The sequence below is a fragment of the Rhododendron vialii genome, chromosome 10a (assembly GCF_030253575.1).
Source record: "Rhododendron vialii isolate Sample 1 chromosome 10a, ASM3025357v1".
Classification (NCBI taxonomy): Eukaryota; Viridiplantae; Streptophyta; class Magnoliopsida; order Ericales; family Ericaceae; genus Rhododendron; species Rhododendron vialii.
The window spans coordinates 5832959-6105067 of record NC_080566.1 but is presented as its reverse complement, the minus strand read 5'-3'; the positions used below and the strand labels follow the sequence as shown (position 1 = coordinate 6105067).

At 40.4% G+C, this 272109-nt stretch overlaps 17 protein-coding genes and 2 pseudogenes across 27 annotated transcripts; 3 read left to right on the top strand and 16 right to left on the bottom strand.

Moving 5' to 3' along the window:
- Positions 1-11708: 11708 nt before the first annotated feature.
- On the bottom strand, positions 11709-15430 carry LOC131304511 (PI-PLC X domain-containing protein At5g67130-like). Of its 3 annotated transcripts, none has more exons than XM_058331756.1 (8): positions 15065-15430; positions 14803-14925; positions 13884-14021; positions 13673-13771; positions 13286-13589; positions 12907-13130; positions 12702-12788; positions 11709-11909 (listed from the first exon to the last, which is right to left on the bottom strand). In XM_058331756.1, exons 1-8 carry the CDS (start codon positions 15149-15151, stop codon positions 11865-11867), a joined length of 1107 nt encoding a protein of 368 aa, XP_058187739.1. In that variant the 5' UTR covers positions 15152-15430; the 3' UTR covers positions 11709-11864. The 3 variants fall into 3 exon arrangements, with proteins under 3 accessions (XP_058187739.1, XP_058187740.1, XP_058187738.1); XM_058331757.1 differs by lacking the exon at positions 11709-11909 and adding an exon at positions 12217-12492 and having other exon boundaries at positions 15065-15424; XM_058331755.1 differs by lacking the exon at positions 11709-11909 and having other exon boundaries at positions 12588-12788; positions 15065-15424.
- A 5001-nt stretch (positions 15431-20431) lies between these two features.
- On the top strand, positions 20432-25639 carry LOC131304509 (COBRA-like protein 4). 2 transcript variants are annotated; one of them, XR_009192418.1, is made up of 7 exons: positions 20491-20799; positions 20895-20974; positions 21847-22303; positions 22932-23079; positions 23150-23427; positions 23529-23886; positions 25530-25639. XR_009192418.1 is itself a non-coding variant. In XM_058331754.1 (6 exons), exons 1-6 carry the CDS (start codon positions 20745-20747, stop codon positions 23810-23812), a joined length of 1302 nt encoding a protein of 433 aa, XP_058187737.1. In that variant the 5' UTR covers positions 20432-20744; the 3' UTR covers positions 23813-24077. The 2 variants fall into 2 exon arrangements, 1 of the variants encoding a protein (XP_058187737.1); XM_058331754.1 differs by lacking the exon at positions 25530-25639 and having other exon boundaries at positions 20432-20799; positions 23529-24077.
- On the bottom strand, positions 24157-28736 carry LOC131304508 (protein COBRA-like). Its single transcript, XM_058331753.1, has 6 exons — positions 28414-28736; positions 27159-27238; positions 26093-26549; positions 25633-25792; positions 25243-25523; positions 24157-24806 (listed from the first exon to the last, which is right to left on the bottom strand). The coding sequence occupies exons 1-6, from the start codon at positions 28502-28504 to the stop codon at positions 24514-24516; spliced, it is 1362 nt and encodes a 453-aa protein (XP_058187736.1). The 5' UTR covers positions 28505-28736; the 3' UTR covers positions 24157-24513.
- A 6663-nt stretch (positions 28737-35399) lies between these two features.
- LOC131302791 (probable methyltransferase At1g29790) lies at positions 35400-36821 on the bottom strand. The gene has a single exon (XM_058329587.1). The coding sequence runs from the start codon at positions 36819-36821 to the stop codon at positions 35400-35402; it is 1422 nt and encodes a 473-aa protein (XP_058185570.1).
- A 1345-nt stretch (positions 36822-38166) lies between these two features.
- Positions 38167-39715, bottom strand: LOC131304507 (F-box protein At5g49610-like). The gene has a single exon (XM_058331752.1). The coding sequence runs from the start codon at positions 39666-39668 to the stop codon at positions 39042-39044; it is 627 nt and encodes a 208-aa protein (XP_058187735.1). The 5' UTR covers positions 39669-39715; the 3' UTR covers positions 38167-39041.
- Positions 39716-75704: 35989 nt separating this feature from the next.
- On the top strand, positions 75705-115125 carry LOC131304500 (receptor-like protein kinase FERONIA; annotated as a pseudogene).
- LOC131304502 (receptor-like protein kinase FERONIA) lies at positions 108918-115125 on the top strand. Of its 2 annotated transcripts, XM_058331747.1 has the most exons (3): positions 108918-109104; positions 109192-109297; positions 110223-115125. In XM_058331747.1, the coding sequence occupies exon 3, from the start codon at positions 110433-110435 to the stop codon at positions 112893-112895; it is 2463 nt and encodes an 820-aa protein (XP_058187730.1). In that variant the 5' UTR covers positions 108918-109104; positions 109192-109297; positions 110223-110432; the 3' UTR covers positions 112896-115125. The 2 variants fall into 2 exon arrangements, with proteins under 2 accessions (XP_058187730.1, XP_058187729.1); XM_058331746.1 differs by lacking the exon at positions 108918-109104 and having other exon boundaries at positions 109156-109297.
- Positions 115126-116283: 1158 nt separating this feature from the next.
- LOC131304499 (receptor-like protein kinase FERONIA) lies at positions 116284-180366 on the bottom strand. 3 transcript variants are annotated; one of them, XR_009192417.1, is made up of 3 exons: positions 180148-180366; positions 179950-180058; positions 116284-116658 (listed from the first exon to the last, which is right to left on the bottom strand). XR_009192417.1 is itself a non-coding variant. In XM_058331744.1 (3 exons), the coding sequence occupies exon 3, from the start codon at positions 120926-120928 to the stop codon at positions 116999-117001; it is 3930 nt and encodes a 1309-aa protein (XP_058187727.1). In that variant the 5' UTR covers positions 120929-121109; positions 179950-180058; positions 180148-180353; the 3' UTR covers positions 116770-116998. The 3 variants fall into 3 exon arrangements, 2 of the variants coding, with proteins under 2 accessions (XP_058187727.1, XP_058187728.1); XM_058331744.1 differs by lacking the exon at positions 116284-116658 and adding an exon at positions 116770-121109 and having other exon boundaries at positions 180148-180353; XM_058331745.1 differs by lacking the exons at positions 116284-116658; positions 179950-180058; positions 180148-180366 and adding exons at positions 116770-121109; positions 123107-123215; positions 123301-123703.
- Positions 128673-130475, bottom strand: LOC131304505 (receptor-like protein kinase FERONIA; annotated as a pseudogene).
- On the bottom strand, positions 143484-147096 carry LOC131304503 (L-type lectin-domain containing receptor kinase S.4-like). Its single transcript, XM_058331748.1, has 2 exons — positions 144797-147096; positions 143484-143842 (listed from the first exon to the last, which is right to left on the bottom strand). The coding sequence occupies exons 1-2, from the start codon at positions 146952-146954 to the stop codon at positions 143829-143831; spliced, it is 2172 nt and encodes a 723-aa protein (XP_058187731.1). The 5' UTR covers positions 146955-147096; the 3' UTR covers positions 143484-143828.
- On the bottom strand, positions 160707-164121 carry LOC131304506 (putative receptor-like protein kinase At5g39000). The gene has a single exon (XM_058331751.1). The coding sequence runs from the start codon at positions 161758-161760 to the stop codon at positions 161086-161088; it is 675 nt and encodes a 224-aa protein (XP_058187734.1). The 5' UTR covers positions 161761-164121; the 3' UTR covers positions 160707-161085.
- On the bottom strand, positions 164405-167266 carry LOC131304504 (probable LRR receptor-like serine/threonine-protein kinase At1g51820). Its single transcript, XM_058331749.1, has one exon. The coding sequence runs from the start codon at positions 166899-166901 to the stop codon at positions 164730-164732; it is 2172 nt and encodes a 723-aa protein (XP_058187732.1). The 5' UTR covers positions 166902-167266; the 3' UTR covers positions 164405-164729.
- Positions 180367-191752: 11386 nt separating the features above from the next.
- On the bottom strand, positions 191753-198614 carry LOC131304483 (cysteine-rich receptor-like protein kinase 41). 3 transcript variants are annotated; one of them, XM_058331728.1, is made up of 4 exons: positions 198090-198614; positions 196873-196947; positions 196507-196558; positions 191753-194139 (listed from the first exon to the last, which is right to left on the bottom strand). In XM_058331728.1, exon 4 carries the CDS (start codon positions 194118-194120, stop codon positions 191946-191948), a length of 2175 nt encoding a protein of 724 aa, XP_058187711.1. In that variant the 5' UTR covers positions 194121-194139; positions 196507-196558; positions 196873-196947; positions 198090-198614; the 3' UTR covers positions 191753-191945. The 3 variants fall into 3 exon arrangements, with proteins under 3 accessions (XP_058187711.1, XP_058187712.1, XP_058187713.1); XM_058331729.1 differs by lacking the exon at positions 196873-196947; XM_058331730.1 differs by lacking the exons at positions 196507-196558; positions 196873-196947; positions 198090-198614 and adding an exon at positions 195398-196419 and having other exon boundaries at positions 191753-194259.
- A 10157-nt stretch (positions 198615-208771) lies between these two features.
- Positions 208772-211304, bottom strand: LOC131304482 (wall-associated receptor kinase-like 3). The gene has a single exon (XM_058331727.1). The coding sequence runs from the start codon at positions 211249-211251 to the stop codon at positions 209071-209073; it is 2181 nt and encodes a 726-aa protein (XP_058187710.1). The 5' UTR covers positions 211252-211304; the 3' UTR covers positions 208772-209070.
- Positions 211305-224545: 13241 nt separating this feature from the next.
- LOC131304494 (putative receptor-like protein kinase At5g39000) lies at positions 224546-225736 on the bottom strand. Its single transcript, XM_058331740.1, has one exon. It carries the CDS (start codon positions 225161-225163, stop codon positions 224618-224620), a length of 546 nt encoding a protein of 181 aa, XP_058187723.1. The 5' UTR covers positions 225164-225736; the 3' UTR covers positions 224546-224617.
- A 134-nt stretch (positions 225737-225870) lies between these two features.
- Positions 225871-229157, bottom strand: LOC131302790 (receptor-like protein kinase FERONIA). The gene is made up of 4 exons (XM_058329586.1): positions 228786-229157; positions 228610-228719; positions 226538-226730; positions 225871-226479 (listed from the first exon to the last, which is right to left on the bottom strand). The coding sequence occupies exons 1-4, from the start codon at positions 229155-229157 to the stop codon at positions 225871-225873; spliced, it is 1284 nt and encodes a 427-aa protein (XP_058185569.1).
- A 1778-nt stretch (positions 229158-230935) lies between these two features.
- On the bottom strand, positions 230936-234051 carry LOC131304484 (probable LRR receptor-like serine/threonine-protein kinase At1g51810). The gene has a single exon (XM_058331731.1). The coding sequence runs from the start codon at positions 233554-233556 to the stop codon at positions 231382-231384; it is 2175 nt and encodes a 724-aa protein (XP_058187714.1). The 5' UTR covers positions 233557-234051; the 3' UTR covers positions 230936-231381.
- Positions 234052-239393: 5342 nt separating this feature from the next.
- LOC131304478 (receptor-like protein kinase FERONIA) lies at positions 239394-245323 on the bottom strand. 2 transcript variants are annotated; one of them, XM_058331722.1, is made up of 5 exons: positions 241985-245302; positions 240871-241006; positions 240635-240777; positions 240248-240371; positions 239394-240122 (listed from the first exon to the last, which is right to left on the bottom strand). In XM_058331722.1, exons 1-5 carry the CDS (start codon positions 244994-244996, stop codon positions 239785-239787), a joined length of 3753 nt encoding a protein of 1250 aa, XP_058187705.1. In that variant the 5' UTR covers positions 244997-245302; the 3' UTR covers positions 239394-239784. The 2 variants fall into 2 exon arrangements, 1 of the variants encoding a protein (XP_058187705.1); XR_009192413.1 differs by lacking the exon at positions 239394-240122 and having other exon boundaries at positions 240871-240951; positions 241985-245323.
- A 5570-nt stretch (positions 245324-250893) lies between these two features.
- On the bottom strand, positions 250894-256816 carry LOC131304473 (receptor-like protein kinase FERONIA). 2 transcript variants are annotated; one of them, XM_058331713.1, is made up of 5 exons: positions 253746-256816; positions 252267-252402; positions 252029-252171; positions 251641-251764; positions 250894-251515 (listed from the first exon to the last, which is right to left on the bottom strand). In XM_058331713.1, exons 1-5 carry the CDS (start codon positions 256704-256706, stop codon positions 251178-251180), a joined length of 3702 nt encoding a protein of 1233 aa, XP_058187696.1. In that variant the 5' UTR covers positions 256707-256816; the 3' UTR covers positions 250894-251177. The 2 variants fall into 2 exon arrangements, 1 of the variants encoding a protein (XP_058187696.1); XR_009192411.1 differs by lacking the exons at positions 250894-251515; positions 251641-251764; positions 252029-252171; positions 252267-252402 and adding exons at positions 252436-253123; positions 253178-253431.
- Between the last annotated feature and the right edge of the window lie 15293 nt (positions 256817-272109).

Sequence of the window (272109 nt, the reverse complement as noted above, 5' to 3'; positions counted from 1 at the left end):
TTTGTTGAACTTCTTTATGCATTTGTTCTTTCATTGCTTCCAACACTTCCACTCTACTTTTTGATTTATCAACCTTTCTCCGCAATTCTGACTTGCGGATCTGTAAATTCTGGGTGCTCTCTATGTTGGACTGTGTGCACTCGGATTTTGGTCGGTCGACCCAGACGAAAAATCCACAACCGAATTTTGTCTGCAACCACATATACAATGAGACCCAGTGCTACCTTCCATCACAAAGAGAGAGAGAGAGAGAGAGAGAGAGAGAGAGAGAGAGAGAGAGAGAGAGAGAGAGAGAGAGAGATTTCAGAGAAAGAGAGAGAGAGAGGGGGAGAGAGTACCGTTGGGAGGGGCAGAGAGAAAGAGAGATTTCATAGAAAAAAGAGAGAGAGAGAGTATTGTTGGGAGGGGCAGAGAGAGAGCGAGAGAGAGTGTACCGTTGTATGTATTCTTGACTAACGGCTCATTAACGGATGGTGGTTAAGTGTCACGCGATAAACGATGAAGGGGGTTAAGTGTCCGAGTTAAACGACGAAGGGGGCAACTCGTTACCGAGGTATAATTGGAGGGGGCTAATTGTAATTTCCCCTAAAAATTAAAACTTAAGTTCCAACATCCAATCTAGAAAAATCAAATGAACCACTAGGTCTACCACCACTTAGAGTCTTGCAAACATAAGTTCCAATCACCAGGTCCACCACCACTTAGAGTCTTACAAAGATAAGTTCTAATACTAAATAAGTCTGACTTAAACAGTTAAACATTCAAATACAAAATAAGTTCTCACTGGAACCATTCATTATTTGGTTCCATTTCCAGATCAGACTTCTTCACAAAACCACACTCCCCATTTGTCCTTGCATCAACCACAGAGCCTTACCATATCCCTGCAAGACTGTAATTGAAGCAGAGTGTGAGACAAAATACAAACAAAGAATACGTCAACTAATTATAGGAAAGAGTACCAAAGCATATTGAGATTTTCAGACTGACAATCAACTTAATAAATAATAACAATCCTATGATGGCCCAGCACTCTCCATTGAGTTGAGTTGATTCATAATTATAGGAACTTAACAGTTAACATCAATTCTTGATACAAACTCCCCCCTCCCTCACTCTCTGTGATAAATGAACTTGTCCTTCCTCTTATTCTCAGAATAGGCATCGCTCCATGCCAAATTCCAACAAATTAACCCAGTGGAATGGATTGATACTCTTTTTCTTTACTAGAAGAGAGTGGTTCCAAACTTCAAATCAGTTCTAAATTTTAATTTCCAACAACTGACTTCACAGGACTAGTTATCACTACACTAGACTAGTCATTGCTGCACAATTTAGGAGCCATGCCATAAAAAGTTAAAAACAATCACCATCAAAGTAGCAGATAATACTTACTTTTAATCAAGGTTCAACATTGATCACGGAACTAGAACATCCCACTGATTCGGACTAATCGTTGTCTAGATTCAAGTTCATTATGTCTTCAATGACATCATCCAACTTCATGTTGTCAATTTCTAAATGACAACAATAAGTCATGTTAGTCTCAAGTTTATTATCTAAAAAAGGCATAACAAAGGATGACAATATATTTACCTTCCCCTCCAAACAACCAATCCCTAGAGCACATCAAAGCCTCAACAATTTTAGGCTTTAAAGAACTCCGATATTTGTCACGAACTCGACCACCAACACTAAATGCAAATTCAGAAGCAACAGTAGAAATAGGAATACTCAACACATCGCGAGCCATAGATGCAAGTTCCAGATACCTATAATTGTGGGCTCTCCAATATTCAAGTACATCAATATTTTCATTTCTTGGAAGCCTAGGCTCATCCAAATACAATTCTAGCTGATTTTTTTGTGCACTATAAACAAATGAATGGCTCTCAAATGCATCAAAATCCTATAAACAATAAAATATAAAAAAATTAGAAGATAACTCAAAATACCAAGTTAATTTACATGAACACTATGTCAAAAAAAATGTTGTTACCTCAATGAATTCGCCCTGGTTTTCTTGAACAAGATTTCCTTGAACAACTTCAGGTTTGTAAGAGGCTTTAGATTGGTACTCGTTAAAGAGACCAAAAAGCTTTTTCCGGATTCGTGTACATTGTGTGAATATCTCACTGGATGACTCACCATAAAGCTTTCCATAAGAATACTCCACCAACTGAAACTTAAAAACGATGATCAAATATAACCGCAATTGCCAAGATCATAGAATGCTCCGACCAATACTTGTCAAACTTCACCATCATTTGACTAGCCATCCTTCTCATGAAAGGATCAGTACTGTTCATCTTCTTATTTAGGAGAAATTGAATTGCACAAACCTTTGGAAAATACAAATTTGATGTAGGATATTTCGAACCCGAGAAAATGCAAGTAGCATCATAGAAAACTTTCAAGAACTGGAAAATCTTTTCCGCTCTACCCCATTCCTCTTGAGAAGGATAATGCTTAAAATTCGAGTCACTAAGTTACAACTGGAAAAATGCACGCCGATAGTAAATGGCACTTGCGAGCATGAGATATGTTGAGTTCCATCTAGTTGGAACATCCTGCCTCAAACCTCTTTTGGAATCTAGAGAATATTGCGCAACACACTCCAATAATTTTTGTTTTCTTGCTTGAGATCCTTTCATGTATTTGACACACTCCCTAATCTTGTCAACAACAACATCTATTTCTTTCAGCCCCATTTGAACTACCAAGTTAAGAATATGAGCACAACAACGGATATGAAAACAGCTACCCTTGTCCACAAGTGCACTATTCAAATTAAGATGATTCTTAAGCAAGTCAACAAACACATCATTTGCAGAAGCATTATGCTTCGTTCGCTCTGATATAAGAGATAACGCCCCAAGCGTAGGGCCTAATACGTCAGTTGAAGCATAATAATTCGGAAGACCGGGATCGTACCCAAGGGAAAAATTAATACAGCTTTACTGGATTTATAGATGCAAGCAAGGGCTTTTGGCTTTTAAATAACCAACTTGGTTTTACGTGCGTAGTGAAAATTAAAAGGGGCTAAATTGAAAACTAATAAACTAAAATAAAAGACAGGTTAGGTCTAGAAATTACTAACACTCATAACTCAAGTTAAAACTGCATTTCTTACCCAAATACGCAATTCAGGATACACAATTAAGATTTCCGAATCGGAAAAATAGAATGGTTCGAACACCAAGCTAGCTCTAGAATTTATTTAGCAAATGCCTCGTGCGTCAGAGCTCCAAGTATCATGTGTGGTAGGTAGGCGATGCTCCTACCTACACATGATCAAGGAGATTAACACCTTAACGATTTGACAAATAAACCCGAACCCCACATCAATGATCAAAACCAAAGGTTTAAACTTTATGGTGAAAAACGCAATTCTACTTGAGCCATGAGGTGTTAATCACCCCATGACCTAACCTTGGAAAACTACTCACCCATATCTATTGAGATAGGAGCAAGCAAAATTCTACTTAACATAATGAAATAACAAAACTAGAAGAAAATTAGAGATTATGATAGATCGGAAGTAAAGCAACAACTTTAATTAAAGCGACAATATCAAAAACTAACAAATAAAGGAAGAAATTAAAATATTCAAAGCTGAAAATGAAGAACACTCAAGAACAATAACAAATCTAGATCTAGATCTAAAATTATGTAAGCAAAATCTAAATCTACTTCTTTGTACAATGACATCACAGGCTTTTATACTCCAACGGTCGCGCACGGAATATTCTTAAGAGATGCTCTGAAAATCTGCTCTAAGTCCCTCGGTACCGATAGCAAAGGCCTTACGTTGCTGTGCTAAGAGCTTCGGTACCGATAGAAGGAATTAAGTGGTATCAATACCGAACGGCTTATCTGCTGTCGCTGGAGGGGGCTCGGTACCGATAGAAGAAATAGTATGGTATCGGTACCGAGCTGCTTATCTCAAGCTCTGAACTTTTGGTCCACGCCTTGGCCTTTCGTGCCGTCGGGTCCTCTCCGGGTCTTTCTGACTTTAGCATTTGGGGCTCGACTACCCTCAAGGGTCATCCATAGCGTTAACAACAGCTTATTTGCACGAGTTTTCCCGAAATATCTTAAAAACACCTTACGTGCAAATATAAAAGAAAACAACTAATTTAATGACATAATTAAACTAAACTAAGGACTTAGCGCACCCTTAATGGCATTGTCGGGTGCTTATCACATTATCCAAAGTAAAAGAGAACAACTTGTTCTCGATGCCCCATTTACCCAACAAATCATACTCCTTCTCTTTCAATGCAACGCAACTATGTGGTGTAGGCATGTACGAGAAATTTAGAAGTTTCTTGTGCAACACCCAATTCGCATCAATAAAGTGGGCAGTAAGACTCATATAACCATCCGTGGCAATAGATGTCCATAAATCAGACGTCAAACAAACTCTACCAGGCAAAGTACGCAAATTGCGACCTAGAGTTCGATACTCTTTCTCATGCAGAGAAAGGATGGCAGTCCTAATAGTCCTCCTTGAAATTGAGTGGGCTTCTGGGTGTTAGTAGGTAAAAATATTCCTAACACCCTCATACTCGACAAAACTAAGTGGCAAGTCATGTCTAACTACGGCATGCACCAACAGTTCACGAAACATATCAAGGTTAAATTTCCCTACTTGCAATGCTCTATTTTTAGATATAAGCATCTGTCCAATATCCATTGTTTGATTCTTTAAACAAACAAGTAAATAACGCTTCAAATTTCCTGTTCCATATTTATTATCTGAAAGATACACCTGACCACATTTCTTACACTTGCATTTTCCAGGCTCATCGTCCATAATCACATCATCAGGGTTCTCAGGGTCATTCTCATCATCATCAGGGTTCTTAGGGTCATACTCATTATTAGGGTCATTGTCATTATTCGGGTCATTCTCTTTCTTAGGCTTGTCAAGAATGTCAAAATACTTCCATACCTCAGACGTAAGCCTACGTTTTCTCTTCAGAACAGGCTTTTTAGCCTTCTTTAAAGGAGGCTTCTTGCTCTTGGCTTTGGCTACACCTTTTTTAGGTGGTGAATGAGCTGATTGAGAATGAACTGATTCCATTGTAAGATTTGTATCCATCTGTTCAAAGATTAACTGTCAGAACCAGTGTAGTCAAAACGACTGTATAAGTGAAACAAATAGATCGCAACAGACCAGTGTAAATGACTATATAGAACCAGTAATCAAGACTAAGTAAAAATAGAAACAGATCACAAAAATAGGAACAGATCCGAAACACAAACAAATCGCAAACAACTTGAGACGAGAGTGAGAGTGAGACTAAGAAAAAATACACCAAATGGACCTTTCTAGCACTCTCGGTCAAAACCCAAAAACCCAAATCGCAGAGACTCCTCTATTGCTATTGTTTTCAATTGGGACAAAGACAAACACTTCACCGAGGAAAACCAAGAAGATCGAGAACCCGAAAAGGTAGTATCTCTTTTGGTTTCTTTCGGATCTATTTTGGTGAACAGTAACAAAATCTTCAAATACAGTACCAAAATCTGGTGTACAATGTACATGGTCTTAGGGTTTGTAGCTAACAAAACCTAGATCGGAAGTTAAAGGGAGATAGAGAGAGACATACCAACTAGGCAATTACCAACGAGAGATGTCCGCGCTAGGGCGTGAGACCGTGAACGGTGAACCTCAGGCATCGAGATTCAGTCTTTTAGGCGTGAGACGAGAGTGAGAGTGAGAGAGATCAGAAGATTCGGAACATTGAGTATTTGAGTCGTCGAGAGAGTGAGAGAGAGAGAGAGATCAGAATTGAGAGATGTCTGCGCTAGGGCAACATCTGAGCTTCTCATTGCCTTTTATATGAACCGTGTAGTCATGTGCTGCATGTGCACACGATGATATGAGACACCAATAATGAAAAAATCTCGTAAAGTCCTACAATGCTTCTCTCGAGGGCCGCCCGAGCTACTTTTGAAAAATCGAAACCGTCTAGATTTTACGTTGGAGGGATTATATCATTCATGTCAAGAATGAATTAAATTTCTTATCGTTATGTACTTGATCGTACATAACAAAAGTTTTCATAATAATTAATCTACGACCCGATGAAGGAGCTTTTAAAATCCGATAGACCCAAAAATTGGTGAGAGTGATTAAAACACCAAGAATAACAAAATGAATGGTATGGATCGTCATAATTGTTTTGTGATTGTGTGGCTCGCGTACATTAGACTATAGCAGAATATCTTGGTTTAGAACCAAGTGAGTTCAATGTATAGATTTCAAAAGTGGCTGCAGACTCATTTTTTCAAATGTTCGATCTAAACCGTTACGATTTAACGTCTTATCAATTTTATCATTTTCACCTGAATAGGTGATAATCGGATGTCAGAAACCACATTATTGGAACACATTCGGTGCTTCCAAATGCATTAAAGTCCTATAATACACCACTTGAGGGCTGCCTAAGCTATTTTTAAAAATCGAAACCATCTAATAGAGCTGTATACTTTATACTAATTTTATATACTTGAGGGCCCCGTTTTTATATAATAGAGCTATATACTTTATACTAATTTTTCAAATCCATAGCACAAGTCAATTTGTGACATAGTGGTTTGTTTGTGTAGGAAATACTAAAAAATGAGCCAAAGACTTGGGTTTGATTCCTGGCACAGCCCAGCCCCTTTGTTTTCGTGTTTGGGTCTGGTCGTGCTAATGGGTGTCATCTTTTTTTTTTTCCCCGTGTTCGGGTCGGGTCGTGTTATTGGGTGACACGGATAAGTAATCGTGTTAGTCGTGTCAGTTTCGGGTTTTGCGTGTTCAACCCGAACCCAACCCATTTAGAATTTGTGTTCTCGAGTCGTATCAATTTCGTGTTTCGTGTCAGAAATGGTCAACCCTAACCTGCTAACTTCGTGTCCGATTCGTGTCGTGTTATCGTGTTACGTGTCCGTTGCCCAGCTCTAATTTTGCCCCTTCCAACTATCACCCGGTTCTTTTAAAAAAAAAAAAAAAAAAAAAACTATCACCCGGTTGCACACTTGCACTGTGTCCCCTATAACTGGAGTATTTTTTTTTGCACTTAACGACCTTTAACTACCAAAACCCGATAAAGGTAGACCTTCCGTTTAGATTCTGTTATGTTTTTGGATGGAAAGCAACATGTGCCGGTCACATGCCATTTTAGATATTTTAAGACATATGTGCTCTTCATCTTCCTTCCTCATCCCTAACGTCTCTCTCTCTCTCTCTCTCTCTCTCTCTCTCTCTCTCTCTCTCTCTCTCTCTCTTCCTTTTCTACAAATCAGTCCAACTCACCCAACTTCTCTCTTCATTTTCTTGCCTCTCTTTCTTTGTTGCTCTCTCCCTCTCTCTATTGATCTCACTCTATCTGCCAATGGAAGGAAGCAGTTCCAAGCAAAGCTTAAATGGCAATATTGATTTGAAACTGATGACACAAGACCAATCAGACACGTACAGGTCCAATCAGACACAGCTTCAATGGCAATTTTGAAGCAAAACTCATTCTCTCCAGGCGAACCAGGACCAGTCGATTGTCGGCCTTCTTTAGAGTTTCTAGGGTTTCGGGTTCGAAACCGATGACGGTAGAGAGATCTTTCTGCTCAACTCCGTGCTATTCTTCTTTGATTTTATCTTCTCTCTCCTCATCTAAATCTATTCCTCCGATAGGTCTGCGACGACTGTTTATCGTCGATCTTAGTGGATGTGGCAGCAACAGTGGAGAATTGGCCGGGAGATTCAGCCTTGTATACCTGGTACTCGTGGGGGTCTATGGTGCTCCAGGACTGGTCCCGCTGCCACATCAACGACGCCGAGAAACCAAGATCGTCGCTGGAAGGTCGAGCCTCTGGTGGCAATTTTCTAAAAATGCCCCAATCTGAGCAATCTTTTCTCCGTCCTCTCTGTGTGAATGAAAAAGCCCTAATCATATATGCCGCGGGGTATAAATGGGATTTTGCTTGCACCGTTAACAATGTCCGTGGTTTGCTAGGTTTTGGTAGTTAAAGGTGGCTAAGTGCCAAAAAAAATAGTTAAAGGGGGCATAATGTAACCGGATGATGGTTAGAGGGGGCAAAATATAATTTACCTTTTTTTTTTGTCAAGACGTGAGAGAGGGGCCAGGGGACGGAGAAGAAATTGCTAAAGGGCGCTGCTATTCGCAGCCCTCTATTTACTCCCATTGCCCGTTAAAAATTTTCAATTATACTTGACAGTTAATTACCGAAATTGAGATATATTTTCAGCATCTAATTACCGAAATATAATATTTTTTTCAACAGATGTTTACCGAAAATGCATGTTCGGCAGTTGTTTACCGAAAGTTGAACATATTTTCGACATGTAGTTACCGAAATATAATCTTGTTTTCAACAGCAATTTACCGAAATGTTATTTATGATTTTCAACAACCATTTACCGAAATGTTGTGGGCTACAGGAGAAAATAAAGGGCTGCAAATAGCGGTGCCCTTGCTAAATTCTACTCAATTCTTTCTGCCAGCGGCGGAAAATGTGGATTTTTCACTACAATCCATCCATTGTGGATCCCACAATACGTTCATTGGTACAATTCGAACCATACGTTCGTCTTGTAGAGCCCATAGTGCAGTATATATTTACGCAAAAAATTAGCTTTATTAGATATCGATAGATTAATTATAAGTTGAATTTTAGTTTATAAAATGCATGGTCTAATCCTGTCAAAGTTAAAATTGTCTATGACCATCCGTTCTACAAACCAAAATTTTGATTAGATTCAGTTATCGATGTCCAGTGAAGCTAAATTTTTAAATGAGAATACTATTTTGCTGGCCCTGCAAGATGAACGGTTCAGATCGGTAATTAACGCAATGTTGGGCCCAAAATGATGGTGGTGGAAAACCTGTAGTTTCCGCCACTGCCGGAAGGAATTTAATCTCCACTTGTATACGTACCAATTTTGTGCTAGCACTGGCGGAGTCCAAATCGTCAATAAGGATCAAACAGATTAGATAATTTTTTAGAAGTAATTTTTGTACTTATCGGAGCAAAAAGATTATGTCTCACTATGCGTCCATTTTTCATCATCTAAATAAAGAAGGATAGAGTTTTGGTCGTTATGAATCCTTTGATATAAGTATTTCAATTTAGAACACCTAGATGGACCCCAAAAGCAATCCATTGAGTCTTTGTCAATTGGTTGGATCATAGGTGCGATGATTTATTTCACGAGCAAGGTTTGTCGGCCTGAGTAATGCACCATTGGTGAGACTCCACTGCCCAATATATATATTTTTAATTTTACTACTTATTGTTGAATGCTTTTTTTTTGGATGAATTCATGAGAAAATTATGAAAATAATTCGAGTCATCGTAATTCATACGGACCTCTACAAAACTTGTCCTATTGAGAGTAAATTTACATGATAGATAAATATATTCTGAAAACCGAGAGTAAATTTACATGATAAATAGATATATTCTGAAAATATGTAAAACATCATCTGATTATATTTTGTTTAATATGAATCATGATCGATGTTGTCGGTAAACTTAAAAAAAAAACAAAACGAAACAAAAACAAAGTCAATAGTAAAGTGGACCTGAAGAGAAATCAAAATGAATTGTTGACTAAGCAGAATCATCCTAATCTCTCAAGAATCTGTTGAGAATTATACCCTTTTGAAAAGGTATCTCTTACCAAATATAGTGTGAACTAGTCAATAAGCATCGATGACAATTCAGCCCAAACCGTTAATCAAACCGTACCAAATCGATTGGTGTGGTTCTAACCAAAATTTTAACCGTGGTTTTTCTTTTGGTTATTGAATTTTAAAAACTGGTTGGTTCGGTTTTGATTTTATATGATAACTGAACCGAAAACCGAACTGTAACGTAACCGAACCGGAATATAATTACAAAAATACGCTTATATATATATGTATATATACCCCCTATATACTGACCCATATATACCCTTTGTTTTGATAATGAATGTCTTTGAACATATGGTGTGTTAGTTTGTTGTGTTTTCCGGTATTTTGTTGGAAAAATGGTTTTTGCCTTTTTGGTGTCTTTGAACCTATGGTGTAATAGTGTATTAGTTTGTTGGCTTTTTTTTGGATATATTGTTATTCGATAATTTGTGTTTTTTAACTCTATTAAAAATTTGAGTGAAACTTATTCACGGAGCTCCGTGCATAAGTTTAAAATGGAACCCAGGGGATCTCATTCGTCTGTTTCGGAAATCAATGGTCCAGATTTTAAACAAACTTTTCTGAGGAAGAGTTTCCAAAACACTTTTAGACGCGCATGATTCACCTCCGTAGAAACATATTCACAGAGCTCTGTGAATAAGTTTTTCGCTAAAAATGTTGACCACCGGTTTCGGTGAAAAACCGTACTGAATCGGTAACAATGATTTTGCTGATGGTTTAAGTAAAATGAAAACCACCGATTTTGGTTTTAAATATATGTTTTAGTTTTTCCAATAACTAAACCGAACTACCGCCAACTCTAGCCAAACTCATTAACAAGATTGGCAACTTCATCACCATAGTAGTTTAATTTACAACCTCATTATATCTAAATATAGATTGGGGATGGTGCTGTGCACATTCGAATCGTTCGTCTAAATACAGCTACACAAGCATTGGACTAATTATTCTGGTCCTTACATGCTATTCTCACGGGAGAAATTATATAGCTTTGCTAATGCAAATAATCACTCTTTTTCTCCGTTGTTATTTCAAAATATGCTCACGTGGTTCGATTTCGATGATTTGAACTCGTTTTGTGACTATGAGTGCGAATAATCATTCTTGTTTTCCTCATGTTATTCGAAAATATGCCTCACATGCAAGGATGGGATCAGGGGGGTCTAGTGGCGGCGATTGCCACGACAAGAATTTTAGAAAATGCAATTATTATATGTTAAAAAAAAAATTATGCCCAATTTATATAGTCTCGCCACTATTAGATTTTTTTAGTATACATTTCGCCACTGCTAGGGTAAAATCCTGGTTCCGTCCTTGCTCACATGGTTCTATTCCGATGATTTGAACTCAAATGTGACTCTGTATGAATAATCAATCTTCTTATCCTTTTGTTATTTGAAGTATTCCTCAGATGGTGGTGGCGTGCTAGCGGGAGTGGCGACGGCTGTTGTGGGAGTGGTGGTGGTATCTATAGTAGCACTGGTGCTAGTGGTGGCCAGATTGGTGGTGGTGGAATGGTGGAGATGGTGGTGGCAGAGTGGTGGTGGTGACGACAATGATAGTGGCAGCGGTGCGGAGGGTAGTGGTGGAGGAGAAAAGAATTGAATGCAAGAACTCATGAATTCAATTACAATTAAGTAGCTCAAAGCTACTTAATCTTATCAACTTTTTAGCTTACATTTTAAGAGGCACTTAATAGCTTAAGTAATGTAAAATGTTGTTATCAAACACATTAATTACCTATTACTTAATTCATTTAATTTTAAGTGTTGAATTTTGATACCAAACAACCTTAGTATGTTAGTCAAATAAGATTTAGTCAAAAGGTGTCGACATTGTTCCATCAACTCAAAACTAGAACCTCCCAACACCCAAGTACTGGTACACGACCAACTGAGCTAGAAGCCCAGGTCAGGTTAACAAGGTAAAAGAAAAAGATTCCCATTGCTCTGGTTATAACAGGGTAAAATAAGAGAGGATTGTTTTCAATTGCTCTGGTTAACAGGGTGAAAAAAAGAGAAGATTTCCATTCATTACTTATTTGTATTGTTACAAAGGGATTTATGCATTTGACTTAAACTGCTAAGTAACTAAAATTCATGAGGATATCTTGATTTCGAATTGATTGGCAAAGTGAAATTCGTCATGCTACCATCACGTTGGGGGAGGAGTATTGCAGGCGCCTGGTGTAGATCCTGGCTGAAAAAATCGAAGAATATTATGTCATAAATCTCGACTCCGGTAGAGTTAGAAATTCTTTTTTTTTTTTTTTTGCCAAATGATATACATCAATGGGGGTTAGCGGGGTGTTAGAATATTAGTGATCAACGGGGGTTTAGAAGCTATCCATAGCCCTGAAACCCTAAACCTGCTCCTCGTTGGACTCAAGTCTTGGTCACTAGACTCACCACTGGGGAGAGAAGAGAACAAACCACCTATGCTAGCGTGGCATTCGTCGAGCTAGAAATTCAAGCACACTAAAATTTGCTACATAGAAACTGATAGTAAAAAAGAATCTTCAGTTCAACTAAAATAAAAAATTTCCTCTCGTAATTCTCATTTAGGTGTAGACTCGATCGCCAATATTAGCAAATCTGCTTTTTGTCTTTCTGTCGGTATGTCTTCGTGGCGAACGGGGTTAAGCTATGATTCAAGCCCGTCTTTTGTTGATGATTTTCCCTCGTTGTTGGACCCATTTGGGCTCCTTTTATAACTCCCAGCGGGGATGAGTTTCTTTGGTCACGCCTAAGAAAGATTTTCACGCGCTAGTAACCTCTCCAACCTTATTAACTCCAAAAAAGTTCACGGGCCAAGAAATTACTATGCAAAATCGTGGTGAGACAAACCAGAAATAACTTCATCAAGTAGACCGTTATAGCATGGTTTACGATTTCAAGAACTTGATGTAATTACTGGTGAAAAAAAAAAAATTTTGTTACACGACCTCGTATTTCTTACTGTTAAGTAATGCTGGAATGTATCTGCACTTACCACACAAGAATGTACATCCTCACAGCCACACAGCAGCTCCCCATTTAGAGTATCTACTGCTTGAAATGTTCCTCCTCCTTCACTCCTCTGCATCATTGACATAAACAATTGAACAATGAATCAGAATCACGGTTTCTACATCGCGTACTGATAATCCAAACAAGCCCCTATGATTACACCGAAGACTTGAGATAATATATAGTACCTTGTAGTAATCAACAGCAACGAAATTCGCCCATCGATTCCCAGACGCCCCATGACAAGTCTGCAGCATGTCGATCAGGTCTTCGGAATTTTGAACGCAGGCGGACAGCTTGATTGGAACAGACCTGAAGTAATTTACCAGAACCAGTGATTTAGTCTTGTCATCGAGTGGCGATGACTCAGCCCTGTTAGAGCAGTTTCCTGCCTCCATTCCTCCATCCCCATCTGCAAATTCCATTGCATACAATGTGATCAAAGAAGAAAAACCTGTACTTTTTGACATATGTATTTCGTTATTCCTACATTGATCTTAAGATATTAGAGTCCATAATTATACTATATACTACATCATGGGGAATCAGATGTGAAAAACTTCTTACATTGATTTTCAACCATATAGTTCCACTGATAAGCGATCCCTTCGCTCTCTTGCTTGGATCTAATCGACGTGAAAACAAGAAGCCTCTGGTTTTTCGCGACCATGTCGCTAACCAGAGGCCAGTCTTGACCATTTTGTGGCATGCTTGTTAATGGGAACCAATACTGCATCAAACCCGCGTTGGTGAAGACTTTGGTCAATCCATTAGGGGCCTGAACATAGTCCTCCAGTATAATGGTGACTATTTCAGATGGATTGGCAGATAAGAAGGCCTCAACTTCCCTCAAGGTGTCTATAGCTGGTTCCTAAAATAGCAATTTTTGGTTACAATTGTTTCCTTTGCAATGGTAATGATTGAGAAACAAAGAAAGGAGGCAAGAAAACTTACAAATGCAGTAAAATCGTAGCATTCGCCCCCGAAAGAATGGCACAACCATACGTCACCTTTGAAGTCGTAGGTGTCGAGCATCAAGGCGCGAGCGCCATTCTACAAAAGAGCAATGCCAGTAGAAACTACACTCAATTAAGGAGAAACAAGTTTGTAAGGATTTGAAAAAAGTGTCCGGGATCATTAAAAAAGATTTGGAGGATGATCTTACGTTTAGCTGTTGAGTGACATTGTCTTCTTGATTTGTTAGGGTAACTCTCGGGACTCCGGTGTGAGATGGCTCCCCGTCGATAGCGTAAGCATTGTGGGTTGTCAAAAATGCATACTTGTTGAATGGAAGCGAATCATTCTGGAGTAGTACGTACAAGTACCAAAACATAAAAAACAGAATCATTCTAGTGCCCAAAAGGAAAAAAGATAATCAGCCACATCACCTTTAATTCAAAAAATAAGTACTTATTTCAATCTTCAAGCCACAAAGAGACCAACTAAATTCTAACTTTTATCCGGAGAACATCCGACAACAGTTTCCATATAAATGAATAATTGAATAATGCTACAAGCCTTAAAAAGGGACAAATGTGACAACATCTTCACTCGGGCCGAACTCCCAACAGAGTTGCATTTCCCATCTTGTATGCACTAGATGTTTACTAATGTCAACATGATTTTCAAGCAAAATAGGCAATAACATTGCTAGATGAATGATTGCCAAATGGATGAGGAAAAGAATAGCTAATGGTCAAAATGGTCATGGTCTAGTCCATGTATCTTTCAGCCTTGCAGATACAGATCATATTAGAAGGGGCTTAGCTTGGCCTGTTGAAAGGGAAAAGCCCAACTAACTTGGCCTAGGCCTGCACTAACACAAATCCAAACATTGGCCCAACCTATGAATACTTTAAATGGGTACGAAAAATGCAAAAACTCATGTGCAAGAGTACTTCATTTCTTTAATATGAAAATAGCACAAACTCATGTGCAAAAACTCATATGCAAACTTTTGTAAATGACTAAAATCACGGGACGGACGTTCCTATGCATGAGTGGGTAGACATTCGAAGTATGCAAAAACTAACCCGAATATTTGATTTTTATGAGGTGAAATAAAAAAGTGGAGTGAGACGTACCACAAGCTTGAATTGATCAGTAAAGCCGGATCTGACACACCTAAACCCCGTAAACCCTAGAGGACATGAGAAGCAGTACAGCCCTGTTTCGCAATCCCCATCCGTTGTGCACTCATCAAGCAGCTATAAAATCATTCAAATGAAACAATCAGAATTCAAATCTTAACAAATACCCACCAAAGAAAAATCACAACACAGAGAGAGAGAGAGAGAGAGAGAGAGAGAGAGAGAGAGAGAGAGAGAGAGAGAGAGAGAGAGAGACCTTGCACTCTCCATTGGAGCAAGCTCTGGCAACACTGAAGCACACCAAAACGGCTGACAAAAACAGAGACTTCTTCCCAATACCCATTGGGGAAGAGAGGAAGAGAAATTAAATGCACAACTAATTAAGTTGAAGGAATTGAAGGGAAGGGAAATGAATTGGTGGGAATTAATGAGGGATTTTTGTTTGGAATTATTAAGGAAAAAACGGAAAACTCAATTTGAATTAATGTGACTGATGAGGATGAGAAAAATAAGCAACAATTGTAAGGGAATTTTTTCCTGGCATTGAGAAAGAGACAGGGGAAACAACGAAGAAACGAGGAAGAAGTTGGCTGTCCAATGATTCCAATCAAAGACAAAAGATAGAACAGAGTCAGATGAGAAAGGAAACTATATATAACCCATTTTGTGGCAGCACAATTTGAATTCAATAGGGCTCAAATAATTTTTCAGAATACAAAATTTAAGTTCACTAATTTTGATAGAATGTTTTTGATAAATTCAAGAGCTAAGGATGCGTTAATTCTTGTAAACTTATAAGTCTGGAACTTATTTTGATATATATTTTTTATTTTTCGTAACTTCTTGTTTAGTTTTTCGTTGTAATTTTTTGAGTTAATCGTTCGTTTCAACACAACGAATCAAAAAAGTATAAAAATATGGACCGATGTTGAAAAAAATTAAATAAGACGGCCCTTTAAACAAATAAGACAGCTGTTTGATACTTTTTTCGTCTTTAGTGACTTTTTTTTTTCTTTGCGACATAATTTTGGGCTTTTAGACTTTTCTCGTCGAGACGGATTATTAATTCAAAAAATATGACTTGAATCTAATACAATTTTAGAAAAGATGTGCAAAACACACCGAACGAAGAAAAATACTAATAAATTTACGAGAATGGAGTCTAATTAAGTATGAAGATATTGTCGATAGTACGACGTATTAACGCGTTATTATAAGTCACATTGAACCCTGCAAAACTTATTTTATTGGGAGTAAGTTTAAATGCAGGTCCGGCTTATAAGTTTTAGAGGCCGGAAGAGAATCTCTTGAATGAGGCCTCAAGAAATTTCGTATACAAGTATTTGCCGTCGATGGTCGTCGGTCGTTGTCTTCCCTTCCCTTCGACTCCTCAAGCGTTAAGCATGAAGCATTTGCAGCTTGCTGCGTTTCTTTCTTCTTCTTTTTATGATCGGCCGTGCAATATATCTTTCTGCCGTCCCTTAATTTTTTTTTTTTAACGCCTAATGTTTCTAATGAATAATTCCATCATTTGGGGCTATTTTGTGGCTCTTAAATTTCAATTGGGCCTATTTTGTGTAAAGGAGGCTAGGGCATTTTTTTTGAGGGCCATATATATATATATATATATAGGGATTCTAAAATTTTGAAAGCCCTTGTTTTTTAACTTTTTTTGGGATCCGGCCGGAAGTGCAGGCTTCCCCTGCCTTGGCCGTAAGCCGGCCTGTTTAAATGATAAATAAATACATTCTTTAAATGACTAATTAAACAACTTCCGTTTAAATTGTTATGTATGATATATTATATGCTCTCGATAAACTTAAATAAAAAAAAAATTGAATTCCGTTAGTAAAGTATGTCTGAAAAGAACTCACAAATGGACTGAAGACCTCAAGAGAATCTGAAAAGGATTATATTCCTTATATAAATGTATCTCTTACCACATCGAGAAGAATATTGTGGACTTATTCGGGTCTTTTTGGACGGCTCTATGTAACAAATTAGATTGAGTACATAATCAAAGTTGCATGGTTTGAAAAAAAATTCGTCTTCGAAATAGTCGTCTATTTTTCGGAGATAAATATGATCTGATTATGTGGTTACTCATATTAGATACATATATTACAGATGAATGATTGGGTCTAAAGCCTCATGAGTACAAATCGTTCCGATTGCATCCCTATTATAGATGGCCCCACATTACCCGCAATTCTTAAAATATCATTAATTGTAATGACGGAAAAAATAAAGAAGGATTAACAATATTAGGGACAAACGATCGTTTAGAAAACAATAGAATAGAGAGAGCATGTCAATGAATCGCTTCACTTATAAAACAAAGACTAAAGTTGCACTCTATTTCATTCATATTCTTTTTCCTTCATATCACATGATTTTTTTTTTGATTGGCAAATTTTTTTTATTAATCTCTGCAATATTACGAAGATTAAAAGGACAAGAATAGAAAGAACTTAATCTCCACACTACCCGAGACCCAATCACTGGTTCGAGACCAACATTTATATCACATGTTATACTACCGCGCGCTAACTCTGAGCAAACTCATCAACAAGATTGGTTCCTTTATCTCGATAGCAGTTTGATTCACGGCCTCATTAATATATGTAAGTGCAGCTGCATGCACAAGCGTGGGACCACTTATTCTGGTCCTTACATGCTATTCTCATCACTTGTGGAATTTCAATAGCGAGTAACTGGAATTTCCGCGACTATATGTGAAATTCATAGTTGTTAAAAATCTACAATACATGATACGTATTTTACGGTCTGTATCGTCTCCTTCAGAAAACGATACGTATCCCACATTGTATATATCTTTTCTGTATAGAACTCTTACGATATGATCGCGTATCCTATGATTACTTATTGAAAAAAGTCGAACCTTATTTTAGGAAGCAGAACCTCAAATGCATTTATGTAAGCCATTTGATTAACATATTTTGAACCATTTGATTGAAATTCAACTTCAATGTAGGGCTTGTAAAGAAGAAAGAACCATATTGGAGGAATTTGTAGCTTTGAAAAGGATTCTCAGATTATTTCAACTCATGTCGGGTCTGAAAATTAACTTTTTCCACACGGCCAACTTTTAAAAGTCTAGCCCAAGTGATGGGGTGTCACGTTGGGTCCCTTCCTCTAAACTACTATCTTGGACTCCCTCTTGGAATTAATCCAAGAAAAGTGCAAACTTGGCAACCTGTGATAGGTTGGAGAACAAATTGGCCGTGTGGAAAAAGGGGATTTATGTCTTCGGGAGGTAAATTGTCACTTATCCATGTAGGCCACACAGTCTCCTGTCTATTCCTGTGGCGGCGAAGCCAGAATTGATTTTGGTGGCGGCATGCCGTGATATTAACGTCCAAATCGTTCTTCGGACTTTCGTGTATGGGTGAAAGAGTTTTCCTTAACTAGCTTGAGCTTGTGACAATTGAGTGCAGAGGATCACCGACGGAATTATGGACAAAACTGGAAATAGACTATACATTGTGGGGATTTTATTGTTGTTTGAAGTATCCAACAAGCCTAGCAAATTTTAATCTCAAGAAATTGGCCAACCGGTGTTCACGCTAATAAATAATATGCATAACTTATTCATTAGCGTGAACAACATGCAAATTTTGCAACCAAAAACATTAGTGAAAATATCATCTTAGTCATTCATAATCGCAAATTGTTCACACTATGAATAAGTTGTGAATGAAAAAAATGGAGATGCACAATTTATTAATTATTGTGAACATGCAACATGCAAATTTGACATAATTTATTCATTAGCTTGAACGGTTGCAAGTCGATTCCTCTTGACAACAACTCTTGGGGCCATCTCACCCAACGTGTAAGCATGTGAAACGGCTGTGGAGGAGATTGTAGGTATTAGTCCGAGGTGCGCGCAAGCTGGACCGGAACACCCTCCATTACCAAAAAAAAAAAAAGTTCGAGTGAATTGAATGGAATATGGTTGAGATGTCTCCTCATCATCAGAATAACAAGCTATGGGGGACCTGATCAGTACTTCTTGTCCCCACCTCTGTTTACTTCCCACAAACTCTTTCTCCTTCTGAACTGAAAACGTGACAGTGGAACTAACAACAAGCAAGCCCCCACACAACAGATTTGAAAATCGCACTTAGAAGGAAATTCAAGAAAGCCATAAATCTAAGAAAGCTAACACTGTTATACCCATTGTGACCAAAAGGCCCTCAGCGTTAACACATTAATTAGTATTTATTTACCATCTGTTATAGACCTGCAGTATTGGTTTTTTTTTTTTTTTAACTTTAGTTGCCCGAGTATGCTTGCACGCAACTCGACTAACTCTTGGGACCAGTCACGTTGTCTACTATCGAGAGCCTAATTAAAGTCGGAGCAAATGCCTTGTATGGACGGATCTTGAAAAAGTTGATGGCGCCTAACTTGTTTCGAACTTGATACCTTAGGAGAAAACAAACTGTTGAGTTTCCGGACTTGATGACCAAGCAAATATATCATCTGGAACCAAGGATAGATTGAGAGGCGCTATAATCTTGGGCGACCGTCTTATCCAAAATTTTATATTTTTTTTTTGAGATTGTAGCTTTTTAACTTTAATGTTATATAAGTTTAAACGCTCAAAGTTTTTCTAACAAATCTAACACCCATCATTATTATTTTTTTTTTGAAAAAGCTAGTAACGCCCTGAGAGTAAGTTTACCAATAGTGTAAAGGTAAACTACCCTGTGAACAGTTTTCAATTCTATTTTAGCTATCAACTTTTTCTTTCACAACTATACCAACACAATCCATTTTACCTATCATCTATTAAATATTATTTTTTTTCTTTTTTCAATATTAAAAATAAAGAGAGGAGGAAGGAGAGAAAAAAGAAACAATAAAAAAGAAAAGAGTATGAATAGTGCTTAGGTAAAAATGACGAAGAACTATTTACAAATGGATTTTACCTCTTCTTTTACCTAATCTGGTGCAAACAAGTTTTTGTAATTTTTCTCTCCAAAATAGAGAAAAATGTATTTTACATTGTTTGATGTACTTGTTCTCATTAGTCATAGCATTGTATACCTATTCAAAAAAACTAATCCTACATGTTCTTGATTTTTCCTTGTGAAATGAATGTACAATAATAATTGTAAACATCTAGTTTACCTTGGCCATTTCTTTTGTAATTGTTGAGTTTGATAAATATATATATATATATATATATGTATATATATATATATGTATATATATATATATATGTATATATATATATATGTATGATAAATTTTTTTTTTGTGTAGTATTGTACAATTTGTATTTACATACACTTGTATCGTCTTTCATGTGCACTCATATCATTTTTCATATGCTGCAAACTTTTCCTTAGTATGTTAGAATTCTGCATCCGCCCCTCTGTGGGACTGTTGGATATGGACATGAATAGCAATGTCAGACGCTATATTTTAAATTTAACAAAATTACCGTAACAGGGGCAATTGGGTAATTCTGTAGGTAAAAAAAACCAACCTCTTACATTACCTGTCAACTTTGTTGTCAAGGTGACCGTTGAGATGTTGCATCCTTTAAATCTCCCGCCCTCCCTCCTCTCTCTCTCTCTCTCTCTCTCTCTCTCTCTCTCTCTCTCTCCAATTCCAAAGTTGTTGCTTGAAGATACAGAAAACCAAACAGATATATAAGCATGAGAGTTAAAGGAGGAGGGGAAGAGGAGGTGGAAGCTGATACACTCTTCAAGTGTCCAACAACCATTAGGTAACCCATCTCCAGTTTCTTTTGACATTTCCTTCGATTTGCACATCTCTTTCTCTCTCTTAAAAGCACTTCAAACACCGAAAGTCTCAATTACCCAAATCGCGAAAGTCGAATAAGATCAGAACCCATTTCTTGTCTTGAAGAGAGACAAACCACATACCAGCTTTGAAAAGATGAGATTTGCGATCATTCCAGTTCTCTTCTTTCTTGTTTTCTTCTCCTATGGCGGTAAATTCTTTTACTTTCTCAAGCTTCATAATTCGTTGGATTGTTTCAATTTTGCGTTGTTCGCGCGATTCTCTTCCTAATTGTTTCAAGTGCAGATGCGTATGATCCCTTGGATCCAACCGGAAACATAACGATCAAATGGGATATCATGTCCTGGACCCCTGATGGATATGTGGTGAGTACTGCCCCGATTTCATTAATATATTTCATTGAAGTTATAAAAGGAACCAAGCTACTTAAGCTCAACTTGTTTCAATTCGTTACAAGCTCATCGTTATTCGAATTGAACTGTTTCGGTCTCGATTTCTACGATATGTTGAAATATATATGTGTGTGTGTGCCTTCGGGAAAAGTGATTATGTTGAGCCTATGTCAATAAGAAACTAGTCTTGAGTGATGAATTGTTTATCACAGGGTCTAATAAGGAAGATGGATTCCACGGATACGGTTCTACAGTTCATATAGTCCTACTACTTGATCACCTCAAAAGGCATCATATGATGTCTTCAAATTTCAAGAATCAATACCCAAATGCCTAATCCCTACATTGTTCAAATTTCATCTGAAGACATCATATGATTCCTTTTGGCACGTAAAATACGTTGATATAGTGAATGGGCTCTTACCCGTATCATACCCAATTGCACAGTATGTATCAGAAATTGTATGATTCTTGTGCTCCGCCGGTTCACCCCACAAATACGAATCTATGCTTGGTGAATCAAATCAACTCGTACAAGTAGTATCATGTATCCTACGGTTTTGATAACAGAGGTTCAGGTCGATAACCATCTCCAGCTTACCGCTAGATCAACTCAAACACAGTAACAAGCTACACGGCTACACTCTACTAGCTCACCGCCTTAATCTTTGCATTGTGTCGTCAATAGCCCAGATGATAATCGTGAAATCGTATAGGCAAATTGCTTCTTTACATTGTTTCTTTTATTTTTATGTACATTAAATCAGTTTAAATACTTACGAAGTTCGATTTTATTCAAAATTATCCCAATTTACTGACTAAGGTTTTTGATGGCCTTACACCAGGCAGTAGTCACAATGAACAATTTCCAGATGCATCGACATGTCATGACCCCTGGTTGGACCCTAGGTTGGACCTGGGCTAAGAAAGAAGTGATATGGTCCATGGTAGGAGCTCAAACCACTGAACAAGGTGACTGCTCCAAATTCAAAGGCAACATCCCACATTGTTGCAAGAAGAGTCCTACTGTTGTGGACTTACTCCCTGGGGTACCCTACAACCAGCAATTCCAGAACTGCTGCAAAGGTGGGGTGTTGGCATCTTGGGGCCAAGATCCTACAGCCTCTGTCTCAGCCTTCCAGGTCAGCGTTGGGGTAGCCGGTACTTCGAACAAGACCGTGAAACTTCCGAAGAATTTCACTTTGTTAGGTCCAGGACCGGGGTATACTTGTGGACCAGCAAAGGTCGTGCCTCCTACAAATTTTCTCACTGCTGATCGCCGGAGGAAGACTCAGGCTCTGAGTAAGTCTCCTCTTGTCCACAACTCAATGGTTTATGAATCTGGACTGCACAATGCAATCTTTTTGTGCCCGAAAATGCATTCGTGGTTGATGTAATGTACTTTCTCATGAATGCTATGTGTTACACCAGACATCGAAAGGACAATGTAAAAACAAAGCCATCACACAAGAAGATAACCCATAAGACCACGGGAAGATAAGTTAGAATACCATTATCAAACAGGAGAGTATGATGAGCCTTCTGTGTTCCGTAACTCTTTCATAACGACCCTAGATTCCCCAAAAACCCCTTATATAGGAAAAACCTCTGCCACGAATTAGACAAAAACACCCTGTCATAAGCAACAGAGGCTAACCGAATCAATCAGGTCGTGCAGGTCACAAATGGATTATCACCATAATCTGGTCGAATTCGAGACAGCTGACGACACCCTAAAATGGTTTCAAAATACTGCAAATCGACAACTTCTGCCATTTAGAGTTGTCTGTAAGGGGTAATCTATATAGGCAATACTTTTTCTCATACTTCTATGTTCATCCATTTGATTGAAAACTCTGCGTATTCTATCGTATGTTGTTTGTATCACTTAAAATATGGGGCTGAGCTATTTCAACTCTTTTGTTTGCAGTGACATGGAACGTAACCTGCACTTATTCACAGTTTATTGCCCGGAAACACCCTAGCTGTTGTGTCTCATTCTCATCCTTTTACAACGACACAATCACTTCTTGTCCTTCTTGTGCATGTGGTTGTGAAAACAAAAACAAATGCATCAAGTAAGCCACTCTTCGATATGTACGTATACATGTTTTAAGTACAGAATCTAAACTATTGTTTGTGATCTAGGAGCGATTCCAAACTTCTTAGTGTGGTCGGAGTGAACACACCAAGAGAAGATAATTCACCGCTCCTACAGTGCACTCATCACATGTGCCCTGTTCGGGTTCACTGGCACGTAAAGCTCAACTATAAGGAGTACTGGCGGGCGAAGGTCACAATAACAAACTTCAACTACCGGATGAACTACACCCTCTGGACCCTAGTTGTTCAGCATCCTAATCTGAACAACGTGACTGAAGTTTTCAGCTTTGATTACAAACCTCTCATTCCCTACGGGTCCATCAGTGAGTATCCCCCTACAATTATGATCTGTTCTCATATTATTGCAAAGGGAAGATATCAAGTCGAAAATACTTAACTTAAACAAATGGAATTGGATATGCAGATGACACGGGAATGTTCTATGGCATGAAGTTCTACAACGACATACTAATGGAAGCTGGCCCATTCGGAAATCTTCAGTCAGAGGTGCTACTTCAGAAGGACCAGAACACTTTCTCCCTCAAGCAAGGATGGGCATTTCCTCGGAAAGTGTACTTTAATGGCGATGAATGCATGCTTCCCCCTCCCGATACATACCCATTCCTACCAAACTCTGCCCGTCAAAACATTTTTAGGTTCTCGACAGTGATCTACTCTATCATTATCTTGTTGATTGGATTCTGGTGAGTGTTCTCCTAAAGTCCAACAAGCAGAGTTTTGAAGCAAAGGGAATGATATCGCTAAGATAACAGGAACCACAGGTACACCAATTCAAATTTTCTTTACAGAACATGAGGAGCTCAAGCCATTCAGATATAGATTGATATGATGACTTCATGGATAGAAACACTATATATGATCTCCATGTAATGAGAGAAAGCACAATGTTAATCACTTTGTACTGTTACAAGCAAATGCACTTTCACCCAAATGAAGTCTTTTCAATTGCATAGCTGCCATTGTTATACTAATCAATAACAGAACATGTACAGAACGTACAGATAATAAAGCTAAAAGTGAAAACCACAAAATGCAACACAAATTCCGTATAATAGAACACTTTCCCTGGTATATGGTATTTAATTTTCATTACAATTACGACGACACTTGGGACATTGAGTACTTCAGACAAGATGATGTACTATACCGAACAGTACTAAACAACCATTATAATGGTGCAAAAGCAACAAAATAGTAGTGAATTCACCACCAAAAGAAAAACTTAAGTTTGTTCCGATGGAGGCATACCTGATCCTACACTTCTTGATGGAAATCAAAGACAGACACAAGTACCCTTCAATCAGCTTGCTGTAGATTCTGGGGTTGAAAGTATACATAACAATTCTTTTGAAACTACAGAAGTTGTAGCTATTCTGGCGTGAAGATTCTTAAGCGTGTGCACAGGAGAGGGTTAAAGACAACAACAGAGTCAACAATAGAGTAAGCAAAGAGAAGTCTTTCCGGGGGCTGGTATTTGGCAAAAATGGGTAGGAATCAGGAGGCGGCATGACACAGTTATCACCATTGAAATAGATCCTTCGCGGAAAAGCCCAACCCTTGTCAAAAGTGAAAGTTGAAGCATCTTTTCGGAAGAGTAGCTCTGACTGTACATTACCCAAAGGGCCAGCTTGCATGAGCAAATCATTATAGAACTTCACTCCCCATAGCATGGCAGTATCATCTGTTTGCAAAAAGAGAGTAAAAAGTAAGTATTTCCATTCTGCAGGTACAAGTTACTATTAACTCTATAAGCTCACAGTAATAACTTACAACTACTCCCCCCGTCCCATTTTGGTAGTCTTTTAGGAGTCCAAACTTTTGAAGAGGACATGCAACTCATGTCTTCGACTTTCAAAGCATTAATCCTACACTACCCTTTTTCCCTTATCATACACGTACAGTACTGATAACAACTTATGAGAGAGAGTTCCAAAAAACTAAACTTTCTTTGACTTTTCAAAGATGACTAACATTCTGGGACATCCCAAATAGAGGACTAACATAAGGGGAGTAATAACAATAAATTATCACACCCACCAAATAGACCCGTTATAAGAAAATAACTCAAATAGAATAAGAACATAAAAGAACAATGAGAGTTTAGGATCTCCACTTACTTATTGATTGGTAAGGATTTAATGGCTTGTAGTTAAAACTGAAAAGCTGGGTCAGGTTGTCAAAGTTGGGGTGCTGAACAACTATGTTCCACAGGGTATAGTTCATCTTGTAATTAAAGTTTGTGATGGTGACCTTCACTCGCCAGTAATCCTTGTAATTGAGCTTAACATGCCAGTGAATTCGGATGGGGCACATATGGCTCGTGCATTGGACCAAGGGCGTATAGCTATTCTTGCTAGTAGACCCTGAGACAACTGAAGCTAAATATGGCGATTTTGGGCTGCAGGAAAGGAGAAGGCAAGGGGAACCATGTTAGAGAGGCCAGAAAGAAAAACAATAGGAACACATCAGAAGATTGAGACGGGGAAAAAAGTCAGAAGAGAACATACTCTACACAGCTCCCCGGCTGAGTTTTGTTGTTTTGACAGCCGCACGTGCATGTTGGACAGGGCACTATTGTGTCATTGTAAAAGGATGAGAGCGAAACACAGCATGTAGGAGTTTTCTGAGCCAGGAATTGCGAATATGTGCACGTAACATTCCATGTCACTGTCATAAGATTGAAATCGGGTAAATTCCCCTTATCTGCAGCCATCTCATGTTTCTCAAATATCAACACAAAATAACATGAACTCATGAGAGCTAACCAACAGAAGTTTGGATACAATAGGTTTAGTACAGTAAGCACACAATTGCAGTCCAAGATCAACAATGTGTGAAGTTCCCCATGCTTCAGTATTTGATTTACCGATCAAGTAGATACTACTAACATCATCTGGCTCTTCCACCAATTGAAAAAGAAGATAAATAGAAGTAAGAAGTGTCTACTATCGATAAAAAACAACTTACTCATAGCCTGCGTGACTCTCCTTCCATCTGAGGACACAAATTGAGTCGGTTTGACAATTTTTGCTGGACTACATGTATAGCCGGGCCCTGGTGCTCTCAAGGTGAAGTTCTTGGGCACTTTCACCGTCTTGTTAGTGGTCCCAGCAGCCCCAACACTAACCTGGAATGAGCTCGCGGCGTTTGCTGGATCCTGAGCCCACGAGTTAATTACTCCCCCCTTGCAGCAGTTCGCAATCTGCTGGTTGTAAGGGGTTCCTGGGAGCAAGTCCACAACTGTTGGACGCTTCTGACAGCAGTGGGGAATGTTACCTTTGTACTTGGAACAATCTCCCTGTTCAGTTGTTTGGCCTCCGACCATGCTCCAAATAACCTCCTTCTTCGCCCACGTCCAACCAAGCGTCCACCCAGGAGCTTGTATATGCCGGTATTGCTGGAAATTGAACATGGTGACAACCGCCTATCCAGTCACAATATGAGATGGTAATTAGGATCAAGCCATAGAGGAAATACATGTTCAAGAATGCCCATTTCTATAAATCAGGTACTAGGTGGGATCAAGCATTAATAAGTCATACGCCTTAGCCTCTTAGTGTCAAGCTAAGGATAACTTTAACATGAAACAGGTTCTGCAAAACTGAAAACCTTGCTAAATAAGTAGGAACATTTTTATTACGTGAAGGAGCCTAAATCAGGATTTACAAACATCTGGAAGTGCACTTTGGGATGAATGTAGAACTGAAACAACAAGAGAATATCAAAAGGTCTAAAGAATCAAAAGATTGATGCAGTTTCTCGCGAAAGCTCATGCTCAGGAAACTTGAAAGCACAATCCAAATTGCCAAAAGCTCCAAAAACTCAATCGAAATAGTTGAACTGATCATATTAAACAGTACATGCGAAAACATGTGTCATACCACATACAGCCAGTAATGAGTGATGTGGTAGACTTGACAGATATAGATGCACTGACAAAAGAAATGTTTTATTCTGAATAGGTGTCATGCATACATGTCCCTGCACATGCAGTAGCTTTATAGTAAGGAGGAAAATGGTGGCAAATACTTACAAGATAGCCATCAGGAGTCCAGTTAATGACATCCCACTTGATTGTGATATTACCGGTTGGGTCAAGGGCATCATAGGCGTCTGAAAGAACCACCAGTAAATTTAAGTTAGAAATCTTTGCACTAGTACAAAACAATCATGCTTTGAGCATAATGGCAAGCATGAATTATTATCCGAAAAAATGGGAATCAAAGACCGCGAGAAATCAAGAAAAAACAAGTTGGCCTATATCATCATGAATCACAAGAAGAAAGGCAGAAAACACAGATATTGACAATCGTAATGACACATGTTTCCCAAGTATTTCTGAACTATGTACAATCTTGGTAAGAAACCAGAAAACCTTTAACCAAGAAAGATCATGTATGGTAGAAAAAAAAATTCTTTTGCAGTGGAGGAAAGGTAGTGTATTTTCAATACAAGAGAGTCAGGCATCAACCTACTGTGCATTTCCTCGGTACCAATTTCAATTTCATGTATTTTTTAAATTACACAGTGCCTACAAACAGATCTTGTAACCTTCGAGTCAGTGTAAAAGAATTTAAGAAAGGAAGAAGGGAAAAAATAAAATAAATAAGTCAAGTGGGCACATTAAGCATGTAGTTAGGAATCAATAAAATCCAACATCTAAATCATTTACGAAATCAAGATCAGATAAAAAAAATAGAAGTAAAAAACTAAAGTTATAGTAACAAAAAGGGGAAAGCACGAGAGAAAACACATTCTATATGGCTTCCTTTCAAGGATCTAGAAACATTCTTCCCATAAATTACGATCTATGTTTATCTAAAACACACAAAGAAAGTTAATAAATGCCCAATAAATATGAGCAAGAAAAGTAAAACTACTTAAATTAATATTTTCCCATTTTTCTAAGATTCCAATCTGAGATTTCCCCTAAACCGTAACTGTGACTTCCAAAAGATACCCAGCAGCACAAAATAAGAACAATCTTGAACTTATGTCAAATCAAGGGAAACCCATTTCCAGAAACTTCAATTCCATAACAAATTTGTCAGCTTTCTTAAGAATTTTAGCTTATGTCACTCAATTAAGCCTCAATAAGCATTGCAAACGGAAAAGAGGAGTGAATCAGAGTAAAAGAAGCCACACCCAATATAGCGAATAACAAGAAACAACTACCCAAATGGAAGATTTGTAAAGAGGCCAAAACCAATATAGAAAATAACAAGAAACAACTACCCAGATGAAAATTTTGGAAGATCTATAGGAAAGAGTGAAAGTAGAGTCCAAACCTGTAGAAGGGAAGCTGAGGAAGGAAAGCAAGAACAAGACCGCAATGGTCCAAGAAGTCAACTGGGTAACTGATCTTGAGTCAAAATCCATTCTTTTTTTTTTTGCAGCCAAATTAGTCGGATTCCGGCCGGTTGATCTGTGCCTGGTTGATTTCTGCCCACGATCTGCGCAACACAGCGCAGAATGTAGAGAGAGGGAGAGGGACAGAGAGAGGGAGAGAGAGACTTGAAAAGTAATTTAACAGACACTATCGGCACTAGATTTTAGTATATGATAATCCCACGATCTTGGTTTTCTTTTCTTTTTTTTTCTTTTACATCCTGTCAAATTAGGTGTAATTCAATTAATTTCTTTTTTGATCTGGTTAAAGGTAGACCAGACCATCTCCTCTGGAAGAAGCGAGCTCCCAGTAAATAAATTTTTTACTCAGTCTATCTTAACATCAAAAATCGAATCCTAATCAATCACATAAAAAACAAATTCAGGGAGTAACCATTGCCCTCACTATATGGGCTGTCCATAGTGTGTGAAATACGCTCGTATCCAGCTCACATATTGTTGTTTGATTTGGAGAGGAAAAAAACAATCACGTGATGTTGAATTTTTTTTTTTATCCGCACGTGATGATGATTGATGTCGGTGTTGGAGAGAGTAGATACACAAGTGAAGAGTGTTTTGATGACAGACGAATGAAGACCGTTCCTCTTATGTGATTAGCAACGGTAATCGCGTTGACTGAGGCAACCTCCAATCCGTGTGAGTTGCTTTCGTGGAGCTCACTGGCAGGAGATCTTTCCCCCATCACTTTTTTTGTTTTTGTTTTTCTAGAGCAACTAATGGCATGGGAATTGAAAGAAAGAAAATAAAAAATAGTAGATGATTTTACGCCAAATGGGCTTCTTATCATTTTAAACTTCTTTATAAGAAAATAAAAAGGAAAATGTTTTAGGTGATATGTGATTTTTTTCTATTAATTGGTCAAGATCAAGAAAAAAAAAATACACCTAATTGAAATTTCTAAAGTCAAAAAAATTAGTCCTTCCGTCCCAATTTAATTCTTCCTAGTTCTGTTCTAACCGGATAAAAAATTAGTTATATTTTTAAATCGGTAATGAATTTTATATCTGATATAGATCTTATTTGATCGATCTTGATTAGTTTTATAATACAGTATTTTCCAAATCACATAAAATATTATAAATTATAAGATATAATCAATTGAAATTGAAAAGTGACACGAACTCTCAAAAAGTTAAATTGGAACGGAGGGAGTACTAACTAAATAAATTACACAAAGATCGAGAAACAAAATTATGCTAACTTTTTATTAATTTTCTATAAAAAAAGGAATATCTCTAAATTATGTTAACAAGTTTTTAATTTATTTTACACCAATTTAAAAATCTCAGTGAGTCTTTAGTCTGAATGTAACAGTAATATATATATTTTTGTAATGGACACAAAAATTGGGGATTGTAAAGAATATTTGCTAGTGTGATTTTTAAACTATTTTTTGCCAATATTTTATACATTAGTGGGAGGCTATTGGGATAGTTAGTAAGTTAGTCTACTGGGGTCCAAAAAAGTTGTCCATGGCCCTAGACCCAAACACCTCTGCCAAGGGCTCGAGGGGGATCAGAAGATAATCGTTGGGCTACAAGCTCTTCGGTGTGTGATTTTTAAACTTTGTTGTGTAAAATCTCTAATACATTTTATAGAAAAAGCTAGAACATCAAAATCATTTAACTGCTTTAAATAGATACAAACTCTTATCAAATGAGGTGGTTGTGAATATTTAACCATTAGAGCTAAGAATTTGCATCTTTTTATTTGTACGGTTGTTGACGACACATATATACTATGCAATAAAAAATCAAAGCAAGGCAAGTAATGGGACGTGTACGTAGTAGCTTAAATATAATGAAGCTGGCAATGGTTTTTTAATCGGAGTGATTTTTGTACTTTTCAAATTGTTAACCAAATTCTCAAGGGGAGTGCGAAAATCTCACTTCCCTAAGTTAACAATTTTGATTGAAAGTGTGAAAAATAACTTCATTTTCCACATTTTCTTTGAAAGTGTAGTAACAATTTGAAGAGGGCGAAAATGACTCCACATTTGAATTTTATTTTTATGCTATTTGGTAGTGTCGGTGCGAGAGAAATGACAGCAAGACTTCTGGAAGTAGAAGATTTTTGGGGTATGAATAGGGCCCACGTGATCGTGAGAGGACAACTAATGTATAGTTGTGTCTCCACCACATTTTTTTGTCAACAGAAAGTCTACGGCCGCCGAAGCCAAGATGCGGTAGCTGTGAGGTCCTATTCGGAGCCATGCACGGATGATCCGAGTCGTTTAATAATTTTTTTTAAAAAACCAAGTGAGCTATTTGAAAAATCAGCTCGATCTGATATGTGTAGGTACTTGGATCAAGCTTTTCATCTTTGGAAAATCGAAAAACCAATCTTTCCATTTTTTTTGATTTTCCAAAGATGAGAAGATTGATCCGAGTACCTACATGTACCGGATTGAGTTGATTTTTTGCATAGCCCACTCGGTTTTTTTGTTTTAATTATTGAACAACTCGGATCATCCGTGCGGAGCCTAGAGTGGGCCCCAAATAGCTGGCAGTAGCCGGCCACCGCATTTTGCCTTCGATAGCTGTAGTCTCTCTCTTTTGTCAATTAATTAATCCATAAAATAAAGAGAATAAATTTAATACACCGTCGGTGTAAATATTTGTTTTCTTCAAATCAATTGCATCACAACACGTGTCAAAACAGTGGTCCCAATTAATAAAATATGACGACGTGGCGCAATGCAATTGATTTGGAGGAAACAAATGTTTACATCGGCAGTGTAAAAAAATTATTCTCTAAAATAAATGCTCATTTTGATTTAAGAGCTTCTCCGGCCTTTTTTCTATACCTACCACTCTACCAGTATTAAATTGAGAGAAAACAGCAGGTACTCTAGTCTAGTGGGGATCATTTTAGTAAAGACTCCATTAATCGCATAATGTTTGACTTGAGAGAGACAAAAATAGAATTCTAAAAGCATACACAACAGTATCTTTGTTTTTTTTTTTTTTTTAATTGTTGTGGAACTTTTCTAATTTGTTCTTTTAGAAAAAAAAAAAGAGATTAGATTCTGAGAGTCATACATACTGATTCATTGATGCACGGGATAACAAGGAAAAAATTCTAACTGTTTTTTTTTTTTTTCCGTCCCCGTGCATCAAACGGGTAAAACGCCGATTCCATATTTATTGACAGTAAAGCACCAAACCACCAATAGGGATTAGGGAGAAATTGTTCCATACTTGGGAGGGAATTCTGCCAATGTTTGGCTACAGGGATTTATCGGTAGAGGCAGGGCTGCTCACACTTTCAAAAGCACAATCCAACTTTCAAGGGGTTGGTTCTTTCACCTATTTTATTATGATAAAAAATTCGAATAAGAAGATTTAGATCATAACTAGTAATAGTTTAATTGCTTTTTTTGTTGTAAAAATTATCTAGAATAATAAATGAGTAGATGATCAAGGTTTAACCAAACTATTATTTTTTATTTCCGTACAGTTAATTTGCTTATTTAAAGAAAAAAAAAAAGGTGAATCAACGTCTCCTTCGTCCAATAACAAAGAGAGTTGTCCTAGGATCTGCGTAGGGTTCCATTTAGGTAATTTAAATCGTTCATTACGTAAGACCATTTGAGTGAAATATTTGTGAAAAAGATCTTCTTTTTTTTTGTTCTCTCTGTTACTTTATTGTATGTGCACACTTTTATAATTTATATACCGTTTGAGCCAAAATTACCACTAGATAGAACCCTATTATCTCTTTTAACTATATATTTTAGAGAATTGATTTTGTCACTCTTTTTTTTTTTAACGACACTTATCTTCTCTGACAAAACAAATCATGTACTAGAGACATAAAGGGAAGTGCCGTTAGAGAAAATGGGAGTGGCAAAATCACTTCTCATATTTTATTAAATGATTCAAATATGTTTGGAATTGAAAACCAGAAGCTAAAAAAAAAAAACAAAAAAAAACTTCTGTTGCTTTAAAAAAATATTTAACCAAAGACCAAATGTGCCATTATCCCCCGCCGAATCTGGAAAACGAACATGCTCTTTTCATCTGTACATGTAATTGACTCAAGGTTTTTTTATTTTTTATTTGACCTAAACTGAAATTAGATACGAACAAATAAAAATGGGCCTTTTGCTGGACTCAATAAAATGGATTACACCTAATACATTGAGTACCAAAAACTGGCACTGGGATATGCTGTAGAGCGGTGCAAAGCGGTCGGAAGCGGTTGATTCAACCGCTTATCTTGGTAATCGATGGCTCGGATTTTAATCGAGCAATAAACGATTCAGATTTGTATGTAATTGGTATGCATTCAAATTCGATCTGAGCTGTCTGTGCTAAGATGGACGGTTGGATCGGTCTCTTTTCACCCGCTCGGCACGGAACTGCTTGGCAGCATCCCCGGATCCGAAAAAATGAGCGCTTTCAAGTCTAGGGATTGGGGCCAAAGCAGCCGCTTCCCCGGCCTCCTCTAAAGCTGGCTTTGCTCCATGATCCTATAGGGCGGGGTGCAGGGCGGCGATCTAGCCTTCCATTTTCACAATTAACGGCTCGTAAAATCCGAGCAATAAAGTAGCCTCGCGTTAGAATTAGAAATTTAATCAATTGAAGAAAGGTTTTTAGAGTTTTCATATAAAGGGAATGAACTCTACTTCCCCGGACTGCGCGTCATTTTGTAGTCGTCGGGAAGATCATCCAATCAAAAATGGGAAAATGACGGCCAATGACGTGTTTTGATAATTAATATCCGCCAAAGATATCTGCAGCATTAACAAATGTTCTTATATTATTCTTGGCGAGTATTAATTATCAAAATATGTCATGGACCGTCATTTTCCAATCAAACTGATTTTTGATGGGACATTGTTTGTTATACAAACAAATCGAGTTTTCTGAAGAAAAACTAAAATGGACTGGAATGTAGCTCAATAGTTTCGCTTTTGGGTATGCAATTTCCCTTGGGCGTGCTGTGATACGCTTGGCGTTGGCCTTCATCTCCATACATTTCAAACTTACCCACGAGACTGTTCCCCAGGTGTTTGATCAATGCTCGAGTAAAGTCTGATTTTCGTACCAGAAATCATAGTATAATTTTTACCGGCTATTGAAGAATTAAGTGTTGTATTGTGCTACAGAGTACAGAGAATTTTCTACTCTAATTCGGGATGCGTTTTTTCAACTCGTTGCGCATTTCATCTCCTGGCCAGTGCGAAAAGGTCAAGAAAGTTGGTAACTTGATAACGAACTTGTCTGGGAGCCTGCGACCGAAGTTGGGTCCATGTCATGGGTTCCAGTACACGAGATGTTTATAGACGAGAATACCTTGACGATGCTCTCTGGTGCAATAATAACGCTTTTATGGAAGCATTTGAACAATGATGGGATCCATATGGTTTTTTTATCAAGAAAAAAGAAGGAGATGATTTTGGCACTGAATTTGATGAGTAAGCAAGCTATTAGTATTACATGGAAGACAGATGAAGAGGGTCTTAATGTCATGTTATAGCTATGCCATATTGCTTAAACGCAGGGCAAGATTGATAACAGAACAAACGATGTTGCGCTGGATCGAAATTCCCTGCTAGTGTTAGAGATGCGTTACTTATTCTGAGAGAGCAAAGGGGTGCCAGAAATTCTTTTTCACTTTTAGCTCTTTATTGCTTGCTACCTTTGTAATGGCTGGCTTAATTCAGAGGAGATGATTCGAATACTGCGGGAGGAACTAATCTATTCAAATGAGACACATTCCAATTCTCTTGATCCTTGAGTGCTAATAGTAACTTCACTGTTACTCTGGTTATAAGCTTATCACCAGCTCCAACCCTTCCACTTCCAGTTTGAATTGGAACTGGTTATGGAAGCTCAGTATTCATCAAAAACTAATGGCTTCCACCTGGCTATGCTTACATGGTAAGATTCTCAATTTCTGATCACTAATCTTCAAAAGTCCACTAAAAGTATGACCCAAGACCCCCATTGTCCTAACCTCCTAGGTCTAACAACGAGGTTGAAGATCTGAAAACAAATTGGTCTAACTTCCCTAATTTGCAGGTCCCAAGCAAAGGTGTTTCAAATCGGCTGGAGCAGTTGGATTGAGAATGCGGAAAGAGCTAGCAGTCAAGATAACCTGGCAGTGCCTTGGAACTTGATTTTTCTTGCTACTCTTATGGTTTATTTGGAATGCAAAAAAGTCTTTGAAAATGGTCATCGGTGATTCTCCTAACTGCATTCGGCTCATTCACACATATAGAGGAGATTAAGGAAGCATTTAAGCCTTGCCTGATAAATGGATGTTTTTCAGGTTGTGGGAAAATGAAGCCCTATACTGATGGATGCTCCAAAGGAACCCAGGGAGTGCTGGGTTTGGTGAAGTGCTGAGAGAAGAAAGAGGCCTTTGGGTGAATTCTCCATGGGCTAAAGGTTGTTGCAGAGCATCAAATGGACAATATTGAGCTTGAATCAGATTCTGATGAAGCTATCAAGATTATTAAAGAATATCCAGTGCCTAACTCCCCCGTACCTTTCCCCGGTGGGGGAACGCAAAAGTCTAGTTGCAAAGCTAGGAATCTCCATTATGCATGCCCTTGTAGACGGAAACAAAGTCACGGACAAGCATAGCCATGGGGGTTCTGTGCAAGATTGTGAGTGAGTCATGGCTATTATCCCTCCGAAGGGTATCACTGGGATGTTCACTGTGGATTTGGCCAATGTGGCCTTTGAAAGAGAATGATCCTATTTGTAGTTTCCTATTAAGTTTCTTTTGTACCAAAAAGGAGAACCTTCCAACTGAAAAGACAAGATAAAAGAAAATAAAAGTGATTAAGGTTTTGGTCTACCTTTGATTAGAGACAGAATTTGGTTTGGGGGATCATGACAAGTCTAAGTGTTCAACCTCTAGCTGGCTTTTCAAGAACAGCAGAGAAAAACATCTCATCACCTTCTTTATCTGTCTTCGGCACCACCCTCCACAGCAGCTTTCTATACCCAAGTCTGTTGATTTCATCCAAGTACATGTTCAAATCTTCCTTCTTACAAAAGAAACGGTCCACCCAAAGGATCCCCTTGGGCCGGAGCACCCGGTCCCAATCAAACAACACAAATTGGAGGAGTTCCATGCCTATCCACCCGTCAAAGAACAATGTAGAATGAACAATGTCAAGTGTATTGTCAAAGAAAGGCAGTCTTGAGCCAATGGAGATGTACAAAGGAAGTAGACCCCTTAATGCCATCACCTCATTAAACGGTGCCCCTAAGTTTATGGTACCCGAAGCAATGGTTACATTTTTCTCCTTCATGATCGCAGCAAAAGTGCCGGTTGTTGGGCTGAAATCAAGGCCGATTCGGATCTCCCCCGGTTTCAGACTCAGAACTTCATCGACTGTGAACTCTGCTGATTCAGACTCATTGGTTGGAACTTCCCAAGCTCTCTTAGACAGATCGAAGCAATCAGAACATTTGTAAAAGCCTCTCTTGCCTATCGTTTCATTCGAAACGAGACAGGAGTAGTCTTTGCATTTATATTTGTTCCACAAAATGTTTACATCACTTGGGTTAGTCCAAAGAGAGGAGTTCAATGGAAATGGCTTACTGAACTTTTTTGGTGATTTTGAAAAGCACCTTCTTCTGGGTAGTGGCTCACACCCACCAAGTAGAAGCTTCTGAGTTAAGTCCCAATCATCCGGGCATGGACCGTAGAGCTTGTAAGTCATGTACCGGTCTACATCCGATGCCATACCGGTACAACCAAATGCGATAGACGGATTAACTGCTTCCAGCCCGAGGAAGTTCTTCTTCCCACTAATCCTGTTTGGTTTGGGGGAAATATAGCTTTGAATCTCAGCAGAGTTGAAGACTTTCCCACGCGGCAACCCTTGCTCTTCTTCGCTTTCCTCTGGCTCGGTGAGATCTTCATCGACATTGCTCGTTTCGTTCCTGCGAGAAGCATCGATGCGAAAAGCTCGTAGACTATCTGCTAGCTTGTCCAAGGATAGAGCAATGTGGAGAACCTGTTCTGAGAACTTGGATATTGAGTTTGGTTCTGTGTTTCTGGAATGGAGCTCTCCTAGGAGTATTCCAAGTTGGTTCTGCAAATGGGAGATCTGGGTATGAATGGCATAAGGCACAACAAATTGGGCATCTGATTTGCTGTTGATGGCAAATTTGAATATGAGGTTAGGGTAAGAGACTCTGGAATTGAAGATTATGATTATGATTATGAGGGTGGTGAAGAAGAGAAAAGGACCCATCACTCGAACAGAAAGGCCTCCTGGAATGCATTTTGATGGCTTGGGACTGCTTTGTTTCTGCATTCCTTAGACTGGTTTTTCTTTGGCTTTGCTTTTTTACTCTCAGGTAATTCTCATCTTGATTTAGATCTCACTTATTGAGCAGTTGACTTAAGGAAATGAGTTCAGATTTGTTTGTTCATCCCTAGGTGGCTTTTCTCATTGTTTACTTCTTGTTTTTGCCTTGGCGAAATGCATGACTTCAAGTGGAAGCATCTTGATCTTTGAAAAGTTGAAAATAAATGTTCAAATCAGCTGCATTCTACCACTCACTACACATTTTAAATTCCAGCCCACATCCTTCGTGTAATCTCACAGTGAAGTAACATCGTTTGTTATTTCCAGGGAGCCTACTGGACCAGCTTGGGCCGACGATGCCTAAATATATCTGCTCAAACTGATCTGCTCAGGCAGAATGTAGGGGCGGACACAAGAGGGGGTGTCCGGACCCTTGTACAACTCCAAATATTCTAACCGGGTATTAATTTCGGACCAGCATAAGTGAACTCTTTAATAAGTAAATATCAAAATTGAATGGCTTGAATTTGACATTATCAAACTTGTCCCATTACCTTCAATTTTCATAGGAGGTAAAGAGGGCATTAAAACAGTTCAACAATGTTGTCATTTTGACATTGTAACAAGTAAAAAAATAAATTTAACAAAATTATTCTTGCCACCAACGGTGAACTTGCTCTCATGAAGTAGTAGCCTAGTGATAGGAGTATGCATTTGACAGGGATTCAAACCTCACTAACTACAAATACCAATATACACCATGTAATCTCATATGAGTAATTTGGGCTGCGTCCCATTTGAGTTATTTGATTTATCTGGGCATTTAGGCCTCTTAGGTGTTAGACTTTGTCCCTTGGGGTGTCTCTTAGGTTGGCATCTTGCCAATCTAGGAATTGGGTCTCGAACTGGGTACTTTGGTGCCTCTCTCCTTGCTCTTGTTGATCTCTGTAATTTTTCGAAGATCAATAAAAAAAAATCACCGTTCAAAAAAAGAAAAAGAGACAGTGATTCAAATCTCACCAACTACAACCCTTATCTTTTTCTAAAAGACATTGTTTTGTCCTTATTCAATTTTTTTTCACGTTTATTAATTTTGCACCAATTTTTTGAGATTATTGATTCGTCTCGACGAAAGTCCATACCACATAAACAGTCTTCTCCATCCCACCCCAACGAAAGTCCCATTTTTCCGCTTTCTCCAAATCAACCAGTCCTCATTGAAAGTATAAAAACAAAGGAGCCATAATGAGAGAATTGCTCGAGCCACTTTGCAGAAGATAGCGAGTAGCATAGCAATCAAAATAGCAAAACAAATGAATACATTCAGGGAATCTAAGTAGAGCAACAAATCTTACGGTTTAAAGTTTAACCAAATGTATCTCCTTCCCAATATAAGTTGAAACCAAGGTTCAATATCAGATATGAAGCCCACAATTAGATTACATAGGAAGCAAACACAGGTACAGACAATAAAAATTGAAAATAGATATATGTCCATTGTCCAAGACCTGGAAATTGGATCCTTTCACACTTTTCAACAGATATGCAAACCTGAATAAACTGCTTCATAGTTCCACGGTGCTTGAGTAGAAGACTATTACGAAGAACTTTCAGAAGCTGATTGGTATGCCTTATCACCTTCGTCTTCTTGACTAGCAACGGGTAAATGTAGCACCATCTTGGTTAAACTAAATCAACTCGTCTCTTGACAGAAACTAAGCTCTCTGAGTATGGAAAAACTTGTGCCATATATTGTAGTAGTCCTTGGAAATCGCATATCTGTTTGTATCCTTTTATGTCCCCTGTACTGAGGTTGTAAGACACAATCTGCCTATTTTTGCACCCAGCCAGAAGAACCTCGCTATTTGGCCAAAACGTAAAGGGTTTGTAACTTCCTAAGAGGGGCCCAACAGTGTACTTTTTAGTCCAAAACTCCTTAACTTTGTATTTGTCCATTAACCAAACATCAAAGCGTGTCTCTCCTACTTGGCTGTCATACTTTGGCACAACAAGGGCAATGGAATCATCTAGAAGACAAAGAGTACTACATAATTCAAAGCCAACTCCGACGGGCAAGGATCTTCGTTCGAACGATCCCTCAACCGTGTTTAAGACATCAATAGCGTAGACCTCAATCGAAACAATATAACTTAGCCGGTAGAAAACCCCATCCAATGACGTGGAAGGATGATCACAAGATCGAACTCATGGTTGGGCACTGTAGCTTCAATTTCTTTCCATGAGTCTACTCATGCCATAGATCTGAATTTTATAACGAATTTTATAATCAACGGGTGTGGGTTCAAAGTCCTTATCCACTAAATAATCATGGATAGAAAATTCATAGAGGATGGCGACCCTGACCACTATATAATCATTGGTTTTGGAATCAAAAGCAAATCCTACATAATTAGTAAACCAAGTATGATAAGGGGGTTGAGGGAGTAGCCTACATTCTCTCGTTGCAGGGTTGCATATCATGATATTCGACCTCAACATCTCGGAGTGACACATGAGCCCGTTACAAGAGCCATGGATCCTGAAACAACTAAGGTCTAGCCTCTCGGTGAAAGAGAGATCTAGATGTTGGATTGAAGTTTGGTAGGGGAATAAATAAAAGAACCAATGGTAGGTATAATTGTTGTCAGTGCGAACGAGCGAGACGCAGTCGTGGGGTTGGGCACGGATGTGGTGGAGGGAGATGAAGCTAGGGTTTCGGATGAGAGAATACCAGTTTCTGGAGACTGATTTGCATCGAAGAAGTGATTTCACGGAGAGACGAGATAAGATCTCCATCAACACATCTTCTGTCAGCAGCTCCATCCCTTCAATGGCCGTAGCCTCGTTCTCCATGTTTTTTTGGTGTGGAGGATTTGCCAAGACTTTCTCAACACAACTGCTTTTTTCCCTTTCTGTTTTTGTAGTATTCAACAACACGAATTGATGCGGCTGTTTTTATAGCATAGAAGTTGTTCGTGTTCGAATACGATACTAAACAAATTGAAAAAAAGTAAATTTAATGAATGATTTTAAACATTCTGAAGCTCGATCCGACTCGACTCAAGTTCATTAAAAAATTTAACGAAAGATATTTAACATTTTGAAACCCAGCTCTATTCGTTTCGTTTACAAACTAAGGGAGGAGTTACTTGACAAGATTATGAGTTGTTGTTTGTCTGTATTTCTGTAAGACTCTTTTTTGGGGCCTATAATCGCTTTTCTATTTTCAATGCAACTGCTCTTGAGACTCATGGGTGGTGTAGTGCAGCACCGCACCGCACTGCATTGTACTGCATCACAATGGTTTAGGGCGATCACAACTACAGTAAAGTTATGGGTACATATGAGAATGTACATACTATGTATATATGAATTTTGTGGAGTCCACCTCGGGTTCCTCAAAAATGATTTGAACTGTCAATTATTTTTAAAATATTTTTTATGAAGCCCTGTAAAAAATTAGCTCAATTCAATAGCGGTAAGGATTTTTTCTGAATTTATAAGGACGAAACTACTTAACTGTTCAGTTTTGTTTCTATGCATTCCGGAAAAATCCTTACTGATATCGAATTGAGCTGATTTTTTACAGAACTCTATAAAAAAATATTCTAAAAATAATGGACGGTTCGAATCATTTTTGTAGAATTCGATGTGGACTCCACAAAATCCATATGTACATTGTATGTTCAATGGATATGTACCTAGAGCATTACTCCCAAAACCATGTCATTTTGGCCTTCCTTGTTCAAACTTAAACGTTGTAAGGTGTTCATCAAAATCATAATAAGACGATTCAAACTGCTTATTTTGTAGGCCTTGTTGACATTAGAGCATCTCCAGTGGGCTGGCAAAAATTAAAAGGCTAAATGAAAGTCTTTTTTTTATGAAAATAAGACCCACTTATGGATCGATAAGTGATCACTAGTTAATTGAGTGGATGATAACTCCAATGGACAAGTTAATTTTATTGTATGAAAACAAACTCTACAACCCACCGAGTTTTGCGTACGATTCCCTCATGGAAGATGACGATTGACGTAGAAGGCAAAAGTACAGAGCAAATGTATAGGGTTAGGCTCCGTTCCGGAAACCTTCTTAAAAAATAAGTACTTATTTTGCTACTTCTCATTCAAAAATAAGAAGGATCATTCCACAAAATCCAAATAAAAAGCTCCTTTCACATTTTCAAACTCAAAAATAATGTAAATGAAAAAAAAAATTCAATTTTTTTTGCACCGTATTAAAGATCTCAATAAAATCTATCAAACAAAATCCATAGTGATAGGAAAATTATTTGCGTAAACACATGATTTTTGAGCTTGAAGTTGCCTTATACAAAAAATAAGACTGTTGCTATGATAATGGACGCCGGTGGAGGGAAATCGTACCGACGGCCACGCCGGGCCGTCTCCAGCCACTGGACGGCCGATCCGAGCCGTCCAAAAATTCGAAAAAAAAAAACTGAGGGGGCCCTAGGTGGGAATCAACAACATCCGAGGTGTGTAGGGTGCTTGATCCGAGCACCCATTTTCCGTGTATATATGATGAGTTCAAACATCACTCCATTATTTGACAGTCCAATAAATTACGGCATATGATCGCGCATTCCTTTGCAGGAATCACCATCTCTGCTGCTCTCAGGTTCTGAATTCGTGCCTTTCAATAACCCATATTCGAAAACCCTTAATGTTGTACTGTGGTCATTAAAAGGCTTGCTAATATGCGCTTCAATAGCTGTTTTTATTTTCACCTCTATTGAGTAAGTTTGCCCTTGTTTTGGAATGCTCGGAAAACCTCAATGTGCTTGACACAAGAACACATGATCAATCCCCTAGCAAAACCAACGTGCTTGACTAGATCCTCTCACGGGGATTTGGCCTTGAAGTTTTATGAAACTGTAATTGACTTGCCAGCCACTACATTAAAACACTAAGCAACAGATATTGCACCTGAATTATCTGGAATCATACAGTTGTCATAACAAGAACAGAAGAACAGAACTCGATTGAAAACTGTTCTCATATAGGAAACAGAACTCGATTGCGAACTGTTCTAGTTAATGCCGTCAAGTGATTGTCCTCTGAACCAAGTGTACATGGCATACATGAAAGTAACCTCTACGGTAAAACTTACAACAGGATTCTAAAGTTCCTCAACCTTCGTAGGTGCAGCTTCATCCGTGGTTTCCTTGGCTAGAGCCGTCTGCTTGACCTCGTCCTTCAACTGTCTTCGACGCTCCAACTTCTCCCTATGCTTTATAAATGCCTTCCCTGTTAAATCCAATTCATCAGCGCGTGCAGCAGCAACTGGAAAGTAACTGAATGAAGACAATGGGAAAACAAAAAAAAAAAAAACAGAACGAACTCATCTCGGTAAGACTTACTCAAAATAGCACTGATTGTTGCGATGCTAACGTGCTTGGAATCATCTTTCTCAAATTCTTTCAAAAACTTTTTAAATTCTGCATCATCCTCAAATTCAATCAAAATCCTGTCGAAATCATCTCGGGATTTCTTCTTCATTGCAGTGGGAAGAGTGTTCATGTATGAAGTTCCGAATGAGATCCAACATGATGCCCCGATAATCAAGACTAGACTGCTTGTATCTTATCGACAGCCTCCAGCAATTACCCTTGATCCCTGTGATTTGGGCTTCATTTATGCAGAGCTGCAGGAAACGTTACAACTCAGTTGACAAGGACTAAGAATATGAATAACAAAAAATGCTTAGGTTTAACAGGAGAAAGTTATAACATGCATTAGGTTTATAACCGGGAAAATAATTGAAAAGAAGCACATTTGACACTCCTGGACAACTCCGAACATTGGCGTAATTTATCTTCAAAACAGATAATATAAGGTGTAAATCTAGGATCAAATCTAATTCTAATGGAAGCATCTTCTTGATCCTCAAATTCACTCCTGTTCATCTCCAAACCACGGATTTTGTTGGCTTCTGTTCTTACTCCTATTACCACATCCAACAGAGATATTGTTGTCGGGAACATAGATCCTTCCACTGCAGAATCAACATGAGATTTTACCATTTCCGTCGAGTGATTTATAACTTCGGCGGACATGCTTTCCATCTTGCTCCCTCTTCCGGAGTTCTTGTGCACAGACGACCCAACTCGCTTGTAATGATCTGCATTGTACTATAAGCTCGGTTTGTTCTGTACGCCAACTTTGAATTAGGACAAATGCTTCCTCGAATCTCATAGGTACTTCCTTTCCTTTACATTTCATTAGGTTTTGTAACTCCAACCATTCCTCCTTTAGTTCTTCTGCAGTCGGAGACGTCGGAGGAACATCGAACAACCATTTGGTTAAAGCATATATAGATATCTGGTGGGACAGCAACTTGAGCATCCCTAATACTGCAAGAAGATGCAGAGCCATATTCAACATCCACTCTTAGCAAACGATCATCCAAGGGACATGATGTTAACTTTCTCCTGCTTAAAAGAATCATTCCCATATCGGCACTATAAAAGGCTCCATTGGCAAGCAAGTTATCATAAACCTCTGATTCACCACCACCAGCATCAATCTCCGTAAACAGAAATGGTCTCATTTTCCCCATCCTGCCCGATTTCCCCATCGTGCTCTTGCTCAATATGCTTCAAACGCGGTTTGAAATCTTGAAACTTCACATCACAATAGTAGCAGGGCCAGAACTTCCAAGTCTTGTTCTTCTCAGCATAACCTATGGCTTCCGAAAAAACCCTTTTTGCTGAGTCGATTTCCCCCTTCTTCTTGTGTAGTAAAGTGCAATACGCTTTCAAATCCCCAATTCTATGTTCAATCAACCCTGTCTTTTCCTCATCAGTAATCACATATAGTTCTTTTTGAAATCTTTGCGTTTTTTTTTCCTGTGACTCGGATCTACAACTCTGTGAATCAGGTTTTTCTTCCAAAACCGTAACCGTGAATTGTAAAGAAGCATCATCATCCCTGCATTGCAGAAATGGATGTTCGATTGACAACGCTCGTTCGTACTCTCTCAATGCCTTGTCCAATCCCTCAACGTCACTGGACAACGCCAACTTGACCGCACTTCTCAAATACTTCAAAAACAGGACACGATCAGAAGTCATCGTTATACTAGCTTCGATACCGTACAACCTACGCCGGACTGCGTGCACGAGCCCACAGTTTTCGTAACGGAGACCCAACTCGTCCATGAGAGTCAGGGCTTTTTCAGGGTCCCGTGCCTGTGAGCTTCGATTGCGGACTTGCATTCAGCTCTTAACCTTGGAAAGATCATAGATAGTGTGTTCAGCATCTTTGTGTGTTCATAGGGACCATGCGAAGATGCCGAATCCAAACGGTAACAAATACAAATCTTTGTGTGTTCATAGGGACCATGCGCAAAAGATATTTAGCAGCACCTAAAAAGGTTGGAAGCAGTATAGATCCCAATAATTAGTCCGCCGGCCAACATCTAGACACCGAATTCAACCTTTCAAAAAAATGCAAACAACAACTGGAGCCATACACAAGCTGCACACAACATCACTACAAGAAAAATTCAATTTGGTGACGAATGAAAATCGTCACAAATTGCATGTTTTTCGTCACAAATAATATAGGTGACGAAAAAAAATTTGTCGACTAAAGGTTGTCGAGGATTCCTACCTGGTGACGAAATCTATTTTTTGTCACCTATAGTGCCTTTTGATGACGAAATATTTCGTCACCAAAAAGTGAATAATTAGTGACGAAATTTTTTTCCTCACTTATTGTGCTTTTTGACGACGAAAAAATTCGTCACCGATGGGTCACATTGGTGACGAAATTTTTTGTCACTAATATAAAAAATCGGTGACGAAATTTTTCGTTGCGAAAATGTTTTCATATGGGAAAAGAAATCCATCTTTCTTGCTCCTGCTGGGTTTCGAACCCGAGTCCCTTGAGTTTTTCGCGCAAGCTCCAACCAACTGCACTACACACACTTTTCAGTAAATATTTGAAATATCTAATATATAACACATATGTTTAACATGAAAATATATTTCGAATGTAATTTTGGACCTTTAAACATTAAAATTAGCAATTTTGATAAAGTAGGCAATTGAGTTATTGTTCAAACCCAATTTGAATTATCTCAATCGGAGATTTTAGTAAAGTAAAGAGTTATGTCCGAAATACATTTAGTGACAAAGCGCAATTCATAAATTTCGTCACGAAAGGTACCCATTTGACAACGAAATATATTTTTTGTCGCTGAAAGCGTTAAAATGGTGACGAAATTATTTTTCGTCACCAAAGTTAAGCATTTGGTGACGAAAAAAATATTTCGTTACTAAATTGCTCACATTTGGCGACGAAATATATTTTTTGTCATCAAATGATTATTTTTGGCGACGAAAAATAATTTTGTCACCTTTTTTAAGCTTTCGGTGACAAAAAATGTATTTTATCGCCAAATGGGTACCTTTAGTGACGAAAATATTTTTTTGTCGCTAAACAGGCATAATTGGTGACAAAATTATTTCGTCACGAAAGCTATCAAAATAGTGACCAATTTATTTTTTCGTCGCCAAATATACTCATTTAGTGACAAAATTAAATTTCGTCGCCACTTTTTCGTCACTGATTTTCATTTTTCTTGTAGTGATGCATGCTCAAACAAGTGCTTCGTTTGCTTCGATATATGGAATAATACCCCAAGCGTAGGGCTTAATACGTCAGTTGAAGCATGATAATCCGGAAATCTGGGATCGTACCCAAGGGAATAATTATATGGCTTGGTCGGATTTGAAGATGCAAGTAAGGGCTTTCGGCCTTTAGACAGCCAACTTTGTTTTACTTTAAACAGTGGAAATAAAAGGGCTAAATTAAAAACGAATTAACTAGAGAAAAGATAGGCTAGGTCTAGGAATTATTAACACCCAAGACTCGAGCTAAATAACACTCTTCACCCAATTACACAATTTAAGATACTTGATTATAGTTCTCAAATCGGAAGATAAAATGATTTGAGAACCAAGCTAGCTCTAGAATTCATTTGGCAAATACCTCGAGCGACAGAGCTCTAAGCATCATGTGTGGTGGGTAGGCGATGCTCCCACCCACACATGATCAAAGAGGTTAACACCTCGGTAATTTGTCAAACAAACCCGAACCCCACATCAATTTTCAAATCAAAGTTTAAAGCTTTATTGCGTGCAAAATGCAATTTTTGCCCGAGCCATGAGAAACTAATTATCCCATGACCTAACCCTTGAAACTACTCGCACATATCTAGAGAGATAGGAGCAACCAAAAATCTAGCTAACATAATGAAATAACAAGACTTGAAATAAACTGGAGATTATGATAGATCGAGAGTAAAGAAACAACTTTAATTAAAGCGACAATGTCAAAAACTAACAACTAAAGGCATAAATTAAAATATTTAAAACTGAAAAATGAAGAACACTCAAGAACAATTTGAATTGCAAAGAAATCTAATCTAGATCTAGAAAATGCACTATTTGAATCTATCTACTTGTTTGTACAAAGCAATGACATAAGCTTTTATACTCCGGGGATCCACGCCTAGAATATTCCCAAGATGCTCTGAAAATTTGCCCTTAAGTCCCTCGGCATCGATGGCAACGGCCTTAGAGTGCTCTACTATGGGGCTCGGCATCGATGTAACACAATACATCCCATCGATGCCGAGATGGATAAGAGACTGGACCACTAAGGGGCTCGGCATCGATGGACCTTTTCCCTTGACATCGATGCCGAGCTCAACAGCTCGATGCTTGGCCGTCATCCTCTGCCTTGGCTGCCTGCCTCTTGCCCGGGCAATTCTGGTTCTGCTCGGGCAATTTCAGCTTCTGCTCGGGCAATCCAGCTTCTGCTCGGGCAATCCAACTTCTGCTCGGGCAATTGGGCCATTCTCAGGCCATGACATGCCTTAAGCCTCGAAAACTCCCCTGTTTGGCGATTCACCTACAAAACAGAACTAAAATACTCTACAAGCAAACAACGTTAACAATAACTAATTAGTACTTAAATTAAACTAAAACTAAACACTAGCGCACCCTACATTACATTCTCGGGTGCTTATCAACAAGTAAACAACAATTCTAACTCGACAAAACCTCGTCCAAAATAAAGCCACACAAATCGGATCCTCAAATACTACGACTCAGCAAGAAGAGAAAAAAAACAAATCTACACGAGCATAACCCCGGAATGAAATGAAACCCTGCGAAGAACAATTTGAAACCCACAAACCTCCGCCCAACAAAATAAAAGCACACAAAAGGGAACTTAATAAATAAAATACCGTGACGAACCAAATAACCTCCTGCAAAACGTACCCGGGGGTGGGAAACCACCGATCACGCTCACAGAGAACACAGAACGAGCGAAACCGGACAAAAAACCACGAGCGAAAACCCACAAACCGCACAGTAGGCAAACGGCACACGCATAAAAGTGAACGAACCTAACCTGAGAGGACGAGTTCGAGAGCAGAACACCACCGGAGAAAAATCGATCCGCTTGCTCCGCACTAACCCCACAAACAGTCTCCCCTCTCACTGCCTAGAAACATCTGCGTCCATCATAGAGGCCAGATATTTCTACAGTCTCCCGTCAAAAGCAAGAAGCATCTACAGTCTCCCGTCAAAAGCAAGAAGCATGACGCCAGCAAGGCACATCACCAAAATACAAAACTGCCCCTAGCATCATAACCGACGGCTGGGCAATCTTTTTTTTGGAGGGCAAAATTGGAAAATCACGGCTGAAATTGGCAAGCTTGGGCAAAATTGGAAAATCACGGCTGAAATTGGCAAGCGTTTCAATTTTGCAAGCGGTGAATTTTTGCCAAGCGTCCCACTGGCTGTTGTTCCCTTTGTTTAAAGCTTTAGATATATAAGGCAGTTGAGCAAGCATGTGTATTTCTGTTACTTGGTGGGATAAAATGTTCAGTAAATTGGTCTAAAGTCTAGAAGAAGTGGTGGTCTATTGGGCCACTTAGCCCAAAGCTATATGTTTATAAGGTTTGGAGCCCATTAATTTATAAGTGTTATTGTCTAAAGTTCTTTGATGGACAAAAATACCCCTATAATACAACTGTTAGTGATACCTCTCCCTTTCTCTGCCCAACAAAAATGGCACTTGTAGAACCATCGATGTGCCATCCCCAGCCCGCACACCAAATGCCACATCACCGGAAAACCACCCAATCAGCCACTCTTTGCTGGAATCCGTCTCTCCGCAACATCCGACGTCCCCCACATCAACAAACTCATCCACCGAATGGCCGTCTTCGGGGCGCCTCACCCAACTCTTCGCTACCACCAAATCCTTCTCCTTCGACCTCCCAATCACCGACCCAGAACCAAACCTCTTCCACTTGGCTGAAAACGACGCTGTCGCTGCTAGTTTCATGTTGTTTTCGCTGAATTGTTGCACATTTTTGGCAAAACGGGGTTTTATATCGAGGATTTGTTCATGAGGGACTGTTACAGGACAAAAGGGGGTATGGGAGGGTGGAGTCGGTTGTGCAGCTTGTGCTTGATTGGAATGTGTAAATGTTTTTTCATTCACTGTGCCCAAGACCCATTTAAATTGGAGTACTTGCTAAGTATATGATATAAAGGATCAACATCAAGCATGGATGAGTACACCACGTTTTTATGACTTGAAAACCAAATTCCACAGTCTTAATTATATTGGCAATTCCGTTTGATAAAACACATATTTTATATCGAGTTATAATTTTATTATTTTTTATAGGCTAGTGAGTTTGTATAGGATTAGAGTAGGGGTATCAAATGAGCGGCTTTTGGTCAAATTTGGTAAGTTATTAGTGGGTTGGGTCTTTAATGGGTCATTGACCCATTTAGACCCAATTAGTTATGAGCCCAATTACCTATACCCAACCCAACCCAACCCATTTATTTGAAATCAAACCCGACTCGCCCGTTAATCCAATTACATATATATTAAAATTTAAAATGACTAAAATACCCATATAAACTAAAATGACCATACTACCCTTATACATTTAAATGACCAAATTACCCTCGTATACTAAAATTACCATAATACCCATATATACTAAAATGACCAAATTACCCTTGTATGCTAAAATTATCATAATACCCATATATATATATATACTAAAATGACCAAATTACACCTGTTTACTAAAATTACTAAACCAAATGAAGATTCTGCTAAAATTTTAGCATCCAGTAAAAAATAATTCGAATAATTGACTATTGACTAGATAAAAAAAAATAGAATTGACTATTGCCAACTCCAAAAGTTTTCTTCAAAGACCAAAAAAAAAAAACTTTCCAAAAACGAACTGAGCTAAGCAACTCGTGGCTCGGCTCGACTCTTTAGTAACCGAGCCGAGCTTAAGCACGATAATGGAATTACGTATATGCAAAGGATTATAGCTTTCACCTTTCAAGATATACAAGAAACTAGAAATCCGAAGAGGCCTAGCACCTTGATTTCCAAGGCTTGCTAAGCTTGGCTACCGGTGGCACCTTGCACCCTAGCCAACCGATGGAAACGAAGGCATGAGGCAGGCATGTCTTTACAAGGTGACCCGATGGTGTCGGTTGGTGTCGACACTGGTCCCGAAGGCAAGTGGCAGTCGTGATGCACGTGATGGCCCAATGATATCGAGGCAGGGATGCTAAACGGGAAGCAGGCTTGTGGGACAAGGCAATCGAGGAAAACGGCTAAGTATTGGGAGCTGGGGTTGGATCACGAAATTGGCCAGGCAGCCTTGAGCTTGCTCGGGCAAAACAGAGGCAGGCTTGAGTTGGCTCGGGCAAAACGGTTATTGACGGTTAACAGCATTTCTGTACATGTTGCTGGGAACGTGGGACAGGTGTCCAAGGCAGAAACGGGCTGCATGTGTTGCTGGCAGCATGGGACAGGTGTCCAAGGCAGAAACGGGCAGTTACCGGCAGTTATCTCCAGGTAGTTTCACAGTTCAGTGTGCTGGCAGATTCTGGCAGTGCCAGCACAGCCCTAGGGCAGTTGGGGGTGTCAACTGCAAGATCATGGGTTGGCCCCATGATCTCATGTACTTAGTGGCCACGTTTTTATGATTGTAAGCCTATTTAGGCAAGCATTTTCGTAGCCTAAGGCAGAGGGTTGTTCTGTCTAGGTTCTTGAGTGTAATCCTTTGTAAGTTGGTGCTTAATAAAGGTTGGGACGGTTCCCGTAACTCTTGAGTGTGTTCCTAGACGTTCAAACATATCGGGTGTGTGTGTAAACACTAGTTGGCTGAGACCAAGTTGTTGGCAAACTTGGTGCCATCACGGGCAGATTTCTAGGCGAAAATCAGCCCCGTGACAGTTGGTATCAGAGCAGCTCAGGTTGCGAGCAAAAGTTGCAGAACTTCGGGTTGGAGTTATGGCTGCAAATGCTGCACTCGAGGCGGTACGGGTCAGAGTTACACAGTTGGAAAAACTCGTTGGTGATGATGATTCTAATGAGGGCGTTACCTTGGTTGAACGCCTGGACGTCGTGTTGGCTTCGGTCGAGTCACAGAAAAAGGCTCACGAAACACATGTCGGTCAGACGGAAACGAAGTTTACTGAGATGCTGGCGGATTTCAACAAACTCTCAGATGTCATGAAGGAGCGGGTTTCTAACTTGGAGTCAGAATTGCTGGTTGTGAAGAGGGCTTTCTTGGGTCGCTCAGACGGATTCGAGACTCGTGTAAAGGTCCCTGAACCGAAGGCTTTCGGTGGTGCCCGAAATGCCAAGGAGTTGGAAAACTTTCTGTGGGATATGGAGCAGTACTTCTCTGCTGCTCGTGTTCCAGAGGCAGATCGTGTGACAATCACCACGATGTTTCTCATGGGCGATGCGAAACTCTGGTGGAGAACTCGATGTGAGGACAGCGGGCGTCCAAAGATCGAGCAGTGGGATACACTGAAGAAGGAATTGAAGGATCAATTCCTGCCTTGCAATTCTTCGTGGCTTGCAAGGGAGTCGCTGAAACAATTGAAGCACACGGGTTCAGTGCGAGATGATGTGAAGGAATTCAGTTCTTTGATGCTGGATATCAAGAACATGTCGGAGGAGGACAAGGTTTTCAATTTTATGTCGGGTTTGCAGAATTGGGCACAGTTGGAACTTCGAAGGCTGGGAATTAAGGACTTGCCATCGGCTGTTGCTGCTGCCGACGGGTTGGCAGATTTCAAACTGACGGGCGAATCCAATTCTTTTGAATCCAGCACGTCAAAATCTGGTTCAAAGAAATGGGATAAGAGTCAGAAAGACAAGGGTCAGAAATCTGAATCGGTTGCAGAGGACAAACGGCAAGGCAAAGGGAATTTCAGCAAGGGTTGTTTCATTTGCGATGGGCCTCATCGGGCAAAGGATTGCCCAAAGCGCGAAAAGCTGAATGCTATTTGCGTGGATGAAGGGAAAGATGGTGATTCAGACTCGAAAGTGCATGTCCGGGTCAACCCTATGCAATTGCTCAACGTGATTCATGCAGACAAGGCAGTAACCTCGCAAAGATCGGGTTTGATGTATGTCAAAGTGTTGCTTTGTGGAATGGAAGTGTTGGCCATGGTGGACACGGGGGCCACACACAACTTTGTTTCAGAATGGGTGGTGCAGTTGCTTGGTTTAAAAGTCGTTGAAAGTTTCAGTCGAATCAAGACAGTAAATTCCAATGCACAGGTGGGGCATGGAATGACGGGCAATGTCGCTTTGAGGATTGGGAACTGGAACGGGCAAGTGGATTTGATGGTGTATCCGCTTGATGACTTCGAACTTATACTGGGTAATGAGTTCTTTGTGGCTGCAAAAGTGGCTGTGATGCCACATCTTGGTGGGATTTTGATTGCTGATGAGAAACGGCCCTGCTTCGTACCGCGGTGTTCCAAGGCAGAGAAGGGAAAGCGGGCAAGGGAAGGAACGGGTGGATGGCTATCGGCAATTCAAGTGCAGAATTTTCCAGACTTGGTGGTTGCTGGAAGAAAACAAGCTCAACGGGCTTCTCTCGCAGTTCAGATGTATGGGATTCTGGATGATAAGGCGAAAGGGCAGAGCGAGGCAAATGGGAGAACCTCCTGTTTGGCGAAGTGTGAAAATAGGCAAGACTCGGAGGCTACATGGGAAACGGATGGGACTTTGTGGCAGTCTGAGAAGCAAGTGCTGGAGTACTTACGGGCCTTACCGACGAGGACGTCGGCTTCCTCTGGTGGGGGTGGTTTGTTAGCACCTTGATTTCCAAGGCTTGTTAAGCTTGGCTAGCGGTGGCACCTTGCACCCTAGCCAACCGATGGAAACGAAGGCATGAGGCAGGCATGTCTTTACAAGGTGACCCGACGGTGTCGGTTGGTGTCGACACTGGTCCCGAAGGCAAGTGGCAGTCGTGATGCACGTGATGGCCCAATGATATCGAGGCAGGGATGCTAAACGGGAAGCAGGCTTGTGGGACAAGGCAATCGAGGAAAACGGCTAAGTATTGGGAGCTGGGGTTGGATCACGAAATTGGCCAGGCAGCCTTTAGTTTGCTCGGGCAAAACAGAGGCAGGCTTGAGTTGGCTCGGGCAAAACGGTTATTGACGGTTAACAGCATTTCTGTACATGTTGCTGGGAACGTGGGACAGGTGTCCAAGGCAGAAACGGGCTGCATGTGTTGCTGGCAGCATGGGACAGGTGTCCAAGGCAGAAACGGGCAGTTACCGGCAGTTATCTCCAGGTAGTTTCACAGTTCAGTGTGCTGGCAGATTCTGGCAGTGCCAGCACAGCCCTAGGGCAGTTGGGGGTGTCAACTGCAAGATCATGGGTTGGCCCCATGATCTCATGTACTTAGTGGCCACGTTTTTATGATTGTAAGCCTATTTAGGCAAGCATTTTCGTAGCCTAAGGCAGAGGGTTGTTCTGTCTAGGTTCTTGAGTGTAATCCTTTGTAAGTTGGTGCTTAATAAAGGTTGGGACGGTTCCCGTAACTCTTGAGTGTGTTCCTAGACGTTCAAACATATCGGGTGTGTGTGTAAACACTAGTTGGCTGAGACCAAGTTGTTGGCAAACTTGGTGCCATCACGGGCAGATTTCTAGGCGAAAATCAGCCCCGTGACACCGTGTGCTTTCACCTTTCAAGATATACAAGAAACTAGAAATTCGAAGAGGCCGAGTGACGTGAAGGGGCGACGGAGCCACCGGAAACTTGAAGAAAATCAGACCGTTTTCTGTAAGAAGTATCTCAGAACAAGGAACCCATGTGTGTGAAGAAAGTCTAGAAATGTTAAAGTGTGATCAAATCTTTGTTGAATTATTATTTTTGCTTATGTTGTGTCGGCCATTTTCATTTTCAGGGTTTTCTGATCAAATGTTCGTCATGTTTGTGTTTGTATGAATTCAAGTTTTATGTGGAGAATTCAAGTTTTTCCGAAGATACAGAAGAGCAAGGAATGATTTGTTATGTACTACGAGAGAGAGAGAATTGGGAAGTATGTGGAGCATATGACAAGAGGAAAGTCAGCGCACATTAATAGGAGATCGGCTAATCGACCAAGAAGGATTCAAATTAGCTGGGTTATGTTAATGACTTATTGGGTCATTTAAGTTGATCCAATTAAGACCCGATTAATAAATGGGTTAGATGGGTCAAAACATTCTAACCCAATTAATAAATGAGCTAGGTTGGGTTTACTTTCTAGTAGATGGGTCTAGGTTGATGAATGGATTTGGGTCCAATTTGTCACCCTTAGATTAGAGTAGAAGGAATCTATTTATTTGTAATTGCGTGAGGGTGAATCGAATGACTAAAGGCAGAATGACTTCGCGAATGGAAGGGGGCTAAATCGGAATGAATTGATCGGGATATCAATCGGATACTACTTACTATATGAGGCGGAAGTTGGGAGTATTGGTGGGCTTGTGCACACATTATATACAACCAATATAAATAGTTGTCTTATTTTACCTCCTACGGTTGGACCTCATATACACATAACGGGAAATAGAGGCAGCAGTCAAGGGCTTGGCTTTGAAGTTTATAGAATCAATAATGGTGCCTATGTTGGATCGGGGAGTTCCAATTAAATTGTTGGATCATTGAAGATATATTTACTCCAAAAGGTGTTCATAACATTATCTCAACATATTCAGAGTTTGTTCCTTGGTGGATTTCCGGAGGATTGAGGATTCAAGACGGCGACAATCAAGATCATTGGGTGCGGTATACGTGTGACTCGGCAAGTGGTACTTAGAACGTTGTGAGGATTTACTTCACTAGTTTTCGAGGTGCACTAACCCTAGCAGCCAAAAGTGTTGGGAGATGAGAAATAATGAGCTCTCCACTTTTATTTAGATGCTAGTCACGTTTCTTGACCTAATGAGTCAATATTTATAGACAGAATCACAATGTGCAATAAGCGCCCATTTTGCTCGAGCAAAAATTTCCTGCCTTCAATATTTTGCTTGAGTGAAATGTACATCTTCAATTATATTGTTTCCTTATTCCCACTTTTCTTTCCTCCATGATTCCAGTCTTTCCAAACCACAGAATAAATTCGCCCTCTTCAAATCGGAAGGAATTGATTGATTCCGCGTGATTGTTGGGAGATTGGGAGACCGAGAGACGACTCGATCTAATTGCTTGATATTCCGTTCACAACAAATTACAACTCAATAATTAAATAAGCGCAATTATACGGACAAATGTGTTTTGACCGCATGCCATTGACAAACAAAAATATTTTGCCTTTACAGTTTTTATTCATTCAGGGGTTTTCTACGTACATCTTTGCATTGTGAGATTGTTTGCTTGCGTAGTTTTTGCTAGGTAGTATAGCTTGGTGATTTGCATTCATATTGCTAGGGTTTTTACGGATTATTAGGAACAACTGTGCTATTCACACATGCAAATAGAACACAAATCGCGCACAGATTTTGTGTGGGCCCACTCTGGGTTCCACACAAACAATCCGAGCCGTTCATTAATTGTAAAACATTTTTTCAAGGGCTCCCACAAAAAATTAGCTCAATCCAATACCTATAAGTACTCGATCCAATCATCTAACTTTTTATTCGGATTTCAGGATAATAAAAAGTTAGACAATTGGATCAAGCACCTATAGGTATTGGATTGAGTTCATTTTTAACAAGAACCCTTGAAAAAATATTTTACATTTAATGAACGACTCAAATCATTTGTGTGGGACCCGTAGTGGGCCCCACACAGAGTGTGTATTCTGTGATCAGTTTGTCTGTGTCAACAGACTTATTGTATTAGGAAACCCTCATTTTTCACAAATAAAAGGTCTTGGTGTAATAAACAAAAGAATAACAAAACACAATCTGCCCTAACCCGTTACCAGTAGCAACTCCAGAGGTGCTGATAGTCGAAGGAGAAATCGAATCTAGTCTCCTCTCAACGCCGTTGCCGATCAACTCTCTCTCTCTCTCTCTAGTCCACTTTGGTTTGTTTTTCTAGTGAACAAATGATGGATTATGTTTCTAACATATATATTTTTAAAATAAATGTCAAATTGCTCACACCTAGGCAGGCTAGGTGCTTGGCGGTGGGTCGCTGCCCAATTAGCATCGAGCGTCATTTAGAACATCGCTCCTGACTAAAATCAAGCTGTATGCATAATTGATTGTACTCCTTAATGTTTTGAGTAATAAGGTCGTCCGATGACACCATCTCGCTATCGATGTGCCTCACCGAAAGAACCACAACATTTGACCGAAATCGCATTGCATCGTGATGTCCTAAGAGGGCTACAATAGTGCATTTTGTAGTCCACGACTCTTTAACTCGATCTGTATTCATCTATCACCATATGTCAAAGTACGTCTCCACTTGGTGATGGTCAGAGTCCAACAGAACAAAGGCAATGAAATACTTCAGAAGGCAAAGCTTAGAAGTTTCGGGTACAACAGCGTCAGTTTTTCTCTAATTATCAGTACTAGGGCGTAGCTTTGAACTTTTCCATGAATAGGCGTGCTAGCCTTGGGATCAAAGATAAACCCTAAATAGCTTCTATATGTAGGGCTGCTCGCGCGGTTTGGTCAGATTCTTAGGAATTCGAGGACCGAACCGCTAGGCACGGTTTTTTCAAAATAAAACCCGTGTCTAGATCAAAAGTCCCACGGTTCGGTTCCAATCCAATCCATGATTCGTGGATCGGTTTCGGTGGAAGGTAATGAAGCTAGAGGGTTAAAGCAAAAAAAGGCCAAAGCTAATAACAAATGCGGAAAACCCAATTGTGATTAAAACTGGATGCTACAATCGTTGTATCCCATCTACTCCCATGAATGCCCTGTTTTTTTCCGCTATTTATAGTGCAAAGCTTGGTATACCAAAGCAAAGATACTTGGTTTATTAAGCACAACCCTTCTCTTACAAAATATCAATGTTCTAAAAGTCACTAGGTTCTAGTCGGGTGGTCGGTCACCTTTGAGCTTCGAGGCCTAGTAATCGGCGATTATTCGACACATAGCAATTAGTAATCGGCGATTAATCAGCTAGCGCATAGCAATTGCCAATTAGTCGGACCTATTTGGATAGGCCCTGGTAGTGATTAACGCCAATTAATTTCAATTTTTAGAACACTGCAAAATACATGGATCTATGTTTGCTAGAGGGTGCACTAATTAATCGATTCAGATTGTGGCAGCTTGATAGTGATCTACAAGAGTATGTACAAGTGGGTGTACCCCTGCTGTGTGTACGCATATAGTATGAGCAAAGACGAACATATTTATCTACCTAAGGAATTGACTAACGTCAAGGGGATGCAAAACTAACGTCAAGGGGATGCAACCCGTGCACAGTGAGAAACAGCACCACCACCGAGCCGAGGGGGAACGGTGCCACGTGGTGCCGAGCACATCTCGGCCGTCCAAACGTGCTTTGGACGGCCCAGATCTATTTGGGCTTGAGGGAGCGTTTTAGTAATTTTACACTTAAAAAATACCCCAACAGATCTGGGCCGTCCAAAACACGTTTGGACGGCCGAGATGGTGCTCGGCACCACGTGGCACCGTGCCCACCTGGCACTGAAGAATTTCTCCTGAAACATAACAAAGCCAAAGATAATCACCTATATTAAGAATCCACGGAATATAGAAGAGCGCTTATCCACTTTCAATCTTCTTGACCAAGATTTTGTGCCAGCTCGTACTTTTGAAAGCCATTTCCTTATGATGTGTCTGTCAAACTAGGGGAGAAGGGAAAACTAAAGAAAAAGGAAGCCATACCACATAAACAGTCTTCTCCATCCCACCACAACGAAAGTCCTATTGTTCTGCTTTCTCCAAATCAACCAGTCCTCATTGAAAGTATTAAAGGCGCCATATTGAGAGGCCAGATTGCTAGAGCCACTTTGCACAAGATAATATAGGTATCAAAATAGCAAAACAAAAGAATACATTCAGGGAATCTAAGCAGAGCAGCAAATCTTACTGTTTAAAGTTTAACCAAATGTATCTCCTTCCCAATATAAGTTGAAACCAAGGTTCAATATCAGATATGAAGCCCACAATTAGATTACATATATAGGAAGCAAACACAGGCACAGACAATAAAAATTGAAAATATCCATTGTCCAAGACCTAGAAATTGGATCCTTTCACACTTTTCAAAAACTGCTTCATATATAGTTCCACGTTGCTAGTGCTTGAGTAGAAGACTATTACGAAGAACTTTAATTAATTAGAAGCTGATTGGCACGCCTTATCACCTTCATTTTCTTGACTAGCAACGGGTAAATGCAGCACCATCCTGGTTAAACTAAATCAACTCGTCTCTTGACAGACACTAAGCTCTCTGAGTATGAAAAAACTTGTGCTATATATTGTAGTCCTTGCAAATTGCATAACTGTTTGTATTCTTTTTATGTCCCTTGTACTAAGGTTGTATGACACTATCTGCCCATTTTTGCACCCAGTCAGAAGAACCTCTCTATTTGGCCGAAACCCAAATGGACCCTGATTTCCTAAGATGGCCCCAATAGCGTACGTTTTAGTCCAACACTCCTGAACTATATATTCTTCCATTAACCACATGTCAAACTGCGTCTCTTCTAGTTGGCTGTCATACATTGGCACATGCAACAAGGGCAAGAGAATCATTCAGAAGACAAAGATTAGCCTGCGATTCAAAGCCAACGCTGATGGGCAAGGCTCTTCATTTGAACGATCCTTCAACGGTGTTTAAGACATCAATAGCACGGACCTCAATAGAAAAGTCATAACATAGCTAGTAGAAAACCCCATCCATTAATGTGGAAGGATGATCATAAGGTCTGACTCTATGGTTGGGCACCGTAGCTGATTTCTTTCCATGAGTCTGTACTCATGCCATAGATCTGAATTTTATGATCAATGCGCGTGGGTGTTTCAAAGTCCATAATTTTATGATCAAAGCGTGTGGGTGGTTCAAAGTCCATATCCACTGCTTTCGAAAATTCATAGAGGGTGGCGACCCTGACCACTATATAATCATTAGTTTCGGAATCAAAAGCAAACCCTACATGATTAGTAAGCCAATTATGATAAGGGGATCGAAGGAGTAGCCTAAATTCTCTCGTTGCAGGGTTGCATATCATGATATTCGCCTTGAACCACTCGGAGAGACACATGAGGCCATTACAAGAGCCACGGATCCTGAAACAACTAAGGTTGACTAGCCTCTCGGTGAAAGAGAGATCTAGATGTTGGATTGAAGTTTGGTCGGGGAATAAATAATAGAACCAATGGTAGGTATAATTGTTGTCAGTGCGAACGAGCGAGATGCAGTCGTGGGGTTGAGCACGGGTGTGGTGGTGGGAGATGAAGCTAGGGTTTCGGAGAGATTTTTATCGATTTATATCTTTCCAAATAACTATTTGCCAAAATATACCTTTTTTCAAACTATTTTTAAAAATAGTTCAAAACGCACATTCCATGTGCGTCGTGCATATGGGATATGCGTTATTGATAAGTGCTAAAATATGTATATTTTCGCCCTCCAATCTATATTTATTAGTCTTTTATTTTTGTTAACTGATTGTTATTATTTGTTGTTATGTATAAAGGTTGCTCGAGCTCGATTTTCAAGATTTTGGGTAAAAACGGAAGGTAGCAAAAGTTTTGGGTCAAAGTGCGAAGTAGATGAAACCCAAGGGCCTCTATGTGATTCTTCCCTTCAATGCCTGTAAAAAAAACAACTTTTTTTTACCCTACCGTCTACGTGGGAAGCAGCTTTTGAAAAAAAAAGTCAAAAGCAGCTTTAGCTTTTGGAAAAAACGGTCGGCAGCAGCTTTTGAAAAAAAAGGGGGCGGCTGTCAGCGGAAAAAAATATAAAAGGGAGGACAGAGAGCTGCGAAAAAGGAGAACGGAGGGTTGTCAGAGAAAAACACAAGCAGCGATCGAGGGTTAAAGAAAGAACAGGGCTGCAATTTCTCCCACTGTATTTTCAGTACACACTCCGACCTTTATTTTACAGTATTGATTTCTTCGAAGCTTTGTTTTTCTCTTTTAAGTTTTGTTTAGATCTCCGCACACCGGTAACTCGTATTGATTTCTGTTCTTTATTAAAGTTATTCATTGGTATTTAATTAATTGTTATTTTTTTGTTTATTTTTCATCTTGCGTAATAGAATCATGTTTCAATTTAGGGTTTCTTTTGTTTATCACATAATGATTAGTGAGTAGTGATATAGGTAGGGTCGCGGGGTGATTAGCACGCCGTGATCAGTTCGGGTACTGCTCTTTTTATCAAACAATGTAAAAATGATTTAAGATTGGAAAAATACTTCCCGCGGACGAATCTGGGCATTGTCGGAGCCCTTGTGAACGGGGGAATGGGGGTCCAAAACCCATTCTCCGCTGCGCATGGGTATACGGCGACCCTAAGGTTTCGCATCTTGCGGGGTATCTTTTCAATCCAAAATTGAACATTTTTAAGAATACCAAATTGAGCAGGTTGATCTGGACTGGTTACGAGTGCTATGAACCCTACGACTGTACCTCTTTTTAATTATTTGAAAAGAAAAGTTATTTTTCTTAAGTTTTAGTTAATCTCAAACAAAACAACAAGGGGTAGCTACCTAAGAGCTAATTTTAATTCTACAACCCGAATTTTTAGTCAGCACACATCACCGTCTCTGTGGATTCGACTCCGGACTTACCGGATATTATGCTGCGTCGATCTCCGCCCTACGCTTGGGGCAACCCATTAATTTAGGACTAGGAAATCGGTCAAGCATTTTTGGCGCCGTTGCCGGGGAAAAACACAAGCAGCGATCGAGGGTTAAAGAAAGAACAGGGCTGCAATTTCTCCCACTGTATTTTCAGTACACACTCCGACCTTTATTTTACAGTATTGATTTCTTCGAAGCTTTGTTTTTCTCTTTTAAGTTTTGTTCAGATCTCCGCACACCGGTAACTCGTATTGATTTCTGTTCTTTATTAAAGTTATTCATTGGTATTTAATTAGTTGTTATTTTTTTGTTTATTTTTCATCTTGCGTAATAGAATCATGTTTCAATTTAGGGTTTCTTTTGTTTATCACATAATGATTAGTGAGTAGTGATATAGGTAGGGTCGCGGGGTGATTAGCACGCCGTGATCAGTTCGGGTACTGCTCTTTTTATCAAACAATGTAAAAATGATTTAAGATTGGAAAAATACTTCCCGCGGACGAATCTGGGCATTGTCGGAGCCCTTGTGAACGGGGGAATGGGGGTCCAAAATCCATTCTCCGCTGCGCATGGGTATACGGCGACCCTAAGGTTTCGCATCTTGCGGGGTATCTTTTCAATCCAAAATTGAACATTTTTAAGAATACCAAATTGAGCAGGTTGATCTGGACTGGTTACGAGTGCTATGAACCCTACGACTGTACCTCTTTTTAATTATTTGAAAAGAAAAGTTATTTTTCTTAAGTTTTAGTTAATCTCAAACAAAACAACAAGGGGTAGCTACCTAAGAGCTAATTTTAATTCTACAGCCCGAATTTTTAGTCAGCACACATCACCGTCTCTGTGGATTCGACTCCGGACTTACCGCCGAGGAGGACTTACTACCAAGCAGGATGCGAAGGCTCGCCTTATCCGGTGGATTCTTTTGCTGCAAGAATTCCACCTTGTGATTAAGGATAAGAAAGGGGTTGAGAATGTAGTAGCCGACCACCTGTCTCGTCTGGAGTTTGAGGACCCCACCTCTCATCTCCCCATTGTGGATTCTTTCCCTGACGAGCAGTTGTTCGCTGCTAATGTGTGCCCATGGTTTGCAGATATCGCCAATTATTTGGTGACTGGGCAAATTCCACCCCATTGGTCCACAGCTGAGAAGCAGCGATTTTTGAGAGAGGTCAGGCAATATATTTATGATGATCCATATGTGTTCAAGTATTGCGCGGACCAGATAGTGCGCCGGTGTGTCCCCGAAACTGATAAAAGGGGAATTTTAGAGTTTTGTCACACCGAGGCGTGCGGAGGTCATTTCTCCGCAAAGAAGACCGCCGCCAAGGTCAGTGAGTGTGGTTTCTTTTGGCCGAGTCTTTTTAAGGATGCATACGTCTTTTGTAAGTCGTGTGACCGGTGTCAGAAATTAGGCAAGGTTGGCCCGCGGAATATGATGCCCCTACAAAACATTTTTGTGATAGAGGTCTTCGATTGTTGGGGTATTGATTTCATGGGCCCGTTTCCGGTGTCATACGGTTATGAGTACATCCTCCTGGCGGTGGATTACGTTTCCAAGTGGGTTGAGGCAATTCCCACTAAGACCAGCGATTCTAAGGTCGTGCTAGAGTTCTTGCGAACTAACATTTTGTCAAGGTTTGGCATGCCACGTGCCATTATCTCTGATCAGGGCACACACTTTTGCAATAGGTCTTTTGGGGCGTTAATGAACAAGTATGGCATCTCTCACAAGGTGTCTACTGCTTATCACCCTCAAACCAACGGTCAGGCTGAGCTAGCAAATCGCGAGATTAAGGGGATTCTAGAGAAGACCGTGAACCCGAATAGGAAGGATTGGTCACTTCGGTTGACTGATGCCTTGTGGGCCTACCGCACTGCTTACAAGACCGTGTTAGGTGCTTCACCCTACCGGCTTGTTTATGGTAAGGCCTGCCACTTGCCCGTTGAGATGGAGCATAAGGCCTATTGGGCCATTAAGACGCTAAACGCGCGTTTACCTGAGGCGGGTGCCCATAGGAAGCTCCAGTTGTGTGAGCTTGAGGAAATTAGGAATGATGCGTATGAGAGTGCGAGTATTTATAAGGCTAAGGTTAAGGCGTATCATGATAGAAATATTCAGCGCAAAACCTTTAGTGTTGGTCAGAAAGTGTTACTGTATAACTCGCGCCTTCATTTATTTCCTGGTAAGTTGAGGTCCCGGTGGGACGGTCCCTACGTTGTGCATAAGGTTTACCCGAATGGTTCTGTAGATATTTGTGACCCGAAAAATAATAATATTTCCAAGGTTAACGGGCAACGTCTAAAATCATTTTTGGAATATGTGGAAATAGGTGAACCTGATGAGGTTTTGGTCGATCCTGTTTATTCGGATGACCCTGTTGTGTAGCCGTTGGGCTACGTTCCGACGGGTAGCTTTCGCGTACCACTGTCTTCACTAAGAAGTGGACCCGGCCCCTAGCAATAGTGGTACCCATCATTAACTTGGGTTTTGGGAATAATCTTTGTACACTCGTTCTTTTATTTCTTGTTAAAAAAAAAAAAAAAAAAAAGTAGAATTTGGAAAAGGGAAAAAATTAGCATAATGGTTTGGTATAGCCACCTGGTCAAAGCTATGTATGTAGTACTTAGGAGGTTGGGTCTGACGGCAGGCACGTAGTTAGCAGCGAGAATTCTGTCTGAACCATCTGACTTTAATGTCCAAACTCTGTGGAGATTGCTTCACAAACGGAGTGGTGGGTAAGGAATCTGGAAGCCCCAGAGGGAGTGACAGCCTATTAGATGATGGCACTACTTCTCAAGATATCGTTGAATCCTATGCATACTGTCCTTCCAACAAATAGGGAAACACAGTCTTTGGCCAGGGAGAAAAGTAGTACCCGTGTCTTTTGCGTGAAGAAAGTGGATGGTTTAATTTTGTGTCTTTTATTTTATTTCTTGCTTTGTTTATTTCTTTTAGTTATTTTTCTTGCTGTCTTGGAGGCTAACATTTTTGCAGATTGTTCGATCCAAGTTGGGGGGTCTCCCTCTATCTATAGTTTACTCTGCTTAGCCCTCCTTTTCGAGGTGATATCTCTCCTCTCTTTTATGTTTCTGTCCTATCGTTATTTTTCATGCTTTCAATGCGGACATTGACTAGTTCAAGTTGGGGGGAAGGATCACTTTGTTCTTTTACTTACTTTTATTTTGTCAAAAAAAAAAAAAAAAAAATAGTGGATTTCTTTTTGCATGAGACTTGAAAGCTGTCGAGATTGGCTTGCGATTGATTGAGATATGGTAGTCATTCTTTTAATATTGTGGTGGCATTGTAGTTCTTTTTACTAGCTTGTCGCGAAGAATTTGTCATGGCATTTATTTTTAGCACATTTGCACTTCACGTCTGTTTGGGCTTTGGTTACTTGTGAGTTGTGACTTGATTATTCTTGATGGCTAGTTTAGTGGAGACTTATGCCCCATGTGAGTTTAGAGCCTTATCTTTTCTTGGAGTGGTGTCAAATAAACTCTTGTTTGTCATAAATAAAAAAAAAAAAATTCGTTGTTGATCTCATTATTTTTGTCGTCAAGTGTTGAAAATGTTTTGAATTGCCTACTTATCTCTTGGATTTAGAAAGTTGCATGGTTGTGTTGCCCATTGGAGAGGATTATAGGCCATCTTTGCTATTTAGAGCCGGTTCGTTTCTTCATTCACACATTTATCACTTATGAACCAATTTGAGCCTCGTGCATACAACCTTTTTCTTGTTGAGCTCCACCATCTATATTGTGTCTTGAGAATGGTTAGTTAATAATGTGAAGGTGAATTATTGAGAGGGGGATGAGTGGAATTGTGAATTGAACTTTGATTGTTGGTGATCTTTCCCATTCAAAAGAGAAAAAGAGAGAGAAAGACAAAAAGGAAGGACACACCAAAATTATTGTAGAAGAAGAAACATTTGTTCTTAATGTGAGATTGTATTAAAGAGTTAGGGAGAGAAATATGGTGAAGTTGAAAAGAGAAAAAGAAAAAAAAAGAAAAAAAAAAGAAAATAAAGAAAGAAAGAGGGAACGCATCGTTATATTTGTCCTATGTGAGTTGTGGTTAGTTTATTCTCAGACACTTGAATGTTTTACCCTAACCTTGAAATACTTTCTCTTACCTAACGTTATAACCAGAATGAAAGTCCTATTTGATCCTAGGGGCAATGGGCTGTGAATTGGTGGATAGAAAGAGTTTTCAATACTTGGCATTCCGTTCATGAGATCGTGTATCCACTTTGTAGAGCTTTCTTTTTGTGTCAACTTGTGCAGAGCATTTTGCTTTCAGTTACATATTTCCGACTGCACATATTGAGAGTAATATGCACCTTGTTTCGAGTGATTTCATTTGTTGAGTGCATGACACGGTGAGATTTGAAGTCGAGACTCGGTCCGGAGAGAATTTTTGATTATTTTTCACTAGTAACCGAAGCCCTTGTTCACACACGCTGAGTATAGGTGCCATGACTTATTTTTCTGACTTGATAGTATCTAGAACTGTTTATGCCCATTATCTCATCGCGATGGCTTCATATTCTTTGCTTGAAATATCATTAAGCCGTCTTACAGGTTTTTGGGGTTCATGTGAAAAGTATTCACAATGTTTGCGGGTGTTCATTGCTGTAAACCCTCACGAGACTCCACTCGTCCTCTGGGGATCGCCTAGGGGTTTAAAAGGCTTGTTGCACATGCTAAGTGCAATCGTGAGTCCTACGAAAGTGACATAGTTAGAATTTATTTATTTTTTATTATTCTCTTTGCTCGAGGACTAGCAAAATGTAAGTTGGGGGGTGTGATAAGTGCTAAAATATGTATATTTTCGCCCTCCAATCTATATTTATTAGTCTTTTATTTTTGTTAACTGATTGTTATTATTTGTTGTTATGTATAAAGGTTGCTCGAGCTCGATTTTCAAGATTTTGGGTAAAAACGGAAGGTAGCAAAAGTTTTGGGTCAAAGTGCGAAGTAGATGAAACCCAAGGGCCTCTATGTGATTCTTCCCTTCAATGCCTGTAAAAAAAACAACTTTTTTTTACCCTACCGTCTACGTGGGAAGCAGCTTTTGAAAAAAAAAGTCAAAAGCAGCTTTAGCTTTTGGAAAAAACGGTCGGCAGCAGCTTTTGAAAAAAAAGGGGGCGGCTGTCAGCGGAAAAAAATATAAAAGGGAGGACAGAGAGCTGCGAGAAGGGAGAACGGAGGGTTGTCAGAGAAAAACACAAGCAGCGATCGAGGGTTAAAGAAAGAACAGGGCTGCAATTTCTCCCACTGTATTTTCAGTACACACTCCGACCTTTATTTTACAGTATTGATTTCTTCGAAGCTTTGTTTTTCTCTTTTAAGTTTTGTTTAGATCTCCGCACACCGGTAACTCGTATTGATTTCTGTTCTTTATTAAAGTTATTCATTGGTATTTAATTAATTGTTATTTTTTTGTTTATTTTTCATCTTGCGTAATAGAATCATGTTTCAATTTAGGGTTTCTTTTGTTTATCACATAATGATTAGTGAGTAGTGATATAGGTAGGGTCGCGGGGTGATTAGCACGCCGTGATCAGTTCGGGTACTGCTCTTTTTATCAAACAATGTAAAAATGATTTAAGATTGGAAAAATACTTCCCGCGGACGAATCTGGGCATTGTCGGAGCCCTTGTGAACGGGGGAATGGGGGTCCAAAACCCATTCTCCGCTGCGCATGGGTATACGGCGACCCTAAGGTTTCGCATCTTGCGGGGTATCTTTTCAATCCAAAATTGAACATTTTTAAGAATACCAAATTGAGCAGGTTGATCTGGACTGGTTACGAGTGCTATGAACCCTACGACTGTACCTCTTTTTAATTATTTGAAAAGAAAAGTTATTTTTCTTAAGTTTTAGTTAATCTCAAACAAAACAACAAGGGGTAGCTACCTAAGAGCTAATTTTAATTCTACAACCCGATTTTTTAGTCAGCACACATCACCGTCTCTGTGGATTCGACTCCGGACTTACCGGATATTATGCTGCGTCGATCTCCGCCCTACGCTTGGGGCAACCCATTAATTTAGGACTAGGAAATCGGTCAAGCAGTTATCCGAGCTGGCATATGCGAGCCGGGCCAGCTGGATTTTCAACGTGTATCACGCACACCCAACCTGCATCATGCATATTAGATATGCATGATGCATATCCAATATGCGTCATGCATATTGAATTTGAGTGATGCGTCATGCATATCGGTGTCCACTACAGGTCGCGTTTTGCATTTTGTGACTCGCTCGAGAAGTGCGTGGTTGAGGCCTGTGGGAGTCTTTGTCTCTTGGCCCGTAGATGATTTTTGCTTAGTTTAGTTTTAGACAATAGTTGGTATGTAAAGTTTATTTCTTGACAGACTTCCGCTGTAGTTTAGTGGACAATATTATGACCAAAACTTATGTAATATTAATTAATGGTCCCCTCTCTCTCTCTCTCTCTCTCTCTCTCTCTCGATCTCTCGAAGTGATTTCATGTTGGTAAGGACTGTAATTTCGGCACATGTATTTACTTTTTTTCTTTCTAAATGCTCTGGGAAATAAAACAAAAATTCATGTAGGCATACCAGCTACGCGACGACCATACTTCTTTTCTAGTCCCGTTGTGAAAGTTTAGCAGATTGCTAAATTTAATTAACTTATTGGAAAAGTACAATCCTGCTGAGTGGAGACAACTTTGTTAGAATTGACTATTCCAGAGCATGTTTGGTGCCAATTACAATCCTATTATAACTTAGCCAAAAAAAGAGAGTATATATTACAATCCTGTTATAGTTTTTTTGTTCCAATTACAGGCTATGCTTGGTTGGTTTTATTACAAAACAAATAACTCGTTTTCACCGTCTTTGATTATTTAAAAAATTGTATCGGTTATGTTTCATATTATGACCAACATTTTAAAGACATTTTTTTTAATTCGGACACTTTATTTTTTACTTTTGGAACAAAAAAGAAAGTGGAGTAAACAAGTAAAGAATGGGATAAGGTCAAGAATACACTAGTAAATGAAGCAGCTCAACGTGCATCGGAGGGGTTCCTTCAAGACGCGCAGTGGTACCTATCTTGGAGCAATGAAGAAAAACTGAAGTCCGATGTCGAACTTTCGGATGAAGAAGATATGTAATTTAGGAAACTTCAATTTTAATTTCTACTTTTGTATGGTTGTTAGTCGTTGGAATATATATAACGCATCACTCACATTCAATATGCATGACGCATATTGGATATGCATTATGCATATCTAATATGCATGATGCAGGTTGGGTGTGCGTGATATACGTTGGAAATCCAGCTGGCCCGGCTTGCATATGCCAGCTCGGATAACGCATATCCCATATGCATGACGCACATGAAATGTGCGTTTTAAACTATTTTTAAAAATAGTTTGAAAAAAGGTATATTTTGGCAAATTGTTATTTGGAAAGGTATAAATCAATAAAAATCTCGGGTTTCGGATGAGAGAATACCAGTTTTTGGAGACTGATTTGCATCGAAGAAGTGATTTCACGGAGAGACGAGATAAGATCTCCATCAACATATCTTCTGTCAGCAGCTCCATCCCTTCAATGGCCGTAGCCTCGTTCTCCATGTTTTTTTGGTGTGGAGGATTTGCCAAGACTTTCTCAACACGACTTCTTTTTTTCCTTTCTTTTTTGTAGTATTCAACAACACGAGTTGATGCGGCTGTTTTTATAGCGTAGAAGTTGTTCGAGTTTGATTAGGATACTAAACAAATTAAAAAAAAGTAAATTTAATGAACGATTTTAAACATTCTGAAGCTCGACTCGACTCGAGTTCGTTTGAAAATTTAACGAACGAAATTTAACATTCTGAAACCCGGCTCGATTCGATTCGTTCACAAACTTAGGGAGGGGTTACTTGACAAGATTATGAGTTGTTGTTTGTTGCTGTATTTCTGTAAGACTCTTTTTTGGGGCCTATAATCGCTTTTCTATTTTCAATGCAACTGCTCTTAGTACTCAGGGATGGTGCAGCACTGCACCGCAACGGTTTAGGGCGGCCTCAACTACAATAAAGCTATGGGAACATATGAGATTATACATACCATAAATATATGGGTTTTGTGCAGTCCACTCGTGTCCTACAAAAATGATTCGAACTATCCATTATTTTTAAAATATTTTTTATGGAGCCTCGTAAAAAATTAGTTCAATCCGATATTGGTAAGGATTTTTTTTCTGAATTTGTAAGAGCGAAACTACTTAACTGTTCAGTTTTGTCCCTAGGCATTCTGGAAAAATTCCTTCTGATATCGGATTAAGCTGATTTTTTACAGGGCTCCATAAAAAAATATTTTAAAATTAATGGACGGTTCAAATCATTTTTGCAGGACCTGAGGTGGGTCCCACAAAATTCATATGTATGGTATGTACATTGCATATGTACCTATAGCAGTACTCCCAAAACTATGTCGTTTTGGCCGGCCTGGTTCAAACTTCAATGTTGTAAGGTGTTTATCAGGAACACAATAGGACCACAATAAGACGATTCATGCAAACTGCTTATTTTGTAGGTTTTGTTGACATTAGAGCATCTCTAGTGTGCTGGCTAACATTAGAAGGCTAAATGAACAAAGCCCAAATACTCCTAGTGGGACAAATCTATAACACCTGTGGACCTAAAATGCCCGGATCAAATAATGAACTCAAAAAAAAAGACTAACCTAGCTAACAAAGTAGTGGACAAGTCCCTGCCCAAGAAAATCCTAAACCTAATCTTCTATGCAGATTCAGATCTACACCATCCACCCGCCGCCACCACCAATTTTAGACAGACCACCACCAGCACCCCTGGACCACCACCTCTGGAAAATAACCCAGCCACCACATGCCAACACTACCAGAGACAACTTAAGCACAGATTCTACACAGATTTTGTATAGGCCCGTCTCGAGTATGCAAAGATGATCTGAACCGCTTAATTTTTTAAAAATATTTTCTTATGCATTTTTGTAAAAAATCATTTCAATCAAATATCAGTAAGAGCTTTTTCAAAATTCGTAAGACGAACCAGTCGATAAGTTTTCCCTATGAATTTTGAAAAGGCCCTTACTGGTTCCCTATTGAAATGATTTTTCATAAGAATCCATAAAAAAAGTATTTTGAAAAAATTGAGCGATTTGGATCATCTTTGCGGGTCTCAAGGTGGGTCCTGGAAAAAAAACTCTGTAAAATATGTGCTTAAGTGGTCTGTGTAAGTAGATTTTTCGTTCGAAATATTGTTGCTGCAAAAAAGCTGTGCTATCCACACAGATTTCTGTGCACAGATTGTGCACAGATTTTGTTGTGGGGCTCACCACGGGTCCCACACAAATCATCCAAACCGTTCATTAAATGTAAAACATTTTTTCAAGGGTCCCCGTAAAAAATAAGCTCAATCCAATACCTATATGTGCTTCATCCAACCATCTAACTTTTCATTCAGATTTTCGGATAATGAAAAGTTATACGATTGGATCGAGTATCTATAGGTATTGGATTGAGATTATTTTTTACGGGGACCCTTGAAAAAATATTTTACATTTAATGAACGGTTTGGATGATTTGTGTGGGACCCGTGGTGGGCCCCACAACAAAATCTGTGCACAATCTATGCACAGATTGTATGTGTGTGTAGACTTTCTGAAAAGCAACTGAGGTTGGGAGGGATATTTGGGCCCAGTTTACAAATTAAAAAACTGAATTTTGAGTTTTTAGGATAAAACGTGAGGTTTTCAAAATGTGGTTGCAACAAAAATAGTCCTTCTCTGAATGGAAACAAAATTGACGTACGTTGGGAGGGTTTTTCCAAATTGAAGGATTAATAGTTTAATACTATAAAAAAAAAATTCAAAATACTTTTTTTTTTATGAGTTCCTATAAGAAAATCATTTCAATCGGGAACTGGTAAGGGCTTTTTCAAAATTCGTAGGGGAAACTGACTGGTTCGCGGCGTTCGCCTTACGAATTATGAAAAAGTCCTTACCGACCGGTATCTGAATGAAATAATTTTGTACAAGAATGCATAAGTAAACATTTTAAGAAAGTGCCCAAAGTGGGCCCCGTAAAAATCCATGTACAATTTGTGCTTAAGTTGTCCGTGCTATGAGCACAGTTCTATTTCAAAACCTCACATTTTATCACAAAAAATCAGAAAATTGCTTTTGTATTTGAAAATTGGGCCCACAAAATTTAATGTGTACATAAATGGACCACCTTATGTAGTCCATTGGAACTAATTTTTTCCCATTCACTAGGTAAAATTTAAAGTCATTCTCAATACTTAGAGGGCCCATTTTCACTAGTTAAAAAATATATATTTTGATCAGTCACCTATAGGCTTCAACATAAATGATATTTTCTAAATAATTTTTGTGTTCAGTTACCTATCGAGATAAAGTTTGTCATGAATACTTTCTCATCAAACCATGCAAATATGATCTTTTGCAATATCATGACTGATATTCATGTTGTAAACATTATTCTGTTATTGTGTTTGTGTTCATGTATGCTAGCTAGTCTATACATGTAAGCACCTGTACCATAGTTCATATTGTTTAGAATTCATTAGTATATATGTTGTGTTGGATTGTTTAATTTTCCCCTCTTGGAAAATCTTTATGTCTCATGCTTTTGTGTAACCACTCAATTAGTTCATGGTGATAAAGATGGGGGGATGGAGTAGTACTTTTACAAGAAAGCACTTTTGTTTTTGGTAACTTAATTTCAATAAAGCACAAAAAACAGAATCCTCCAACAAACCAACAACAGAGAAACACAAAATAAAACTAGGAGGTGAAAATACTAAATGGGATCCTCCAATCTAAGGCCAAGAGTCTAGACGTATCCTTAACTTTCAGTACCTTTCTCCAAGACCACAAACAAACACGGACTTCCTCCTCAATCAACGTAGACAGCATCAGCAGCTATATGTTTCTGTTGAAATATTCTACAATTCCTGTCACACCCCAAAAATAAGAAGTGACTGGCCATGAACCATGAGGCTAACTCATGGAACATGTAGCCTGAATAAATCAAAGTAACCGACAATCAAATGATCGCTTTTTCGTTATTAATCAAATACAAAGCCAAATGTGTCTCAATCATAAACATGGGATACAACCATCCCATGAACCAAACAATATCCAGTGGTTCAACAATAAAAAAAAAGAATTTGTTATCTGATAATTGTTTTCAATGCGGAAGCGATTTATTCAAATAAAATTTGAATGAGACACCCTAAGGAGGTCAACAAAAGAAATCCCCGAGATGCCATCAGAATCCTTGCCTAATTCCCCAACTTGCCTGAAAGAGAAGTTGGAATAAATCCGTCAGGTGATGAGCTCAGTGAATAGCAAGTATGTATAATAAATAAAGTTGAAAGTGGAGATTAAAACAATTTACCATTAAATCATAATTTGGCATACGAGGTGTCCAACAAAATAATAAATTAATCAATGAAGAATTTAACAGATAAATATTCTTGGTGGTGATCACAACATTAACTCCATCAACAATGGGGAACCACAATCAAACAGTACCATGGCCAAAATAAATCTCATCAAAATTGGATCCAATATCGAATTTAGAGTCACCAGGGTTGGCAGTCCGTGGTACTTTTCCTTAAGACGATCCGGCAAAAGAAAGCCGTTGAGCATTAGGGTCACCGGCTTACCACGGTCTTTTCCCCAATGGCCAAGGTCACCAACATGAGAAGGAATAATTTCCCTGGAATTCCGAAATAAATGTTCTCATTAATATCCACCAAGTTCTCACCAAAAAGAATATTAACAATTGATCTCAAAAAATTCATCGCATGCCAATTTATAAAACAACTTATAAAAAGTTTTGAGTCTCCGAATAACATTCTGTTTACACCTGTTTTTGGCATCCAGTCCTGGGCAAGCGTTGGAAGGCCATTTAATTATTTTTAATTAAATTGGGCCAAAAAATAGAGATGTATTGGAACAAAATTATTGGGCCAAACCCATGTTGACTGGGCCTAATTAATTTTAGTTTGATTTGGGCTTGAGTTTGAAAGCTTTGGTCCTATGTGCAAAAAGAATTTGGATTGGCCCGTGACTTATTTAAACTTGGTAAATATTTTGTGGGCTAATCATGTTAATAGGCCATTTAGATTAATTAAATGGCCCGCTACCCAAGTGGTCCATGAAAAGTGGAGGGAAAGAAAGATGTTGTTGTCTGGCGAAAAGCCATTTGACCAAGTCAAATGGCTGGAGGTTTTTGCTATTCACGAAAGAAGGAGAAAAAATAGGCTCATTATCCCATCAATTGCCCATGATTAAATAAACACATGGGTAATTGTTAATTACCTCTAATAACTACTCATGACCCCACTAAATATGTTAGTGAGTAGTTACTCGGGACTCGTGGCAACATCTGAGGCCTACTCGAGACACATGTCAGCTCGTGGTGAAGGCGGGAAACTTGGCCCAAATCTGGACCAGTGCACTATTTGCCCATGATCTTTCGTAACTTTCAATAACTACCCAATATCCCATGATCTCAGGAAGGGGAGGTTACAAAGGACACATGGCGCCACGAGAGGAAGACAACAAGATCCTAGCATGCAAAAAATTCGAAGACTCTTGGCTTATAAATAGTAGAAGACAAGAAGAAAAAAGGGTACACACACCAATCAAGCTCAACGCTTAAAAAACCAAAGCCTTCCCAGCGAAGCAATTATCTCACTTTTCTCATCATCACTCAATTACTTCTCCAAATAGTTCGAGTTTTCTATATCTCTTGTACTCCAACTTTATTATTACGACATAATAAAGTTATTCATATCTCTCTTGTATCCCCGACCTTATTATTACGATATAATAAAGTCATTTTACGTTGCTACTTCTTTTTCTACACGGTTAGGAAATTATCAAGTCCTCGCTCGTAGAGGCAAAACCACGAACCAACACTGCAATTCAGCCCTTAGGTTTGCAGCACTATCGCCCTCACGGTTAAGAAGTCAGAAAAGGGACGCTCAGCCCTTTACGTTAGACGCGGCAAGTCTTGGCACGCCCGCTCAGTTCTTGAGCCATTTCAGAGCCGAACACATTCATATAAATTCTGAAGGAAATACTTTTAAGGGACACAAGGATCTTTCGAAAATACGTAACATACTCAACTACTCACCTGGGTTCAAAGGTAATCTAACCGAACAATGCGAAATGAAGTCAACCTGAACAAAAGAATATTACGAAATAATTAACCAATATGGATACTGCGTTGGCCATGTACTAACTAGGAAATAATGTACCAATGAACTTCCCAATCCCCAATCTAGATAACTAATTCAGTACCAAACCGAAACTATAAAACCCAAACTTTAATTTTCAATTCCAACAATATGCCTTCCATGCAGCCACCCATATTCCTTCCAAAAATCAATTTGTCCACACACCTCATGTACGTATAACACATAATCAAGGCCCAAGGCCATTTGGTTCCCTTCCCCACTGTAAATAACCAAATTCATAGCCCCACACTTGGCCATTATTTCCCACGCCACACAACGCCATGCACAACACTCGATCGACACACGATCTCACCCATTCCACACAAACCATGACAGCACATGCACGCCACCACCCAACTCACAACGCACGATCACCGAGCCTCGATCATACTCCCTCTCGTTCTCTCTCCCAACACACTCACAACCACAAATAAAATCTAATATATAAATTCTATATCAGTGCTCAATTCATGAACCCTTCTTAAAAGAGGAGACAAAGAGAGACGAAGAACAAAATTACCTCAAGTGAACCCAACAGAAATCTCCTCCGACTGCAGCAGCTCTCTCAAAAAGTTCTCTCAATCTCTTATCACAAACGTTCTCTCCAAATAAAAACTCTATACGGTAAAAAATAACTCCTAACTTTGTAAAACTACCCACTAACTCACAATATCCCTAAATTGTAGCTAATTAGTTAATTAACATATAAATCCAACTGATATAGCATGTTTGATAAAACTGAAAACTGAAACTGAATGCTGAAAAATTTAGTACTAAAAGCTGAATGCTGAATTTTTTAAGCTGAAAAGCTGTTTGGTAAACATATTAAGTACTGAATTAAAAAAATGATAAATTAATTTTAGTTTCGATTCTCTCTTAATTTACTAATGGTCACAATGTACTTATAATAATGGTGGAATGTGATTGTCGTGGTGGTGGTGTGTTGGTGGTAATGGAGTGGCGGCGGCGGCGGCAGTGGTGTTGGAGTGCTGGCGGTAGTGGTGTAATGGTGGTGGTAGAGTGATGGAGATGTAACAGTGGCAGTAAATGGTGGTGGTAGAGGTGGAGTGATGGTGCAATGGTGACAATGAGTGGTGTCGGTGGAGTGATAATTGTACAATGGTGGCATTGTGGTGGCAGCAGCGGCGACGGTGTGGTAGTGGTGGTGGCAGTGTGGTAATAGTGGTGGTGGTGATGGAGTGATAGGGGAGTGGTGGTGGTGGTGGTGATGGTGGCGAAGTGGTGGTGGTGGTGGAAGTGGTTGTGGTGATGGTATAGTGATTAAATGCAAGTAAACAAAAATTCAGTTAGAATTAAGTAGTTCAAAGCTACTTAATTTTTTTCAACTTTTTAGCCTACATTTTAAGTAGCACTTAATTTGTTAAGTAATATATAATGTCGTTATCAAACTTACTAAATCACTTATTACTTAATTGATTCAGTTTTAAGTGCTAAATTTAGATTATTAAACAAGCCCTAACTAATGAAATTAATAATTATACCAGCACCCTCGAACTAATAATAACGCACATAATAACTATATTGCGCAGAAACAAAAAATTGCTAATTAGGACCCACACCATAAAACTCCCAATTAGTAGATGGCCAAAATAATTAATAAGATGAATAAAATTTCTGGGCGGTAACAATTCCTCTACTTCTACCCCCGGTAAAGCATCGCAGCAGCCGATAAAAGCTTATAAACGAGATAAAGAATTACTACCTCCCTTACGAACAGAAGACCAGTGCACTTCCCTACTCAACCCCATAGGATGTGTCTAAACTCTATTCCTCCTTAGCAAAGCATTCTAGACTTGCTTGGAATACAAACACTCACAAAAATAGATGCTCATCATGAGACTCTGCTTGAGTTTGACAGAGAAGGCACCTTCTTTTGTAACATATGAAACAATATGCTGCAGAAACGAATACGAATTGAAGCACTATGTACAAAAGCAGAACGAGCCATATACGGCATTCTTGATTTTGTTCTCTTTTACAGTTCTGAATTGTCCGTTGGAGCTCCGATCACATTGGATACGAAAGTATAGTAATTAGAGTACTTGGTGTTCGGGAGCCAATAACTTTTTAATTAACTTTTTTGAATTTTGGGTACTGAATTGAAGATTACAGATTTTGGAGTTACGATGAGAATCTCCTACGTTTGGCTGATATGCAAAGAATAGTTTTGCAGAAGAATTTTGTGATTGAAAATATAATTAGAAATAATCCTCCGAGGTGATTTTTGGATTCTGCATTGGTTTTTAGATCTTGAGATTCTGCATTTTTTCAGTTCTTTTCTCAGTAAAATTTACTCTCGAACACCCAAAATGCCTCGCAATGCAAAATGCAAAGCAAAGGCGGCCAAATACTCCCTACTTCTTAGAAGTTTCTTTTCTGTCTCTTTTTTATTGAGTTGTGAATACGGGTCTAGGGAATGGGCCCTTGCCCTTTGATTTTCAAACTAGGGGGCTGAGAAGAAATAACTTTTTTTTGGATGTTGCAATGAAATTTCTTAAGGACAAAATTTAAACTTCAGCCACAGACTAGTTGTGCTTGACTGCTGACTCTGAAAGGAGCTCGTTTCTGGTCTTCTCTGTCCCTTCATGCTTTATTTAAAAAATGAAGTTGAGATGATGTAGAAGAAGCAAAATAAGAGAAAAAATTGAAGATCTGTGGTTGAACTGACTGTGTTAAAATGGAGAAAAAGGGTTTCTAAGATGGAATCTTGAGGCAAGAAATTTCAGGTAAGCTGATTAATTAGACAAGTTTATATTGTTCATGTTTTCCATTTTCATTAGGTGAAAACTGGAAGTTGAAAAGTTTGTTGGTTTAAACTTTGGGAAAAATTAGTCCAAGGTTCGCGAGCTAGATGTGCTGATCATGTTCATTAGTTTGCGTTCAAAATAATCTTTGGGCTAGCATAAAGGGGCAAACCCAGTGCACGAAGCTCCCGCTATTGTGAGGTTTGGGGAAAGGTTGATGTAAGCCGTCTTACCCCTGCAAGCAGAGAGACTGTTTCCTTGACTCGAACCCATGACCTCCAAGTCACAATGGAGCAACTTTACTGTTGCGTCGGGTGCGCCCTTCATCTTTGGGCTAGCTAATGTCCTCTGATTTTAACGAAAGCATTTGTAAGGTGAAAATTGCACTACTATAAATAAAAAATAAATAAAAGAGAGGTGAAAATTGCACTGGTATGTAGTTTTGTTCCTTCTAGCCAGAATAGAGTTTTGGCATCAAAAGGGGCGGCTCCATGATTTGAGTTTAGCGGTGACAAAAACATATAGAAACTTTTGTGATACAAAACTCTATATAAACTAAAGTTTTTTCATATTAGTTAGAAATTTATTGGGACAGGATTATTATATTTTGTTGAGCTAAACTATCTAATTATACACAAATTTAAGTGGACTTTATTCATTTTGACTTCATCGTACTCATCCAGTACAAACAATATTAAGGAAAAATCAAACTGCGTATTGCAAATTATGAGAATTTTAGCACATTTTCTGAACTCATGGGTTCGCTTGAACCCCTCAAGTACTAGTGGAGCGCCGCCCATGGGCATCAATATGTTATGTTATGATAGATTTGTTGATGCATACATAATTTGTAGATTGTACATCTCTTCTAGATTCGTTTACGGATAGATTCTGTCCTAGATCGAAACTTCAAAATACCACCCCATCGTAATTGCGCAAATAAATACTGATAGTCTGATATGGATTCTAGAGAATAACATATACCTAGAACGACTTCATCTCACGAGGTTTGGCATTGTAATTGTTCGCTCCTGCTCCGTCCCCGTCCTGCTCCTGTTTCGTGCTACCAAAACCACATAAGCTTAAATCAGCAGACTTGTGCTTATAAACTCGATATACGAATAAATTGAATATGATGATTACATATCACTGCAGATTTACAGTATACATGTTCGGAACAATTCTGTTAAGTTCCCTATTGTCCTAAAAGATAAAAAGTTTAGCTGTTAAGGAAATGGGACTAACAATGTATATCATGCTATCTAGCAGATTCATCGTACTATTACCGAATGTTGGGATAATGTGGAAATCCTTGCAGAGGTCCGTCAGTTCTTTGTCTTGGTCATGTTTAATTGTTCCCGTTTCTCTCTGCCTTAACAGATTTTATTATTGAGCTCATGCACGGCGCAACCATTGAAAAATCGCAGCCCACCATCTCAGACTCTAGCAAAGAGCCACCTCAGTTGCTACTTAAAGTCTTACGGCAGATTGAACCATCTATATTTTCCTGCCATTGAGAAGCAGCTCCTTAAGTTCTTCCATCCGTTTGTTGTCAGGATTCCCTCTTCATTTCATTGCATAACAGCCAAAATCATGTCAACGCGCTATGCTCTTGTACTAGTTCTTGTCCCTCTCTTCTTCTTCCTTCCTCATATCCTCAGTAGTACGGTTAAAATCCCCACGCCTTATGCCCCTGTTGATAACCTGGCCATTAACTGTGGTTCTTTGGGCAACTCAACCACCCGGGATGGCCGGCAATGGACTGGAGATATCGGCTCAAAGTTTTCCCAGTTGCAGCAAGGAAAAAGTAAGTCGTTGACCTCAAAAGCCTTCCACCAATTTTCTGATGCAGTCCATCCTGTTCCATACATGACTGCTAGAATCTCTCATTCGCAATTCTCCTATATGTTTAAAGTAAATCCAGGCCAGAAATTCATCCGCCTCCACTTCCACCCAGTGTCATATCCCGGCTTCAAAAGGTCTAATGCAATTTTTACTGTAAAAGCTGGCCGTTACACCCTGCTTAGCAACTTCAGTGCTTCCCTCACTGCTGATGCATTGGGGTTGAGATGTTTTGTCAAAGAATTTTGCTTGAACGTGGGTGAAAGTCCAGCCTTAACCATATCTTTCTTTCCATCTCCTAGTAGTCCTTCTGAGGCTGCATATGCCTTTATCAACGGAATAGAGATCGTCTCCATGCCTACTGGTCTTTACTACACCCAAGGCAATGATCCCGGTGCCTTTGTCGCCGGGCAGACCTATCGATTTTATATTGAAAACAGCACTGCACTTGAGATGATTCAGCGTTTAAATGTTGGTGGGAGCTCAATCTCATCGTTTGAAGATTCTGGTATGTTCCGGGAATGGTCAGAAGACTCAAATCACCTGGTGGAATCAAGTGTTGTACCAATAAGTACGACCATTCCAATCAAATACACAAGCATACCCATACACATAGCGCCTCAAAAGCTTTACCAAACAACGTAGTCGGTGGGTCCAACAAAACAATCCGGCCAGCTGAACAATTTTACCTGGAAATTGCCTGTTGATGTGGGTTTCAGATACCTCGTTAGGCTCCATTTCTGTGAGCTTGAATATGCAATAAAAGATAGTGGTCAGAGGGAGTTCTGTATCATCATAAATGAGCAAATAGCTGAGGCTTATGCCGACATTTTCAAATGGAGTGGAGAAATTGGAGTTGCAGTGTACAGGGACTATGCGGTCAAGATGGAAGGACATATAATGGAGGGTAAGCGGGACCTGGTCATAGCTACACGGCCTCACTGCCGTGGCCGCAGAAGTAAACGTGCTATTGACCCAATTTTAAATGGGGTAGAAGTATTCAAATTAAGCAACCTTGACAACAATCTGGCTGGTCCAAACCCCGAATCTTTGGCAGATGACCGGACATCCAAGGATCCAATGCCGGGAAAATTAACATTAGCTGGTGAAGGTGGGAAGGTAATTCTTAATGGGGTGATAATTATCCTTACTCTTTTGAACATCGTTGTTCACCAGCTATGTATTTGGGCAGAAAACTCGGGCCAGAAAACCATCTCAAAATCGTCCCCAAAGGAGAGTTGTCGTCGTTTTTCACTAGATGAGATGCATTTGGCGACCAACAATTTTGATGATGCATTCACCATTGGTCGTGGCGGATTTGGTAAGGTGTATAAAGGGATCATCAATGAAGGGGCCACTATTGTTGCCATAAAGAGGTTGGATTCCGTGTCCAAGCAAGGGGCTCATGAATTTTGGACTGAGATCGAGATGCTTTCCCAGCTCCAACACACTCATCTCGTCACTCTGATCGGCTATTGTGACGATTGCCAAGAGATGATGCTTGTGTATGAGTATATGGCTCATGGGACCCTTGCTGATCATATTTACAAAAATAGGAGAAATGATGATGGGATTTCTGGTCTAACATGGGAGAAAAGGCTCAGTATTTGCATTGGTGCCGCTCGTGGATTAAATTACCTTCATATGGATACCAATCTAAGAGTCATACACAGGGATGTAAAGAGCACAAACATTCTGTTGGACGAGAACTGGGTAGCTAAGATTTCAGATTTTGGATTATCGAAAATGGGTAATACAAGCCAGTCTGGAAGCCATGTTAGCACAAATGTAAAAGGCACGTTTGGGTATTTAGATCCGGAGTATTTTTGCACACGAAGATTGACCAGGAAATCCGATGTTTATGCCTTTGGGGTGGTACTGTTGGAGGTGCTGTGTGGGAGGCCGGCAGTGGATATGAAACTCGAAGAGGAGCAACACAGTCTTGCCCTATGGGCCCAACATTGCATTAGAGAGGGAATAGTTCATCAGATCATAGATCCACATTTGAAGACACAAATCTTGCCGAATTGTCTCAAGCTATTTGTGGAAGTTGCCATGAAATGTCTACATAATTACTCAAAGGACCGGCCTACCATGGATGATGTGGTGCGGAGCCTTGAGCTAGCATTGGCAGCACAGGAGACCTCAATTTCTTGTAGTAAGGAAGATATCAGCATTGATGGTGGGGCAGACAACGGGCAAATTATTGATGCTGATGTGCAATGCATGGAAAGCCCAATTTTTGGGCTGGATAATACACCTCTTTCTGTAAAAAGAACCAAATTAACAATCACAAAGTTGGTTCAGAGCATGGTAGTTACATTTAAAGGTAAGGATCTGCAGAAGAAGAAGAAGGCCAAGGATCTCGGTTCTGATTCACCTGGTGGTGAATCATCTTGGTGGTGGCAGTGGAAACCCTCTACACATAGCACCAAAAAACCCAATGGTAAACGTTTGCCACCGCTGCTAGAGGATCTATGCCGTCATTTATCCCTAGCTGAAATTCAAGCGGCCACCAACAATTTTGATTGCAATCTCATTATTGGACATAATCCAAAATCATATAAAGGGTATATTGACAATGGATGTCTTGCGGTTGTGATCAGAAGGTATGAACCAGGATCATGTGAGGCGTGCCAATGTTGGGATAATGTGGAAATCCTTGCAGAGGTCCGTCACATCAACCTGCTCTCTCCAATTGGATACTGTTGTGACCAAGGAGAGATGATCCTAGTTTATAATTACTTGGGCAACGGATCTCTGCACGATCATCTATTTGGAATGCACACTGATCCTCTTCCATGGAAAAGAAGGCTTGAGATTTGCATTGGAATTGGACAAGGGCTAGAATACCTCCATGCAGGTACGAGGCACGCAATAATCCACAGTGACATCAAGGCTTTCAATATCCTGTTGGACCATGATTGGGTGCCTAAAGTTTCAGATTTGATGTCCTTCTATGTACTGGAATCTTGCAGCATGGCAACTACTAGTACAATTGTTGGCACTTATGGATATCTGGCTCCAGAGTATAGGCTAATGGGTTTTGTGACTGAAAAAATTGATGTATACTCATTTGGAGTGGTGTTGCTGCAAGTACTATCCGGCTTGGAGGTCTTCAGTACCAACTGGCCTTCGGTAGACTACTTCAGAAGTTGCATGAACAGAAAATGTATTGATCCCATCGTTGTCACGAGTACTCGGGACTGGCATTTGGTAGACTACTTCAAAAGTTGCTTGGAAAGGAAGTGCATTGATCACATCATTGATCCCTACCTGATGGGGAAAATATCACCAGAATGTTTTAGGGAATTTGTCAAGTTATCATGGAGTTGCTTGCTTGACCAGGGGATCAAACGGCCGTCCATGGATTACTTGGTGGGGAGGCTTCAGCTGGTACTGCAGCTGCTGGAGACTTCAGGTGATCATATCCAATTCGGTGGTCAATCCAGGGGTGAGACAACAGAAATGTCATACAAGGTGGCAGTAGCTCAGGCTTACAACGATGCCTTGTTTAATGACAGTGAACCCTTTTTCCTTGACAGTGATTGCTTTGCTACAAATACAAGTCAAACGAGCTTCCCTGTTCTAGTTAATCAATTTGAGATGAGCTGTGCTACTCTTGATGATTCTGATTACTATTCAAGTAACCTAGCTCGCTAGCACCAAATTCAAACGACGGAGAATGAATCATAAAAGAGCATGAAAAGGGGTTACCGATGCATGCATTCAAAATTATGTATCTGTAGAGGAATGTGTTCTTCTGATTATTTGCTTTTCCATTTTGCTGTTCATGTTTGCTTGAGAGGTATTGTGTGTGCTATAATTAGTAGACAGGTTTTACTATCAGAAAGTTCATGTATTACCGATTGGATTCATTTAGAGAATGTTCATATGGTATTTGCGATATTTGTTTTCTTAACATGCTTGGTTCCTTAACGTGTGTGGTCACTTAGATGGAATTTTTTTTGTTTAGACTCTATACTGCTTTAATATAGTTTTCTTATATCCACAGAAAAGGAGACCAAAATGAAACAAAGAGAAATTTTCCCTGACATACAAGGGATTGGCTTTGAATCGATAATTGTAGGGGTTCGATTCGTCGGGACCTTGACCTGAGTTAGTATTCCTCTTCAGTTGCTCCGTTCCCCTGCCTCTGAACCTGCAACAAGTCACTAGGGCCGGGGTAGCCCAGTGACCCTCCGACGATCAAGTCAGATCTCAGAGGAAGATATAGATCTAGGGTTAGGGAAAGATGGCATACCTCTCAAATATGAGTATCCCTTTGTATTTATAGACCTAGGTTTACTTGGCCTCCAAGCTAGCGCGTGGAAGTCACGCTCAGGTAACCGCCTCGGGTGACATCATAGATGACGCACCGGATAAGGCGGTTACAGAGCACATGGCCAGGTCAGCCCTTCACGAGGATTCTTCTCAATGATGCGTCTCATTAGGCGTAGGAGGCTTGCTCGGGAGCCCTCGGTGCTATGTCTCCGGGGTCGGTACGGAGCCCTCGGTGCTATGTCTCCCCTGTAATCTTCATAGACCCTCCTTGTCTTAACTTCTCCTGGGAAGCTAAGGGAGCACCGAGGCGAGAGCACGCCACGTCATCATTAACCGAGCCTCAAACCGAACCGTATGACAAGACTTCTAGCCGCCATCATCTTGACGACCGCGCCTCCAAGGGGACATTGGTTCGGAACACATGGCCAGGTTACCGTCTCGGTAACCGAGGCCGCTACAATAGCCCCTCTACTCTCTGGAGCTCTTCATCTTGGCTCGGGGGAGTTGATATCCTCACGAACCTCCTGTACGAGAATCTTGCCTACTCCTGTTACTGAGCAACTTTGAGAGGTGACAAACAATTAATCCTAGCCGTCGGGACTACGTGTCGATAATTTCCGGCCTTCAAGGAGCTTGATAGCTGTCCCGGCACGTGCCGTGTCAACTGATTGGTACGAAGCACCTCCCTCGGGAACACGTGTCAGTGTGCCAATGGCCTAACTCTTCGGGGCTCTGACCTCGGTGCAGAGCTTTTGATGTCGATCGTCCAATGAGGACGCGTGTCAGGAATCCAACGGCCCTGAGTACGACGCCTCATTTCCCGCGCAACTTTTCATCCCTCCCACTATAAATAGGGAAGACGAAGACATATCGGCCATCTCCTCTATGCTTTGAAGACGAACCGCCGCCGCCGCTGTCCACCGCCTCTTGATCAAGACTTCGAGCGTTTTGGACGCGGATCTTGACACGAAACCCAGGTATGACGATCTTTAGTCGCTGGTTTTTATGTTTCGATCATTTCCTTCAAGTTCTCTCTCCTTTAATTCACATTTTTACGCATTGTGGCTATGTCGCCGCTCGCCGCTGTCTGCCTACGGCGGCGCTGGGCGTCTCCAGCGCTTTGTTCTTAACTTTCCCGAGGTCTAAATTCAACCCGAGGGCTACATTCTTCCCGAGGCTAATCTTCAACCCGAGACCATAGATATAACCACTGGCCTTGGGGACCCTTCCCGGAGAAGGGTCCCCGGAAATCTTCCGAGGAGCGACGACCATTTCGTCCCATTTGCTAGGTCATGTTGCTTTTCTCTGGGCATATAGCTAACGGGCTTTTTGCACATTGTTTTTTGCTAGGTAGGGGCGAATGGTTGTTGAAGTCTCCTCGGACAGTTCCAGTAGCTCTTCTTTTGCTAATCTTGAGGAGATCTTTGAGGAGATTCGTGCCCAGGCTTTTTACCGAATTCCATTGGACGCTATTGAACCCTGAGACCCTCTTAGAGCTTCACGTCCCGTCACAACCTTCGTTCCTTGGGAGATGGAGGTCCTCAGTACATCGGGCCATGGACCGAGCCCATTCGCCGATGCCCCCGAAGAGGTTCGGGGACGAAGGAGGCCAATGAGGCCGTGTCCCTATCTGAACCAGTACTTCAACGGAACCCCGGCTGCCTACGCCGAGTTCAAAAGGGTTTACAGCATCCCTCCGGACGTAGAGGTTCAGCTGCTTCCCGACAACAACCCCAAGTCCCTTCCTCACCAACCAGGGGAATTGATTTTTCCCTTGATGGCAATCACTGAGGGAGGGGTTAGATTCCCCCTTCATCAATTCATCCGACAAGTACTCCGGACCCTTTCTCTTACTTCCTCCCAGCTCACGGTAAACTCTTACCGAATTATCACCAGCGTCATCGAGCTAAGGAGGCAGTTCAACTTGACCTTTGGGGTCGAGGAACTCTTCGGCGTATATCTCGTGGGAGTGAACCGAGAGAGCAACCGATATTACCTCTCATGCAAGACGGGATATGACACATTCCTTGTCGACCGTCTCCCCGACTCCGAGGAGTGGGCGAACATTTACGTCTCGGTAACCGGAAATTTTATGTTCGGACCCAGGGAGAATGCGGATACCACTACTAGAGTGCAGTTTGGGACCGGAGCTCCTGGTTGGTAGAAATTACTCTTCGGTAGATGCTTTGCATGTTTTTGTTATGCCCTGCATACTTATACTGATCTCTTGTTTTGGTATTGCCTTGCAGCCGAAGGAATCGTTCAAGAGCTTCGGGAAAGAGCTATCCGTGCCTGGATTATAGCGGCCTACGCCATTCCCATCACAAGTCGGTACACACCAGAGCTGCTCGGGTACGTCCCAACTTACACGAGCTTTTTAAAGAAGAAACCGAGGTAGCAGGGGGTCCCGAGGGCAGACTGAGGACGAGGCAGAGAGAGAGGACGAGGACGAGGGGAGAGGGGGAGAGGAGAGACTGTGACCGAGACTGAGGCCGAGGGGAGTAACTCCAGGCCTCGGGGCATCCTTCGCGAGGAAATTGACCGAGATACTCCCGAGAGAATCGGGCTTAGCGAGGAGATGGCAAGTCCCGGAACTCGCGAGGTGTTGAATCTCAGGTGCCAGAGGCCGGCGGGTCGGGGCAGGGGAACAGTCCCCGGTACACCAGGGGCAGGAACTTCAAGGGCGACTCGTGTTTCACCACAGGAGCCCCTGGAAAAGAGGGCTCGGCGTGAGGGGGGGACGAAGAAGGGGGAGATCAGGAGACTATCCTGATCGAGGAGGAGTAGGGAGAGCCCGGAGGGGGGATCGGTGAAGCGAAGGAAGGTTCCTGGGTCAATCCGAGGGAACTCCCCTGGGCTCCGGAGTTCCGCCACTTCGTCGGTCGCCAGATCCATCACGCCGATAGTGTCAAGAACCTCGGGGTAGCCTTCGGGATGCTCCGGGGGAGCATTCTTCCGAGGGATGCCCGGGCTGTCACGGGCTTGACCGAGGATATCACGGTCGAGATAGCTCAGGCCCTTTTCACTGTAAGTTAATGGTTTGCACCCCGCTCTTTTCAATCTGAATGTTTGCACTTGGTGAATCTCTTCTGTTCTTTGTTTGCAGGCGGGCGCTCGGGCATTGGCTATCAATGACCGGTGCAAGGCGCAGGAGAAGGAGACCGAGAAGCTGAATCGGGAGTTAGCCCGGAAGGAGGAAGACCTCAAGCTGGCTCGGGAGACTTGCGAGCTCTACCTGGCGGACTTCCAAAGGTGTGACAGGGAGAGGGTGCAGGCAGAGGGCAGGGCCGCCAAGGCCGAGGAGGATGCCAGCACCCTGAGAGTCACTCGGGCCACAGAGGTTGACTTCGCAAGGAAAAGAGGCTACGATGAAGGTCGGGACGCAGCCGGAGTAGAATATAAGAAGCAGGTTCGGGAGATCGAGGCCGAGCTGCATCGGGACCGTTTCTTGGACGGCCTTCGATATGGCCATGAAGCCTTGGTGAGGAGGCTCAACCTCCCTGAAGACTCCGATCTCCGAACACTTCCCGAGGCGTCTCCCGAAGAGCTTGTCCTGCCTGAGGAAGAGGAAGAGGTGGTGGAACCCATGTCCGAGGATCAAAACCCCGGGAACCCAACCGATCCAAATGCCCCTGCACCCGAGGACCAGCTCGACCCCAATGCTCGTGCTTAGGATAGTGTCCTCCTTTCCCCTTATTTTTGAGATTTCATGTCTTTTGATTCTGTAGTTTTGACTGGACGGCTCCGGACATTTGGAGTTTGCCGTTCCAGGGCTTGTAAATATTTGATACCGAAGCTGTACCTTTTTGTTTATGATTTGGTGCTATAACTCATGATGCCTTGTGAATGAATTCTTTCTTTTCCTGAATGTTTTCTTTGAAATGCTTGTCTGATTGGTTTATTGCTTAGGTGATGATGCCCCTGCTTCGGTGAGATTTGAAGATTTGTAAAACAAGTTTAACCGAAGCATTAATCGAAGAATGTTGTCAAGCATAGAAATGATGTTTATTCAGGGAAAAGTGACCTGATCCGGAGCCCCTGCTTTAGTAGGGTCGGCAGGAACCGAATTATGGAATCAGAAGCAAGCATTTATTGAATTTTGAATTTTCACGCCCCTGCTTGTTAACGAAAATAAGCCTAGCGAGTAGTAGACGCGAGATGGTGGTACTGCTTGGGGACGTAGGCCGAAGTCGCGAAGGGATATGGCCTCGGCCAAAGGTTCGGGACGCAGCAAGTCCGAGCAGTGAGAGACTTTTGGTGAGTCGGTATAAGGGGCTCGGGAGGAAGCCGAGTATCCTTAAAGCGAGTGACCAGAAGTCCAAACGACCGAAGAGGCCGGGGTGACTTAGTGGGAACTTTGTTCGAGGGTATCACCTACGGGAGAACAATGTCCCTGAAGTCGGTGTAAAACAGTCCGGGTAAGAACGGACCGAGTGTAAGTAATTTAAGCAGCAAATGGTATAAGTAGTGCTAAGGAGAGAATTCTCATTCAAACTTGTTGGAGTGCTGTCATTACATAAGCAAGTTGCCTTTGAAACTTAAAAGAAAATGTGACATAAAAGAGATGAATTGGGCTTCGGTAACCGAGTGCTTATCCATAGAACTTCTTCAGGTTGTTTGCATTCCATGCTTTAGCAATGGGGGAACCATCCAGCTTCTCCAATTTGTAGTTTCCCGAGCCGAGGTGCTTGAGAACTCGGTAGGGGCCCTCCCAGTTGGGCATTAGCGTTCGCTTTTTGGACTTCTCCACCACTTTTTTCCAGACGAGATCATCAGGCTTGAACGACCTAAGGCAGACGCTTCGGTTGTAGCCTTTTGCAACCTCTTGTTGGTACAACGCGAGTTTGATCCTTGCGTTATCACGTTCCTCTTCGGCTAAGTCGAGGTCTGAAGCAATGCTGCTGTTGTTTACCGACTCATTAAAGTTTTCTGTAGTCATTGTCGGGAGTCCGACTTGGAGAGGGATGACCGCCTCGATTCCAAATGCCAAGGAGAAAGGAGTGTGACCAGTGGATCGCCGAGGCGTAGTACGGTAGCCCAGAGTACCCTGGGTAGCTCTTCGGCCCACTTGCCTCGGCGTGACTCAAGTCGTCGCTTAAGTCTAGATGAAATTGCCTTGTTTGCAGCCTCGGCCTGTCCGTTACCCTGGGGGTAAGCCGGAGTGGATGTGTCCCATTTGATGCCATACTCGTCTAATAGGGCTTGGTATTTTTGTCCGATAAACTGCCGTCCGTTGTCTGTAATAATGGCGAAAGGTACACCGAAGCGCGAAATGATATTTCGCCAAACGAAACGAATGGTGTCTGTTTCTTCAATAGTTACCAAAGGTTCGGCCTCGACCCACTTTGAGAAATAGTCTGTGGCGGTTAGGAGGAACTTAAATCCTCCTGGGGCGACGGGGAGCTTACCGACAATATCCATGCCCCATTGAGAAAAAGGCCAAGGGCTTGTGATGGGGCTAAGATCCTGGGCTGGCTGGTGGATAATAGGGACGAACATTTGACATTTCTTGCAGCGTTTGACGAACTCTTCAGAATCCTTCTTCATTGTCGGCCATAAATATCCTTGGGAAATGGCTCGGTGAGCGAGGGACCGCCCGTTGGAGTGGCAACCGCTGTCGCCGGAGTGGAGCTCTTCAATGATGCCCTGTACTTGGTGTGGGTGTGCAACCAGTAGATATGGGCCGGTAAATGATCTTCGGTAGAGCTTCCCGTTTGGATTGAGCCAGAAGAGAACGGCCTTGTTTCGGAGTCGGTGAGCCTCCTTTTTGTTAGTGGGAAGGGAGTCATCTCGCAGGTAAAGGACAATTTCATCCATCTAGCTCGGTCCAAGCTCTATGTTGAGTACCCCCTTATCTAGCACTTCAAGCTCAAAACTGGGCTTGTCAATGGAATTGAAGGAGATGGAACGGTGTCCTGTAGATGAGTATGCCGAAGTGAGCCCTGCAAGGGCGTTGGCGTGGGCGTTTTGTTCTCTGGAGATGTGTTCGACTCTGATTGCTTTGAAGCGTTTAATGAGCTGGACTGTGGCGCTGAGGTAGGTACGCATGCGGTCATCCCGAGCTTCATATTCCTCGAAGAGTTGGTTAACCACCAATTGGGAATCGCTGTAAACCACGAGTTCTTCGATGCCAATGGCTTTAGCAGCCTTGAGTCCCGAGATTAGTGCTTCATATTCGGCCTCGTTGTTAGAAACAGGGAAGTTGATGGATAATGAGCTTTCGTGCAGGAAACCGGAGGGCGAGAGGAGGACGACGCCTACTCTTGCACCTCGGCTGTTAGAGGCGCCATCGACATACATTTTCCAAACATCGCCGTGAAAAAGCTGCCAGGCTGTGCTAGGGTTAGCCTGGAGTACTGCCTCGGTGTTCGGGGTAGGGGCCGAAGCGGGTGTGTTGGGCGGCGTAAGCTCGGCGACGAAGTCGGCGAGCACCTGGGCTTTTATTGCTGTCCGAGGCTGAAAATGGATTTCAAAATTGGCAAGCTCAACGGCCCACTGTGAGATTCGGTTGGAGAGATCGGCCTTCCGAAGGAGAGACTTGAGAGGGTATTCGGTAAGGACGATGATTCGGTGTGACTGAAAGTAAGGAGCGAGCTTCCTGGAAGCTGAGACGAGGGCAAGGACGAGCTTTTCTAATGGTAGATAACGCGTCTCGGTGGGAGTCATTGTTTTGCTGGAGTAATAGATTGGCTGGTGCTCCCGGTCCTCCTGGCGGACGAGCACCGAGCTTACAGCGTGCGAAGAGACAACTAGGTAGAGGAACAAGTCTTCCTGGTTCTGAGGGGTGACGAGGAGTGGAGCCTTGGAAAGATACTCCTTTAGTCATTGGAGGGCTCGGTCACAGTCTTCTGTCCAATTGAAGCTCCGTCTGCTGCCTTTTAAAAGTGCGAAGAATGGTTGGCATTTGTCCGAAGAACGGCTTATAAACCGATTCAGGGCTGCGGCCATGCCAGTCAAACGCTGAACATTGCGCTTGTTGTGGGGAGCCGAAAGCTGATCAATAGCAAGAATCTGGGAAGGATCGGCTTCTATACCACGTCGAGAAATGAGGTGGCCAAGAAATTTGCCGAAGCCGACATCGAAGACACACTTCTCGGCATTGAGGCAGAGCTTGTGTTTCTTGAGTATCTCGAAGACTTCGGCGAGGTGAGTTAGATGATTACTGGCGCGCATGCTTTTGACCACCATGTCGTCAATGTAAGCCAGCACAGTGTCGCCTAGTAACTGCTCAAACATCTTGGTTATCATTCGCTGAAAAGTGGCCCCGGCATTCTTTAAACCGAAGGGCATAACAAGGTACCCGAAGACGCCGTGGGGGGTGATGAAGGCCGTGTTCTCGACATCGTCTGCGCTCATGGCAATCTAGTGATAGCCCCGGTAGGCATCCAAGAAGCTGAGTCGCTCATGTCCGAAGGTGGCGTCGACGAGCTGGTCGATATGAGGAAGGGGAAAGAAGTCCTTTAGGCAGGCGTCGTTGAGGTTTGAGTAATCGACGCAGACCCGCCATTTGCCATTCTTTTTCTTGACTACAACAGTGTTGGCCAGCCACTTGGGGTACTGGACTTCTCTAATTGCCCCTGCGTTCAGAAGCCGGTTGACTTCTTCATTAACAGCCTCGGAATGGACAGAAGAGGACCGTCGTGCCTTTTGTATGACCGGGCGTTTGTCTTGGTTGATGTTGAGTTCGTGGCAAATGAAGGAGGGGTCGACCCCGGACATCTCATATGGGGTCCAAGCGAACACTTCGATGTTCTGTTTGAGAAAAGCTACCGTCTCATTCCGATCAGTATCACAAAGTGAGGAACTGACGAGGAAGAAGCATGAACCGTCTTCGGTTATTGGGATGCTGGCCACGTCTTCTACGGTCTTGTCGTCAGCGGGTCTACCGACGTCCTCCAAAACTGAGGTCTCGGGAACTTCAATGAGATTAACCCGGGGGGTCTGTTTATTACTTCGAACGGCGTTGACGTAGCACTTCTTTGCAGCAGTTTGATCTCCGTACAAGTCTTCCTGGCGCCCAAGAATTCCAATGAAATGGACCACTTGGTGATAGGTGGAGGCAATTGTCTTAAGCTTATGCAGCCAGGTGCGCCCGACAATTGCGTTGTAAGGGCTAGGGACGTCGACTACCACAAATTTCATTTCAAGAATCGCCGAGCCGGCACGGACTGGAAGAGTGGTCATACCGATGGGCCAGACCTGTGCTCCGTTGAAGCCGATAAGAGGAACTTCGGAGGGACGGAGGTCGGTGTCGAAAATCTTCAGATCCTTGAACAGAGAGTAGTACATGACTTCGGCCAAGCTGCCTTGGTCCACGAGGACGCGACGTACGTTGAAAGTTCCAATGCGTAGTGTGACTACGAGGGCGTCATTGTGGGGAAGCTGGATGCGGTCGAGATCCTTCTCGGTGAATATTGTAGGGAGGTATTCCCGAGCAGATACATTTAGTTACCGAACACGTGATGTTTAGGAACACGTGGAAAATACGACTGGACTTATCGCCGAGCAGTTCGGTGAACGGCGATATGGACCAGTGTTATGAGAAGTCATGGCTATAAATAAACTGTTCGGTTATGATACAGCCGAACAAATGATGTAAAGAACCTAGCATGTGATACGAGTAATCACGGGTTGAAAGCAATGCAATCGATATCCGAATAAATGGTACGTGGGACCATAGTTTGAATATAGACAGGACAGTACGGGCTCAAGGACCGGTTACATGTGAGGTAATTGGTCCAAGCCGTCTGTTCGGCCATGAGACGGCCGAACAAAGATGGAGCTCCAATCGAGAGTAGGAGCAGAGGGAATACTCTGGAAGATTCCAGAATAGTCATGTCCCATATAGGGATAAAGATCCCAAGAATATAGGATCTGAGAAAGATACCCAACAAGTATGGGATGTTCGGCTCTTAATGGAAAAGAATCCTAAAAGGACTCTTTTCCATAAACTGATAAAGGAAACGAGACTCCTTGATATCCTGGGTTTCCTATACGAGTTAGGAATCCTATGGCAACAAGGATGCTTGGACAGCAAGCATCCATAAATCTATAAATAAGAGGTAAACCTAAAGAAAAAAGGTACGCAATACGTTGCATTATTATTGCTTTCCTACTGATAATTAGGGCTGAGTTTTCTAGTACGTGATACTAACAAAGGCATCGGAGGGCCTTTGCCACGAGAGGCAAAGGTGCACTCACCCCCTGTCTATTTTGCAGATTAGGGTTCAGACATCGAGCTAGGGTTCCGGTGAAGAGGCACGAATAAGCCGTTGCAATCCAGTTGATCCGAAGCGTCAATTGTTTTCATCCCCCTACAATTGGCGCCGTCTGTGGGAAACGAAAGAATTCCCTTTTGAAATACGACCATGGTGGAAGTAACTCCAGCAACACCGCATGAACCAAAAGATGTGTTAGATGGAGGAAGGGACAAATCCCCACCTGGGGCTCCGAGAAAGCCCCAGGGTGGGCACAGGAGGGACACGAGTAAGGACCGCCCCCTTACCGTGCATCATAACTCCAAAAATAGAGGAGATGGAGAGACGGCTTCGAGATCCACGAGAAGGAGTAAATCCCATCACAGGGATGAATCGATCGCGCACTCCAGGAGTGTGCACCATAGTGACAACGTTCTTGATAGGAAGAGGCAAGAAGTCGAGGAGTATGCTCGTCTGATTAAAAAACGAGAGCATGAGATCAGGGAATTGGAAAGAATTAGGGAGCATCCGGAGGATTCTGGGCTGTCTCGAAGAAATTCCAGAGGAAGTAGGTATGCTATGGTACAATACAGAAAGGATCCTTCACGAGGAAGAAAGAGCAGAAGTCCTGTCATAGGGCGTCATGAAGCTTCTCCACGAAAAAGGGGAAGAAAGAGTAGAAGCCGAACACCAGAGAGAAGGACTTCTTCACGAAAAAGGAGGAGCAGAGACCGGAGTTCTACCCCCGAGGAAGAGGACACGAGAAAGCATCATCGAGACAGGTACGAGAGACCTGATGCTGATTGGGTCAAGACTTCGGCCCATAAGTCAAAGGAGCAAGAGGATGGGACAGCGACTGCACGAGAAGCAGCACGCAAGGCCCTGAGTAATATTGCAGCCTCTCCCTTTACGAAGAGGCTACAAGAAGCAAGGTTGCCGAGCAGAGTGAAGCACGGTGCATTCGTACTTTACGAGACAAATACGGATCCCGTAGCTCACATACAGCATTACCAACAGGCCATGTTTATGCATGAGGGGGATGATTCCATCTTGTGCAAGATGTTTCCCTCCAGTCTTGGCAAGGTGGCTTTATCCTGGTTTCATAAGTTGGCCCCACGATCCATACGAGGATGGAGGCAGTTGGCAGAGGAATTCACTGCTCGGTTCTTGACGAGCAGAAAGGCCCCAAAGACTTTTGAGAGTCTTTCCACCATGAAGCAGGAGGAGAACGAGCAGATCAGGGATTATGCAAAGAAGTACTGGGAAACTTTCAACGAGATTGAAAGTTGCAGTGAAGAGTATGCAATTGCTACGTTCAAAACTGGTTTGCCTGTTCGGGGGGAGCTGCGCCGTTCATTGAATAAACATCCAGTAGCCACTTTGGCAAAATTGATGGAACGGATAGAGCAACACGCCAGAATGGAGGATGACATACTCCGTGAGGATGGCAGAACGGTTGCCGAACAGCAGAAGGCACCTGCCAAAAAGGTGGATAAGCCAGAACCCAAGTCTTACAAAGACAGAAGGGAGTACGGGCAGGTTAAGAAGGAGGCATACAAGGACAAGCAAGCTCCTGACCCTAAGTCCTTCTTTTCTATCACTACGGTTTGGAAAGAGCCAATATACAGGATTCTTTATCGAATAAAGAATCAGCCATATTTTAAGTGGCCCCCAAGTCTAGGTGGAGACAAAGATGCAAAACGTGCTACGAATCAGCACTGCAGTTATCACAAAGATTGGGGCCATATGACCGAGGATTGTGAGGTATACAAGAGGCACCTTGATGATTTGGTCTCTCGGGGCTATCTCAAAGAGTTTATCCAGGAGGACCCTAAAGAGAAAGGGAAGGCCATGGAACTGGGTTACGAGCAACACCCTAAAGGCATGATCCATATGATACATGGGTTGGCTGCACCTTATACAAGGAGTGAGGTGAGGCTGTTGCAAAGACAGGTCAAGCATGATCAGCACGTGATGCGGTTGGGAAACAAGAGAGGGCGAGAGACTAATGCATGCAACGAGAGCATGGCATTCAGTGACGATGATTTGGCGGAGGTCCAAATACCCCATAATGATGCATTGGTCGTAACCCTACGAGTTGGGGAATACGACATCGAAAGAATTCTAGTGGACTCGGGGAGCTGTACAGAGGTATTGTACTATGATGCATTCAAGAAGCTGGGCCTGGCCCAATCAGACTTAGAACAATCAACAACACCTCTAATTGGGTTCGGTGCAGGAGCAGTCTGGCCCCAAGGAAAGGTGACTTTACCTGTTCGGGCTGGATCTGTGGTGTTAAGAACAGACTTTTTGGTAGTCGATGTCCCATCTTCCTACAACGCGATTATAGGGAGGACGTGGTTGCACAAAATGAGAGCAGTCTCCTCGACTTATCACCAGATGGTAAAATTCCCAGGTTCAAATGGGATTGAAATCTTTAAAGGAAACCAGAAGGTGGCACAGCAATGCTTGATTTCCATCATTAAAACAGCCCCGAAGGTCCACCATGTTCACACATTAGAAGTACCAGACCAACCAACCATCGAGGATGTTGGAAGAAGCCCGGCTGAAAAAGTGGTTGAGGGCCTGAAGAAGATTCAGATCAACGAAATTGATCCTGAAAGGTATTTTTTGATTGGGGAATCATTACCAGCAAATGAAAAGGCTGAGTCGATAAGATTTCTGAAAGAATATATTGATGTCTTTGCATGGGTGCCTGAGGAAATGCCTGGGGTGGATGCAGATGTGATCTGTCATCATTTAAACATTGACCCTCAACACAAGCAGATCATTCAGAAAAAACGAAGGGCTGCCGCGCAGCATGTAGATGCAGTGATTGAAGAGGTCGATCGTTTATTGGAGGCCAAGGCAATACGTGAAGTCTATTACCCAGAGTGGTTATCCAACACTGTTGTGGTAAAGAAGAAGAACGGAAAGTGGCGTGTCTGCGTGGACTTCACAGACTTGAACAAAGCATGTCCTAAGGACAGTTTTCCTTTGCCTAGGATTGACCAATTGGTTGATGCAACCTCTGGCTACGAGCGAATGAGTTTTCTCGATGCATATCGAGGATATCATCAGATTGCTATGTTTGAACCTGATCAAGAGAAGACTTCGTTCATCACACCACGAGGGTTATACTGTTACAGTGTTATGCCCTTTGGACTGAGGAATGCTGGGGCTACATACCAAAGACTTGCAACCATTATGTTCAAAAAGCTCATCGGGAAGACTTTGGAAGTTTACATAGATGATATGGTGGTAAAGAGTCGAGAAAAGGGAGGGCATATTTCTGATCTGAAGGAAGTGTTCGAAATCCTGAGGAAGTATAAATTAAAACTCAACGCCTCGAAGTGTGCGTTTGGAGTTGGTTCAGGAAAATTCCTGGGTCATTTGGTAACTTTGAGAGGGATAGAGGCAAATCCCGATCAGATTGATGCCTTACAAAGATTACAGAATCCCAAAACTACCAAGAAAGTCCAGAGGCTGACTGGAATGGCAGCAGCACTTAACAGATTCATCAGTAGGTCAAGCGACAAATGCAGACCCTTCTTTCAGTTATTGAAAAAAAGGGAGGGATTTGAATGGGGAGCAGAATGTGAACAAGCTTTCCAGGACCTGAAGAAGTACCTGGCCGAGCCCCCACTATTGTCAACTCCACAGCCTGGTGAGTCTTTAATTCTGTACTTAGCTGTTTCCGAGCATGCAGTAAGTGCAGTCTTGTTGAGGGATTTGGGGATCGAACAAATCCCCATTTATTATGTTAGCAAGACATTGTTGGATGCAAAGACGAGATATCTGCCTTTAGAAAAACTTGTCCTGGCACTTAGGACAGCAACCAGGAAATTGCCACACTACTTCCAAAGTCATAAGGTTGTGGTTTATACTGAGTATCCACTAAAATCACTGCTTCGAAAGGCAGATTTCTCGGGAAGGATCTCGACGTGGTCCGTGGAGTTAAGTCAGTATGATCTTGAGTATCAACCACGTACAGCAATTAAAGGCCAGGTGTTGGCTGATTTTGTGGCAGAGTTTTCCCCCACTGTTGCTCCCTTGCCTCCTACGAGAAAGGAACAGGCAGCTAAGACATCATCCTTGAAGGATCAACCCGTAGCCGAACAGGATCCCAAAGAATGGAAGTTATTCGTTGATGGATCAGCGTGTAATACTGGTTCTGGAATTGGAGTTGTCCTCTTTCCTCCTCAAGGAGTTCTGATTGAGCTCTCTGTTCGGCTTGGATTCAGTGCATCGAATAATGTGGCTGAATATGAAGCACTCTTGGCAGGGTTGAGAAGTGCGAAGACCCTTAAAGCAGAACAGGTCAGGGTGTATTGTGATTCCCAGCTTGTTGTGAATCAACTGTCCGGCGAGTACGAGACTCGGAACGAAAAGATGGTAGCCTACGTGCAGGCAGCAAAAGACTTGCTTGATACCTTCGAGCGGGTATATATTGAGCAAATAAGTTCTGGACAGAATGCTCATGCGGATTCTTTAGCATGGTTGGCTGCAGCAGTACCAACAGAGTTCAAAAGGAGGGTGGCAGTAGAATACCTAAATGAGCCGAGCATTGGGAGGAATGTAGACTTGGTCTTGGACGTGAACCAAGGACCAAGTTGGATGGACCCAATAATGGAGTTCTTACGAGACGAGATACTCCCTTCTGATAAAAAGGAGGCCCACAAAATAAGAGTCAAATCTGCTAGGTTTTGGCTATCCCCAGAAGGTAAGTTGTATAGGAAATCCTTTACGGGTCCCTATTTGCTATGCGTACATCCTGAGATGGTACAGAAGTTCCTTCATGAAATCCACGAGGGAACATGTGGGAGCCATGCTGGAGGCAGATCTATTGCCCACCGAGCAATTACTCAAGGCTATTGGTGGCCACACATGCAAGAAGATGCAAAGGTGTATGTCAAGATTTGTGAGAAGTGTCAAAAGTTCTCACCATTGATTCGAACACCCGCCGAAGATCTGGTGCCATTGACAAGTCCCTGGCCTTTTGCTCAATGGGGGATGGACATCGTGGGTCCATTGCACAAAGCAACTGGGAATCGAAAATTCCTGCTTGTTGCAACTGACTATTTTACAAAGTGGATTGAGGCAGAACCACTAGCCAAAATCACTGAGCCTATGATAGAAAGGTTCGTGTGGAAGAGCATCATCACTCGCTTTGGGGTCCCTTATTCATTGATTACAGACAATGGATCCCAATTCCAGAAGAAATTCAAGGCTTTTTGTGCCCAATATGGAATAAGAAATTATTATTCCACCCCAGCCTACCCTCAGAGTAATGGGCAAGCAGAGGCGTCTAATAAAACTATCCTTGATGGAATCAAGAAAAGACTGGACAAAGCTAAGGGAAAGTGGCCTGACGAGTTGCCATTGGTTCTATGGGCTCATCGAACAACGACTAGGAGGTCTACGGGAGAGACCCCCTATTCATTGGCCTATGGAACAGAGGCTGTCATACCTCTGGAGGTAGGCTTGCCGACCAACAGGACCGTTTTGGTTGAAAGTGGAGGCAATGACAGGGCCCTTCAAATCAAGCTTGACCTTGCCGAGGAGAGGAGAGAAAAAGCCTTGGTACATCTTGCTTCTTACCAAGAACAGCTGATGAAAAGCTACAACAAGCATGTTCACCCCCGAGAATTTGGTGTTGGGGACCTCGTGCTACGAAAAGTGCTCGGCAACACCAAGGTGGCTAACGAAGGCAAGTTGGGGGCAAATTGGGAAGGTCCGTATCGAGTGACTGAGATTGTAGGCATAGGGGCCTATAAATTGGTAGATTTGGATGGTAATCCAATTCCGAGGCCTTGGAATGTTCATAATCTACGAAAGTTCTTTATTTAAAAGAAGCATTCAGTTCTGTTTTAGATTTGCACTACGTGATTGTGTGGGAATTACGAATATAATTCCCTTGATTCCATATTTTAGTTGCAAGGGGTACGAATAAACGCCCTCTTGGGTTTTGCAGATTATGAATACAATCGCTTCTTAGTATAACTGTTGTGGTATTTGTTATTAATACGAACTGCGCATTTAGTTTCCCTCATTCGTATTGGGGAGCAGGGTACACCTTTTGAGTATGTGAAACTTAAAAGCATTATACATTTTTAAGTACGTGACACTTAACGAATACAAGTACGAAACACTTGTATAGAATTTCAAGTATGTGAAACTTGGGTATACATTTGAACACAAGTATCAAAACACTTGTATGTTTTCTTTTAAAAAGTACAAGTACGAAATACTTGTATGGACGTTCAAAGTACGAGATACTTATATGGTATTTTAAGTACGTGATACTTGAGAAACTATATTGGCTTGACTTATATGTAAGCCACATTTAGTTTAAGTACGTGAAACTGATGTTCCTAAGTATGTGAAACTTGAGGAAAACCTTTATGTTCAAGTACGAGAAACTTAAAAACATTAAGTACGTGATACTTAAACACAAGTACGAAACACTTGTGTGATTTCCAAACGGTTGAGTACGTGACACTTAAACACAAGTATGAAACACTTGTGTGATTAAGTGAGAGCACACTTATATGCCTTAAAAACCATTCAAGGTGGAACGCTTTTTAGTACGTGAAACTTAGAATTCAGAACAAGCAAATCTTGTGTGAAAGATTTGCTAAAAGTACGAAATACTTATGCAATCAAATGATGCTTAAACAGTACCAACTACTTAGATTGAAAATTGCATACGAACAGATGCAGCAAACATGGACGCCGAGCAAAACATAAAAGTTATGCCACGAAGGGCCGAATACCTGTTTTAAAAGTAAAGTATTGATAGTACTGGTACCACGCAGGGTAAAAAAGGCTATGGTCATGCAAGACCAGCCAGATGATTTTTAAAACTACCTGTTTACTATCTTAATCCAGGTTCTGAACCTCAGAAGGGACATCAGCCTCATCAACAACAGTAGCAGTTTGTACCTCTGGGATAACGATCTCAGTGGTCACTTCCAGAACAGATGATTGCACAACGTCATTTTGTGCTTCAACTTGTATTTCTTCATCAACATCTGCAAAATCATCAATCTGTTGATCAACGTCGTCTGCTGGAGCTGCAACTTGGCGACTTGGTAGATCATTCTCAACCCATAGGGGAGAATCCTCAGCAACTCCTGCCTTTGTAAGGCACGCCTCCCAGCAAGCAACCCAGATTTGGTCTTGAATATCAGGCATCTGCTCGACATAACTTGATGTTGTGGCGTCAAACCCCTTCTGATAACCATCTTCAAAGGATGCCTTTTTGGTGCTGTCCATCTCGGCCAAGACTTGATGCAGACTCTCCTCCGTGGTCACAAGCTTGCCCTTTGTCTCAGACAAGTCAGCTTTAGCTTTATCTCTCTCTCTCTCTAATCTCGTGACTGTTCGGATCAACCTGGTGTTGTCATTTAAAAGCCTGATCCTCTCGGCTTCAGCTTCCTGGAATTTTTGGCCCAGTACGACCATTTTTTGGATAAACTATAGCAAATACCAGAACGTGAGTAACTTTTTTCTTAAAACTTATAAAGATGAAGCTTTAAAGAAGAGAAGTTTTTATTACCTTGATTCCACTGACGAGACCAGTGGACACAAGCCGATCAGGGGGAGACAATGACTCTTTCTGTAAGTCAACAGGGAGTAGCAACCCTTGGGCCAGAGCAAGTGCTGTCTCCGACAAACTAGCACTATCCCCGACGTGAATGGGACGGTCTCCTCTAGTGAATGGAGGAGTCCATGTTTGAGGAAGTACTTGGGTAGTTGGTGAAACGGGGTGATGTGTTTCGGTGTCTGCTTGAGAAGCAGTACCAGTAGGGTCTTCTGATCTAGGCCGTTTGTCTCTGTGAGCATCACTGGCCTCTATGGTAGTCTCCACTTCATGAGATGAAGTGGAGCGGTTCGAACCTCCTCTGTTACGACGGGGTGCAGGAGGGGCGTTCCCTGTGGAAGCTACCCGACCAGACCCCCGTCCCCGAGAAGAAACGGTGAGGAGAGAGCTGAGGTCTAAAGGCTGACGTGTCATAGTGCTCGAGATTGGAGGAGATAGAGAATAACCTGAGGATGAGGATTGGCTGGTTACACAGATGGGAGCTGGCTGTATGGGTAATGGTTGAGAGGAGGCCTGACTCCGTGAGGATCTTCGAACTCTTATTCGTGGTAACGGAACTCCTTCAGAAATTGGGATTTCACCCAGTTGATCAGCTACAGTTACTCCTGCGTTAGCTCTTGTGCTCCTGGTCGGAGGAGCAGTTGATGTAGAGGCAGCACTGGTGCTAGGATGAGCAAGCCGCCTGTCGATGACACCTCTGTACGCAGGATCGTATCCCAGCAGCACGTCAGCGTCACGACCCCGACCAGCTGTTTGGGTACCAGGCACGCCTTTATATTTTAGGACTTTGTTAATGTCCTCTGTTCGGATGTTGCTTGGGGTGCGTCTGGGACGATGATTAACGTTTTCAGCTGCAAAATTCAAATCAACAAAACAAATTTAGTACATGGAAAGGCTACGAGAAAGCAGTAAATGAAGAATTGTAAAAGGGTAAAATCAAGAGCATACGTGGATAGCCCCATATGTGGGGGCAATGGAGCCCCAGCACTTGGCCATCTTCCCCTAAAGGCTCGAATGCTCCAGTCACATAGAGGAAGTCGATTTCGTGGTCACGAGCAGAATCTGGCAGATTGAGCACGAAGCGCTTCTCTGCTCTCCTAACTTTGAAGTAGTAAGTATTGTACTCAGGGTTTAGTACTATACTATACCACCATTGGATGTCCCAGATTCCTAAATTGGTCTCTAGAATCCCATTTAAGGCTATAGTCCCCATTATCAATCTGAAGACGTTCGTCGAAACTTGCATGGGTGTAAGGCGGTACCAGCTTAAAATCTGGCGAAGTAATGGATGAAGGGGGAAACGGACCCCGCCTTCGACAATGGACATAATTGGGATACACATTCTATCCCACGATCCAGCGTCCCTATCTGCTCCTAATGGGGCGAGTTCAAGCCCTACGTTTTCAGGAATACTGTATCTTTCTCTAAATACCGCCATGGCAGCAGGGGTATCACAAAGCTTCCTAAACTTACTGGGTCTAGGAGGGTTGTCATCCGCCATGAGTATATTTAGAAAAGAGGAAAAGATGGAAATGGGTACGAATTGAAACCCTAGAAACGATCCACAAAATCTGAGAAAGAGATCTCAGATGGAAACCTAAGAATGAGAAAGGGATTGAGAGCGAGAATCTTACAAGAATATTGTGACGATTCCCTGAAGTGCAATCGAGTTTGCAGACGGCGGCAATGGCAGAAAGCTTTTAAGAGAAAAACTGAACGTTTGAATGTTTTGGATGAAAAACCAAAAAGAGCCCTTTCAGGGGTTTAAGGGTGAGAGACGGAGACGAAACGTCTCCTCTCACACCGTTACAGGAAAAAGTAACGGAAAGCAGAAACCGTTCTGACGCCGTTTCATAGAACGTCAGTTCGAAGTTAATGCTAGGCATACGAAAACGTGCCACGTGGAGTCGTTTACCCCGAAATGGTATAATGACATAGGCGCCAAAAGGCATCAATGAAGTATTGAAATTATGACTGCACGGGATCAAAGAGTTTGGTCTAGATAGAATTCTGTTTCTAAGCGTCATATATTACCCCCGAACAGTGGTAAATACATGAAGCTGGGGAGCAATTGTAGGGAGGTATTCCCGAGCAGATACATTTAGTTACCGAACACGTGATGTTTAGGAACACGTGGAAAATACGACTGGACTTATCGCCGAGCAGTTCGGTGAACGGCGATATGGACCAGTGTTATGAGAAGTCATGGCTATAAATAAACTGTTCGGTTATGATACAGCCGAACAAATGATGTAAAGAACCTAGCATGTGATACGAGTAATCACGGGTTGAAAGCAATGCAATCGATATCCGAATAAATGGTACGTGGGACCATAGTTTGAATATAGACAGGACAGTACGGGCTCAAGGACCGGTTACATGTGAGGTAATTGGTCCAAGCCGTCTGTTCGGCCATGAGACGGCCGAACAAAGATGGAGCTCCAATCGAGAGTAGGAGCAGAGGGAATACTCTGGAAGATTCCAGAATAGTCATGTCCCATATAGGGATAAAGATCCCAAGAATATAGGATATGAGAAAGATACCCAACAAGTATGGGATGTTCGGCTCTTAATGGAAAAGAATCCTAAAAGGACTCTTTTCCATAAACTGATAAAGGAAACGAGACTCCTTGATATCCTGGGTTTCCTATACGAGTTAGGAATCCTATGGCAACAAGGATGCTTGGACAGCAAGCATCCATAAATCTATAAATAAGAGGTAAACCTAAAGAAAAAAGGTACGCAATACGTTGCATTATTATTGCTTTCCTACTGATAATTAGGGCTGAGTTTTCTAGTACGTGATACTAACAAAGGCATCGGAGGGCCTTTGCCACGAGAGGCAAAGGTGCACTCACCCCCTGTCTATTTTGCAGATTAGGGTTCAGACGTCGAGCTAGGGTTCCGGTGAAGAGGCACGAATAAGCCGTTGCAATCCAGTTGATCCGAAGCGTCAATTGTTTTCATCCCCATACAAATATGATCGTCCATTTGGAACCGTCATCGGTTCTGGGGCGTTTCGGTTCGGGATCGACCAACATGACCCGCTTGGAGGAAGAGGCCTCGTTCAGCTCTGTAGACACCCCAATCTGGGCTTCCAGATTAGTTTACTTACGGTTTTTGATTCCCCAATGATGAAATGGATCAAGAACACCCTGAGAATGATAGCGTGTTTGAGCTTTGAGTGTTTGCAAAACCCTTGAACCTAACCTAGCCTAAGCCACTTCAAAAACCAAAAACCCTACTGATGCGCACCAGGGCGCAACCATCACGCGTCGGGGCGCACCATTGCGCGCCCGACTCACTCCATCGCGCGACAGAGCGCCGGGGCGCACCATCGCGCGCCTGACTCACTCCATCGCGCGACAGAGCGCTAGGGCGCACCATCGCGCGACAGACTGACTTCGTCGCGCAACGGTCCAACCTACCACCAATCTTTCTGAAGGAGGACAGTTGGCCACCAATGCAACTCTCAGCCAGCCTCGTGGACTGACTGAACTCCTTTCCGAGCACCAACCAGATCCACCATTTCCCCCTATATCTACCCCCCCATAGTTATTCTTTCAAGGGGTTACCAAATTTTAAGCCCAAAAAAGGATTATACTCACAATCCTCCATTTTCACACTTCAACCATCCAAGAACAAAGCTTGTTCTTCCACCTCAACCTTTTCAAACACCTCAATCAAACCTCAAAGCTCGAATTCGTTTCAAACTCAACCAAAGGTATAGCATACCTACTGTCTTTCTGTTCTGATCCCTGAGGGGGGCTGGCAGGGCCAAGGCTGGTAATCAATACCAGTTCTGGTCCTAAAGCTGGCAAGGTTTCAAAAACCGTCATGGTAGGAACCAGCGCGCGATGGTCCCACTCTCTCGCGCGACACTCCGGTGCTGCATGCGATGGACCGCGTGGGGATTGGTGTCCTACTGTTTCATGCTTTATTTTGTATATAGATCACTGTTAAGCATGTTAAAAACCAGTTTACTGCTTTCCTTTGTTAGAAATTGCTAGCCGTAGTTCAATTTGCATGTCTTCTGTTTTGGAGTACCCTTGGGATCATTCTGGACCTGTCCCAGAACCCAGAAAATGTGTAAACCAAACACTGGTCCGCGCCAGGGCGCACCATCGCGCGCCAGACTTGCTCCATCGCGCGACAGTGCACTAGGGCGCACCATCGCGCGCCAGACTCACTCCGTCGCGCGATAGAGCGCCAGGATGCACCCTCGCGCGCCAGACTGACTCCATCGCGCTATAGTCTGCCTCTGACCAGTGAGTGGCCTTGCACGGGTAACTTGGATTGAGGCTGTTATTCTATCCCCACACTGTTTATGGGGTGCTTTATTCATTTGCAGGGCTTTTTAGCCTTTAACATTACTTAGGACTGTATATTATGCTGCTATATGAACTGCGTGGTTTGTCCTGGGTGTGCACTGGTCCTTCCAGAGCCCAGAGGGTTTGAGAATAAGAGTTGTGGGTTTGAGCTCACCGGTGCGCGCGTGTCTTGGAGTTATGCGCGCAGGAGTGAACAGCATGCAGTGACTTGTTCAATGCATGTTGGTTTCTTCCTGCACACGTCACTCCAAAACAGGGGCCTTCCAGTTTGTTTAAACTCCCACAGCAGTCTGTTCTCATCCTATACTAATTGCTCATCCGTGCTATCTTTTCACATCCTGTAAACTGTTACAGTTTTAATCCCCGATTAACTGTTCCCCTGCCCTAATTGGCTAAAAATTGATTAATCAAACAGAATCGCAAACAAACATCTTTCGCAAATGCCTAAGTAGAGACCGATCTCCGGATTGGGCGAGAGGGGTGCCATAAAACCCTTCCCCTCTCGTAACCTGGCTCCCGAACCCAGATATGGTTATGACGGACTGATTCCTTAACTTTTTCAAATCAAACAGCGCGATAAGTGCTTCGAAATACGGTTCCTTGGGTGTCGGACCTTCAAACCCGAGTGGCGACTCTGTATTTTCGCGAGCGCTTGACGTCCAGCTAAAAAGCGCTCCCGCGAACCGGCATTTTTCTCTCCTTGGGAAGGGAACGGAATCCTTTTCCCAAAAAGAAGAAAAGGGCACGCATGCCCACAAGCTCGTCCTGGATGATGCGAGCGGCCTCAGAGTTTAGCGGACCGTGTATGACGTGGATCGTCTGGACCTCTTCCTCGGTGTTCATTTCGGTACGTTGTGCCTGAGCCGTTGTCTTCTCGTGATCGACGAAGTTGCCGAGGTGGCCACTCGCAACAAGCTGCTCCAAGTAGGCCTTGAAGGGCTTGCATGCATGGTGAAGTGACCCTGCTCGTTGTGATAACTGCATCGAATGATGGGATTCTTGATTTTCCCATTTTCGGTTCCTAGCTTTTGATTTGGGAAGGAGAAAAAGGGCTGATCCTTCACTTGATCGATGATTCGGTAGATAGGAATGGTGAAGACGGTTTTCTCGGCGTTGAAATCACTTGTCTTCGGTCCCTTCCTCTGCGACTGCTTGATGGTGTTGACCTGTTTCTTTGGTGTTGGGACAGGTGCGGGGACCGGTGTGGATACCGAAGTGTTTAATGTCTTCAAACTCGTAGGCTTCCCGATGCCTCTCTCCGCCTTGGACTCGATGAGCTGACACCAGCCCTCAATACGAGTCATAAGGTCCTTCATAGAGTTTGGCTTATGGCGAGCGAGGTCGTCATAGACTTGCTCGTCCTGGGAGGTGAGACCGAGCTTGAATCCTCGGGCTGAGATGACGCCGTCGCAACCCTCTATCTTATTGAATAGTTCCCAGTAACGGTCAGCGTACTGCTGAAGCGTTTCGTCGTTCCTCTTGCGAAGGGCCAAGAGGGAATCGATCTCCTTCTCGTGCTTGTTGCTAGTTACGAACCGGGCCATGAAGGCATCGCAGAGGGAATCGAAAGAAGAAATTGACCGAGCCGGGAGTTGGTTGAACCAGGTGAGGCCCAGGTTGCCGAGGCTTACAGGAAACACTTTGCACAAGAAGGCATCGTCCGAGGGTTCGTTCCGAAGAAACAAAAACATGACGAGTTTATACTGAACCAAATGAGTGTACGCATCGGTCTTGCCGTCGTATTTGGCAAACTTGGGTTGAGTGAATCCCTTGGGGGGGGGGGGGGGTAACCGAGTCGATCTCTCTCGTAAATGGGGAGGTCGTGAGTCGTGTAAGTCGCGCGTCACGATGAGGTCGGATCGAACGGTCGGGGCTGTCTGGACGCTCTGTCGCTGTACGCTTCTTGGGGACAAGTTTGTCCAATTGTTCATATTCCATTCTTTTTGGAGCAACACTAACCGATTTCCTGGGAAAGCGTTCTTGGCGGTGATGGCGGTAGCTGTCCCGAGCGGAAGGCTCAAGGCGCTCAGTGATCCGGCTCCTACTGTGTGCGCCGCCAGGGTGCGAGACGATGGGGCTTCTGGCTCCGAGGCCCTTCAGGCTCTCGCGGTATCCTCTGGTCTGGATCTCCACAAGGCCGTCATCTCCCTTAGCTGCCCTTGTGAGGTTAGGGGTAGATTCCCGGCCTGTCTTGCCCACTAGGACCGAGTGGGTGGAGGAGGCAGAGACGCTACAAGCACCAAGCCTCTCGAAGGCCGATGGTCTCCTTCGAAGTTGCATAAGGGAGCAGGAACGGTCCCTGTGCGGCGTGTCTTTTGGGGCTCGAGCGTCTGCCGCTCTTGGTGACTCGAGACGATCCTTGACTGAGGGGCAGGGTCTGTGCTCTACCAGGTGACCGACTTCGTGACTGCGAGGGGGGGGGGGGGGGGGGGGGGGGGGGGGCGGCCCTTCCTTCCGCCGCGACTCCCGAAGGAATGAGACGGGGAGATTTGGAGGAGGTGTTTGATCTCCGCCAACTCGTCTCGGACGTGTCTGTCGCGCTCCATCACCGTCGTGAGATCGTCAATTTTCTGCTCAAGGTGGCGGATGTAGGAGCGGAGTTCGGAGGATGGGCCTGCGTCTGGAACTGACGCTCCGGCGCCAACTCCGATGGATACATGGGTTTTTTCTAGGGCGGTTGCTCCGCCGGAAGCCAGGCTGTCGTCCACGAGGGAACCGAGCCCGTGGGCGGTACCACCGTGATGCGCATCGTCGATCTCAACCATGCTCGATTCAGGAACATTGAACGGAGCAGAAAAAGGGGGGAGGTGGAAGCTGAAAGGGTGGCTAGGTCCCCAGCGGAGTCGCCAATTGTAGGGGTTCGATTCGTCGGGACCTTGACCTGAGTTAGTATTCCTCTTCAGTTGCTCCGTTCTCCCTGCCTCTGAACCTGTAACAAGTCACTAGGGCCGGGGCAGCCCAGTGACCCTCCGACGATCAAGTCAGATCTCAGAGGAAGATATAGATATAGGGTTAGGGAAAGATGGCATACCTCTCAAATATGAGTATCCCTTTGTATTTATAGACCTAGGTTTACTTGGCCTCCAAGCTAGCGCGTGGAAGTCACGCTCAGGTAACCGCCTCGGGTGACATCATAGATGACTCACCGGATAAGGCGGTTACGGAGCACATGGCCAGGTCAGCCCTTCGCGAGGATTCTTCTCAATGATGCGTCTCATTAGGCGTAGGAGGCTTGCTCGGGAGCCCTCGGTGCTGTGTCTCCGGGGTCGGTATGGAGCCCTCGGTGCTATGTCTCCCCTGTAATCTTCATAGACCCTCCTTGTCTTAACTTCTCCTGGGAAGCTAAGGGAGCACCGAGGCGAGAGCACGCCACGTCATCATTAACCGAACCGTATGACAAGACTTCTAGCCGCCATCATCTTGACGACCGCGCCTCCAAGGGGACATTGGTTCGGAACACATGGCCAGGCTACCGTCTCGGTAACCGAGGCCGCTACAATAACTTTCATGATGTCAAAAATAGTACGTCCTAAACAGTAAATGAGATATCAAGATGATCAATACTTCTAGAAAATGTTTCATGAATACACAATGCTATAGACTTATAGAATTCTACTGGGACATCCTATATAGTTTCTTGTGTTATGTTGGGTCTTATTTTTAATGACTTAGATCCTTTCATTTTGTGGGTTTTCAACAAAATATCGGTAACTGTCTAACCAAATTATTTTTCGTCTTGAAACAAAATGACATATTAGAATTCTGGCTGTCTATTTTGTTTATACAAATGTGCTATTGCTTAGGCAATTCATCAAGGTTGCAATGATTTGCTCATTTTAATTCCAATGAAACAGCGATACATCAAGGAAGGACGTACTGGAGAGCCTCCAATTCGCACTGCAGCTTCAGGAGACATGAGTGAACAAAAATCGACTTTGTTAGCGTATCTGTGAATGGTAATATATTGGAGAGCTACCTTCACTGTGTAAGCGATAAAGTGAATACAAAATGCAAGCAGAAAGACAAGAAGATTGAAGAACAAAATAAGATCACTTCCAAAGACTTCAATATTCTTCCTGGCTATGCTCCTCTTTTTGGCAACTCAGTGCAAAGGTTATCCAGAACCCATGTGACACTGTGCTGAAATAATACAAAACTTTTTGTGACATGACCGAGTCTGCTAAGTGTCTATGGCTTTCCAATGAAAATCCAAATAACAACTATCAAATGTATCAACGGCCCCAAGCAGAAATATGACCGTTGAACAGCGCAGGGTTTCTGGTACAAGATGAAGATTAACAAGCTGTGGCTATCTTCGCTTTACCCTCTTCTCTTCTACTTGTATGTTTTGTTTTGGGGTTGCTGTGCGTGCTCTATGGATGTCCGGTGTTGTATTAATTTTTGGTGTCATCAGTTTCATGTTTATGCCTTTAGTTTTTGTTGTTCTTGAATGGATGGGATGCACCAGACTTGAAACGTAATGCTTAGTTTCATCTCAGTTCCCAAGAATGTACTTAGGAGAGCTCTATTCTTGCATAATTTTTCTGCAGATTCTTCTATAAACAAAAAAATCATCTTTTTTTTCAGAAAAACAAAACCGTCTTTTTAGATATCATGTTTATTTAGGAAACACATTGTTAGATAGATTTGCTTGGGTCTAAAAGTCTTAGTTTGTAAGCCATATGAACAATCATGTCAATAGACATCGAATGGTGATGTTGGGCCAGTTAAAAAGTTGTTCATGGTGAGAAAGGTTAGGGTGGGTTTGGATTGAAAAGTAAGGTAACTTATTTTTTTGTCTTTATTTGAATTTTTTTTGCATCTATTTATTTTGTGTCAAACTTTTATGACTTATTAATTCGTCTCGACGAGAGGAATTGAAAAAATAAATTTTTTTGACCGAAACTCATAATTTTTTAAATAAAGACAAAAATAAGTCAATAAGACAATCTTTTTTTTTTTACTTATTCTTGTCTTTTTTGAAAAAAATTACGAGTTTCGATCATAATGTTTTGCTTTTCCGATTCCCTCTCGTCGTGACGAATCAATAAGTCACAAAAGTTTGATGCAAAATTATCAAATACAGAAAAAATTTGAATAAAGACAAAAAAAAGTTAATGTTTGACTTTTGAAGCCAAATTGGTATGGGCGATGGAGTTGTTTTAGAACAAAAGCAAATTTTCTTTTCTGGGTAACATATGAACCAATGCTGCAGAAACAAATATATGAAACACTCATGTACAAAAAGCAGGAGCAGCCATATACTGCATTCTTGAGCTTGTTTTTTTTTGACAGTTTGAATTGACCGTTGAAGCTTCGATCACGTTAGATTCGAACCTATAGTAATTCTGGGAGCTGATTGTTTCTAAATTATTTTTTTTCCCGAATTTGGGTTGTGAATTGAAGAATACAAATATTTGCATTGTGATGAGAATCTATAAAAGTGTTTGGATGATATATGTGGAAGTGTTTTGCGAATGAAAATATAATTAGAATTCAAAAGATTATCAGAGGTGATATTTGGATTCTGCATTAATATTTTAGGTTCATCTATGAGTAAAATGTACTCTCAAACTCCCAAAATTCCTCACAATGCAAAATGCAAAGCAAGGGCGGCCAAACACTAGCTCCCTACTTCTCGGAAGTTTCTTTTCCGTCTCTTTTTTCTTGAGTTGTGAATACGGGTCTAAGGCATGGGCCCTTGCCCTTTGATTTTCGAACTAAGGGGCTAAGAAGGTTTTTTTTGGTGAAATTGCTATGACCCTTTTTGCAATGAAATTTCTATAGAACAAAATTTAAACTTCAGCCACAGACTAGTAGTGCTTGACCGCTGACTTTGAAAGGAGCTCGTTTCTGGTCTTCTCTGTCCCTACATGCTTTATTCATTGGCAATTTTCTTCTGGTTCCAGTTTTAATAATTTTCGTTACTTGACCTTTTTGTAGAAGAAGCCAAATAAGAGGAAAAAAGTGAAGATCTGTGGCTGAACTGACAGTGTTAAGATGGAGAAAAAGAGTTTCTAAGATGGAATCTTGAGGCAAGGAATTTCAGGTAAGCCGATTAATTAGACGAGTTTATTGTTCTTGTTTTCCATTTTCTTTAGGTTAAAACTGCAAGTTGAAAAGTTCATGTTGGTTTGAACTTTAGGAAAAATTAGTCTACGGTTCGCGAGCTAGATGTGCTGATCCAGTTAGTTTATGTTCGTTATTTTGAAACTGCATATTGCAAATTATGAAAAATTTAGCACATTTTCTGAATATGGGTTCGATTGAACCCCCTCAATTAGTAGTGGAACGCCGCCCATGGACATCAATATGGTATGTTATGTTACGCCAGATTTGTTGATACATCCATAATTTGTAGATCTCTTCCAGATTCGTTTACGGATAGATTCTGTCCTCGATCGATTCTTCAAAATACCACCCCATCGTAATTGAGCCAATAAATACTGATAGTCTGATATGCATTCTAGAGAATTACATTAACCTCGAACAACTTGATTTCACGAGGTTTGACATCGTAATTGTTCGCTCCTGCTCCCGCCCCCGTCTCCGCTCCCGCTCCCGCTCCCGCTCCCGCTCCCGCTTCATGCTTACTAAGACCAGACAAGCTTAAAGTAGCAGACTTGTGCTTATAAACTCGATATACTAATAAAATTGAATATAAAGATTACATATCAATGCAGATTTACAGTATACATGTACAGAACAATTCTTTCCCTATTGTCCTAAAAAGTTGAGCTGTTAGGAAATGGGACCAACAATGTATATCATGCTATCTAGCAGATTCACCATATACTATAATAGAATATTTGGTTGAAATATTTGTTCTACCTCGTAAATGCACGAGTTACTGCTAGTATTATGGGGTCATAGGCACCTTTGGGTTGGCTTTGAACTTCTGATTCTTACATCCTTTTTGTGCCAGTCTTTGTGTTGGTCATGTTTAATTATTCAGTTTCTCTCTGCTTTACCAGATTTTATTATTGAGCTCATGCACGGTGCAACCATTGACTGATCGCAGTCCACCATCTCAGTCTCTAGGAAAGAGCCACCTCAGTCGCTACATTAAGTCTTACAGATTGAATCATCTATTCTTTCCTGCCATTGACAAGCAGCTCCTTAAGTTCTTCCATCTGCTTGTTGTTAGGATTCCCTCTTCATTTCATTGCATAACATCCAAAATCATGTCAGTGTGCTATGCTCGTGTACTAGTTCTTGCCCCTTTGTTCTTCTTCCTTCCTCATATCCTCAGTATTACGGTTAACATCCCCACGCCTTATGCCCCTGTTGATAACCTGGCCATTAACTGTGGTTCTTTGGGCAACTCAACCACCCGGGATGGCCGAGGATGGACTGGAGATATAGGCTCAAAGTTTTCCCAGTTGCTGCAAGGAAAAAGTAAGTCCTTGACCTCAAAAGCCTTCCACCAATTTTCTGATACAGTCCATCCTGTTCCATACATGACTGCTAGAATCTCTCGTTCGCAGTTCTCCTATACGTTTAAAGTAAATCCAGGCCAGAAATTCATCCGCCTCCACTTCCACCCAGTGTCATATCCCGGCTTCAAAAGGTCTAGTGCAATTTTTACCGTAAAAGCTGGCCGTTACATCCTGCTTAGCAACTTCAGTGCTTCCCTCACTGCTGATGCTTTGGGGTTGAGATGTTTTGTTAAAGAATTTTGCTTGAATGCGGGTGAAAGTCCAGCCTTAACCATATCTTTCTTTCCATCTCCTAGTAGTCCTTCTGAGGCTGCATATGCCTTTATCAACGGAATAGAGATCGTCTCCATGCCTACTGGTCTTTACTACACCCAAGGCAATGATCCCGGTGCCTTTGTCGTTGGCCAGAGCTATCGATTCTATATTGCAAACAGCACTGCACTTGAGATGATTCAGCGTTCAAATGTTGGTGGGAGCTCAATCTCATCCGTTGAAGATTCTGGTCTGTTCCGGGAGTGGTCTGAGGACTCAAATCACCTGATGGAATCTAGTGTTGTACCAATAACTGGGACCGTTCCAATCAAATACACTAATACACCCATATACATAGCACCCCAAAAGGTTTACCAAACAGCCTGGTCAGTGGGTCCAACCAAACAATCCGGCCAGTTGTACAATTTTACCTGGAAAGTGCCTGTTGATTTGGGTTTCAGATACCTCATTAGACTCCATTTCTGCGAGCTTGAATATGCGATAAAAGATAGTGGCCAGAGGGAGTTCTGTATCATCATAAATAAGCAGATAGCTGAGGCTTATGCCGACATTATCAAATGGAGTGGTGGAATAGGAGTTGCAGTGTTCAGAGACTACGTGGTTAAGATGGATGGTGATAGGATGGAGGGTAAGCGGGACATAGTCATAACTATACGGCCTCACTGCCATGGCAGAAGAAGTAAAAATGCCATATTTGCTTCAATTTTGAATGGGATAGAAGTATTCAAGTTGAGCAATCTTGACAACAATCTGGCTGGTCCAAACCCTGAATCTTTCGCAGATAACTGGACATCCAAGGCTCCAATAACGGGAAAATTACCGTTATCTTACAAAGGTGTGAAGGTCATTGCAAATGGGTTGATAATTTTCCTTACTCTTTTGAACATTGTTGTTCACCAGCTATGTATTTGGGAAGAAAACTCGGGCAAGAAAACCATCTCAAGGTCTTCTGCCAAGGAAATTTGCCGTCATTTTTCACTTTCTGAGATACATTTGGCAACCAACAATTTTGATGATGCATTCACCATCAGTTGTGGCGGATTTGGTAAGGTGTATAAAGGGATCATCAATGAAGGGGCCACTATTGTTGCCATAAAGCGGTTGAATTCCTCATCCAAGCAAGGAGCTCATGAATTTTGGACTGAGATCAATATGCTCTCAGAGCTCCGGCATACTCATCTCGTCACTCTGATCGGCTATTGCAATGACCGCCGAGAGATGATCCTTGTGTACGAGTATATGGCTCATGGGACCCTTGCTGATCATCTTTACAAAAATAGGAGAAACAGTAATGGGATTTATAGTCTAACATGGGAGAAAAGGCTCGGTATTTGCATTGGTGCTGCACGTGGATTAAACTACCTTCATACGGGTACCAATGTAAGAGTCATACAAAGGGATGTGAAGAGCACAAACATTCTATTGGACGAGAATTGGGTAGCTAAGATTTCAGATTTTGGATTGTCCAAAATGGGTAATACAAGCCAGTCTGGAAGCCATGTTAGCACAATTGTAAAAGGCACATTTGGGTATTTAGATCCGGAGTATTATTCAACCCATAGGCTGACCAGGAAATCTGATGTGTACGCCTTTGGCGTTGTATTGTTTGAGGTGCTGTGTGGGAGACCGGCGGTGGATATGAAACTCGAAGAGGAGCAACGTAGTCTTGCCCTATGGGCCCAACATTGCATTAGAGAAGGAATAATTCATGAGATCATTGATCCACATTTGAAGAGACGCATCTCGCCTAATTGTCTCAAGCTATTTGTGGAAGTTGCCATGAAATGTCTACATAATTACTCAAAGGACCGGCCTGCTATGGATGATGTGGTGGGGAGCCTTGAGCTTGCGTTGGCGGCACAGAAGAGCTCAAGTTCTTGGACAGAAAAGGAGGCTATCGGACATGGTTTTAAATTGCGGTATCAGTCGGCGTAAAGGTTGCGGTCTTGAGTAACGGATAACGGGAATCGGCCACGCACGCAATGGAATTTTTTCAAGCACTAGCCAGTACTGAAAACTTCATTGATACACATGCTCTAACCTTATTTATGCCTAAAAATTGAATGTTTTGAAGCAATATTTTACTTTTACATTAAGTAAGATATGATCAAATGTTGCATTTTATGAACGAAATTGAAGTTTTTTTTTTCTCATTCTAACGAGAGTTTGGTTCTCAAAATATTATTTTAACACGTGAAGGCATCTCAAAAAGTTACAAAGAATACATTGTAGGATCACATGAAAATCTAAGGGAAAAAAAACAGAAGAAAAGTTGTTCTCGGTGTTCTGCAGGCGCAATGGTCCTGTAACGGTCCTATAACGGGGTGTAACCTAACGGCCGTAGCGACCGATACGCACTTGAATTTTTGTAACCCTGTTATTTTCACCCGTAACGGTATCAGGCCTTCAAAAACCCATTAACATAACGACCGACCGTAGAATTATTTAGTTCGCATAGCATTAATGGTGGGGCAGACAATGGGCAATTTTTTGATGCTGATATGTGCGATGTATGGAAAGCCCCATTTGGGGGCTGGACAATACTCCTCTGTCTGCAAAGAGAACCAAATTAACAATCACAAAGTTGGTTCAATGGTAGTTACAGTTACAGGTAAGGATCTGCAGAAGAAGAAGGCCAAGGATCACGGTTCTGATTCATCAAGAGGTGGATCATCATGGTGGTGGCAGTGGAAACCCTATGCACATAGTACCAAAGAACCAAAAGGAAAACGTTTGCCACCACAGCTGGAGGATCAGTATTGAACATGGTTCAATTGGTAAATCATATAAAGGCTATATTGACAATGGAAGTCTTGTGGTTGTGATCACAAGGCTTAAACCAATATTAGATGGGGCGCGCTACTGTTGGGATGAGGTGGAAATCCTTGCGGAGCTCCGTCACATCAGCCTGCTCTCTCCAATCGGATACTGCAGTGACGAAGGGGAAATATCCTGGTGTACAACTATTTGGGGATCTCTGCACGATCATCTCTTTGGGATGCACAATGATCCTCTTCCATGGAAAAGAAGGCTTGAGATCTGCATTGGTATTGGACAAGGACTAAGATACCTCCTTGCAGGTACAAGGCACACGGTAATCCACCGTGACATCAACTCTGCCTGTATCCTGTTGGACCATGATTGGGTGCCTAAAGTTTCATATTTGGATACATTCTATGTACTGGAACCTAGCAGCGTGGCAACTGTTCAGACTATCAGAGGCACTTCGGGATATACGGATCCAGATTTTTATGGAAAGCGTCTTGTGAATGAAGAAGTATATATACTTGCTTGGTGTGACAACTGGCCTTCAGAAGTCTACGCCATTCGACTTCGTTACATTGACAGTGATTCCTACTATCATTTGGTAGAATACTTCAAAAGTTGCATGGACAGGAAGTGCATTGATCACATCATTGATCCATACCTGATGGGGAAACTTCCACCAGATTGTTTTAGGGAATTTTTCAAGTTATTATGGAGTTGTCTGCTTGACCAGGGGATCAAATGGCCATCGATGGCTGACGTGGTGGAGAGGCTCCAACTTGTACTGCAGCTGCTGGAGACTTCAGATGATCATATACAATTCAGTGGTGAATCAGAGGGTGACACAACAGAAATGTCACACAAGGAGGCGGTAGCTCAGGCTTACAATGATGCCCTGTTTAATGACAGTGAACCCTTTCTCATCGATAGTGATTGCTTCGACCCGAATGCCACTCAAACGAGCTTCGCTGATCTAGTTAAGCTGTATGAGATGAGCTGTGCTACTTTGGATGATTCTGATTACTGTTCAAGTAATCTAGCACCAAATTCAAACGACGAAGAATGAATCATAAAACAGTCTGAAAAGTGTTTTCCAAAATGCATGCAAAGTTGCGTAGCTGTAGTGGAATGTGTTCTTCTGATTGTTTGCTTTTCCTTTGCAATATTCATGTTTGTGAGATGTATTGTGTGTTCTGTGATTAGTGTAATGTTAGAAAGTAAAATGATCCATGAATTACTGATTCTATTCGTTTAGGGAACGTAGATACAGTTTGTGCAATATTTGTTTCCTAAACGGGCTTTTTGTCTGTGATGTAATTTCTGTTTAGACTCTACATCGCTTTTTCATTATGTTTAATGAAGTTTTCGTATATCCATGGAAGAGGAGAAAAAAATCAAACAAAGGTGATTTGTCCCTCACAATTTGATTACATGGGATTGGCTCTAAATGTGCTTAGGTAATTCGTCAAGGTTGCAATGATTTGCTCATTTGACTGCCAATGGAACAGCAATACATCAAGGAAGGATGTACAGGAGAGCCTCCAATTCGCACTGTGGCTACAGGAGACAGCGTAAAAAAAAAAGAAAAAAAATCGATTTTGTTAGTGCACCTTTGGATGGTAACACAATTGAGAGCTGTTTCCTTCACACACCTTACATGATGGGCGAAAAAATGCACTTACCAGGATTGGTTAAAAATCGTTTATTTTTCACCCACCATGTCAACAAAATTGTTTCAAGTCAATGGAGGTAGCCATGCTACTATTTTGATGAACAGCAGGTTGTGGTCCACTACCTATTATTGTCCTAAAAGCAGCTCTTCTGCCCAATCATTCCTGTTTGGACTATCAGAAATAGAAAAAATTTCCATTTTTAACATCCATGTTTGGACTATCAGAAATGGAGGTAGGCATTTTTCCATTTTTAACATCCATGTTTTTACTTTCTTGAGAGGTTAAGCGTAAGTTCCGTGTCTCCAACACTCGAACTCAAGAACAAAAGCTACTGGTAAAATAGCTAGAAGTCAAATACTTAAGTTATACCCGGATGAGGTAAATGTCAATGGAACAGCTCCAAGTTAAAGATAACAAATCCAATTAAGCTACGGAAAATGGAGTAGACCTGTGGGAGTAGGCAGCACCAACCCGTGAAGCTTGACTACTGTCACATACAAACGTTTGCTTTGTCGCTCTTCGTCTGCGTTTGCTGCAGAGAAATATAACTCTCCTTTAATCGGAAGGGCTGGTCAAAATAAACTATCGTGGCTAATGTATCAAAGTACAATAATGTAACATTTACTAAAAAAATTAAATACACTTCGTAAAGTAGATACAATATAAAGTGACAATCGTTGTGTGTCTGGGTGTTTTACGCTGCGTGATTGTGTCTGAGAGTTCGAAGGTTCGACAATGCGAGAGAGAGGCACCTGCAAAGAGTTGGGATGAATCTGGTCCTAGAGTTATGTCTCTATCTGTGAGTGTGAATCGATTGACTTACGTCTCAATCAGTGTACCTATCGAATATATTTATATGTATGTACTGTGTTTACATTTCTTTAAAAAATATCTTTTTAACCCCAACTTATCCTGAAAGTATCCCGACGTATCGTTCACAAAACCGATACATGTCAGAAATTAAAAACATGTAATTTCATACAGGATACTTATTTTGCCGTATCCGATACCTATCCGGTACTATCAGGCACGTATCGGTATTTGATACGTACCCGACGGCCATACGCAACTAGTTTTGGAGTATCCATGCTTCATTGACTCCATTCATCCACAAATGCACCAACAAAGTCGGCATGATTCCACTACATCATTCCTTGATTGATTGCTATCCAATTGCGGGTTCGAACTCCTGTCTCGAAATCATGTGCCTCTATGCTAAGGGGTTTTCAGCACAAAGGATCCTGCTTGGTCCAATGGTGCTGATAAAATGCAAAACTCACAGATTCCAATCATAACGTTAAGAGTCAACTCACAAATCTCGCAACGTTCGCCAAACAAATACTGCATAAACAATATTGACATTCTCTACATGAACCAACTAGGTAAGTCATAAAAATCACGAACTTCTTTACTTCTAATCATTCTAACACTTTTCATAGTACACACAATAACAATTAACACAAGGAGGCATAACCACAAAAGCAAAAGAAAATTTCCAACCACATATTCCTCCACAACTACACCACGAGTAAGCTTCTATTTTGAATTAAACCTTTGTCTTCTGTTTAACTATTCATTCTTTGCTATTTAAACTTGGGTCTATCGAGCTAGATTACTTGAATGATAATCAGAATCATCAGAAGCAGGCCAAGGATTTGACCAAAGGGCAGCATCGGTGGGGTAAAGGTCGTAACTCATCTCATTTTGATCAAGTTGGCCGCAGAAGCTTGTTGCATTGGGATCCATGACGATGTAATCCCTGTCAATGAACAAGGGATCGTTGTTATTGAACAAAGCATTGTTGTAAGCCTGACAGACAGCTTCCTTGAATGACTTCTCCGATTGATCATCCTTGGATGCACCCCTGACCTGTGCATGATCCCCCGAAGTTTCCAGCAGCTCTAGCGTGACCTCGAGCCTCCTCACCACGTCATCCATAGATGGCCGTTTGTTCCGTTTATGAAGCAAGCAGTCATTTATAATTTTCACAAATTCACGGAAACATTCAGGCGTCACGCTCCCCATCAGATAGGGGTCAATGATGTGACCGATGCATTTCTTGTTCATGCAACTTTTGAAGCAGTCTACGGAAGTCCAGTGACCACAATGCCGAATAGGGTTGAGGGCATTGCAACCATAAAACACATCCAACAACACCACGCCCAACGAATACACATTGGCTTCTTTCATCACCCCACCTGATGCTAAGTACTCTGGTGCATAATATCTAGTGCTAACAACAGGCATCAAACTTTCGTCAATAGTTGCCACATTGCTAGGAACCAGTACCTCGGAGTACATCGAACCTGTATCACAGGGAAACCGATTGATATCCAATGGGAATTTGGGAACCCAATCATTGTCCAACATGATCTTGTTAGTGTTTATTTCGACATGGTGGGTTAATATCTGACTCAAACTGGAATGCATTTGTTGTAGCCCTTGTGCAACACCGATGCAGATCTCAAGCCTTTTTTTCCAGGGAAGATGATCACCATTTATTCTAAACAGATGATCACCGAGTGATCCATTGCCCATGTACTCATATACGACAATCATCTCACCTTTGTCATTGCAGTATCCAACCGGAATCTGGACATGATGGAGCTTCTGATGGAGCTCCTTAAGTATTTCCGTGCTAGGCCTACAATAATCCTCCCAATTTGAATTTGTTGTAAACCTTCTGATGGCAAACACAAAAATACTGTCCCCTATATAGCCTTTATATAATTTGTCGAAATAACTAGGACCTCCAATCATGAGATCTTCATCGAAGTTATTAGTGGCTGCTCGAATTTCAGACAGTGAGAACCTACGCCATTGGTCCTCTAGGGCTACCAAACTTTTTTCCTTCGGTTTTTTGGCACTACGCCTAAACGGTTTCAGCAACCACCACGGTGACCCACCCCTCTTGTCCTTATTCGTATTCTCCCTCTGTGGATCCTTACCTTTAGCTGTAGGTGTCATACTTTGAACCAACTTCGTGTTTGTTAATTTAGTTGTTATGCTAGACAGAAATGTATAGTCCTGCTCAAACGTGGAGCTTTCCATGCTCTGCAAATCAGTACCATGATCCAAACGTACAGTCCCAGTTATTTGCATGATTTCTGCCCCACCAATGTTGATAGCCTCCTCAGTACAAGAACTTGAGCTCTGTTGTGCCGCCAGTGCAAGCTGAAGGCTCCCCACCACATCATCCATGATAGGTCGGTGCTTTGAGTAACTATGTAGGCATTTCATAGCAACTTCCGCGAACAACTTAAGACAATGTGGCGAGATTTGTGACAACAAATGGGAATCAATGATCTGATGAATTATCCCATCCCTTATGCAATGTTGGGCCCATAGGGCTAGGCTGTGTTGCTCCTCTTCGAGTCTCATATCCACGGCCCGCCTCCCACACAGCACTTCCAATAGTACCACCCCGAAGGCATATACATCAGATTTCCTTGTCAGTCTACGGGTTGAGAAATACTCCGGATCTAAGTACCCAAACGTGCCTTTTACGTTTGTGCTAACATAGCTTCCAGAATGGGTCGTGCTGCTCATTTTGGACAATCCGAAATCTGAAATCTTAGCAACCCATTTCTGGTCCAACAGAATGTTTGTGCTTTTCACATCCCTGTGTATGACACTCTGATGGGTACCCGCATGAAGATAGTTCAGACCACGTGCGGCACCAATGCAAATATTGAGCCTTTGCTCCCAACTTAAATTTGAAATTCCCGTGTGATGTCTGCCAACTTTGTAGATGTGATCGGCTAGGGTTCCATGTGCCATATACTCGTACACAAGAATCATCTCTTGGCAGTCGTCGCAGTACCCGATCAGAGAGACAAGATGAGTGTGGCGGAGCTCTGAGAGCATTTCAATCTCAGTCCAAAATTCATGTGCCCCTTGCTTGGATGTGGAATTTAGCCGTTTTATGGCAACAGTTGTGGCCCCTAAATCGATAAGCCCTCTATACACCTTACCAAATCCGCCATGACCAATGGTGAGCGCATCATCAAAGTTGCTTGTGGCCGATAGCATCTCAGAAAGCGAAAAGCGGCGACAAGTTTCCTTTGGGAAGGACTGAGAGATGTTTGTCTCCCTAGAGTTTTCTGCCCAAATACGCAGTTGGTGAACAAAGACGCAGACAAAAGTAATAAGAACAACTATACAGTTCACAATCGCATTGACCCAGTGAAAAGCTGAAGCAAATTTTCGAGGCTTTGGCATCTTGGATGTCTTGGCATCCACCAGAGGTTTGGCATTGGGACCAGCCAGATTGTTGTCAGGATTGCTCAACTTGAATACTTCTAACCCATTTAAGATCGCGTCTGCGTTATGGAAGTGAGGCTGCAGAGCTATCAGCAAATCGCGCTTACTCTCCGTTCTGTCTCCCTCCATCATAGCCACGTAGTCCCTGTACACTGCAATCCCATTTCCACCACTCCATTTGATAATATCAGCATAATCCTCAGCTATCTGCTTATTTATGAAGACACGGAACTCCCTCTGGCCTCTATCTTTTATCCCATACACAAGCTCACAGAAATGGAGCCTAATGAGGTATATGAATCCCAAATCCACAGGCACTTTCCATGTAAAATTGTTCATCTGGATGGAATTTCTGGTTGGACCCACTGACCAGGCTGTTTGGTAAACTTTTTGGGGTGCTATGTATGCGGGTATGCTTGTGTATTCAACTGGAATGGCAGTACTCATTGGTACAACACTTGATTCTATCAGGTGATTTGAGTCCTCTAACCACTCCCGGTACATACCAGTATCTTCAATTGATGAGATTGAGCTCCCACCGACATTTAACCGCTGAACTAACTCAAGTGCAGTGTTGTTTTCAATATAGAATTGATAGTTCTGGCCAACAACAACAGCACCTGGATCATTGCCTTGGGTGTAATAAAGACCAGTAGGCATGGAGACAATCTCAATTCCATTGATAAAAGCATATGCAACATCAGAAGCACTACTAGGATATGGAAAGAAAGTTATGGTTAATGCTTGATTTTCAACCACGTTCAAGCAAAATTCTCTAACAAAAGATTTCTTTCCCAAAGCGCTGGCCGTGAGTGAAGCACTGAAGTTGCTAAGCAAGGTGTAAGGACCAGCCTTTACAGTGAAAAAGGCCTGGGAACTTTCAAAGCCAGGATATGACACTGGAAAGAAGTGAAGACGAACAAATTTCTGGCCTGGGTTGACTTCAAATGTATAGGAGAATTGAGAACGAGAGATTCGAGCAGTCATGTATGGAACAAGATGGACAATATCAGAGAGTTGGCGGAAGGCCTTTGAGGTCACTGATTTACTTTTGTGTTGCTGCAACTGGGAGAATTTTGAACCAATATCTCCAATCCATACCCGTCCGTCTGGCATGGTTGAGTTGCCCGAAGAACCACAGTTAATGGCAAAGTTATCAATCGGGGCATAACGTGCAGGGAAATTAACTGCAATCGTGAGACTAAAATTAGGAAGGAAGAAGAGGAGACATATGAGAGCTGACATAGGAGAACGGTGCATTAGCATGGTTTTCGGTGTTACACAATGAAGTGAACAGGTAATTGTGACAATAGAAGGGTGGAAGAAGTAAAAAAGCTGCTCGTCAATGGCACGAAAGTGAGCCCCTGATAGAAGAAGATTGATTACTCATTCCCAGAGTCAGCAATGGTGGACTGCGATCAGCCAATGGTTATGTCTTACATAAGCTCTGCACAGGTAGATAAACTGAGATAAAGAAAACATGAACGCGACAAAGACTGGAGCAAAATGAATATGGATAAGAATCAGAAGATCTGAAACTTGAAACCAACTCAAATGTACAACATGACCCCATAAGAACTCAGAAACAACAGTTCTGCGAGTGGAGCAAATGCATAAGCAAATTCGTGTTGCTAATGGGAATTCTTTTACGTTGAAGTGAAATATTTTTGCAGAATACAGTTGTAATTAAATTAGTAGTAATGCTCTTAAGTAGCTATGTGGGGCTGTGAAGTAGCAGAATCTCAGCACTAATTGTAACTGACTAAGATGAAATCAGCATGTGTATTCCGCGATATTGTAGCCTGTGTTTTTAACTGCATAAGCACATATATGGTAGTACTGGGAGATGTTGCTTTAACACTTGATTTTAGGCCCAAAACATGGACCCTCAGGGAAGCGTCCAACTTTCAAGGCCGATATGAGGCTGGGAAGAAGTAGAGGCGGGTGAAATTTGGGCTTGGTTGGCTAAGAAATTTATAGAGGAACCGGGAAAGAAACATCCTAACGTAAGGTATGGACCATATGGCGTTGGATCAACAGAATAAGAGATACTCAAAAGGAGTTTCAGCTCATGGGTTTTCCATTCATGGTCGTCAGTCCAAGACATAGCACAATCTATCGCAATATCCCCAAATCCAATCCATCACTTGCCATCGATAGCCACAGGATGGGTGCTGTGATAGCATCCCAAACGCATCAAACTATTTCCTCATCTTGAAGCATGAAAACACATGACGTGCATCAGAGCAAAGTCCTCATTATGATGTGATAAAACACTCGTTTTGGAGTAAAACAAACATTTGACACACAACACTGTGTTGTCACCTGTCACAACACTGGACATTGATTCCAAAGTCCAAACCCGTTACAAGAAACCACAAAAACAAGAAACGAGAAATGATACCGGCCAAGAAAGGCTCATGCTTTTTAGCTTTGACTGCATGAGATCAAATTTAGCACTGCGGTGATCAAGAAGGGGTCATGAGTCACAACATTATACATTGAAAACAGGACATTCATATGTCCTCCAAGGATATATAGGCACAATTCAGAAAGAAGATCCTAATCAACGAAATTAGAGGCTCGGGTGAAGGTTTTGATGCATAAGAATTTTCCCATTCGACTATTTTGACTCTGTGACAGAGCAAAATCTGTGCCACTATCCAGAATCCATAACTGGCGACGGTGCTGTGAAAGCACTGTGCTACGCATCAAAACATATGATATGCATAGAACTCAGTTTTGATGCCCAGCACCATTCTGCCGCAGGAACAGCCCCAAACCCGTTCAAGAAACCCACCAAAAAAGAGAGACAGAAGTTGATAACCCGACGACTATGGCTAAAGATTTCTTTCGGGGATGGATGCGGGGTTCAGGGTTGTATGCTTGGGTGGGCAAACGTTATAAAAAAATAATAATAAATATATGAATGGAAATGATTTTGCGAGTACAAACTCTTGCTAAGAAGATTATCATATGTATTTTCGATCAAACCTATTCAATTACTAACAGATGATCATCTATAATTATGACTGCATACAATCTTGTGCAGCCCTATCACCACTTTCAAATGCTGAATATGATTTCAAAAAAATACAACCATTTCTTGCTACAAATAGGATACTTTTTCAAAAAACTCTTGGTTAGGCTGGTGTAAGATTGTTCCAAAAATATGTTGGGCAAACGAAGTTATATAATTTCAAAGTTTTTGAGAAAAGCCTACTGAAATTCTCTTTTAGAAATTTGAAACTAGGGTAGAGTGGTCGTTTGGGCTCATCCGCGTCTCGGTCCATCTAGCTATCTATTATACTAGATCACAAACTTTAATTGAGCAAAAGGGGGGGCAATAAACTTGAACCTACATAAACTTTCCAACATGCAACTTTCACTTTAAAAAAAATGGAAACAACAAAGAATGACAAATTATCTGATGCTTAAATTTACCTGAAATTCCTTCAATTAACATTCCATAGGGGAACAAAAAACCCTTTTTCTCCTCTTTTCAACGAAGCAGTTCAGCCACAAAGCTTTCACCATCGCTATTTTGATTTTCCTACAAAAACAAAACGACGAAAAATCTAAGTTAATTTAGAATTAGAAACAGAAGAAAATCGCCAATGTCTGTCTATAAAAAGTACCTCAAAAATTGGAAAGTTAACTACTACTCTATTGGAAGCAGAGGGTTCTCCATAATTTTTCTTTTTGTATATGATGTGTTTTTGCTGTTGCCACTTCCACTTGTACTTGTTCCAGGGTGGACGCGGAGAAGACATGGACGACGAGGTCGTTGTTCCAGAGTCAAGAATGGCGGAGTAGAGAGAGTGTATGTTCCATGCGGAATGAAATCTCAGAGAAACTTCTTCGAATTTAATCTCTTCGTTCTTTAGTGTCGGTGGCCCATTCCCTTGACCCATGTTCACGTAGCTAGCTATTAACCATGATATGGACGGATGGCTAATTCCACACTCCCCCCCCCCCCCCCCCCCCCCCCGCCTCTCTCTCTCTCTCTCTCTCTCTCTCTCTCTCCGCCATGGCGGGATTAGTGATGCCAGGAAAAATATATCTATATTTATGTAGTTATGTGAACACTCAGTTCGGAACTGGGGATCGTGTTATGGCATTCGGATTTCGGACCATTGATTTCGGCTATTAATGGTACAGATAAAAACAAATTTTTATTGATAAAAGATATTTATTACGGCTCCAAGTTAGTAAAAAAACATATCTCAATTATTGATTTTGCCGAGATCAACGGTTTGGGTGTGCATAGCATCTCCCCCGGGTTATTTCTGATACGACCAGCAGCAGTTATGGAGCCAACAATGCTGGATAGGACACAACACCAACTACACCCGCCTACGTTGCACTGCATGCCAATGATGGTTGGGAAACGACACTCTACTACAACACCAATTACACCCGTCCTTGTGAAACTGCTGCATTTATGGTGGTTGCAAAGTAGTTGTTCTCTCATTTCCGATCATGTAGTGCCACGTAAGCGGATGTGGTTAGTGTTATGGTGGAGTATTCTGTCTCTAGCATTATTGTTATTGTCGTTGGTATTGTTATTGTTACGGAGTTGCCTTACGTTTTTTATTTTCGGAATTATTGGTACTACGTATTACTTCTAGCATCCGGTAATGGAAATGGGTTATTATGATTACTATTTCAATCAAAACCAGGCAAACCCAATAGCTTCGGTTGCCAAATTCTATTGAACTTGCACCCCATATTTTTTTCCCGGAGAGATGGATGCGAGGAATTATGGCAAACAAGGGAAACATGATATATGTCATCCAATTTACTTAAAATCACACACGCCTCGCGTGTATCCTGAACTCTAGTTCTAACCTCTCCACCTTGATCCAATAAGCAGATGGGGTCTGGGCCAAAAGCGGAGAAACCTCATATAATAAAGAGATCGAGAAAGCAATGTTGATTTGTTATTATTTCCAACATGAATCTCTGAATTAATGTACCGAAATAATTAATCAAGGGTTCACGTCTACACGTGTGTTAGAGCTTGTGGCTCATATTATGAGAGATACCGAAAAGTTCTACAATAAAAGTCAGTTGCGAGCGTAGTGGAGTGAAGCGAAGCGAAGCGCAACAAAGCGGAACGGAGCAAAGCAATTGGCCCATCATGGATCAAAACTAGACTGGGCCGAAGGCCTAGGCGTTCCGTAATTTAGGGGGGGTGTGGAGATCTACCCCACACCACCCCCGCGGTATGGTACGGTATTATAAGGGTATTATGAGTATTCAAGCCATAATACGTATATTGCTGTGTCGATTACTTTAGTGTTTTATACTCGTAAATCGTGTGTGCGTGCTTCGATCCTAACAACGTGTGTAGTGTTGTGGCGCATGGTTGGGCCTACCCATCCTATTTGTTCCATGATATATGGGTCTATTAGCCAAGATTTTTACCGAATACAAAATAACACGAGCACCTAGTGGTATTTTTATGGGTATTCTATCAGTGTAGGATCCCTATTCAAGATCACTGCAGTTTCTTTTCACGCGGCTGTAGAACGAACGATCACTCATAAGGGGTAGGGTAGGGTGGTTGGTACCGCTCATATTGCAGCCAATCTTCTTAAGTGCGGGCAGGCCGAGCTGGGCTTAGAGAGAGTGCCCCACTAATAATTTTTTTTCCCGGACATCAAATGGGCACAATACTATTTGTGGGTGTTTCATGTTCGTGTGTAGGTATTGCCTCTCATGTGGTTGTGTGCAAGCATTTGTGTGTTTAAATCGGGTAATTTAGAATTTATTTAACTATATTGTGGAAAGAAAAACTTAGTGGGAATGAGATTTAAACCCTCGCCCAATGAAGGGCTGGCAAGTTCGCGGAACACAAATGTATCGGAAACCGTCTTATATAAGATCACCATGCATCTTGTCCCACAATCAGAACATATTTATGTGGTCCCTTGAAAAAACCCGTTGAGCTACACATAACTGAAAACCCAAAACCGACACTTTGAACTCAAGCCTTCCCTCCCTACAACTCCACAGCATCCATGTTTTCTTTTTTCCTTTTTCCTTCAACCGAATCTAGTTATGGTCGCCGATTTCTTCCGATCACCACAACGAACCGACGCTTGTGCTAAAAAAAAAGAAGAGAAAATAGTTTCCATGTTTGCAACAGCTCGCATAAAGACCCCCCAGTTTATACGGTGCTCTCCATTGTTGTTCACAATCTGCTCGATGAAAAGCTTCAATGAGATATGGTGTTTCAATAGCTTAAAGAGAAGAAGATATTTGGTAATTTTCTTTTTCCAATCCGATCCGTGATGTGAATGTTGGTGTTTTTAAATCTGTTTTGGTACTTTCATGCATTTATTTTTGTTTTGATTACTTCATCCAATGTGTCGAATTAGTCCCACTAAATTAGGCAGTTTTCGAAATTGGAAAGAAAAGTGTCAGAGAGAGTATAGTTTGGATTTAGACAACGCGTTCAATCAACAAACCCTACGGATCTTGGAAACTAGGAATCACAAAAACCACACAAGTACGAAGAACGATTGAAGAAAGATAGGACTCACAGATATACGAGGTTCGAAAAGTGTGTCTGCTCCAGGGAGTCAAACCAGTTCTCTATATTGAACCAATGGAGTAGAAATGACTTTCTCTCTCAACAACTACATCCGTTCCGCCTAAAGTCTGTCTTGACTAATAACATTTGCATAATAGAGTTTACTGTACGGGTGCCTGACCGTGCGGATGCAAAATACTGCAAACTTTCTGCAGCCAAGCATCTAGACAGTTGTGACCCCTGTCCGGACAAGGTTGCCCAAAACTGGCTTCACACCTTAACAAGTATTAGGTGGATGTCTTTGGGAGCAATTGTTTCCGTTGGATTAGTGTCAGCAATTCATCGTGACATAATGGAGGCATTCTATTTTTTCTGCTCTGATGCCTCAGTGGCCTGAATGTAATGCATTGTGTTTGTTCTTCATTTTTTTTGTACCAATATTGTATAAATCAGCGGGGGTTAGCATGGTGTTAGTAGGTTAGTTCACAAGGGATTTCAAAGGCTATCCATGGCCCTAAATCCCAAACACCCACGACGGGGCTCGAACCCTGGCCTCCCACACGGGGAGGACCAGGAGATGCCAATTGGTCTAGAGTCCAATATGGCAATATGCATGCATTGTGTTTGTTCAAACTTGGGAATTTAACATTGAAATAATGGAGATAGGAATTAGCACATCTGAATGCATATTGGTTGGGTTTCTTCTATGAATTGAAAGAGGAGATTTAATCAACGTTTATTTAATATATGGCAATGAAAGAGGCAATAGAGGGCACTTCTTGTTCATGGGTTGTGTTGTGGCAGATCTCTGAATAACATTGGTTTAATGCTTGGTCGCCTCTCACAACCTAAGAAGCACGTGTATGGGTATATCGATATGGCAAAACCTAGTACAGGTAGGTTGGGTACAACAATAACAATTAGAATTTTTTACCTCTAGATTTTTACAACAATAACAATTAGAGGAGACCTGATGGGAATTACTTTCTATTTTTCTGGACCTGGAGGTAAAAAGCCCTAACCATTTATATCTTTATAATTTGAAGGGTACACTTAATGATACACTTCAAATAAAGGAAATAGCTAAAAGGCGTGGTCAGCGTGGACAATTAAGTGTTCAACATCAAATAACAATTTAATACCAAACTTAAAATGCTCCCTCTGTCCCAAAATGGATGAGCATTTGGACTCTTTTTGCTGTCCCAAATTCTTTGTCCATTTTGAAAAGTACAAGGCACAAAACCATTGGTTCTCCACCTTTGCTGTTGTCTCACGCAAATTATTAAATCAAAAGGACAAAATGAGTAATGATTTAGGGGTATTTTCTTAAAGTTATAACTTAAAAAATGTAATGATATTTATGTCTCCTAAAATTTTTAGAATCCCTAAAATGGTAATTAGTTTAGAAGCTATGGACAAAAATCTTTTATTCTACAATCATGCGAAGCATAGAAAAAAGAAATCTTATCAACTTAGCTTCAAATTAGTTTCCATGGTTCAATCTACTTCTTAGTCTTGAGGTTGTCTTCTCAAGAACTTCTTTCAGGTTAGTTAATGCAGTAAGAACCAAAGCAAACCAAAAGAGGGGACCTAGAGTACACCCTTGTAAATCTATAGAAGCAAGAGAAGAACTTTCATAAACAAAAACCAATACATACCATGAACTGAAGCTTGAATGGTTCAATTGTCTATGTAAATAAATGGGCATTTATTGGAGGATATTGCAACCGTGCTATAAGGACATGCTGATTAAAGCCACTCGATTACAGCAAATTTTTATGCTAACATCAATCTTGTGCTACCGTGCTAGATTACCTGAAAGATACGTGGAATCTTCCAAACTCGTGAAAATCATCCCACTGCTACCTCCTTTACTAGGGATGTCAACTATTACACTACCATCAGAGACCTGGTTGTGAGAACGAGGGATGGCCTCATGGGGCTTGTTTAGCCAAGCCTCCTGCAGCTGCAGTGCACACCACAGGCTACCTACCACAGCATCCATCGATGGACGTTCAATCCCCTCTCCAAGCAAGTAAGTTTCTGAAATCATGACATATTCCTTCAAACATTCAGGTGCTATTGTATCAACTAGGACCGGATCAATGATCCTATCAATGGTACCCATTTGAACATTAGTTTTGAACCAATGGACTAAATTTACCTCGGCCTCATGGTCCTCATCCCTTGTGATAACCATTGTCTTCCTACCACAGAGGACTTTCAGTAAGATGACCCCGAATGAGTACACATCGGTTTTTATAGTTAATTTTGAACTTGCAAGGAACTCTGGATCCATGTATCCCACATTGCCAGCAACAAAAGTACTACAGGTAGCGGTTGATCCGTTGGTACGTAGCACAATGGAAAACTCTAAACTTGAAAGTTTGGCAGCCCAGTTCTCGTCCAACAGAATACTGGTTGGCTTTAGGTTGTGGTGAATGATTGTCTGTTTGGTACCCGTGTGTAGGTATTGCAGTCCTCGTGCCGCACCTATGCAGATCTCAAGACGCTTTTCCCATGGAAGAGAACCATGATTGAGTCCATACAAATGATGGTGGAGAGATTTGTTGACCATGTACTCATACACAAGTATCAATTCGTTTTTGTCATTGCAATATCCAGCTAAAGGGATGATGTGATGGTGACGGAGCTGGGATTGCACGTGGATCTCAGCTGTAAACTGGTCCAGGTTCCTTTCTCTTGATTTCCCTTCTTTCCACCGTCTAATCGCCACCTCAGTATTTCCCCTGTCAATAAGGCCTCTAAAGACTCTGGTATAACCAACATCTCCAATCACCAGATTCTCATGGAAATTGTTTGTTGCGGCTTGAATTTATGCCAGCTTGAAACGTCGGTATAGCCGAGCAGCAGGGACCTTAAACGGGTCCCTCCGCAACTGCCTGTGAAATTCATTCTCAGAACCATACCTTGAGATGTTATGCTTCTTTGACATCATCGCCAAAACTATACCGTGAGCTGGTACGCATGCACAACCCATAATTACCTTGCAGACACTTTTCGTACACTTCGGTATGTTGGCATATGATACCAATATGTGCTTGAGCCTGCCTTCCACTTCAGCCATCGTAGGCCTTCCTTGTGGATGTTTGTGCAAACATTTGTTAGCAACTTTCACAAATAGCTTCAGACACTTTGGTGGTATTTGCCCCCTTAAGTAGGGATCGATGATCTGATCAAGCATTCCCTTCTTGATGCACTGTTGAGCCCATAAGGGTAAACTACGTTCCTCCTCATTGTTGTCATCTCTCATATCCACTGGCGGCCTTGCACATAACACTTCAAATAACACCACACCAAAGGCATACACATCCGACTTCTTGGTTAGTCTACGAGTCAAGTAGTACTCTGGATCCAAATAACCGAACGTGCCTTTAACATCCGTGCTAACGTGGGTTTGCGTGGTGCCCATTTTGGACAACCCAAAATCTGCAATCTTAGCGACCCAGTTTTCGTCTAAGAGAATGTTTGTAGTCTTGACGTCCCTCTGTATGACACCCTGCTCAGTGTTATGAAGGTAGTCCAGTCCACGAGCAGCATTGATGCAAATTTGAAGCCTTTCCTTCCAAGTGAGATGATGAGTATTAGAGTTACCTTTTCCACGGATTTTGTAGAGATGATCCGCGAGCGTCCCATTGGCCATGTATTCGTAAACAAGTATCATCTCCTCCCAGTCATCGGAGTAGCCAATCAGAGTGACAAGATGAGGGTGCCGGAGCATGGAAAGAGTCTTGATCTCTGACCAAAACTCTTGCGCCCCTTGCTTGGACTCTGTATTCAGCCGCTTGATGGCAAGGACCCATAGTTCATGAACCCTTTATACACCTTACCAAATCCGCCTTTCCCAATGAGCAAAGCATCATCGAAGTTGTGGGTCGCCCATTGTATCTCAGCAAGTGAATAGCGACGACAGAATTCCCTGCAGGATTGATTGCCTCCGTCGCCAGTTGACATGTTTATGAGTCTTGGGACCCTATGAGGAGAATGATGCGGTTGAGTTACAGGAAAGACTGCAGTGAATTGCAGTTGGGAAAAGACGATGAAGGAAGATGGAAAGTGAAGATGAACACGAAAAGGGGAGATGATAATTGAACTAGTGTTATGAAGTCAATATTGGCTAACCACATTAATGCTTATTGTAGTAATAGTAAAGAGGTTGGGAAACATCATTCAATGTGTAGGGTTTGATGTTTCTCGCTTTGCCTATATAAGGGATTTAGGCGTAGTTTGTATAGACGCGAATTTGAAAGAAAGAAAAGAAACAGACAGAATTACAGAAACGGAATGAGAATAAGAGACAGATAATCTCTGAGCAAATATGAAGCACCTGGGTGCAGGTTATGTCTTTGGAATGAAAGAGAATTTTGAATCCGCTTTAAATACGAACAAAAAAGCTACTCCATAAGTCAGGTCAAGTAAATTAGAATATTCATTACAACATTCTCGGGACCTATCTCGTATATAAATAAATGAAAATATTGTATATGAATAAAGAAATTCGGAACAGATTCAATAGTTCTTGAAGAACTATTTTATATTCATGTTGTGTTGAATATTTGTTTTGCAAGTTTCTTTTACATTTGTCTCAATTTATAACAAGAAGAAATTTATATTTGGTTGTGCTTGAGAGAGACCGGGGGAACATAAGAAATGGACTGCAGTTGGCTTTCTACTCTGGTCGATGGCTGTGGGCTGATAATTGAAATAGTAGAAATTTATTTCCACGGGTGTTTTGTCATAAGTGGAAAATTGTACTAAAAATTTGACTATGCCATTGCCAGGCACTTGTGATATTCCCCGACCAGAACCACACGACAAGGGCTTATCCGGATTGATGGTTGAAGTTGACCTTTGGAAAATTGGTTTTGTCGGATCCATAATTCTAGTACGACATGTAAATACACACTCAATCACATGTGAGTGTGAGCGTGTATTTAGGTGTGGTACTAGCAAAGTTGTTTATGGATTTTAAACTATGAATCCTTCAAGGTACGTATTTTAATCTTAACATGAAAGCAATTTGGAAAGAGATAAACTTCGGCCGTTCCGTGAAGAAGAAATGTTTACAGCGCCCAAAAAGCGGCGCCGTTTTGGGTAGGAAAAATTGGAAAACAGATTACCCGTTCCCCAAGACACAGCCGCTTAAATATTAAAAAACATTCCCTCCATCCGGATTGAATAGTCTTTTTTGGAGTTCGTGTCATTTTTCAATCGATTATATCTTTCAATTTATAATGTTTTATGTGATTTTGAAAATATTATATTATAGAACTAATCGAGATCTATTAAACAAGATCCATATTCGATATAAAATTCATTACGGATTCAAAGATATAACCCATTTTTTAGCCGGTTAGAATAAAACTAGGGACAATTAAATCCGGACGGATGGAGTATAATTAAAAAATTAAGTGCTTCAATTTTAAATCCGTTTGAACTAGTGCGAAAATCTTATTTTCTAATCATTTTTTTCTAAAAGGTCATGATTAATTTTTGGCTCTAGAGCATTTATAATTAAGTATTTGTTTTTCATTTGGTTTTACAATTATCTTAGGGCTCTCATATGAGAGTTAGAGCCAAAATCTAATCGTGACCCTTTAGGATAAAATAATCAGAAAAATAATATCTTCGCACCGATTCAAACAAATTGAAAATCGGGCCACTTAATTTTTTAACCATATTTTTTACTAAGCAATAAAAAAATTAAATGCTCTATTTTTCAATCCGTTTGAATTGGTGCGAAGATCTCATTTTTCTGATCATTTTATCCTAAAGGGTCATTATTAGATTTTGGCTCTAAGACTCTCATATGAAAGCCTTAAGATAGGCGTAGAACCAAATGAAAAACAAATACTTAATTACGAAAGTCCTAGAGCCAAAAATTAATCATGACCCTTTAGAATAAAATGATCAGAAAAATAAGATCTTCACACTGGTTTAAAACGGATTAAAAATTAAAACATTTAATTTTTTAATATTTAAGTGGCTGTGGCTTGGGGAACATGTCACCTATTTTCAAATTTTTCATGCCCAAAACGGCGCCGTTTTTTGGGTGCTATAAACATCTTCTTCACCGAACGGCTGTGAAGAAGTTTCTCATTTGGAAAAATGTTAGCACCACAAACACTTTACACAAACATATATACAAACGTACTCTCTCATATTTACCATGGGTTCCACACACACTGGGAGTGCGTAGTTTTTGCGGGACCCATGGTGAATGTGGGATTTGTGATTTTGGAATGATTACAAATCCATGGAATTTGAATGAAAAATGGAAAGATTGAATCGAACATCTACACATATTGGATTGAGCTGATTTTTCACAAGTTCAGTTGATTTTTTTTTAAAATTATTGAATGGCTCGAATTTTTCGTGCGGAATCCGTCGTGGGCCCCGCCCGGCCGTCGGTGAAGCCACTGCCGGTTGATAAGGGGAGGTTGGGGAGGGAATGTATTTGAACCTACATAAACTTTTCAACATGATATTGAGTATCACTTCGAGAAATTAGAAACAACAATAAATGACTAAATCTCTGATGATTAAGTTTACCTGAAATACCTTGGATTAACATTTCCATCTCACCAGAACTTTCTCGGTTAACCTAAAAAAAAAAAAATGGAAGAAAAATGGAAGTAACTAAAATTGAGAGTTGGAAACATAAGAAAATGCGGTGCATTTCCGCTAAACTAAAAAGAAACTCCATGTTTCCACGGAAGCAGGTCATTCTTTTCACATACATAAACTAAAATACTACTATTTAACAACAACTACTTAACTATTGTTATTAGCCTGTAGTACATTTAGCTTAGCGGAAATGCATCCTAATAAAGTCTTATTCCTAAAGTACCTAAAATGTGAAGCTTTTAATTTGGTTAGAGTCAACAACGGCGGTGCAGAGAAAGTGGTGTTTGTTTCTTCTGGAAAAAAAAAAAAAAGGAGAAATCTCTGAGAAGCTTCTTCTTCTTCTTCTTCTTTTTTTTTAATTTGGTTAGAGTTGTTTGTTTCTTCTGCAAAAAAAAAAAGGAGAAATCGCTGAGAAACTTCTTCGACTACACGTTTCTCTCTGTGGAAATCTAGCTAAGGGCAATGGCCCATTCCCTTGACCCATAGATGTTCACGCGTGTAGCTATTTAATCATGGGGATTGTCTTATTTACGGAGGCGCTGTAAGCAGTCTGTTGACAGCACTAATCAATTTCAATCGTCTATTCGTGTAATTTATGGTTGAGATTCATTTTCAATTACGACCGGTCACAATTAACTCTTTTCCGGAAAAGTTTTATTAACATCTTGACCATCTAAAACACTTTTGGACGGTCGCAATTGAGTGCTGTAAACACTTGTTTACAGCATCTCCGATTCTCCGTAAAGAAGATTTTCTCTTAATCATGATGATATGGATGGATGGCTACTCCTTGATGAGGAGTGGAATTTTGATGTGATCGTCACTGGAACCCCACCCGACCCCCCCCCCCCCCCCCCCCCCCCCCCCCCCTCTCTCTCTCTCTCTCTCTCTCTCACCCCATGGCGGGGTTGGTGATACCAGGAAAAATATGGGAGCTGCTCCCCTTCTCAAAACTCGATTTTTTTTTGCACTCTACATAATTGATGACAATAATCCCAACAGTTCATGTTATAGTTTTTGTTAAGAAGTACTAGTATGTTAACGAATCATATTTGTAGAACGTTGAAAGACACACTAACTAATTGTGTTCTGTTTTTACAAACGGGAAATGATAATGCCAAAACTGTTTTTGTTTGTGCAAAAACTCTAATGCATAAAAGGCTCTTACCATGTGCAGTGTACAAGATTTTAATGCCCCGGAGTTTTGGCACCAACAAAAACAGTTTTGGTATTATCATTACCCTTCACAAAATGGGAAGTAAATTTTTTTAGACTAGACGTTTAACCTGGTAAGAGCGCTGAGACCATAGCATGTTACAAGAAAGCGGCCAATTATAATTATTAATAGTTTTGAATGTATATATATCTATGTAGATTTCATTGTTTTGATATACAGACTGGCACAGCAAATCTGTGCACAGATTGTGCACATATTTCTATGTGGGGCCCACTAAGGGTCCCACACAAGTGATCCGAACCGTTCATTATGTTTAAAACATTTTTTCAAGGGCTCTCGCGAAAAGTCGGCTCAATCCGATACCTGTAAGTACTTGATTTAATCGTCTAACTTTTCATTCTCTAAAAACTTGAATGAAAAGTTAGATGATTAAATCAAACACTTATAGGTATCGGATTGAGCTAATTTTTCACGGAGGCCCCTGAATTTTTTTTTAAACATAATGAATGGCTCGGATTACTTGTGTGGGACCTGTAATGGGCTCCACATAGAAATCTGTGCACAATCTGTGCACAGATTTGCTTTGCTAGTAGGCTGGTTCTTTGATATAATAGAGCAAAATACCAAAAATAAATCACTGTTTTTTATGTCATCGTTTTCATCCTTTATACTCCCTCCGTCCCCTTATTATAGTCCAGTATTCCATTTTTGGCTGTCCCTTAATAAGTGTCCATTTGGTAAAGTTAGTAGGTAAAAGTTGGTACATTGTTGATTTTGTCCCTAAAAGTAGATTCCATTTTGAAAAGTCAGTGAGTAAAAAGTGTAATGATGATGGGTAAGAAGGGAAAGTGGAGAAAAAAGTTGATGTGAAATTTATAATGATGATGTGAAAGGTATAACGAAGTAGGACATTTAAAAGGGGACGGAGGGAGTATTTGTCTCCTCCCTCAATAATATCTTGTTTTTGTTTTTCCCTTCTTCCTTTCTATTTGTTTTAACTCTCATCCCTCAATAATATCTTGTTTTTGTTTTCAAAACACCATAAAAAGATAACAAAGTTCGTAAAAATTTACACGGTAAATAGGGACCTGATTGTTTTCTGACTCCGACACCTTTCCGATTTTTCCTACTCCGACTCTGCACCGATAAAGAATGGGACGAGGACGGGGGAGACGGTAAATATGACTCCGAGTCTCCGACCCGCCCTATTACCATCACTAGATTGACAATTTTTTTCCAATCACATTTGGTGCGGGTTCCATTATAAAAGTATGTGTGAGAGTCTCATACCCCATGTTACTATGTGTGTGTTTGTGTGTATGTCCCGCTTCTCATGTGGTTGTGTATAAGTATTTGTGGGATATGGAGATTCAAAATTTGAGTTTGATTTAGAATGTTTTTTCATTAAGTTATGAGTTATCGTGGATCGAGGTTTGAACTCTCGTCAAATAAAGTGTTATCTATCCGTAAACCTGAACTCCAAACTCATCTCTCGAGGGGCTCGATCTCAAGCATCCGCTGGGCGGAAGTGAAAGACATGAGACAACCAACTTTACCTAGCTTGGTTACTCAACGTCCTATGTAGATCAAACGTGGATCTTATGCCACAATTAGAAGTGTAGAACATATTTATGTGTGCCTTAAAAAGCCGTTAAGCGACACATAACTGAAACCCAAAACCGACGCTTTGAAAGCCTTCTCTCCCTCCAACTGCACCAGTTATTGTGGCCGATTTCTTCGCGACCACCATATCGACCCGATGCTTGTGAGAATAACGAGAAAATTGCTTCCATGTTTGCAACGGCTCACATAAAAGACCTTCCAGTTTATACGGTGTTCTTTTCCATAGTTGTTCACAACCTGGTTGACGAAAAGCTTCAATGAGATGTGGTGTTTCAATAGCTTAAAGAGAAGAAGATATTTTTGGTAATTTTCTTTTTCCGATCCGTTCCATGCTGTGAATGTTGGTGTTTTTAATCTTTTTTGGTACTTTCATGCATTTATTTTTGTTATGATTAGTTCATCCAATGTGTCGACTTAGTCCCAATAAATTAGGCAGTTTTCGAAATTGGAAAGAAAAGTGTCGACAGAGTATAGTTTGGATTTCGACAATGCGTTCAATGAACAAACCCTAAGGATCTTGGAAACTAGGAATCACAAAAACCACACAAGGACGAAGAACGATTGAAGAAAGATAGGACACACAGATATAAGGGGTTCGACAATGTGCTTGCTCCATGGAGTCGCACCAGTTCACCATATTGTACCCAATGGAGTACAAATAACTTTCTCTCTCAACAACAAAAACTGCCGTTCCATCTAAAGTCTGTCTTGGCTTCTTAACCCTGAAAACAAAATAACATTTGCATAATAGAGTTTACTGTGTGGGTGCTTGGCCGTGCGGACGCAAAATACTGCAAACTTTCTGCAGCCAAGCATCTAGACGGTTGTGACCCCTGTCCAGACAAGGTGCCCAAAACTGGCTTCACACCTCAACAAGTATTTGGTTGATGTGTTTGGGAGCAATTGTTTCCATTGGATTAGTGTCTGAAGGTATCCATCGCGACATAGTGGAGGCATTCCATTTGTTCTGCTCTGACAGTGGCCTAAAGGTATCCATTGTGTTTGTTCTTCATTTTGGTTTTTTCCAATATTATATACATTAGCGGGGGTTAGCGGGGTGTTAGTAGGTTAGTTCACAAGGGGTTTCAGAGGCTATCTGTAGCCTTGAATTCCAAACTCCAACGACGTGGCTCGAACCTGGCCTCCCACATGGGGAGGAGAGCACAATATGCTTTGTGTTTGTTCAACCTTGGAAATTTAATATTGAAATAATGGAGATAGGAATTAGCACATCTGAATGCATATTGAGTGGGTTTCTTCTATGAATAGAAAGAGGAGATTTAATCAACCGTTATGATTTATTGTATGGCTATGAAAGAGGCAATAAAGGACACTTCTTGTTCATGGGTTGTGTTGTAGCAGATCTCTGAATAAGATTGGTTCGATGCTTGTGCTTCATTGTCACCTCTCACAACCTGAGAAGCACGTGTACGGCAAAACTTGTACTCAGTTACGGCAAAACCTAGTACAGGTAGGTTGGGTAGAACTATAACAATTGGCTTTGTTCGGTTCGTGGTTTAGTTTTAGTTTTAGTTTTGTTTTCAATCATTACCCTATTTCTTTCTCCAATCATTACCCTATTTTTTCAATTATTACTTTCCCATCTCTCTCTATCTCTCTCCAATCATTACCTCTATCTTCAATCATTACTCTATTTCTCTCTCCACCCACTACCAAAACTAAACTAAACTAAACTCTCAACCAACTTTATAGTTTGAAGGATACATGTAATGATTACACTTCAAACAAAGGAAATAGCTAAAAGGCGTGGTCCGCATGGACGATTAAGAGTTCAACATCAAATAACAATTTAACACCAAACTTAAAATAATCCCTGTCTCAAAATGGATGACCATTTGGACTCTTTTTGCCGTCCCAAATTCTTTGTCGATTTTGAAGAATACAAGGCACAAAACCATTGGTTTTCCACCTTTGCTCACTAACTAAGTTATTAATCAAAAGGACAAAATGAGTAATGATTCAGGGGTATTTCCTTAAAGTTAGGAGTATAACTTAAAAAATGTAATGATGTCTCCTAAAATTTTTAGAATCCCTAAAATGGTAATCCATTTTGGGATGCAAGGAGTACAAGAACAGAGTTTAATGCCATTAAAGTAAAGAACCTATGGACGAAAATCTTTTATTCTACAATCATGTGAAGCGTAGAAAAAAGAAATCTTTTTTTTTTGGTAAATTATATTAGCTTGAAATTTAAAAAGGTTAACTGAATGTACAACCTACAAAGGGCATACCCAGGAGGAAAGAAAAAGAAAAAAAAGAAGAGTGAAAAAGTGCGATAACCATGCACAACCCGTATGGAGAGTATGAAAGAGTAAGGTATGCAACAATGTGCATTGTGTGTAAATGAAGCGAATGGAAAATGACAAGAAAACTAACAATATCCTGGCGCATCCTGCCAGACTAGGAAATAAGATAAATAGCCATTGTCGAATAAAGAGCCGTTGTTGAACCATCATTGAATAATTGCAGCTACATAGCACCTCGGGGGGGGGGGGGGGGGGGGGGGGGGTTGAACAGCTACTACAGAGAAAACTAGGCACCGAGAAGAGGCTCGATCCGGAGATGACGGCATCCGACTTCAAATTAGTTTCTATGGTTCAATGTACTTCTTAGTCTTGAGGTTGTCTTCTCAAGAACTTCTTCCGGGTTAGTTAATGCAGTAAGAACCAAAACAAACCAAAAGAGGGGACCTAGAGTACACCCTTGTAAATCCATAGAAGCAAGAGAAGAACTTCCCATAAACAAAAACCAATAGATACCATGAACTGAAGCTTGAATGGTTCAATTGTCTACGTAAATAAATGGGCATTTATTGGAGGATTTTCCAACCGTGCTATAAGAACTTGCTGATTAAAGCGACTCCATCACAGAAATTTTTTATGTTAATTTCAATCTTGTGCTATCGTGCTAGGTTACCTGAAAAATACGCGGAATCTTCCAAACTCAGAAAAGTCATCCCACTGCTACCTCCTTTACCAGGGATGTCAACAATTACGCTATCATTAGAGAACTGGTTCTGAGAACGAGGGATGGCCTCATGGGACTTGTTTAGCCAAGCCTCCTGCAGCTGCAGTGCACACCACAGGCTACCTACTACAGCATCCATTTATGGACGTTCAATACCCTCACCTTGCACGCAATTTTCTGCAATATTGACATATTCCTTTAAACATTCAGGTGCTATTGTATCAACTAGGACTGGATCAATGATCTGATCAAATTGAGAGTTGGAAACATAAGAAAATGCAGTGCATTTCCGCTAAACTAAAAAGAAACTTCATGTTTTTACGGAAGTAGGTCATTCTTCTCACATACATAAACAAAAATACTACTATTTAACAACAACTACTTAACTATTGCTATTAGCCTGTAGTCCATTTAGCTTAGCTGAAATGGATCCTAATAAAGTACATTCCTGAAGTACCTAAAATGTGAAACTTTTAATTTGGTTAGAGTCAACAACGGCGGTGTAGAGAGAGTGGTGTTTGTTTCTTCTGCAAAAAAACAGACGAGGAGAAATCTCTGAGAAACTTCTTCGGCTACACGTTTCTCTCTGTGGAAATATAGCTAAGGGCAATGGCCCATTCCCTTGACCCATATATGTTCACGCGCGTAGCTATTTAATCATGGAGACTGTCTTATTTACGGAGGCACTGATCAATCTCAACCGTCTATTTGTGTAATTAATGGTTGAGATTCGTTTTCAATTATGACTGGTCACAATTAACTCTTCTCCGGAAAAGTTTTATTAACATCTTGACCATCCAAAACACTTTTGAACAGTCGTGACTGAGTACTGCAAATACTTATTTACAGCACCTCCGTAAAAAAGATTTTCTCTTAATCATGATGATATGGATGGATGGCTACTCCTTGATGAGGAGTCGAATTTTGATGTGATCGTCACTGGAACCCCCACCTCTCTCTCTCTCCCCCCCATGGCGGGGTGGGTGATACCAGGAAAAATATGGGAGCTGCTCCCCTTCTCAAAACTCTTTTTTTTTTGCACTTTACATAATTGATGACAATAATTCCAACAGTTCATGTTATAGTTTTTGTTAAGATGTAGTATGTTAACAAATCATATTTGTAGAACGTTGAAAGACGCACTAACTAATTGTGTTCTGTTTTCACAAGCGGAAAATGATAATGTCAAAAGTCTAATGCATAAAAGGCTCTTACCCTGTGCAGTGTACAAGATTTTAATGTCCTGGAATTTTGGCATTATCACAAAATGGGAAGTAAAATTTTTAGACTGGACGTTTAACCTGGTAAGAGCGCGGAGACCATAACATTTTACAAGAAAGCGGCTGATTATAATTATTAATAGTTTTGAATGTATATGTCTATGTAGATTTCATTGTTTTAATATAATAGAGCAAAATACCAATAATAAATCACTTATTTTTATGTCTTCGTTTTCTTCCTTTCTATTTGTTTTAACTCTCCTCCCTCAATAATATCTTGTTTTTGTTTTTCCCTTCTTCCTTTCTATTTGTTTTAACTCTCATCCCTCAATAATATCTTGTTTTTTTTTTTCAAAACACCATAAAAAGAGAACATAATCAAAACACCATAAAAAGAGAACATAGTTCGTAAAAATTTACAACAGTAAATGGGGACCCAATTATTTTCTGACTCCGGCACCTTTCCGATTTTTCCTACTCCGACTCTGCCCCGATAAAGAATGGGACGAGGACAGGAGAGACGGTAAATATGACTCCGAGTCTCCGACCCGCCCTATTACCGTCGCTAGACTGACAATTTTTTTCCGATCACATTTCGTGTGGGTTCCATTATAAAAGTATGTGTGTGAGTCTCATACCCCATGTTACTCTGTGTGTGTTTGTGTGTTTGTCCCGCTTCTCATGTGGTGTTGGGTAAAAAACCCGATCACCCGCACAACGGAAGCGTAACGAAAAAACAATCACACACAAAAGAGACCCAAGATTACGTGGTTCCCCAAACTCGGGTACGTTCACGGAGAGAGAACAACTTCCATTAATATTGAATGAGTACAATGAGATACAAAATACCCTACTCTAGCTCTCAAGCTCTCGGTATTTTTATCCCTCCCACAAACTCACCAATATTCTCACACAATTTTGCTCTCTGCCTTTTTTTCTTTTCACTCACACAGCACACTTGACTTTTCTCTTGGTTCTCTGCCTTTTTTTACTCACTTGTCACACACGGCACAGTAAGGCTCCATTCCGAAAACCTTCTTAAAAAAATAAGTACGTACTTATTTTGAAACTTTTCATTCAAAAATAAGAAGGGTCATTCCACAAAACCCAAATAAAAAGTTCCTTTCACATTTTCAAACTCAAAAATAATGTAAATGAAAAAAAAAAATCAAAATTTTTTGTACCGTATTAAAGATCTCAATGAGATCTATCAAACAAGATCCATAGTGATAAGAAAATTATTTGCATAAACACATGATTTTTGAGCTTGAAGTTGCCTTATACAAAAAATAAGACTGTTGTTATGAGAATGGGCTCCGGCGGAGGGAAATCGTATCGACGGCTGCGCCGGGCCGTCTCCGGTCACCGGACGGCCGATCCGAGCCGTCCAAAAATTCAAAAAAAAAACCCGAGGGGCATGCGTGGGAATTAACGGCATCTAAGGTGTGTAGGGTGCTTGATCCGAGCACCCCTTTTTCGTGTATATGATTTCACACGAAAAATGGGTACTCGGATCAAGCACCCTACACACCTCAGATGCCGTTAATTCCCGCGCTAGCCCCCCGGTTTTTTTTTTTGAATTTTTGGACGGCTCGGATCGGCCTTCCGGTGGCCGGAGACGGCCCGGAGCGGCCGTCAGTACGATTTCCATCCCCGACTGGTCGGTACCTATATAAATTCTTCCAAAATAAGTACCAACCTTCTTATTTTCCGGAACAAGGCTTCTTATTAGACAAAAAATAAGTTCTTATTTCGGTTCTGGAACGAGCCCTAAGCCTATTAATAGGCTTGACAAAGGCTGGCACACGCCTCTTCATCTGCCGAGATATATCTTGAACTAGCCACAAATGCTCCTTGGGACTTTCCAAGCACAGCCGGCTAATTAAAGAGAGGATTCTAGAGCCAAACAGCCAACCCGTTTCACTGCTGCACCACCGAACCAATTAAAAAACAAACTAACCATAATTATTTCCTTTTTCTTTTTCAATATCACATGGGCAAAACCCAACATGTGGTTGTGTATAAGTATTTGTGGGTTATTGAGATTCAAAATTTGTGTTTGACTTAGAATTTTTTTTCATTAAGTTATGAGTTATCGTGGATTAAGGTTTGAACCCTTGCCAAATAAAGTGTTATCTGGACAAGTTCACCGAACACAAATGTATCGGTAACGTCCTATGTAGATTTTTTTTGTAATGCTTTATATACGAGGGGATGTACATAAACCTGAACTCCAAACTCGTCTCTCGAGGGGCTCGATCTCAAGCATCCATTGGGCGGAGGTGAGGGACATGAGACAACCAACTTTACCTAGCTTGGTTACTCAACGTCCTATGTAGATCGAACGTGGATCTTATGCCACAATTAGAAGTGTAGAACATATTTATGTGTGCCTTAAAAAGCCGTTAAGCGACACATAACCGAGGGTGTTCCACTTTTACAAAAAAAACTCTTTTTTTTTAAACGAACCGAGGGTGTTCCACTTTTACAAAAAAAAACTCTTTTTTTTTAAACGAAGGTAATTTCAGACTCAAATATAATGAAAATGAAAAATATTTTTTCAATTTTTTTTACACCGTTTAAAAGATCTTAATGAGATTTATCAAACAAAATCCATATTGGTAGAAAAATTATTTGCGTAAATACATGATTTTTGAGCTTGAAATTGCCTTCTTTTTCAAAAAGTTCTTTTTTCCGGAAACCGGAACACCCTCTGAAACCCAAAACCGACACTTTGCAACGGCTCACATAAAAGACCTTCCTGTTTATACGGTGTTCTTCTCCATAGTTGTTCCCAACCTACTCGACGAAAAGCTTCAATGAGATGTGGTGTTTCAATAGCTTAAAGAGAAGAAGATATTTTTGGTAATTTTCTTTTTCCAATCCGTTCCATGCTGTGAATGTTAGTGTTTTTTAATCTTTTTTGGTACTTTCATTGCATTTATTTTTGTTATGATTAGTTCAACCAATGTGTCGACTTAGTCCCACTAAATTAGGCAGTTTTTGAAATTGGAAAGAAAAGTGTCGACAGAGTATAGTTTGGATTTCGACAACGTGTTCAATGAACAAACCCTAAGGATCTTGGAAACTAGGAATCACAAAAACCACACAAGGACGAAAAACGATTGAAGAAAGATAGGATACACAGATATACGAGGTTCGACGTTGTGTCTGCTCCAGGGAGTCACACCAGTTCACCATATTGTACCCAATGGAGTACAAATAACTTTCTCTCTCAACAACAAAAATGGTCGTTCCATCTAAAGTCTGTCTTGGCTTCTTAACCCTGAAAACAAAATAACATTTGCATAATAGGGTTTACTACGTGGGTGCTTGGCCGTGCGGACGCAAAATACTGCGAACTTTCTGCAGCCAAGCATCTAGACGGTTGTGACCCCTGTCCGGACAAGGTGCCCAAAACTGAATTCACACCTCAACAAGTATTTGGTGGATGTGTTTGGGAGCAATTGTTTCCATTGGATTAGTGTCTGAAGGTATCCACTGCGACATAGTGGAGGCATTCCATTTGTTCTGCTCTGACAGTGGCCTGAAGGTATCCATTCTGTTTGTTCTTTCTTTCTTTCTTTCTTTTTTTTTTTTTTTCCAATATTGTATACATTAGCGGGGTGTTAGTAGGTTAGTTCACAAGGGGTTTTAGAGGCTATTTGTAGCCCTGAATCCCAAATGCCAACGACGTGGCTCGAACCTGGCCTCCCACATGGGGAGGAGAGCCCAATATGCTTTGTGTTTGTTCAAACTTGGGAATTTAATATTGAAATAATGGAGATAGGAATTAGCACATCTGAATGCATATTGAGTGGGTTTCTTCTATGAATAGAAAGAGGAGATTTAATCAACATTATGCTTTATTGTATGGCTATGAAAGAGGCAATAAAGGACACTTCTTGTTCATGGGTTGTGTTTTAGCAGATCTCTGAATCAGATTGGTTCGATGCTTGCGCTTCATTGTCACCTCTCACAACCTGAGAAGCACGTGTACGGTTATGTCAGTACGGCAAAACCTGTACTCGATACAGCAAAACCTAGTATAGGTAGGTTGGGTACAACTATAACAATTATATCTTTATAGTTTGAAGGATACACATAATGATTACACTTCAAATAAAGGAAATAGCTAAAAGGCGTGGTCCGTGTGGACAATTAAGAGTTCAGCATCAAATAACAATTTAACACCGAACTTAAAATAATCCCTCTGTCTCAAAATGGATGACCATTTGGACTCTTTTTGCTGTCCCAAATTCTTTGTCGATTTTGAAGAATACAAGGCACAAAACCATTGGTTTTCCACCTTCGCTCACTAACTAAGTTATTAATCAAAAGGACAAAATGAGTAATGATTCAGGGGTATTTTCTTAAAGTTAGGAGTATAACTTAAAAAATGTAATGATGTCTCCTAAAATTTTTAGAATCCCTAAAACGGTAATCCATTTTGGGATGCGAGGAGTACAAAAAGAGTTTAATGCCATTAAAGTAAAGAACCTATGGACGAAAATCTTTTATTCTACGATCATGCGAAGCGTAGAAAAAAGAAATCTTATCAACTTAGCTTGAAATTAGTTTCTATGGTTCAATGTATTTCTTAGTCTTGAGGTTGTCTTCTCAAGAACTTCTTTCGGGTTAGTTATTTATTTATTTTTTTGATCCGTTCGGGTAAGTTAATTCAGTAAGAACCAAAGCAAACCAATAGAGGGGACCTATAGTACACCCTTGTAAATCCATAGAAGCAAGAGAAGAACTTCCCATAAATAGAAACCAATACATACCAAGAACGCTTGAATGGTTCAATTGTCTACGTAAATAAATGGACATTTATTGGAGGATTTTGCAACAGTGCTATAAGAACTTGCTGATTAAAGCGACTCCATTACAGCAAATTTTTATGTTAATATCAATCTTGTGCTATCGTGCTAGGTTACCTGAAAAATACGTGGAATCTTCCAAACTCGGAAAACTCATCCCACTGCTACCTCCTTTACCAGGGATGTCAACAATTGCGCTATCATTAGAGAACTGATTCTGAGAACGAGGGATGGCCTCATGGGACTTGTTTAGCCAAGCCTCCTGCAGCTGCAGTGCACACCACAGGCTACCTACTACAGCATCCATTGATGGACGTTCAATCCCCTCACCTTGCACGCAATTTTCTGCAATCAGGACATATTCCTTTAAACATTCAGGTGCTATTGTATCAACTAGGACTGGATCAATGATCTGATCAACGGTACCCATTTGAACATTAGTTTTGAACCAATGGACTAAATTTGCCTCAGCCTCATCCCTTGTGATAACCATTGTTTTCCTACCACATAGGACTTCCAGTAAGATGACCCCGAATGAGTACACATCGGATTTTACAGTTAATTTTGAACTTGCAAGGTACTCTGGATCCATGTACCCCACATTGCCAGCGACAAAGGTACTGCAGGTAGCAGTCAATCCGTTGGTGGGTAGCACAACGGAAAACTCTAAACTTGAAAGTTTGGCAGCCCAATTCTCGTCCAAGAGAATACTGGTTGGCTTTAGGTTGTGGTGAACAATTGTCTGTTTCGTACCTGTCCGTAGGTATTGCAGTCCTCGTGCTGCACCTATGCAGATCTCAAGACGTTTTTTCCATGGAAGAGGACTGTGATTCGGCCCATAGAGATTATGGTAGAGAGATTTGTTGACCATGCACTCATACACAAGAATCAATTCATGTTTGTCAGTGCAATATCCAACTAAAGGGGCGATGTGAAGGTGGTGGAGCTGGGATTGCACCTGGATCTCAGCTGTAAACTGGTCTAGGTTCCTTTCTCTTGATTTCCCTTCTTTCCACCGTTTAATCGCCACCTCTGTATTTCCCCTGTCAATAAGCCCTCTATAGACTTTGGTATAACCAACATCTCCAATCAACAGATTCTCATGGAAATTGTTTGTTGCAGCTTGAATTTTTGCCAGCTTAAAATGTCGGCATAGCCGAGCAGGAGTGAGCTCAAATGGGTCCCTCTGCAACTTCCTCATAAATCCATTCTCAGAGCCATACCTGGAGATGATATGGTTATTCAACATCTTTTTCACCAAAACTATACCTTGAGATGGTACGCGTGCAAAACCCATAATAACCTTGCTGACACTTTTTGTGGACTTTGGTATGTTGCCATATGATATCAATATGTGCTTGAGGCTCCCTTCCACTTCAGCCATCATAGGCCTTCCTTGTGGATTTTTGTGCAAACATTTGCTAGCAACTTCCGCAAATAGCTTCAGACACTTTGGTGCTATTTGCCCCCTTAAATTGGGATCGATGATCTGATCAAGCATTCCCTTCTTCATGCAATGTTGAGCCCAGAAGGGTAAACTGTGTTCCCCCTCGTTGTTGTCAATTCTGATATCCACTGGCGGCCTTGCACATAATACTTCAAATAACACCACACCGAAGGCATACACATCCGACTTCTTGGTTAGTCTACGAGTCAAGAAGTACTCTGGATCCAAATAACCGAACGTGCCTTTAACATCTGTGCTAACGTGGGTTTGCGCGGTGCCCATTTTGGACAACCCAAAATCTGCAATCTTAGCGACCCAGTTTTCGTCTAAGAGAATGTTGGTAGTCTTGACATCCCTGTGTATAATACCCTGCTCAGTGTTATGAAGGTAGTCCAGTCCGCGAGCAGCATTGATGCAAATTTGAAGCCTTTGCTTCCAAGTGAGATGATGAGTATCGGTGTTTCCTTGTCCAGGGGTTTTGTAGAGATGATCCGCGAGGGTCCCATTGGCCATGTATTCATAAACAAGTATCATCTCCTCGCAGTCATCAGAGTAGCCAATCAGTGTGACGAGATGAGGGTGCTGGAGCATGGAAAGCGTCTTGATCTCTGACCAAAACTCTTGTGCCCCTTGCTTGGACTCCGTATTCAGCCGCTTAATGGCAACGACGGTAGCTCCATAGTTCATGAACCCTTTATACACCTTACCAAATCCGCCTTTCCCGATGAGCAAAGCATCATCGAAGTTGTGGGTCGCCCATTGTATCTCAGCAAGTGGATAGCGACGGCACAATTCCCCGGATTGATTGTGTCCGTTGCTAGTTGACATATTTATGAGTACCTTTGGGACCCTATAAGGAGAATGATGTGGTTGAGTTACTGGAAGGACTGCAGTGAATTGCAGTTGGGAAAAGATGATGAAGGAAGATGGAGTGAAGATGGCATGAAAGGGGAGATGATAATTGAAAGGGAAAATTTCAAAAAAAGCCCCTGAACTTTCTGACAACTTGCAAAAAAACACCTGAACTTTCACTATTAACAAAAAAACACCTAAACTTAGCATTCCGTCAGCAATTAAACCTCTGCCGTCCAATTCTGTCAATTTTTAACGGATGGAGCTAACGGAAGGCGTTAACTTTTTATTTTTTTTTACTTTTTACATTCAAAAATTACTTTTAACTCTTTCTTTTTTTTATTGGTAAATAAATATGCAATAAAATTCTTTTTTTTTCTTACTATTTATCAAAAATTACTTTAACTCTATTTTTTACTATTTACAAAAATAACTTTAATCACCATCTTTTTTGTTACTTTCAAATTTTACATCTCTCTCTCTCTCTCTCTCTCTCTCTCTCTCTCTCTCTCTTTTAGAACTTTAACTCCACTCCACCAATCAACTGCCAAAGCTCCAGCTCTAATTTTAGAAATTCGAAATTACTCTTTTTTTTAGCATTCTTGTTTTTTATATTTTTTACTTCCAAAATTACTTTTAACTCTTTATTTTTAGTAGTAAATAAATATGAAATAAAGTTTTTTTTCTTACTATTTATCAAAAATTACTTTAACTCTAATCTTTACTATTTATAATAATAACTTTAACCCATTTTTACTATTTATTGCATATTTATTTATGACTAAAAAAAAGAATGAGTTAAAAGTAATTTTTGGAAGTAAAAGTAGTAAAAAAAAGAAAATGTTACAAAGAGGAGGTTAAAAGAACTTTTGAATTTCTGAAATTGTGGCTAAGGCTTTGGCGGTTGGTTGTGGGGTTAATTGGTGGTGTGGAGTCAATTCTAATAAGAAAAAAAAGGGGGGGGGGGGGGTTTAAAGGTAAAATTTGAAAATAAAAAATAGGGTTAAAGTAATTTTCGATAAATAATAAGAAAAAAAAGAACTTAATTGCATATTTATTTACCAATAAAAAAAGAAAGAGTTAAAAGTAATTTTTGAATGTAAAAAGTAAAAAAATAAAAAGTTAACACCTTCCGTTAGCTCCATCCGTTAAAAATTGACGGAATTGGACGGCAGGGGTTTAATTGCTGACGGAATGCTAAGTTTAGGTGTTTTTTTGTTAATAGTGAAAGTCCAAGTTTAGGTGTTTTTTTGTTAATAGTGAAAGTCCAGGTGTTTTTTTACAAGTTGTCAGAAAGTTCAAGGGCTTTTTTGAAATTTTCCCTAATTGAAATAGAAACTTAATTTTTGGTACTGTTTGAGAGAGACTAGGGGAACGTAGCATATGGACTGCAATTGGCTTTCTACTCTGGTCAATAGTCGTGGTCTGATCCATAATCTAGATACCTTTTATTTCCATGGGTGATTGGTCTTATAAATGGAAAATTGTACTAAAAATTTGACAATGGCATTCCAGGCACGATATTATTATAATTTTTTAATCAGCAGACCAGGTACAACTTTAACAAAGAAGGTGCGCAGAAGGATCCAAAGAAGCCAAAACAAACGAGTGAAGATCACTGTACAATAGCAACCCAAAAACAACGTCGTTTTGAGTTCAATTGCGAGGTACTAGTACTTGGCTGATGATTTGCGGAATAATGATATCCATCATGGAAAATTCCCTTTGAGGTGGTTTCATGTACCTTCGTTTGCAAATGATGTATGCATTAGGTTTGTGGAAAAGTTTGATTTTAGTAGTTGGGTTGAATATATGTCATCAGAATATAAAAATACTACTTGTCTTAAATGTGAAATTGTAAAAATTTGACTATGGCAAGCATGCCAGGCACTTGTGATATCCCCCGGCGAGAACCACACGGGCAAGTGTTTTTTTTTCTTCCCTGCATGTAGGATGTAGCACCACAAACACTTTACGCAAACATATATACAAATTCTTTCATATTTACTATGGGTCTCACACATACTGGAGGCATGTAGTGTGTGTGGGACCTATGGTGAATGTGGGAGGGTTTGTGGTTATAGAATGATTACAGATCCCTGTAATCTGAATAAAAAATGGGAAGATTGGATCGAACATCTATACTCGATTTTTCACAAGTCCACTTGGTTTTTTTTTTTTTAAAATCATTGAACGGCTTCCGTGCGGGACGGTAGTGGGCTACGCGCGGCCGTCGATGCAATGTCGGTGGCTATAGCATTTTCGATATTGACAAGGGAGAAATGAATGTGAACCTACATAAACTTTCAACATGATATTAAGTACTTATCACCTTTGAAAAATAGAAACAACAATAAATAACTATTTTTTGAATTAAAGATGATGTATTGTGAGAAAATGACTTGTCTCGTAAAACGAGAAATAAGTACTTAAAAAATAAGAACCTTAGCGGAACGGATCCTAAATATCTGATGATTAAGTTTAGACGAACTTCGTTGGATTAACATTTCCATCTCAAAAAAAAAACCCCCCATTTTTCCCTCTTTCAACAAAACAGTTGAGCCACAAAGCTTCACCAGAACTTTCTCTTTTTTGCCTACAAAAAGAAAAGGAAGAAAAATCAAAGTTACTAATTCAGATTTGGAAACATAATAAACTGACGGTGCATTTCCGCTAAACTAAACGAATTAAAGCTCATGTTTCCACAAATATTTAGACAGGTCATTCTTCTTACATACATCAATTAAAGGAAAAAATTCAAAATATCCCGCAACCTTTACTCTAAATTTCTATAGACTCCCAAATTTTCAAAAAAAACAATTTTACATCCAACGTTATCTTCTGTTAATTAAAACGCCTCCTTCCGTCCAAATGATTAACGGATTTCGTTAAAAACTTCGTTAAATAGCGTCCTGATCGAATTTCAATGATCCGAGCCGCTAAATGTGATTAGAACGTGCTTTTAATGGTATTCTTAAAGAAATCAGAAAAAAAAATGACCGGGAAGGGCTTCATCCGAGCAGTTTTTTATTGAACAGTTTAATAAAAAATTGTTTGGATGAAGCCCTTCTCAGTCATTTTTTTTGCTGATTTCTCGTGAGTATCATTAAAATCACGTTCTAAACACATTGAACAACTCGGATCATCGAAATTCGACTGGAAAAGGGGAGGTGCGGATTGATCCAGATTTTGTTCAAGTTAGGGCGTCCGGATTTTGCTTTGGTCCGCATCTCCCCTTTTTCGGTCGAATTTCAATGTTCCGAGTCGTTCAATGTGTTCAGAACGTGATTTTAAGAGTACACGCGAAAAATCAGCAAAAAAAATGACCGAAAAAAGCTTCATCCGAACAATTATTTATACGACTGTTCAATAAAAACCGAGAACCATGAAACCAGACCGGACAGAACCGATCCGTGATTTTTGGATTGGATTCGTGGATTAATGGTCCGGACACGGATTCGAAAATTGTAAAATCGTGAGATATAGTTCGGTCCACGAATTTTCATTATCAAACTGTGAATTAACCGACCGGATCATGAAATATTTAAAAATAATAAATTAAAAATATATTTACATATATATATATATATATATGTAATATTTAGTAAATAATTAGAAGTTTTACCGATTGTTATAAATTTTTTCAGCAATTTTATCTTAATGTGAACAATATATACCCTCAGCGGGAAACTGTATTGCATTACTAGGGGAAAATAATTCTCTCGCGTTATATACTTACTCGTTCTCCTCAGTAACGACAGATTGTAATGCTTGTTTTTTTTGGTGGCATGAATTTATTTATTTTGGTTGGATTTGCAATTTAGTGTTTATAGGATGTAATCCGCGGATAAAACCGAAACCGAAACCGAACCATGACTCAAAGATTGGATTGAAACCGAACCGTAGGACTTTTGGGCTAGACACGGATTGTATTTTCTAAAATCCATGTCTCGCGGATTAGGATTAGATTCATTGCAATCCAGACCAATCCGGACCGCATACAGCCCTTTTTATTGAACTGTTCAATAAAAAACTGCTTGGATGAAGCCCTTTCCAATCATTTTTTTTCCTGATTTCTTGCGGGTATCATTAAATCACATTTTGATCACATTGAGCGGTTTGAATCATCGAAATTCGATCGGGACGCTATTTAACGGGGCCTATAACGAAATCCGTCAGTCATTTGGATGAAATGGAGCGTTTTGATTAACGGAAGATAACGGTGGGAGTAAGGGTCATCATCGAGTTGGCCCAGCCCACCAAGTCGCTGCCCAAGCCCGCCCACTGGTCGGACTGACCGGCCTTTTTCTTTTTGGCGGGCCGGGCTACCTACCATAAATTGAAACCCAAGCCCGGCCCACGGGCTAGCTCAATTGGCTTAAATTTCCTTGGGCAAAACTAAACCAAGGGAAAAAGGAAAGGGTTTTGTGGGATTTTGGGCTAATAGGCGGGCCCGTTGGCTGGCTTTTGGGCGGGTACCACGGGCGGGCTCATGGGCCGGGCCTACGGGCGGGCCGAGTAAAAATTCATAGGCCCGAGCCCGCCCATTACGAACTACGGGCTGGGCTAGCCTGCCCGTTTTATGGGCTCGGGCTGGGTAAAAGCCCGACGGGCTTTGGACGGGTCGTGGGCCTTCGGGCTAAATGATGACCCTTAGGTGGGAGTAAAATTGATTTTTTTAAAAAGTTTGAGAGTCTAATTGAAATTTCGAGTAAAGGTTGGGGGTATTTTGAATTTTCCCCAAAACTAAATATCATTTAGCAAAAACTACTAACTTTGGCTATTAGCTCGTAGTCTAGCGTATTTAACTTGGCGGAAATGCACCCTACTAAATATACTCCTCAAGTACCTAAAAAGTAGAAACTTTTAATTTGTTTGACATGGGTATTTGATGTAGGGAGGCGTGTTGAAAAAGAAGAACGCGTAATAAGGACAATCACGAATAAGTATAAACTAGAGGTACTCCCTCTACGAACAAACGATATTGAGAAACTTCTCAAATTTTCATTGATAATTCATAAAACAACTTATTTGCCCTAAGGCTTACATCTCAATTTATAGTAGAGCATTACAAAAATACTAAAAAGGAAATAAAATCAATCTTAATTCTTCTTGACCAAGCATCCTACAAAATAGGAACGATAGTTCAAAACAAATTAGGAAACTAAATACTTCTTAGTACACTTATTCCTAAAATCGAAGCTCCCTAACAAAATTACTAAAATCAAAACAAGAAAAACGAGGAAAACTAGAGAAAGCTATTTATTAAATTATTTCAATTTTCATTCTGTATCATTCTTCCTGTCTTGAAGGAACTCGTTCTCGAGTTTCGATTGTTTCAAATAATTGCATATGTCTTTGTTGGTCTGCATCCACCTTGTATTTCAAATTAATTTTCTCAAACTGAAATTTCAAAGAACAGTCTTCAAAAATAACTAGAACAATATCTAGAGAATTCTACTTGGTCTTCACCGGAAGACAAAATCAACTCACCATGCTCTAGAATAAAAAACAACGATTTCTTAATGGGAAATTTATATAAATGGTCCTCCTAGTTTCATCCAAGTCTCATTTTCATCCTCCAAGTATCAATTACAACTTTTTTGACCTTCAAGTTTGGTTTTCGTACCAAATTGGTCCAATTGATAACTTCTGTCAACCAAATTGGACAGAAAAAATCTGATTGATGGCGGTTTGGACGTTGCAGTTCGTACCAAGTTGGTCCAATAAATGGCGTTTGCCCTCAATATGATTTTTTTCGTCCAGTTTGGCTGACAGACGTTATCAATTGAACCAACTTAGTACGGAAACCAAACTTGAAAGTCAAAAGAGTTGCAATTAATACTTGGAGGATGAAAATGAGACTTGGGTGAAACTAGGAGGACCAATTCTATAAATTTCCCTTTCTTAATTGTTAAGTCTTCAACACTTAGCCTCCTTGACCTGACATGAGTGGTGTCACTTCTCAAAACTCCATGGTCAAGGGTTCAAGGCTTGGTACAGGCTAAGATCCAAAAAGTCTTCAACAAATTCCCAAAGGGTCCACAAATTTTCCTTGTATCACCACCGTAGTCTTCAAAATGATTAATAACTTGTCCTTGTCATGAATTTGGAAAAGAATTTTTGCATTGATTTCATTGGTGGAGTTTACACTGGGATCTTCCATATATTATGGATTAATATTTTCACCAACCAAAATAGAAGATAATCCTTTGTTGCACCTAAACCTCGCATTAACGCCACCGGGTTCAAGACCAACAACTGTTTTTGCTTGGGAAATATTTCCAGACACTTGAACAATATTTTCCTCTGCAATAATTTCTTTTACCTGTTCTTCGTAAAAAACTGGTGACTTATTCCAATCCACTAATAGATCCAAAATAATTTTGGATGTAAAGGGCCACTCACCAATAGCATCAACCTCTAGGATTTTTTCTGGCGCCATACCTCCTTGGAACTCAAGAAAGTTGATCTTTGAACTAGATTCTCAAAGTCGCGAATCATGATTATCAACCTTGACCGCCCTTGTCCTCCTCGTTAACTGATGGTTACCAGCCAAAGGTTTGGTGATAGAAATATCATCTGAAACCTCCTCTTCTTTCGGAAACTGAGGTTGAACCGGACGACGGCGAGGTGGGTTCCCCCCAACAGCCATGGCAGCCACTTGGTCGGTTAGGACGCCAATCTCATCCATCACACGTTGCTTAAGTTGTTGGAACCTCTCCCCCGTTCGTGCTTCTCATGCAGCTTTACTTCGTTTATACACATCTTCGGCAACATCATAACGACCATAACAGAATCCTTGTCGCACCATGATCCGGAATCGAGCGCAGGCTCTGATACCAACTGATGCAAGGAGGCGTGTTGAAAAAGAAGAACCCGCAACAAGGACAATCACGAATAAGTATGAACTAGAGGTACTCCCTCTACGAACAAACGATATTGAGAAACTTCTCAAATTTTCATTAATTCATAAAACAACTAATTTGCCCTGAGGCTTACATCTTAATTTATGGTAGATCATTACTAAAATACTAAAAATAAAATAAAATCAATCTTAATTTTTCTTGACCAAACATCCTACAAAATAAGAATGATAGTTCAAAACAAATTAGGAAACTAAATACTTCTTGGAACACCTATTCCTAAAATTGAAATTCCCTAACAAAATTACTAAAATCAAAATAAGGTAAACTAGAAAAAGTTATTTATTAAATTATTTCAATTTTCATTTTGCATTAGTATCACTACCTGGCAAGAGAGTTCTGGGGCAAGCAGAGGCCAGTAGGGGTGTAAACCACCTGAGCTGCACCGAATTTTTAAACGAGCCTAAAACTCGAGCTCAAGTAAACGTTTTGAGCCAAGCGAGCCAAGTCACGAGCACCTCGGTTCGTTTGTAGCTCTAGTGGAGGGTCTCCAGAGGGTTTTTCCTTCACTATTGCCACTCCCACTTCTACTTATTCCACGGTCAACGCGGGGAAGATGCGTTCGAGGAAGTTAATAGAGTCAACAAAGGCGGTAAAAGACAGGGTATTGGTGTTTGTTTCTTCTGGGAAAAAAAATCTCAGAGAAACTTCTTCCGCTGGGGGCCCTTTTATGCGGAAATCTAGCTAAAGGCAATGGCCCATTCCCTTGTCCCATTCGTTCGCATAGCTATTTAACCATGACGATGATGATATGGATGGATGGCTACTTTGAAGAGTCGAATTTTGATGTTATCGTCACTGGAACACCTCTCTCTCTCTCTCTCTCTCTCTCTCTCTCTTGGCGGGGTTGGTGATACCAGGGAAAATATGGGAGCTGCTCCCCTCCATACACATCACCACCATAACTGTCAAGACTCATATTTTGCACTTTACATAAAGAAATTGATTTTCGCGCTCCACTTTTGTATGTAGACGCTCCATTATGCATATGAACTAACTAGTAACTTCACGTTAAAAGTGAAGCGCTAAGCGCCAATATCAGTATCCTTTACATAATTGAAGATAATATATAATCCGAACGGATTCATGTTTTACGTAGTGTTTGTTAAAAAGTACTATGTGACAAATCATATTCGTAAAACGTCGAAAGGCGCGCTAACTAATTGTGCTCTGTTTCACGAAATGGAAAGTAAATTTTTTTAGACTAGACATTTAACCTGGTAAGAGCGATGAGACCACAACATGTTACACGAAAGCGGCCGATTATAATTATTATGTAAACTTCATTGTTTTGATATAATAGAGGAAAATACCAATAAAAAATCACTATTTCTATGTCTTCGTTTCTATTTGTTTTGACTCACATCCCTCAATAATATCTTGTTTTTGTTTTCAAAACACCATAAAAAGACAACAAAGTTCGTGAAAATTACTACGGTAAATGGGACCTGATTATTTTCTGACTCTTGGCACTTCCCCGATTTTTCCTTGCTCCGACTCTGTCCTGATAAAGAATAGGGTGAGGAAGGGGGAGACGGTAAATACAACTCCGAGTCTCCAACCCACCCCATTACCCTCGCTAGACTGACATTTTTTTTTCAATCACGTTTGGTACGGTGTGGGTTCCATTACACTAACATACACTAACAGTATGTGTGGTCCCATACCTCATGTTACTGTGTGTAGATCCCGCCTCTCATGTGGTTGTGTGTAAGTATTTGTGGGTTATTGTATTTTAAAATGTGTCATTTAGAAAAAAAAAATCATTAAGTTATCGTAGATTTAGATTTGAACCCTCACCAAATAAAGTATTAACTAGACAAGTTTGCCGTACATTGAGGTTTGAACCCTCACAGGGCCGACCCAACGATTTTTAGTGCCCAAGACCTAATAAAAAAGTGTCTTTAAATAGTTAATACTTAAATTTTTATAATGCAACAATCACAATATTAGAATTGGACACTTAAGCTTATGGGATGGTGGATTGGGCTAACTCATTACCTCTAATTAAGCATTTTTTCATTCTATTGGGCTTAAAAAGAGTCCTACTTAAATCCAAATAGTAATATTGGAGTGCCTCTAAAATTTGAAATTTTTGGAATGCCCAAAGTCCAAGCCTTTTGGGCCTTGTACTTGGGCCGGCCCTGAACCCTTGCCAAATAAGGGCTTTTTCCGGGCCGATCCTACATAGATAGACAAAGTCCCAATAGGCCTTAACAATCTAATCCAAGAAAAGTTCATCCCCCAATAGATCCTGTACGTAAATTTGGTTCAAAAATACCCTTTGACCCATTAATTCCTCATCACACGCGCGTGAGATTATTTGCCCTTTCTGCCGCATGTCATGCGCTTTGGTTTTCTCTCACGGGCACAGTTGTACATCACTTTATTCTCTCTCTATCTGTGATTCTGTATATACTCCGTAATTCGGTTTCTCTCTCTCCCTTTCACTTCTCTCTCCTTTTTTTATTTATTTATTTTTTATGAAAATGCTTAAATCCCAGTGTACCTTACAAAAATGCCTAAACTTTTAGGGTATTTAATGAAAGTGCCTAAACCGCTAAAACCCTATAATAGGAAAGTGCATCCTAAAACTCTTATGAAAGTGCCTAAACCTAAACCGTATGGCTCTATGAAAGTGCCTAAACCTAAACCCTAGGGTACCCTAAACCTTAAAGTATTTTAAAACCTAAAATCTTAAGGTACCCTAAGATTTTAAGATACTTAATGGTACTACAATACCAACTAGAGTACCACAAAACCCTTGCACACCCTAAACCCTAGAGATTTCAAAAAATATTTTTTTCGCAGAAATTGAATATATAAAATAAAAATTATACCGTACTTGGTAAGAATTTTACAAGTAAAATAAAAAGGGAAGTGAGAGAAGAGAGAGAGAGAGTGACGAGAAGAAGCACATGAGCAGGAGAGAGAGAGAGAGAGAGAAGTGAAAGGTCGAAAATGACAACACAATTGGAAAAGAGAGAGAAATCAGAGAATGGACAGACAACATTTGTCGTGGGCTTCTGCCGTCTGGGGGCAGTAATGTAAGAATTCACGGACAGGACTTACTCAGCCATTGGACTTATAGGAGAAGGATCTCTCAGGCCATGAATTACAAAAATAGGACCGGTCCAGCATTATCTCGCCAAAAATAAAGCGTTAACTAGACAAGTTGGCCGAACAGGAATGTATTTGGAAACGTGCTATGTAGATTATCAAACGTGCATGTGTGGCTTAAAAAACCGTTAACCGATACATAACTGTCAAGTGAAACCCAAAATCAGCCACTTTGAACTCAGCCTTCCCTCCCTCCAACTACACAGTATCATTGATTCAATATTTCCTTCTATACATTTTTCTTTTTTTCTTTTTTCCTTCAACCGAATCCAGTTTTGGTGGCCGATTTCTTCACGACCACCATAACGACCCGACGCTTGTGAGAGAAACGAGAAAATTGCTTCCATGTTTGCTTGCTTCCATGTTTGCAACGGCTCACATAAAGACCTTCCAGTTTATATATATGGTGTTCTCCATAGTTGTTTGCAAACTGCTCGACGAAAAGCTTCAATGAGAGATGGTGTTTCAATAGCCTAAAGAGAAGAAGATATTCGGTAATTTCTTTTTCCAATTCGTTCCATGCTGTGAATGTTAGTGTTTTTAAATCATTTTTTGGTACTTCAATGCATTTAATTTTCTTATGATTAGTTCATCATCCAATGCGTTGACAACGTAGTCTCACTCCATTAGGCAGTTTCGAAATTGGAAAAAATAAAAATAAAAAGAAGTGCAGAGAGTATATTGTTAGGATTTCAAAAACGCGTTCAATCAACAAACGCTACGGATCTTGGAAACTAGGAATCACATGAACCACACGAATACGAATAAAATATAGGGCACACTGATATACAAGGTTCAACAACATACCTACTCCTTGGAGCCGCGTCGGTTCACTATATTGAACCAATGGAGTACAAATAACTTTCACTCTCAACAACATCTGTTCCGTCTAAAGTCTGTCTTGACTTGTTAAACCCAAAAACAAAAGGAAAATGATTTTGGCACTCCCCATTTTGTTAATGGCACTCCCACTCCCCTTGGGAGTGCCAAAATCAATTCCATATAGGGATTGATTTTGGCACTCCCCATTTTGTTAATGGCACTCCCTTTAATGGGGAGTGCCAAAATCAGCACCCAAACAAAGTAGCATTTGCATAAAAGAGTTTACTGCGCGGGTGCCTGACCGTGCGGATGCAAAATACTCCGTATTGCGAACTTTCTGCAGCCAAGCATCTAGATGGTTGTGATTGCTGTCCGGACAAGGTGCCCAAAACTGGCTTCACACCTCAACAACTATTTGGCAGATATGTTTAGGAGCAATTGTTTCCATTGGATTAGTGTCGGCAATTCATTGCGACATAGTGGAGGCGTTCCGTTTTTTCTGCTCTGATGCCTCGGTGGCCCGAAGGTAATGCATTGTGTTTGCACAAACTTTGAAATTTTACATTGAAATAACGGAGATAGGAATTAGCAAATCTGAATGAATATTTGTTGGGTTTCTTTTATGAATAGAGAGATGAGATTCAATCAACGTTATGCTTTATTGTATGGGTATGAAAGAGGCAACAAAAGGATACTACTTGTTTATGGTTTGTGTTGTAGCAGATCTCTGAATAGTAACGTGCATTGCATCCTGATTACGCTTATCAAAGATTGGTTCGATGCTTGCACTTCATTATCGTCACTCACAACCTAAGAAGCACGTGTACGGGTATGTTAATATGACAAAACATAAAAATGTAGGGAACAGGTAGGTTGGGTATAACTATAACAATTGTATCTTTATAATTTGAAGGATACACGTAAATGGTTGCACTTCAAATAAAGGAAATAGTTAAAAGGCGTGGTCCGTATGGACAATTAAGAGTTCAACATCGATAACAATTTAACACCAAACTTAAAATACTCCTTCCGTCCCAAAATGGATGACCATTTGGACTCTTTTTGTTGTCCCAATTTCTTTGTCCATTTTGAAAAGTTTAAGGCACAAAACCATTTGTTTTCTACCTTTGCCGTTGTCCTTAAGTAAGCTATCAAATCAAAAGGACAAAATGAGTAATGATTCAGGGGTATTTTCATAAAGTTATAATGTAATGATTATGTCTCCTAAAATTGGGAGGAGAACAAAACAGAGTTTAATGCAATTAAAGAACTTATGGACGAAAATCTTTATTCTACAATCATGCTAAGCATAGGAAAAAGAAATCTTATCAACTTAGCTCCAAATTAGTTTCTATGGTTCAATCTACTTCTTAGTCAAGATAAAAATAAAAATAAAAAATCTACTTACTTCTTAGTCTTGAGGTTGTCTTCTCAAGAACTTCTTTTGGGCTCAGTAAGAACCAAAGCAAACCAAAAGAGGGGACCTAGATTACACCCTGGGAAATCCATAGAAGCAAGAGAAGAACTTCCCATAAACAAAAACCAATACATACCATGAACTGAAGCTTGAAAATTTGTTGTTTCTTCGCATAAGCAGATGACGTGGGATTGTGGGTGGGTGTGTGTGTGTGTGTGTGTGCGTGTGTGTGTGTGTGTGAGAGAGAGAGAGAGAGAGAGAGAGAGAGAGAGAGAGAGAGAGAGAGGCTGCAATTGAAGTATTTGCCCACCTTACTGTGGAGGATTTTTTATCCGTCTTGATTAGGTGGCGGTGCTACCATGCTATATTACACAGAAAAATCATCCGATTCTATGAAACTCATGGAATTCGACCTACGTGAAACTTCTCTACTGACTATGTCAGCATTTACAGTTCCATCCGATAACGTGCTCCTGTGATAATAAGGGACAGAGCCAACATTTTGCCATTTTTCCTGCAGCTGCAATGCAGACCTGAGGCAGCTGAGTATATCATCCGTTGATGGACGTTCAATCCCCTCATCACGCACGCATTTCTCTGCAACCATTACATATTCCTTAAGACATTCTGGTGCTATCTTGTCGGTTAGATTTGGATCAATGATCTGATCAACAGTACCCCTTTCAATAGTAGTCTTGAACCAACGCACTAAATTCACCTGATCCTCATCCCGTGTCATAATCATGGGCTTCCTACCACAGAGGACTTCCAGTAAGATGACACCAAATGAGTACACATCAGATTTTTCAGTTAATTTTGCACTCGCAAGGTACTCTGGAGCCATATATCCCGCATTGTCCACCATATATGTATTGGTGTTTGTACTTATACGTTTTGGGGCAGCATTCTGGAAAACTCAAAACCTGTAATTTGGCGATCCAATTCTCATCCAACAAAGTACGAGTTGACTGCAGGTTCTGGTGAATGATTGTCCGTTTGGTGCCCACATGGAGGTATTGCAGTCCTCGTGCTGCACCAATGCAGATCTGAAGACGCCTTTCCCACGGAAGAGGTTCATTGTTAGTTTTATAGAGCTGATGGTATAGATTCCCATTGGCGACATACTCACATGCAAGGATCATCTCATTCTTCTCGTTGCAGTATCCAATTAATGAAACAATGTTCAGGTGACAGAGATGGGAAAGCACCAGGATCTCATTCTTAAATCGGTCCATATTCGTTTCACTTGACGTCATTGTTCTCCTTTTGATCGACACTTGAAGATTCCTGTGGGCAATATCGCCTACATACACTTTGATATCACCACCGCGTGCTTTCACCAGTTGCTCATGAAAATTGTTTGTGGCCGCTCGGATCTCTGCTAGAGAAAAATGACGGTATAATTGGATGCCATTGCCCACCAATTGATCACTCTGAAATCGCTCCATCCAAAACAAATACCTTTAGCTACTACACGTGGAATTCTCTGTAACACCTTTGAGATTATACCCTTTCGCTTAGGTGAATTGCCTTGTGAATCCAACATGAGCACAAGGCTGTCAACAACTTCAGCCATAGTAGGTCTTCCTTTAGGATGATTATGGAGACATTTGTTAGCAACTTCTGCAAGCACCTTCAGTCCATGGGCCGGAATTTTCCCTCTTAAAGAGGGATCAATGATCTGGTCAAGCATTCCATGCTTGACGCAGTGTTGAGCCCACAGGGCTAGACTGCATTGCTCCTCCTCAACCCCAAAGTCCATAGGTGGCCTCGCACATAACACTTCAAACAGCACCACACCAAAGGCATACACGTCAGACTTCTAGGTTAGCCTACATGTTGAGAAGAACTGCGGATCCAAATAACCGAATGTGCCTCTAACCTCTGTGCTAACATGGGTTTGCAGCTGGTTTGTGGTGCCCATTCTGGACAACCCAAAATCTGAAATCTTAGCTTTCCAGTTTTCATCCAACAAAATATTTGTGGTCTTCACATCTCTATGTATGACACGTTTCTCAGTATGAAGGTAGTCCAATCCATGGGCAGCACCAATGCAAATGTTGATCCTCTGCTCCCAATTGAGATGATGAAAATCAGGACCATATCTCTTCCTACTTGTTTTATACAGAAGCTCAGCAAGCGTCCCATTGATCATATATTCATAAACAAGTATCATCTCACCGAATTCATCCGAATAGCCAATCAGAGTAACAAGATGGGGGTGCCGGAGGGTCGAAAGTGTCTTGATCTCTGTCCAAAACTCTTTTGCCCCTTGCTTGGACTCAGCATTCAAGCGCTTAAAGGCAACAACAGTAGTTCCATCGGCATCGTTGATGAACCCTTTATACACCTTACCAAATCCCCCTCTCCCAACAACCAAAGCATCGTCGAAGTTGTTGGTCGCCAGGTGTATCTCAGCAAGTGAAAAGCAATGGCAAGATTCCTTGGACTGATACACACCATTTGTAGTTGTATTCACTGGGTCCAAAGATGGCATATTTAGGAGCTTTTGGACCCGCCGCCACCCGTTAAAATTAGATGATGGACTTATGTTGCTGGAAGTACAGCAGTAATCGCCTTCTATTTGCAATGGTAAAACTATGATGACAAAGGAAGATGGAGTGTAGAGGATGAGAATTGGGCGATGAGAAAGGTGGACTCTAATCTTCCAGCAACAGTTCTACAACGGTGTCCTGTACTTAGTCAATATACCAGCTTTTTTAATTGGTGTGCAGTTTAGATACTACAGATTTCCTTGTTTTATATTAAACTATGAATACTTTATCTTTATCTTTTCCATAGCAGGGATTTATAAAGTCAAACAAAGTTCGACTATTTCCAACCTACTATTATGCAGAAATTCAAGGATTTGTGACAGCAGCTTGCTTGGTGTTTTAGACCATGGAAACCATTTAAGAAATCTGCAGGCGTAGAAAAATCTTATTCTAGTGTTTAATTATGTATTTGAACTGTTAATCATAGCTATCTTAATGTTTTCTTACTGAAGATAGCTTTCTTTGATGTTGCTTGGATAGTTGGATGTCGGAACCTGTTGAGCAGGAAATCTGATGAAACTCAATTGCTAATACAAATGCTATGTCTGCTTCGTTGTGTAAGACAGTGATATTTTTGTCCCAGGCAGCGCAAAAAATCCTAAAAAGACAACTTTTCATTTGTCAGAGGGAGGACCTCTCCCCGGATATAATAATAAATCATATACTAAATTTTCTTGCAGCAAGCTTCGTTTCCTTTATGAAGACTTCTTCTCAAGGTTTACAGTCAACTTACACATTACAGTTTTTTTTATCTTAGCTTAAGAATTACATAGTTACCCGATTTGATATTGGTTTCATGTCAAATGGCAACTTCTCTAAGTACTTCAATGATACGATTATTATTTAGTTGACGTATTTATTTTGCATTTTTTTTTTCTATCAATGCATGATTTTAGGTCTAAGTGCCGGAGTCTAGGATATTATGTCATCCCACTATGTAAAAATAATATTACAATTGCCTAAAGGCTTTGGAGGTTTGATCCCCTTGAAGTGATCTAGTTGGAGGTTTGATCCCCTTGAAGTGATCAATTTCTCCCCTTCTCTCTTTTTCTATTAATTTTCAAAAGTGATCTTATCACACAACTGGGATCATGTTAGATCCTGTGTGCTAGGTTATTTGGTAATTACGTTGATCGTTTTTGTGGCACATTGCTAACCGTGGCCTTAGGGAGCCGTTGGTCTGGATTTGACTCACCCACCTGCGCGATCTGTTCTTGTAATGGGACAGCACATATGAAGGTTTTTGTCCCAGGCTCCCAGCTTTAACTGGGCTGCCATCTAGTGAACAACTGTATTGATCCCCAGATTAGTTGGTCCATTGGGAATGAGTTATAAGAAAAATCTTCTGTGAAAAATAGTTTGTTTTCATCATGTAATGGGTTTCAGAAGTGAACACACCAGAAAAAAAGACACACACATACACACCAGAAAAAGAAAGAACTATAGTGAGAACAGAAAAGATCAGCTAAGACTATCAAGTATACCTGAAGGCTGAAACACACGCACGCACACAAGAAATAGAGGACAGAAAAAGATAAAAGAATAGTGTGAGCAGAAAAGATCTGCTAAATAGTACTATCAAGTATACCTGAATACAACTTTAAATCAATTGAAATCTCACTGCATTACGGTTATAATACTATACAAAATATCATTAAGTCATCAGCAAAGCACAGGTGTGCCATCGTTATTTCTTGACATCTGCTGTGGTATTGAACAGTGGTTATTGATAACTTGCTAGAATGCATTCACTCTCAAACAAATAAGGTGGAGATAAGCTCTCCAATGTCTCAGACCCGTTTCCCTTCTAAATTACCCTTCTACCCACTCTATGCATGCCACCCTTGTATCCTATCATGTATACCAGTTTATGACATGAGCGTTGTACCACACGTCTAAATCCATTTGATAAACTGCAAAGGGAACCCACGAAAACCCATCTTATTGAGTCACAAGCCTTTATGAAATCCACATTCATGTAACACTTGGACACTTCACTAGTTCCGTTATAATCCGTAAGTTACTCTTGTGCCAGGAATAAGTTATCACTGATCCTTCTGCTCCGGATAAAGGCTGATTGAACTTCCTTTATATTCTTCAGGTAACACACTCTCTTAAGCCTTTTTGCTAGAATTTGGCTATGGGGCATTCTGATAAACAACGTGCTTGTGGCTCTCTAGTCTGGACTAGTGATACAAATAATCCCCAAATGTATTTCTATTTTTCAATCTTGTTTCTTGCTGCTATGTTTCCCGTATACATGGTTCATTTTAGTAGTGGATTGTTCATTGAGCTACAAACAACATATTATTTGAGCAAGGGATGATAGCTTTCTATTCTGCATAGGTAATTTCATGGTACCAGTAAAAAGACTAGGAACTGAAGCTTGAATGGTTCACTTGTCTAAGTAAATAAATGGACATTTATTGGAGGATTTTGCCACCGGGGAATAAAAACTTGCTGATTAAAGCCTCTCCATTACAGGAATGTTTTATTTTAATATCTGATGCAGCGGAAAGTACACAACCTAGATATCATTCTAGCAGACTAGATAATTACTCGAATGCATGAGTAGCCCTTGAAATCCACGAGGAAAAGAGATAGAACCTCTTGAATTACTATTGATTGAAAAAGTTGAGCTGCCCTTAGGCTTACAATCTTGTTTTATTTATACTTGCTAAAGTATAAGGATAGACCAAACCTTCAACCTTACTTCCAACAAAGACCTTTAGACTCCTAAGACTCAATACAAAGAACTTAACTAAATGACCCTTCAACAAACTTACTTAATACCAACCTTGGAACTTTAAAAGAGACATTGAATAACTTAATACTTATTCTTTGACTTGTGACTCTCCAATTGCTCCATGACCGTTTCAGCCATTTGTCCTACATCAATATCAATCTTGCGCTATCGTGCTAGGTTACCTGAAAAATACGCGGAATCTTCCAAACTTGTGAAACTCATCCCAATGCTAATTCCTTTACCACGGATGTCAACAATTACTGTACCATCAGAGAACTGGTTGTGAGAACAAAGGATGGCCTCATGGGACTTGTTTAGCCAAGCCTCCTGCAGCTGCAGTGCACACCACAGGCTACCTACCACAGCATCCATCGATGGACGTTCAATCCCCTTACAACACACACAATTTTCTGCAATCATGACATACTCCTTCAAACATTCAGGTGCTATTGTATCAACTAGGTCCGGATCAGTGATCCGATCAACTGTACCCTGTTCAACATTAGATTTGAACCAACGTACTAAATTTACCTCAGCCTCACCCCTTGTGATGACCATTGTCTTCCTCCCACAGAGGACTTCCAGTAAGATGACCCCAAATGAGTACACATCGGATTTTACAGTTAATTTTGAACTTGCGAGGTACTCTGGATCCATGTATCCCACATTGCCAGCAAAAAAGGTACTACCGGTAGCAATTGATCCATTGGTGGGTAGTACAACGGAAAACTCTAAACTTGAAAGTTTGGCAGCCCAATTCTCGTCCAAGAGAATACTGGTTGGCTTTAGGTTGTGGTGAATGATTGTCTGTTTGGTACCCGTGTGCAGGTATTGCAGTCCTCGTGCCGCACCAATGCAGATCTCAAGACGCTTTTCCCATGGAAGAGTACTATTATTGGGCCCATAGAGATGATGGTAGAGAGATTTGTTGACCATGTACTCGTACACAAGAATCAATTCATGTTTGTCATTGCAATATCCAACTAAAGGGACGATGTGATGGTGACGGAGCTGGGATTGGACCTGCATCTCAGCCGTAAACTGGTCCAGGTTCCTTTCTCTTGATTTCCCTTCTTTCCACCGTCTAATTGCCACCTCAGTATTTCCCCTGCCAATAAGGCCTCTGTAGACTTTGGTATAACCAACATCTTCAATCACTAGATTCTCATGGAAATTGTTTGTTGCGGCTTGAATTTTTGCCAGCTTGAAACGTCGATACAGCTGAGCAGCAGTGACGTCAAACGGGTCCGTCCGCAAATTCCTGGGAAATCCATTCTCAGAACCATACCTTGAGCTATGGTTCTTCAACGACTTTTCCCCCCGAAATATACCTTGAGATGGTACGCATGCAAAACCCATAATTACCTTGCTGACACGTTTGGTACACTTCAGTAGGCTGCCATATGATACCAACATGTGCTTGAGGCTGCCTTCCACTTCAGCCATCGTAGGCCTTCCTTGTGGATGTTTGTGCAAGCATTTGTTAGCAACTTTCACAAATAGCTTTAGACGCTTTGGTGGTATTTTCCCTCGTAAATACGGATCGATAATCTGATCAAGCATTCCCTTCTTCATGCATTGTTGAGCCCATAAGGGTAGACTGCGTTCCTCGTCATTGTTATCATCTCTTATATCCACTGGCGGCCTTGCGCATAGCACTTCAAATAACACCACACCAAAGGCATACACATCCGACTTCTTGGTTAGTCTACGAGTCAAGAAGTACTCTGGATCCAAATAACCGAACGTACCTTTAACATCTGTGCTAACGTGGGTTTGTGTGGTGCTCATTTTGGACAACCCAAAATCTGCAATCTTAGCGACCCAGTTTTCGTCTAAGAGAATGTTTGTGGTCTTGACATCCCTGTGTATAATGCCCTGCTCAGTGTTATGAAGGTAGTCCAGTCCGCGAGCAGCATTGATGCAAATTTGAAGCCTTTGCTTCCAAGTGAGATGATGAGTATTGGTGTTTCCTTGTCCACGGATTTTGTAGAGATGATCCGCGAGCGTCCCATTGGCCATGTATTCGTAAACAAGTATCATCTCCTCGCAGTCATCAGAGTAGCCAATCAGAGTGACGAGATGAGGGTGCCGAAGCGTGGAAAGCGTCTTGATCTCTGACCAAAATTCTTCTGCCCCTTGCTTGGACTCCGTATTCAGCCGCTTAATGGCAACGACGGTAGCTCCATAGTTCATGAACCCTTTATACACCTTACCAAATCCGCCTTTCCCAATGAGCAAAGCATCATCGAAGTTGTGGGTCGCCCATCGTATCTCAGCAAGTGGAAAGCGATGGCACGATTCCCCGGATTGATTGCCTCCGTCGCTGGTTGACATATTTATGAGTCTTGGGACCCTATAAGGAGAATAATGTGGTTGAGTTACTGGAAGGACTGCAATGAATTGCCATTGGGAAAAGATGATGAAGGAAGATGGAGTGAAGAGGAACAAGAAAGAGGAGATGATAATTGAGATACAAATTTATTTTTGGTAGTGTTTGAGAGAGACTAGGGAAACAGAATAAATTGACTGCAATTGGCTTTCTCCTCGGGTTATTGGCTTTGGGCTGATCCATAGTCTATATACCTTTCATTTTCTTGGGTGATTTGTCTTTTAAGTAGAAAATTGAAAAAAAATATGCAGTATTTGTTTATGGCGTGCCAGGTACGTGTGATATCGATTGATGGTTGACGTTGACCTTAGGAAAATTGGTTTTTACGGATTTTAATCGATGAATCCTGCTATCTACGTCTTTTAATCTGTAAACAATAAACAATTTGTTTACCCAAAATGTAAGGATATTGAAGCGCAGCTTACAGGCTCTTTGAGACTATGTCAATCATTTAAGAAAACTTGACGTTGGAGACTACAGTGATGAGTCATTTATGTTGGAATCAGAGCCCAATGACCCATTCCCTCGGATCCAATCTGATGAGGGTTAGTTTCCCATAAAAACCTTGTCTATATTTTATGGTCTTTAAACAAGTTGTATCATCTATTTGGACTGTTAGTTGATTTATGTGTGGAGAATAACTCGTCTCGAAATCCATTTTTTTGGTGGCCTTAGACTATTTAGTCCATTTAGACAATATGGGAAAAACTAAGCTTGAATACTACAGCTAGAAAGTAAAAAAAAAGTTGGACTGATATGCATAAACAGCCTAAAAAACCAATACCAAAATTTCGAGAATTATTTCCTAGCACAACAGAGATAGGATCATAGGAATCTTGTTTAATGCACATCAATAAAACTGCCTCTCACTCCGAAAAGGACATAGCGAGTTTATTGACCTTTATCGAAGCCTTTGCACCGATATGGTTTTTTTTTTTCCTCTGGTGAAAGCCTACTTTCCATTGTGCCTACCAGCGATGAGTGTGAATTTACAAAATTCGACTGGAAGAAATTACACCAGAGTTAGATACAAGAGAAAATGAACATACGAAACGGAAGTAAATTTTTTAAAGCTTCTAAAGTTTAGTTTAGGCATCCAATATAGAGTATGTTGTTTTTGTCTGTATTATTTTTCTTTTGATTTGCTATTGCAGGGAAACCGTTTGATTTCTTTTCTCTTTTTCTTATGTTGGAAAGATAATAGCTCAGATTTTCTTCCTTTTCGGGCCATAAATCATGTATTTTCCCCCCTTCTTCGCTTTATTAAATTAAAACTATTTTTCGTTATTAGTTTAGATTTGATCAAGGGAGGGGAGTGCCATGTAGATTCTGTTATGATCTTCACAGTTTTTTTTTTGAATCCGTACCGTTGCATCCAATCTGAAGTAGCTTAGGACACTATTACCCATATCTATTGTGCCACACACATTGTAGCTTTCAATTTTGTAGATGTGGGGGTTCGGTTTATCGAGATCTTGATCGTGGGTAGAGTCTGGTTCCTTCATCCGCCGCTCCGCATGCCCACTGCCTAACTTGCAACAAGTCACTAGGGCTGTGAAAGCCCAGTAACCCTCCGACGATCAAGTTAGATGTAGGGAGAAGTGTATAGGTCTAGGGTTAGGGTAGAATGGCGTACCTCTCCAGGTTAGAGTCTCTTTGTATTTATAGACCTTGGTTTACTTGGCCTCCAAGCTAGCGTGTGGAGGGTACACTCAGGTAACCGCCTCGGGTGACGTCATATGTGGCGTAATGGATAAGGCAGTTACGGAGCACATGGCCAGGTCAGACCCCAATGATTACTCGCGTGGCGTAATCACATGGGGCCCTCCTGGAATGACCGTCTTTCCTCAGACGGCCTCGGGGAGTCGAGGTCAAGCATACTTCGCGCCCTTTGCTAGCGACAGAGCCCCGGCCGAACTCCTTTTACCGAGCGACAAACTGAGACGGGCGCTATGATCTTTCAGACCTACATACCGAATAGCAGACCGACACCCTGTGCATGCTCGGAGCAATGTGGCTCGGTGAACTACCGAGCCCCAGTTTCGGAGCCACTACAATAGCCCCTCAACTCACTAGAGCATCATCTTCGAGCTCGGGGGAGTTGATTATGCTTACAAATTCCCACATTGTTAGAGTCATTTATTCGTAGGTAACCGAAGCTGAAAGCGGCCTCGGTAATCGTCAGACTATTAGCCCTAACCCTAGGAGCCATGTGTTGATCATCGCAAGGTTGTTTCGTGATGCAAGGTGTCTCAGCATGTGCCGCGTCAGTTGATTGGTACGAAACATCCATTCGGAGACACGTGTTAGCCTCCTAGTGGCTCGGTGAGCAGTGCTCCAACTCTTATGCAGGCTTTCCGGTGCTGACTGTCCAATGAATGCCACGTGTCAAGGATCTGACGACTCGGTGCGAGTCGCTTCGTTTCCCGTGCGCCCCTTCGAATCCTTCCCTTATAAAAAAGGGTAGCCGGAGAGAGAATGTCACTTTCTCTTTCTCTCTCTCTCTCTCTCTCTCTCTCTCTCTCTCTCTCTCTCCATCGTTGATGCTGCTGCTCTTTGTCTTCAATCGAGTCTTGAGGTGATTTGGAAGCGGATCTTCTTACGAATCTCAAGTATGCTGATCTCCCTACGTTAATCTCCAGTTTTTAGACATTTTTTCCGCGTTTTTCATCATTTTTTTGGGTGCGTTGAGGCAGAGACGTTGTCTGTCGTCTTCTGAAGCATGACTGTGCAATATTCATTGCATTGTTCATGTTCTTCCCGACGCGTATCTCCTTCCCGAGGCGTATCTCCTTCCCGAGGCCATCGAGATAATCCCCAGCCCCAAGTGTTCTTCCCGAGGAAGGATATCCTATTGAGTGGTGCTATTTACACCGACCATTTCCTACCGACGGTATACCAACGGCTGCGCGCGGCCGTCTCCGGCCACCGGACGCCGATCCGAGCCGTCCAAAAAATTTATAAAAAAAAAATCGAGGGGCCCAACGGGGGAATCAACGGCATCCGATGTGTGTAGGGTGCTTAATCTAAACACCCTATTTTTCGTGTATAGGGTGTTTAGATCAAGCACCTTACACACATCGAATGCCGTTGATTCCCACGGTGGGCCCCTCGGTTTTTTTTTTAAAAATTTTTGGACGGCTCAAATCGGTGTCCGGTGGCCGGAGATGGCCGCGCGCGGCCGTCGATACGTATAGGATTTTCATATCCTATTATTGCCTGTGACCTAGAGGTTCCAAGGAGTGATGACCAGTCCATCCCAAGCGTTAGATCTTCTTCACCCTTAAGCATGTAGCTAATGGGTCTTACATATCCCTTTTGGCTAGGTAGAGGTGAATGGTCGTTGAGATCTCCTCAGACAGTTCCAGTAGCTCGGTCTCTTCTCTTGTTATCGACGAGCAGATACATGAGACCCTCCGGCTTTTAGCGTTCTACCGAACTCTGTTCGATTTCATTGAGCCCTTTGATCATTTGAGAGCCTCGCGCCCGATCACGTCATTTGATTCTCGGGAGATGGAGACTCCCAGCACCTCAAATCAAGGGCCGGGACCTTTTGAGAATTCTCCAGAGGAGGTTCAGGGATGCAGGAGGGCGGTAAGTCCATGCTCCTATCAGAACCAGTTCTTTAGCTACGCACTGGGCGCCTATGAAAAGTTTAGGAAGGTCTATAGCATTCCTCCAGATGTCCAAGTTCGGTTGTTGCCAACCACCGACCCTTGTCAACTGCAGCACCGACCAGGAAAGCTGATCTTCCCCCTCATGGCTATTACCGAAGGCGGAATTAGGTTCCTTCTCCACCAGTTCGTGCATTGGGTGCTTTGGACCCTGTCACTTACCTCATCTCTGCTCAAGATTAACTCCTACCGGGTCATAACGAGCATCATAGAGCTGAGGAGGCAGTAAAACCTGACGTTCGGGCTAGAGGAGCTCTTTGGGGTGTACCAGGTCGGGGTCCACCAAGACTACAATCGTTATTATCTTTCTAGTCAGTTGGGGTACGACGAGTTCCTGATCGATCACCTGCTAGATTCCGAGGAATGGGCGGGTATAGACATCTCGGTGACTGGGAACTTCATGTTTGAGCCCGGTGAAAACCTTGTTACTGGGACAACGATTCAGTTTGGGACCGGTACACCTGGTCAATAGATTTCCCATCTCCAAGCATTGCATGTTACTTTTTCTCCTTCTTGCATATGTTGATTCCTTTTCTCGATGACATCTTGCAGGTGAAAGGGTCGTGCAGAGCTTTCAGAAGAGGGCGAACCGAGGCCTCATCAACGCCACTTTTGCTATCCCATCGCAAACCGATTTGCCCCGGACCTGCTCGGTTACGTCCCAACCTACACATGATACTTAAAGAAGAAACCAAGGCAGCAGGGGGTTCTGAGGGCAGGTCGAGGAAGAGGTAGAGGAAGAGAGAGAGGAGGAAGATGAGGACTTAGGGCTCCGAAAGCCGCGGCAAACAACTCTCTCCCTTGAGGTGTTATTCGCGAAGAGGTTAACCGGAGACTCCCGAGTGGACCGAACTAAGCAGCGACATGACAGGTCGTGGTGAGAGGGTGGTGCTTAACTTGAGGAGGAGGCAGAGGGGCCATAGTGTCAGTTCTCCGCCAGGGGCGACAGGCACGGGCAGTTCAAGGGTCGCTCCCATTTCGCTGGAGGAACAGGCGGAGAAAAGACCACCGATCGAGGCGGGGGATAGCAGTTGGGGGAAGGAAAAGGAGACCATCAACATTCCGGAGGAGGAGGGGAAGCAGGATGGTGAGTCGACCGGGGGAGAGGTCGAAACCAAAGCCAGGGTTCGAGCAAGGGAGGTCCCCTGGGCCCCAGTGTTTCGTCACTTCAGTGGGCGCCAAATCCACCATGCTGACAATGCATCTTGGAACATCGGGATGGCTTATGGGGTGCTCCGAGCTTGCATACTCCTGAGGGATGCCAAAGCCATCACAGGAGCACAAAGGATTTGGTGGGGGAGATGGTGCAGCCACTTCTCAATGTAAGTTTCCCTAGTTCCCTTTTTTTCCTTCGATTAAATGCATGGCTTTTTGTAATGTTTTTACCATTCCTGTTGGCAGGCTGGCGCTCGGGCTTTGGCTATCCACGAGAAGAGCAAGGAGTAAGAACTGGAGATTGAAGAACTGAAGAAGACCCTGGCGTCAAAAGAGGAGGATCTACGGGTGGCTTAGGAGGCTTGCGACCTTTATCAGGCGGACTTCCTGAGGGTTGATGGAGAATGAGTGGTTGCAGAGACCCGAGCCAAGAACACCGAGAAAACCGTGAACATCTTGAGAGCCACCCGAGCCCAAGAGGTCGAGGCCGCAAGGGAGAGAGGCTTCGATGAGAAGTTTGACGCGGCCGGAGTGGAGTACAAGAAGAAAGTCCGGGAGATCAAGGCTGAGCTGCACAGAGACCGCTTCCGGGATGGAATGCGGTATGGCTATGAATTTCTATTGAGCAAGCTCGATCTTCCCGAGGATTCGGAGCTCCGTGTCGTGCCCGAGCTGCCCCCTGAAGAGCTCATGCTGCCCGAGGAAGAGGATGAGGAGGTGCCGAACCTCGACGCCCAGGCCAACCTCGCAGACTGGACCGATCCCAACGCCACTGTTGCAGCGGATGCATAGGATGACTCCCCTCTGTTTTGAAAACACTTGTATTTTGATTGAACTTGACTGGACGGTTCCAGACATTTGGAATTTGTCGTTCTAGAGTTATGTAATTAATTTGGCTGTGACTGGCACCGAACAATTGGCCTGAGCCAGATCACTTGTAATAATGGTTAAGTAGGACTGGCGTCGAACAATTGACCTGAGCCAGATCCTCGGTTGACTTTAATTTACTTCATACACTTTGGTTTTGTAGCTTTTGCACATAAACGTCCTTTTCGAACACTTGTGTTTTATCTTCGAAATGCTTCCATGTGATTGTGGTAGTAGCTAAGGTATGCATGTGACCCCTACTTCGGGTAAGCTTGTGAGTCAGATGAATAAGCATACTCAGAGAATTAATATGTTCGGAAAAAAATTGAATTGTCAGTGCCCCATGCTTCGGGCGGGCTTGCTAACCATATGGGTAAGATTGGAACCAAAGCAGAGTACGAAGAAAAATGCGTGTTGAAAAAGTGAGTTTCCAGTGCCCCTTGCTTCGGGCGATCTTGCACGGAGCCGGGCGAGCTAAACCGAAGTATTTAGATGAAAATCGTTTTTAAATTTCCCGAGCTCCTGCTTCGAGTTAAGCTGCCTCGACTATGCAGGGGGGGTACCCAAATCAAGGGGATGGACAAGTAATGTCACACGCTAGGATAAGTCTGTTAGGGGATAAGTGTCGAGGTCCCATATAGGTCGGCGTCGGCCAAGGGTTCGGGACACAGCTTATCCGAGCACTAAGTGGCTTTATAATGGATTGAGGTAAGGGGCTCAGGGAAAAGACCGAGTATCCTTATAACGATCCGTCAAAAATCCGAACGACCATGTTGGTCAGGAAGACTTAGTGGGAATTACGCCGGAAGGGTTTTACCTTTTAAAGGGCCAACTGGCCAAGTCCAAGAAGTCGAACTAAAATTTGTGCGAGAATAAACCAAGTGATAGAAAGTAAACAATAGTAAAAATGAGAACAAATGCTAGGAAAGAAAAGATAGCTTTTCATTTATACTTGTCCGAATTCTGTCATTACATTCATAAATTGCTTCAAAAACAAAGAAACTAAGAAAGTAAAGAAACATGGGGGGGGGGGGGTTGCCAATGGGGCTCTGCACCAAGGCAGCCGCTAACCATAAAACTTCTTGAGGTTATTAGCATTCCAAGATTTTGCAATAGGAGCGCCATCCAGCTTTTCCAACTTGTAATTTTCCAAGCCTAGGTGTTTGAGGACACAGTATGGACCCTCCCAATTGGGCATAAGCTTTCTTTTCTTGTAATTTTGAACGACCGAAGGCAGACGCTTCGGTTGTAGCCTTTGGCAACCTCTTGTTGATACAAAGCGAGCCTGATCCTTGCGTTTTCGCTCTTCTGCCAAGTCGAAGTTAGAGGCAATTGCGTCATTATTAATCGATTCGTCAAAGTTTTCAGTACGGATCGTGGGAAGCTTGACCTGGAGGGGAATGACGGCCTCCATCCCAAATGCCAAGGAGAAAGGGGTGCATTCGGTGGAGCGCCGAGGGGTAGTTCGTTAGCCCTAGAGTACCTCGGTAATTCTTCAGCCCATTTGCCCTTCGGGATTCGAGTCGGAGTTTGAGTCTGAAGGAAATAGCCTTGTTGGTAGCCTCGGCCTCCTCATTACCCTGAGGGTATGCCAGAGTGGATGTGTCCCATTTGATGTCGTACTCATCGAGGAGGGCCCTGTATTTCTGCCTGGTGAACTGCTTCCGGTTGTCAGTGATGATGGCGAAGGGTACACCGAAGCGGCATATGATATTTCTCCAGATGAAACGAATGACATCGGGTTCCTTAATGGTCACCATGGGTTCGGCCTCGACCCATTTGGAGAAGTAGTTTGTAGCGGTTAGGAGAAATTTGAATCCGTCAAGCGCAACTAGGAGCTTGCCCACGATGTCCATGCCCCACTGCAAGAATGGCCATGGACTAGTAAGAGGGTTGAGGTCCCAAGCAAGCTGGTGGATGATAGGAGAAAACATTTGGCACTTTTCGCACCGTTTAACGTACTCCTCGGAATCATGCTTCATTGTTGGCCACCAATAACCCTGACTGATGGCTCGATGAACGAGGGAACGTCCTCCTGAGTTATAACTACTATCGCCAGCGTGAAGCTCTTCAATGATGTCAGGCACCTGGTGTGGGTGTGCCACCAAGTATGGGTCGGTAAAGGACCGTCGGTAGAGCTTGTCATTGGGGTTCAACCAGAAAAGGATAGCCTTGTTGCAGAGTCGGTGAGCTTCCTTTTTTTTTTGGAGAGGAGGATATCATCACGTAGGTAGCTGACAATCTCGTCCATCCAGCTCGGTACAAGCTCGATATTGAGGACTTCGTGATCTAGAACGTCAAGCTCAAAACTGGGTTTGTCGATAGTGCCGAAGGAAATAGAGTGGCGTCCCAAGGCCGAACATACCGAGGCAAGTCTAACGAAGGCGTCGGCGTGTGCGTTTTGCTCTCTAGAAATGTGTTCAATCTGAATGGCCTTGAAGATTTTAGTGAGTCGGATAGCTAAACTGAGGTTTATGTGCATGCGCTAGTCCCGAGCTTCATATTCTTCAGTGAGCTGATTAACAACCAATTAGGAGTCACTGTAGACGACCAGCTTTTCAATGCCAAGTGCTTCGGCGGCCTTAAGTCCTGAGATTAGGGCTTTATATTCGGCCTCTTTGTTTGAGGCTGAGAAGCTAATGAAAAGGGAGCTTTCATGCAGGATGCCAGTGGGAGAAAGGAGTACGATCCCAACCCCGACGCCTCGGCTGTTGGAGGCTCCGTCAACGTACATTTTCCAGACATCATCGCGGAACAACTTCCAGGCGGTGTTAGGGTGAGCTTGGAGCGCTGCTTCAAGATTGGGGGTTGTACCCGAGGCGGGGGAATCGCTCGGAGTAAGCTCTGCGATGAAATCAGCAAGGGCCTAAGCTTTGATAGCCATTCGGGGCTGGTATTGAATTTTGAAGTTAGCAAGTTCCACTGCCCACTGCCCACTAGGAAATTCAGTTTGAGAGATCTGCTTTCCGAAGGAAAGATTTGAGAGGGAACTCAATGAGAACGATGATTCGGTGAGCCTGAAAGTACGGAGCAAGCTTTTGAGAGGTCGAGATGAGGGCGAGGACAAGCTTCTCCAAAGGCAAATAACGCGTCTCGGCAGGGGTCATCGTCTTGTTTGAATAATAGATGGGCTGGTAGTCTCGACCCTCCTGACGGACGAGCACCGAGCTTATGGTGTGTGGGGAGACGACTTGGTACATGAATAAGTCTTCATGGTCCCGAGGCGTGACGAGCAGCGGAGGCTCGGAGAGGTAAGCCTTTAGCTATTGTAATGCGCGGTCACATTCCTCAGTCCAGTGAAACTACGTCGGTTGCCTTTCAAAAGAGTGAAGAATGGTTGGCACTGTCGGAGGACCAACTGATGAACCGGTTAAGGGCAGCTGCCATGCCGGTGAGACGCTGAACATCCTTTTTATTGTGCGAAGCAGAGAGTTTTTCAATTGCAAGGGGCTCTGTGGGGTCTGCCTTGATGCCGCGTCGGGAGACGAGGTGATTGAGGAATTTTCCAGAACTAACCCCGAAGGCACACTTTCCTGCATTAAGACGAAGCTTGTGAGTCTTGAGGATCTTAAAGGCTTTGGCGAGATGAGCTAGGTGATCACTGGCTAGCATGCTTTTCACAGCCATGTCATCAATGTAAGCCATCATGGTGCCGCCCAGCAAACGCTCGAACATTTTAGTTATCATACATTGAAATGTAGCCTCGACATTTTTTAGACTTGACCCAAAATACCATGCAGGGTGATGAAGGCTGTGTTTTCAACATCGCCTTCGCTCTTTGCTATCTGATGATAGCCTCGGTAGGCGTCCATGAAACTGAGTCGGTCATGACCGGCGGTTGCGTCGACTAACAAATCGATCCGCGGAAGGGGGAAGAAGTCCTTCGAGCAGACATCGTTGAGATTGGAATAGTTGATGCACACACGCCACTTGCCATTCTTTTTCTTAACAACCACTGTGTTGGCTAACCACCTAGGGTACCGAACTTCGAGCATTGAGGAGTCGGCCAACTTCTTCGATGACGGCCTCGGACTGGACTGAGGAGGACCGCCTTGCCCACTGTACAACTGGACGTCTGTTTTTGTCAATGTTGAGCTCGTGGCAAATGAACGAGAGGTCTATCCCGAGCATCTCGTACGGGGTCCAGGCAATACCTCGATGTTACGCTTTAAGAAATCGACCATTTGGTCTCGCACGGTATCACTGAGGGAGGATCCGACAAGGAAGAAACAGGAGCCATCCTCGTTGATGTGAATAGTGATGAGGTCTTCAATTGCTTTTTCGTCGGCCCTTCTGCCGACGTCTTCAAGAATTGGGGCGTCGGGGACCTCAATGAGGTTGACCTGAGATGTCTGTTTGCTACTGCGAACAGCGTTAGCATAGCATCTTTTAGCAGCGGTCTGGTCTTTGTAAAGGTCTTCCTGACGTCTGTAAGCGCCAATGAACCGGACCACCTGGTGATAAATGGAGGAAATATCCTTCATCTTATGGAGCCAAGTGCGCCCGACAATGTCATTGTAAGGGCTAAGAACATCCATCACAACAAACTCCATATCGTGCGTTACCGACCCGACACGAACGGGAAGGGTAATCCATGCCAAGGGGCCACACCAAAGCCTCGTTGAAACCAATTAGGGGAACCTTGGAGGGATAGAGATCAGACTTAGAGAGCTTCAGGTCTTTGAACAGAGAATAATACATAACCTCAGCTGAACTGCCCTGGTCAACGAGGACGCACCGAACGTTAAAGGTTCTAATGGAAGCATGACCGCGAGAGTGTCATTGTGAGGGAGCTGGACGCGGTCTAGATCTTTCTCGGTGAACGAGATAGTCCACTTGGAGCCGTCATCGGTTCGGGCGCGCTTTGGCTCGGGACCCACTAACATGACTTTGTTGGATGAAGAAGCATCACTGAGCTCGGCACGGATGACGCGTGCAGCCTCGGCATTCAGGGAACTGTGGATGACGTGGATCGTTTGGATCTCCTCTTCATTTTGGGTCTCGGCTCGCTGTGCCTGAGCCCTGGTTTTGTCGTGGTCGATGAGATTACTGAGGTGGCCACCTAGAACAAGCTGCTCCAAGTAAGCCTTGATGGGCTTGCATGCGGTGCTGAAGTGGCCTTGCTCATTATGGTAACTGCATCGGGCGATTGGATTCTAAATCTTCCCGTTCTTAGTGCTAAGCTTCTGGTTCAGGAAGAAGAAGTAGGGCTGATCTTTAACCTGATCAATGATTTGATAAAAGGGGGACGGTGAAGACGATCTTTTCGGCGTTGAAATCGCTCGACTTTGGTCCCCTCTTTGGAGATTGCTTAATGTTGTTAACCTGCTTTTTACAAGTCGGGAAAAGTGCGGCAGCTGGGACGATTGTCGAAACGACAGGGACCTTCAGGCTCGCAGGCTTCCTGATTCCCCTCTCCACCTTGGACTCGATTAACTGACACCACCCTTCGATGTGGGTCATGAGCTCTTTCATGGATCCAGGCTTGTGCCGAGCCAAGTCGTCGTATACCTGTTCATCCTGCGAGGTGAGACCAAGCTTAAATCCTCGAGCTGAGATAACTCCGTCGCATCCCTCGATTCCGTTGAAAAGCTCCCAGTAATGACCGACATACTGGCGGAGCGTCTCGTCGCTTCGTTTGCGCAGTGCGATAAGAGAATCGATTTCCTTTTCGTGCTTGTTGTTGGTGACAAACCGAGCCATGACGATGTTGTAAAGGGAATCAAACGAGGAAATGGACCGGGTGGGTAGCTAGTTAAACCATGTGAGGCCCAGGTTCCCGAGGCTTGCGGCAAAGACTTTTCACAGAAAAGCATCATCTGAGGACTCGTTTCGGAGGAACAGTGACATAACATGCTTGTACTGTACCAGGTGAGTGTACGCCTCGAACTTGCCATCATACTTGACAAACTTAGGTTGTGTGAAACCTTTTTTTTTTTTTTTTTTTGGGGGGGGGGGTGACCGAATCAATTTCTCTTGTGAATGGAGAAGTCGTGAGTCTCGAGTCGGGCGTCGCGACGAGGTCGGGACCATCTAGATGCTCGGTCACAGAACGCTTCTTTGGGACGAGATGATCCAACCTTTCGTACTCTTTTCTCTTTGGCGGAATGCTTTCCGACTTCTAGGGGGAGTGTTTGTGCCAGTTCTTTCTGTAGCTATCCCGAGAGTGGTGCTCAAGGCGCTCGGTGACTAGGCTTCTGTCACGACCACTTTTGGGGTGTTTGACGATCGGGCTTTTTTCGCGTCCATTTTTTAGGCGTTCGTGGTACCCCTTGGTTTGGTATTTCACGAGGCTGTTATCCTCCTTTGCAATTTTCGTGAAACTAGGGGTGGGCTCGGCGCGCCCCTTTCCCATTCTGACAGAATGGGTGGAGGAGATGGAGACACTTCTTGTTCCGAGCCTCTCAAAGGCGGATCGCTTCTCATGATGTCCTACAGGGTTGAGATTAGGGGAACGGGAGTGCTCCCTGAGCCACGCACCCTTTTCAGTATGGCCTCCTTCCTCTGGTGGTTCGAGACAATCTTTGGCTGAAGACCGAGGTCGGTGCTCCACCAGAGGGCCTCCTCCATAGCTGCGAGGAGGGCTGCGTTGGCTTCTCCGTCTGTCACAACTTCCGGTGGATTGGGATGGGGTGATTTGGAGGAGGTGCTTGATCTCTGGAGGAGGTGGATTGGTACTTTCATTCATTTATTTTTGTCATAATTAGTTCATCCACTGTGTCGACTTAGTCCCACTACATTAGTCAGTTTTCGAAATTGGAAACAAAAGTGCCGAGAGAGTATAGTAAATATATGAATGGAAATGATTGGGTAGGCAAAAGTCATAAAAAGATAATAATAAATATATGATTGGAAATGATTTTGCCAGTACAAACTCTAGCTAAGAAGATTATCATATGTGTTTTCGATCGAACCTATTCAATTACTAGTAGATGATCATCTATAATTGTGATTTCAAAAAAATACAACTATTACTACAAATAGGATTACTTTTTCAAAAAACACTTGGTTTTAGGCTGGTGTGAGATTGTTCAAAAATATGTTGGGCAAACGAAGTTATATAATTTCAAAGCTTTTGAGAAAGTCTATGCTATAATTCTTATAAAAAATTGAAACTTACATAGAGTGGTCGCTTGGGCTTATCCGCTTCTCGGTCCATCTAGCTATGTATTATATTAGATCACAAACTTTTATTGATCAAAAGGGTGGCAATGAATTTGAACCTACATGAACTTTCCAACATGCAACTTTCACTATAACAACAAAGAATGGCAATTTATCTGATGCTTAAATTTACCTGAAATTCCTTGAATTAACATTCCATAGGGGAAAAAGAAAACCCCTTTTCTCCTCTTTTCAACAAAGCAGTTCAGCCACAAAGTTTCACCATCACTATTTTGATTTTTCTGCATAAAGAAAACGAAGAAAAATCGAAGTTAATTCAGAATTAGAAACAGAAGAAAATCACCATTATGTCTGTCTCTACAGACTCTACCTCAAAAATCGACTATTTTGGAAGCAGAGGGTTGTCCATAATTTTTTTGTATTTTTTTTTTTTTTTGTACATGATTTGTTTTTGCTGTTGCCACTTCCACTTGTACTTGTTCCAGGGTCAACGCGGAGAAGACACGGACGACGAGGTCGTTCTTCCAGAGTCAAGAATGGCCGAGGAGAGAGAGTGTTTGTCCCATGTGGAAAGAAATCTCAGAGAAACTTCTCCTGTGGAAATCTGAGGGGCAATGGCCCATTCCCTAGACCCATGTTCACGTAGCTAATTAACCATGATTTTCCCTAGACCCATGTTCACGTAACTATTAACCATGATTTGGACGGATGGCTACTTCGCCCCCGCCCCCCCCAGCTCTCTCTCTCTCTCTCTCTCTCTCTCCCTCCCCCCCCCCCCCCCCCCCCATGGCGGGATTAGTGATACGAGGAAAAACATGACATCTTCAATTCAATACTCCATTTTTACCTCTATTTCTCCATTTGAATATCAAAAAATAAATCTAATCTTATTACAAAAGTGATTTTGGAGGAAATCTAACTCCAACCCATTACTACTCTATTTCTACCTCTATTTTTTTAAAAGCTCACCCCAAATCTCAAATTTCACTACTTGTCCTCCAAAATTCAAATTCTCATTTTTCTAACTTTATAAAAGACATACTCAATATTGGTCTTATTTTGAAGATATTGATCTTTTGATTGGTACCAATTTTATAAATAAATAAAAAAATACATGTATCAATACTAATTTGATGAACAAAATAGGATCCTGAAGAGGGTCAACAATGAAATGTAGGAGATCCTCCAATTTTTTGTCCATCCTCCAAATTTGGAGTACAAAACTTGATCCTCTCAAATGGAGGAGGAAATGGGAACATGGGTTGGAATTGTATTTCCTCCAAAAATGGTCTCATTAAATGGAGAAATAGAGAAATGGAGGATGCATTAGAGGTGCTCATATTACCAATCATGCAGTGTCACATAGACATGTATGATTAGTGTTGTGCCCCTAGAATTATTGGGAGCCAATATGGCGCTGCCTCACGTTTTTTATTTTCAGGAATCATTCGTACTATATTTACTTCTAGCATCCGGTAATGGAAATGGGTAATTAATAATTATGATACCTACTATTCAATCAAAACCAGTCAAACCCAATGGCTTCGGTTGCTAAATTCTATTGAACTTGCACCCCATATTTATCTACTAGTGTTTATCTGTGCCTACAGCACTATGCATTCCGATTGAAATTGTCCGTACTTATGACACTGCACTTGCTAGCTAATGACTCAAACACTAAATCAATTCATTAGTGTGTAGTATCTGATCCTCTTCTTAGTGGCACGAAAGAGAATTACCCGTGCTTACGGTACTCCTCCAACTAATCTTTTAAGGTAGCTACAAAGAACTATCAATTTTCTTATGAAATTCCAGTAAATACCAAGTAAAAAAGTTAAAATGGCACTACTATGGATCCCCCACCACATACATTTAACCCATTTGCAGAAATGAAAAAACATATTAAAACCCAGAAATCAAAAATCTCAATGTAACTTCAATCACTAATAATTATCAAACGCCATAAACTAACCGTATAAAGAGTTAAAAAAAAAATAGTTAAACCGCGAGAAAAAAACAGTCGATCGAAAAAAGCTACATAGAACTCAGGCTTTGGTTGAAATACCTCAGTGTAAGCGATCATCTAAGGCATAGTGCTTGCCCTTGCCTACGGCACTACCCACCCCGATTGGAATTGACTCAATTTGCTGAAAATTATGTACCCATGGAGTTACTATTTTGAAGTTTAATTTCTACCAAGACTTGCATCAATTTATACCCATGTAGGCACGAGCAACCCGATGATAGCAGAAAAAGGAAGGGAGAAAAATAAAAAGAGGGGTCTGAAAACACATGGGCCTGGGAGCGAACTATACTACTAAACTATCATTCAAAACGGAACTTCAACATGAGTCAAAATAACAAAACTCAATTATGTGTAACATTTAACAACACACCCACCCACCCACACCAAAAAAATCACCCAAATTTCTTGAACACTTGGAACAGACACAAATTCTACCCGGAATAGCAGCTAGATTGAAATTTAAACACTACTTGCACCTTGGAAAGAAACAAATACAAAAAAATCCCAAACAAAAGTTTCACACAGCTTTCAGAAAATGGTTTCTTTGTTAGACCCATTACCTTTGCTTTCACGGAGCTTTCTTGGCCCAGCTTTCACGTAGCTTTCATCAAACCAGCTTTGCCGGAATAAATCAAAAATCCCAAAGGAATGTTTCTTGACCTAGCTTCCGATGGAATTTGTTGACCTCGGTGGGGATTCGAAAAATGATAGGAACAGGGGGGAGAGAGAGAGAAAGGGGGGGGGGGGGGGGGGGGGGGGGGACCCGAACGACAAGATCTAGAATTTTTTTTTTCTTTTTAATTATGACAACGACAAAAGCTGGGTAAAAAGAAAAGATGACATTTTTGTGAAATATTTGAAAGATTGTGGGCACTTTCTTACGAGAGTTGGAGAGCACATATCAACCCTTGGATCAAAACAAATTTAAGCCGTTGCAACAACTTGTCCCCACACCCTTGTATTTTATTAGATAGATAGCTAGGTAATCGGTTAGAAGAAATCCATGTCCATGCACGCTATTCAAGCGCACCTTCTCCCTCAAGAGGAGGACTGGCAGTGGTTTACCTGTGCGGTTCATCGGATTAGGGAAAAATAAAAAAAGAGGTTAGAAAAAATCCATGTCCCTGCACGGTATTCAAGCGCACCCTTCTCCCTCGGGAGGAGTACTAGCAGTGGTTTACCTTTGCGGTTCGTCGGATTAGGAAAAAAGAAAAAAAAGAGGTTAAAAGACATACTTGTCCTTGCACGGTATTCGAGCACACCATTCTCCCTCGGAAGGAGGACTTGTAGTGGTTTACCCATGCGGTTCATCGTATTAGTACTTACTCGTGCCTACGACACTTGCTAGCTAATGGTTGAAACACTAAATCGATTCATGAAAGAGAATTACCCGTGCTTACTATACTCCCCCAACTTATAGGGGTGGAGGTAGATCTAGGCTTTGAATCAGCAACAATCCGTGGTGGGTGAACATGAGTGGGCCGCGATCAGGAGGCAGCAGCAAGGATGAAGGGTGAAGTGATAACATGGGTTTTTTTTTTTTTTTTTGGGGGGGGGGGGGGGGGGGGGGGGGGGGCCTCTCGCCTTGCTACTAGTTAACCAGGGTTTGAAATTATTATTTTTATCCGATCTGGTTTTGAAATTTGAAAATGGGTTTGAGTAAGACAGATGGCATTTGTGTAATAAACTAAGAAAGTATGGGCACTTTGTTAAGGGTAGGATTGAAGTGATTGTAGACACCCCAATCTGGGCTTCTAGATTAATTTACTTTCGATTTTTTTTATTCTGCAATGATGAAACGGATCAAGAACACTCCGGGAATGATAAGTATTTGAGTTTTGAGTGTTTTTGAAAAACCCTTGAACCTAACATAATCCTAAGCCACTTCAAAAGCCAAAAACCCTACTGGCACACGTTGGTTGAGAACCAGCGCGCGCGGGTCAAGCTGCCAGGTGTGGTCAACAGCCAAAGCTTGACTGTTGACCAACACGAGAGATGGTTTGACGCGCGCACGCTAGTCCATGACCTGCGCGCGCCGGTCAAGCTGCCAGGTGTGGTCAACAGTCAAAACTTAACTGTTGACCCACAACGTGTTGATATGACACGAGTGCGCCAAGGCGCAATACGCCGCGTCAGTCAAAGCCTGTCCCCATCACCTTTATGGGTTAGGAAGCTTAGCCACCAAGTAACCCTCAGCCAGCCTCGTGGACTAGCTGAGCTCCTCTCTTTGCAGCTCCATACCTACCACTTCTCTCCTATAAATACCCTCATGGTTCTTCCATTAAAAGGTTTCCAAGTTTTCAAAAGGCTACAAAATTCACACTTTGAGTGACACTAAAATCACTTGCAAATCCTAATCCCAAGAGCATAGCTTGTTCTTCCTCTTCTAAACACTCACCTATCACTCAAACACCTCATTCAATTTCAAAGCTCAAACATTCATTCAAATCCAAAATCACTTGACGTATTAACTGGGTTTCTGTTGATATATCATTCTTTTTTAGGATTGGGATCGAAAAGCCTCGAAACTCAAAAGGATCAATATGCTTGAAGATTTTTAGTCTTGACATGTTTCATGTTTTTTTTTAAGATGTCTCCTTGAGGCATGCATGTTCGTTAATATTATATATCGTTTTTTATTTTAATCAGTGTTTTGGATGGTGTTTTTTTATTTGATCAAGTTTTATTCATTTGAGTTTATTCTATGCGTTTTACTTGGTTGAATTTGTTGTTTAGTATTTATTAGTGTGTGCTGAATATTCTAGTCGTGACTTTAGGTACGAGCATGCGCTAGTCTATCTATCTATCTATATACTATAGAAATGTAGTTAAATCCATAAACCTCTCAACCCTCGATTCTAAATTCCTAGAATTTTGAGATTTTTTTTAAAAAAAAATGGAAGACAGAAAAACATGGGGGGAGGGGGACCTACGAAATTATTCTAATGCCCAACATCGGTTTCGTCATGTGGTACTCCAAGTTCATCGAACATGGGACCGAAAAAATATCAAACTATATTTTATCACTAGCGTTGTGTCCGTTCGATACATAGAGTCGGAAAAAATTAATGTTATTTTTTTATTCCATGCAATCTGAGCCGTCTATTGCCAAATATGAACAACCTAAATTGGCCCAATAGACATGTTGTTTCGGAGATATAGCACGCGCGCATCCCGGGTTCTTTTCTATCAACTAGCGTCGTTCCTGTTCGATGCACATGACAAAATATTTGTGTGGCTTCGCTACAAAATATCAAGTTCAGACAAATTTTTTTGTTTGTCCTGTGCATCGAACGGGCAAAGCTAATTTTTCCCAGAGAAATGGATGCAAGGAATTATGGAAACAACAATGCTACAATCACACACACACACACACACACACACACACTCACAAAGGAGATGGGCCCCGCACACACTGGAGACACACTCAAAATGGGGTGAGCCCCACACCCTTTGGTGTGGGTAGGGCCCACCCCTTTTGTAAATGTGTGTGTGTTAGTGTTTGTGTATGATTATAAAATGAGAAAATCTACAATACACACCACTTAAAATGGTGCATCATATGCACCTATTTTGTGGTTCATTCATAACATTTTAGAGTGTTTCGTAATTTTTGTTCTAGAATTCATAACTTTTTAGTAATACGATTCGTAACGTTTTCATTATGATTCATAACATTTTGGTGTATCTTGTAATTTTTATATGATTCGTAACTTTTTAGCAATACAATTCGTAACATTTTCCCTATAATTCATAACATTTTGAACGGTGCATATGATACACACCAAAATAAGGGATGTGTATTGTAGTCTTTCCCTTATAAAATTATTGATTATGGCAAACAAGGGAAACATGATATATGTATGAATCCAATTTATCTTAATCAAACGCGCATCGGTTGTATCCTGAACTCTTGTTAATGATACACATGAGCAGATTTCTTCATTTTTGCTTGTATTCTGTTTGTTGTTTCAATTACATGTGTCCCTTATTGTGTTATGGTTTTGTACTGGGATTTCATTTGATATTTCTCTACCTAGTCTTGGACGGGATTCTCATATCTAGTGTTTAATTTGCTTTTGCAGGGTGTTCTAGGGTCTACTTGCAGTTCTCATGTTCCGAATTAGGCAGTTTGGTGTATTCCTGGGTTTTGCAATGTAATCTTCGCCTTCGGGCTTGAATGAATTGACAGTTTAAAAAAAAAACCTCTAGTTAAGTGCTTCTGGACATCACCACCATGCAATGCTTCTTAGGGTATCCACAAAGTTATAATCAAAAAATGATAACCAAAAGTACCACATTAGCTTTTGATTATTCATTTAAGAGGTTGCTAAGATGAACAATATAGATGTCTACAATGATATAATCAAAATTGGATAACCAAAACTTGTCACATCATCTTTTCAAACTACAAAAAATTAAAAATTATGAACAATAGAAAATAATTTTTTTAAAAATAGTTTTGAAACTAATAAAAACTATTTACTAGAAATAGAAATAGTTTTTGAAATTTTTTTTGGAAAGAAAGTATTTTTAAAAAAAATGTTTTTAATCTTTTAGTAAAATATTTTATTTTCAAAAATATTGTTTAAAAAGAAAGTGAGAGAGGAAAATGGAAGAGAGATAGAACATTTTTATATAATGATTGGTGTATTTGACTGAGAATATATATGTAAGGTCTATTAAATTTGATTATTGTAAAAAAATTGCTAGTTCTGGTTATTTATAAAAAGTTTGTTAAGTTTGATTATAGCATTGTGAGTCATATTTTGCACCAATATTATTAACTTTAAAAACTTTTTACTCTTAATTATAGCTTTGTGGATACTCTTAGGGATGACAATTTCCTCTTCTTCACCCCATCCCAGCTTCTAAACTCTCCACCCTGATCCAATAAGAGCATCCACACTGTAATAAGCAAATTAGTATGGATAAGCAAGCTTAACAACAATGTTAAAAAAATACCTCACATTGTAATAAGCAAAGTTATAAATCTTTTAGCAAATAACCAAATTTCACCCATTCTATAACCAAACTTAACAACTTTTACCAATAACAAAAACTCAATAATCAAACTCAATAACCAAATTCAAAACTAAAAAACTAAAAAACACCCCACATTAGAATCGTCTCATCGAGATGAATAATTTGGTGTGGTCGGGTGCGTGATTAGAACTCGTTTGTAATTGGACATAGGTGCATTGTATATTGTGGGGGTTTTTTTTATAGGGATGCAAAAATAATCAATGTGGAGGTAAAGTTTGTTAAGTTTGATTATGAATTAAATGGATAATCAAATGCTGACGTAGCACATTTTGATTATTGATTTTGATTATTCCTATTGCGGATGCTCTAAGCAGATGGGGTCAGGGTCGGAAGCGGAGAAGCCTCGCAAAATAAAGAGATCAAGAAAACAATGCTGATTTGTTATTATTTCCAACACCTGCCTCGAACCTCTCCCCCGATTCAATAAGCAGATGGGGTCGGGGCCGGAAGCGTTCTGCTTGTATAATAAAGAGATCGAGAAAGCAATGCTGATTTGTTATTATTTCTGACATGAATCTTCTCCGCCTGTGACCTTTCCATTCCGATTCAATAAGCAGATGGGGTCGGGCCCGGAAGTGGAGAAACCTTGTATAATAAAGAGATCGAGAAAGCAACGCTGATTTGTTATTTCCAACATGAATCTTTGTAAGCACCGAAATAATTAATCTAAGGGCCCGTTTTGATGCGGAATAAGAATTGTGGGTATTAATTATGAAGGGGAGATAAGATAGTATGAGATACTATGTAAGAAGGATTGACCCACATTAATGTGAAAGATTGATTAAATAGTACTTGATTTGGATGAGAGATAAAATGGGGAATAAGGTTATTTTGTAGTTAAAGGAATAGAGAGGGGCTATTATCTTGGAGTATTATGTAAGAACATCTCAGAACCTCCCTATAAATAATCTCTTCCGGTGGTATTAGGGGGTACAATATAATCCGGGGCTTAGCTAATATCTCCTCCATTTTACTTCCAAAACGAGGTTAAGGCTAGACCCACAGACTAAAAGGGGGATATCTTCTTTTCACAATACCCCATCCAAACAGGCCCTAAGGGTTCATGTCTACACCTGTACTCTGGTGGCGCATGGTTGGGCCTACCCACCCTATTCGTTCCATGATGTATGGGTCTATTGTAGCAATTCACTTCGATCAATTAGCCAAGTTTTTTTTGGATACGAAATCACGGGTGCTCGACCTAGTGATATTTTCATGGGGATACTATCATTGTAGGATCCCTATTTAAGATCACTGCATTCCTTTTCGCGTGGCTGTAGGAAGAACGACTGCCCATTGGTGGTAGGGCACGGTGGGTGCATGGAACCGGGGCTTTGCTGCCTCCATGGGCACAACAGCCCCTACCCTAAAACGACAATGTTTTGGTGGAAAAAAAAAAATTCTTATCTTCTCTTTGCAATCCTATGGAGCAGAAACGTGATTATGAGAGCCCTATATATAAAATTTAATTATGTCTCTTTAGAATAATATGATCAAAATAATATCTTTGTACCGGTTCAAACGGAGTGAAAATTGGAGCACTTAATTTTTTAACCATATTTTTTAATATATAATCGTCTCAAAAAAATTAAGTGCTCAAATTTTTACTCCGTTTGAACCAGTGCAACAATTTTGTTTTTCTTATCATATTATTTTAAAGGGTCATAATTAATTTTTGTTTATAAAGCTCTCATAATCACATTTATGCTTCATAGGGTCGTAAATAAAAAAAACATATACTTAATATGAGAGCGCTAGAGATAAAAATGAATTACGACCTTTTAGAATAATATGATCAGAATAACAAGATCTTTGTACCAATTCAAACGGAGTAAAAATTTGACCCCTTGAGACAGTTTATATATTAAAAAATATAGTTAAAAAATTAAGTGCTCCAATTTTTAATTCGTTTGAACGGGTGTTAAGATCTAATTATTCTGATCATATTATTCTAAAGAGACATAGTTAAATTTTGTCTCTAAAACTCTCATAATTACGTTTCTGCTCCCTAAGATTGCAAATAGACGACAATGAATTTTTTTTTCCACCAAAACGTTGCCGTTTTAGTGTTGGGCAAGGGCTGCTGTGCCCATGGAGGCAGTAGAGCCCCCGGGTCCGCGTGGTACTGCTCAGTTTGCAGCCAATCTTCTTAATTGCAGGCGGGCCAGGCTTAGAGAGTGTCCCAATAACTTTTTTTTTTTTGGACATCGAACGGATACAATAGGAGGTGAGTGTGTAGGTCCCACCTCTAATGTGATTGTGTGTAAGTATTTTTGTGCTCGTGTGATTAAGAATTTATTCAAGTGTATTGTTTACGGAAAAAAGTTAGTAGGAATGAGATTTAAACCGAAACCCCAAAACCGACACTATGAACTCAGCTTCCCTCCATCCAACTGCACAGCATCCATCAGTGGCGGAGGGAGAATAGGACGAGCGGGGCACGCGCCCCCACTTAATTTCTTTTTTTCTTATTTAAATTTAAGATTTTAAAATGTATATTTTGTATTTTCTCTAGTCAAATATCATTTGATTCTCAATTTCTTTACCACATATTTGAACATTGTCATTACACTAGCGAAATGAGATGTCTAATGTGAAAAATAGCCGCCACTTACTATTTGAAACTCTCTAATGCATAATGTCCAAAATTCAAAAATGCATAAACCATGGGTTATATGTTTTATACTTTAACAATTATTAACAATGGGAGCAATAATGCTAAATATTGTGTAGTGAATTGCTCTTAGACTTGATCCGTTGAGACAATTCAAGTAATTCGATCTTTTTTAAATTCTATGTAATTTACTATATTAAAAAATTATGTTAGGTTTTTCAATTCTTAGCACAAATGTTTTACCGTTGCTTAAAACGAAATTTTACAGTTGAAATGTGTTTAGAAGGTGCCCCCACTTACATAGTTTTCTGGCTACGCCATTGGCATCCATGTTTCCTTTTATACATACTTGTTATTTTTTCCTTTTGTCCTTCAACCGAATCCAGTTATTGCGGCCGATTCTTCCGACCACCATAACGACCCGACGCTTGTGCTTAAAAAAAGAGAAAATTGCTTCCATGTTTGCAACGGCTCACATAAAGACCTTCCAGTTTATATGGGGTTCTCCATAGTTGTTCACAATCTGCTCGACGAAAAGCTTCAATGAGATATGGTGTTTCAATAGCTTAAAGAGAAGAAGATATTCTTGGTAATTTTCTTTTTCCAATCCGTTCCATGCTGTGAATATTAGTGTTTTTTAAAAAATATTTTTGGTACTTTCATGCATTTATTTTTGTTATGATTAGTTCATCCAATGTGTTGACGTAGTCCCACTACATTAGGCAGTTTTCGAAATTGGAAAGAAAAGTGCCGAGAGAGTATAGTTTGGATTTTGACAACACTTTCAATCAACAAACCCTACCCTACGGATCTTGGAAACTAGGAATCACATAAACCACACAAGTACGAAGAACGATTGAAGAAAGATAGGACTCACAGATTTATTAGGTTCGAAAATGTGTCTGCTCCAGGGAGTCAAACCAGTTCTCTATATTGAACCAATGGAGTAGAAATGATTTTTTCTCTCAAAAACTACATCCGTTTCATCTATAGTCTGTCTTAACATCTTAACCCTAAAAACAAAATAACATTTGCATAATAGAGTTTACTATACGGGTGCCTGACCCGACCGTGCAGATGCAAAATACTGCGAACTTTCTGCAGCCAAGTATCTAGACGGTTGTGACCCCTGTCCGGACAAGGTTGCCCAAAACTGGCTTCACACCTCAACAAGTATTTGGCATTGGGAGCAATTGTTTCCATTGGATTAGTGTCAGCAATTCATCGTGACATAGTGGAGGCATTCTATTTTTTCTGCTCTGATGCCTCAGTGGCCTGAATGTAATGCAGTGTGTTTGTTCTTCTTCTTTTTTTGCCAATATTGTATACATCATCGGGGGTTAGTGAGATGTTAGTAGGTTAGTTCACAAGGGGTTTCAGAGGCTATCCATAACCTCGAATCCCAAACACCCACAACAAGGCTCGAACCCTGGCTTCCCACATGGGGAGGACCAGGAGATGCCACCTGGTCTTGAGCCCAATATACTTTGTGTTTGTTCAAACTTGGGAATTTAACATTGAAATAATGGACATAGGAATTAGCACATCTGAAGGCATCTTGGTTGGGTTTCTTCTATGAATAGAAAGATGAGATTTAATCAACGTTATGCTTTATTTTAGGGCTATGAAAGAGGCAATAAAGGGCACTTCTTGTTCATGGGTTGTGTTGTGCCAGATCTCTGAATAAGATTGGTTCGATGCTTGGTCGCCTCTCACAACCTAAGAAGCACATGTACGGGTATATCGATATGGCAAAACCTAGTACAGGTAGGTTGGGTACAACAATAACAATTATATCTTTATAATTTGAAGGATACACTTAATGATTACAATTCAATTAAAGGAAATAGCTCAAATGCGTGGTCCGCGTGGACAATTAAGAGTTCAACATCAAATAACAATTTAATACCAAACTTAAAATACTCCACTTGTCCCAAAATGGATGCCCAGTTGGACTCTTTTTGCTGTCCCAAATTCTTTGTCCATTTTGAAAAGTACAAGGCATAAAACCATTGGTTCTCCAAAAAAATGTAATGATATTTATGTCTCCTAAAATTTTTAGAATCCCTAATGATAAATCCATTTTAAGAACCTATCGACGAAAATCTTTTGTTCTACAATCATGCGAAGCGTAGAAAAAAGAAATCTTATCAACTTAGCTTCAAATTAGTTTCTATGGTTCCGTCTACTTCTTCGTCTTGAGGTTGTCTTCTCAAGAACTTCTTTCGGGTTAGTTAATGCAGTAAGAACCAAAGCAAACCAAAAGAGGGGACCTAGAGTACACCCTTGTAAATCCATACAAGCAAGAGAAGAACTTCCCATAAACAAAAACCAATACATACAATGAACTGAAGCTTGACTGGTTCAATTGTCTACGTAAGTAAATGGACATTTATTGGAGGATTTTGCAACCATGCTATAAGGACTTGCTGATTAAAGCCACTCCATTACAGAAATTTTTTATGTTAATATCAATCTTGTGCTATCGTGCTAGATTACCTGAAAGATAAGTCGAATCTTCTAAACTCGTCAAAATCATCCCACTGCTACGTCCTTTACCTGGGATGTCAACTATTACACTACCATCAGAGAACTGGTTGTGAGAACGAGGGATGGTCTCGTGGGGCTTGTTTAGCCAAGCCTCCTGCAGCTGCAGTGCACACCACAGGCTACCTACCACAGCATCCATCGATGGACGTTCAATCCCCTCTCCACGCAAGCAAGTTTCTGAAATCACGACATATTCCTTCAAACATTCAGGTGCTATTGTATCAACTAGGACCGGATCAATGATCCCATTAATGGTACCCATTTGAACATTAGTTTTGAACCAATGCACTAAATTTACCTCAGCCTCATCCCTTGTGATAACCATTGTCTTCCTACCACAGAGGACTTCCAGTAAGATCACCCCGAATGAGTACACATCGGTTTTTATAGTTAATTTTGAACTTGCAACGTACTCTGGATCCATGTATCCCACATTGCCGGCGACAAAGGTACTACAGGTAGCAGTCAATCCGTTGGTGGGTAGCACTACGGAAAACTCTAAACTTGAAAGTTTGGCAGCCCAATTCTCGTCCAACAGAATACTGGTTGGCTTTAGGTTGTGGTGAATGATTGTCTGTTTGGTACCCGTGTGTAGGTATTGAAGTCCTCGTGCCACACCTATGCAAATCTCAAGACGCTTTTCCCACGGAAGAGAACCACGATTGGGTTCATACAGATGATAGTGGAGAGATTTGTTGACCATGTACTCGTACACAAGAATCAATTCGTTTTTGTCATTGCAATATCCAACTAAAGGGACGATGTGATGGTGACGGAGCTGGGATTGCACCTGGATCTCAGCTGTAAACTGGTCCAGGTTCCTTTCTCTTGATTTCCCTTCTTTCCACCGTCTAATTGCCACCTCAGTAGTTCCCCTGTCAATAAGGCCTCTATAGACTCTGGTATAACCAACATCTCCAATCACCAGATTCTCATGGAAATTGTTTGTTGCGGCTTGAATTTGTGCCAGCTTGAAACGTCGGTATAGCCGAGCTGCAGTGACCTTAAACGGGTCCCTCTGCAACCGCCTGGGAAATTCATTCTCAGAACCATACCTTGAGATGTTATGGTTCTTCGACATCATCGCCAAAATTATGCCGTGTGCTGGTACGCATGCACAACCCATCATTACCTTGCTGACACTTTTCGTACCCTTCGGTATGTTGCCATATGATACCAATATGTGCTTGAGCCTGCCTTCCACTTCAGCCATCGTAGGCCTTCCTTGTGGATGTTTGTGCAAACATTTGTTAGCAACCTTCACAAATAGCTTCAGACACTTTGGTGGTATTTGCCCCCTTAAATAGGGATCGATGATCTGATCAAGCATTCCCTTCTTGATGCATTGTTGAGCCCATAAGGGTAAACTACGTTGCTCCTCATTGTTGTCATCTCTCATATCCACTGGCGGCCTTGCACATAACACTTCAAATAACACCACACCAAAGGCATACACATCCGACTTCTTGGTTAGTCTACGAGTCAAGAAGTACTCTGGATCCAAATAACCAAATGTGCCTTTAACATCCGTGCTAACGTGGGTTTGTGTGATGCCCATTTTGGACAACCCAAAATCTGCAATCTTAGCGACCCAGTTTTCGTCTAAGAGAATGTTTGTAGTCTTGACGTCCCTGTGTATGACACCCTGCTCCGTGTTATGAAGGTAGTCCAGTCCGCGAGCAGCATTGATGCAAATTTGAAGCCTTTCCTTCCAAGTGAGATGATGAGTATTAGAGTTACCTTTTCCACGGATTTTGTAGAGATGATCCGCGAGCGTCCCGTTGGCCATGTATTCGTAAACAAGTATCATCTCCTCGCAGTCATCGGAGTAGCCAATCAGAGTGACAAGATGAGGGTGCCGGAGCATGGAAAGTGTCTTGATCTCTGACCAAAACTCTTGTGCCCCTTGTTTGGATTCCGTATTCAGCCGCTTAATGGCAAGGACAGTAGCTCCATAGTTCATGAACCCTTTATACACCTTACCAAATCCGCCTTTCCCAATGAGCAAAGCATCATCGAAGTTGTGGGTTGCCCATTGTATCTCAGCAAGTGAATAGCGACGACAGAATTCCCCGCCGGATTGATTGCCTCCGTCGCCAGTTGACATGTTTATGAGTCTTGGGACCCTATAAGGAGAATGATGTGGTTGAGTTACCGGAAAGACTGCAGTGAATTGCAGTTGGGAAAAGACGATGAAGGAAGATGGAAAGTGAAGATGAACACGAAAAGGGGAGATGATAATTGAACTAGTGTTATGAAGTCAATATTGGCTAACCACATTAATTCTTATTGTAGTAATAGTAAAGAGGTTGGGAAACATAATTCAATGTGTAGGGTTTGATGTTTCTTGCTTTGCCTATATAAGGGATTTAGGCGTAGTTTGTATAGACACGAATTTGAAAGAAAAGAAAAGAAACAAACAGAATTACCGAACCATAATGAGAATAAGAGAGACAATCTCCAGGCGATTATGAAGCGCCTGAGTACAGGTTATGTCTTTGAAATGAAAGAAAATTTCGAATACGCTTTATATATGAATAAAGAAGCTATAAGGCAGGTCAAGTAAGTTAGAATATTCATTACAATATTTTCGAGACCTATCATATATAAATAAATAAAATATTTTATATAAATAAAGAAATTCGAAACTGATTCAATAGTTCTTGAAGAACTATTTCATATTGTGTTCAATATTTGTTTTGCAAGTTTCTTTTATATTTGTCTCAATTTATAACAAGAAGAAATTTATTTTTGGGCAAAGTCTATTTTGATTCCCTGTGGTTATCACTATATGCGGATATCCCTCTCATGGTTCAAAACCGACCACATAACCTACCTGTGGTTTTGAAAATGTGCGAATAGACCCCCTGTCATCATATTTTCCATCAATATTAACAGACACAATATTAAAAGACCGATGTACCCTCATCACGTCCCTTGATTCTTCTTCTTTTTTAAATCTAACCACACCATCCCATATACCAAAAATTGAATCTAAACCGTTGATATTGTAAATTTTGACGAGTATTATATCTATGCTAAAATTCAAGTCAATCAAAATAAAAAAAACTCATGGTCGGATCGATTTTGTTATGAAATTAAAATTTCAAATTTGAATTTACTAAAAATTAGATCACTGGGTTATTGATGCTTGATCGAGATGATTTTTTACAGAGATACTCTATTCTTTATTTAATACATTATGAACGACTCAGAAAACATTCTAGAGGCGTGTGAGATTCACCTCTGTTAATATGGATGGAAAACATGACAGCAGGAGGCCTATCTGCACATTTTCAAAATCATAGGTAGGTTATGTGGTTAGTTTTGAACCATGAGAAGGGTATTCGCGCATGGCGATAACCACAGCGGGTGAAAGTGGACTTTGCCCTTTATTTTTGGTAGTGCTTGAGAGACTGGGGGAACATAAGAAATGGACTGCAATTGGCTTTCTACTTAGGTCAATGGCTGTGGGCTGATAATTGAAATAGAAATTTATTTCCATGGGTGTTTTGTCATGAGTGGAAAATTGTAGTACTAAAAAATTGACTATGCCATTGCCAGGCACTTTGTGATATTCACCGACCAGAACCACACCACACGGGCAAGTTTCCCTGCACGTGGCTTATCCGGATTGATGGTTTTTTTTTTTTTAATCTTTGATCAGATATCCGGATTGATGGTTGACCTTTGGAAAATTGGTTGTTGCGGATCAACAACTCTAGTACGACACGTCAATACACACTCAATCACATGTGAGTGTGAGCGTATGTTTGGGTGTGTATTTACATGTGGTACTAGCAAAGTAATTTATGAATTTTAAACTATGAATCCTTCAATGTACGTATTTTAATCTTAATATGATATGAAAGCAATTTGGAAAGAAATAAACTTCTTCACGGCCGTTCCGCAAAGAAATGTTTACAGTGTCCAAAGAACGGCGGCGTTTTGGGTAGGGAAAATTGGAAAACAGGTTACACGTTCCCCAAGACACAGCTGCTTAAATATTAAAAAATATAATTAAAAAAATTAAATGCTTTAATTTTTAATCCGTTTGAATCGGTGCGAAAATCTTATTTTTCTAAAGAGTCATGATTAATTTTTGGCTCTAGAGCTTTTGTAATTAAGTATTTGTTTTTCATTTGGTTCTACAGTTATCTTAGGGCTCTCATATAAGAGTCTTAGATCCAAAATCTAATCATGACCATGTAATTAAGTATTTGCTTTTCATTTGGTTCTACACATATCGGATTGAGCTGATTTTTCAAGAGTTCACTTAAATTTTTTTTTAAATTATTGAACGGATGGAATTTTTCGTGCAAGACCCGTCGTGGACCCCGCGTGGCCATCGGTAAAGCCACCGCCGGTTGATAAGGGGAGGTTGGGGAGGGAATGTATTTGAACCTACATAAACTTTTCAGCATGATATTAAGTATCACTTTGAAAAATTAGAAACAACAATAAATGACAAAATCTCTGATGATTAAGTTTACCTGAAATTCCTTGGATTAACATTTCCATCTCACCAGAACTTTCTCGGTTTGCCTAAAAAAAAAACAAATAAAAGGAAGAAAAATCGAAGTTACTAAAATTGAGAGTTGGAAACAAACTAAAAGGAAACTTCATGTTTTCACGGAAGCAGGTTGTAACGCTCCAAAAATTCGGAGACATTAAAAATATTTTAATAAGATTTCTAAATACTCGTAGATTTCCATTTGAAGCATTAAAATCCCAAAAGTTCTGTCAATTCTAGTCAAATCCCAACGTATCAACCTTAAAGTATTTTTGCCAAATTCTCTTACTGTACAATGGAGTATTAAAATAATTTATTGAAATAACAGAGCAACTAAGAGTATAACCAGAGTTTGATAATATCTTCTTCGGTCAATGTCAAATCATTCTTTGTCTACGCCCTTCTGTTCCGTCTTCAATACCTGCTGTTCGAGTTATCAGGACAACATAGTGCCGTGAGCAATAACACTCAATAGCCAAAACCCACCCGAAACCCATAACTTATAAGCAGCAGGATATATAATAGAAATGCAATAAGAATGACATAAACAAAGAACAATCAATTATTTCATTACTATTCTTCAACTTATGTGAATTCTCGGATCTTATTCACAGGTCCGTTCCCACCCTTAACCTTTGGCATAAGACATTGGTGTGGTCCGACTCCCTTTTTCCAGATCCGGATGAAAGATACCTAAGTTATGTACTTAGGTATCCCATCTGCGATAATAAGTTCGGATAAAACTTCACCGGCAATGCACAAGCGCCGTCTAACCCGGGTTGTGATGCAAGCATAATGCCACACTTATGTCCCGTTCTGAGAGTTGATCACTACCATGCCATACCTAGGGTTTCAAAATTCAATAATTCACAAATCCACCACCAATCAATCTCTAATCAAAACATCACTGTGAGTTCCAAGCCTGGAATCTAAATCTCAGCCTCTCACTTTATTATCTTTTTCATTAATCCTATTTTCACGTCTAATAAGTTAAATCCGTACATCATAACCAACCCCGGGAACCTATTTGTCCATTCTACAAGTACAATAAAGTATCATGCAATCCTACATTTTAACTAAACATAATTATCATGCTAACAACATTTAATCATGTGATAAAAGAAATCATGCGATAAAATTAATTACCCGGTACACTACCATGCGATAAAGTCAATCAAGTAATTATTTTTATTTTCTCTTATCCTTTTAACAACTAAAATCTATGCTTACTCTTAATCTATTAGAGTGTTGATGGTATTAGATAAATACATTATTGCGATACATCTAGGATCGAACCGGAAACTAATTAACGTTGGGGCTTATAATATTAGATTCTAATACACCAGGGTTAGATTTATAAGCTAAAAAAATTTGAGGGACCAAACTTTAATTTTTCTAAAACTAATTTAAACATTTCGATTTTCCAGTGTCTGTTTTCAACTGAAAACAGTGGGTTCCCGCCGGACTTCGACTGGCGATGTCGGATTCGATTAATATCATACCGTAGCACTAAAATCATAATAGAAACACGACATATACTTAGGGAGGTGAGTTCCGAACTACCTCTCGTCCGGCAAAACGGGGTTCGGAGAGATTTCGGTGGCAGGTCGGAGCAGCGGCGGAGCTCGGTAGGCGGTGATGGTAATCTCGGCAGTGGGTGATCTCGGTGGCGGTGGCTGCTCCGGTGGTGAGAGGATGAGCGGCGGCTGGAGGTGGTCCGGTTGTAGGTGATGATGGTGAGATTTCGGTGGTGGTGGAGGTCTACGGTGGAGGTGGTGCTGACCCGGTTGGTGAGGATGGTGATACGGTTGTGGTGGAGGAGTGAGAGGTGTTCGGTGGTGGTGGGAAGAGGAGAAGGAAATGGAGTTGGTGATGGAGGTACTGAGGTACGCTTCGGGGAAAAGGAAATGGTGCTCTCTCTCTCTCTCTCTCTCTCTCTCTCTCTCTGTGCCGAGTATGGTGTAGCTGGAAAAACCCAAAAGAAGAAATGGGAGGAGGGAATACTTAAATGGGGTTTGGATTACATGGGGATTCTAACCTATGGTTAATCATGTGTTATCTAAATATTAGGAAATTAGGGAGGAAAAATGGGGATTTGGTTCCCCTCTCATCTCAGCCGGAAAATTAAAGAAATGGAGAAGGGTTGGGTTTGGCCTGGGGTAACACGCTTACACACTCGAAAAAATTACTCGCCGGACGCGCGCTAACACAAATGATTACGGAATAAAATTAGGCGTGACAACATAAATAATTTTTTGCATTAATTAAACTGACGAGCAAAAATAATATTTTTGTTTTGATAATAATTATTATTTATTAAAAATACAGAGTCTTCACACAGATCATTCTTTTCATATTCATAAACTAAAATACTACTATTTAACATCTTAGCTATTGCTATTATCGTGTAATCTATTTAACTTAGCGGAAATGCATCCTAATAAAGTACTCCCTCCGTCCCACTTTGTTTCGCCTGATTCTTTTTTGGAGTATTCCAAAAAATTGTTTATATTTCACAATCTATAATATTTTATATATTCAATATGAATCTTGTTTGATAGATCTCAATTTATTTTTTTAAACAAAATTTTTGAAATCATAAAAAAATATTATACATTGTGAGATATAGACAATTTTTTAAAACGCTTCAAAAAGTAAACAGACGCAATAAAGTGGGACGGAGGGAGTATATTCCTGAAGTACCTAAAATGTGAAGCTTTTAATTTGGTTAGAGTCAACGATGGCGATGTAGAGAGAGTGGTGTTTGTTTCTTCTGCAACAAAGAAGGAGGAGAAATCTCTGAGAAACTTCTTCTTTCTTTTTTCTTTTTTAATTTGGTTAGAGTTGTTTGTTTCTTCTGCAAAAAAAAGAAAGAAAGAGAAATCTCTGAGAAACTTCTTCGACTACGCGTTTCTCTTTGTGGCCCATTCCCTTGACCCATATATGTTCACGCGCGTAGCTATTTAATCATGGACACTGTCTTATTTACGGAGGTGCTATAAACAGTTTTTTTATAGTACCAATCAATCTCAATCATCTATTTGTACAATTAATAGCTGAGATTCGTTTTCAATTATGACCGGTCACAATTAACTCTTTTCCGGGCTAGTTTTATTAACATCTTAACGGTCCAAAACACTTTTGAACAGTCGCGATTGAGTGTTATAAACACTTGTTTACACCACTTCCGTAAAGAAGATTTTCTCTTAATCATGATGATATATATGGATGATGGCTACTCCTTGATGAGGAGTCGAATTTTGATGTGATCGTCACTGGAACCCCTCTCTCTCTCTCTCTCTCTTTGATGTGATCGTCACTGGAACCCCTCTCTCTCTCTCTCTCTCTCCATGGCGGGGTAGGTGATACCAGGAAAAATATGGGAGCTGCTCCCCTTCTCAAAACTCAATTTTTTTTGCACTTTACATAATTGATGACAATAATCCCAACAGTTCATATTATAGTTTTGTTAAGAAGTAGGAGTAGTATGTTAACAAATCATATTTGTAGAACGTGGAAAGACGCACTAACTAATTGTGTTCTGTTTTTACAAATGGAAAATGATAATGCCAAAACTGTTTTTGTTTGTGCCAAAACTGCCATAGTATGTTACAAGAAAGCGACCGATTATAATTATTAATAGTTTTGAATGTGTGTATATATATATATATATATATATATATATATATATATATATATATATGTAGATATCACTGTTTTGATATAATAGAGCAAAATACCAATAATAAATCACTATTTTTTTTTATGTCTTCGTTTTCTTCCTTTCTATTTGTTTTAACTCTCCTCCCTCAATAATATCTTATTTTTGTTTTTTCCTTCTTCCTTTCTATTTGTTTTAACTCTCATCCCTCTATATAAGGGGACTTAATAATCCTCTTAAGCAACAAGAGGTTAGATCTTTTATTTCTTCTCATAAATTGTCTGTCATGGGTGTTGTGGAGACTAAAGTTAGAGATTCTAATATTTCTTCTACTGCTAAGTCTTGTTTTCCTTCTCACTAGTTGAGTGTTCATAACTACTCTGTGGGTCCAGTTGCTCGGATTTTCCTTGGGTGGGACCCTACTGTTTTTGGCAGTTTTATCTTATTTTCTTCTGATCAACTTATTGTGTCTGAATTTCTTCCTCTGGATGGTTTTGCTTTTTTTGCTCTATCTGTGGTATATGGGCATGATAGAGCTGTAGATAGAAGACAGTTGTGGGATGATATGAGAACCAATGCTAACTCTGTTGGTACTAAGCCTTGGGTTCAAATGGGTGATTTCAATACTGTTAGAGCAGCTTCAGAGAGACTGGTAGGTTTCGACTCTAATGTAGCTGTTGAATTCAATCAGTGTTTAATTGATATTCTTCATGATGATTTACCAGCTAAGGGTTTTTGGTTCACTTGGACTAATAAAAGGGGTGGTTTGGGAGATAATAAAAGTAGGATTGATAGAGTAATCTCTAATAATCAGTGGTTGGTGGCTTTCCCTGCCTGTGAAGCTTCTTTTATTGCTCCTGGATTGTCAGATCATTGTCCCATGGTGTTAATTGTGCTACCCTGTTTACACAGAAAATGGTCTTTTAAAATTTTCAACTTTTGGCTTCAGAATCCAGTTTTTGAAGAGGTCCTGGTCCAATCTTGGACTGAGCATGTGACTGGTAGGCCTATGTTTGTGCTCTCTACAAAGCTAAAGAGATTAAAAGGTGCTCTCAAAAAGTTTAATTTTCAGTACTACTCTAACATCAGTAAAAGAGTATGTGAGGCAAAGGAGGAGTTAGATAAAGTACAAGACTTGTATTTTCAATCTCCTTTTGATTCTGCTTTATGTCACTCTGAGAAAGATATGCTGGGTAAATATGTGGAGTTAAGAATGGCTGAGGAATCTTTCTTGAAGTAGAAAGCTAGGATTAAATGGCTTGCTCTGGGTGATCAGAATTCTAGGTACTTTCATAGGAAAATGTGCTCCCATAGGGCACGGAACACAATCCTTAGTTTCACTAATTCTGTTGGTACATTGATTGATGATCCTGAGGCTGTTAAGTAGGAGATCTTGGGTTACTATATTGGTCTGTTGGGTACTCCATTCATGGGAAAAACTGATTCTGTTCCTGTTCTTACTCAAGCTATCCAAACAAAAGTTCCTCATCACCTTTGGGCTATGCTTGTTGCTCCTGTTACTGTGACTGAAATAAAGGCTACTCTTATGTCCATTAATGGGGATAAGGCTCTTGGGCTTGATGGTTTCAGCTCTTTGTTTTTCCAGAAAAGTTGGGATGTGGTGGGAAGTGATTTTGTTACTGTTGTTGCCTCTTTTTTTGAATCTGGTATGCTTTTTAAAGAATGGAATGCCACTGCTACTTCCTTGATTCCAAAGGTTAGTGCTCCTTCCTTTGTCAAAGACTATAGGCCTATATCCTGTTGCAATGTGAAGTATAAATGCATTACTAAAATCCTTGCAAATAGGATGCAATGTGTTTTGCCCTTTGTTATTGATCAAGCTTAATCTGCTTTTATCAAAGGACGATCAATTGTTGATAATGTCCTTCTGATGCAAGAGTTAGTTCGAGGTTATCATAGAGATCATGGTATTCCTAGATGTGCAATCAAAATTGATCTTATGAAAGCCTATGACTCGGTTGACTGGGATTTCCTTTTTGACACTATGATTTGTATGGAATTCCCTAGTTTGTTTGTGCACTAGATTAAGCAATGTGTTTCCTCAGCTAAATACTCAATGGTCATTAATGGGAATATGGAGGGTTATTTTCCTAGTTATAGAGGCTCAAGGCAAGGTGACCCTATCTCAGCCTACCTTTTCTTAATTGTATGAAAGCTTTTGCTGCTATTCTCAAATACAGAGTCCACAATGGTGGTTTCTCTTACCATCCTAAGTGTAGTGCTTTGAATATTTGCCATCTTGCTTTTGCTGATGATCTTTTCATCCTGAGTAGTGTGGATCAAGTTTCTTTTGAGCTAATTACTGGTGTTTCTGACTGATTTTCACTCCTTCTCTGGTCTTCAACCTAATATTCATAAAAGTGTTATTTTCTATGGGGGTGTTGATGTGCATCTTAAGGCTCAAATGAGGGCTTTCCTTCCTTTTCCTGAAGGCCATTTTCCAATAAAATATCTGGGTGTTCCTTTGATCTCTTTTAAGCTTAAAACTGATGATTGTGCTATTTTGAAGGAGAAAATTCTTCACAGACTTTTGAGCTGGGATTCTAAGACATTATCTTATGGTGGGAGGGCCTTGCTCATTCAGCCTGTATTGTTCAGCATTCAAGTGTACAAGAGCTTTATTTTTATCATTCCTAGTAAAGTGATTAAGGAGATTGAATGTACTCTAATGGCTTTTCTTTGGTCTGGTACTGAGCTTAAGCATTTCGGGGCTAAAGTTAAGTGGGATCAGATTTGTTGCCCTAAGGAGGAAGGGGGTTTGGGGTTTAGAAGAATAAAGGAGGGGAATAGGGCTTCTACGCTAAGGCATTTATGGGCTTTGTATAAGAAGGATGGCACTTTTTGGGTTAAGTGGATACACACATATTTCATTAAAGAGAATTGTCTTTAGACCATGGATATTCCTTGTGATTCTTCTTGGACTATGAGGAAAATCCTTGGCTTAAGGAAACTGTGCAAACCCCTTATCAGATGTCTTGTTGGTAATGGGGCAAATACGTTTCTTTGGCTGGATAATTGGCACAACTTGGGTCCTTTGTATGCTAAGTTTGGTGAGAGGGTTGTGACTAATTTGGGCAGAGCTTTATGGGCTAAAGTTGATACTATTATAGAACAAGGTGATTGGTGCTTGCCTAGATTGAGAAATCAGTCCATTCAAACTATTATGGCTCATACTTCCCTTAGTTTGAGACCAAATCCTAACACTGAAGATTCTATTTGTTGGTTACCTCATCCAAGTGGCATGTTTACTGTTAATTCAGCTTGTAATGCTATTAGGAAAAGGTATCCAACTCAGTCTTGGCACAAGATTGCCTGGGGTGGTAATACTGTCCCTTGATGGTCTTTTATTCTTTGGTTGGCTGTCCTTCAAAGACTTAGCACCAAAGATCGATTGAGAAGCTGGGGTATGCAGTTGGATGGCATCTGGCCTCTTTGTATGTCTGCTGATGAAACTCACCAACGCTTATTCTTTGAATGTTCTTTTTCCACTGTTGTGTGGCAGCATATGGCTACCAAAAATATGATTCTGGATATGCCTGGTAGCCTGGTGGAGGTTCTTAACTGGTAGTGGGCAGGTCAATGGTAAAAGTTTGAAATCTATTAGTCTTCAATGTTCCCTGGCAGCAATTGTCTATGGTTTATGGAAGGAGAGAAATTGTTGAATTTTCCAAGGGAAAGTGATGGGGCATGATCAGGTGATGAGAAGCATTGTAGCTGATGTTCGGGACTTCCTTAGCTCAAAGAGAAAAATGAAATAATCTCTAGAGAATCAATCTTTGTGAAGGAATTGGGGCTTATCTAGTAGGATTTTCTTACCTGTTTAGTTTTTTTTTTTTTGGTTCTTGTTTGTTAGTTTTGATCGCTAATTTGGAGTTGTTTTCTGCTGGTTGTTGTAAGCGACTATATCCCTAGACTTTATTGTTGTTTGAGCTTAATAAGATCTGCACTTGTCAAAAAAAAAAAAACTCTCTTCCCTCAATAATATCTTGTTTTTGTTTTCAAAACACCATAAAAAGAGAACAAAGTTCGTAAAAATTACAACGGTAAATGGGGACCCGATTATTTTCCGACTCCAGCACCTCCCCGATTTTTCCTACTCCGACTCTTCCCCGATAAAGAATGGGGCGAGGACGGGGGAGACGGTAAATACGACTCTGAGTCTCCGCCCCGCCCCATTACCATCGCTAGACTGACAATTTTTTTCCAATCACATTTGGTGTGGGTTCCATTATAACAGTATTTGTGTGAGTCTCATACCCCATGTTACTCTGTGTGTTTGTGGGTAGGTCCCCCTTCTCATGTGGTTGTGTATAAGTATTTGTGGGTTATTGAGTTTCAAAATTTGTGTTCGATTTAGAATTTTTGTTCATTAAGTTATGAGTTATCGTAGATCGAGGTTTGAACCCTCGCCAAATAAAATGTTATCTGGACAAGTTCGCCGAACACAAATGTATCGGTAACATCGTATGTAGATTTTTTTTTGTAACGCTTTATACATGAGGGGCTGTCCATAAACCTGAACTCTAAACTCGTCTCTCGATGGGCTCGATCCCAAGCATGCGCTGGGCGGAGGCGAGGGACATGAGACAACCAACTTTACCTAGCTTGGTTACTGTTTCCCACTTTTCCGCCGAATAGGCGTGAGCGGAAAATCCAATGGCGTGTGCAGTGTGAGCGCAGGCTTGCCAGGACTTGTCGGCATCCAACGTACAGAAGGCGTGAGCGCCTCGATCTGACTTCGTATGTAGTGCGACTGCGTGTGACCCAAAGGATGATGCCACAATGAGGTTCGTGGTTTGTCACAACGATAGTGGACTTAAAATTTCCCAACCGTGTGAAAAAAAGAAATAACAACGTAGAATAACTTTATTATGTCGTAATAATAAAGTTGGGGATACAAGAAAGACGGAATAACTTTACTATATCGTAATAATAAAGTTGAGGGTACAAGAGAGATAGAAAAGAGAGAGAGATGAGATAATTGCTTCGCTAGGAAGACTTTGATTTTTTAGCGCTGGGCTTGATTGGTGTGTGAACCCGTTTTCCTTCTTGAGTTCTTTTATTTATAGGCCACGGCTTTGCATTCAAGAGGAATTCTGGTGATGCCAAGTGTCCCCTGTAACTTCTTCATCCACGCACATCATGGGCTAATGGGAGGTTATTAGAATTACCCACATGTTTTTCCTTAATCGTGGGCAACTTGGAGGAAATAATAGGCGGATAAAAAAAAAAAATTGGAGGAAATAATAGAAAACAGTGGGCTTTCCCTCCACTTCCTATTTCCTGGCACTTGGTAGATCATGGGCAGTTGAGAAAACTTCCAAAGCAACATCAAGATGCCAAGTGTCCACATTATCCATTTCCTATACTCAACTGCTTCCCACGAATTAATCTGTGCGTGCTCCATTTTCATAGGAATCTGACTTCCATGTGTTTTTGGCCAGAAAGTCTACACACATACAATCTGTGCACAGATTGTGCACAAATTTCGTTGTGGGATCTACCACGGGTTCCACACAAATCATCCGAGCCGTTCATTAAATGTAAAACATTTTTTCAAGGGTCCCCGTAAAAAATAATCTCTATCCGATACCGGTGCTCAATCCAACCATATAACTTTTCATTATCCGGAAATCTGAATGGAAAGTTAGATGGTTGGATAAAGCACTTATAGTTATTGGATTGAGCTTATTTTTTACGGGGACTATTGAAAAAATGTTTTACATTTAATGAACGGCTCGGATGATTTGTGTGGAATCTGTGGTGGACCCCATAATGAAATCTGTGCACAATCTGTGCACAATCTGTGCACAATCTGTGCACAATCTGTGCACAGATTGATGTGTGGGTAGCACAGTTCGTTTTTTGCTTGATAATAATCCAAGTAGGAAAATTATTCGGTGCATCTCGCTTCATTTGGACAAAAGTTAATTTGGCCTTGCTCTAAATCACAAAATTAATGTGGCCCATTAATCTTTTAGCCCGAGCAACTCATAAAAAATAGCCCAATTTAATTAAATGTTAATTAAATGGCCCTCCGTCGACGATTTGGTGCAAAAAACGAGTTTAAACAGTTACTCAACGTCCTATGTAGATTAAACGTGGATCTTATGCCACAATTAGAAGTGTAGAACATATTTATGTGTGCCTTAAAAAGCCGTTAAGCGACACATAACTGAAACCCAAAACCGACACTTTGAAAGCCTTCTCTCCCTCCAACTCCACCAGTTATTGCGGCCGATTTCTTCACGACCACCATAGCGACCCGAGGCTTGTGAGAATAACGAGAAAATTGCTTCCATGTTTGCAACGGCTCACATAAAAGACCTTCCAGTTTATACGGTGTTCTTCTCCATTGTTGTTCACAACCTGCTCGACGAAAAGCTTCAATGAGATGTGGTGTTTCAATAGCTTAAAGAGAAGAAGATATTTTTGGTAATTTTCTTTTTCCAATCCGTTCCATGCTGTGAATGTTAGTGTTTTTTAATCTGTTTTGGTACTTTCATGCATTTATTTTTGTTATGATTAGTTCATCCAATGTGTCGACTTAGTCCCACTAGGCCACTACATTAGGCTGTTTTCGAAATTGGAAAGAAAAGTGTTGACAGAGTATAGTTTGGATTTCGACAACGCGTTCAATGAACAAACCCTAAGGATCTTGGAAACTAGGAATCACAAAAACCACACAAGTACGAAGAACGATTGAAGAAAGATAGGATACATAGATATACGAGGTTCGACAATGTGCCTGCTCCAGGGAGTCAGACCAGTTCACCATATTGTACCCAATGGAGTACAAATAACCTTCTCTCTCAACAACAAAAATGCCCGTTCCATCTAAAGTCTGTTTTGGCTTCTTAACCCTGAAAACAAAATAACATTTGCATAATAGAGTTTACTGCGTGGGTGCTTAGCCATGCGGACGCAAAGCACTGCGAACTTTCTGCAGCCAAGCATCTAGACGGTTGTGACCCCTGTCCGGACAAGGTGCCCAAAACTGGCTTCACACCTCAACAAGTATTTGGTGGATGTGTTTGGGAGCAATTGTTTCCATTGGATTAGTGTCTGGAGGTATCCATCGCGACATAGTGGAGGCATTCCATTTGTTCTGCTTTGACAGTGGCCTGAAGGTATCCATTGTGTTTGCCCTTCTTTTTTTTTTCCCAATATTGTATACATTAGCAGGGGTTAGCGGACTATTAGCAGGTTAGTTCACAAGGGGTTTCAAAGGCTATTTGTACCCCTGAATCCCAAACGCCAACGACATGGCTCGAACCTGGCCTCCCCACATGGGGAGGAGAGCCCAATATGCTTTGTGTTTGTTTAAACCTGGGAATTTAATATTGAAATAATGGAGATAGGAATTAGCACATCTGAATGCATATTGAGTGGGTTTCTTCTATGAATAGAAAGAGGAGATTTAATCAACATTATGCTTTATTGTATGGCTATGAAAGAAGCAATAAAGGACACTTCTTGTTCATGGGTTGTGTTTTAGGCTTGTAGCAGATCTCTGAATAAGATTGGTTCGATGCTTGCGCTTCATTGTCACCTCTCACAACCTGAGAAGCACGTGTACGATTATGTCAATACGGCGAAACCTGTACTCGATACGGCAAAACCTAGTACAGGTAGGTTAGGTACAACTATAACAATTATATCTTTATAGTTTGAAGGATACACGTAATGATTACACTTCAAATAAAGGAAATAGCTAAAAGGCGTGGTCCGCGTGGACGATTAAGAGTTCAACATCAAATAACAATTTAACACCAAACTTAAAATAATCCCTCTGTCTCAAAATGGAAGACCATTTGGACTCTTTTTGCTGTCCCAAATTCTTTGTCGATTTTGAAGAATACAAGGCACAAAACCATTGGTTTTCCACCTTTGCTCACTAACTAAGTTATTAATCGAAAGGACAAAATGAGTAATGATTCAGGGGTATTTTCTTAAAGTTAGGAGTATAACTTAAAAAAATATAATGATTATGTCTCCTAAAATTTTTAGAATCCCTAAAATGGTAATCCATTTTGGGATGCGAGGAGTACAAAAATAGAGTTTAATGCCATTAAAGTAAAGAACCTATGGACGGAAATCTTTTATTCTACAATCATGCGAAGCGTAGAAAAAAGAAATCTTTTTTTTTGGGTAAATTAGCTTGAAATTAAAAAAGGTTAACCGAATGTACAGCCTACAAGAGGTATACTCCAGGAGGAAAGAAAAAGAAAAAAAAGAAGAGTGAAAAAGTGCGATAACCATGCACAACCCGCATGGAGAGTAGGATAGAGTAAGGTATGCAACAATGTGCATTGTGTGTAAATGAAGCGAATAGAAAATGACAAGAAAACTAACAATATCCTGGCACATCCTGCTAGATTAGGAAATAAGATAAATAACCATTGTCGAATAAAGAGCCGTTGTTGAACCATCGTTGAATAATTGCAGCTACATAGCACCTCCTGCATCGAGGGGGGTTGAACAGCTACTACAGAGGAACTAGGCACCGAGAAGAGGCTCGATCCTGAGATGACGGCATCTGACTTCAAATTAGTTTCTATGGTTCAATGTACTTCTTAGTCTTGAGGTTGTCTTCTCAAGAACTTCTTTTGGGTTAGTTAATTCAGTAAGAACCAAAGCAAACCAATATAGGGGACCTATAGTACACCCTTGTAAATCCATAGAAGCAAGAGAATAACTTCCCATAAATAGAAACCAATACATACCAAGAACGCTTGAATGGTTCAATTGTCTATGTAAATAAATGGACATTTATTGGAGGATTTTGCAACTGTGCTATAAGAACTTGCTGATTAAAGCGACTCCATTACAGCAATTTTTTATGTTACTATCAATCTTGTGCTATCGTGCTAGGTTACCTGAAAAATACGCGGAATCTTCCAAACTCGGAAAACTCATCCCACTGCTACCTCCTTTACCAGGGATGTCAACAATTACGCTATCATTAGAGAACTGGTTCTGAGAACGAGGGATGGCCTCATGGGACTTGTTTAGCCAAGCCTCCTGCAGCTGCAGTGCACACCACAGGCTACCTACTACAGCATCCATCGATGGACGTTCAATACCCTCACCATACACGCAATTTTCTGCAATCATGACATATTCCTTTAAACATTCAGGTGCTATTGTATCAACTAGGACTGGATCAATGATCTGATCAACGGTACCCATTTGAACATTAGTTTTGAACCAATGGACTAAATTTACCTCAGCCTCATCCCTTGTGATAACCATTGTCTTCCTACCACATAGGACTTCCAGTAAGATGACCCCGAATGAGTACACATCGGATTTTACAGTTAATTTTGAACTTGCAAGGTACTCTGGATCCATGTACCCCACATTGCCAGCGACAAAGGTACTGCAGGTAGCAGTCAATCCGCTGGTGGGTAGCACAACGGAAAACTCTAAACTTGAAAGTTTGGCAGCCCAATTCTCGTCCAAGAGAATACTGGTTGGCTTTAGGTTGTGGTGAACGATTGTCTGTTTGGTACCTGTCTGTAGGTATTGCAGTCCTCGTGCTGCACCTATGCAGATCTCAAGACGTTTTTTCCATGGAAGAGGACTATGATTCGGCCCATAGAGATTATGGTAGAGAGATTTGTTGACCATGTACTCGTACACAAGAATCAATTCATGTTTGTCATTGCAATATCCAACTAAAGGGACGATGTGAAGGTGGCGAAGCTGGGATTGCACCTGGATCTCAGCTGTAAACTGGTCTAGGTTCCTTTCTCTTGATTTCCCTTCTTTCCACCGTTTAATCACCACCTCTGTATTTCCCCTGTCAATAAGGCCTCTATAGACTTTGGTATAACCAACATCTCCAATCACCAGATTCTCATGGAAATTGTTTGTTGCGGCTCGAATTTTTGCCAGCTTAAAATGTCGGCATAGCTGAGCAGCAGTGAGCTCAAATGGGTACCTCTGCAACTTCCTCATAAATCCATTCTCAGAGCCATACCTGGAGATGATATGGTTCTCCAACATCTTTTTCACCAAAACTATACCTTGAGATGGTACATGCGCAAAACCCATAATAACCTTGCTGACACTTTTGGTGCACTTTGGTATGTTGCCATATGATATCAATATGTGCTTGAGGCTGCCTTCCACTTCAGCCATCGTAGGCCTTCCTTGTGGATGTTTGTGCAAACATTTGCTAGCAACTTCCGCAAATAGCTTCAGACACTTTGGTGGTATTTGCCCCCTTAAATAGGGATCGATGATCTGATCAAGCATTCCCTTCTTCATGCACTGTTGAGCCCAAAAGGGTAAACTGCGTTCCCCCTCAGTGTTGTCATCTCTGATATCCACTGGCGGCCTTGCACATAATACTTCAAATAACACCACACCGAAGGCATACACATCCGACTTCTTGGTTAGTCTACGAGTCAAGAAGTACTCTGGATCCAAATAACCGAACGTGCCTTTAACATCTGTGCTAACGTGGGTTTGCGCGGTGCCCATTTTGGACAACCCGAAATCTGAAATCTTAGCGACCCAGTTTTCGTCTAAGAGAATGTTTGTAGTCTTGATGTCCCTGTGTATAACACCCTGCTCAGTGTTATGAAGGAAGTCCAGTCCGCGAGCAGCATTGATGCAAATTTGAAGCCTTTGCTTCCAAGTGAGATGATGAGTATTGGTGTTTCCTTGTCCACGGATTTTGTAGAGATGATCCGCGAGCGTCCCATTGGCCATGTATTCGTAAACAAGTATCATCTCCTCGCAATCATCGGAGTAGCCAATCAGAGTGACGAGATGAGGGTGCCGGAGCATGGAAAGCGTCTTGATCTCTGACCAAAATTCTTCTGCCCCTTGCTTGGACTCCGTATTCAACCGCTTAATGGCAACGACGGTAGCTCCATAGTTCATGAACCCTTTATACACCTTACCAAATCCGCCTTTCCCAATGAGCAAAGCATCATCGAAGTTGTGGGTTGCCCATCGTATCTCAGCAAGTGAATATCGATGGCAGAATTCCTGGCCGGATTGATTAACGCCTCCATCGCCAGTTGACATGTTTATGAGTCTTGGGACCCTATAAGGAGAATGATGTGGTTGAGTTACTGGATGGACTGCAGTGAATTGCAGTTGGGAAAAGATGATGAAGGAAGATGGAGTGAAGATGACATGAAAGGGGAGATGATAATTGAAATAGAAACTTAATTTTTGGTGGTGTTTGAGAGAGACTAGGGGAACATAACATATGGACTGCAATTGGCTTTCTAGTCTGGTCAATAGTCGTGGGCTGATCCATAGTCTATATACCTTTTATTTCCATGGGTGATTGGTCTTAAAAGTGGAAAATTGTACTAAAAATTTGACTATGGCATTCCAGGCACAACTTCTTTTTTTTTTTTTTATCAGCAGTCCAGGCACAACTTCAACAAAGAAGGTGCGCAGAAGGATCCAAAGAAGCCAAAAGCCAAAAACCTCAAAGTGTCAACGCAAACGAGTGAAGATCACTGTACAATAGCAACCCAAAAACAACATCGTTTTGAGTTCAATTGCGAGGTACTAATACTTGGCTGTTGATTTGGGGAATAATGATGTCCATCATGGAAAATTCCCTTTGAGGTGGTTTCATGAACCTTCGTTTGCAAATGATGTATGCATTAGGTTTGTGGAATTGTGGAAAAGTTAGATTTTAGTAGTTGGGTTGAATATATGTCAGAATATAAAAATAATACTTGTCTTAATTGGGAAGTTGTAAAAATTTGACTATGGCAAGCTTGCCAGGCACTTGTGATATCCCCCGGCGGGAACCACACGGACAAGTTTTTTTTTCCTTCCTGCATGTAGGAGGTAGCACCACAAACACTTTACGCAAACATATATACGAATTCTTTCAGATTCACTGTGGGTTCCACACATACTGGAGGCATGTAGTGTGTGCGGGACCTATGGTGAATGTGGGAGAGTTTATGGTTCTAGAATGATTACAGATCCCTGTAATCTGAATGAAAAATGGGAAGTTTGGATCAAACATCTACATTCGATTTTTCACGAGTCCACTAGTTTTTTTTTTAAATTATTGAACGGCTCGGATATTCCATACAGGACAGTAGTGGGCTCCGCGCGGCCGTCAGTGCAATGTCGGTGAAGCCACTGTCAGTGATCATAGCATTTTCGATATTGACAAGGGGGAAAATGTATGTGAACCTACAAACTTTTCAACATGATACTAAGTACTATCACCTTTGAAAAATAGAAACAACAATAAATAACTATTTTTTGAATTAAATGTGATGTATTGTGAGAAAATGATATGTCTTATAAAACGAGAAATAAATACTTAAAAAATAAGAACCTCAGCGAAACGGACCCTAAATCTCTGATGATTAAGGTTAGACGAACTTCCTTGGATTAACATTTCCATCTCAAAAAATAAAAATAAAACCCCCCATTTTTCCCTCTTTCAACAAAACAGGTGAGCCACAAAGCTTCACCAGAACTTTCTCCTTTTGCCTACAAAAAAGAAAAGGAAGAAAAATCAAAGTTACTAATTCAGAGTTGGAAGCATAAGAAAATGACTGTACATTTCCGCTAAACTAAACGAATTAAAGCTCATGTTTCCACAAATATTTAGACAAGTCATTCTTCTCACATACATCAACTAAATAGAAAAATTCAAAATACCCCCAAACTTTATTCTAAATTTCAATTAGACTCCCAAACTTTCAAAAAATCAATTTTACTCTCAACGTTATCTTCTGTTAATCAAAATGCCCCCTTCCGTCCAAATGACTAACGGATTTCGTTTAAGGCCTCGTTAAATAGCGTCCTGATCGAATTTTGATGATTTGAACTGCTCAATGGGTATTTAAACAATTTAGAAAAATGTTAGCACCACAAACACTTTGCACAAACACATTTATAAACTCTCTCATAATTACCGTGGGTCTGGCACATACTGGGGGTATGTTGTTTGTCTGGACCCATGGTGGATGTGGGAGAGTTTGTGGTTTTAGAATAATTACAGATCCATGCAATTTGAATGAAAAATGGAAAGATTGGATCGATCATCTACACATATCGGATTGAATTGATTTTTTACGGGTCTACTCGGTTTTTTTTTTAAAATTTATTGGACAGCTCGGATTTTCGTGCAGGACCCGTCGTGAGCCCCGTGCAGCCGTTGGTGCAAGGTCGGTGAGGCCGTCATCAGTTGCCATAGCATTTTCAATATTGATAAGGGGGGAAATATATTTGAACCTACATAAAATTTTCAACATTTTTTTTTATCAGCCATAAACTTTTCAACATGATATTAAGTATCACTTTGAAAAATTAGAAACAACAATAAATGACTAATCTCTAATGATTAAGTTTACCTAAAATTCCTTGGATTACCATTGGGAAAATTACCGGACAGTGGAGTGGACACAGTCATATTACCACTCTAATTGACTGAGTTCTTCTGAACTTAACTTATTTTTTTGTTTTGTTTGTCTATTCTGATTTTTTGTTAGATTTGCGTGATTTTTTTTGGATTACTAATCTGTCTCGATGAGAGGAGTCTAAAAAGTATATAAAATTATGACCAAAATCAAAAAAAAAGTTCATTAAAGATGAAAAAAGTATCAAACAACTATTTTTTGGAACTTAAATGTCGTCTTATTTGAATTTTTTCAACACAGGTCCATATTTTTATACTTTTTCGATTCATCTCGTCGAAACGAACGATTAACTCCTGAAATTACATCGAAAAGCTAAACAAAAAGTTACGAAAAATAAAATTACCGAAGTTCCAAACTTATAAGTTTAAAAGAATGCAGTCTAGTCTGAAGTATCATTCCATCTTAAAAAGAAAAGAGGCAAGGGTCCTGTCCAGTTGGAGTTCCAACCAATTTGGTCCAGTTTTGGATTGTTTGTGGGCATTGTCTGGGTCCACAACAATGATCGGAACTGTTAATTTTTTAGAACTTGTCAAGAACATTAATCACACCAAAAATCATGTTGATCATATATTATTAAATATGATATCAAAATGTATTTATCTTTTGATAATTGCATCAAAAGGGTTGCAATATAGTCTTACACACTCTTTTTTTTTTTTTTTTCCCAAAACTAAACATTTCGAAATCATATCAAACGATATTCGATCAATGTAATTTTTCGCGGGGTCAATGTTCTTCGATGATTTTTAAAAAATGAACAATTTCAATCATTATTGTAGGCCCACGAACGGTCCAAACTGGTTGGAAACCAACTGGTCTGGACCCTTGCCCTATGAAAAACCCCATTTTGCCACAAAGCTTCACCAGAACTTTCTCGTTTTGCCCACAAAAAGGAAAAGGAAGAAAAATCAAGGGAACTTATAATGTCACTCTCCAAATTTATAATGTCACTTCTAAAGGAAAGTGCGGTTATCAATTTGGGGACTGGCATTATCAATGCCCTTATAATTTTTTTTTATATAAGGAATGCCCTTATAAAGATACTAATTGAGAATTGGAAACATAAGAAAATGACGGTGCATTTTCGCTAAACTAAACAGACTAAACCCCATGTTTTCACATATTTTTAGACAAGTTATTCTTCTTGCATACATTAACTAAAATACTACTTCCTCCCTCATTTGTAAGTGTCCAGCTTCGTAACTCCAACTTATTAAAGAGACATCATTATTACACTTTTCACATCAATTTTTATCTCCATTTTCTCTACTTACCCTCTATAAAAATATATCATCATTACATTTTTACTCACTAACTTTTCAAAATGGAATCTACTTTTAGGGGTAAAATAAAAAATGTACAAACTTTTACCCACTAACTTTACAAAATAAATATTTATTACGGGACAACCCAAAATAAAATATTGAACTCTAAAAAAGGAACGGAGAAAATACTATTTAACGAAAACTACTTAACTATTGCTATTAGTCTATTGTCCATTTAGCTTAGCGGAAATACACTCTAATAAAGGATGGTAATAATACCAAGCTGTTTTTATTGATGTCAAAATTTCAATACATAAAAATCTTATATATTGCATATGGTACAAGCCCTTTGTGAACTAAAATTTTCGCATTAATAAGAATAATTTTGATATTATCATTGCCCATAATAAATACCACGTATATTCCTCAAGTACCTAAAAATACAATCTTTTATTAGTAATTTTGTTTAGAGTCAACAACGGCGGTGTAGAGAGAGTACTGGTGTTTGTTTCTTGAACTTTCTTCCCTTGTTTCTTCTGGGAAAAAAGGGAGAATTCTCTGAGAAACTTCTTCGACTACACAGTCTACGCGTACATATTTATTATTTGACCATTGATGTGATGATGATATGGATGGATGAGGAGTCGAATTTTGATGTGATCGTCACTGGAACCTACCTCTCTCTCTCTCTCTCTCTCTCTCTCTCTCTCTCTCTCTCTCATGGGGGGTTGGTGATGCCAGGAAAAATATGGAAATGGGAGCTGTTCCTCATCTGCACCGTTAACTCTAAATTTTGCACTTTACATGATTGATGACATTAATCCGAACAGTTTATGTTGTAGTTTTTGTTAAGAAGAATGTAACCAATCATATTAATTTGTAGAATGTTGAAAGACGCACTAACTAATTGTGCTATGTTCCACAAAATGGAAAGTAAATTTTTAGACTAGACGTTTAAACCCAGTAAGAGCATGTTACACGAAAGCGGCTGACTATAATTATTACTCTCTCTGTTCGGATTTAATAGTCTCTCGTTCAATTCTAACCGGATAAAAAATGAGTTATATCTTTAAATTGGTAATGAATTTTATATCCAATATAAATCTTATTTGATAGATCTCAATTAGTTCTATAAAACAATATTTTCAAAATTATATAAAACATTATAAATTACAAGATATAATCGATTGAAAAATGACACGAACTCCCAAAAAAGAGTATTAAATCCGGACGGAGGGAGTAATAGTGTTGAATGTATATATCTATGTAGACTTCATTGTTTTGATATAATAGAGCAAAATACGAATAATAAATCACTATTTTTATGTCTTCGTTTTCTTCCTTTTTTTTTTTTTTTTTATCTGCACTTCGTTTTCTTCCTTTCTATTTGTTTTAAACTCTCATCCCTTAATAATATATTGTTTTTGTTTTCAAAACACCATAAAAAGAGACCAAAGTTTTTGAAAATTACAATGGTAAATGGGGATTCGATTAGTTTCCGACTCCGGCACTTCCCCAATTTTTCCCACTTCGACTCTGCCCCAATAAAGAATGGGGCAAGGACAGGGGAGACGTCAAATACGACTCCGAGCCGCCCCATTGCTGTAGTCTAGACTACATTTTTTTTCAATCACATTTGGTGTGAGTTCCATTATAACTTACACTAAAAGGTTGTGTGGGTCCCATATCTCATGTTACACCATGCATGCGTGTTTGTATGTAGATCCCGCCTCTCATGTGGTCACGTGGTTGTGTGTAAGTATTTGTTGGTTATTGTGTTTTAAAATGTGTGATTTAGAATTTTTTTCATTACGTTATCGCAGATTGAGATTTGAACTTTAATTTGAACCCTCGACAAATAAAGTGTTAACTAGACAAGTTTGCCGAACACAAATGTATTGAAATGTTCTACTCCCTCCATCCCATAAAGTTGGTCCCATTCGATACTATGTGCAATTTCCAAACTTAAAAGTAATTTTTAATTTTTTTTTTCCATCGTTAAAAAATCTCATCAAGATTTGTCAAACAAAATTCATATTACGTCCAAAATTCTTTCGGCAAGTACATGATTTTTAAGCTCAGAAATTGCATACTATTTCGTAGGTGACTAACGTTACGGTAGAGAGGGAGTATCTTAGATCAAACGTGCATCTTGTGCCACATGTAGAACATATTTATGTGTGCCTTAAAAAAGCCGTTAAGCGACACATAACTGAAACCAAAAACCGACCCTTTGAAAGCCTTCTCTCCCTCCAACTCCACCAGTTATTGTGGCCGATTTCTTCACGACCACCATAACGACCCGACGCTTCTGAGAAAAACGAGAAAATTGCTTCCATGTTTGCACGGCGCACATCATGACGTTCCAGTTCATATGGTGTACTCCATAGTTGTTCACAATCTGCTCGACGAAAAGCTTCAATGAGAGATGGTGTTTCAATAGCCTAAAAAGAAGAAGATATTCGGTAATTTCTTTTTCGAGTTTGTTCGATGCTGTGAATGTTAGTGTTTTTTAATCATTTTTTGGTACTTCCATGCATTTAATTTTCTTATGATTAGTTCATCCAATGCGTTGATGTAGTCTCACTCCATTAGGCAGTTTTCGAAATTGGAAAAAAAAAGAAGTGCCGAGAGTAGATAGTCAGGATTTCAAAAATGTGTTCAATCAACGAACCCTACAGATCTTGGACACTAGGAATCACATAAACCACAAGAATGCAAAGAACGACTAAAGAAAGATAGGGCGCATAGATATACGAATTCAACAACGTTTCTACTCCTTGGAGCCGCTCCGGTTCACTATATTGAACCAATGGAGTACAAATAACTTTCTCTCTCAACAACATCTTTTCCGTCTGAAGTCTGTCTTGTCTTCTTAACCGGAAAAACAAAATAGCATTTTCATAAAAGAGTTTACTGCGCGGGTGCCTGACCGTGCAGATGCAAAATAGTGCGAACTTTCTGCAGCCAAGCATCTAGACGGTTGTGACCCCAGTCCGGACAAGGTTGGCCAAAACTGGCTTCACACCCTGACAAGCATTTGGCAGATGTGTTTGGGAGCAACTGTTTCCATTGGGTTTGTGTCGACCATTCATCACGACATCGTGGAGGTGTTCTTTTTTATCTGCTCTGATGCCTTAGTGGCCTGAAGGTAATGCATTGTGTTTGGTCGAACTTTGAAATTTTAAATTGAAATAATGGAGATAGGAAATATAACATCTGAATGAATATTGGTTGGGTTTCTTTTATGAATAGAAAGATGAGATTCAATCAATGTTATGCTTTATTGTACGGCTATGAAAGAGGCTGTAAAGGGTACTTCTTGTCTATGGCTTGTGTCGTAGCAGATCTCTGAATAGTAATGTGCATTGCATCCTGATTATGCTTATCTAAGCTTGCTTCAAGCTTCAATGCTTGCACTTCATTGTCGTCTCTCACAACCTAAGAAGCACGTGTACGGGTACGTCGATACGGAAAAGTCTAAAAATGTATGGTTCAGGTAGGTTAGGGTACTTACTATAACAATTATATCTTTATAATTTGAAGGATACACGTAATGATTACTCTTCAAATAAAGGAAATACCTAAAAGGCATGGTCCGCCTGCGTGAACAGTTAAGAGTTCAACATCAAATAAGAGTTTAACACTAAACTTAAAATACTCCCTCCATCCCAATATGGATGACCATTTGGACTATTTTTGTTGTCCCAAATTCTTTGTCCATTTTGAAAAGTATAAGGCACAAAACCATTAATTTTCCACCTTGCCGTTGTCTCACTAACTAAGCTATCAAATCAAAAGGACAAAGTGAGTAAAGATTCAGGGGTATTTTCTTAAAGTTATAACTTAAGAAAAATTTTAGAATCCCTAAAATGGTCATCCATTTTGGGATGGGAGGAGTACAAAACAGAGTTTAATGCCATTAAAGTAAAGAACCTATGGACGAAAATATTCATTCTACAAGCATGCTAAGAATAGAAAATGAAATCTTATCAACTTAGCTTCAAATTAGTTTCTATGGTTCAATCTACTTCTTAGTCTTGAGGTTGTCTTCTCATGATAAGCATTGCATCCTGATTATGCTTATCTAAGATTGCTTGCACTTCATTGTCGTCCCTCACAACCTAAGAAGCACGTGTACGGGTACATCGATGTGGAAAAACGTAAAAATTTAGGGTACATGTAGGTTGGGGTACAACTATAACAAATTTATCTTTATAATTTGAAGGATACACATAATGATTACACTTCAAATAAAGGAAATAGCTAAAAGGCGTGGTCCTATGGACAATTAAGAGTTTAACATCAAATAACAGTTTAACACCAAACTTAAAATACTCCCTCCATCCCGAAATTCTTTGTCCATTTTGAAAAGTACAAGGCACAAAACAATTTTCAACCTTAGCCGTTATCTCACTAAGCTATCAAATCAAAAGGACAAAATGAGAAATGATTAAGGGGTATTTTCTAAGAAGTTATAACCGAAAAAGTGTAATGATTATGTCTCCTAAAATTTTTAGGATCCCTTAAATGGTCATCCATTTTGGGATGGGAGGAGTACAAAACAGAGTCTAATGCCATTAAAGTAAAGATTTTTGTCCATGAGTTCTTTACTTCTTCTTTTTTTGGAACGAAAAAGGAAGAAGTAAAGAACCTATGGATGAAAACCTCTATTCTACAATCACGCTAAGCATAGGAAAAGAAATCTTATCTACCTAGCTTCAAATTAGTCTCTATGGCTCAATCTACTTCTTAGTCTTGAGGTTGTCTTCTCAAGAACTTCTTTTGGGTTTGTTAATTCGGCAAGAACCAAAGCAAACTAAAAGAGGGGACCTAGAGTACACCCTTGGCAATCCATAAAAGCAAGAGAAGAACTTCCCATAAACAAAAACCAATACATATCATGAACTGAAGCTTAATAAATTGTTGTTTCTCCGCTAAGCACTGTTAGAATAGAGTTGGACTTAGTTCCACATTGGTTGCTTATGTTATGTAACTAGTCGCCACATAATATAAATAAAGCTCACATGTGTTAGGGTTAGTTAACACCCTATACACTTTTCCTTCTTTCTCTCACAACATGGTATCAGAGCGGGATCTTAATCTTAATCCTAAACCACCACAACCCTAGCCTTTGTGCATAATCCCTACAATCCTAGCCTAAACCCTAGCCTCTGTATATACTCCCTAAAATCACAATCCTAATCCTAGCCTCTGCCTTAACCCTAACCCTAATCCTAGTTCTAGTTCACAGATACTGTTCATCGCCGGTACTGTTCACCAATTACTGTTCATCGATTACTGTTTACTGATTACTGTTCATCGCGCACTGTTCATCATCGTACTATTCATCTCGCACTGTCATCATTGTTGGGTACTGTTCCGTTACTCTTATGCACTGATTGTTCTGGTAATTTTGGATTTTTTGGTCAATCTACAGTTTATCGTCTCCAATAGATGGTAGTTTGGGTATGTTGAAGTCTGATTTCGATTGTTCGATTGTGTTGAGTTATTTGGTCTATGTTGGCATATGAGCTCTTGGTTGTTGCTCGATATTGGGATTATGTTGTTCGGTGGCTACTTTGGTCTTGTTAGATGCATGCGGTGTTGTGCCCTTGGTCGTTAGCCGGTCAATCAGTTCTTTATTTCTTGTTTATTGGCCGTTTGTTGGTGGAGTATTTGGTTGGTTGATCTATCGGTAGTTGACTAGGTGCCTCTCATTGTACGGTGATATGTTTGCAATGAAATCTGGTTTTGATTTTACTTCCGCTGATTCTGGTGATTTTGGTTATTCATTTAGCCGTGACCTTGGTTGTGGCCGTGATTATGGGTACAGTGGTCGTTTTGACCGCGTTTTTGGTGGTCATGATTCTGGTCGTTGTGGATTTAGTCGTACTGGTTGGATGTCAAGGGGAGGTGGCCATAGTCGAGGCCATGGTTCTAGACTTTGTACTTCTTGTGGGGGAACTAATCATAAGGTGGACCACTGCTATGACCTACATGGTTTTCCTCAGGCTCCTCGGGTTACTTCTCCCAAGGATATTAGGTAGGCTGCACGCTCCACTGCTATGGTGACTATTTCTATGGAGGAGTACCAACGCTTTGTGTCACTTCAGACAAGTTCCTCCATTGCTACGCTATCTCAGACAGGTTCTTCTAGTGCTTGTATTGCAACTTCTCGTTTTTCTATTCTTTGGGTTATTGATTCTGGTGCATCTGATCATATGACTGGTAATTCTACTATTCTTTCTGGCCATCAGTCTATTGATAAACCATCTCGTGTTACCTTAGCCGATGGTTCTACCACTGATATTACTAGTTTGGGTTCGGTTTCTGTTACTTCTTCTTTGACTTTGGATTCAGTATTGCACGTTCTTCGTTTTTCATTAAATCTTATGTCTGTTAGTAAACTTACTAAATCTTTAAATTGCTCTGTCACATTTCTTCCTGATGGTTGTGTGTTTCAGGATCTCAAGACGGGGCGAAAAATTGGTGGTGGTACTGAGCGTGGTGGTTTATATTACTTCACCGACAATGTTCACCCTAGCTCTGTTGCCCTTCAGTCTTTTGTGTCACCCTATCAACATCATTGTCGACTTGGTCATCCATCCCTTCAGAATCTTAAACGGCTGGTACCTTCATGTAGCCATGTTGATGCTTTGCCCTGTGATGTCTGTGAGTTTAGTAAACATCATAGAGTGTCTTTTTATCCTAGGGTTGAGAGTCGCGTAACCCGTCCTTTTCACTTAGTTCATTCTGATATTTGGGGTCCAATGCGTGTTCCTAATGTTTTTGGCTTTCAGTATTATGTTATTTTTGTCGATGATTATTCTCGTGTTACGTATCTTTATCTCATGAAAGAGCGGTCAGAGTTGTCTTCTATCTTTAAGTCATTTTATATGGAAATCAAAACTCAGTTTGATACTTGCATTCGTATATTTCGTTCTGACAATGCAAGTGAATATTTTCATAATTCTCTTTCTAAGTTTTTTGATGACCATGGTATAATTCACCAATCTTCTTGCGCTCGAACCCCACAACAAAATGGAGTTGCCGAACGCAAGATTAGGCATTTATCAGAGGTTATGCGTGCTCTATTATTTCAAATGCAAGTTCCTAAGTCTTACTGGAGTTATGCTGTTCTTACAGCATGTTACTTGATCAATCGTATGCCATCTAGCGTTCTAGGTGGTCAGATACCCCATACAGTTTTATTTCCTGGTCGCCCTCTCCACTCATTACCCTTATGAGTGTTTGGGTGCACCTGTTATGTTCATGCTCTGGATCCTGACCGGGACAAACTTGATCCACAGTCAATTCGGTGTATTTTTCTGGGGTACTCGCGCACTCAGAAAGGGTATAAGTGTTACTCACGATCTCTTCGTCGTCATTTTGTTTGTGCTGATGTCACATTTAATGAGTCATTGCCCTTTTACTCGGGTCACAATACTCCGGTTGATCTTCCTGAGTCTGAGTCTGTGTTTCCTATTTGTATACCATCTGGTCCACCTTTGCAGGTGTATGTTCGTCGGCAACAAGTATTAACAGCCCCACAAGTACCAGCCACCACGCCTCTTCCGTCCCAAGATCCGGTTGCACCTTCACCTCCACCTCCGCCATCACCTGGTCTTCCTATAGCTCTTCACAAAGGTATTCGGTCTTGCACATCTCATCCTATTGCTCGGTTTGTTTCCTATGATCATCTGTCTCCGTCCCTTCGTGCTTTTACTACTTCTGTTTCGTCCATTTTTGTTCCTAACACTGTTCAGGAGGCCTTATCTGTTTCTGAGTGGCAGACAGCTATGGAGGCTGAGATGTCTGCTCTTCATGACAATGGCACTTGGGAGTTGGTTTCTCTTCCACCAGGCAAGTCTACTGTTGGATGTCGGTGGGTATTTACAGTCAAGTATAATCCGGATGGCACAGTAGAATGGTACAAGGCCCGTCTTGTGGCCAAAGGCTATACCCACACGTATGGCGTTGATTATGCCGAGACTTTCTCTTCAGTGGCGAAGATTAACTCTGTTCGCATTCTTATTTCTATGGCTGCCAATCTTGGTTGGCCCTTGTTTTAGTTGGATGTCAAGAATACATTTCTACACGGTGACCTGCTCGAGGAGGTTTATATGGAGCAACCTTCTGGGTTTGTTGCTCAGGGGGAGCGTTCTCAGGTGTGTCGCCTTCGCAAAGCCCTCTATGGTCTTAAGCAGTCCTCTCGAGCTTGGTTTGGCAGGTTTAGTGATGCTGTGTTGCAGTTTGGTATGCGTCGCTCTCATTCTGATCATTCTGTCTTCTCTATTCAATCAGATCGGGGAAGAGTAGTGTTGATTGTGTATGTAGATGATATCATTATTACTGGGGATGATCAGAAAGGTATTGATGAGCTGAAACAGTTCTTACAGCGTCAGTTTCACACCAAAGATTTGGGTAAGCTACGATATTTCTTGGGTATTGAGGTAGCAAGATCCAAGGAAGGGATCAGTCTATCTCAAAGAAAGTATACGCTAGATATTCTAGAGGAGACTGGTTTATTGGGAGCAAAGCCTGCGGAGACTCCTATGGATCCAAACGTCAAATTGTGTGTTGATCAAGGGGAGATATTTCCTCATCCAGATCGTTATCGTCGCTTGGTAGGCAAGCTGAATTATCTCACCAATACACGGCTTGATATCTCATTTGCTGTCAGTATGGTAAGTCAGTTCATGTCAGCTCCTCGTTTTCCACATTGGGAAGCTTGTCTTCGTATTGTGAAGTATCTCAAGGCTCATCCTGGACGTGGCTTATTTTATCGTTCAAATGGTCATTTGCGTGTTGAAGCCTTTACCGACGCTGATTGGGCAGGATCACCATCTGATAGACGGTCCACAACTGGATACTGTACTTTTGTTGGTGGAAATTTAGTTGCCTGGAAGAGCAAGAAACAAATTGTGGTTGCTCGTTCCAATGCTGAAGCAGAGTATCGTGCCATGGCTCATACTACATGCGAGATTGTATGGTTGAGAGCTTTGCTCGAAGAGTTGGGGCTTGGTGTACATTTACCTATTCCTATGTATTGTGATAATCAGGCAGCAATACATATCGCTTCGAATCCGGTATTTCATGAGAGAACCAAACACATCGAGGTAGATTGTCATATTGTTCGGGAGAAGATAGATAGTGGCCTGTTGGCAACCCCTTTCGTGTCTACAGGAGCTCAGTTGGCAGATATCTTCACCAAACCTCTAGTTAAACCACGTTTAGAGTTGTTACGTAACAAGCTGGGATTTTGTGATATTTATTCTCCAGCTTGAGGGGGAGTGTTAGAATAGAGTTGGACTTAGTCCCACATTGGTTGCTTATGTTATGTAACTAGTCGCCACATAATATAAATAAAGCTCACCTGTGTTAGGGTTAGTTAACACCCTATACATTTTTCCTTCTTTCTCTCACAACAACATGACGCGCGCACGCATGTGTGTGTGTGCGTGTGCGCGTGTGTGTGTGTGTGTGTGAGAGAGAGAGAGAGAGAGAGAGAGAGAGAGAGATATGTTATCCATCTTGATTTGATGGCGGTGCTGCCACGCTTGATTACACCGAAAAGTGATCTGAGTCTACGAAACTCATGGAATTTGATCCACCTGAAACTTCTCCACCGATCATGTCAGCATTCAGAGTTCCATCACATAACGTGCTGCTGTGATAACAAGGGACAGAGCCAACATTTCGCCAATTTTCCTGCATCTACAATGCAGACCTCAGGCAGCTGAGTATATCATCCGTCGATGGACGTTCAATCCCCTCATCACGCACGCATTTCTCTGCAACCATGACAAATTCCTTGAGACATTCTGGTGCTATCTTGTCAGCTAGATTTGGATCAATGATATGATCAACAGTACCCCTTTCAATATTCTTCTTGAACCAACGCACTAAATTCACCTGATCCTCATCCCGTGTCATAATCATAGGCTTCCTACCACAGAGGACTTCTAGTAAGATGACACCAAATGAGTACACGTCAGATTTTTCAGTTAATTTTGCACTCGCAAGGTACTCTGGAGCCATATATCCCGCATTATCCGCCACAAACGTATTGGTGTTTGTACTTGATACGTTTTTGGGCAGCATTCTGGAAAACTCGAAACCTGTAACTTTGGCAACCCAATTCTCATCCAACAAAATACGCATTGACTGCAGGTTCTGGTGAATGATTTTCCGTTTGGTACCCACGTGGAGGTATTGCAGTCCTCGTGCTGCACCAATGCAGATTGAAGACGCCTTTCCCATGGAAGACGTTCATTGTTAGTTTTATAGAGCTGATGGTATAGATTCCCCTTGGCAACATACTCACATACAAGGATCATCTCATTCTTCTCGTTGCAGTATCCGACTAATGAAACAATGTTCAGGTGACGAAGATGGGAAAGCACCAGGATCTCATTCTTAAATCGGTCCATGTTCATTTCACTTGACGTCCTTGTTCTCCTTTTGATCGACACTTGAAGATTCCTGTGGGCAATATCGCCTATATACACTTCGATATCACCACTACATGCAACCACCAGTTGCTCATGAAAATTGTTTGTGGCCGCTCGGATCTCTGCTAGAGAAAAATGACGGTATAACTGGATGCCATTCCCCACCAATTGATCACTCTGAAATCGCTCTGAAGATCCTTGCTTAAAACCGCACTCCATGCAATTGTTCCATCCAAAATAAATACCTTTAGCTACTACACGTGGAATTCTCTGTAACGCCTTTGAGGTTATACCCTTTCGCTTAGGTGAATTGCCTTGTGAATCCAACATGAGCACGAGGCTGTCAACAACTTCAGCCATAGTAGGCCTTCCTTTTGGATGATTATGGAGACATTTGTTAGCAACTTCTGCAAGCACCTTCAGTCCATGGGCCGGAATTTCCCCTCTTAAAGAGGGATCAATGATCTGGTCAAGCATTCCATGCTTGATGCAGTGTTGAGCCCACAGGGCTAGACTTCATTGGTCCTCCTCAACCCCAAAGTCCATAGGTGGCCTTGCACATAACACTTCAAACAGCACCACACCAAAGGCATACACGTCAGACTTCTCGGTTAGCCTACGTGTCAAGAAGTACTGCAGATCCAAATAACCGAATGTGCCTCTAACCTCTGTGCTAACATGGGTTTGCAGCTGGTTTGTGGTGCCCATTCTGGACAACCCAAAATCTGAAATCTTAGCTTTCCAGTTTTCATCCAACAAAATATTTGTGGTCTTCACATCTCTATGTATGACACATTTCTCAGTATGAAGGTAGTCCAATCCACGGGCCGCACCAATGCAAATGTTGATCCTCTTCTCCCAATTGAGATGATGAAAATCAGGACCACATCTCTTCCTACTCGTTTTATACAGAAGCTCAGCAAGCGTCCCATTGATCATATAATCATAAACAAGTATCATCTCACCGAATTCATCCGAATAGCCAATCAGAGTAACAAGATGGGGGTGCCGGAGGGTCGAAAGTGTCTTGATCTCTGTCCAAAACTCTTTTGTCCCTTGCTTGGACTCAGCATTCAAGCGCTTAACGGCAACAACAGTAGTTCCATCGTTGATGAACCCTTTATACTACCAAATCCCCCTCTACTCTACCAACAACCAAAGCATCGTCGAAGTTGCTGGTTGCCAGGTGTATCTCAGCAAGTGAAAAGCAATGGCAGGATTCCTCGGACTGATACACACCATTTGTAGTTGTATTCACTGGGTCCAAAGATGGCATATTTAGGAGCTTTTGGACACGCCACCACCCGTTAAAATTAGATGATGGAATTTGTTGCTGGAAGTAAAGCAGTAATCGCCTTCTATTGGCGATGGTAAAACTATGATGACAAAGGAAGATGAAGTGTAGAGGGATGGTAATTGGGCGATGAGAAAGGTGGACTCAAATATTCCAGCAACGGTTCTACAACTGTGTCCTGTGCTCAGTCAATATACCAGCTTTTTAAATTGGTGTGCTGTTTCCTCAATGAAATTCCATTAGGATACTACAGATTGCCTTTTTTTTTTTTTTTTTTTTATATTAAACTATGAGGCTATGAGTACTTAATCTTTATCTTTTTCATAGCAGGGATTTATAAAGACAAACGATGCTTGACTATTTCCAACCTACTATTATATGCAGCATTCAAGGATTTGTGACAGCAGCTTGCTTGGTGTTTTAGACCATGGAAACCATTTAAGAATTTTGCAGGCATAGAAAAATCTTATTCTAGTGTTTAATTATGTATTTGAACCGTTAATGATAGCTATCTTAATGTTTTCCAACTGAAGATAGCTTTCTTTGATGTTGCTTGGATAGTTGTATGTCAGAACCCTTGAGCAGGAAATCTGATAAAACTCAATTGTTAATACAAATGCTGTGTCTGCTTTGTTGTGTAAGACAGTGAAATTTTTGTCCCTGGCAGCACAAAAAATCCTTAAAAAAAATAACTTTTCATTTGTCAGAGGGAGGACCTCTCGTTATAATAACAAATCATATACCACAGTTTTCTTGGGGCAAGCTTTGTTTCCATTATGAAGACTTCTCAAGGTTTACAGTCAACTTAAGCATTACATTTTTTGATCTTAGCTTAAGAATTACGTAGTTACCCGATTTGTTATTGGTTTCTTGTCAAATGGCAACTTCTCTGAGTACTTCGATGATAGGATTATTATTTGGTATTTATTTTGCTTTTTTCTATCAATACATGATTTTAGGTCTTAAGTGCCGGAGTCTAGGATATTATGTCAGTCCATTATGCAAAAATAATATTACAATTGCCTAAAGGTTTTGGAGGTTAGATCCCCTCGAAGTGATCTATTTCGAGATTCTATCCCCTCGAAGTGATCAATTTCTCCCCTTTTCTCTTTTTCTATCCATTTTCAGAAGTGATCTTATCACACAACTGGGATCATGTTAGATCCTGTGTGCTAGTTTATTTGGTAATTACGTTGGGTAAGATGATTGTCTTCGTGCCACATGGGTAACCGGGGCCTTACGGAGCCGTTGGTCTGGATTTGACTCACCCACCTGCATGATCCGTTCTTGTAATGGGACAGCTCATATGAGGTTTTTTGTCCCAGGCTCCCAAGCCCCAGCTTTAATGGGGCAGCCATCTAGTGGACAACCTTATTGATCCCCAGATTAGTTGGTCCATTGGGAATGAGTTATATGAAAAATCTTTTTTTTTTTAAAAAGTAGTTTGTTTTCATCATGTAATGAGTTTCAGAAGTGAAGAGGCACACACATACATACACACCAGAAAAAAGACACACACACACAAGCAAAAGAGGAAAGAAAAAGATAAAAGATAAAAGAATAGTGAGTGCAGAAAAGATCTGCTAAAAAGTACTATCAAGTATACCTGAATACAACTTTAAATCAACTGAAATCTCCCTGCATAAAGCTGAATACTGTACAAAATATCATTATGTCACAGCAAAGCACAGGTGTGCCATTTTTATTTCTTGAAATCTCCTGTGGTATTGAATAGTGGTGATTGATAACTTGCTAGAATGCATTCACTCTCAAACAAATAAGGAGGAAATAAGATGTCCAATGTCTCAGACCCGTTTCCCTTCTAAATTACTCTTCTACCCACTCTATGCATGCCACCCGTTAGATTAGGAAAAAGTTTTTCTAAAATCCCATAAGATGGATGACCCAATCTACGGTGCCACTGATGTAACATGGAGAGACTTGGATTCGTATCTACCTACAGAGCCAGACCACTTGGCATGGGTGAAGGAGACGGACGAGGAGCAGACTCCAGATAATAAAGGCCATCACATGATCTACCACTGCCAATCACCTTTCTTGTACCCAGTTCCTGAAAGACACAATATGTAGGAAAAAAGGTCACTGAGCAATTTAAGGATTGTGTAAGACTACTAACGGAGAGAAGATTAGTAGGAAAATTTGGCACACGAAGAACTAAAGAAAGAGGAAGGGTTGGAGAGCAGCGAATGGAACCTTTCCCTGAAATAACACCAGATAGGGATCCATCTGCCACTCGAACCTTATCCTTACCGGAATATGTAGAGTAGGAGTCGAAAAATGAAGAACGACCTGTCATATGATCTGTGGCACCAGAATCTATGATCCACGGAAAAGAGGATGCATTAGCTGGAATACTTGTAGAGAAAGCTGCAGTGGAGGTAGGAGCTATAGTGGATGGAGTATCAAGCCTAGCCAGTAGGCGCCTGAGAGCTTGTATCTCCTCCCAAGAAAGAGGGCCAGTTGGAACATGGTTGGGATTACCCGCCATATCAACAGAAGGTAGTGAACAAGTACCAGACAATAACAATTCCCAAAAACAACTCCAATCAAGGGAATCAACTCAAAATAAGCAATACCCAATCAATTGGGGCCCCAAACTTCAACAATCCACGAACAATCAACCACCAATAACCAGAGATAGTAGTAACAATCGACTAAAAAATGCCAAAACTTTACAACCAGTAGCAAACAAGAGAAGACCAACCCAGAAATTGCAGAAAAGGTGCCCAAACTCACTTGGTCAACTCAAACTGACTCGGTCGAACTCAAATAGGAGCAGCAGAAGCCTGAGAGTACCTAACCTGAACGTGAAACGACTTGGAAAACTCCGGCAAGCTCTGGTGAGGGAAGGCGACGCCGGAAAGCAGTGGTCGGAGGTCTGAACAGGGCCAGAAGACTGTCGGTGAACCCTAGGTTTCAAATCTGAGTAGCAAATAGGGCTGAAACTGGTTGATATAGCAGAATGCTACTGTTCAGCATACTGTTCACGTGACACTGTTCATCGGGTACTGTTCACGCAGCACTGTTCAAGATCGGTGCAAGGGAAATCCCACGTTAGGGTTAGGATCTCTGCTCTGATACCATGTAAAGTTGAGAGACAGCAGTATCGATTTGTGGAAAACCCAAATTAGGGTAACTTTCATTAAACTGGATATATATACAACGCAAGATACAACAATTACAATGAGGTCCTAACTAATTAACTATTTACATACTAAGGATAAATAATGAAACTCCGTACAACAAACTGTTAATAAAATCTAGAAGCTACTCCACCTATTGCCAATTGGTTTTAGGTTGGAACCTTCCAAGAAATCTAACATGGTATCAGAGCTAGGTCTTGGGTGGCCTCACATCGTGTGGTCAAGTCTCAATCGCCCGAGTCAATCATCTCACCTTATCAATTAATACCTCCACATGCATCCGGGCTGCATGTGAGGGGTCGCCCGAGTAAAAATCTCCTAGTTTCCTCAATTCGTACCTCCACGTGCATCTGGGCTGCACGTGAGGGGGAGTGTTAAAACTTGTCCCACATTGCTCATTTAAGCCACCCAAGCTTGGTTAATAAAATCTAGAGGCTACTTCACCTATTGCCAATTGGTTTTAGGCTGGAACCTTCCAAGAAATCTAACACCACCCTTGTACCCTATCATGTATAATAGTATATGACATGGAAGTTGTAGCGCACGTCTAAATCCATTTGATAAACTGTAAAGGGAACCCATGAAAACCCATCTTATTGAGTCACAAGCCTTCATGAAATCCACGTTCATGTAACACTGGGACACTTCACTAGTTCCGTTATAATCCGTAAGCTACTCTAGTGCCAGGAATAAGTTATCACTGATCCTTCTGCCCTGATTAAACTTCCTTTATATTCTTCAAAATAAACACACTCTCCTAAGCCTTTTTGCTAGAATTTGGCTATGGGGCATTCTGATAAACAACGTGCTCATGGCTCTCTAGTCTGGACTAGTGATACAAATAATCCCCAAATGTATTTCTATTTTTCAATCTTGTTTCTCGCTGCTATGCTTCCCATATACATGGTTCATTTTAGTAGTTAGATTGTTCATTGAGCTACAAACAACATATTATTTGAGCAAGGGATGATAGCTTTCTATTCTGCATAGGTAATTTCATGGTACCAGTAAAAAGACTAAGAACTGAAGCTTGAATGGTTTCAATTGTCTAAGTAAATAAATGGACATTTATTGGAGGATTTTGCCACCGGGGAATAGAAACTTGCTGATTAAAGCCACTCCATTACAGAAAATTTTAATTTAAATATCTAACGCAGTGGAAAGTACACAAAGGCTAGATATCGTTCTAGCAGACAAGATAATTACTCAAATCCACGAGTAGCCCTCCACAAGGAAAAGAGCTTGAATTAATATTGATTGAGAAAGTTGAGTTGCCCTTAGACTTACAATCTCAATTATACTAGCTAAAGGATAAGGATAGACCAAACCTTTAACCTTCCCAACACATGACTCTTAGACTTCCAACAAAGACCTTTGGACTCCTAAGCCTCAATACAAAGAACTTAACTAAATGACCCTTCAACAAACTTACTTAATACCAACCTTGGAACTTTAAAAGACACATTGAATGACTTAATACTTGTTCTTCGACTTCCTCTTTGACTTGTGATTCTCCAATTGCTCCATGAATGTTTCAGCCACTTGTCCTGCATCAATATCAATCTTGTGCTATCGGGCTAGGTTACCTGAAAAATATGCGGAATCTTCCAAACTCGTAAAACTCATCCCATTACTACCTCCTCTACTGGGGATGTCAACAATTACTCTACCATCAGAGAACTGATTGTGAGAACGAAGGATGGCCTCATGGGACTTGTTTAGCCAAGCCTCCTGTAGCTGCAGTGCACACCACAGGCTACCTACCACAGCATCCATTGATGGACGTTCAATCCCCTTTCCACGCACGCAACTTTCTGCAATCATGACATACTCCTTCAAACATTCAGGTGCTATTGTATCAACTAGGACTGGATCAGTGATTCGATCAACTGTACCCAGTTCAACATTTGATTTGAACCAATGGACTAAATTTACCTCGGCCTCACCCCTTGTGATAACCATTGTCTTCCTCCCACAGAGGACTTCCAGTAAGATGACCCCGAATGAGTACACATCGGATTTTACAGTTAATTTTGAATGTGCGAGGTACTCTGGATCCATGTATCCCACATTGCCAGCGAAAAAGGTACTACCGGTAGCAGTTGATCCATTGGTGGGTAGCACAATGGAAAACTCTAAACTTGAAAGTTTGGCAGCCCAATTCTCGTCCAACAGAATACTGGTTGGCTTTAGGTTGTGGTGAATGATTGTCTGTTTGGTACCCGTGTGTAGGTATTGCAGCCCTCGTGCCACACCTATGCAGATCTCAAGACGCTTTTCCCATGGAAGAGGACTATTGTTGGGTCCATAGAGATGATGGTAGAGAGATTTGTTGACCATGTACTCGTACACAAGAATCAATTCTTGTTTGTCATTGCAATATCCAACTAAAGGGATGATGTGATGGTGACGGAGCTGGGATTGGACCTGCATCTCAGCCGTAAACTGGTCCAGGTTCCTTTCTCTTGATTTCCCTTCTTTCCACCGTCTAATTGCCACCTCAGTATTTCCCCTGCCAATATGACCTCTATAGACTTTGGTATAACCAACATCTTCAATCACCAGATTCTCATGGAAATTGTTTGTTGCGGCTTGAATTTTTGCCAGCTTGAAACATCGATACAGCCGAGCAGCAGTGACCTCAAACGGGTCTGTCCGCAACGTCCTGAGAAATCCATTTTCGGAACCATACCTTGAGATGTTATGGTTCTTCAACGACTTTTCCCCCCAAAATATACCTTGAGATGGTACGCATGCAAAACCCATAATTACATTGCTGACACTTTTGGTAAACTTCAGTAGGCTGCCATATGATACCAACATGTGCTTGAGGCTGCCTTCCACTTCAGCCATCGTTGGCCTTCCTTGTGGATGTTTGTGCAAGCATTTGTTAGCAACTTTCACAAATAGCTTTAGACGCTTTGGTGGTATTTGCCCCCGTAAATACGGATCGATAATCTGATCAAGCATTCCCTTCTTCATGCATTGTTGAGCCCATAAGGGTAGACTGCGTTCCTCGTCATTGTTATCATCTCTTATATCCACTGGCGGCCTTGCGCATAGCACTTCAAATAACACCACACCAAAGGCATATACATCTGACTTCTTGGTTAGTCTACGAGTCAAGAAGTACTCTGGATCCAAATAACCGAACGTACCTTTAACATCTGTGCTAATGTGGGTTTGCGTGGTGCCCATTTTGGACAACCCAAAATCTGCAATCTTGGCGACCCAGTTTTCGTCTAAGAGAATGTTTGTGGTCTTGACATCCCTGTGTATGATACCCTGCTCAGTGTTATGAAGGTAGTCCAGTCCGCAAGCAGCATTGATGCAAATTTGAAGCCTTTGCTTCCAAGTGAGATGATGAGTATTGGTGTTTCCTTGTCCACGGATTTTGTAGAGATGATCCGCGAGTGTCCCATTGGCCATGTATTCGTAAACAAGTATCATCTCCTCGCAGTCATCGGAGTAGCCAATCAGAGTGACGAGATGAGGGTGCCGGAGCATGGAAAGCGTCTTGATCTCTGACCAAAATTCTTCTGCCCCTTGCTTGGATTCCGTATTCAGCCGCTTAATGGCAACGACGGTAGCTCCATAGTTCATGAACCCTTTATACACCTTACCAAATCCGCCTTTCCCAATGAGCAAAGCATCATCGAAGTTGTGGGTCGCCCATCGTATCTCAGCAAGTGGATAGCGACAGCACAATTCCCCGGATTGATTGTCTCCGTCGCTTGTTGACATATTTATGAGTCTTGGGACCCTATAAGGAGAATGCTGGGGTTGAGTTACTGGAAGGACTGCAGTGAATTGCCATTGGGAAAAGATGATGAAGGAAGATGGAGGGCAGAGGAACAAGAAAGAGGAGATGATAATTGGGATACAAATTTATTTTTGGTAGTGTTTGAGAGAGACTAGGGAACAGAATAAATGGACTGCAACTGGCTTTCTCCTCGGGTTATGGCTTTGGGCTGATCCAAAGTCTATATACCTTTCATTTTCTTGGGTGATTTGTCTTGTAAGTAGAAAATTGTAAAAAAATATGCAGTATTTGACCATGGCGTGCCAGGTACGTGTGATATCGATCGATAGTTGACGTTTGACCTTACGAAAATTGGTTTTTTTTACGGATTTTAAGCCATGAATCGTGCTAGCTACGTCTTTTAATCTTTAAACAATATGTTTGCCCAAATGTAATGATATTCAACTGCAGCTTACATGCTGCTTGAGACCATTTCAATCATTTAAGAAAATTTGAAGTTGGAGAATTTTCTGTGTCTGTTGATTTAAATTTTTCTTCAGATATTGAATATGATAGTTAAAACTATTGCGGTTCAACAGAAGATAACATTCTTTAAACAGAGAGAACCCTTGAGCAAGCAATTTGAAGACACAGAAATGGTAAAAAAATAAAAATTGTGATGCAACTACGGTGATAAGTCCCATATATTTATTTGGTAACGTATAGCGTATGATCACAGCATAAGAAAGACATTGTTTTTTGGGAAAATTTTAAAAATGGTCCCTCTAGTTTGTACGAGTTCTCATTTTCGTCCTTCTACTATTAATTGTATCAATTTTAACCCTATAGTTTTCATTCCATCTCAATTTCGTCCTTCTCCCTGACGCCGTCCATGAAACAAACGGAATTGAAGGGCAAAATTGTCATTTTCTCTCACAGAGGGACCAAATTGAAATTTTATGCAAACCAGAGGGATTATTTTTAAAATTTTACATTTTACTTTCGTTTTTTGCAAATAAAATAAAAAAGACCATAAGTAATGTATTTGACAACTGAATTATTTTTTATTGGGTAATCAAACTATATTGAAAAATTTATATTTCATTACACATTACAAAAATATTAGAAAATGCACAAATCAACCCCTTAGCTAATGTCTTTGTATCATGTTCTTATAATCTTCTTATTTTTTCACCCAATAAAAAAAATGTTTAAAATCCGTGTTTATTTGTTACATGAGTGATCTTACGAGTAAGTCCCAAAATAAATACACTTATACCCATATTTTAATGTATTTGATCTCTTAATATTTAATAGTGTTTCATTACTTAATTAAACACAATTACAAGATTTCTAAATACTACCGAACAACTTTTTCTTTTTAATTATGTGACAAAAAAAATAACGATAGTGAAAATTCAATTGAAAAAAAAAATACAAGACCAAGACAATTAACATAAGGGTTGTTTTTCGAATTTTCTCATTTTTTTGTGATGTATATAATAAAAACTTTACAAAATTTCAACATATTTTTTATTATCCAATATAAAATGAGATGAGAAATATATTATATATGATGTATTTTAAATTTATTTACAAAAACAAAGTAAAAAACAAAATTAGAAATAGTCCCTCTAGTTTACATGAAATCTCAATTTAGTCCCTCTGTGAGGAGAAATGACAATTTTGTCCTCCAATTCCGTTTGTTTCATTAACGCCGTAAGCGAGAGGGACGAAATTGAGACAAAATGCAAATTATAGGACTAAAAGTAACACAATTGATACTAGAGGGACGAAAATGAAAATTCATGCAAACTAGAGGGACCATTTATAAAAAATTTCCTTGTTTTTTTTGTTTCCCCCCTCCTTGTTTCGTCATTTATTTTGGAATCAGAGGCCAATGAGTCAATGACCCATTCCCTCGGATTCAATCTGATGAGGGTTAGTTTCCCATGAAAAGCTCATCTATATTTTATGGTCTTTCAACAAGTTGTATCCTCCATGTAGACTGTTAGTTGATTTATGTGTGGAGAATAACTCGACTCGTAATCCATTTTTTGGTGGCCTTAGACTTGTAGTCCACTTAGACAATATGGGAAAAACTAATAAGCCTGAATACTACAGCTAGAAAGTAAAAAAAAAAAAAAAGGGAGTTGGACTGATATGCGTAAACAGCCTAAAAAACCAATACCAAAATTTCGAGAATTATTTCCTAGCACAACAGAGATAGGATCATAGGAATCTTGTTGGACTTATTTCCTAGCACAACAGAGAATTATTTTAAGCCATGAATCGTGCTAGCTACGTCTTTTAATCTGTATACAATTTGTTTGCCCAAATGTAATGATATTCAACAGTAGCTTACATGCTTCTTGAGACCATTTCAATCATTTAAGAAAATTTGAAGTTGGAGAATTTTCTGTGTCTGGTGATTTAAATTTTTCTTCAGATATTGAATATGATAGTTAAAACTATTGCGGTTCAACAGAAGATAACATTCTTAAACAGATAGAACCCTTGAGCAAGCAATTTGAAGACACAGAAATGGTAAAAAAATAAAAATTGTGATGCAACTACGGTGATAAGTCCCGTGTATTTATTTGGTAACGTATAGCGTAGGATGTATTTATTTGGTAACGTATAGCGTAGGATCACAGCATAAGAAAGACATTGTTTCCCTTCACACACACCCCCCCCCCCCCCCCCGGTTTCGTCATCTATTTTGGAATCAGAGGCCAATGACCCATTCCCTCGGATTCAATCTGATGAGGGTTAGTTTCCCATGAAAAGCTCGTCTATATTTTATGGTCTTTAAACAAGTTGTATCCTCTATTTGGACTGTTAGTTGATTTATGTGTGGGGAATAACTTGTCTCGAAATCCATTTTTTGGTGGCCTTAGACTTTCAGTCCGTTTAGACAATATGGGAAAAACTATTAAGCCTGAATACTACAGCTAGAAAGTAAAAAAAAAAAAAAAAGGAGTTGGACTGATATGCATAAACAGCCTAAAAAACCAATACCAAAATTTCGAGAATTATTTCCTAGCACAACAGAGATAGGATCATAGGAATCTTGCTTAATGCACATCAATAAAAATGCCTCTCGCTCTGAAAAGGACATAGCGAGTTCATTGGCCTTTACCGAAGCCTTTGTGCCGATATGGTTTTTTTTTTTTTTTCTCTAGTGAAAGCCTACTTTCCATTGCGCCTACCAGCGATGCATGTGAATTTACAAAATTCAACTGGAAGAAATTACACCAGAGTTAGATACAACAGAAAATGAACATACGAAACGGAAATAAATTTTTTAAGGCTTCTAAAGTTTAGTTTAGGCATCCAATATAGAGTATGTTGTTTTTGTCTGTATTAATTATCTTTTGATTTGCTGTTGCAGTGAAACCGTTTGATTTCTTTTCTCTTTTTCCTATGTTGGAAAGATAATAGCTCAGATTTTCTTCCTTTTTGGGCCATGAATCATGTATTTTTCCCCCCTTCTTCGCTTTATTAGATTAAAACTATTTTTCGTTATTAGTTTAGATTTGATCGAGGGAGGGGAGTGCGGCATAGATTCTGTAATGATCTTCACATTTTTGTTGAACCCTTACCATTGCATCCAATCTGAAGTAGCTTAGGACACTACTACCCATATCTACTGTGCCACACACATTGTAGCTTTCAATTTTGTAGAGATTCTGGTATCGCTGGTTTTAACTCCGATTTGAACAGTGTTCGCAGGAATCGGAGGAGGCCATGGCTAGCTCTAACAAAATCCTGCCAATGCACCAGGCAAGTCTCTTTCATTCTCTCATGCCTCTTCTTTTCTATATACACAAGTCTGTTTCTTTCAGTTTTTTTTGTTATTGTCTTTGTTTACCGAAAACAAACCATGGGTGGCCTGCATTGATCGTCGCTCATTTCAATGGTTATTTTCTCGACTTTTTGTTCAAGTGCAATTGCATTTCCTGTTGTGCGTGAATGTTTAGTAAAAAGGAAAATTCTAAAATCAGCCTATTGGGCTGACAATAGTGAGTTTGTGAATGTATATTAAAGGTATAAAAAGTATACAGAAATAAGTGTTTTTCTTGTCTTTTAGTGTGCTTATCGTCAACCCAGTGGGCTGACAATAGCAAGACCGTTTTTTTTTTGGGTAAGTTAAACAACCTTAACTGTTATGCACCAAAAAACAGTTAAGTGCAAAACATAATAACTCCAGAATCAAAAAACATTAAACGCAAAGCATGCTTCTGCAGATACATCAACACTACTATCTCCTATTAGAGATTTTCAAAATAATTAATGGGTTTTAGGTGGGATTTTTTTGAAAAGGCTGTGACACCTTTTCACACGAGTCGTGACTTTATGTGGAGGGATGTGTTTGTTTGTGAAGAGATGTAATTGTTAAGAAGGGATGTGAAACATGGGGGTGCCTACCAGAGGCATGACCCTTCCTAATTAAATTAATGTCTATTAGAGACATGACTCTTCACAAAGGGTGCCTACAAAGAGGCCTGATTCCTTTTAATTAATTGTCTTCAAAAGACATGACCCTTCGTAATTAGTCTCTTTAAAAGACATCACCATTCCTACTGTGTGTCTACTAAAGATACAACCTTCCAGACAAAGGTGCCTATTAGTCTATAAATAGGCCATTTATAAAGTCATTCCCTACACCCAAAATTCCATATTGGATTGCTCTCTCTCTACACGCTATCTTCCTAGAATTTTTGGCATACTGATATTCTATTATTCTGCAGAAATAGAATATCAATTTTTGGTTCTTTTATATTTGCTTAGTGGATATTCTGTTTGTCTTCGTTTGTGCAAACACAAATAGAAAGAACCTAGAGTTCGGTTTCGTTGTATCTTGAAGGCGGATTTATTGTAATCCAGTGCACACCATTTGGTTGGGACAAATACCGTCTTTAGGATAGCGTTCTTCTAAAGCGCCTTAAATTGTTTCTACCATTCCAAATTCGAATTGTTTCTACCGTTCCTGATCTTTGAAGAGACTATGCCATCACATTCATCATTTTGAAGACCGGATTTCCAACTTCTCCTTGTTTATGTTTTTGGGAGGACTTTTGAGATCCTTGGAGCTTTAGATACCCTATTATATATGCAATTTTCAATGAAATGTCAAGTATTACGATATTTATGGAATTGCTCGAAACTCTGAAGCGACTTTGCATGGCTTCATTCAAAATGACCAAAATTATCTAAATATGAAAGTAACAATTGTCAAGCCAAAAATGTGAAACTATACCTGGAAAGTCTGTTCCATGGAAACTGTTCATTTGTTAGGACTCTGAAGTAGGAATTCAGTAGAACAGCAACAAAATCAGATCCACACCATAACTATGCTAGCTCTAGTTAAGCTCTAAAATACAACAGAGAATCAGGGATAGAGCCAGAAATTTTGTTTAGGCGGCCAAGAAGTGTGCCAAAACAAAACCCCTCCTCAGGTGGATCAACAGGGAAATTCAACAGATCCAATTCTCCATCAACTTGTGGGATCCGGGAAGAGGAAAAAACTACACGACCACCATTATGCATGCATGTTCTGCTCTTAACCAAATTTAGTCGCATCGCTTAGATTCTATCACAAGCCCCTCCTCCTCCTCCTCATCTTTTTTCAAGAGTAAATAATCACTCTTAGCAATATAAAAATCTCTAACACATCGAACCCCCAGCCCCCCAAATTGCTGTAGACTTCTCACATGGAAAAGATAATTATTACTTTTTATTGACAATGAACTTTGTCATCATTCACCAGCACCATCATGAGTGCCATACTCTTCTCAATCTCTCAGTTCAGCTATTTAAAATTACAAAAAAAAAATGCAGTCAATCTGAATATTTTTATTCCTCCAAAAAATATCCTCTTCGTGCGAGATATAAGGCAGCCTTTACATCGTATTTTTTTACACATGTATAGAGCTATGTTTAACATATTGTCAAGCATAAGTCAATAGACTAGCATCAATAGTTGCATTTTGATTACAAATATCCTCATCTCTATTACATACAAAATACCCCTAGAACAGCAAAACTAATAGTACAATTTTCAGGAGGTGACAAGGTAGAAGGAAAAAAGAAGGTTTAATATAATTAGGAACAATCAGCTTTACATGGAAAATCTGCTCTTCATGGGAAGCAGTATACTGAAGTTTCCGTGCTCGTTCTGGGAGTTGATAGGACTGAATTGCGTCTTGCCTAGGGGGAAGAGGAGGTCAATGTTGCACAGGCTCCATGGGTTTTCCGTTGCTTGCGCCTATATGTTCCAGTGTCTCAACAATTGCTGTCATTGATGGCCTAGTTTTTGGTTTAAGTACAAGACATTCTAGAGCAACCTGAGCTATCTGGAAAGCAGCTTTTGGAGGATATTTCCCTTCCAATCGAGAGTCCATTATGTTTATCAACTTTCTTTTGTGCAACAAATATGGTTTGGCCCAGTCAACGAGATTTTGTTTTGCATGCGGGCGGCTTCTATCATGTACAGGTAAGCCTGTAAGCATCTCAACCAATACAACACCAAAACCATACACATCACTCTTCGTGGTCAAGTGCCCTGTTTAACAACAATAATGTTAAACATGGTAACAAGTCGATATGTTGGGTTTAGTTCAAATGGCATTGAAGCGTGCAAAGTTTGGAAATCTTGATTTTGATAATCGTTAAGCCTTCAGGGATTACCTGTGGCAACATATTCCGGAGCAGCATAGCCCTGTGTTCCCATAATCCGTGTTGACACATGCGTGGCATCTTCTGAGGGACCCGATTTGGCCAAACCGAAGTCTGACAGCTTGGCATTGTAGGACTGCGGAGAACAAAAAAACACATGTAAAACTAAGTTAAAGTTATCATGCCTTGCCTTCCTAAAGTCATTTATGCAATGAAAATGAAGTGGGAAGATAGTGTTCCAACCAAGAGCGTGGTGACAAGGTGAACGACCGAATCAGTGAAATCCAAAAGTTACGACATCTAAAATACTGGACAAGAGAAGTATAATGTTCTATCCTAAATGATTTGAATTTCTTTCATTCTCACCCAGCTCTAATTGATTTATTGCAGGTAGCTTACCTCATCTAGCAATATATTTGAGGTCTTGAAATCTCTGTAAATCACTTTAACTTCAGATGTGTGCAAAAATTCCAGCCCTCGAGCTGCTCCTATTAGTATATTAAGCCGAATGCCCCATGGAAGTGGCTGAACAGCAGAGCCCCCTGCATAAGCCAACTCATGAGCTGTCTAGTAAGCCAAATGACATGTGAACGGATTTGCATAAGGCAAAATCAGTTTGATCTGTTAACTCTTACGTCCGAAAAGGTGGTTCTCCAAGCTGCCCTTTGGTATGAATTCATAGACAAGGAGTAGCTCATCCTCTTCCCAACAGTATCCTAATAGCTTAACAAGGTTAGGATGAGAAAGACTTCCTAAGAAGTTAAGCTCAGCCTGCACAAATATTGAACAAACAGACAGCATTCAGAAGAATTTAAACATGAGAAATACATCGATCAAACAACTAGTGATCCAAAGCATGAGAGAGAAATAGAGTCGAATTAAAACTTCATAATGAACATGGAACAAAATAAATATAACACACAACTTCCATTTAACGCACGAGTGCAATCAACGAGTTACATTCTAAAATTTTCCACAAATGACAAGAAATCTCTAGTATATTCTTCAAACATGCACACATGTCACATAACCACAATGTAAGTCAGTTAACCAAGAGGAAGAAACGAGCAAGAAAGAATCCAGAGGACAAAGAATACAGCACCTTAACTACTTTAGTCATGATTGAGCCAATGACTGAAGCTTTTTATTGACATAAACAGTGCATCAAAATTTCAGAACAAAGAATCCCTCCGAAACTATACCCTGCAGACTGATATGGAGTTTCTCTTTTGCTCCTTATGGTGACGTAGAGGTCAATTTAAAAGGGCATTGAAGTCTTCTCGATGGTTGCAAAACCAAACTAGCCCTCACAGCAGCAATTCTTTTGGTTAGTCTTTCCATCCCTTTCCAAGGAAAGTCATATTCGTAACCCGACAGAAAAACTTATAGGCACCACGAGCCCTAACCTCAACACAATCCAACAAAATCACAACTAATGAAAAATCTAATTGCATCCTATATTACTTCAGGCACCACTTGAGACTTGCAGTTTGATGGGGGGAAAAAAGATGTAAAACAGTGATATTTGTTCCTGAAGACCATTTCTTGAGCAAAGAGTGCTCTTTACTGGAACCGATAGCAAAGATGTACAATTGGGGCATAAAAAGGGGAGGAGGAATAGTAAATACAAGGATAAGAAGCGTTTGAGTACGTTTAAGTATCAAGCTCTAACTAGTGAAAAAATATATGCAATTATGGTTGAGACATTTTATATAATTTTCAGCCACTAAATTGTCTCAGTGTAATTACCTGCCATTCCCGAAATCCTTGCATGCTCCCTGCCATTAACTTCTTGACGGCGAAGACCAATCCCCTACCATTCTTCTCATCAAGCAAACCCCTGTAAACTCTACCGAAGCCTCCTTCTCCCAACATTCTTTCGTTTCTGAAATTTTTAGTAGCAGTCCTCAATTCAGAAAAAGTAAAGATCCTTAAATTGGATGAGGGTAAAATCTGTCCTTTCAGATTGCCGCCACTTGCAGCCGAGGATGAGAAGTTCCTAGGGATGTTGCTTCCAACTGTGAAGCGACGCAATTGAAGAGTGACATTTTTCCACTGCGATCTTAGATGCGTCGAACTATGTGATGAAACTGGTCGTTCACCACTGGAATCATAGACGTTCCTTTTTTTCCTCTTGGTATCCACACCTTTAGCTAGAAATTCAATACTCCTCTGAAACACCTTGCTTACCTTTCCCTTTGACCTCTTCTGGCCATGGGTGTTCTTACTGTTCAGCGCCAAAGTGGAGGAGGAAGGAGCATCGCCTCGTGGAAGAGAGTCATCCCTTTTTGTGTTCTCACCAAACTGCTCGTCCACATCCCCACCAACACTAAAATCATCCTCCTCCTCTTCCTCTGTGGAAGGAACCATGCATTGATTCTCTAAAGCCAATAGGCACTGGAGTCTCACTACCACATCAGCCATTGTAGGCCGCCTCTTTGGATGACTATCTAAACAACTATTAGCAATCTCAACAAACACCTTCAGACAGTGTGGCGAGATTTCATCCCTCAGCCTGTGGTCAAGAAGCTGATCAAGTTTGTTCTCCTTGATTCCCTGTTTAGCCCATAGGACTAGACTACATTGCTCCTCGTCAACCCGGGTATCAACTGCTGCCCTCCCACAAAGCATTTCCAACATCACGACACCAAAGGCATACACATCTGATTTCTTTCTTAGTTTACAGGTCAAGAAGTACTCTGGATCAAAATACCCAAATGAGCCTTTAACAAGTGTGCTAACATACGACTGGGAATGGCTTGTTGAGCCCAGTTTACACAACCCAAAATCTGAAATCTTAGCTGTCCAGTCCTTGTCCAATAGAATGTTTGTGCTTTTCACATCTCGGTGTATTATACCATATCGAATACCTGTATGGAGATAATCCAACCCTTGAGCAGCACCTATACAAATATTGAGCCTTTGCTCCCATGACATATGGCCAACGGTACCATTACCCTTGGTTTTAACTTTGTAAAGATGATCAGCAAGTGTACCATGCTCCATAAACTCATAAACAAGGATCATCTCATCGCGTTCGTCACAATAGCCTAAAAGACTAACGAGATGTGTATGCCGAAGCTTGGAAAGCATCTCGATTTCTGTCCAAAACTCTTTTGCTCCTTGAGACTTCAAATTACACCGCTTTAAGGCAACCATCGTTGCGCCATCATCAATAAGCGCTTTGTAGACCTTACCAAATCCACCACTTCCAATGACCAATTCATCATTGAAGTTATTGGTCGCTGATAACAGCTCAGCAAATGAGAAATGACGACACAGCCCCTCTGATGTTGACGAAGAGAGAGTTCTCCCCACACTATTTTCACCTAAACTACGCAATTGGTAAAAAATTATATTCAACACGGTGAGTAAAATTACTACACCTGTTGCAATGATATTTTCTCGAGAAGCAAACACCAACTTCTTGGACTTTGGAGATGTCGAAGCACGTGCTAGCAGCACTGGGTTCACCCCAGCAAGATTTTTGTCGTGGTTGCTCAACTTGAATACCTCTACCCCCTTTATAGTTGCATCAATTGGTTCTGTCCATCCATGGTTGTGAGGGCGCAGCGCTATGAGCAAATCTCGCTTGCCCTCCATCCTATCTCCTTCCATCATCACCACATAGTCTTTATACACCGCTACCCCATTTCCGCCACTCCATTTGATTAGGTCACCTTTTGCCTCAGCAACCTGTTCATTAACAAAGATACTAAACTCCATCCTGCCGCTCTCTTTTATCTCATATTCAAGCTCACAAAAATGCAACCTAAGCAGGTACCTAAATCCCAAATCCACAGGTAATCTCCATGTAAAATTTGATTCGGTCTTGTTCGCTTGCTTGTCTGGAACCAGTGACCAAGATGTTTGATACACTTTCTGAGGAGCAGTGTACGGTGGTATGCTCGTGTATTTGATCCGAATTGTGGTAGTAACTGGCTCGACGCTTGATTTTTCTAACAGATAATTTGAGTCCTCATACCAATCTCTAAACATACCTGTATCTTCTATGGACGAAATGGAGCTTCCGCCAACGTTTAACCGGTGTACCTTCTCCAGAGCAATGCTCTTATCTATGGTACACCGGTCGCTCTTTCCAATAATCTTTGCTGCAGGATTACCCTCATGAGTATGATAAAGTGCAGCTGGCATTGAGATGATTTCAATCCCATTAACAAAAGCATACACCTCATCAGAATTACCAATTCGTGATGGGGAGAACGTTATGATTAACGGTTGATCTTCGTCCACGTTCACACAATACTCTTTAACAAGAGAGGGTAAGCCCAAGGCATCAACAGCAAGGGAAGCACTAAAGTTGCTAAGAAGGGTATAAGGACCAGCTTTCACAGTAAAAAAGGCTTCAGATCTTTTGAAACCACCCCGGTACGAAGCTGGATAGAAATGGAGACGAATAAGTTTCTGACCCGGAGTGACTCGGAACGTATAGGTGAATGGCCAATGGGAGAGCCGGGCCGTTGCGTAAGGGATTGGATCATAGGGAAGGGGTTGGTTAGTGGCTTTTAAGCTGATCAATTTGCTCTTTGAACTATATAATGAAGTGATGTAATCGGAACTGGTATCTCCGGTCCATTTCCGGGTATCTTTTGCAGTTGAGGCGCTGGAGGAGCCGCAATTAACGGCAACATGATCAAGCTGTTGGGAGTAAAGACCAGGGGAGTTTATGGCTAGTGTTAAAGTACTTTGAAGGAGGAAGAAGTAGAGAGGGACTGCAATTGAGAGTAGATAAGGAAACATTTTTATTTGTGTGTGTGTGTGTAATGTGAATTGGAAGTATTGAGAGAGTTAGGGAATGATGATTAGTGAAGGAGAGAGGAGGAGCTTGCTGATGAAAAAAGTTGAACTATTTCGAGGGTGGGTATTAGGAAGACGAAGACTTGGTCAGTCAACTATTTCGAGGGTGGGTAAGGAGAGAGGAGAGTTCTGCTCCAGACATGATTTAAGAGGCACCCAGGTCAGATCTCCGGCTGTTCTACAGCTTCTTTTTTTGACTTAAAAGAGAACGCGTTTTAAGCCAAACCACCAAACATGGCAACCAAGCATAATGTAAAGCCAATTTTGCTAGGAAACAGGAAACCAAATGCCCATACGTCGACTATCAAAACCTAGTTCAACGTAACAAAAGCTATGTATACCCACTGTATAAGAATTGTGAAGAGAAAATAAATAAAAATGATTTCGAGCTCCTTATCCTCCATGTTGCTAAATTCGCTCACATGCTTTGCCACTGGTACTGCCCAAATTCATGCTCATTGCTCGGTGCAGCGGCTGAACACAAAATTACGTTATATTCACCAGTCAATGCTTAATCTGATACCACTTTTCACTGAGGAAAGCAAAGAGACGAGGGACGGAGGTAACCATACAGCTCACTTTGATTCATCCGATCCATCTTACAATCAATTAACTTTGTCGCGATTGCCTTAACTACCCGCGTTCCAACTTAATGACCGTTGATCTGCTAAAGAACCTTTCATCAATGTATCAAGACCAAAGTGAAGAAGGCAACATCTACAAATGCAGGAATGGCAAAGAATTTTAACCCGGAGACTGTCCTTGATTAGAGCATAAGAAATTTGTAGGTAAATCTGTTAAAAATATAGTATTTATAACTTTGGTTTACAGTGAAAGTCTGTTTTCCACAAAAAGTGCAAAACCAAATTGGCTAATGTAACGGGCGTGCCAGAACTGGAATGCAGTCCAAAATGTATTTCAAGGCTTTCGTGCCTCAAAAATCTGATTTCCTTTGAATGATTGTGCTAGCTAGGCCCAAAGGGTAAGGCTTCGTGATAGTTCGTTGTTTGCCTTTGCTGGAGAAGGACTTAAATATTTCCTAACCGTAGTTAGAAAGTGGATAAAAGAAAAGAAAAGGGTGCGGTGAAATTAAAGGGACTTCATTAACGGTTTAACGAAGTTGGTACAAGGAAGAAAATAACAAGATCTAGGCTGGGCTAGATGGAAAGGAAATACAATACTTTGCTGAAAGTAAATGATAGGTAAGTTTACTAAGCGCAAGGCTTGATGGTGCTGGACCTTTGCCAAGGCCTGAAATTCTGGTATTTATAGCTAGAGGTCCCGGGCCTTGAGCTGCTTGAGTTGCTTCAAAATGCAACAATGGGAGGCTGCCACCTGTCCGAATCTTGCTCCTCACTCCAAGAAATCGGCTTATACCTGAAAAACCTTCCCTCCCTTCATAAAAATTGTTAAAAGCAAAAGGAATTGTCAGTTGTTGCAAAACATCCAGGCCTCTCGGCCTCCTTATTGGTATTTGAGGTGCTTCCGGGGGGTCTACTTGCTATTTCCAGCATCCAAGTGTGCAGGAATATGCAGCACAACTGTTGAACTGCTTGTGTTGGCAGCTTGCCTGTATTCCAAGAAGAAAGGCCTTGAGTTGCTTGTATTCCCATCTTGCATGGTTGCCATGTGTCCTTGGCCTGATTGAGCTGCTTGTGCTGGCAGCTTGCACGTATGCCAAGTACCTTTGGCTTTCCTTCACCTTGAACGAAGGCCTTGAGCTGCTTGTATTCCAAGGCAGTCTATTCTGCCGTTCACAAGCTTTCCTGGCCATTAAGCAATTATTCCATGCTTTCTTCCTCACCATATCCCCGTGGATCATGCTCTGGTTGATTCAAGTGCATTCTAGAATATGGAAAGAACATGGAATGTGAAACTAGGCCTTTAAAGGTTCAGATCTTCTTAACCTGGGCCTGGAAAGAAAACTTTAACTGATTTGGACCTATTACAAGGCCCACAAACAGGCCCAAGCCCGAAAAAATGCTCTTAGATTTTTAGAAAGTCCACTTGAGACCTTCTCAAGAACTGGGGAAACTCTGGCCCAAGACAAATTCGGATTGGGCCTTTATTGATGAAATTTCTAGAGCATTAAACTAGCCCAATCTCACGGAACTTCGGGGTGGCCTTCTATTGGCCCAAAAAGAAAAATGGGAGGCCCATTGTCTAAGGATGAAAAATAATGGCTTTTTTAACCATTAATTTTTAGTTGACCCTTGTTTCTAAATTTTGGCCAAAATTGGGTGTAAACAAAGTCGCAAGAAAATACATGTAGTTAAATAAATTAGCTTTATATACTTGACATATACCAACTTTATTATGAGTATAAGTAAATGAAAATGAAGGATAAGTCTGAAATTCTGTTTTTAGATAATCAGTTTCATGAGAAAGTTTAAACTTCGTTGTGTTCAAGAAAAAGAAGAGACAAAATTTATGCCGTAATGAGTTGTACATTATTTTCTAGTTTCTTGCGCTTTATGTTTCCAATCAACCACACTACCAGTTAACATTTTTCTCTTTATTAATTTACCGGAGAAAAAAAAAACATTTTTCTCTTTTCACCAGTTTATATATCTTAGCTCCCTGAAAATGTGTGTCGCTGGTCATCTTTCAACTGAACTAAACCTTGTAACTCGGAATAAATTTGAAAAAAAATAGTATGGGTAAGTTGGCAAATATCTTTTACATACAATCCAACAGGACCTAGATTAGACTCTCTTGGCCTAAATTTTCATTTCGGTATTCTTGTTCGTCTTTTCTAACCGTTTATTGAATTTACGTTAAGTTTTTTGATTAATCATTCATCTTTACGAAACAAATTTTAAAAGTAAACAGTATGACCAGAAGCATCAAAAAAGAAGTTCACTTAGAACGAAGAAAGTTTGAAACAACTGTCTTTTAGTATTTTTGGTGTCGTCTTATCTGAACTTTTTTCAACTTGGGTCACAAGGAAGGGGTTGGCAAATGGCCAACGAGAGAGCTGGGCGGTCGCATAAAGGGTTTGATCCTAGGGAAGGGGTTGGTCAGTTGCTTTTGAGCTGATCACTTTGCTGTTTGAACCTTGTAATGAAGTTTATGTAATTGGAACCGGTATCTCCGGTCCATTGCCAGGTATCTTCTGCACTTGATCAGTTGCCGGAGGAGCCCTAGTGAATGGCAATGTGATCAAGCTGTTGGGAATAAAGACCAGGGGAGTTGATGGCTAGTGTTAAAAGTACTTTGATGGAGGAAGAAGTAGAGAGGGACTGCCATTGAGAGTAGATAAGGTAAGAGGACCGGGGGGATCTATAGTGCACATCTAAACCGTCCGTTTCTATAGTTAATGGTTCAGATTAGCTGAAGCACTCTTACCCGTCAAAGTTAACTCTTACCGGTAAAAATTAACAAATACATGTTTGAATCATTGATTGCGAAAACGGACGATCCAGATGCGCACTACAGGACCCCCTTCCGAAGGTAGCATTTGTTAGCGTGATGTGAATTGGAACTATTCAGAAAGTTTGGGAATGATAATGGTGAAGGAGAGAGGAGATTGCTGATGAAAAAAGTTGAAACATTTTGAGGGTGGGAAAGGAAAACAAAGACTTGGTTAGTCAACGAGAACAACTCTACCCACCACATTTTCGTGGGACATGATTTAAAAATGCTGTTACGTTGTTTTAGTCAATAAAGCCTGCTTTTAATTAGGCAAACTAATATAAAGGAGTAAAAGGGAAGTTGAAACTTCAAAAGGCGCCGAATTAAAAACGTCACACCTCTGTGTTGAAACCTACACTAGTACGAGGTGGTGATGGGCTTTGAAACACCACGTATCAGTGTTTCAAGAAATTAATCTTAGTAAATTTTTCGTTGAGAAGGATAAAGAAGTGCTTGTTCTTTTTCGATGGAATGGGATTCTCGGTTAGTTCTGTTCCAACAATCGGAACCGTCCACTTTCTAAAACTCGTTAAGAGCATTAATCACATAAATAATTATACTCTCATTCAACAAAATTAGGATTGCTACCGAGAGTAGTTGCCTAGGTGGATATGCATTGATATGCTTTCATGACTCACTGACGTTGAGATAATTCCATTTTGAATTTAGTACCTCGTTCCAATGGCTGGATGTTTTAATGTTTCGAAAAACAGTTCTGCTCCCAAAAGTTCAGTAATGTTCTGTTTGTTTCGATTTCGAGCCGAAAATCGAATCATTTTCCGATAGAAAACAGAGTTTTCATACCTTCGGTTTTGGTGTAGTTTAAGTTCCATACGCTAGTCAGTGTTGGTACGGTTAAGTGCCAATAAAGGAAACCTTCGACGGAGCCGGATCTTCCTCTGAGGTGGCCACGACGGTCGTCATGTTTTAGACAGATGCTTTCACTGCCGGCAAATTAAAGATCCTAGTTACGGAGCAGAGAGCTCATGAGAGAGGGAGAGCACGGAGGGTTAGAGGCTATCCATAGCCCTGGCCCCCAAAACTTGCCCCTCGTGGGGCTCGAACCCAGTCTCCACGGAGAGGGAAAGGCAAGGAGAGGTATGTAGGGGCCGCGTGGCCCCAGGCCCACCCAATTTCATATTTTGGAGTATATTTTACATATTTTTTTATATAAATATTAATTAAAATTATAAAACTTACAAACATAATTAAAAGTAAGAACAATTTTCATTTCGAGAACACTAAATTATGGTGAATGATACCCTTACAATAATGATAATGTGTTCACCGGATGATATGATAACAACAATATTTGAAATTAATCTTTCAATTTATCAAAATTGTCCCATGGAAACTCAAATGAGTGGATTCTTAGTCTTGAAAAATCGTCGAACCAAAATTTCTTTAATATTTCGGCCCCCTCCAACCTTGATTCCTCGCTCCAGCACTGAGGAAAGGAGACAACTAACTACACTAGCAGTGGTTTCTCAAAGACCATTACTTGGAGATGTATTTTTTGAGTTGAATTGGTACGAACCAACCTGAGTTGCATATATAAGGCGGGATGCGCCAATTGTGAAACCGGGAAAATGGGGAAAGGTTTTGAGTCCAGCCGGTACTGTAAAATGCCGTACAACCGGTACCGGGTGCGTAAGGAAGGTACCAGTCATACAATTTTCTTTTTTACTTTTTTTAGGAGGTAATTCCATTATTAAAACTTTTTCCTTATTTTTCAATACAATGAGCTTCATAATCATGACTAATAATTTTTTTGGTTGGTTGATTTTTTGAGCATCCGAAACCGTACCCTTTTGGACAACCCAAAATCAGGAATCTTAGCTTCCCATATTTCGTTATCTTTGTAGCCTTGACGTCCCTGTGTATAATACCCTGCTCAGCATTATGAAGGTAGTTCAGTCCGCAAGCAGCATTGATGCAAATATGAAGCCTTTGCTTCCAAGTGAGACGATGAGTATTAGTGATGATCCGCTAGCGTCCCGTTGGCTATTTGAATATCAATGCACTTTTTATCTATTATTCTACACCTTTTGGGCGGAGGTTAGAAAAATTAGTTGCATCACTAAATTCTATCACATGCCCCTCCTCCTCTTTTTCAAGAGTAAATACTCTTAGCATTGTAAAAATCTCTAACACATCGAACCCCCAGCCCCCCAAATTGCCGTAGACTTCTCACATAAAAAAGAGAATTATCACTTTTTATAGACAATGACCTTTGTCATCATTCACCAGCACCATCAGGAGTGTCACACTCTTCTCAATCTCTCAGTTCAGCTGTTTAAAATTACAAAAAACTAAAATAAAATGCAGTCAATCTTAATATTTTTGTTCCTCCAAAAAATATCCTCTTTGTGCGAGATATAAGGCAGCCTTTACATAGTCTTTTTTTTTACACATGTAGAGCTATGTTTCATATTATCAAGCATAAGTCAATAGACTAGCATCAATAGTTGCAGTTTGATTACGAACATCCTCATCTATTACATACAAATTACCCCTAGAACAACAAAACTGATAGTACAATTTTCAGGAGGTGACAAGGTAGAAGAAAAAAAATGAAGGTTTAATAATTAGGAACAATCAGCTTTATATGGAAAAGCCGCTCTTCATGGGAAGCAGTATATCAAAGTTTCCGTGGTCATTGCAGGAGTTGATAGGACTGAATTGTGTCTTGCCTAGGGGGAAGTGGAGGTCAATGCTGCACACGCTCCATGGGTTTTTCGTTGCTTGCGCCTACACATTCCAGTGTCTCCACAATTGCTGTCATTGACGGCCTAGTTTCTGGTTCAAATCCAAGACATTTTAGAGCAACCTTTGCTATTTGGAAAGCAGCTTTTGAAGGATATTTCCCTTCCAATCGAGAGTCCACTATGTTCATCAACTTTCTTTTTTTGGGCAAATATGGTTTGACCCAGTCAACCAGATTTTGTTTTCCAGTGGGGCGCCTACTATCAAATACAGTTAAGCCTGTAAGCATCTCAACCAATACAACACCAAAACTATACACATCGGCCTTCGTGGTTAGGTGCCCTGTTAACAATCATGATGTTAAATTACGGCAACACAGAGATATTTTTGGTTTAGTTCAAGTGGCTTTGAAGCGTGCAAAGTCTGAAATATTGATTTTTGATAATTGTTCAGCCTTCAGGGATTACCTGTGATAATATACTCCGGAGCAGCATAGCCATTTGTTCCCACAACCCGTGTTGACACATGCGTGTCAGTACCTGAGGGACCAAACTTGGCCAAACCGAAGTCTGATATCCTGGCATTGTAGCACTGCCAAGAAGAAATATACATGTCAAACTGAGTTCATGTTCTCATGCCTTGCCTTCCTAAAGTCATTTATGTAATGAAAATGAAGTGGAAAGAATGTGTTTCCGACCAAGAACATGTTGAGAGAAGGTGAACAACCGAACGAATGGAGTTCAAAAGTTACAACATCTAAAACACTGGACAAGAGAAGTATGATTTTTTCTCCCAAATGATTTGAATTTCTTTCATTCTCACCCAGCCCTAATTGATTGATTGCAGGAAACTTACCTCATCTAGCAATATATTTGCGGTCTTGAAATCTCTGTGAATCACTGCAACTTCTGATGTGTGCAAAAATTGCAGTGCTCGAGCTGCTCCTAATAGTATACTAAGCCGAATGCCCCAGGGAAGTGGCTGAACAGCAGATGCCCCTGCATGAGCCAACCCATGACCAGTTTAGCAAGCCAAAAATGACATATGAACCAATTTGCGTAAGGCGAATTCAGTTTGATCTGTTAACTCTTACGTCCAAAAAGGTGGCTCTCCAAGTTGCCCTTTTGCATGAATTCATAGACAAGGAGTAGCTCATTCCCTTCCGAACAGTATCCCAATAGCTTAACAAGGTTAGGATGAGAAAGCCTTCCTAAGAAGTTAACCTCAGACTGCACAAATATTGAACAAACAGACAGCATTCAGAAGAATTTTAAATATGAAAAATTCATCCATGAAACAACTCGTGATCCGAACCATGAGAGCGAAATACAGTCATATCAGAACTTCATGATGAACATGGAACAAAATAAATATAACACAACTTCCAGTAAAATTTTCCGCAATGACAAGAAATGTTGAATATACTCATGTAACATGCATAACCACAATGTAAGTCAGTTAATCCAGAACATTACTGCGCATCCTGAAAACCGCAAGTATAGCTTTCAGTTATTTACCTATTCATTCATTTGGACTACGTGTTTACACTTCGTTTTTTTTGGTGCAGCGGAATAGATGTGTTTACACTTCGTACTTGTTGGTTTGTTTCTCAGTTCCCAGGACTGAACAAGTCTTTTCGTTATGCTCCTGCCCACGTCTATCACAAACAAGAGAAAATACAATTCATTGCCCCTGTTAAAACCTCCCCGCTGCAGTTTTGTGCGTTTAGAAACACTCCCGAATGAGCTTCATATTATTGCTACACAAACATACAAAAGTAACTAGTAGCAAGTGACAATGGAATAAAATAGTCTGAACGCACTAATTTTTTCATCTATAAAGGTTTTCCCAACAACACGTGTACACAAAACACACAAAGAAGACTGTGTACCACGGAGAACATCTATGCAAGAGAAATATTCGAGCAAGAAAGACTCTAGAATACAGCACCTTAACTACTATAGTCATGCATATTCAAGCAAGAAAGACTCTAGAATACAGCACCTTAACTACTATAGTCATGATTGTTGCAATGGCTGAGGCTTTTTGTTGACATAAACAGCAAATCAAAATTTCAGAACAAAGAAACCCCTCCGAAACTATATGGAGTTTCTCTTTTAACTCCATATGGTTACATAGGGATCATTTAAACGGCCATGAAGTCTTCTCCATGGTTGCAAAACCAAACTAGCCCTCACCACAGCAACTCATTTGGTTATTCTTTCAATTCCCTTTCCACGCAAAGTCACATTTGTAACCTGATAGAAAAAAGTTATAGGCACGACGAGCCCTAGCCTCAACACAATCCAACAAAATCATAACTAACAAAAAATCTAATTGCATCCTATGTTACTTCAGGCACCACATGCAGACTAAGAAGCGATTGGGTACGTTTAAATATACAACTTGGGCATGAAAGAGAAGAAGGAATAGTAAATGCTAGGCTAAGAAGTGATTGGGTACGTTTAAATATCAATCTCTAACAGGTGAATTTTTTATGAAACTATGGTAAAGACTTTTACAAAATTTCAGCTACAAAATTTCAGCTATTAGTTTGTATCAGTGTAATTACCTGCCATTCCTGAAGTCCTTGAAAGCCCTCTGGGTTCAATTTCTTGACGGCAAGGACCAATCCACTACCATTCTCTTCATCAAGCCGACCCTTGTAAACTTTCCCAAAGGCTCCTTCTCCCAACAGTCCATCCTTACTGAAACTTTTAGTAGCAGTCTTCAATTCTGAAAAGCTGAAGATCCTTAAATCGGGGGTGGTTAAGATCTTCCCTTTCAGATATGCCTCCTTGCCGCCACTTGCAGCCGAGGACGAGAAGTTCCTAGGGACGTTGCTTTCAACTGGGGAACGACGGAATTGACGAGTGACGTTTTTCCACTGCAATATTGAACGGGGGGAACTAACGGCCGAAAGTGCTTGCTCACCATCGGAATCATGTACCTTTCTTTTTTTCCACTTGATATCAGCACCTTTAACTAGAAATTCAATAGTCCTCTGGAACACTTTACTAACGTTTGCCTTTGACCTATTCTGGCCTTGGCTGTTCTCACTATACATCACCGAAGTGGAGGAGGAGGGAGTATCACCTCGTGAAAGAGAGTCATCCCTTTGCGCGTTCTCACCAAACTGCTCGTTCACAGCCCTCTCTGAAGCCAATGCGTTCTCTAGTCTCACCACCACATCAGCCATTGTAGGCCGTCCCTTTGGAAGACTATCTAAGCATTTATTAGCAACTTCCGCAAACACTTTCACACGATGCGCCGAGATTTGGTCCCTCAAACTGGGGTCAATAAGTTGATCAAGTTTGTCCTCTTTGATGCCCTGTTTAGCCCAGTGGACCAGACTACGTTGCTCCTCATCGACCTGCATGTCAACTGCTGGCCTCCCACAAAGCATTTCCAACATCACGACACCAAAGGCGTACACATCTGACTTCTTAGTTAGTCTACGGGTCAAGAAATACTCGGGATCGAAATACCCAAATGAGCCTTTAACATCTGTGCTTACGTGCGCTTGGGAATGGCTTGTTGAGCCCGGTTTACATAACCCAAAATCCGAAATCTTAGCTATCCAATCCTTGTCCAATAGAATGTTTGTGCTTTTCACATCTCGGTGTATTATACCGTGCCGAATACCTGTATGGAGGTAATCCAATCCACGAGCAGCTCCTATACAAATTTTGAGCCTTTGCTCCCATGACATATGGCCAACAGTACCATTACCCTTGGTTTTTGTTTTGTAGAGATGATCGGCAAGTGAACCATGCTCCATAAACTCATAGACAAGGATCATCTCATTGCGTTCATCACAATAGCCTAAAAGACTAACAAGATGCGTATGTCGAAGCTTGGAAAGCATCTCAATTTCTGTCCAAAACTCTTTTGCCCCTTGCTTAGACTTCAATTTCAACCGCTTTAAGGCAACTGTCGTTGCACCATCATCAATAAACGCTTTGTAGACCTTACCAAATCCCCCACTTCCAATGACCAATTCATCATTGAAGTTATTGGTCACTGATAAGAGCTCAGCAAATGAGAAACGACGACACAACCCCTCTGATGTTGACGAAGAGAGAGTTTTCGCCACACTATTTTCACCTAAACTACGCAATTGGTAAAAAATGATATTCAATACGGTGAGTAAAATTACTACACCTGTTGCAATAGCATTTCCTCCAGAAGCAAACACCAACTTCTTGGGCTTTGGAGATGTAGAAGCACGTGCTAGCAGCACTGGGTTCACCCCAGCAAGATTTTTGTCATGGTTGCTCAACTTGAATACCTCTACCCCCTTTATAGTTGCATCAATTGGTTCTGTCCATCCATGGTTGTGAGGGCGCAGCACTATGAGCAAATCTTGCTTGCCCTCCATCCTATCTCCTTCCATCATCACCACATAGTCTTTATACACCGCTACCCCATTTCCGCCACTCCATTTGATAAGGTCACCTTTAGCCTCAGCAACCTGTTCATTAACAAAGATACTAAACTCCATCCTGCCACTCTCTTTTATCTCATATTCAAGCTCACAGAAATGCAACCTAAGCAGGTACCTAAATCCCAAATCCACGGGTAATCTCCATGTAAAATTTGATTCGGTCTTGTTCACTTGCTTGTCTGGAACCAGTGACCAAGATGTTTGATACACTTTCTGAGGAGCAGTGTATGGTGGTATGCTCGTGTATTTGATCCGAATTGTGGTAGTAACTGGCTTGACACTTGATTTTTCTAATAGATAATTTGTGTCCTCATACCAATCCCTAAACATACCCGTATCTTCTATGGATGAAATGGAGCTTCCGCCGACGTTTAACCGGTGTACCGTCTCCAGAGCAATGCTCTTATCTACGGTAAACTGGTCGCTCTTCCCAATCATCTGTGCCGCTGGACTACCCTCACGAGTATGATAAAGTGCAGCTGGCATTGAGATGATTTCAATCCCATTGACAAACGCATATACCTCATAAGAATTACCAATTTGCGACGGGGAGAACGTTATGATTAACGGTTGATCTTCTTCGACGTCCACACAATACTCTTTAACGAGAGAGGGTAAGCCCAAGGCATCAACAGTAAGGGAAGCACTAAAGTTGCTAAGAAGGGTATAAGGACCAGCTTTTACAGTAAAAAAGTCTTCAGATCTTTTGAAACCGCCCCGGTACGAAGCTGGATAGAAATGGAGACGAATAATTTTCTGACCCGGAGTGACTCGGAACGTATAGGTGAAAGGCCAATGGGAGAGCCGGGCCGTTGCGTAAGGGATTCGATCATAGGGACGGTCAGTGGCTTTTGAGCTGATCAATTTGCTCTTTGAACCATGCAATGAAGTGATGTAATTGGAACCGGTATCTCCGGTCCATTTCCGGGTATCTTGTGCAGTTGAGTCGCCGGAGGAGCCGCAGTTAACGGCAACATGATCAAGCTGTTGGGAATAAAGACCAGGGGAGTTGATGGCTTGTGTTAAAGTACTTTGATGGAGGAAGAAGCAGAGAGGAATTGCAATTGAGAGTAGATAAGGAAACATTGGGGTTTTTTTTCTTCTTGTTTGTTTTTGTTTGTTATGTGGGTATTGAGAGAGTTTGGGAATGATGATTAGTGAAGGAGAGATGAGGAGATTGCTGATGAAATAAATTGGAACGTTGTGAGGGTGGGTAAGAAAGAGACTGTAGATTTTGGGTGGCTCCCATCCTCCTGTTGCTCGCCCACCAGAGGAGACTGGTGTGGACAGAGAGAATTTTTTCGGTTCCGGATGAGTATATCCCACATGGTGTCTGTTCGGTACATTCGAGCCATTCAATGTACTTTTGGACGGTTCATTTTGAAACCCTCTCTCTCCTCTCATCCCACCACTCTCTCCTTTTTGTCTTCAAATCTGAACCATCCAAAATTGCAATGAAAGGCCCGGATGTGTCGAGCGGACACCACGTAATATCCATCCGGCATTGAATTTGAGGGAAACTCCCTTGTAAAGCTTGTCTCGGTGAATATTGCTCCGTTTCCTCCGTGGACATATCCGATTTTGGAAAACCACGTAAGCCTTGTGTCGTGGGTGTTTCGTGTGTGTTTCGTTTTTTGTTCCTTGGGCACAACAGGATAGTCAACAACCAAAAGTCAAGGAGAACAGTTGTTGAAGGCTATGTTAATGTTTTCCAACTATTGAAGATAGGATCATAAGCCTAAAAGCCTCCACGACCTATGAAGGATAAAAAAATGAACACTTTTGGAACACTACCTATAGCTTCAATATCTTAACATCAACTGCATTGTTCTTGGACAGTTCTTCCATTGAAAGATTTATTATAAAGGGCCCACTTAAATAATCCTAGTCGTTTTAAAAGATTTATTAAGGGCCCTTGAAAAAAAATAAACTTAACCAGATATTGATAATGGGTTAATCGAATTATTCAGTTATTGATCCTTGTGAATTCAGGAACCAAAAATTAAATTAATAAATGAACCTTTTACCAATATTCGATTGAGCTCAATTTTTATTAATACTTATAAAAAATTATTTTAAACAAAATGAACAACTTAGATCATTTATGTGGGACCCTGAGGTGAGTCCCACAACCTATTTGTACACTATTGAAACCTTTTTTTGGGGGTAGCCATAGTATTCATAATATACTCCGTATTTGTCAGTAAAATATGAATATTATGAATATAGGCGTAGCCCTAGCGCTGATTTTGTGAAAATAAAAATAAATGTAAATGTATGTAAATAGTATACGGGCTAATTAACTAGTGGTTAAATTATGCTAATTTCGTCAGCCCATTTTTAATTTTTTGCTGCGCCATTGCAATCAAATGAGTGGATGGGATTGAAGTAGCCTCCCCACATCTGCCTATCTTATCTATATCTATACATACTCCATATAAAATATATGGAAATGGATTCTCTCCGGTCCACGTCTTGGACTGTAAGAGACAGTTCTAATCGGGGCCGTTCATTTGCTGCAATCAACGATTTAGATGTATTTTTATACTTTCACCGGTAAGAAGACCGGTAAAAGTGTACAAAAAAAATCAGAACCATTGAATTTACCAATGGACGATCTCGATCAGGTCAACTTCCAAACGCTTCGATGGCTCATTTCCAAGCGCTTTTTTTTTTTTTTTGAACGGCAATTTTTTTTTTAATTAATCCTTGGCTTCCAAGCGCTTCAATGGACACTTGCTCCGACTTCCAAACTACCTGTTGCCAAAGAAAAAACTTTACACGTAAGTCCAACTTTTCCCAACCTCTCGCTTTCGCTTTCGCCTTCGCCTTCGCCTTCGCTTTCGCCAACTGCATGAATCAATGACTCGAATTATTGCTTTCACATGAGATTGTCTATGCACACCGATTGTTTGATGGAGTACTGGCTTGCCCAATTTTGTTGGAGTTACTCATATGCATGGAACTCTTAGCTTAGGGCCTTAGGCCTAGTTTCCCAAATAAAGAATGGCTTTTTATTATTATTATTATTGTTTTGTCCTTGTTCAAATTTTTTGCCAAATTATTTTGTGGGTTATACAGCCTTGCTTTTTGGATATGTTTGCTTTGTTGTTTTCCCAATATCATAACCATTAATGATGGTCGGGTTGCCGTTGGGTCCTTCGGGGGCCCACCGCACAACAAGCAATTGTTCGATGGATTACTGGCTTGCCAAATTTTTTTGTTGGAATTACCCATATGTATGGAACTCGTAGCCTTAGGCCTAGTTTACCAGATAAAAAGCATGGCTTTTTGTTGTTTTGTACTTATTCAAATTTTTTGCAAAATTATTTTGTGGATTATTGGTTCGTCTCGACTAGAAGAATTAATCGGAAAAGTAAGAAATTGTTACTTTTACCCATTTCTTTTTGAAATGACCAAAATTTAAGTACTTCAGTTTAAAGTGCTAAATTTTGGATAATTCGTAAAACATTTGTGTAAAAGTCACAGTAAAAAATTTTACTCTTCCTCTAACAAACTAATAATTGAATAAGGACAAAAAACAAATTGAATAAGGACAAAACTAACAAATGCTGAAAAAAATTGACGCCGGCAACCTTTGACGCAAAACTAACAAATGGAAAAAAAAATTGAATAAGGACCAAAAAAATAAAAAAAAAACCCCGAGACTTTTTTTGGGAAACTATGTAAGCGTCGTTCAGTTTTTCAATTGCCAATTTGATGGGAGTATTAATAAGGCAGGACAATGGTGCAACCCACTCTGATATTTATAAGGCATAACGACAACAATAAGTTTATAACCACACATACACACTCGCAATTGGAGTGGACCCCACATACACTTTCAGTGCGGTGTGTGTACGATCCACCCTAATTTTGAGTGTGTGTACGTGTTTGTGTGCATGTGTGTGGTTGTAGTATTGCTGTGATGACAATGGTGCAATAAATTCTGATATTATTCGGTAGCTTATGTACACAGGACACTTGTATTGCTTTGTGCTCTCTTCTGAAAGTGACATCGCGTAGTGGAGTAATTTGATTGGTTGCCGCAGAATTTCTAAATTCAGTTTTTCACTTGCACCTTTTGATGTGTTGAATATTATAACAGTTTTTTTTTTTTCGGTAGAAGAGATTATTATATCTTGTATATCGAGTACAAAGTACAAATCACGGGACACTGCATTCATTATGTGAGAGTTCACGAGATAACTAAACCCAACAAATAAATCACTGTAAGTCCAACTCAACTACAAGCCCCATTAAGGGGAGAAATAACCCAACAACTAAAAAAAAAGAATACCCGCACGCAGGTGAAAATACTTGAACTCTTATACCTCACTAGGAGGTCAGGAGTTCTGATTAACTGAGCCAGTCCAGTTAATTATTATAACAGTTTGCTAACAATTTGTGCCTTGTTTTCTTCACTTTTCAAAAAGAATTTTTCAAAAAATACCATGTACACTAACATTGGTAAAATACCTTTTTAGTTATTTTGGAGAGGAGAAACTAAAAAAATAGCCCTACACTAGATTATGTAAAATGGTAGGTAAAATACATTTATGAATAGGGCGTAGCCACTTTTACCTAAGCACTATTCACACTCCTTTCTTTTTTTATTGTGTCTTTATCTCTCTCCTCCCTCCTTGGGGGAAAAAATAATAGGAAAAGAGTGAAAAAATATATTTTTTAATTGGTGTTAGGTAAAATAGATAATATTGGTATAGTTGTGAAAGAAAAAGTTAATAGCTAAAATAGAATTGTTTAATTGGTGTTAGGTAAAATAGATAATATTGGTATAGTTGTGAAAGAAAAAGTTAATAGCTAAAATAGAATTGTGAACTGTTCACAAGGTATTATACAAATCCATTGGTAAACTTGCTCTAAATTCTCCATAGATTTTCTCATACTTCCAACATTTCTCTCTTCATCTCTCTCCACCTATTATTCCTATTATTTTTCAAAAAAAATTTCAAAAGCCAAACCAAACACGACATTGCGCACTCTCTCTCTCTCTCTCTCTCTCTCTCTCTCAGCATGAATGGAAAGTTTTTTTTTTTTTTAATCTGCGCATGAATGGAAAGTGGAAACAGAATATCTGTGGTGAAAGTTTGTTCTAACCACTCTTTTCGCCTTTTAAGGCTTTTAGGGCATCCACATCTCACTCTCTACTCCCCTTTGAAAACTAAAATAGCGAGGAAATATGTGAAAAGAGGACTGCATCAGCCTCGTTTGGGAATCCAGCAAATTAACATTTGCTACAGTTGCTTGCTTCTTCAAGCGAGTCACTATTCACTCCATTAGCAGTATTTTAATGTTTTCGCCTCAGATTGAATTTTGTCTTCATCCCATATCTTGTTCCACGTCCCAATCCAAACAACAGAAAGTCTAGACTAATCGTTGATTTCTACAGCACGCGTGTTGGGCCAATTCTGGATCTTACAAAAATACATAAAAATGTTCATAAATCTTAAAATAATTTTTTATTGGACCCCAATAAAAAATCAGCTCCAACGGATATCGATAAGTATTTTTCTAAATTCGTTGGGTGAAAATTGTCAAACTGCTTAGTTTCGCTCCTATTAATCCAGAAAAAATACTTACCGATGTCCATTGGAGCTGATTTATTATAGGGCCCCATAAAAAATTATTTTAAAAATTGTGGATATTTTTTTGTATTTTTGTGAAACACAGAGTGGGCTCTACACGCATGGTAAAAATATGCGGTAAGAGTAGCACTGCTAATCCAAACAAACGACTTCTTGGTTGCAATACCAATAAAGAATGTACAAATAGGCAAAGAAAATATTATATTTGTAAGACCTAGTTATAATAGAGAGTCTAATGCAGTAGACATTTTAAAAGTGGATAGCTAAAGTAATAAAGTGACTTTTTAAGATGTAAATTGGTCCAAAATGTAGAAAAGCTGATGCGGATGCTCTTAGGATTGGAGACATTTTTCTTTCCGGTGTAGAAACGAACGTAATTTTAAAGCCGCTCTAATATTCGTTATTTGAACAAATGCATTTTAAAGCTGCTCTAATATTCGTTATTAGAACAAATGCTTCTGATTAACGGGTTCGACAAATTTCATTTGTAGCATGTTAATGAGGTAGAATATGAAGGTAGTTTGCGTAGGTTTGCTTTGGTCATGATTTGCTTTGGTCATGATTGAAGGAATGAAAGAATAAACGTTTCAACAAGGACTCAGAGAATTTAACCGATTCATTTGATTTAATAGCACATCGACCTCCTAAAAAGCCCTAATTTTATGAAATTTGCCAAAAAAAACTTTCATTCCTAAAACCAGCTCCATTTCCCAAAACCAGCTCCCACCATGGACGCCATTTCTAGCGACCTTCACCGACGCTGACGACCACCACTGAAATCACAATACAAGAAACTAAAAAGAGAATGAGTGATGCTACAGACCAGGATATCAACCCATGCTCCAACCCATGCTCACTCTGATTGGTTCAAGTTATTATCCTGTGTGGTGTAGCTTAGGTACACGTGGTGCATCTATATGTACTAATTACTCTTTTTCCCTACTACTTCTTATAATTACAATTCAATCATAATTCTGAAATGGTTTTGCTCTGCGATACTGGCCTTGTGCTTCAGCTAACTGTTGCTCTAAATCTCTGAGCTTATCCTGTTCTTTCCCTATGAATCTAGTAAGAGTGGTACTAGATCTAGGTCTGCTTGTATATAAAACTGTATTTTGAAGTCTATTTATTAAAAGATTTTGAGTAAATATTTATTCTTCTAGTCTACGAATGTAAATCAAAATATGTTCTTCTTTGTTCATGCATGCAATGATATAAGCTTGTAATCAATTATTTGTAAATCCTACTCGGTACTTACCATCACATGATCCAGATAAACTGTTTAAAATAAACTGGATATTGTAAATAGAAAGATATATATCTGATTACCCATTAATTAACCTTTCTTTTTATTATCTCCTTATTTTATGTGCCAAAATCTCTTCAAAGGAATTTCTTACTTTCCTTCTTAACCTACCTCCGAATACTATGTTCCCTCAACGCTATTCTTTGGCAAAACGGGTTTAAGACTCAAGAAGGCTTTATGATTTAAAGGCTTGAAGTCATTACTTCTTTAAAATTTTGGATTTTAAAATACTGATGATAATCAAAACTGGATTAAAATCTTTGGGTAATACAGACATATATCTCATACAATATTCACTTTATTTATGATCATGGGGTGTTCCCTTTCGGGAGTCCCTAAAGAACAATAAAGAACTGAAGAGAAACTTACAATATTATTACTGCAAACTGCTAATTACAAAGATCAAAGGATCCACTGCTGAAGATTGACTCGACCAAATACAATTGCAACAAATGCTTACAGATAGCAAGTGTTCAAATGCTAGGAGAGTCGTGAGTACAACTGAAAGACTCCACTCTATTTATAGGCTGATTCTAAATTAAAATGACTGGCAACCTATTGAGAAAAGAGATCCGGTTTTTCAAAAAGAAGAGTAGATGCCGCGTGATCACTGGCCCGCATCGTCACATCTTTCAACTTTCTTTTGAAAAAGAAGACCTTCCATTATTGTTACAAAGACTGTTGCAAAGACAGATATCCAAAAGTGGCTGAGCTCATTATTTCTCTGGCTGGTGAAGAGTTGTTGAAACAGTAAAAGTGGTTGATTATTTCTCTGGTTGGTGAAGAGTGGTTGAGACTGTCTGGCAGAGAGTGGTAAAAGTACTCTGCTTTAGGCAAATACTTCCAAATCACTTAAAGTATCGACCCATGTGATGACAGGGTTGTTGTCTATCATGGTGGGATACTTTTGATTTTGCTTCTCATCCTTCCATGGCATTGTTGAGATTATGGATGGCTTCATCATCAAAATCATAATCTTCGTCTCTTCCATGATCAGATGGATTGGATAAATCTTCTCCTGTTAACATGGCTTTTTGCTGGTCTTTCTGCTCCAAATAATACCTGACTAAATTATCATATCCTGTTTCAAAATGAAATTTTAATTCTGGAATGTGATCATTGGACCTAATTTTTTGAAATAGGTCTTCACATACTAATGGTGCCTTCCCGTAATCATATAAACTATCATAATGAAAACCTTCAGTTACGGTGAAGGCAATGGCATGCCTGATCTGCTTTCTTATAGAATTTGCCTCGCAAACCCATGGAGCATCATTATCACAATGATAAATTCTTCTGAGGATGGTATTTGCAGGATTTGTGTTGATGTGAATATTGTGGTAAGCAGGGATGAGCTGTCCAGTAGATGTCCATTCTGGAAGCTTTGATTCCACTACCACTTCGACTGCTGTGCCTTGATCTGCCATGGAGTTGAGAACACATGCTGCAATTTTTCTTCCAAATCTGTTAGTGTCTTCTGGGTCATGGAATATAACTTGTTGAATATATCCAAAATCCAAAAGAGTTACTTCTGTAATTTCCACCTTTTTATCTTTGAAATTAAGATAAAAGGGTTTGAAGTGCTTCATGTCTATGTTGGCCATAGGGATGCTGTAGACAAGTTGACATGTACAAGCCATCCGCTCCAAAGGCGTCTGAATACAAGTTGGTTTATCCTTTGGACATGGAACAACATCTTTTTCTTGTAAATAAATGGTTTTCCAGGAAATAGTGAGTCCTGGAATACAACCTTCATTCTGGTTGATCTTTATCAGTTCTGAGAATAAGAATTCCTGAAAATGAACTCTATCTTGTCTGGCTAAGTACTGAATATGATTGATAACATCTGAGGGAAATTTTGAAAGAAAAGTGGTTGCTTTTGGTTGCAAAAGCTCTATTGGATCATATTTCTTACTCCACTCACTCTTTTCTTCATCTTCCAGTGGGGAAGATTGCTTTCTCACTTTTACCAGTGGGGTAAAAGGGCTTATAATTTTCTTGAGCTCCTTCTCTGATTCTAACAACTTCTTTTTGAGAGTTGTTATTTCTTCTTCAAGCTTTTGTTGATTATTGATCAACTATTGATTGGCCTGTTCAAAATCTTGGTTCCTTCTATTTAAAAGTCTGAAATTTTTTGTCATTGTTTCGTAATGACCACAAAATCTTATTTGCTGAGAAAGCGACTGGTTAGAAGATGGTTGGTTAAAAACTTGGTTATTTTCAAAACCTGCAGTCTCAATGGCTGTCTGAGTATTCAATCTTCTAGAAGACTCTGAAATGTAAAAATCATTTCCAATGGCGCGATTTGCCCATTGATTTGCTTCTGCAAAAGTATGAAAACCTTTCCATGTTGAGGAAGGGATTCCATCTACCTGTTTTAAAATTTCTGGCCAATAAGAATAAATTCCTGGGACACAGCCTATAGCTACACAATAAAACGAAAATCTTTTTGTTGGGTTTGACCCCTTTTGTTGATTAAAGAAAATATTTAAAGCATTTAAGCAAGCTAAAAATCTAGAGACATCTTTGTGAGAGTCCCAAAGATTATCTAAAAGACACTTCTGGTCCTCACTGATATTATGGATGAGGTACCTAAATTTGGATCTTGATTGCTCAGGGAAAACTCTGAGAGTCACACTCCCAAAGGTTAAGAACTTCTGATTTGTTCTGGTTGAACTGGTTATATTGCTGGAAGATGCCATCTGAAAAATTGGAAATGTTAGTATTTATTTCTCTGGATAAATAATCTGCCAAAGTGTTTTCTTTTCCTTTAATATGTTCAAATTCTACTGTATAACCATTTTCTGTTATTGTATCTATAAAATTAAGCCATCTACGATTATTGATCTTTTTCTCATTGAGAAGCTTATGGAATTTAACAATTGCTTCACAATCTGTTCTGACTGTAAAGGGTTTAAACAACCATAACTTGAAACTATTAATGGCGTTAATAACTCCGAGTATCTCACAATCTATGCTGGCTAAATTTCCCTTTTCTCTATATTTTCCACTAGAATATCTACAAATCTTTTCTGTGGATTTTGCTGAGTACTTTGTAGGTTTGCTAAGGAGTATTGCTCCCCATCCTTTTTCACTGGCATCTACTTCTATTATTATGTAATCAGGTTCTAATGGTAATTCTAGTTCTGGTAAATTTCTACAAATTTTCTTGATTTTTCTGACAAGATCTATATCTTGCTGGTTGAAATATTTTTGACCTGTTGTGGTCGTTTTGCTATACAAGGGTCCTATGATTTTACTAAGATCTTTTATATATGGTCTAGCATAATTCAAAGTTCCTAAAAATGACTGAAGTTTCTTTTTATCTTCTATTTTGTCGGGAAACTCTAATATCTTCTGTGCAATGTGTGGCTGTAACTGGATTTTTCCTTTTCCTATTCTGGCTCCCAAATATTCTATATACTCTTTGCATAGTTTCATCTTCTTTTTACTAATTATTAAACCATTATCTATAAATAACTGAAATGTTATCCTGAGATGTATGTAATGTTCTTTCTGTGTTCTACTAAAAACAAGAATATCATCAATATAAACAAGAATAAATGAATGGTATTCTTTGAATATGTTGTCCATTTTTCTCTGGAAAATACTGGGTGCTGTTTTTAAACCAAATGGCATGACAATCCATTCATAACATCCTTGAGGACATGTGAATGCTGTCCATGGTCTACTGGATTGATCTAACATAATCTGCCAAAATCCTGATTTACAATCAAATTTACTAAAAATTATTGCATCCTGAATACTATTAATAAGCTGTTCTTTACTGGGTATATCATAACTATCTAACTGAATATTATCATTAAGACGCTTATAGTTTATGACCATTCGCGTTTTTCCTCTTTTGATTTCTGCATGATTTCTTACCATAAATGCTGCACTTCTGTGTGGGCCAGTAATTTCTTTTATAACCTTAAGATCTAGTAATTCCTGGATTTGTTTCTTAAATTCTTCTACGTCTAATGGGCTGTTTACAATTTTCTGGGTACTAATTTTAAAATCTGGATTAATTATTTCTAAATGTGCTAAGGTCTTATTTTTATTCCAATGCTTGATTGGATTTTCTCCTAGAATCTGGATTTCATCTGCTAACCTAATTAATTCTTCTAATCATTCTTTATCTGTCTTTCTCTTTTTGCGATCAAGAACTGACAAAGAATACTCTATTTGATAAAAATCTACTGAATCATAATCTATCTGGATTAACCGGTCCTCTTCTTCCATTAACCATTCTGTTTTAATATTATCTTCTACTGTTTCTTCATATGAATCTAAATGTTTTTCTGGAATATCTTTTAACATTTCATGTATCTTATCTTTTACTATTCTATTTTCTTCTACTATTTTTTTGTTTTCGTCAGTAAGTCCACCACACTTAGCTGACAACTCTGATTCTAAATGATGGGCGTGTAGGGTTTCGACCTGTAAACTACGCTTATGAAAGGTGACAAAATGTCTACTAAATATAATACTGCCATTCATGCTGTCTATAAAGTTTAATCCTAAGATAAACTTATAGCTGTGATTGATTTTTCCTATCCATACCATAGGTAATGGGTAGGTATGCTGCTGTTGGATTCTGTTGGTAAATCTGATGCTACTATTCATGAGCCATGTATCATAAATAATACTGGTATTATTCATGAGATCTGCTCTGGCTATGTAACCTGGTTTCGTAAAATACTCAACTGGTATAAGATCACGGCTAATGTGACTCTTACTGGCTCCTGTGTCGATCATAGCTTTAGTTTCTATGATCTTTCCTGGATTCTTTCCTCTAGCTGGTAATAAAATCTCGCAATTTATCTCATAAGACTGTTTTCTCCTATTCTATTGATCGACTCAACAATGTTGCAGTGATCTTCTATGGTTTCAATTAAAGGCTGGTTTTTCTCATGTAACTGGTTTCTTAATCTATTATTTTCTATTCTATATGTTTCTATTTCTATAGACAAAATTTCTATTTTCTTTTCTAATTCACTTGCCTGTTTTTCAAACTGGAATGTTGTTATATCCAAATCTAACTTAGCTGTGGCTGCTTCTAATTTAGCTTCTTGGAGAGCTAGTCTCGAGTTCTGGTTTAACACTGGTTGCTGTATGCTACCACTTAAATATATCGAATCTCTATCTATCTGATGGTTCCTTTTGAGACAAAATTTACAAATATTTTTCTTACAGTGTTCACATATACTTCTAAATAATCTAAAAGGATAACCATTGCATTCTGAGCAAGGTTCACTAACTTGGCCTATATTATGTTGCCACTGGTGTATACACTCTATATTAGAACTTTTAATCATAAAAGTATATTCTGGCATGTAGCTGGGAAGTTCATCTTCTGAACTACTACTGCTACTGCTATCATTATCTTCTAAGAAATTTATTTCTTCTGATTCTGTACTGATCAAGCTGTATATTGATTCAGTATCACTTTCCTCTAATTTTATTTCTATAAACTCAATATTATCAAAATCTTCTAATTCTGCTATAAGATTTGTTTTCTCTGTGTTTTTCCCTTTATTAGGGCATCTGTTTGCTAGATGATCTTCCGAATCACATATAAAGCACTTACATTTACAGTTCTGAGTTGGTTGAACTCTTTTTCTAAAATGTCTTTTAGGTCTTGGTCTAAACTGTTGTTTGCTGGGTGCTTGTCTTTAAGACTGGCTTTTCCTATATCTTTTCCTAGGATAATAGCCATGTTTTTGATATCCATAACTATACTTTCCTGTCTGTGATATTTTCTTATGGTATTTACTGGCTTTCTTCTGATATTTATAGAATTTATTTTTATTTTTATTTTTCTTTTCTTTGCCGTATCCATACTGTTGTGGAGTATATATGACTTGGCTACAAAAGTTTAACTTATTTTTCTTTATACCTTTCTGGATTTCAAGTGTAGTGCACTTGTCTCTTAGGACTGCAAAAACAAACTGAATTCTAGGGCCTATTCCTAAATGCTGGTTTTCTTCTCCATTAGTAACCTTCCATTTTTCCCATATTTCTTCTCCTAAAGGTCCTCGAAGTTTCCTAAAGAATTTATTACTAATTTCTGGATTGAGTGTTCTTCCTGTCTGTGATGCAAGGGCTATGAAATCGTTACAAAAACTGACTATATATTTCCATTTATGTAACTTAAGCTGTTCTAACTGTCTTATAGCTACATTCTGATACGTCGTGTTACCTCTATTAGGATCTGCTCCTATGATCAAGGTTTTGACTAAACTGGTGAAATTGTAAACATTTGGTCCTCGGGCTATTAAAGCCGCATACTGGGTTTCAAAGTCTCTCTTGTAGGCTTCTACGATTCCTTTTGCTGTATCTCCTAAAAATGATTCGCAATATGACCACATCTCTGCTGAAGAGTGCCAATTGGTCATTTCTAAAAGTTTTCTAACTAAAGCTTGTTCCCATCTATCTATTACTGCTTTGTGAAACTGAGGATCAAATGCTGCAATGTCTAGCATTAATCATGTTCATGCTTGTGCCATAAGAGTTATATCTCTATCTACTGTTAACCTTTTCCCATAGGTTCTGTATTCTAGTTCTTGGGCTGATGGCTCGAGTTTAGATCTACTGATTGGAATATTTTCCATCTCATATACTTGATTTGGGAGTACTGGTGGAGTATTATCATATGTTTCTATTTTGACTTCTACCATATGGCTTTCTGTATTCTTAACTGGTGGTTGATAATATTTGGATCTAGGGTCTGAGTGACAAAACATATCTTCTACTGAAAGATTATTCTTTCTACTAAAATCATATTCTAAAATTTTTTCTTCTAAGACAAATATATTATTTTGTAATAGATATTGTCTTTGGACTTTAGAACTATCATCTAATTCTGGATGCTCATATTCAAGCTTTTGGGTGTAGTATCCTTCCAAAATCTGGTAGTCATAATAATCTAGGTCTGGCCTATAAACTGGTTCTAAAAGTTCTTTTAATCTGATTATGTCAGATTCACTGAATTTAACTAATTGATCTAGGGTAAACTGAGGCTGTTCATATGCCATATAAATATGTTCTGTTTCTACGTCTGAATTTCTGGTAAATTCTGTGCGAATAGAACTACTTACATCTGAATGTCTACCTGCTGAGATATAATTACTGAATCTAAGATTAACTTCTCCTAGATTGTTGGTATAAAAACTGTTGTTACTAGGTCTGAGTTGCTGTTTAGGCACTAAGTTTGTGACTTTCCATTCAAGTTCTGATAACATTTCTGAATCACGTTTTTTGGCTTCTATGACCTGGATACCTCTGGTACCTAAAGCTTTTAGAGCTTGATCTGTTCTAAGCTTGTATCTGGTGCTACTGTGATTGCTTAGTTTTCCTATAAAATTTACACATACTAAAAGGTTATGGACATCAGGGATCATGTGATATCCCCTTGCCTTAATTCCTATTCTTATATGCTGGTAAATTCATCAAGTTTTATCTGAAAATCTGGTATACAGTAAACAATCTGGCAATTACTGTTCATGTCTAATTCCATGCTTCCTATCAAAGCTTGTTCCTGATTGTAAACCTATTATCAAAAATCATAACCAATACTTTGGTTCCTAGGTCTTGTCTAGCTAAACCTTTTATTCCTATAGTAATTAAACCTAGGTGTATAAGGCCTAACTTTAACTGTTTAAGCTCATTGAAACTCTTCGGAGTAATCATTTCTAAAATTTCTAGCTGGTCTTTAGTTATAACACTAACTGGTTTTTCATGATAGCTATTATAAGTTCTGACTCCTCTGTTGAAGAAATTCTGTGTTCTATATAATACAGTTGGGTCTAATAATTCTAAACTATGATTTCTGAATTTGTCTAACTGAACTTCTGGGTCTATGATTCCTTCTATTCTATTTTTTTCAACTGGCTGTTTTCCAAATACTCTGTTTAGCAAAGGAATTCCACTAACCTTAGTTTTACTGCTGGATGCCATCACTGAGTTCCTGAAGATTGAGGGATTTCTGGTTTCTTTCCTTTGTTTGGATCTGGAGTGCCAAATATATTATAACAAAAGGTATGGTTCTGCAAAGATCTATTAGATCTTTTGGGTTCTAGATGTCCGGTTGAGGCTAAAATACTAATCTGGTTTATCTTGGAGGTTAAAGCTTCTAAAGCTTTTCCTTCCTGAAGTTCATCTACTCTAATAGACAACTGTTCTAACTTTTCTGATGTCTCTATTAATCTATGGCTAAGGCTGATCAAAAGTTCAATAATTGTATTATTCTGCTTAATAATAGTCTCGTCTGTTTTGCCAGTTGGCTTGAAACTGGATAATCCGATAGGATCTGGTTGAATTTTTCTCGAATTTTCTAATGCTACTTTATAAAATAAATTATCACAACTATTCATTCTCCATTAGCTAATTTCTTAACTCCCTCTAAAAGAATCTCTATTTTCTGGAGTTTACTATCCACTTCTGCTTTGACTTGAACTGAGTTCTGTTTTATTCTATCTATTTCAAATCTAAGACTTTCTACTAATTTTTTGGTTTCTGTTTCTATATCCTTGGGCTGAGTAACATCTAACTTACTGATCAGATCTATTATATCTTGTTTGCAAGGCAGTTTCTCTGATATTATAAGCTGTTTTTCTTCTAATTTACTGATTCTCCTTAATATTTCTGAATGTAATTCTTTAAAATAATCTAAATTTTCTAACTGCTTACAAAATCTGGATCTACTAATTCTTTCCAAGACCTGGGTAGTTTGCTCAAGGGATTTTGTTGAAATTCTTCGAACTGATTTCTGGTCACTACCTCTAACTTCTAAGCTAAATTTTTTATCTAGGTTATTACTAAGTTGCTCTATTAGCTGAAAACCTGTTTTAATCTGAATATTTTGTTTTGACTGTTGAGATCTAATCTCACTTAAACTAGGACTAATTGCCTTAATTAATTCATTAATCATAACAAACTAAACAATAAAAGCTAAACCATAACAGTAAATAATAAACTAAACAATAAAAATAATTAACAAACTAAAGATAACAAGGATCTATAATCTGGCTACTTGAATTAACAAATAGTACTGTAGGCTCTGATACCAATTTTGCTCTGTGGTACGGTGTAAATAAAAGGTGGAAATATGAATAATAGAAAATGGAAACACAAAGAAATTCAAAGGGGTTCTAACTGTAAATATCTAGAAATTCTGGTGAACTATATAAAAGGTACTGTAATTTGTCTTAAAACTTTTGAAAATATTGGTCTGAACTGTAATTACCCTAAGGTTTTACACGTAGCTGTTCTTACAACACCTGATTATTTTCTGGCCTGTCTTGTTTTGTGTCGTGGGTTAGGTGTCCTGCTTCCTAGACTTTCTGAAAGAGAATCCCTTTCTGAACATGTAAAGTATAACAAACGTAAATAAGCACAAGTTGAGTACGTATCAACATAATTTAGGCCCTGTTCTCCTAACAATTTGTTTCACTTTTTTGGTTCTGTCCTTATTCAAATTTTTTTCGCATTTATTAGTTTTGCACAAAACTTTTTTGATTTATTGATTCGTCAAAACAAGAGGAATTGGAAAAGTAATTTTTTTTTTACTTTT

Bases quoted from the DNA above. Each gene is read 5' to 3' on its own strand.
- LOC131304511 (XM_058331755.1), bottom strand. From the start codon at position 15,151: ATGGGTATTGGGAAGAAGTCTCTGTTTTTGTCAGCCGTTTTGGTGTGC. The intron at 14,926-15,064 runs GTCTCTCTCTCT...ATGATTTTATAG, and splicing joins GCTCCAATGGAGAGTGCAAG to CTGCTTGATGAGTGCACAAC. The intron at 13,590-13,672 runs GTAAGTTTTCTT...TTGCTATTTTAG, and splicing joins GCTACGATTTTACTGCATTT to GAACCAGCTATAGACACCTT.
- LOC131304503 (XM_058331748.1), bottom strand. From the start codon at position 146,954: ATGTCAACTAGCAACGGACACAATCAATCCGGGGAATTGTGCCGTCGC.
- LOC131304478 (XM_058331722.1), bottom strand. From the start codon at position 244,996: ATGTTTCCTTATCTACTCTCAATTGCAGTCCCTCTCTACTTCTTCCTC. The intron at 241,007-241,984 runs GTAATTACACTG...ATATTTGTGCAG, and splicing joins AAGGATTTCGGGAATGGCAG to GCTGAGCTTAACTTCTTAGG. The intron at 240,778-240,870 runs GTAAGAGTTAAC...TGGCTTATGCAG, and splicing joins GGAGAACCACCTTTTCGGAC to GGGGCTCTGCTGTTCAGCCA.
- LOC131304509 (XM_058331754.1), top strand. From the start codon at position 20,745: ATGAGATTTGCGATCATTCCAGTTCTCTTCTTTCTTGTTTTCTTCTCC. The intron at 20,800-20,894 runs GTAAATTCTTTT...TTTCAAGTGCAG, and splicing joins TGTTTTCTTCTCCTATGGCG to ATGCGTATGATCCCTTGGAT. The intron at 22,304-22,931 runs GTAAGTCTCCTC...TTTTGTTTGCAG, and splicing joins GAGGAAGACTCAGGCTCTGA to TGACATGGAACGTAACCTGC.
- LOC131302791 (XM_058329587.1), bottom strand. From the start codon at position 36,821: ATGCAGAAACAAAGCAGTCCCAAGCCATCAAAATGCATTCCAGGAGGC.
- LOC131304484 (XM_058331731.1), bottom strand. From the start codon at position 233,556: ATGTCAACAAGCGACGGAGACAATCAATCCGGGGAATTGTGCTGTCGC.
- LOC131302790 (XM_058329586.1), bottom strand. From the start codon at position 229,157: ATGGCGGGTAATCCCAACCATGTTCCAACTGGCCCTCTTTCTTGGGAG. The intron at 228,720-228,785 runs GTTAGTAGTCTT...TGTGTCTTTCAG, and splicing joins TTCCTACTAATCTTCTCTCC to GAACTGGGTACAAGAAAGGT. The intron at 226,731-228,609 runs GTAGGTAGATAC...TTGTCATCATAG, and splicing joins ATGCCAAGTGGTCTGGCTCT to TTTTACCATCGCCAATAGAA.
- LOC131304507 (XM_058331752.1), bottom strand. From the start codon at position 39,668: ATGGAGAACGAGGCTACGGCCATTGAAGGGATGGAGCTGCTGACAGAA.
- LOC131304494 (XM_058331740.1), bottom strand. From the start codon at position 225,163: ATGGGAAAGGCGTCTTCAATCTGCATTGGTGCAGCACGAGGACTGCAA.
- LOC131304473 (XM_058331713.1), bottom strand. From the start codon at position 256,706: ATGTTTCCTTATCTACTCTCAATTGCAATTCCTCTCTGCTTCTTCCTC. The intron at 252,403-253,745 runs GTAATTACACTG...ATATTTGTGCAG, and splicing joins AAGGACTTCAGGAATGGCAG to TCTGAGGTTAACTTCTTAGG. The intron at 251,765-252,028 runs GTAAGTTTCCTG...TCTTCTTGGCAG, and splicing joins CAAATATATTGCTAGATGAG to TGCTACAATGCCAGGATATC.
- LOC131304499 (XM_058331744.1), bottom strand. From the start codon at position 120,928: ATGCTAATGCACCGTTCTCCTATGTCAGCTCTCATATGTCTCCTCTTC.
- LOC131304508 (XM_058331753.1), bottom strand. From the start codon at position 28,504: ATGGATTTTGACTCAAGATCAGTTACCCAGTTGACTTCTTGGACCATT. The intron at 26,550-27,158 runs GTAAGTATTTGC...GTGACTGGATAG, and splicing joins GGACTCCTGATGGCTATCTT to GCGGTTGTCACCATGTTCAA. The intron at 25,524-25,632 runs GTATGTTCTCTT...CCTTTCCTGCAG, and splicing joins CAGCCGGGGAGCTGTGTAGA to CCCAAAATCGCCATATTTAG.
- LOC131304506 (XM_058331751.1), bottom strand. From the start codon at position 161,760: ATGCCATCTTTGGACCCAGTGAATACAACTACAAATGGTGTGTATCAG.
- LOC131304482 (XM_058331727.1), bottom strand. From the start codon at position 211,251: ATGTCAACTGGCGATGGAGGCGTTAATCAATCCGGCCAGGAATTCTGC.
- LOC131304483 (XM_058331728.1), bottom strand. From the start codon at position 194,120: ATGTCAACTGGCGACGGAGGCAATCAATCCGGCGGGGAATTCTGTCGT.
- LOC131304502 (XM_058331747.1), top strand. From the start codon at position 110,433: ATGTCAGTGTGCTATGCTCGTGTACTAGTTCTTGCCCCTTTGTTCTTC.
- LOC131304504 (XM_058331749.1), bottom strand. From the start codon at position 166,901: ATGTCAACCAGCGACGGAGGCAATCAATCCGGGGAATCGTGCCATCGC.